The 248,275-nt window shown below is 37.7% G+C and overlaps 7 protein-coding genes and 1 long non-coding RNA gene across 13 annotated transcripts in view; 4 read left to right on the top strand and 4 right to left on the bottom strand.

Moving 5' to 3' along the window:
- Positions 1–8,135: 8,135 nt before the first annotated feature.
- On the bottom strand, positions 8,136–43,182 carry map3k15 (mitogen-activated protein kinase kinase kinase 15). Of its 4 annotated transcripts, none has more exons than XM_088001255.1 (29): positions 41,191–43,182; positions 36,072–36,211; positions 35,876–35,899; positions 33,246–33,439; positions 31,330–31,498; positions 31,120–31,226; positions 30,354–30,524; positions 30,163–30,275; positions 28,935–29,094; positions 27,907–28,057; positions 27,231–27,338; positions 27,015–27,064; positions 26,368–26,463; positions 25,240–25,327; positions 25,028–25,161; positions 23,888–24,015; positions 23,640–23,770; positions 22,749–22,854; positions 21,300–21,457; positions 21,035–21,218; positions 20,756–20,930; positions 19,964–20,138; positions 18,944–19,129; positions 18,592–18,697; positions 16,786–17,026; positions 13,778–13,956; positions 10,832–10,938; positions 10,679–10,755; positions 8,136–9,859 (listed from the first exon to the last, which is right to left on the bottom strand). In XM_088001255.1, the coding sequence occupies exons 1-29, from the start codon at positions 41,486–41,488 to the stop codon at positions 9,766–9,768; spliced, it is 4,050 nt and encodes a 1,349-aa protein (XP_087857381.1). In that variant the 5' UTR covers positions 41,489–43,182; the 3' UTR covers positions 8,136–9,765. The 4 variants fall into 4 exon arrangements, with proteins under 4 accessions (XP_087857381.1, XP_087857383.1, XP_014837665.2 ...); XM_088001257.1 differs by having other exon boundaries at positions 10,832–10,905; XM_014982179.2 differs by having other exon boundaries at positions 13,778–13,890.
- A 111-nt stretch (positions 43,183–43,293) lies between these two features.
- sh3kbp1 (SH3-domain kinase binding protein 1) lies at positions 43,294–112,435 on the bottom strand. 2 transcript variants are annotated; one of them, XM_014982184.2, is made up of 19 exons: positions 112,347–112,435; positions 79,814–79,971; positions 69,687–69,801; positions 68,633–68,739; positions 66,828–66,972; positions 66,654–66,730; positions 65,576–65,659; positions 56,753–56,822; positions 55,906–56,000; positions 55,017–55,112; positions 54,886–54,937; positions 54,741–54,812; positions 50,507–50,642; positions 50,349–50,419; positions 48,698–48,804; positions 47,852–47,962; positions 46,647–46,861; positions 46,498–46,561; positions 43,294–45,964 (listed from the first exon to the last, which is right to left on the bottom strand). In XM_014982184.2, exons 1-19 carry the CDS (start codon positions 112,417–112,419, stop codon positions 45,926–45,928), a joined length of 1,887 nt encoding a protein of 628 aa, XP_014837670.2. In that variant the 5' UTR covers positions 112,420–112,435; the 3' UTR covers positions 43,294–45,925. The 2 variants fall into 2 exon arrangements, with proteins under 2 accessions (XP_014837670.2, XP_014837672.2); XM_014982186.2 differs by lacking the exons at positions 50,349–50,419; positions 50,507–50,642.
- Positions 93,320–94,978, top strand: LOC148153441 (uncharacterized). Its single transcript, XR_015761583.1, has 2 exons — positions 93,320–93,698; positions 93,929–94,978. It is a non-coding gene; the product is annotated as an uncharacterized LOC148153441 (long non-coding RNA).
- On the top strand, positions 101,249–120,968 carry tfr1b (transferrin receptor 1b). Of its 2 annotated transcripts, none has more exons than XM_014982183.2 (19): positions 101,249–101,334; positions 103,627–103,669; positions 104,292–104,499; positions 105,253–105,433; positions 106,252–106,389; positions 107,004–107,088; positions 108,352–108,471; positions 110,299–110,394; positions 111,361–111,500; positions 113,085–113,254; positions 113,333–113,452; positions 114,876–114,961; positions 115,043–115,106; positions 115,175–115,242; positions 115,732–115,799; positions 116,390–116,480; positions 116,560–116,787; positions 117,585–117,734; positions 118,052–120,968. In XM_014982183.2, exons 2-19 carry the CDS (start codon positions 103,637–103,639, stop codon positions 118,262–118,264), a joined length of 2,259 nt encoding a protein of 752 aa, XP_014837669.2. In that variant the 5' UTR covers positions 101,249–101,334; positions 103,627–103,636; the 3' UTR covers positions 118,265–120,968. The 2 variants fall into 2 exon arrangements, with proteins under 2 accessions (XP_014837669.2, XP_087857398.1); XM_088001272.1 differs by having other exon boundaries at positions 101,270–101,334; positions 103,632–103,669.
- Positions 120,969–125,284: 4,316 nt separating this feature from the next.
- On the top strand, positions 125,285–143,118 carry tnk2a (tyrosine kinase, non-receptor, 2a). The gene is made up of 21 exons (XM_088001274.1): positions 125,285–125,409; positions 126,525–126,687; positions 126,820–126,890; positions 127,837–128,031; positions 128,105–128,254; positions 129,156–129,251; positions 129,328–129,509; positions 129,605–129,731; positions 130,423–130,569; positions 131,084–131,178; positions 131,794–131,988; positions 133,096–133,187; positions 133,269–133,313; positions 133,386–133,639; positions 135,362–135,375; positions 137,007–137,016; positions 137,217–137,420; positions 137,567–138,213; positions 140,120–140,291; positions 141,376–141,471; positions 142,987–143,118. Exons 1-21 carry the CDS (start codon positions 125,311–125,313, stop codon positions 143,116–143,118), a joined length of 3,186 nt encoding a protein of 1,061 aa, XP_087857400.1. The 5' UTR covers positions 125,285–125,310.
- A 28,630-nt stretch (positions 143,119–171,748) lies between these two features.
- On the top strand, positions 171,749–210,526 carry tmtopsb (teleost multiple tissue opsin b). The gene is made up of 4 exons (XM_014973242.2): positions 171,749–172,528; positions 184,220–184,548; positions 194,360–194,593; positions 209,457–210,526. The coding sequence occupies exons 1-4, from the start codon at positions 172,162–172,164 to the stop codon at positions 209,715–209,717; spliced, it is 1,191 nt and encodes a 396-aa protein (XP_014828728.1). The 5' UTR covers positions 171,749–172,161; the 3' UTR covers positions 209,718–210,526.
- Positions 210,527–230,312: 19,786 nt separating this feature from the next.
- and1 (actinodin1) lies at positions 230,313–239,748 on the bottom strand. Its single transcript, XM_088001455.1, has 6 exons — positions 239,617–239,748; positions 235,949–235,993; positions 234,759–234,904; positions 232,731–233,132; positions 231,812–232,066; positions 230,313–231,730 (listed from the first exon to the last, which is right to left on the bottom strand). The coding sequence occupies exons 1-6, from the start codon at positions 239,681–239,683 to the stop codon at positions 230,750–230,752; spliced, it is 1,896 nt and encodes a 631-aa protein (XP_087857581.1). The 5' UTR covers positions 239,684–239,748; the 3' UTR covers positions 230,313–230,749.
- A 3,111-nt stretch (positions 239,749–242,859) lies between these two features.
- The window catches only part of cops9 (COP9 signalosome subunit 9), a 6,334-nt gene continuing 918 nt past the window's right edge, over positions 242,860–248,275 (bottom strand). The window contains exons 2-3 of the mRNA XM_014991999.2: positions 248,168–248,240; positions 242,860–243,022 (exon numbers count right to left, since the gene is read on the bottom strand). Of these exons, the coding sequence (XP_014847485.1) occupies positions 242,985–243,022; positions 248,168–248,240 (111 nt within the window). The 3' untranslated portion in view covers positions 242,860–242,984. The remainder of the gene's footprint in view (positions 243,023–248,167; positions 248,241–248,275) is intronic.

The raw sequence follows: 248,275 nt of genomic DNA, 5'->3' as shown, positions 1-248,275 counted from the left end.
CTGATATTTATCTTAGTTTCACACAGAGGTGGGTCGAGAATTAAAAAACTGTAACTGAGTAATAGTTGTAATGTACTTATATAACAACTGTTGTAATTTATATGCATACACAATGCTGATGGTTTTCTTTTGAACCAACATGACAGTTGCAAAATAACCGATACAGAATTTACTAAAATACCAAGGATTTCCACAACCCAATAATATGCTTCCTCCATATGGAATTAATTCATTTCAGTACATATATTCAACATTTATAATCTCAAAGGCGTCTACAGCTGAAATACACAGCATAATGCTTCATTCACACTAGGGCTGTTGTAAACGAATATTTTAGTAATCGAGTAATCTATCGATTATTCTTACGATTAATCGAGTAATCGGATAAAAAAAATTATAAAATGAAATATTGGTAAATCTGGCATAATACCGGTGTTACTATCAGATATCAATATCAGTCCAATTTTTCATATTTGAGCTTCCCTAACAGTTGCTTTTTTGTAGTTTAGAAAACTAACCTGTAACAATAATAGCTCACTTTCTAAGTTAACCAGAAGAAAAGTTATAGAAAAATCTGAAATTATATTGAATGTAATAACAAAGAGGCAGGCTCACAAATATGCTTATAAAAAATGTCTACAATCCAGCTTTTAGTTTATGTATTCATCTTCAGTGAGTTTAATAGATTAATTAAACTCACCTTGCCACCTAACCTGTCACGCTTTGGGTTTGAAAATACGGGAAATGCCGCCTGGAGTGGGAGGAGAGGGCGAATGAACTAACATGGGGTGGAGGGGAGGAAATAGACCAGCGGACTGACGAACCGTTAGACCGGGGGACGAACACGGGGGGAAGCAATACGGGATATTTACACACCCTCACTGGTCACACTCAGAAACTCATCTACCAGCCATGTACGATGCGCTCCGCCACCCGTTTCTTCAGACCGGGATATGAAATTTATTGTGCGGTTCGTCGGTAAAGCTACATTTACACGGTAAGCATCAGCTACTCAGCCGCCCGCCCTGTTCAGGCTATCCGCTCACCTCAGCGCTCTTCCCGCCGTTCGCTTTCAACCAGCAGCCCCGGAGGAGAAATGCTGCCGTACTCCAGGCATTCCCCCAGTCATTTTAAGGATGCTTATTGGTTCCCCAAAAACGATAAAAAGTCGGGCATTATCATCAATCAATAAAATCCCCACGGACCAATCTTGAAGATTGGACTTTATGCCGCTGAGACTTAGCTTTTGTCAACAACTCAGAGGCGGAAGTGAGAGCTCCGCGCAACGCAAATGAAGTCCCGGCCGGAACACGGTGCGCTAACTAATAAAACATCAATTAACGAAGCTTCGAGGCAGGTACATTTTCCTCGAGGAATTTTAGTAATCGAGGTACTCGAATCATTCGAGGAATCGTTTCAGCCCTAATTCACACAGGGGTTAGCATCGTGTGCTATGAGCTACCGGCTAACTGTGGCGAAATCTCATCTACTAGCCACAAAATATGTGAATAGTCGGTAACAAAATATATTCAAGATATCTGTAGTAGTTAGTAGACCCACTTGTAACAATACATGTAAGTAAAAGTGTAAACTCAAACCTGAAAAGAGGAATATTTCAATAAAGAGCCACGGACACGTTCGGAACCAGAAAGAAGTTCCGTTCTCTCCCCCTGCTGGTCGCATTTGGTTACTACATCTACTAAATAAAATTAGACTAACTGGAACTGCTGGAAAACACATTGTAAATATAAACAGTAAAATTTAAGTCTTTAAGGCATACGTTATGCAGATAAGGTCAGAAAGAGTAGCTGCATTATTACCTTGTGAATTGTTCTTGTTATCTTTTGTTGTGATTCAAATATTTAATTCACAATGTTTTATGGTATTCTGGCAGTAACAATAAAGCTGGAGATAAAATACATTTTTTAAAAAGTGTTCCCATTTTGACTTAAACTTCTTCAGGAAACTGGATGAATAAAACATCCATATTTTTATTACAATCAAACGATAAATAATTCCAAAGTTTCTTCCTGTTTCATTGGCATTACCTGTGCCACAAATGTCAGCACACAGTGACCAATCTGTGTGCACAGTGAGATTGATCTGAGCGCACATTTGTACATGAACGAAGAATAATTTGAGGCATGTGCGGTGAAATTTCTTACACCCACGCATACTCTCATCTCTAACAACTCTTACTCTGCCAGACACGTGTCAAACTCTAGATGCACACTCAGCTCTTTTAAATGTTTTAAATATTGGACCAGCAAGCTCTTCAGTCAAACTATCTTTTCCTCCTTCTCACTTCAGTTGCTGCCAACATTTTCAGTGCCAGTTTGCACCTGCCAAATGTAGGTATAAAAAACAGCACCCTCAATCTGGCTCATGCTTAATAAATGTCATTTCAATTGGTAAGTCATTACATTTGTGTAGCCTTCTCTCAGTATTTTCAACTTTCTGATATCAGAATGTTTTTCACATTCATACAGGCAAACATGCTTAATGGATTCAGCTTGGCAGTTAGCACATGCTTTTAATTTTGAACCTGTTTTTGTACATGCAAACCTTTTACAGATCAGGTCCTTAATTTGGAGTCTGATCTGCTTCTAAATTAATAATTAGTTTGGAACTGTGACATTTTTAAATGTATGAGTGAAATGGTGAAAATACAAAGTTTTTTTTAAATTTTTGACAGTAACTTTGAAAATAGCACCAGATGCTCCTCACTGTTTACATAAGTTATGAAAAAAGCCACAGACTTTTAAATCCTTTCAGTCAACACCTGACCTGACATACTGAGTAACAAAAGGCCTTTGTAATGGAGATATTCACGAAGACACAAAGCAAATATCTCCAGGCTGTCCTTGTGAGTAGAGTTTCACCGGGCCACTGAAGGCACTCTATTTATCTGCCTCCGAGATAAAAATCTGTTATTCAAAGTCCTTGGAAAAGATATTATGTGGGGCAGTGAGCCAAACATGGATCCAATATGACAGAAATTTTTCCACCAACTGCACAAATGCCACTTTAATGCTGACATGCTGGAACAAAACAGCAACAGGTGAGAGTAAAACTGAACGGATCTGTTCGCAGCCGTATATGTGCATCTAAATGTCACACTTATACTAAACGTCGTTACTAATGCTCCTTCACGGCTGTGATACACAGATTCAACCCCCAAGATAAGAACCGGTTGGTATTTGGGTCGTTGACTCTGAGTGTTTTATCACACAGAATGACGACAAGAGATGATTGATACGTTTCTGGTTTGAGTTGTTTTCGCTGCACTTGGCTTTTTTACAAGATCTGTTCTGCTTCGCACATCCAATAAAAGCTTCTTCTTTATGCTTCTTTATGCTGTGCCATGTGAGAAACTACTCAGATAAAGATAGGCGCTCCACGCCAAAGCAATGCAGGAACGGCTGAAAAGAGAACACTCAGGCTGTAGAGGACATTAATAATGCATTTGTTATCACGGTTGGATGACAGAGCATTGCTGATTATCTGTTACCAGTCTGTACAGACAATCAGTTTCACGCCTTCAGGCCGTTCTGAACCCAGTAGCAAAACTGCCTACTAAATCGTCTACTCCTGGTACTAGTACTGGTTTATAGTTCATGTTCTCTGCTACAGGCCATGCTTCTCAATATTCCTCTAACCAAACACTCTACACCTCGGTGCCGTTTATCCCAATCCTAGAATCTTCTGGCTCTTTCTTGTATTTTGCTTCGACTCACAGGGGCAGGGCCTGTCAATCTGTGACCTCTAACCTGTGGAACAGTTTGCTCCTGCACACTAGCTTTGCTGACTCTCTGAGCATCTTTAAAGGGCATCAATTGTGCAAAATTCACTTTTTGAACGTTTTTATTCTTCCATTTGGGTTTTTACTGCCTCTAAAAACTTTTTAAAAACCCACTGAGTTGTTTTTTGGCAATATATTAATGTTTTTTGGTGTCAAAAACCCTCCGATTGTTGAGTCGCATTCAGTATTGCACCGTTACCTAGCAACGCAGCACATTTGGTCAGCCTTTTTATACCACTGTGTGACAAGTGCTTTGTCATGAACATATTATTTAGGAACCAATTGATGCTTTCCTGCTGGTTGTGAAGGAGGCTCCACTTATGCTTTTTAAATATGTACAGTTGTATAATTATGCATCTGTTTGCAGCCATTTTCACATGCAAACATAAAATTGGGGAGCTTCACTTCTGCTGCAACTATTGTTATTTTTCAACATTTCTAATGAACGTCTTGTTTTGTAGATTTTGTTTACCTTTGTACAATAAGGCTATTTTAGTATTTTGTAACTTCCTTGCATTCCTTGAATGATAAGCATAATCAATTCACAGACTTCTCACTTTATCGCTATTCAGTATGTTGAAGTAAGCTATTTATTTCCTTTGCAGAATATTTTCAACTGAGGAAAAATATTCCTCTTCACAGTAATAATAAAGAAGAAAATGAAACCCAATAGCAATGACAGACCAAAAACGTGCGTTTTCTCAAAGAAGCCAGAGTCATGATTCTCAGTAAATCAAGAGATAAAAACAAAACACTGTCAGCGGAAGCCTAAACTACTCAGTTTATTTCTCTGAAAAAAATCCCAGGAAGGTGTCAGGTTTAAACCGCTGAGCTGCTGATTTGGACGAAGAACTTGTCAGGTTGGTTGGTGTGAATGTGACAAGCACATACCGTGTTTGATCAAAGCAAACATCGGCTGTTATTTTTCCATTTAAAAACTTGCACGAATTTCCATGTTCAACTTTATGGCGGGATTAAAATGCCTGGAAGGCGTGTGAAATCTACTGATGGAAAAATACCTTAAGCGGTTAGTAAACATGGCGTTTGGTAAGACAAATGGGCCACGTTCACACCGCAGCCTGAAGTGACCCTAGTACGATTTATTTATTACTTTTTTTTTTTTTTTTTTGCCGTGGTCGTTCACATTTCCAAATATATACGACTTGTATGTGATCTCCAGTGTGAACTGCAAATGACCTAAAAGTTTCCCGCACGCGCAGTAGAGGGCGCACTTAGAGAGTGAGCTCAATTTTTTGCCAACCACCATAAAGAAGAAGAAGAAGAAGAAGAGGTAGAAGAAGATTTTTTTTTTTGATTTTTAACAAAACGTTTATTTACAATGATTTAACAATAAACTGTTGCATAATAATCAGATCAATGAAAACCAAATAAAAACAATAAATATTTACATTAGCAGCTTGTTAAAATTTAGTTCTCCCTGATTAGAAATGTTGCACAGTATATCATTAAAACCCCACAACTGTAAAAAACCATTTAAATCCCCGGTGGCTCTGTGGAAGCAAAACTCCAGCCTCAGCCTAGTTTTAACGTTGCACTTCCACAGAGCCACGGCATCCAGATGAGGACCAGCCTGGAGTCTGTCTCGTCGTGATAAATAAATCGCCATTTTGGCTTCAGCAATTAAAAAATTTAAAATCTGGCACTTTGGCTTGTTGGCCTTGTTAAAACGTAGTCCATAAATAAATAAAGAACTGGTAAAAAACAACGCCAAAACAGCTAAAAACACTCATCAATAAACTAAAAAATGTCATCAGTCTCTTACAATCAATAAAAAAGAAGAAGAAGAAGAAGAAGAAAATTCTTCTGCAGACACGGATGCTAATAGTGGACCATATCTTACGATTTTAAAATTGTTGTCCGACCGGAACCAGCACATTAACAGCTTAGTCCTCATTATCGTCCGCCATGATTGTTGTTTTCCTTCCCGCTTGCGCATACCAAGGCGCAGAATAGTGACGTTTGTCGAGTATCGATGACGTTCAGCACGGCACTGGGACGAATGCGGCCAGTGCCGGTCAGATTCAGGTCACATTTGAGAAGACGTGCACCGTTCACTCTTCCTGGATGTCGCGAAAGCAGACAATGTCTTGCATTGTTGACTTTGGAGTTATCCTTCATACTGAGCATGTATGTAGCGACAGTGGAGAGAAAAAACTCCCCAGTAACAGGAAGAAAATTCCCAACAGAACCAGAACTGGGCTCAATACCAAAAAATAATGACTTGTAATAAGAAATGTGAACAAAACAGGAAAGCACTGGCAGTATTTCAGATATTTAAAACAAAATCAATAATTATCGATATCGACTGGGAAGAAACCCTTTTATCCTGATAAATTTTTCAGCCATATCGTCCAGAATAATGAGAACGTTTCTTTTCTGTTGTTTGGATTACTGGAATGGTGTTCTATAGTTGTCTTTAAATCTCTGCTAGTTTTTGTTTAACCTGTAAAAGAAAACATGGTTTTAAACGACCTTGTATGAATGCTGCTATGTAAACTTGCACTGCTTTGGAACGTAACTGCAGTGACATTGTCTCCAGAGTAAATAACTTAAGACTTATGTGTAAACACCATAATACCAGTGCAACTGCTTTGTAAAAGTGCATGACGGTGCTAGTTTGGAGTTTTTCCAATGCAAAAAGGCTTCTTGTTGGAGGTAAGATAATGACTATGAACCCTACAAACCCCCATTTAAGAATGTGAAGCCTCTTAACTATCCCACGAAGAAAGTTTCCGTAAGCCCTGCCAGGTTTTAGCTATTTATAAATGACGCAGATCCATTTTTTCTAAACCTGGATGTGTTGTTTTCCAAAAGTAAAAAATAGAAGCAATAAATAATCCAGTCGAGCGTCTAACCAGAAGGGAGTTACTGCTGAGATCGCCTGCAGACAAGACATAAACTATTAGCATAATTACATCCAATAGTCCTCCAAGTTTCCTTCTGCTGTCAGAATATCAGACGGTCGTGTAAACAGGTTGGAGCGTTGAACCGACAAAGAAGCTGATGGAAGGAATGCAGGCTACGCTCAAACATGCAGGCGCTCATTTTTAACTGCAGAAGAAGAAAAACAGTTTGTTCCCATGACCTGCCAGCTATAGATGCCACCTGTCATCTCCGTTCTCAGAAAACAGTTTGTTAAAATGATTCAGCTTAAAGCAGAACCAGTTTATGTTCCATTCACTATAAAGTAAGGGTGTTCAAAGTGCGGCCTGTGGGCCATTTGTGGTCCCTGGGTTGATTTTTTTAAGGCCGTTGACCGCAATTCAAGAAGTTTGGCCCGGCGATGCTTTTCGTAATTTCCTTAGGATGAGATTATATTAAGTACAATGTCAATAATTTAATTTAATTTTATAACCATTTTACTTTTATCTCATAAGAAATCATGCCACCAATATCAAAAACAAAAACAAAATCAGACTTTGGCACACCGTCCATTAAATTTGACTAAAGACAGCAAAAGCTTGTAAAAGAAAACTGCAAAAAAAAAACAAGAAAAACTAAAAACATTTTAAAGACTCAGAAAAAAGAAAATAAGCCCAAAAAGCCACATGACTAAACCAGGGGTGTCATATGCATTTTTATTTGGGCCGAATCAAAAATCTGAATGTTCTTAAAGGGCCATTTGAGCCACAATGCAGTGATAAAACCCACTAAACTCCTAAAATATCATTAAATAGCTGTTTGTTTCTTAACATTAAAAAATTGGACATCTTTTCACACTGATCAGTCCATCCAGGATTTTGATTGTTTTTTTGTTTTTTTAATCAAAATCACAGATTTTGTGGTGCTAATTTAGAAAAATTTGTAAAATATAAGATGTTAAATGTGACTTTTTTATTAATCGCAGTATTGGTCACGAACTGTAGCTTCACATCAGGTGAGGCCAAGGCAGCAGTCACTTAGACCCAATGTTTTTGGCCAATTTGGAGAAAAAATTGCAGTAAGAATAAAAAAAATATGTTGATTTTGTGTGAATTTTGCAGATTAGTTGTAAAACTGGCTGGAGGGCCACATAAAAAGCTATGGCGGGCCAGATTTGGCCCTCAGGCCTTCAGTTTGACACGTGGACTAAACGGCAAAGCAAAGCAAACGTAAAATATTACATTTTATTTATTGTTGTCCAGGTAAAACTGAAATAATTCATCAAGATATTTAAGCATTTTCTAATTGGAGAAAAAATAAAATTTTGGCCCCTGAATCCTTGGAGGAAAATGTTCTAGACACCCCGTCTTTACAGCATCAAAACTTACAAATCAAATTATCTTTGCACCGGAAAGCGGCAAGAAATTTGATAAACAAACCAAGAAAGTCATTATTTTCACAACTTTCACAAGTTTATTGCAGTTGCAAAGCAGATAAATAACAATATACAACATCAAAAATAAAAAAAGAGAAAGGACAATTTTAGCTAATAAATTACAAGCATACAAACATAAAGGTGATAATAGGCAGTTAAAATCTATCAACATGTTTAATTAAATATGACTTCAAGGCTTCTGGTTGACTCACCGCATCCTGACGTGGGTAGTTGTTTAACTCTGTGGTTTTACCCAAAGATCAAGTCAAATTCGCCTCAGGATGTTTTTTTTACATGGCAGCAAATGGAAGGATAACAACCAATCAGCCAGACCACTGACTGAAAAATTATTTTTCTTTTTCATGATACATGAGCGGCTGAAACATGATCAAAGCAGTTAAAAGGTGTTTGAGACACGTCAGTATGCGCATTTCAGTTCTGTCATTTGACAGACATGTTGACAGTAAACGGCTTCTTCAAAGCAGAGAATCAGTCAATTTTAGGTTTTGGGTTTTTTTTAAGGAGAGGGTTCATTCTGTGTACAACAAAACATTTGATTGGATTTTTGACAAATTATTGGGCTTAAATTAAGAAAATCCAACTTTTGGCTGAGCTACAACTGCTGCAGGTAAACTGAGCCACTAATATGCGGCTGGATGTCAAATTACTCTCCTTAAAGCTGCAGTGCACAAATTTTATTTAAAAAAAGTTCTTAAAATATTTGTTAAAACTGTCAACTGGTATGAGACAGAATTTGTGAAAAGATCTGCTACTACTGTCGCCTGATGAAATTCATCGCTGACGACCAAAAACAACCAATCAGAGCTCAGAGGCGGGTCTTAGCGCTGTCAATCAACCTCATGTAGTCCTTGCTAAATGTAGCGGAGGAACAAGTTACAGTTCCAGAAAAACTGTTCATCCGCCATCATTGGTGCTCATGCTAACTAGCCTTAGCATTCACACAGGCTAAGCTATGCAGATATCAGGGGGAAGATGAGCAGCGCCACATGAAGGGTGATTGACAGCGCTAAGATCCTCCTCCTAGATCTGATTGTTTCTAGTTTGCACAGGGAAAAGCCAGAAGAGTTCAAATTTTTCACAAATTTTCAGTTTCATTGTCAAGATAGTGATAGTTTCAACAAATATGCAAAAGAAAATTTTTAAAGTAATAATCTTTACTTTTAAGAAAGTAAATTATTTTTTAAAATAATAGTATATATATATATATATATATATATATATATATATATATATATATATATATATTATTTTAGGAAACTTCCAGAGTACCAGAACTCTCTGAAGGGGCCAAACCACAGAGCTTTAGTACTCACCACTCCAGCCTTTCAGAGCTGATATAAACACTAAAAAACTGACTTCATCTCTCCATAAACGTAAAAATTCCTAACCTTTCAAAGCTCTGAAGCAAAACACAATGTGGCAGCACAGGAATACACTGGAAATACATACAGTAGTGCCCGCACTAAAGCGCTTTGGTCTGATCAGTTAGGACTCTGCTTGGACTTGGTCTGCCACAGACGACAGCGTGGAAAGGCACAGAGGAGACAGGCAAGAAAAGAGGCGGCCATGCGGGGCTGGTAATGTGTCGATGTGCGCATTACTTCCTCAGAAGTTAAAGTCGTAGTTAAACGTCCCCTTTGCAGTGTTTGTCAGCCGTCAGCCTCTCTCGCTCTCGGTGCCGCTGAATGGCTCGCCAGATCCGGCACAGCACTCCGCCGCTGGGCGGGAAGAAAGCAACAGTTCAAAGCAGAGATACAACCAAAACTGTTTCTACTGGGATTTAAAGTTCCTTAAGATACTATTCTCACATGTTGTCAAGCTTCAAACTCAAACTTCTGTGTTTTACGGGGGTTTTATGTGATAAACCATCATAAAGTTGGAAGTGGAGGGAAAAATGTAAAACTTTCCCTTTTTACCCACCTGTTTTAACCGTACGTGTGTTTCTGTTGAGAATCTGTTTTATTTAGATAAAACAAAGTATTTCTAAATTGAGAGAACTTATTTAAAAATCTTCACCTGACCCAATCTCTAAGGCGAATGTAAGGCTTTAAAGGTGAGCTGTTATACTTCCTTGAACAGATTAAGATAGGTGTATAAACAAAACATGTTCATTACAATTATTCTTACATAATGAGATTTTAAGAGTTGCCGTTGTTTAAATTTTGCTGTGCTTTCTTGCACAATGACACTAAAGGAATTCTGAATTCTGGAGCTCAGCTTGTGTTGCTAGGTAACGGAGCTGGGCTTCGCTGAGGTTGCTAGGCAACGGTGCAGTGCCTGAAGAATGTGACTTAACCATCAGGAGGTTGTTGAAACGGCTCTTCTTCTAGACACCTAATGCCAAAAACTGTTTGGGTGATTTTTTTTAAGCGGTTGTTTAAAAACCCAAATGAAAATATAAAAACGTTCTAAACGTGAATTTTGCATAATAGGTCCTCTTTAGCACTGAAAAAAAACACACAAGAAAACTAATTTTTTGTTTTTGCTAAACTGCTGAATGCTATTTAAGGTATTAAAAAAAGAAGATTTGTGAATACCGTAGACGAAGAGAGCGGAGGTCGTCTTTGTTGACCTCACTCAGAATGTCAGACAGTGTGTACTCCTCCATCACAAACTGCAACACAAATTTACCATCAGACTCTACAGTATCGGCGTAGGAGAAAACCCACACACTCCTGCTGGGCTCCTACCTTGTCGATGGTGTCTGGGTCCGCCCCCTGCTCTTTCAGCCAATCGGTGAGCTGCTTGTCCGGCTCGTAGTCCGCTGGGACATGAAGGATGGAGGGAGGCGAAACGTCTGAACCAGGAAGCACAAACTTCAACTTCAACAGAAACTTTACTCTCTTCTTAATTTATCTTTATGATTTTCTGTTTTTTTGCTTAAAGCAGAGGCGTCAAACTCATTTTCATTTTGGGCCATATCAGAAACCTGAATGCTCTTAAAGGGCCAGTTGTGCCAGAATATACTGATAAAACCAATTAAACAGTTAAAATATCAGTAGACCTTTCTGTTGTTTTCACTGCTGTTCCTTTTATTTCTGCAGGTTCTCAAGTTTATCTTCTTCTCTTCCTGGTTAACTTCCTTAACTATTATTTATTCATAAAACACCTCCCATCAATCACACACAGCTTTAGTTAATTGTCAGTTTGTTTTATCTAAACTCTGTTTAGACATTGTTCTCAATGGGAAACAGAAAAATCCCCATCGTTAACTCCCTAAGTTTCAGAGCTATTTACACCAAACTGTTTATGCATTTATTTTTCAGGAAATTGACAAAATGCACAAATTAAATCTGCAAATCGTGTACAGAAGGAAGAAATGAACTAGAGCAGAAGTCGACATATTTGATTATTTCTCAATAAAAGCCAGAATATTGAGAATTTTTAATCAAACTTGAAGTTTGATTTATAAAGCACATGTACAGCAGCTGACCAGTGAGCTTCACCACAAACACAACGCCACAGGCGGATAAATGGTAAATAGGAAATTTAGGTTTAATAACAATAATAACACAATTATACAAATGGCAAAGATACCAAAAGCTCTTAATATATATTCTCTTTGTACACTGCAAAAACACAAAATCCTACCAAGTTTGTTTGGTTTAGTTTTTATTACAGATATCTTAATATAATGAAAATAAGGCAAAATGAACTTACAAACAACATTTCAGTAAAAATGAGGAGCTTGTTTTAAGTGAATAAATCCTTAATATTGATGAAAAAGAGGCAAATTATTTCACTTATAACAGGGAAAAATGTGTTTTTAAAAGTGACAGCAGAACCAGAACATCCTTCCCAATATTTATTGACGTAAAATAAGCTCCTATTTCTTGCTGAAAAGTTAGTTGTAAGTTAGTTTTGTCTTATTTCAAATGTACTAAATATTTGCACTAGAAACTAGACCAAAATGACTTGGTAAGACTTTGTGTTTTTGCAGTGTATTTGTTTAAAATATATTTTAAACTGTGTGACTTGGATCAATTCCCTGCAGCGTGTCCTGACAGTCTGTTGGAGTTTTGCCCGTTTCCTCCTGACAGAACTGGTGGAACAGAAACGGGTTTACAAGCTCGACTTGTCAGAACCTTTCCAGCTCCGCCCAAGTTTCCTGCAGGACTGAGATCTTTGGCCTCTCTGACATAAACCATTTTGTTACTAATTTGTTGAAGCTTAGGGGCATCGTCCTTTTGAAAGATCAATTTGTTCCCAAACTTTAAGTCAATTGATGTCACTTAATTGTTTTCACATATTTCTGTTTCGTCCTCCTGCAGGGCCCACACAGCACAGTTTTAACATTTTGAATGTAACAAGTTCAAACATGAGATAGTCATGTTTTTTAAACAGGAAATGTTTAAGAAAAAAATAAGAAAGATAATTTAATCAAATCAGCAAAACTTCTTCTGATTGGTTTATTGGTCCCTCCTGACGGTTCTTCTCCAGGAAATGGATTCTGAACTGAATAGAGACTAACGGCGCTTTAGTTCGGTTCGTTTGTGGAGGTGTGAATGTGGACTCGAACTCTGATGCAGAGCAAAAAAGTGAACTCTGGTTCACCTCGGTCCCAGTTCGGTTGAAGTGAACTCTGGTGTGGTTTGAATGCATATGTGAACGCCAACTGGACCAGAAACCGCTCCAAAAGCAGGAAGTGCAGGATTTCCCAGTGTATTATAAGCCTGGTGGGCCACCAGGCTTTATTTGTGCCCCCACCAGACTTGGCCTTATTTATTTTAGTTTTTTTAATCATTGCCTTTTTTAAGACTTTATAGTTGGTGTTGATGTATTAATTTCCAGTCTTCCAATAATGCATAACTATCAATTTCCTGTCAACTTTAAACATTTTTAACTCAAAAACATGGCTGCCGGTTGGATGAATGACTGCCCTAGCGCCCCGAGCATCAGGCTTAGCAAGTTTTCAGGGGGAAACCCAGAAGTGGACTAAAGCGCAGGGCATTCTGGGTAATTACAATCAAAATAAATGTGAATGTATTCTTAGGGGGCGAAATTGCTCGTGTTCTTTTACCAAAAACAAAAGAGAAATCCTACAACCTCTAAAATCTACTCCATTTTTGTTTATATTTTGAATGAAGGAAGTTGTGCTCATTGTCGTCTTTGGAGGTTTTTGTGTTTTTTCCTTCAGTGGTTCTTTGTGCAGCGCCCCCACAGGCGAGAAGGGGAACAGCTTTTTCAAATGGTTTGGTTCTTTAGTGCAGTCTGAAAGCGAGCTGCAGCCGAAAATGTAACAAATGTTGCAATTTTGGTCCCAAATCAAACCCAGTCTACCGGAATATCAGGTGGGAAAACACTCTAAAACCCAAAAAACCCAACCATGTCAGAGTTCCTAATAAACCTTTAGATATTCGGTTATCTTAATATCCTTGTTTGCATCATATGCTATGATAAGTTAAGCTACGCTAAATGTGTCTATGTTTCTATAAAGCTGTGCAAGATTTGATTTCTGGCAGGTGCAAAGAGGATAATTTGGTTAGGAACTTATTGTACTTTTATATCATCACAACGACGTGTTCAGGCGAACGGAAAGCAGCCGTTGAATCGCCATGTGCAAACACAGGATGTAAAAACAATAAACATGAAGCAAATATCTGTCTGTGCCACTAGACGTGAGTCAGTGTTTTCACCTGGAGGTCTGTGCCTGACTCGGATCAGCTCCAAGTCATGAGTCCTCTGCTGGAGCGTGGCCTTCAGGACATGCTGGTACTCCTTCTCCTTCTGCAGCAGCTCCTCCAACAACCTGCAGCCACACCGAGCCCACGTGTCACCAGAACACCAGAGACGGGCAGAGGACCCAAACGTTTTACTCAAGTAAGAGAAGCAAGAGCAGAACCACTTCAATATATTTTTACTCAAGTAAAAGTGATCAAGTTATCATTTAATATTTAAAAACATCAAAATATAAAGTTAAGTGGAGATTTTGGTATTTTAACAACTAAAATGACAATAAACCACACAAGTAACAAAAAACAACAAAATCTGACAAAAGAAAAATTTTCAAAATAATTTTTTTCAATAAAAAAACTTATAAAACTTTAACTCAAAATGCAGGTGTGTGTCTGTGGCTGGTGAATTTCTGGTTAAAACATGTTTGTTTTTCTTTCAGTGGGAAGAAAATCCAGAAATTTTACTCAAGTAGGAGTAAAAATACTTCATAACAGAAACTACTCAGCTAAAAGTAAAAATACTCCTAAAAGTACTTTTTAAAAATAAGAAAACTTACTCAAGTAAATGTAATTGAGTAAATGTCAGTAGTTACTTCCCAATAGATGATACATTTGGTTAAAGTTTAGTGGAAATGAAGACTTCTGCATCTGGTGAAACCGGACTGGACTGGGCACAAACCCGCTGGGCCGATGGAGACTTTGGGTCATGATGATTGTTAAACATCAACTTTAAGCATTTTATAAACAGAACAAGAGACCAAACTGCTGAAAAGACGAATACAGGAAGACCCGTAAAGATGTTAAAAAGCAACTCAATCTATACATTTTTTTCTTCTTTATATTGTTTCTTTTAACCTCTTTATGGAGGAAGACAAAGTTGTGCCAAGAACTCCAACGGTAGTTTGCAGGAGACAACGATATAAATGCAAATTATTCCACATTGGCTCGCCTCCACTAGACCGAATAAAAGGTGAAAAATTAGAAGTTGTCGTCGTTTATTTACTTTCCACAAACTTTGTTCACATCATGACATGTCAGTGATTTTGTTTTATTTTCCGGGGATACGGGACGGAACGAACTCCTAAGTTTCCATTTACTGAAACAAAAGACGGCTTGTGTGAAACAACTTGTCAGTACAGGTTTGTAGCATCAGGAAACATTGTTACATTAAAAATATTGTTACATTTATCATCTTCCTTCACAAAATAATTCCTTCAGAACCAAAACAAGGGTCCTTCCTGAGAAAAAAACACCAGGTGCATTTTTATTTCATCCACGTCACAAAGTTGATCTTTTAACAACCTGAAACCAAACACTAACGTCTGACTGAAAAAAGCAGAAATACGTGTTTTACTTCAAATACATCAATATGTTTCTGCTTCAGGATGCAGATGTAATCCTCTGTATCCAAAAGAGACACAACGCATGAAGTGTTTTATTAAAACTGAATCACTTCTCTCAGGTTAGCCACAGTGTTTTACACATCAGCTCAGCTTTAATTTTCCTTTAAGTGTTCCCAATAACCAACATGAAAACATTGCTTTGAACTGTGTAAGTAATTATCCAGCAAATACAAACCATATAATTAACTCCTAATTGCTAAGATTTGGCTGTTTGGTGTTTCTGCAGCAGCAGAAGCACAACAAATATTACACAACCAAAAGAAAAGTGAGCCTTTAATTTCCTCTGAACATTCAGACATTTATTTAACATTCAGTTTGAATCTGAATGAAGGACAATCATTTTGAAACTGTTTGAGATGATTGTGATGGAAATTTAACATTACATGAATTACAACAAATGGCTAAACTGATAACTCACCTAATATTAAATATTAAATGACTTTAGACAACACAAAAGTATTTATTCTGCAGAACTGGAGGTCTGCAGAGAAGGAAAAGAATCCAACATATTGAACTTTTTTAGGCTTTAGTATCATGAATTTCAAACAAATACAATATAAAAAGTCTGCAGAAACAGCAGGTACAAATTTAAGGCATAACTAAAATTTGATACATTTAGAAAAAACATTTAAACTTTGGAAGACACGAACAAACGGTTGAGCGAATCTTTCAGCTTCGACTGTTTCTAAAAGTCCTGGGGTGAAAAGTTTCTGGTTCTCTCTGTCGGCGTCGCGTCAGTCAGAACAGGAGAAACATTTTTAGTTCTTCCTGCCACCTTATGGTGCTGACATGTTAATTACATCTTCTGCACATCCTGACGAAATCAAAACTGTCCTCTTTCATTACAAAGTTGTCATAGTGCTTAAAGGATACAATCGTTGTTGTTTTTGTCCTTATTCCAAATACCACGATGATGCTCGATGCACTCAATTTCAGGTTTTTAATGTACCAAGATGTAATTAAAAACATTCCTAGGAAATTTTTCCCGTTCTCCAACACAACTAAAAACTCATGAATCTCGTTTGAGAAACTGGAAAAGACAAATATTTGTGTCCTGGTGCATAAAATGATGCAGCTGAAGGAGGATGGGCTTTAACCAAAAATTTACCAGACACAGACACACATCTGCACGATAAATCATGCAAATGGATCAAGCGATTAATCGATGTATTGCTTATTGGGACAGTAAACAAGTTAGCAAGTTTAATAACTTGTTTGTAAAATTTGGTGATAAAAATGTGGAAAACATGCAGTTTATCACTACAAAGTAAAATGAAATGACGCTTTTGGGAGGCCCCCTCATTGTGTCGGGGCGTTAAACAGCTGCTTAGCTCACGTATGCCTTGGGCCGGCTCTGTGCGTCACACTGCATCTCATGACTGAGCTGCTTCTGGGCGTGTTTGCTGTCTACGCTTGACCTTCACTTTCTGCGTTAGATAAGCATTTTTCTCATAATACCGGCCTGAGATTATCTGGAAGTTTCCGTTAAAAGTTTCGACAGACGTTTTGTCATTTCCACCTCATTTGAAGCTCATTGCGAGACCTGAGGCGTCTTTCTGTGCGTACCTGTTGGTCTCCTGCTTGAGCCGCCCCAGCTGGGCGCCGAGCGGAGCGTGCGAGCGCTGATGCTCCTGGGTGTGGCTGGAGTTCAGCGTGTTGGTGCTGCTCAGGACGGGGTCCGGCGTGGTGCCCGGGTCGTCCGAGGCTGGAGCTAAAACGGGACCGAACACGGCCTCCTCTTCGTCCACCTCGTCGTCCTTCTCCGCCCCCTCACACTCCGAGGCTGGCCCAAAGTGGGTCTGCAGCTCTGCAGGTCAAAATCAGCCATCGAAGTCAAATGTTGCGCCATAAAACCAACAGATTTCATCTGCGGCATCAATCAATCACAGCTTGTTTGGCAGCTAAATGTTTCAGTGTTTTACATTTCCGTGACTCAGAAGGTTTGTTTATTTTAAAATGACTAAGTTCATCTGTGCTGCATGGTGAATTTGCCGTTTCCCCTCATTGCTCTATTAGTCTCCAAAGAACGACAGGAATGAAAATAAGGGCAAGGCGCTTTTATCTGCAAAGACAAAGGAAAGAATTGATCTTAACAGATAAGAGCTGCCCAGTTTCAGAGTTTAAATAAAAAAATACAACCCAACCCCGCAGAAGCCTCTTATTCGCTCCAATTACATCACTGAACCCAACGTAAACCTGATACACTATTCAAATATTGTCTTTGCACTGGCTTAGTGATGTAACCTCCCTTGTTTTTAAGCTTCTGTTTAACATTTTAGCTTCATGTTGTTGCTTTTTGTAACTGCAAAACATTGGGATGTTGATTGATAGGAGCGGAGAAAAGGATCCTTTTTCTTCCCTCCTTCCTTCCTTCCCTCCTTCTCTCTTTCCTTCCCTCTTTCCTTCCTTCTCTCTTTCCTTCCCTCTTTCCTTCCTTCCTCCCCTCTTTCCTTCCTTCCTTCCCTCTTTCCTTCCTTCCTCCCCTCTTTCCTTCCCTCCTTCCCTCTTTCCTTCCTTCCTTCTTTCCTTCCCTCCTTCCTTCTCTCTTTCCTTCCTTCCTTCCCTCTTTCCTTCCTTCCCTCCTTCTCTCTTTCCTTCCCTCTTTCCTTCCTTCCCTCCTTCCCTCTTTCCTTCCTTCCCTCCTTCCCTCTTTCCTTCCTTCCCTCCTTCCCTCTTTCCTTCCTTCCCTCCTTCCCTCTTTCCTTCCTTCCTCCCCTCTTTCCTTCCTTCCCTCTTTCCTTCCTTCCTTCCTATACAACCTCAGGTCAACATCAAGTTTTAATCTAAGAGATTTTAGATGGTAATTGTTTTAACAGACTCTGCTGCTATTGTTGGAAATTGTCAGGTTTGTCTATTAGCTCGAGTGTCTGTTAGCTTGCTATGCTGCTAAAGTTGTATATCATCCAGGTTAGCCATTAGCCTGATTAGCTGTCTGCTTAAGATCCTGTTAGCACTAAATAACATCTTTCAATGTTTAACAGGAAACAATTTTCTCTCTCATTGACTCTCATATTGGGGATGAAGCTTCCTTCTGGGAAATATGAATTGTTGCATAAATCTACACGGTGAATGTGCAAAACATTCAGTTCATGTAAAGTTCATGTGTGATGATGCACACCAATGAGCTTAATCAGCCAAATATGACATGCTAATAATAATTTCAGTTTCACTGCTAATGAAGCACTTAAAAAGTCAACTGTAAGTTGTAAAACTTTCCTTAAATGATAATTTTGGTCTTTTAAACCACTGATGATGGGTAAAATACTCACTCTTCACTTCTACAGACAAGAATATGACATGATTTAGTGCAATATCAGGGAGGAAATGTCTAGATTTCACCATTAGGAAGCTGCAGGAGTAAAATTTTCCCACCTGGAATGAGGATGGTGATGGCTGCCTGCACGGCTCTGCGGATGATGTTATCCATGGCAAACATCCAGTGAGGTTTGATGTGATGATTTCGCAGAACCTTGTTCACCTGGGAGCATCAGAGACTTTCAAAATAGTGCAAAATATAAACATGTCACATGCCTGCAATATTAAATAAACCAAGAAATTCCAGATTTAGCAAATCTTAGCAAATATTGCATCCAGCTGTCACACCCTTCTATCTAATTTTCTGTTTTTGTTGCCCCTCACGTGTTTTTAAAAATGCAATACTAAGCGTTTTTTTTTCTATAAGTTTATGTTTGATGTTAATCCCAGTGACTGTGCTGGTTCTGACCGAGTCCTGAAAGCCAAAAAGCACCAGCTGGATCTGGTTGATGGAGTTGGAGTCGAAGTCCAGATCCAGTTTGAGTTTGGAGATGGTGGCCGCCATGACGCGTCTTTCAGGGGAGTGGATAAAGTCCCGCAGGATGCAGATGATCTGCTTGATGTGCTCCATGGAGAGCAGCAGCTCCTCGCTGCCCTGGAATCACAAGTTCACATCAACAAACACAACGCAGTGAAACACATTCACTACCGACCAATAAACATCACAGAACAACCTGGATTTCATGAATTAAACGGGTTGGATGGCAGAACTCTTAAAAAGGACTGTGGCACCCCCTTGTGGCTATTTAAGAAAGTGCACTTTTTTATGTAAAATGTTTTTTATGTCATAAAATTATTTCTGTTGGAACAACACAGAGGTGGAATTTTTCTCAGAATTTTGAGAAAAAAAATCAGAATTTTGACTTTTTTTTTCTCAAATTTTGACTTTTTTTCCTCAGAATTATGATTTTTTTTCTTTGAATTTTGACTTTTTTAACCAGAATTTATTTTTTTACCCCAGAATTCAAATTATTGATTTTAGAAGTCAAAATAATTGTAGTAAATTCTAAGGAAAGAAGTAAAAATTTGGACAATTTTGAGAAAAAAAATCAGAATTTTGAACTTTTTTGTCTCAAATCTTGACATGTTTTCCTCAGAATTCTAAATTTTTTTTTTTTATTTTGACTTTTTTAACCAGAATTTATATTTTCCCCCAGAATTCAAATTATTGATCTTAGAAGTCAAAATAATTGTAGTAAATTCTAAGGAAAAAAGTCAAAATTTGGAGAAATTTGAGAAAAAAATCAGAACTTTTCTTTTTTGTGGCACTAATAGTCTTCCATTGAAAGCTGGTGTCATTTGATTGATAAAACATTATTTAAGCATTCAACAGTTATGTGTCCCTCTGGGCCCCGTAAAGCTCTGCGGTGGGCCATATTTGGCCCGCGGGCCTTGCGTTTCACACATGTGGCTTCATGTTTCACCGGACCTGGATGTGGTTCTCCTTCAAGTTGGAGATGACCTTCTCCTGGTCGTCATTCAGGACCTTGTAGAGAATAGCTCGCCTCTCGCTGTCCTTCTTCAGGAGGAAGAGGCCGCTGTCCCTGTCCTCCGGCGAGGGCGGGACGCTGCGGTCCTCTGAGACCGAACTCTCGTCTGGGACGCTGCAAGACAAGATGATTTACAACAGACCCGGTTTCAGTTTACTTGCAGATGCAATCCTCTCCTGGCTACAGTGTGTGCCCAGGGAAGTGCAGGGGAAGCATGAGTCAGCGGGACGCAACCCCGCGGCGCTGCGGACGACACACGATACCTGTGTACACAGCCGCCAGCTGAGCATCACAAAATAATCAAGCTTCGTTATATTGATGTTGTAAAAGGCAGCAGAGCACAAAGACGCCACCTGGCCTCCAAACATGAGCACAATTATTCACTGAATGGAGGAGCTGGTGAATTCCTGTGAGGATCAGGCTTTAATTCTTTATTTTTATACTTTTAAGAAAAGTCCAGACACTTTCTGCTGGAATATGAAATTGTCCGTTCACCACACCGTACCTTTCATTTCATAACCAAACTGTGCCAACAGGTTTATGCAGGTTAAAATCAATTTAAGACTTTTTAAGACCACCATAAATTAAATTTAAGACCTGGCAAAAAGTAGCCAAAGACTACAGGTAATAATAATAATAATAAAAAGTTTGAACAACTTTTAGAGTTTACAGGAAGGTGGACCTTCTGGTGTCTAATGCGTCTCTGTGATGTAACCTGAGTCTGTCCTCACCTCAGGTAGTTGGAGCTGGAGGTTTTGAGGTTTTCAGAGCCAGAGGTTCTCTTCCTCTGGAAGAAAACGTCATGTTTGGAGTCGCAGTCCGGACTCACAGAGCCGTGTTCGCTGCTGCTGCTGCCGGCAGCTTCGCCCTGCTGCTGCGCTGGAATGGAAACGCTGTGGATGTAGTCTGAAAACACAGGCATGCAGGAGAGCATCAAAAATGAAGGTATGGAAATGCAGCAGGTGTTTCTGGAAATGTTTTCTGGTTCAGGTTGTCTATCTCTCTCCCACCTGATGGTTTGAAGGCGATTTTGCTTTTCTTGCCCTTCGTGGTTTGCCTGAGGAAAATGTCCCTGAGCAGATCGGCAGCGATGGGTCTCTTGTTAGGATCGGGCTCAAAGCAGCGCAGGATGAAGGACTTTGCTTCCAGGGACAGAGATTCGGGAATCTCTGGGTGGATTTTAAACATTCCCACCTGCAGCAGAAAGCTAGTTTTTAAACATTTTCATTAACAGGAAGTGGAAACATCTCAAAGATGGTGACTGTACACAGCTACCTTAAACATGGCTGCCTGCGGCTCTCCGAGCTCGTGGAACGGAGGTTTCCCAGTGGCCATTTCTATGATGGTGCATCCCAGAGACCAGATGTCAGCGGGGGCGCCGTAGCCTCGAGGGCCCTTATCGATGATCTCTGGAGCCATGTACTGCAGAGTACCTACAGCAAACCGCACAAACATTTCTAAAAAACCGTCTATTTCTGGAGACTGATGCTCCCAGGACGGATTCGGTTTAATTCTGGTCTAAATCTGAACATCTTTGTTTGTGATTAATGCAGTTGGTGAACAAACAAACAAACACCTGATGAGTTAATTAGCACAGAAAGACGGCCATTTCTCCTGCTTGAATTTTCCCTGCATCCCAAAGTTCAGAGCAGGTTTGCAGGAGCCGCCATAAAGAAGCGCGTCAGACGAGCAGCAGAAACAGATAAGCAGGCCAACAGACCCGCTAATGAAAGGTAAACACCCTTCTGCCTCTGCTTGATTAGCTAATCTAATTACACACCTCTGTGGCTGCAGGAGGAGGCCAGATGGCCAATGAATGTGTATGTCCACACACGCCCGCATGCTTGAGTGTTTCCATAGAGGCTCTTGACATCTGGAGGGTCATTTGATGTTTGCTCTCAGAGCATGAGGCATTTCAATGACTCCATTTATTTATTGCAGACTGAATTGCTGTCTGTGTGGCCCAACGTGTAACTGCCTGCTTAGTTTCTGAGGCAATTTGTGGGTTTAAATTAAGAATGTGATACATTTCACAGATTCATTTCAACATTAAAGTAACGTTAGCTGCAGTTATCTTTTTATGCTTACTTTGTAAAAATAAAAAATACTTGTATCTAAATAATATTTTTCTAACACGGCAAAAACACAAAATTTTACCAGGTACTTTTTATCTAGTTTGTACCACAAATACCTTAGTAAACTTGAAATGAGACTAAACTAACTTACAAGCAACTTTTCAAGAGAGAATTTGAATCAATAATTCCTTATTATTGAATTAAAAAGTATTAGATAAAAATTTATTGTTATAAATTCAATGATCTGCCAGTGGAGCCAGTAATTTTTGAAACAATATCAAGGAATTACAAATCAAGCTCCTATATTCTAGTGTATTAAGATATTTGCACTAGAAACTTGACCAAAAATGAAGATTTTGTGTTTTTGCAGTGCAGCTTAAACAGGATCTTTCTACCAGCATTGACTCAATTTATTATGTTTCTAAAAAACAGGATTATATGTAAGATTTAGGTTTTATTATTTACATATGTTAGTTTTTATTAGAGACGCTACATTTCATGTTAAAGAGTGGTGTCAGTTGTGGTTTATTATCTTAAAAAGTTAGCAGATCAACAATGTTTCACCTCCAATAAATTCCTTTATAATTCAAACTATTCACTGTTTCTGGTTTTCTATCCTCTGTTATAACAGAATCACGCTGCAGGCTACCTGTAAACGTTTCTGTGCAGGGATTCACTCCAGCCAAGCGTTTCGAGGTTCCAAAGTCAGAGATCTTCAAGACGCCGCTGTAGGTGTTCACCAGCACATTGTCTCCCTGCAGAAGATAAAGTAAAGGTTATTTACCAGTTTTACTTACCTTAAAATAAATATTTTTTGCTTCCTGTTGGCTTTTAAGCACTAAAATAGGCGGTTTGATCAGTAACGGATTAAAGGGAACTGTTCTCGGTCTGTTAATTAACTGTTCTTCTCAAAACTTTCATATCAAATTTAAACCAGAATAACTTTAGTTATTAAACATGCAGGGTTTAATAACTAAAACCCTACTTTTATCTGTTCCTCAGACAGATAAACGTAGTTAACAAGAGAAACAGAAGCTGTGTTTCCATTCACCATATAATTCTGCAATTTGACTTTTTTTTTTTGATTAATGGAAATACGTCAATTTAAAAAACACTTTTGGTTTTTAATAAAAAGTTTTGCACTAGGATGAGGTAGTTTCTTTATTACCATTTTGAAAATAGTTTATTTCGCAAAACTGCAACGGAAACACATTTTTCCCAGGAGTCACATGACCAGCAATGGGATGTTACTACTGGCAGAAACCATGAAGAAGAAAACAGGAAGCAGTTGTTTTCTTCTTATTACACAAACAAACATATTCACGTGTGATTTCAATTGTGTTTCTTATTTAATGGAAACACTGCAATTATGAAATTGTGTTTTTTCGACATTAGTGGAATACAGAGAAGGTTTTGGTCAGATTTGTACTGGAAACATTAACCTGCCACTGTGTAAAATCAGCTTGTATTTCCCTTCCTCTCTGCTGATGAGCTGAAGCTGCCCCGTATTTATCACCGTTTTGTATTTGATTACTGGCACCTTTATATCTCTGTGGACAATCTGGTTCTCATGCAGGTATCGCAGCCCCTCCAGGATCTGTCTGGTGTAGAAAATGATCGTCGCTTCTTTCAAAGGTCCCCATTTCGACCTCAGCAGAGCAGACAAGCTTCCTGGAAAATAAAAACTAGTAACGTCCAACAACCTGGAAGCTTGAAGAGGTCGCCTTGCTTCCTAAGAATCGATCTGACAAGGCGATGCGACAGTTTCTCTGCGGTGCAGATGTGTACCTCCAGGCACCTGTTCCATGAAGATCTTGATGTATCCGTTCTCAGAAACCGAGCCCAGATACTGAACGATGTTCCTGTGCTTCAGGTACTTGTGAAGGGCGATTTCTTCGTGAAGTGGCTGCGAGTACCTGAATCACAGAACAGGAAGAACAGAAAAAGACAAAATGCATTTTGATTTTTAATTAAGAGCGCTGTTTATTTTATACAATGAGAAAATATAAATGTTACAGGTGCACCGATTGCAGTTTCCTGGCTGATCAGCAATCTTTAAAAAGCCTGACATGGCTCTAAGTGTAGCAGAACAGTCGCTGAGTTGGAAACTGTGGGGCGACTATTGTTGGCTGCAAACATTCAGATGAGGGCTGCGGTTGATTATTAGGCCTTTGCAGCGGCAGGTAAAATCGGGGACTACGATCGGCTTGGTGCATTCCTAATATTTTCCATTTATTATTACAAAAGAAGATTAGAGCCACTGCAAAAAAGGAAAAAAAATCTGGCTTTAATATTCTGAGATTAAAACAGAATATCGGTTATCAGCTTTTATAGCTGATAACCGATATTTACAAACATTATATGCAGCTCTGGAAAAAATTAAGAGACCAATTAAAATGATCAGTTTCTCTGATTTCATTCTGTATAGGTTCATGTTTGAGTAAAATGAACTTTGTTATTTTATTCTATGAACTACTGGCAACATGTCTCTGATATTCCAAGCAAATATTTTGTACTTATTAGCAGAAAATAAGAAATGGTCAAAATAAAAAGATGCAGCATTTTCAGACCTCAATAATGCAAAGAAAACAAGAAAATATTCATTTAGAAACAACAATACTAATGTTTTAACTCAGAAAGAGTTCAGAAATTAATATTTGGTGGAATAACCAGGAGCTTTTCAGTTTTTTCACTTTTACCAGAGCTGGATATATATTTCTCTACCTTTTAGACATCTTTGGAAATAAAACAACCAAAAACAAAAAAAACAATAACATGAAAACAAATATTGGTGGTTAATATCGGCCGATACCGATGTTAGTGCATCACTTCTGTTTAAGTCAGATTTATTTAGATTTACTGACAATAGTTACATTTCAAATATTCAGCTTTTTGAACATTTTTGAACAGCTACTGTTGGTGTCCGACCTGCTGTCTCTTTCAGGGATCTCTTTAATAGCGATCCGGACCTGGTTGCTCAGGTCTCTCCCAGCGTACACCACTCCATAGGTGCCCCGGCCCAGCACCACCCGGTCTCCGTTCTCGTCCGTGTCGTACTCGTACTGAAGCACAGACATGAACACAAGCCGCTTGCGCCAACAGAACATTGTTTTACAACCGTGATGAAGCCACAGACTGACCTCCAGCGTGTCTCCATCCCCCTCTCCTTCCAGCTCCACAGCGTTCCCTGTACCATCAGAGATCATCTCTTTCACCAGGGAGCAGAACCTGATCCACCCCCCACATGAACCCACATTAAAACTGTTATTTTAGATTCTAGTTTAAAACAAAAATACTGTGCAGAACACTGAAGTCATCTCTCATTCCCTTATTTTCATGATTTCAGGTTGCCAGGTTTTCATGTCAGTCTTCATATGGTTTCGACTGGAAGGGCTTCAGAAGTTCGTCACACTTTTATAACAATATTCACATTTATTTGCTGTATAAATAAGAAAAAGAGCTGAATAACTAACAAACTGATGCTTAAAGAGATATGGGGTAAAATATTGACATCCATCAGGTTTTCTTTAGTTTTTTCCTGGATTTTTCAAGTTTCTGTCGGATTTCTCCAGGCTTCACCGACTCAAATTTAAGACTTTTTAAGACTTTTAAGACCAGTATGAAAGGAATTTAAGACCTGCATCACAGAAAATCGCAAATAAATAAGTCAAAATGGCGAAGATGAGCATCATCTTGCCAACTGCTGATAAATTTGCACTTACTCATGATGGACATAAAAAGACTAGCTAGTTTTACCCTTTCTAGGTAGCTAGTTAGCTAGCAGCAAGCTAGCGCTAGTTACAACTTCATATAGTCACAGAAGACGGTACAAAAAAGCCTTGCAAAAAAAAAAAACTACATAAAATATGAGATTAAATTGTATTATCACAACAATATTTAAGACCTGGGATTAATGTATTTAAGGCCAACTTGTTGTTGTTGTTTTTTCCATTTAATTTAAGACATTTTAAGGCCTTAATTTTACATATATGAATTTAAGATTTTTTTTAAAGATTTGCATTTACACTGTTTTAAAGAAATTACTTTAAACACTCTGAAGTGTTTTTGGGGCCTCAAACCTGAATTGACAAAAGATCTGAGATAAAATTTGTGCAGTCCAAAATTTAAAAAAAAAATGTAACCATCATAAGAGATTACAAAAAGTCTGGCTAAGATTTTGGGTAGAGGTTTAAAAGTATTGCAAAGGTTGCACATGCTCTATAAACACAAACACCTACACAGACACATCTAGAGGTGTGTGTCCTCACCGACCGCACTGCTCCTCGGTGGAGAAATAGATCTGGAAGTCGTCAGAGTTGTCATGGACGTAAAGGAAGCAGCAGCGCTCGTCAAATTTGCTAATACTGCAAACGAAGCGAACAGAAAATGTAATTTAAGCATCAGTTCAAAAATACAAGAAAAACAAGGATAATGTGGGAGAAAAACACATGGGGGGGAGGGTATTAAACTCTTAATTTGTGTCAGATTTTTTTATTTTTTGCAGCAGCAAAGAGAAGAAATTCACCTGGTTAAGTTACCATTAACAATCATGAGTCATGTTTTCTCTGTTACTTCACTCTGAGTCCATCTATAGATGTTTTAGCAGCGTCTCAGGTTGCACTACTTATGTAGCTGCTGTTTTAAAAATGCAGGAGGGGATTGTAAGGCGGTTAGGTCACATGGCAGGATGACCAAACCTGAAATTAAACCTGCAGCTCCAGGTGGCAAAATCAGCATTCAGTTCACACAGGTTGGAAATTATTCACACATTTCCAGGATGCATGTGTTGAAACTAAGAGGCTGCTTTCTCTTGTAAAGGCAATCTATAATAATAAGTGTTATTTTTGGAGTTTCAGTGTAAAATTAAAACAACCACAGTCATCTTGCTCATGAATTAACTGTGTTTTTAACCTACCTAATGCCTTTAATGGACGTTGCAGTGAAGTTCCACTCATGGATTCCCTTCTGTGGAGTTTAAAACATTTAATTTATAATTCATGCTGAAATCAAAAATAACTGAAACTGAAGTAAACACATATTGAAACCAAAGTGTATGGTAATTCAGCAAAAAACAACAAATTTCACCAAGTGATGAACTTTTAAGTGATCGTTTAAAATATGCGATTCTTACGCTTTCAACAGGAGAGACGTGCCAGATGGAAACATGCTTCTCTTCAGCTTCGTTGTTTATGGACACATAGGAAGGCTGGTAAACTTTAGTTGGCTCCAAAATCAAAACCTGCAAAATAACAAAAGAAAACACACAAAAATATTAGGATTTATTATGTTATTTTAAATGACACACTAAGAAAATGTTTAAAATTAAATTACAAGAATAAAGTCAAAATGAGACTAAAGTCATATTTTTACAACTATTCTTGTAAAATTATGACTTTATTCTCAAAATAGAATGACTACATACAATATCAATGTATTGTAATATTGCAAGTATAAAGTGGAATGAGAATAAAGTTTAAAATATCAGACTAAAGTCAAAATAATCAGAGAATAAAGTCAATATTACAAAAGTAAACTTGTAAATTATGACTTTATTCTCTTATCATTTTGATTTATTCTAGCAATACTATGATTTTATTCTTCTAATGTTAAGACTTTATTATTGTAAATTTATTTTCACATTTTTTTCTCAGTCTTGCCCTAATACTTCATCGTAATTTTAAAAATCTACAGTTAGGCAGCGTAGGGATTACAACAACAATAACCAACTTTATTTATAATGACCTTAATATCTCAAACTTAAATATCAGAATGTGTGTATTTTAAGTTTATTTATCAGTTGTTTGTACAGGAAACCGCAGCCTCTTGGTGGTTCCCTGAGTCGCCTCCACGATGATGTCCATCCAGAAGTCGAGTCTTTCTCTTTGGGGGGAATGCTCCACCGCCTGCTTTTTAAACCTCTGGATCAGCTGCAGGTTCTGCACCACTGACCGCAAATACCTGAGAGGAAACAATTAAACAAATCAAAAATTAATGAGGCCAGTGAGCATCAGTAATCTCCTCTGAATGCATGCCATTATCCTCAAAATGTTGGTTATAGAATATCTAACGGCGAAACTAAGAGCTACAGTAGAAGCTAGAAGCTCTAAAGCCTATACAACACGTTTTGCAAAAAACAAACAAAAAAAGGAAAAATATCTGAGCATGAAAAGTCAAAAATGTGATTAAAAAAAAAAGCGCTGAAATTTTTAGATAAATCTCAGAAATTTTCTAGAAAAAAACTTGGAAATTTTCTGAGTTTCAAAAGTTTAACATTTTTGACTTTTCTAATTCAGAAATTTCCATGATTTTTCTTAAAGATTTCTGAGATTAATTTAAAGTTTCTGAGTTTTTTCTCTCAAATTTTCAACTTTTGGAGCTCAGAAATGTCTCTTTTTTTAAAAGAAAATTTCTGAGATTAATTTTAAAATTTCCACGTTTTTTGGCAGAAATATTTTCCTGCTGGTTTTTTTTTATCTACAATGGCCCTAAACACAGTCAACACTGTTTTATTTGCTACTTTCAGAATGTATTTACTACTTCATAACAAATATAGTAACTGCTATATAACTGTTACAGTGATTTAACTAAACCACTTCTGAGCTTGTAGTTTTTAAAAGGCATATTTTAAAAAGTTTGTTGAAGATCCACAAATTTTTTTTCTTTCAAAAAACTCCCTCCGTTGATGTTAGCTTAAAAAACTTTGACACCGTTAGCATTTTCCTGACTATTTTCCTCCTCACCAAACTTGCGACCAGAAATGTTTGTACATGAGGAAACTCTGAACATAGAAAATGGAAACCAGATTAAGTGTTTCTACTGTAATGTGAGGCTCTACCATAGCGGTGGCTTCAGTTTGAACAGCTTCTCAGCCGCTTGAGTCGCTTTGGGAATATCGCTAGCTAGCATGCTAACAGTGAAGAACTGGCCCACGTCCCAGTAGTTGTTCATTTTCTCCAGGGAACCTTTACGCCCCAGCAGGCTGTTTAATCTCACACCTAAAAACAAAAAATAAACAGTTAATAAAACCACTCATCTGCTGAGAAAAAGATGCTACAACACAGCTTTGATTTAGCCCAAATTAAATGTTTTTATGCTGATCACTTTCATCCTGACAGCTCTATTTATGAAACACAAGAAAATTAAAACAAATGACACTTTTGAAGAATTTTACATTAATAAATTAAGATTGAGTTGTACATGAATTTCTAAAGAGAAATTTGTGCTTCACCTAACTTTGGTAACCAGTTTGTTATATAATTAAAATGTATTAATTTGCCCTTAAGTGGAAATGGTGGAAGATAGATATTTTATAAATATTCCAATTATATAATTTTTTTTCTAAAACAAGTTTTTAAATACACAAATCTGACGCTAAACTTAAATTTGAGTAACCAGATTGTTAATTAATTTGCCCTTATGTAGAAATGCTATAAAAAGAATATTTTAATTACATCTTTTATTGCTTTAGAGAAAACGGTAAGTTCAAATAGACACATTTTAAAACTGTTAAAGCCAAACCAGTTGTAAAATATATTTATCGTTTCAAATGGTAAAATAACATATTTAAATAGAAAAAATATGAATAACTTTAAATTGTCCTTGTTCTTTATATTTATGACCAATTGTGGAGATAGTCTTAAAGTTATTTTTACTCTAATAATGTAATTTAATTGTAAAAATTGAAAGACAACTGTTCTACTTTTTTTTTTTTTATCTTGGTTCCCTATTTGGAGCGATTGACTATTTTAAAATACGACACATTATGACTAAAATAACTGTGACTTTCTGTTGGTAAATAACATTCATGACATTCACCACATTTATGTACAGCAAACCGAAATCAGATAATTGTAAAATGAGTGAAAATCATCTTATTGTCAAGTTAGTGACTGTCTTTTGCATCCAAAAACGTAAAGAGTCTAACAAACAATTTTAAACACAGCAGAACATCCACACAAATAAAAAGCTGCCATCAAAGACAAACAGCTTTTAAAAAAACTTGAACGCTTAAAATCAACAGATCCTGTGACTCTAGCAAAGAAGTGAAAGGGGTTTCATGTCACCTATTTTCCTCAGTTCAATGGAGCTCTCAAACTGCTGGCCAGCGACGATGAGGAGGACAGCCAGGTTAATGCCAGAGTAGAGAGTGGGCTGCAGTTCAAAGCCCTTCCTGTACCTGCAGGCGAAACAAAACAAAACGTATAAACTGACTAATAAAGAAAAAGAACCACTTTCAAAATGAGTCTCTTCTCACCACTGTATGGCATTATCTCTGTTTACTGTGTCTTTGCAGTCCGAGTCGAGGAAAATGTCCTTGTAGATCCGACCACAGAGGCAGAACATGTCCGGGGCGGGATGTTCGCTCGTCTGCAGCACCTGGAGCATCACTCTGAGAGCCTGCTCCCGGTCTCCAGGACTGTTCCTCCTGCAAACATTCACACTCTTAAATATAAAAGTCTGATCAGGCGAGATTCCTGAAAGTTACTGTTACTTTATAAAAATCTTAATGCAACATACTCCGAATTATAATTGTTATAGTAATCGGTTTGTAAGTAGATAATATTATGTAAGGTTAGTAGATGGATCACTTGTTGGAGTGATGTTTTAAATAATGGGATAAAAAACATTTAAAAAATCACTAGGTAACCAGTTTAAAAACAATTTACCCTTTACTGGAAATTTACCAGTGTCATCAGCAAAGTGGCAAATGGAAAAAAATAGGAAGACATGACAATAACCATTGATAATATAATAAAAATGAGTCCGAATTCTGAGATTAAAGTAAAAAATTCTGCTTTTTTCCGAGGCACTACTGTATTTTTAAGAACTTAAAAATAAATCAAAACTTCTCCAGATTGTATAGGAAGCTTGAATTTTCTGCATCTCAGTCTGGTCTTTAATGCTCCAACAAGTCACAATAAACCAAACTAAAACAGAAGTAATGCTTACAGAGAATACAAAAAATAGTTTTAGTAAAGTTTTTACGATTTCGTCACCAAAGAAAAGCAATAATTGTTTACCTATTGAGAGCAAAGGCGTAGTGGAACTGGATCATCGGTTGGGTTGCCAGATCACAAGTAGGCAGCGTCTCTAGAGTCTCCACAAGCTTAACCATAGCATCATAATCCTGTTTATCAGTTTAAGACAAACATAACCAGGTAAAAAAAAATTCCCTACACAACAATTTATTTTCAAAGAAGATTAAATTCCGCATGTTGTCATTTTAGTACCTGTATGTCTCTGTAGGAAAACAGCAGGTTCATGACGATGTCCTGCGTTAGGACCTCAGTGTTGTCCATCCTGAGTTTGATTCGGGCCAGCTCCTTGGCCAGCTCCTCTCCCTGGTACTTCTCCCTGGCTTTCCTGATGTCATTCAGCAAGGTGTCCTTAAAAGATGCGCTGAAAAGATGATGAATGGGTTGAAATTGGAGCGAGTGAAAATTCCAAGAAGTTAAAAATGGCGGATAAATTTCGCTTCAATTGAAATGGGAAGCGAAAACTTCAACTGTTATCACAGTGGACCGTCGCCTATTCCCGGTTCAGTATTTGTAGATTTTGCTTTAGAAGGTAACTCCAAATTATTTGTGGAAAATCCGCCTGTTTAATTTTGTTTACGTCGAGCATATCTAAATCATTCGAAAGAAAAACCAGATTGGAAAGCTGACGTACCTAGCTACAATGCTACTTGACACGCTACTGGCTGGCGTTTGCAAAGCAGCCAATCCAGAAGCGCCGTATCTTTTAGTTTGGTGCTGATTGGCTGAACTCAGAAGAGTGGCGGATAAGAAAGACGTTGATCTTAGCTTAGATTCTGCGGTAGTGCGAAGACACGTTACATATTGACGTATATTTGGCGTTTGAACTATTAAAATGGACAGTTTTTAGACCATGTCTAATGTATTAATAGAGTTTAGCTGCTCATGGGCATTTTTGGCTGTTAACTCCTGCGAATACAGGGGTTAACTGTCTTAACTGCTTTCTTTGAAATAAAAATGTCTGTTCAGACAAGAACGCAGACATTCCCTAAAGGTACCAGTAGGTGGCAGTAAAATCAAAGTTAAACATGTAAACAAAACACACCCATTATGACCATAGGGACTGATTCTCAACAATGATGGTTCATTTTGTTTACATTAACTTTTTCAGAACATTACCAAAGTTTAGCTGCAGAAAAACAGCCATTATAGTTGTGTTTATCACATAATCAATACACAAAGTGTAAAAATAAACAAAAATGTAAAGGCATATTTCAGATTTTTGGAAGTAGGATTTATTTGGGAACTTATAATTTGTTACTTTTACCTAATGTAGAAAACTGTCTTAGCACCTTTGAATAACAACAGACAGGTTGTTCCCACAGGCTAAAGTAAAGATGTCAAACTCCAGGCCTGTGGGCCAAATCTGGCACGCCATAACTATTTATGTGGCCCTTTACCATACACATTGAACTTTAAGGTAACAGTTTTGCACTTAAATATTATTTTACCAGTCAAATCAATTCAGTTTTCATTTCTGTAGGACCAAATTACACCAATGTGAAAATATGTTAAATGTTATTGCTACATTTTAAGAAGTACTCATTAAACGTAGAGAAAACGACAAAATTTTGACAGATTATTAACAGTTAATTTTATCGGTAGATTCTGCCACAACCGACCCTTTCAGGACATTCATGATCTTAATGGGGCACAAATTAAAAATGAATTTGGGCTAAAGCTAATGGCTAGTTAGCATCATTGTTTACCTTTATTGCAGCAGCAGACAATAGGAATTCATGCCGTTTAACTTTTCCTGATGCAATATCAATAAAAATGCGTAAGTTGGGCTTCTTGTGATGAAATATTGTTTTAAAATAAACTGTTACATGTTCTTTTAAAGTTAATTGCTTTTAGGAAAATATGTGTTCAGTTTTTGACTGAAATATTTGTTCTTCCTCAGCAAAAGAAATCAAGCTCAGTCCAACTGGTTTGAGGAGATTTGTAAACATCAATTTCAAATGCGCCACAGAGGTACTTTATAGCATGGACATTGTGAATTCTGGCCTCTGTTACCATTTTGTTTGTGCAAACTCACTATATAAAGATATCTTTTGAGTGCAGCTGTTTATTATAATTGTAGGAGAGAAGTGTTTTTGTTCCTGTCTCACCATGATGTCACATGGATGTCCTTCAGGAGGCTGGTGAAGCGGTCTGTCAAGGGGACGCACAGCGGCCCCAATAAGTTGTCCCAGCTGGGCTGCATGTACTCGCTAGCCCTGCGCTGTGCATCGCTCTCACAGCACATATACTCATGGTTAGGAGTCACAATGTACGGGATAAAGTAGTAATTACCGCTGGAAGCCTGGAGAAAGAGAGGGGGGATGTTTAAAAGATAACAAGGATATCACAGACTTTCAAAAACCTGCAAATGCAGATGTAATAGAGTTACAGTGCAGGTAAACACACAGAGGGCAGGTGTGAAGGGACTCCCAGGTGGAGGAACAATAGACGGAGGGGAGATTAGAGGGTAATTAATGACGGGGATCAGAGAAACATCATGACATCATCAGCAGGTTGGCTCTGAAAAACCCAAACAAACCCTCATTTTAACTAGCACCACGCTAAGCCAGCGGTATTCAAACTTTTGGACATCGAAGCCACAAAATTTTTTGTATTTTTCTTCTTAATTATAATTGCAAACACTATTTACATTTTTCATTTTTATCTGCCAAATAAACAACAAACTAAGCAGAGTATTCCTATATTCTGACGACGAGTAAATTAGTAAATTATTGTAGATTTAAAACACAAAAAGTTTCTTAAAACTGCAGGTTTGGGATATTAAAAAAAGGGATAAATCTTTCATCTTTTTATGATTTTTTGTCTTTTTTAACAACAAGAACAGGATGTAGCTTTGTCTTGCTTTATTTAAACAAATTTATATGAATTTATTAAATTAAACTAAAAGTAAAACCCTTGATGAATACTTTATGCTGCACCTCACCTGGCACCAGTGAAAATTTCACCCACACATTGTTTTTAAATGTGGATCTTCATCAGCTGCCTGAACTGGCAAACCAAATTTATCCTGGACATTTCTGAACGTATGTAACACGTCGCTGCATGTCTGGACATGGAGCCATAAATCAGCACATGTCGAACACTATTGGCTAAGAAAAGAAGGAGTTCCAACATGCTAACAATGTTCTACACAGAAATGGACAGTCGGGTGAAAAAGCCCCTTTCAGATCAGAGTTCCTCAATAAACATGCAAAAGCGTTATGGGGGTTAGAACCACAGAAACACAAAATATCAGAGGAAAATAAAACATAAAAGGAGAATAAAACTGATTAAAAGCCACTCTGAGCAAATTGGTCTTTAGATGCTTCTTAAAAGAATGAACAGAGTCACAACAGCGGCAAGATGGAGGTAATGTACCGCTCTAAAGGATTGGCAACAGGCTTTAAAAGAAAGGATTAAAAATTATTAAAATGGTAGCCAATGTAAAGAAATTAAAACTGGAATGATATGATGTTTCTTACTGTTAAGGTCTTCCTTTTACAAACACATAACATGCAGTTTTGAGAGAATCGCACCTAGAAATTGTTTGATTTGAGCTATTTGACAGCTCAAAAAAATGTCACCGTTCTTCATGGAGGACACGTTTAGATTTTCAGTTGGCTTAATAGAACAATAGATCTAAATATCATCAGCATAGAAATAAAAAGGCATGTCTTGGCACTGCCTGACTGTCTGGCATAGGGGGAACTTAAATAAAAGAAAAATAAGAGGTCCAAAAACGGAGCCCTGTGGTATCCCACATGGCAACCTCTTGGATTCTGACATTAAAGCTACAGAATGTAACTGAAAGTAAAATCATATGTGAATAAGTTTGTTCACGCAATAAATCTTTAAAAAAATCATGCTGTGCCATCATCCTCCAACCACTTCCTGTTGTCGTCTTCTTCATAGTTTCCACCAGTAGTAACATCCGGGTAGTTTTGTGAAATACACTCATCCACCTCAACCTAGCCCAGTGTTTCTGAACCCTGGTCCTCAGCGCCCCCCTGCTCTGCATGTTTTAGATGTGCCTCTACTCCAGAACAGCTGATTCAAATGGTTGCATGACCATCAGGTACTGCAGAAGCCTGTTAATCACCCAGAGATACAATTCAGGTGTGGCTGAAGGAAAATGCCTGAAACATGCAGGACAGGGAGGCGGTGAGGACCAGGGTTGAGAAACACTGTTCTAGCCCTAAAACGTTTAATCAAAAAAATTTAGTTTTTTTTTTGAAAATTGTCATGTTTCCATTAAATGAATTTATTTTTGTAATTCCAATTTGCGCAATCTGGTCAATGGAAATGCAGCTACTGACATTCCTCTCTGGATCGTCAAGGCCTTCATTTGTTAGTAGTTGCTGTTTTGAGGAACTCTCTCTGCATGCTTTGCTGCAGGCAGGTTACGTACTTTATTTCTCAGTCCAGAGCCTCGATATTCTGGAGGCAGCTGAATCCAAGGGAAGCCTAATGCTGGAGGACGACTGGCCTACTCCATACAGGCAAGAAGAAACACAGTACAATAAGCATCAACTTCTGGTAAAACCTGTTGCTAACAAGCTGTCAGGACTCTGTTCGGCTGTATGTAGTGAGAAAGAGAAGCGCAGTTCCACGAAGGAAAAGCTTGTGGACGTGCATTCCTGAATGCATTTCAGCACCAGAGGACTGACTGCACATGTCATGGATGCTTTTCCTGGAAACACCGTGTGCACATAAATCACACAAACATGCAGAAACTTACTGTGTTTTTCTGTGCAACCATGTCCTGCAAAGAAACACAACAAAGAGCGAGTGTATTTCAGAGCATGGAGGTAAGGAGAACTGGCTGTGCAGCACACACAGATCTGGAAATAACTTCCTGGATCACTTTGTTCTGAGGCGGTGTGACGGAATGGCATTCATGCACTCTGGTTACACTGAGTGGTGTGCACGCGTACCTTCAGCGACTGGGCCGTGTCCGGGTCGGTGTCGTGGTACAGGATGACGTTGTTGGCCATGTCGAAGCTTTCCCTCACGCCCAGGTGGTAAAACAGCGACGGCTGCCGAAACACGTCGCTCATATCAACGACCGCAATGTCTGGAACGAGCCAGCAGCAGGTGATTACAAGAACAAATTTAATTTCTTTTTAGCAACTCAACAACCTGCGACCAAAATAACTGAGCCAAAAAAAGGGTCTGAGTAAGATCCCAGATTAAATTCACAATTTGAGCGTTTTTATATTTCCATTTGGGCGCTTTAACCAACCATACAGCCGTTTTTTGGCAAAAAGTTCATGTTTTTTGGTGTCTGGAAAATGAGTCGTTTCAAAACCCAAAACCTGCCGCACTGTGCCGTTACCTAGCAACCCCAGCTGAGATTCCGGAACATTTCATTGGCTGGTTTTAACGCTGTATGCACTGTACACTGCAAAAACACAATATCCTACCAAGTAGTTTTGGTCTAGTTTCTTGTGCAAATATCTTTGTAAACTTGAAATAAGACAAAACTAACTTACAAGTAACTTTTCAGCAGGATTTAGGAGTTTGTTTAAGTCAATAATTCCTTGACATTGATGACAACATACTAGTTCCATTGGCAGATTATTTTACTTTTAACAAGACATTTTTCCCATGTTATAAGTGAAATAATCTGCCAATGAAACAAGAAGTTTTTCATTAATATTAAGTCTTTATTGACTTCAAATAAGCACCCAAATCCTGCTGAAAAGTTACTTATAATTCAGTTCTGTATAATTTCAAATGTACTGAGATATTTTCATTTAAATCTGTACCAAAAATACTTAGTAAAATTTTGTGTTTTTTGTAGTGTACAAAGGCTGCTGGAAAAGAAAAGTGTTTTGTTATTGACTTGCCATCCAGTGAGCATCCTTGATGGCTGTGCAGGAGGCTTGACTTCTGCCTTTCAAAGATATATGTAGAACTTTTTCTTGCTGAGCTAGCATGACATTCAACTGTTAGCATGCTAACATAGGTCAGTCTGAGTGTTTTTACATTCTCTGATTGTTACATGGTCTCAGCTGAACTTGTTTGCGCATCCTTAAAAAGTCTTAAATTAATACCTCTAAAATTAAGGCCATAACATTTCTTGAATTTGTTTAAAAAAAATCAAGTTGGACTTAAATACGTTATTTATAGGTCTTAAATTAGGAGCTATGAATAACGTATATTATTATGTTTTTCTCATGGAACTTTTCTGTCAGGCAAAAGTCTGAGTCACACTCAGACATCTACACTGAGAGTTGAGGCTACCGCTAACTCACTGCTAGCATATCCTTGCTGTCTGACTAGCTAACTAGCTAGCTTTTTTGCATCTGTCATGGGTAAATTTATTGCCAGTTGGCTGGTCAAAGTTTATATATTTTCTGTGGAGAGTCTTAAATTTCATTCATAATGGTCTTTAACAGGTCTTAAAAAGTCTTAAATTTCAATTGGCATAACCTGCAGAAACCCTGTTATAACTGGAATGATTTACAACTGTCTTAGATGTTTTTCTTGAATAATATTTCTTACTGTAGAATAATTAACTTTAATTAGTTTGGAAATTCTTCTCATGTTCTGTTCTGTAAGGTATTTCCTTGGCAGTGTGTTAACTCTGACTAGAAAAACTACTAAAACTCTTATTTTTTCCTATATAGAAGTAGTCATACAGGTGAAGAGCAAGTGCACCAGGTCGTTAATTTCCCACTTAAATCATATTAAAGCACCAATGGAAACTGCTTTTTCTGATTACTTAATCAACAACCATGGGAACTTTTGGTTTTCTGAAAAACCAAACAAGCAGCGTGTATTTTTTAGTGAAGATATGAGCAGATTCCTTCCTAGAGCAGGTGGCTGTTCCAGATTCCAGGAAATCATGTAAACCACAAGTCCTGGCAGTGATAAAATGAAAAGCTATAGCAGCATGAGTGAAGAGGACAAGAACAAACATGCAGACATGCTTTCATGTACAGGCAAAATTAATAAGAACAGTCTGCCAACGACTTCCACACTTAAAATCAAACGCAAAGCTTTCATTAAAAGCATGTATCATAAATTATTTGTGATTTTACTAATCAATAAAAACATATTTATTGGCATTGCAACAAACAAATCTTTGTTACAATAGCTGTCCAGTTTTTTCCATTGATTTTTATATTTGGAGATTATCTCTGAATTTTTAAGGTTGCCTTTATCTTTAGCTCTCTGCACAGATTCTCTGTCTGTAATATAAATGTGGCTCCTGGATTGGCTGATTTGAAAACACCACCCAATAGTATGTCAACTAGCATGTACTTTCCAATATTTTAGATATTTTCTATGATGAAAGCTGCAAATATTTGACAAATAATTCCAAGAAAATTCCACAGAAAAATCTGCGAATGAACTGTGAATATGCAATGGACAACCTGAAATATTTTTAATAAAAAAAAAGGGCCTTTTTAACGTCCTTCCTTGTTTTGCATCGCTCCCTTACAGTTTTCCTTCTCTTCATCAAAGAAGGGCTTACCCAAGATACTGTCTCTTTCGCTGAAGATTCATAATCAAACACTAAGTTCAGCCAAGGTCCACAGATTTAAAGCAGGATAAACGTTTCCTGGCTTTCTGTCGCTGCTTACTAAGAAATTCAACAGAAGCATTGTTCAGGCGGTTAATCATGTCTACGTTAACGTGCTCTGACAGGTCAGAATCTACCATGGGGGAAGACTCATCTTTTCCCATCCTTGGGGATCTGTTACGAAAAATTCACATTTTGCAATGTTTTTGTACTTCCATTTGCGACTCAGCTAAGTTAATGCTTTATGGTGTCTGGAAAATGTGCCGTTTCAAAAGAATCCCAATTGTGAAGTCACATTTGACAGGCACTGTCCAGTTATCTAGCAACCCCAGCAAAGCTCAGCCCGTTACCTAACAACTGAAGTTGAGCTCCAGAACATTTGGTCAGCTGGTTTTACTGCTGTTTTCCCTGTACAATGGCTGCTGGAAAAGACAAATGTTTGGTTGTTCACTTACTATTCAGAAACCACTTGCTGCATTCTTATTGGTTGTGCAGAAGGCTCTACTTCTGCTTATCGAAGAGGTACAGTTGTATAATTGCGCATCTGTTTGCAGCCATTTTCGTGTGCGGACGTAAACAAAAAATGCAGAACTGAGCAGACTAAAATCTCACTGTCTAAGGATGATTTTTGTGCAAAAATGTAATGAATATATTTTGTATAAATTATCGACCCATGCTAGCCTGTTCAAGGAAGCACAATAGGTCACCTTTGAATCGCCACATGATACTGATTTATTTTTTGAGCTTATCCCATGGAGATTTACCATCTTACTATCAGTTCTGGGAGCCTGTGTAACTAAACCTTGTATCTGTGGCCACACTGTCTGCAGCAGAGGTGTGGACAGTATCACAGGGTATAAATAGCTGTCAATTAGGAGCAGCTCTGATTTCACTGCGTAGATCTTTGAAGACAGAGTGGGGAATCACGTGAATGAAAGTGAGAATCTGGGTGAAGAGTTAATTCTGTTTACTTAAGGGTGGCTGGATTAGTAGCATCACTGGGAGATGAGAATATATTGGACAGGAAGCAAAGCATTGAGAGGACAGAGGTTATTTGGTTTGTAGAACCAAATAACACAAAATTGTACCAAGTATGTTTAATCTAGCTTCTAGTGCAAATGTCTTATTACACTTAAAATAAGACAAAAACTGACAAGTAACTTTTCAGCAAGATATAAGAGGTTGTTTAAGTCAATAATTCATTAATATTTATGAAGAACTACTAGTTCCATTGGCAGATTATTCACTTACAGAATGGGACAAATGTCTTGTTATATGTGAAATAATCTGCCAATGGAATAAGTATTTCATCAATATTGAGGAATTATTGACTTTACTTTGCATATTTTGCTACAAATGATCAAACGCTCACTATGCTTCTGTATTTTAGACAATAAAATGTTAATTTTCTTAATTTTTAAAAAGCAAAATGAATTATATGTTTATTTGCATTTTGTATGTATTTTTAGGATTGTAAAAAATATGTATAAGTGAAAATCTGCAGAATGCTGCAATTTTTTTTATCTAATTAATGGATTAATCATCAGAATGGTTAATAAAACAATTTATTACTAAGACAATGTTAGTTGCAGCCCTAGATTGATGAATAAATGAATGGATGGCTAAGTTAAGTCAATAACTGTCTATCCATCAGTTCCTGCATGGAGGAACTGATGGATAGACAGAAAGATAAGTGGGCAAATGAATGGATGGATGAATAAATCGATGAATAGGTGGGAGAAAACAGAGCACTTTTCTCCATTCTTCTTCTTCTTCTTCTTCTTCTTCTCATGAACATAAATAAATTTCCAGAACTCCAGGGTGTGTAGAACCCAGAGTTCTGCTCATTTCTGGGGTGGTTTTCATCAGAAAGATTAAATTCTCATGAAAAAAACTGAAATTTTAAGATCAATTGCAGAATTTTTTTAAGGAAAAACATGGAATTTTCTGAGCTTAAAAAGTCAAAAACGTGCTAGAAAAAGCTCAGAATTTTCTAGATTAATCTCAGAAAAGTTCTAAGGAAAAAGAAAATTATTTTAAAAAGTAAGAAATTAAGAAACTCTTAATTTCTGAGTTTCAAAAGTCGAACATGTGCTAAAGAAAACTAAGGAATTTTGATATTAATCTAAAGAAAAAAAATTATAATAAAAACAAGAAAATCTTTGAGTTCCAAAAGTCCAAAACTTACTACAAAAAAAATATATATATATTTTATTATTTTCAGAAATGTTCTAGAAAAATTAAGGGCATTTCTAAGCTTGGACGGTCGAAAATTTGCCAGAAAAATAAAAGTCATTTCCAGTTTTGAAACTCAGAAATCTCCAAGTTTTCCCTCCAAAATGTTTGATTTACTCTTCCTTTTTTTCTCTCTATCGGGCCAAACGCCATCACAGAAATCGTGAGTTTTTCCAAACCAAAAGAAAGTAAAACGTTGGTAACATCTTGAAAAACAGACGCACTGATTGATTATACTTTCGATTTGCAGCTGTGAACCCGTTTCGGTTCCGACCTGAGGAACTCACCTGCATCGTAGAAGCTGTCCAGCACCGCCGTCTCTCCAAAGTCCAGCCGTCCGAAGGTGACGGTGGTGAGCAGGGCGCTCTCCGCGTCGCAGGCTCTCTGCAGGCACTGCAGCGCCCCGGACTCCGGGCTGCTGGCCATAACCGCCTTCAGCCCGTCGTTCAGGACGTAAACAACCCGCAGGGAGCGCTGCTTGGCCGGCGGGCTGGGGCTGGACACCTCGCCGCGCTCGGACGCGCACACCGCGGCTGCGTGTTCCCCCGCCATATCGGCGACCTGCGCGCTCTGACCCTGATCCATGGCGAAGAGAGTCCGCTGTTTACCTCCTTCCCTGGCTGCCCGTCCCGTCCTCTGCCGGCTCACCAGTGGAGCACCTGTCCTGGCCTCAGAGGAGCGTGTCTGGGGTTGTCCTCCTGCATCTCCGCCTCATTAACTCACACCGATTATTTCGCACCAGGACGCCCGCTTTTCCACCCGACTGGATAAGACCAGATGAGGAAAAGCAGAAGGGGGGGAGTCTCATGAACTCATGAAGTTTAATTGTTACTCTGAGGCGTGCAGGTCTGTCTGGTTTAAAGTTTCCAGAGTGGGAGGCGGCTGACTGAGCCTGCAGGCCAACTCTGAAATGTTATCACTCCTCTGCTGTCTAAATATATAACTGCGTCCTGCTGGACCAAACACAGACAGGGGCGCTTCTGGCATGAACATGGCCCAGGGGCAAGCGCATCCTTCTGCCGACAACCACACATCAACTCCTTCCAACAAGACAACTACACAAAAATAGTAACTTATCAGAAAAAAATAGAACCAACCAAAGTAATACAATAAGCCTGATCCCACCTATACTGTATTTTGTGATTTTGTCTCAATTTCACCAAAGAAAAACAAGTGTAACCAACTTACAAGAAACTTTCCAGCAAGATAAAAGGGCTTGTTTTATGTAAAATTTTCTTAATATTGATGACAAAGTTCTAGTTCCACTGGCAGATTATTTCACTTATAACATGGGGAAATTGTTTTCTTATAAGTTAATTTATCTGTCACTGGAATCATGGCTTTTTCATCAATATTATGGAATTATTTACTTAATACAAGCTTCTATATCTTGCTGAAAAGTTACTTGTTACATCTTATTTCAAGTGCACTAATATTTTTGTAGTAGAAACCAGGCTAAAAATAGTAGGATTTGGTGTTTTTTGGGATTATGAAATAAGATTCTATAATAAGGTCTTTTCTTGTAATTACAAGATCCAGAACATATTATTCTGAGCTCTTTTCTCGAAATTATGAGAAAAGATCTCATAATTATGAGATAATATCTCATAATTATGAGATTTCTTCTTGTATTTAGTAGATCCGGATGTACAAACCATAACTCTGTGTCACAGGGTGTTTGGTAGCACTGACTGGTCAGCTGATTAACTTCCTCATTACTGTTTGACAAATTACTACAACTTGACCCAAGAAGGTTTGTAAGTTTTATAACTTTTTTGCCAAATATTATCACATAATGCACTGCATTTTAAATTTTTTCACATTAAAAGCACAATCAGCAATGTATTTTTATTTGGATTTTATGTGATATGCGCTAATTTGTGGTGCTGTATGTGAAGTGGATTATTGTTCAGATATGTAAATGTATCTGAATAAAGGGGATTTGCACTTTTAAGTTTTTTAAATGTAAAAAAGACTGGAAAACATATTGTTCTCAAATAAAAATGCAACATAAAGTACCACAGTTGTAAAGTAGGAACAAATGACAACATTTCAGCATTTTTTTCCTTTTTTTTTTTCGCTGCAACTGCAGTTGAAAATCTTTGTTTGGGATTAAATGTTCACATACGAATACAGTTTGAAGACTAGGAATACTTTTTCTAATATTTCAATCATTAAAAATATTTTCTGGTTTACTGATTACTTGACAAATGAACTTTTATCTGATTTTTTCACGTCAAGAAATGCTGCTGTTGCTAAAATCCAACTGTGAGTTTTAGCAACAGTTGTTACAGCAACTTCTTCTTTTGTTCACTGAAACATTTCATTACTTTTTAACTCTCTGTTTCTCTAAGTAAACCCACTCTAATTTATTACAGAAGACACACACATACAGTACATAATAGCCTCTTTATTACACTGAAATATAAAAGTAAATATATATATATTCATTTATCACCATCTTGGAGAGAAAGGACCAAGTCAAGAAAACAACTTGTTGCCTCAGTTGTAGCAGTTTTCTCTTTGTCATATGAAAAGACAGAAAAGAGAAGAAATAAAAAGACTTATAATCTGAAACAGGAAGGCCACAGTGACGGGTTGTCATAGATTTTGTGCACACGTAAGGAAGGGAGGCAAAAACAGCTGCACATGCTGTAATACAAAAACCACACATAAGCACACACTTTACCTTCATCTACCCATGAGGACCTGGAACCTTCTACATTCACTTAACCCTGTTAATATTCACTGAAAAGGAATGGTTTCTGTTTGTTCATGCACTTTCAGTTATATGTTTTCATGTTTACACAAATAAATTATTTATATCATCTTAAATGTGCTTCTTAAAGTTTTCATTAATATTTCTCATTTCTGTAAAGGAAAAATAAGATCTGTTTTTAATGCCAGCAAAATACCAAAATATCCCATATTCACATAATGTGATTATTGATAAACGACATGGTCTTTTATTGGTGATTTTTGTTTTGACCTGCTCCTGTTTGAACTGCAACTTACTAGTTGACCCCCTCTGAATGCTGGATAAATGAAAAAATATCCTTAGTTCAGTTTTAATGTTTGGCTTCCAGCATAGTACATATATTTTAACAAGATTAGGATTTCAAAAATTTAAAGTCAGCTTTATTTGACCATTTCTGAAATCAGTTTTAATGTGTATTTATAGCACCCAAAGCTGTCAAAGTTTCAGCTATCTGACCAACACTGCCAACCTCACATAAAAGTGGATGAAATCAGATGTGCAATTATATAACTGTACATCTTTGAAAAGCAGAAGTAGAGCCTTCTGCACAAACAGCAAGAATGTAGCAAGCCGTTGCTGCATTTCTAGATGGTAAGTGAACAAAACATTTGTCTTTTCCAGCAGCCATTGTACAGCGCATACAGCGGTAAAAGTAGCTGACCAAACAAGCTGGAGCTCCACTTAGGTTGCTTGGTGACAGGCTGAGTTCGGTTAGGGTTGCTAGGTAACGATGCATTGTGACTTATCAGGAGCTTTTCAAACAGCTTGTTTTCCAGACACCAAAACACATTAACCTGTTGCCAAAAAGTGTATAAGTACCATTCTTAAGAGGTTCTGCTGTTTTTAGAAACAATTGAAACCCAAATGGAAGAACAAAGATGCACAAAATGTTAATTTTGCATAAAAGGTCCCCTTTAAATTTCACCTAAAATCTACAGCTAGTTAGCTGAAGCCTGGATGCAGTGGGTTGGTCCAACTGGTCAAGAACCACCAACACACTGGAATGGATACACACCCTAACAAAATGTATTCAAAATATATGGACTATGCTGGTTCAACAACTTCAAATAACTACCAATTCTGCCAAAAAAGAATAAAAATGAAAAACAGGATTCTATGTATATATTTTGACCTATTTGAATACTTTTGACCCTGTGTGGATTAGAGGAAGAGACAACATATACCTGCTTTTATGTTTCAAGACATGGCTGCTTGGTCTGCTGTCTTTTCATAACCTCTAAATTTCAGGCAGTGTTGCATTCAGACCGCTAACCTGATGCAGAAGAAAAATGTCCTTTTAGCATATTGAATGTCCTGGATGAATATTTGTTCTAACAATCAACCAGAATGCTTAAAGGGTGGTTAAACATAAAGCAAAAATTGACAAAATATCACAGTAAGGCAAAAAGTAAACTAAAGTATTGTACGAACTGATGTCTTCTTTACTAAGTAACTTTTAGAGGAAATTGCTGTGCTTTTGTGTGAGTTTTTAATCATTATAAATCACAGCCTACTTTATAGGCTCATAAAAAATATCTAAAATATTAATGTTAATGTTAATAGATTATGAATGCTTAGAAAAGGACATTGTGCTATCATTGGTCCCTTGTTCATGTAGATTTAAACAATAAAAAAGTAAACAAACTTACTCATGGCACAAAAAATGAATCTTATGGTTTAAACTAGTTTAAGTGCTCAGAATTTTATTTTTGATTAACTGGAAATATAGCTTCTAAAAATGTCCCCATTTTGAACCTCAATACGTCAGGTCCTCACATTGCATGAAAACAAACATACAAACGCACACACACGCACACACACACACCCATACACACACAGACTGGAGGTGAAGGCCGCGAAGTGGACGCAGAACTGCACAGAGGTCTTTTGGTCAGACCAGGCTACAGAGGCTGAAGTTTCCTTCACTCTGGGAAACTTAAAACAGTACCAGGCAGCCGCGGCTCCAGGGGCGTCCTTGTACCGGTGGCACAGCGAAGATAGCAGTAAACCAAACAGAGAAGCCTCTTTAACAGAAGGTAAAAAAGAAAGAAGTAAACGCAGGATAAGGCGGCTTAGAGGGGAGGAAATGTGGCTGAATCCGTGGTGCTGAACCGTCGGTGATGGTGGCAATCGTTTGGCACAAACTTAGTTTTGGCAGAACTGTCAAAACCAACAGTGAGAAAGTTAATCTTTTTCCTTTTTTTTGTTTGTTTTTTGTTTTTTAATGTGGCCTCAGATGTGATGAGAAATCGATTCTTCAGTCCTCATTTGGACAGGCTCTTCTTTATGTGCTCTACTTCCACCTGTGAAATAAAGCCAAGATGCTAGTTAATACTGCACATTGTTTGCAAAATTTAAAGGTTTGACACTGATGCAGTTCTTGGAAAAAGTTTCACACCTTTAACTTATTCCCTCGGTAAAACTACAAGCGGTTCATAATTGTGAAGTAGAATGTAACCAAAAATTTCCTTCTATCCTGTCTGTGTGCACTTCATTGAAATGTTGGACAAAGCAAAATTTCCTCTCAATCCATGAGAAGAGAAATAAACATTAGTAAATTATTTTCTTTAATTTTAGAGATATAGGAAATATTAACACTTAAAGTAAGGAATGAACCGTTTCACATGTGTAAAGCAAAACCTAACGACAAAAATACAAAAAGTCTTTTATACACAGTCTCCACTTTTCAGACCTTTATTTCTAAAAAACATTAAAATCTGTGTTCAATTGTTTCTCTTTACAATTATGCTCAACCTTGTGTTGATACTTTGAAATGTGGAAAAGTTCAAGAGGTATGAACACTCTGAATACGTATAGGTCAAATTTACTGTCTGACCTGTAAACTAACACGTATCTTCTTCTCCTCGTCCAGCGCGTTGGCTAGCTGCTTCATCTCCTGCCTGAAACGCATCACAGTAACACTTTAACTTTCTTCATTTCCATGAAGGAAAAACAAACAAAGAGAGGCCCAGCAGGCAGCCTCACCTGTGCTGGTGCTTCAGCAGCTCTATGGAGGCTCTCAAGTCTCTCAGTTGGTTCCTGAGTTCCTCCAGCGTCGGCGGCGTCGGCGTGAGCGGCGACTGCCGGAGCTCCGGGGACGGGGTCAGACCCGAGGAGGAGGACGGGGAGATGGAGCGGTGGCAGGAGTTAGGCGGGGGTAGGATGGCAGGTTTGGATAGCGGGGCTTTAACGTCATGTACCTGTGGGAAAAAAAAGATGATTTAAATATTTTAGCATCACTTGATAGAAGAAAACTACGGTGGCCCTGAAGTAGAAACCACTTCCACAAATCATTAAACAGAAATTCAAAAACACAAAAACATGAACCAAGCACAACTATTAATTAAGAAAATAAATTAACAAAGCCAAGCTGGAAATTAGGAAAACATAATTCCATTAACTAACTAAAAAACACATCATTAGCATTAAATTAAGAAAACACAACATTAACTAAGCAAAACTGCAAATTTAGGAAATACCACAACATTAATAAAGCACTACTAAAAATAAAAAAATCACAACATTAACTAAGCACACTGCAAAAACAAAATCTTACTGAGTGATTGTAGTTTACTTTCTAGTGTAAATATCTTACTGTACTTGAAATTAGACAAAACTAACTTCCAAGTAAGTTTTCAGACAGATATAGGAGTTTATTTTAGGTCAATAATTTCTTAACATTGATGAAAAATAACTAGTTTTATTAGCAGATTATTTCACTTATAACAAGGGAAAAATGTCTTGTTACAAGTGAAATATTCTGCCAGTGGAACCAGTTATTTTTCATTAATATTATAAAGTTAATATTAATGAAAACAAGCTCCTATATCTTGCAAGTTAATTTTGTCTTATTTCAAGTACAGTAAGATATTTACACCACAAGCTAGACCAGAATCACTTGGTAAGATTTTGTTTTTACAGTGCACAACTACAAATTAAGAAAACACAACAACATTAGTTGTGTTATAATGTAGCACAACTACCCCCAAACAATTTTTTTTTCTTTTTAAATATTATTTTCAATTTGTAGTTGTGTTTAGTAATTTGTTGATATTTGCACTCCAGGGCCTCCGTAGGGAACAGAATTGGAGGAAAATATAAACTTTCGAAAGGAAAATTAATGGTTTGGCTCCATCTGCTGGCCAAGTGAAGAACAAAACAAAAACCAAGAGGAGGAGCAATGGTCTTACTGGGATGACTGGGACTGCTTTCTTGATGGGGACGGACTCCTGGTCGTCTTTCCTTCTGTCCTTCCTATCCTCCACCGTGGGAGACTCCAGCTCTGTGCTGGACAGAGACGACTGCCAAAGAAAATAATAGCAGCTGAAAATCTAGAAACAATCAATAATCCAACAAAAACGATAAATCTGATCAAGTATTTTAATCCAGTTTCTATTTAAAATATCATAACACCTGAAATACGACAAAACTAACTTACAGGTAACTTTTCAGCAGCTTAGAGGAGCTTGTATTAAATCAGTTATTCCTTAACAATCAGAGTCCTAGATTCACTGAGATTATTTCATTTATAACAAGACATTTTACCGTATTACAGGTATTATGACTTTATTCTTGTATTATTTTGACTTTATTGTCATAATACGACTATATTCTTTTATTTCGACTTGATTCTCATATTATTTCAACTTTATTCTAATAATACTTTGACTTTGTCATACCAGCTTATACTTGTAATATTTTGACTTTATTCTCTTATTATTTTGACTTTATTGTCAAACCAGTTTACTTTTGTAATACCATGACTTTATCCTTGAAATGTAATTTATTTATTCCTTTATTTATCTTTTTTAATCATAGTGCTACTCGTGAGTATAATTTTTTGTTACTCTACCACCACTGGTCTAAACTGAAGCTGAATTCTGATTTATTGCAAATAAATGTAGTGACAGAGGTAACTGGAAGTAGCTGGAGTGTGTTTTAGTTTCGGAGTCGCACTTCACGCCTGTGCAGGTTGTCTAATAGAAACCTCAGGCTGTGGTTTTGTGACTGGGGCAGGAGGTTTCCTGAACACTCACAGCTGCGATGATCTGGGAACGAGGCCGGCGGTCTGTGACTCTCGGCCGCGACGCCGTCGGATGGCTCAGCTTCTCTGTGGAGGAGACGACCGCATCCAGGTCGAGATCTGAACACAGAAACAGACATTCGGGGTTAAGGTTCAACTTAGTTCGTTAGCTAGTTAATTATCGATTTATTTCAAGTAATATAATGGAAGAAAATGATGCATACTGTAGCCGTAAGTAGGTAAAAAAGGAGTATATGTATATACAGCATATACATACAGTAAGAACAAGACATTGACTTAGTCATCAAATTCATGGTTTATATAATAACACTGTATTTAGACATAAACAAGAATTTACTTTATTTACTCCCACTCGCTTTTCGTATCTATAAATTGTGAACCACTGTAAGTTGAGATTTAGCTATTTGAGTTTTTCATGATGCTTTTTTTTCCTATTTTACATATTTGTTAAAACAGCCACTAAATTGTGACAGTTTGTTGTGAGAGATAATTTGTGAAAAGATGGATTTCCTCCATCGCCTCCCTGAACTGCTACTGACGTCTGAAGAAATTAACCAATCAGAGCCGGGAGGAGGGTCTTAACGCTGTCAATCAACCTCATGTACTTGATAATACCAGAGAAATAACTTAGGTAAAGGAAAACTGTTTATCCATCGTCATCAGTGGCCAAGCTAACTAGCATTAGCATTTGCGACAGGCTATGCTAGCTGCAGCGTAGCAGAGAATGAAGCATAGCAGAGAATGAGGAAGCTGATTGACTCTCCTGGCAGTGGAGCTAGTATTTTGACTCTGATTTGGTTGTTTCTGGTTTACACTGGGAGAAGGCGAAGGAGCTTAATTTTTTTTTACAGATTATCTGTCTCATAGTTTACTGTCACAACATGGTGACAGTTTTAACAAATATGTAAAAAAAAAAAAAAAAAAAAAAAAAAAAATATATATATATATATATATATATATATATATATATATATATATATATATATATATATATATATTTAACGTTACAAATTGCAGCTTTAATGCCACTTATGTCACTCATATCATCATCAAATTCATATATTAAATTATTATTTGATGTATAAATTACAGGGTTTCCCACAGTGCATCATAAGCCTGGCGGGCAACCAGGCTTTACTTGTGCCCTACCAGGCTCAGCATTGTTTGCTTATTTAAGTTTTTTTTTTTTGTTGTTAATGTCTTTTTTAAGAGTTTATAGTTATATTTGGTGTTTAGGTATTAATCTTCCAGTCTTCCAATAACGCATAACTATCAAGTGATATTTTCAAATTTACTGTCAAAAACATGGATGAATGACTGCCCAAGCACCAACCACGGGCTTAGCAAGTTTTCTGGGGGAAACCCCGAATTATTTCTAATTTATACATCATATGTGTTTGTATACTGTTCAATTATTAATAAAATTATATTTATAATAAAATTATATTTGGTAATTCTATTAAGATATTGTTGCAAAAGGTAATTATAATTAATTTGAGTTGAGTATATTTTGCAGTATTGTGAAACCCCTTGGTCAAATGTCCCGTTTTCTGCATTAAAAGACAAAGTTTTGGTAAAATTCAGTTCAGGCAGAGGTGAGAGAGACGGAGCGAGTCGTCCATGGTCTAGCCAGTCAGACTCACCGGTGGCCTGTGACCTATCAGGGGCAGAATCTGGTGTTGAAGCCCCACCCTCAGACTTGGGGCTTTCACACCTGAGCAGGTAAACCAAACGACAGTATTAGGCTCAAGAAGGTCAGGGGTAATTTCTGGTTCTGTTGGTCCTGTGTGTGTGTACTGACGCTAATGTAGGCGGCCTCTCTGGACGCCGTGGGGGATGGGAGCAAGAGGAGGAGCTTGACTTTGGGGGGAGGGGTTTCTTGGGAAGGTGAGCTGGGAGGGAGGGCTTAGCAATTTCTCCAATCTTCATCTCTTCACCTAAACACACGAGAAATTATAGAGGCTAAAGGTAAACAATCACCACCAAGTGAAGAGAACGTCAATACTGCAACTATGAGCTGAAGTTGACCTTTGAAGGTAAATTACAATAAAAGTGAAAAGGTAAAAAAGGTGCCAGAAGCTGCAGGAGTAAAAGGCAAAACAGCAACAGAAAACAGTACACTGCACAAACACAAAAAGTATTTCCAGTCAAATTTCTAATGCAAACATGTTAATACACTTCAAACAAGACAAACTAGCTTACAAGTAACTTTTCAGCAATATGTAGAAGCTTGTTTTAAGTAATTCCTCAATATTCATGGCAGATTATTTCACTTAGAACATGGGAAAAATGTCATGTTATAAGTGAAATAATCTGAGAACGGAACAAGAACTTTTTCACCAATTTTAAGTAATTACTGACTTAAAACAAGCTCTTACATCTTGCTGAAAAGTTATCTGTAGGTTAGTTTTGTCATATCAAGTGTAGAAAGATATTTGCAATATAAACGAAACCAAAAATACTTGCAGTTTTTGTTCTTGCAGTGAGAGGATTAAGAAAAGGGAAAAAGGTGGGAGCAGCAGATGTTCTGAGATGTTATCAGTCCAAACACAAACCAAGAGATCTGTTCTAATACAGCTTAGTAAGCCGATCCCAGACGTGGATCTTTCATCAGATTTCTCTTATAAGTTTTTGCAGATTGTGCCAACTCAAATTAAATACTTTTTAGGACATTATAACGACCATTTTGAATGAAATTTAATGTGTATCACAGCAGAAATGTACAAAATAAACAGCTAAAAGTCCTGTAGAGTCTCACTTTTTTGTACATAAAAAGTTAGCATCATTATAAACCAGGAAAGACACAAAAAAGCTACCTACCCAGCTAGCTAGCATGCTTTTGTTTTAGCTAGCTAGCTTTCTTTTTCTTTTTAGCCAACTTTTCTTAGCTAGCTGGATAGTTTTTCTTCCGTTTCTGCTGCAGCAACCAGATTCAATTGTTCCTGCTAACATAGCTGCTAATATACTTTTGGTAGCTAGCAAGAATATATTAGCAGCTAGCTAATTAGCGGTAGCCTTAACCACCTTGAGTCACAGGAAAAAAATGAAGAAACATTTGCCAGAAAGAAAAGTTCCACAAGAAAAACAGACTAGGTAGAATATATGAGATTAAATAGTCCTGCCACCACAAACTTTAAGACCTATTTAAGGCCATCTTACCATTTTTTAAATGAATTCAAGACATTTTAAGGTCTTAATTTTTTGATTCAAGAATTTAAGACTCATTAAGGATGTGCAGACATTTTTAATTCATGGTCACAGAAAAGAAGGACCCTCCAGAGTTTCAAATTTACAACAATATAGTAGATTAATTCAACAGGGTTTGAAGAAAGGGTCATAATCTCCAGAATACGTGAGATTATTTTAGGGACTAAATTCCACTAGGATTTCCAAAATGCTAATTTCTATCCTCTACCCTATTTAAATACAGACAGTATTATTATTAATCTGATTACCTTCTCATTGCTGTGCTCCATCACCGTCCAATCATCAAAAAGAAAAACGGACTTAATTTTTACACCTTATTTAAGTGAATGTAATAATAGTGCTTCAAATACATATTTTCCCCCGTTATGATTCTCTATTATAGTTATTCAACCACAGTAGTTCCCACTGGTGCTACATCAAACACAATATGAGAAATGTCTTATGCGTAATGTATCTGTGAGATGTTTCTGCATTAGTTTCAGCTGTGGAGGAGGAAATGCCGCAAGTTTCTGATGCATGAGGCGATGCATTTGGAAGGGATTTCTGTGCAGAACGAGTTGTGCTCGCCGCTAAGAGTGAACATCCTGTTCAATAATCTAGCCTGGCACATTACTTCATAAGGATGGTTCAGTAAGTGCTGTCAGAAGGAGTAGGAACAAATGAAATCCAATTACATCTGGATTCTTAGCCTGTTCTTTTTTATGTGTTAAAATTTGATTATATCCACCATAAACAGCTGCTTTATGTTACTTCCTTTCTTCCTTCCTGCCTGCTTACTAAAAACACTGGAGTTCTAACTTTGAAAACCTGAAAGCTTTATTTAGCACTGCACATGCAGCCTGAAAAAAAAGCCCAACAACACAACTTTCTCTAGTATCCTAGCAACCAGAGCTGCTGAACTTTGGCGCAATATGGAGATGTGTGTGCTTTTCCTCAGCTAGGAGCCCTAGTGATATACAATGATTACTATGTGAAAATTATGTCACAAATAACCAAGAGTTCACATCCATGATTGTGATTCTGCAAGATGTAACATTTTTAAAAACATTTTAATTCAGTTTTTGTCTTTATAAAGATATATTTTTATTATTTCTACCAGTGAGAAACTGACTCAGAGTTGACCTGCGAAGGAAAAGCTACTGTATTCTTGGCGTGCTTAACACCAGACTTTCTTGTTTCATTTTTAGAAGATTTATTAAAAGACAAAGTCAACAGTTCCCTGACAATCTTTTACAGTTTATCGTTGGACTTTGACTGCTTCCTCTTTCTGTTCAGTGCTCGTATTTGAGCACGACAGCAGAAGGTCAAGTGCGTTTTTTAAAAAAAAATAGCAACCATACAACTTTTTATAATCTATATTTCTATCTTTATTAATTTATGGTTTTCCTTTTTTATTTTTAAATTTGTCCTGATGATGAAAATCACATAAAAATAACTGCTTTGTTTTCTTTTCAAGGTTTTCTCCAAGTTTTCATTAAATTTAACAGTTTAAAGACCTTTTTACAGCAGCTGTAAGTTATTCATAAACATTACCTTTAATTGCTTTAATAACTTTACTTAAAAAATAGCTTATGTAAGTTATATATAAAATTGTCAGCTTAATCTGAGGTTATCCAGCTTCGAAGTGTGACACAATAACCTTTCTAACAGTCACTAACTGTTAATGTTGAAACCTCCGTTTTTAAGGAAGTGTTTATTAAATGAACACTTTGCTATGAAGAAGCAAGTAACAAACAATCTAGAATATTTGAATTTTAATTGTCTAAACATACAGTTAAAAAGCTTAAACCGTAGTTTTGTTTCGCAGTCTTGCAAGAAAAGCTGAAGTTAATGGTTACTTGATTTGTGGGATTTACAGTTTTGTCACAGGCAAAACTACATATCATAAAAACAAAAACCGCCAGATCAGTTGTGAAAAGAAAATCTAAAATAAAGCACAGACATTACTACACTGCAAAAACACAAATTCTTACCAAGTCCAGTTTCGAGTGCAAATGTCTTTCTACACTTGAAAGAAAACAAAAAGTACTTAAAATAAACTTTTTCAGGAAGAAATAGGAGCTTGTTTAAACTAAATAAATCCTTAATATTGATGGAAAAGCATGAGTTCCACTGAAAGACTACTTCACTTACAGCAACATAAACTCTTACCAAGTATTTTTATCGTTTCTAGAGCAAATATCTTAGTGAACTTGAAATAAGTCAAACATAACCCATAAGCAACTTTTCTGCAAGCTATTGGAACTTATTTTAAGTTATAATTATTTAATATTGAGTGAAAACGTACTATCTTCACTACTAGATTGTTTAATAAAATTTATGGAATTATAACTTAAAACAAGCTCTTATATGTTGCTGAAAAGTTACTTATGAATTATTTTTGTTTCATTTAAACTTTACTAAAGTTTTTGCACTAGAAACTGGATAAAAACTACTTGGTAAGATTTGTGTTTTTTGCAGTGTGAATGTAATTTAAGAAATTGTTGTTGCATTTGAGCGTTTTGCAGAATTTTTTTTTGTATGGCAGCAACATTGTGGTGAAAAGTGGAAGCATCTGTCTTGCACCAGCAGTACTGATGGTACCAGTTTGACTAGCATCAAACCACAGAGCCTGCAGCTTCCTGTTGAGCGCAGACAGATGCTGATTAGTTTTCTCAATCAGAGCTCTGTCACTCTGCACAAGGACGGAGGAAACAAGCTGGAAGGGAAATTTTAGCGGGAAAATTAGTCTCAGTTTGATTTGAAAGAGGTCAGTAGGAAGTTTGAAAGAGCAGGAGGAAGCTGAGGTGAAAGTGGGCCGGCGTGGGTCAAAGCAGACCAGGTTTTACCTCGATCCGGGTCTCTTTGAGGCAGATGCTCAGGCCGCTCAGGGGGAACCTTCTTCGCTTCTGATTTTTTCTCTACAGGTTTAAAGTTTACAGCTTTGACTTCAACCACACAATAAACAGATAAAAGCAAAACTGAGATATTAACCTGCGGCGTGTTTGGCTGATGGAGCGCTGGGCGGCGGCGGTTTCTTTGGTCTCTGGAGGACAGATTTAAGTGGGTAAGTTTAGAGATAAGCAGTTTTGCTGCTTTGTTTTTTAAATAAATGTCACAATCACCTCTTTCTCAACTTCAAGCAGTTTGACGAAGTTATCTGGGAAGACGCCTTGCCTTCCACCGATCTCCCCCATCCACCAACCTGCATCGGCACATTCCTGAAAACGAAAATATTATTATTATTATTGACAACCAGGAGCGGGCATGTATCGTATCGTTTACCGTGAAACTTCTTACCATGCTAAGAATTTAGATTTATCATTGTCATGATGAATTCCAATTAATGTCTGAAAAATCCCAAAACTATCCTTATCGTTTACTGATTTCTCCACCGTTTGTTCAATGAAAGCATCAATAAATACCAATACATTTGAAAATATGATTGAATACAGTTACAATGTGCAGTTTACTGATGCAAATCACACTTTTCAATGGCACTGCACTGAAAAAACACAAAATTTTACCAAGTATTTTTGATGTAATTTCTAGTGCAAATATCTTAGCACACTTGAAATAAGACAAAAGTAACTTTTCAGCAAGACATAGGAGCTTATTTTAAGTCAGTAATTTTTTTTATATTGATTAAAAAAAAGTACTTGTTCAACTGGCAAATTATTTCACTTTTAACATGGGAAAAATGTTTTGTTATATGTGAAATAATCTGCCAGTGGAAGCAGTATTTGCTCCTATATTGCTGAAAAGTTACATATAAGTTACTTTTTCTTATTTCAAGTCTATTAAGGTATTTGCAGCAGAAACTATACCAAATATACTTGGTAAGATTTTGTAATTTTGCAGTGTAGTGTCCTAAAGAAGCATATTACAATTGGGAACGTTTTTCAGGAGCAGTATTTGTGTTTGTGAAACAAAGTGGCAATAGATCTTATATCGTAATAAATGTCCATATCGCCCAAGCCTACCTCCAACTGTAAAAACAGAAGCTGCCCTCACCTTTGTGATAATGTTGATGATGTCCCCCTCTTTCAGCGTCAGCTCGTCTTCATTTTGTGCTTCGTACGGGAAAAGGACCTTACACTGCTCCCGCACTGGCAGCCAATGAAAACAAGCATAAATAAATCAACAGTTAGTAAATAATAAATCCTCTGGAATCGTGTTAGAAAGTTGCACATCCTCAAAGATTCACTCGTCTTTTCCAGCGCCCATTGTACTGCAGTAAAACCAGAAGAGCAAATGTGCTGGAACTCCACCTGGGTTGCTAGGCGATGGGCAGAGTTCCACTGGGGTTGCTAGGCAACGGTCAGTGCCTTCTCGTTTGCAACATTGCATTCCGGAGGTTTTCGGAGCGGCTTATTCCAGACACCAAAAACCATTAACTTACTGCCAAAAAGCAGTTTCTTGGTTTGGTGCTTGTGCTGTTTTTTAGAAGCAGTTGAGACTCAAATGGAAATACAAAATGTTCAAAATATGAATTTTGCGCATTATTTCCTCTTTAACAGTTCACTCAATTTCCATGAGACATTTCTATATCTAGATTTGAGGAGACTGTATTCAGCTCCCTGATTTTGGAAAATATTAATACTCTGTTCCTGTTTTTCTTTTCTTATACAATGCTTTGCTATCCACATTGAAAATCTAGAATGGCGGTCCTTTCCACAAGCAAAACACCAACAACGTTAGAGGTGATGACGATAAGAAACAATAGTCTATTAGAATGAAAGGAAACCTGCACTACAAATAAAGGAAGCGATAAGGAAATGTATTAAAAGTTAAAAGGATTTAATATGAGCCAAGTTTGAGAAATTTAGGAGAATAGTTTCTTGTAACAGGAAGTTCTCACCTTTAGCTTTGCCGTCAGGTTCGGTCTTCATGGTTTCAGCTGCTACGCTCACGCCTTTCCCTTCGTTGACCTGAGGAACAGAAAGATGACAGGAAACCTTTAGTTTCCAACAAACCCAGACATAACAGGCTGAAGTGGTTTGAGACTTCCTGTGCTTGTTGCGGTACCCAGTCTGCAGAATGTGTTGTTAGTGTTGTGGTGCGCAAACAAGGCACCAGTGATTCGGCAAGAATAGACCTACAGTCCATTTCTCCTCACCAGCAACAGCAAAAGTAATTATAAATCTGTGGCAGACCTACCTGAGTAAATAAATACATCATGAAATCATTAATTAAATGTACCAGTAGGACTGCATTCTAACAATTATTGTGGTTGTTGATTATTTCATCAATTATTCTGATAATTAATCGGAAAAAGAATTAGCACATTCTGCATATTTTTCATTTATACATTTATAAATACAATAAATAATTCAACTCCTTTGTTAAATACGATATTATTTAAAATGCAAGAACAAAGCATTCCTTTAGTGAACGCTTGATCATTTGTAATAAAGGATGCGTCTACAGCTAAAAAAATAATGCTAACATCAACATGTGAGAAGAATACAGTGTATGGCCGGTCTGTTGATTTGGACTACCTGATCAATAAATGGATAGAAAATTTTGTATAACTGAAGCATAACCCGATCAACAGAATATCAGTTAAATTAACATATATATGGTACTTTAGACTATGAGTAATATTAATGTTCATATTAGCATACAACATTTTGCAAAGCAGCACAAGTTTATTTGGCTAACAAAAAGACAGAATAGTACTACTCTTCTAAGTAGCTATTTAAAAATAAATCTATTTCGAGTGATTTGCATAAAATGTGACTTTTCAGATTCACTAAATATTCAATAATGCCAGCGCTAATGTTAGCATGCTAATTAATTAGCTCAAGTGTATGTACAAAATTATGGAATGTCAGATACAACAAATGTTTAACAAAATCAATTATTTTAATATAATTACTTTTTAAAATGACTTAATCTCTAAAATATTGATACTAGACTTCTAAGTTTCAATATTTTATCCTTATATAAAATATAAGGATAAAATATATTTATATTTTTTCGTTTTTTAATGAAAACGAAGGGTTTTGTCTTTTTATTTACGAAACCCTTAGCTTGAGAGTTGAGTTGATATAGAAGGGAATTTCAGATTTGGAAAGGGATTAAGAACAACAATGCTGTCGTTAGCCTGCTAAATTTAACATAATTTACCATTTCAGAGCTAGCAAACGGTTAACAGCAACAATGCTTATGCTAACATTAGCTATTTAACCTCAGTTAAGAGTGGAATTATTCGTCCAGGAAAAGACAGAAGTAGATGCTTAACAATCAAACATCAATGTATCAATGCAGTATATGTCAATGCAAAAACAAAATGCTATCTTTCCAAGACAACTAAAGCTAATCAATTAGCATGCTAATGACAGATTTATTTCTCTAGTATGTTTAAAAACAACAAAAGTTGACCAATGTGCTTCACAATTTACACAAATCTAACAACATGGCACACAGTAGCACATGTGTAGTGTAATTTTCACACTTAGCAAATTAAAAACAACAAAGTTTAAGTTCGCATTGACATGATGGCTAAGAAATGAATGGCCACAGTGAAAATAACGGGTATTTTTCTTCCCAGAGTTACAGAAAAACCCCATCAGATACCTTTTAGTTCTGTAGATCTCCCTTCTTCCATCAAATTCCTGGGATTTTTACACATCAACTAATTTATGAAACAACTCCTATAAAGTGCGTCAAACTAATATTTGATATTCCTGATAAAGCAGAAGTTTCCGGATATTCAATGTGTTTTTTTTCGCTCAATCTTCCAAGCAGATCCTCCACACTTCCTTAAAAGATATAAATACTAAAACGTACCTAAATATATTTAGTTTCTCCCATGAACACCCTTGCATCCTATGAATAGATTCAACGCAGAAACCAAGCAGCCGACTTGCTGACGAAGAGCGTTAAAGCCGCCGTTGTTCCCCAGCTGGAGTGGATCCCTCGGTGGTGTTTGTGGAACCAGGGTGGCTCTTCCCCAGGAAAACACACACATTCACAGCACGCAGTCTGTCTGAACACACATACGCCTCTGTTCTGGCCGACCTCTCCCTTCAACACTTCCTCCCTCCCTCCTCCTCTTCCTCATTCCCACCCTAATGAGACGCATGTGGAGGTGCGAGCTGTGAGGCATCACTGCAGCAGAGAGGAGTCAACATCCACCTAACGCATACTGATGGCAGCCGAAACGCCGGCGCAGGATCGATGGGGACTTTTCAAGGCCAGGCGGGATGAGTGGGACAGCCCAGTTAAACATTCACATTTCACCAGTAACATTTTTACACTTCTCACTGGTTCATAGGCTTTTAGTCTGAAAATGTTTCAAGTCTTGTTAGCAAACATCTATAGATGTTTTTAGTCAGTTATTTTCTCTAAACATAAGAAGGCAAATTGTAGTTAAAGTTAAGATCAAGAATAGAAGACAAAGTATATGGAAAAGATGTTTGTCATAAATGATGTAAATAAGCTTAAAAAATAGTTTAAAAAAAGATTTTTGGAAAGTGAAGTGTTTGAACAAAGTGATGGCAAAACTTAAAACAAAGGAGATAAACGGAGATCAGGCTGGATGGATGGATGGATGATGGATGGATGGATGGATGGATGGATGATGGATGTAGGAATGAACAGATGGATGGATGAAAACATGGATCAATGGATGAGCGAACGGATGTTGGTTGGATGGATAAAAAATGGATGGATGAACCAAAGAAAAGATGGATGAACACATGGCGGATGGATGGATGGATGGATGGATGGATGGATGGATGGATGGATGGATGGATGGATGGATGGATGGATGGATGGATGGATGGATGGATGGATGAACTTTCAGACAACTAGGAATAAAAAAGACGTGTGGAAATAAAATCCTTTCCTCTTCACTTCCTTCATTTTCTGTCGAGTTTCGTCAAGTGAAGCTCAAAGTGCTTTACACCATAAGAACAATTCAGTTACCAATTATGAAACTTTACATTTTGTCACAATACCATCAAAATCATCAATACCCATATTGATCAATGTTCCGGTTGTTAAGTTATATTTGGGTTTTTAGCCTTGATTTACAGGAACTCGGCGTTTCTTCTGTACATATTATTGTCCGCTGGTAAAAACGGGATTATTGTGTCAGATTCTGCACCTGACATCCAGCAGCTTCTAAAATCTGACAGTTTGATGTTTGGGTCACCTTGGCAGCGTGACGGCAGGTTGCAGCCAATCGCTTCCTCTGCAGCGTAAACGATCTTCTGCAGATTGTGTTTGTCCTTGGCAGTGGCAGCAGACAGAGGATCTGACAGCAGAGGAGTTAAAGTAGGACACGGCTCTCAGCAGGTGGACCGGCTTTTACTGCTGCAGCAGGAAGGACGTCCTGCATTTTGCTTTCTTGAAGCAAGAAGTTTAGAGTAAAGTGTTTGTAACTTAGTTCCCACAAAGCAGAAGTGGGTTGAGGTGTAGATCCTTGAAGGTGATGGTGCAATGAGGGGCTTATGTTAAGAAATGTTTAAACCTTTAAGCATCAGCAAACAGCAGTGCTGAAGCTTGTAAGTTTAAACCTTCAGTCATTTTTTAGCCATGACGTCTAAGACTCAAAGGTTCTAAGACTCAAAAAGACTCTTCAGAAATGCTTATTTAACGGAGTCAGAGAAAGAACTGATCAACCTTTCAGGTTTGGTTGCAGTAAAGGCGATCTATTATGATTAACAGGTTAGCATAATGGATCGTACATAGGCAATAAAAAACACGCTCATTACATTTTTTACACAAATTCAAGCTGAAGTCTGCCTAGTTTGAGCAGTTTTAGGGCCTCCTGTCACTTTAAATCCAAATAAGCTGCTGCTGGCCAAAGTCAAGCTAGCTAGCATAACTAAGCTACTTCCCTCCCCCTCACTATTTTATTTCTCAATTAAAACTTTTTCCTCACCTTGTTATTTAGGTGTCGTAGTGTTGTACATTAAGGATGTTGCACGTTGTATTTACAACTTGATAGCTAAAACCAATGTTATTCACCGTCAGCGAGCAGTTTTTTTGTGTGACGTCACGCTGTATGGGGTTCATACGACCGTACATCTAGGAAAAGCATTAGAAGAGCCTTCAGCACAGCCAACAAGAATGTAGCAACAAAACACTCCAGCAGTCATACAACAGTGCATACAGTGGATAAAACCAGCTAACCAAACCTGCTGGAACTCAGCTTGGGTTGCTAGGTAACAGGGCTAGCTGATGTTGCTAGGTAACGGGCTGGAGTTGCTAGCTGAGTTACAATACCTGTCGAATGTGACTCAAAAGTCAGGGAACATTAACAATGTTGCTACAATGCTGCTTTGTAGCAACTTTAACTAGTTGCTACAAAAAGTTTTATAAGCACTTAGGCTGTTTTTAGAACCAGTAGAAACCCAAATGGAAGTATAAAAACATAAAAAAATTTGAATTTTGCATAACACATTCTGATTAAATGTATTTTTTTTCTGCTTTTGTGTGAAATCGTGCAAGTTTGCAGTCTTCCTTCAAACACATTGAAAGTACTTTGTAACCTCTTAACCTTTCCTTTATGTCTGTAGCCCTCAATGTCGCCTAAGCTAAACGGCTGTAGGAAGGAAAGTAGGTCACATTCAGAAGAATTTCAATGAGAAAGACTCTTCTCTCTGAAAATAAGATGCTGGCATAAATTAAGCTGCATCTGAATGAACCACCAGACCTCTGGAAACAATATAGATGGAGGGATGAAAACAAAATGAAGATGTTTGGAGAAAACAAACACAAACACTTCATTCTATTTGTGGAGTATAATTGTGGAGGTTTTATGTTTTGAGTTTTGTTTTGTTGCCACAGCAGCTTTGCACCTTGCAGAGTTTGAGTCAACTTCCCCTTTGAGTCAGACGAGAGGGTCTCTGTGTCTATAAATGTACTTTTTCCCTTTAGCTGAGATAACATTTTATATTTTAGGACTTCTCGTAGTAATTCAATTATTTTCTCTCTGTTTCACTTAAAGACACAACAAGCGAATATCTAGTAAAATAAAGCACAATGATGAGAAAGTGCACAAATTAAATTGCATATGTCATAATTTCTATGCAGTTTTTCTATTTAAAAGTTTTGAGAAATATGAAAAAATACATGAAAGAAGAAGCGAGCACAAAGCAGGCCAGAATGCAGCTGAGTTGTTGAAATGAAGCATCAGTTCATAACATAATGTTCAACGAAAGACAAAATATCAAAGTCTCCAGCTGAAATCTGAGTTTATAAAGTGAAATTTAATCTGGTTGTCTGACAGTGGTAGACTGGAGACCTAACAAACCGGCTCCACGGAAACATGCCTGTCACGCAGAAGGTGTGATACGAAACACATTCAGAGCTTCTGCTCCAGTTCTGACCAGCATTGTTACTGGTGTGAACATCAACACTTTCCTCTGAGCAACAGCGTCACTATAGTAGCCTGCTTCATATGAATCATGCTGTGACTCTGCAAGTCTCCCTTTACTCCACATGACCAGGCTATGCTTCATTTATGACTTAGTTAAATGGCAGTAATGGAGCAATCAAACTGTTATTCTGACTCAATAAGTCCTTCTACACAACCGACGGTCCAGTAGACTTGGTTCGGTTTGGGACCAAAACTGAAACATTTGTTACATTTTCAGCTGCTGTGTTTCAAACCAAATTCTTAGGAAAACCTGTTCCCCTCCTCGCCTGTAGGGGCGCTGCACCAAAAGCCACTGAAGGAAATAACACTGAGTGCAACTTCCTTCTTTATAAAATGTTAGCCAAAACTGAGTAGCGTCAGATTTTAGTGGTCGTAGGATTTCACTTTTGTTTTTGGTAAAAGACCATTAGCCATTTCTCCCGCTAGCGCTAGGTACGCGTGTTTGCTTTGGTTGTTTCTACCCAGAATGCCCTGTGCTATGGTAAAAAAACAAACCTTGTGAAAGCGCTGTCAAGTGTGCTAATGGTGGAGAAACAACTCACCATAACAGGAAAACCATTTATCCACTATCATCTGTGGCTATGCTAACTAGCATTAGCTTTCACATCCGACCCTGTTGATGAAGAGAAGCTTCATAATAGCAGAGCGCAAAGAGGTTATGACGGTGGTCAAGTGGCACACACACGGGCATGATTGACAGCACTAAGACCCTCCTCCTGGCTCTGATTGGTTGTTTCTACTTGGCACTGGGAGAAGTCAGAGGAGCTCGATTTTTTCAGATTATCTGTTTCATGATAAATTGCCATGACACGGTGACAGTTTCAACATATACGTAAAAAATAAAAAAATAAACAATTAATTGCCTCAACAGTTATTGCGATAAACAATAATATTGTTTCATTGAGACAATTTTCAAGTAATAAAATAGTAATGCAAGAACACGTTCTCAAAGATCAATAAACTTTAAATTTCAAACAAAATTTAAAGCTGGAACTGGAAGATATTTTAAATATCCAAAAATAAATAAACAAAACAACCAAAACAACAAATAAAATTAATTATAAAATCTCTCTAAACAAATAAGCTAGTTGAGACCAAAACACCAAACTGAACTTCATCATCCAGTTTTTGGTAGAAACAGAGAAAAAGCTAAAAACAATAAATTATGCCAGTGGAAATTATTGAGCTCATTTTAATTTATCATTTTTATTGCTAATTGTAAAAGGCCTAACACTGCAGCTTTAGTAAATCACTTTTTAATCATGAAAACAGTCTGTGTCCTTCCTACAACCAAAGTCAACTGGATCCAGATGACAAATACTCACTTCCTGTTTTTTTTTTTTAAGTCTTGTTTCAAATTTGTCATCTGTTAAAAAAAAAAAAAGAAAAACGCTGATTATGATGCACCTATGAAGAGTCAGAGCACTTAATGGAGGTGATATTTGCCGTCTAAGGAGCCAGATCTCCAACATCAGGGTCAGCTGACCTTCCAGATCAGCTCCGCAGTGACTCAGCCGGATGGAGCCGCTCCCCCACCTCCCGTCGCCTCATTAGGGAGCAGAAAGACCCGACTCACCGTAAAATAACACCCTCAGCAGGAAAGGCGCGCAAACATCCTTCAGACACACACATCTGCTCCACAGGAGCCACAGGAAGCCCTGATGACCAGCAGCAGCTTTTAGGGATCACTCCTTTAAAATGGTTTAAAAGTTTCAGCTTCGCTTTGCGTTTTGTTCACTTAAATGTTTGAATTTCCCTGGTTTGGGTTTGTAATTAAAATAAAGAAGGTAAATTACAAAGAGTCACCTTCCTGAAATAATTATTTACAAAAACAGAAAATCCTACAAAAGTATTTTTGGTTTAGTTTCTAGTGCAAATATCTTAACGTGCTTTAAATGAGACAAACTGAGTTAAAAAACATTTTTCAGCAACAGATGGAGGCTTGTGTGAAGTGAATAATTCCTTAATATTGGTGAAAAAGCTATAGTTCTTGTGGCAGATAACTTAACTTAAAACATGGGAAAAATATCTTGCTAAATGTTAAATAATCTGCCAATTGAACTGGAGTTTTTTAATCAATATTAAGGAATAATAGTCCTTTAAAAAAGCGCTTATTTAAAGTGTAATTAGATATTTGCACTAGAAACTATACCAAAAATACTAGATTTTGTGTTTTTCGGTGCACTTTAAGCAAAAACCAGCTATTCTTTTAGGAAGATGATGCTCCTTTCACCAAACTGTGAATATATCAACTTTTTAATCTGATTTGTGAAGTTTGGATGAACAAACTGCTAAATAAGCATCAGATTTAATCTGGTTTGTTTTATTATTTGTGAAAAAATGAGGCCTTTATGTTAGTTTATGTGACCGAAAATGAGGTCAAGTGACACGTTTACAAGCAAAAGATTATTTTTTATTGCAATAAAATTGCAAACAACACTGAAAATCCTCAGTTTAGTCCTAAATATTTTAACTTAAGCCAATTATATTAACTCTACTTTTAGATTATCTTTGTTCTATCTTGTAATTTTTGCTTTCTGTACAGAATGGTTGCTTATTTAGTTTCCTCGTTTTCACCCTGAATCAAAAATATTTACACAACCTTCAGCGGATAAGGAATGCGATATCGCCATGTCAACTTCAAATCTCTTTGTTTTAAAACAAAGAAAGTCCAATAGAGGCACTGAGAAGTGGAGTAAATTTTAAAAAGAAAGGTGAGGAAAGAGCAGAAAGACGGAGGAGAAGAGGCAGAAAAAGCCGGAGCCTACCGTCGGTTCTGGTTCGGTTCAAGTCGGATCTTTGCTGCATCAGCGCAGAGGCAGCAGCAGAACATGTGAGCATGTAGAGCCGACTGAAAAGCCGTATTATTTCCCCTACGCCCTCTCTCTCCTTCGCTCTAAGTGAGCGCTGCAGACCTCTCACTTCTGCTTTGCTTGTCAAATCCCTGCAGGATGTCTGTGTGTGTGTGTGTGTGTGTGTGCGTGCGTGTGTGTGTGTGTGTGTGTGTGTGTGTGTGTGTTAACATAAAACCACTTCCTGTGCTGCGAAACTGAAACAGAGAATTGGGAGGAGCTAAATCTAAGACTTTCTTACAAAAAAAAATAAGAAAAGCAGATATATTTCTGTGTTTTAAAGAGCTTATGTTGTAAAAAATGCATTTTTAATGTGTGCTAAGTATATTTATTCAATTTAGATGTTCCCAGTTTTAGATGATGACGTTTCAGGAAGTGAAGGTGATTCAGTAGGATGTCCTCTGAGGGGAGGGAAACGGGTAATGATGCGGCTTACCTTTTCTGAATCCAGATCCACGGAGCGCGGCCGGAGCTTGATGGGCTGGTCTTTGAAGATGTTCCCGAAGCCAATTCCCTGAATCTGCAAAAATATGCAAGAAAAATGATCAATTCTGCTCCTAATTTTTAATGATAAATAGCTAAATTAGGCGACTTCTGGAGGACAGTGGTCTTTACTTGCACTGCAAAACCAGAAAGTAGTTTTGGTTTAGTTTCTACTCCAAATATTTAAGTACACTTGAAATAATACAAAACTAGCAGGATATATGAGCCTATTTTAAATAAATAAATAAAAATAATGAGTAAGATCAGTGTTTTTGCAAACAGAAAATATGAAATTGTAATTAAAAGTTGAACTAAAATAGGTCGTGTGGTGGAGAAACGGCTCCTTCTCACCTCCCACTGCTCATAAGATGAGAAAAATCTTCATATTGGTTAAAAATGCCAACATTATCTTCGTTTTTCACAGGTTTCAAAGACTGTTATTGTAAATATATTTACGGAAAGAGAATATTTATGTTTATATGTATATGTTATGTAGGTTCCTGTTTAATAATGTGAGAAAACCACAATTTTCTGTTTATTCAGTCAGTATTGATTCAGCTGACACAAAAAATTTAAATATAATGATGTGATTCTTGTTTTAAATTTGGCATATTATGAACATTTTTCTCCTTTATGTTATGGAAAGACAGTCGACCATCTTGGTACAAGAAAAAACAAAAGTAAAAAAAAAAAAAATGGAAACTGCCTTAGCGCTACAAACATCCACAGCCTCCCTTTAGCTTGATGCTAACGCCAGCTGGTGTCAAAGAAAACAAACGGTGCTTCTGGATTGGCTGCTGTGCGAATTCCAGCCAATAGCGCGTCAACTAGCATTGCGGCTAGGTAGCTTAGCTTCCCAAGCTGCGTCTTCTTTTGAATATTTTAAATACATGGTAAGAAATGATCCCAAATTAATATATTGGAGTTACATTCCACAGTAGTCTGTAATCCACTGTAATCCACTGTAGTCTGTTTGATGTTTTCTGGGCTTATTTGTGTTTTTGACTTTGAAAAAATAATTTACTTTTTACCTTCTTAGGTTGGATTTCTGACCCTGATTCTGACCGACTGTCTCCTCCGTCGCTTTCACTGCCGGGGCTGTCTTTACCTGAACACACAGAGACAAAATACAAAGTTATAAAACTGCTTCAAAGGCTGCTGCCTTAATGAAGGAGGCTTGGAAAATATGTTTTCTTAAGACTCACTGGTGCGGCTGTGGCGGATCTCCTCCTGCGAGTTGGGAGTTTCCAGGGAGGGAGCGTCCGGATCTGCCAGGATCTCTTTGGTGAAATTGGAAGGAAACATTCCAATCTTCCCATTAAGAACCCCTTCCCACCATCCCTCCTCCACCTAAACACCAGAGAAACCCAAAAACAAAACCCCATGTGAGGCGTTCAACTCTAAACAGAACCAGATTTTAGGTTTATCAATAATAGTTCATTATAGTTTAGTTTTATTTCATTGTGACCTTTTTGTTTGTCTAATTCTGTTTTTTCTTAGTTATGAGTTAAATATTTTTTAGTTTGAATTAGTTGTAATAGTTTTAGTTCTTTCATACTAATTCTTAGGTGCAGATTTTAAATAGTACTATATTGTGATTATATATACATACAATTGTGTAATAAATACTCGGCAGAAGATCGCAAAGAAAGAAAGAAAAATAAATAAATAAATGCATATAAAGTAATTATTGAAAAGGTGATTAAATAAAGAAGCCAATTAATCACATGTTTACTTATCAAATGATTAGTTTATTTAATTTTGACTGAAATGCCTCTACATAACAACACTGTCAACAGATCCGAACTAATCGAAAAACCTGTTCCCCTCCTCGCCTGTGGTGGCGCTGCAGCAAGAACCACTGAAAGAAACGACATGAAAACCTCTGAAGAAGACCAGCGCAACTTCCTTCTTCACAAAATGTAAACAAAAATGGAGTAGCGTCAGATTTAAGCGGTAGCTCAGTTGAATAGTAATGAGGGAAAGGAAAAATACTGGATTTGGAGAATTTGAGGAATGGAAATGATGAGTAGTAAAATGCAGGACACGAAAGAAGTGCCACAAAAACAAAAGAAGAAGAAGTGGCGACAGATTTTAGAGGATTTATGTTTTGTAAAAAAAAAAAACAAAAAAAAAACACACAAGCCTTTTCTCCCTGTAGCTAGACTGTGACGTTTATTTTAGTCATAATTACCCAGAATGCCCTGCGTTGTAGCCTGCTTTCTGAGCGCTCTCCAGTCCGCTTGGCATTTACATATGAACCTAGGAAGTTTTTAGGCGGACCAGAGTTCACTTTTAGGTCTGAATCAGAGTTCGATTACGCATTCACACACCCCAAACGAATCGGACTTTCCAGACAAACAAACTAGAGTTTGATTAAAGCGGCTGTTGTGAACGAACCCTTAAACTCACACATAATCCAGCAGAGGTCGCCATATCTCCATGAAACGATCATTACATCCAAGCTGATTTTTTCTATTAGTAGAATTTTACAGTTTCTTTGTACCACTAATTTCCAGCGGGAGACTTCTCATTAAACCAGTTCAAAAATGCACATCTATTGGCTATTTAGTGCAGTGGACCTTGTTTTATGCATCCCTAGTAGAAACTGATCTCTATCTGTACAATTTTATTATTGAGTTAACTTCCTTGTTTACAGAGTCAGAATATTGGGATTTTTCTATGATGACTTAAGCACCGTTTGCTGTTTTGATCAGAAAGAAAGGCGTTCCGAACTGCATTTTTACGTTTAGATTGAAGAGAAACTGAATTAGTTAACCGAATGCAATCCTTCTGACATTGCTCTTCTTCCATTTCCAAATAAATCGTGAAATGTTTTGAAGGTACAGAAGCAGCAACAGGATGAAGAAAATCCAGTAAGATGTTAATTTTGATTAAATTTACAAACTATGTCTTTGACATGGGTGCCAAAATGGTGCAGGATCCTTTTTATGTTTTTATATTTCTGAAATGTTTCATCTCTTGTTAAAATCTTTAAAAGAAAACTCACCTCTGCGATGATCTCGATGACATCTCCGACTTTCAGCTCCAGTTCGTCTTCATGCTGAGGTGCATAGCTGAAGGAAGCCTTACATCTTCGCTTTCGGATTTGCTCTCCTGCATCAAACACAGAAATAAACTAATAAGAAATGAAATAAAAACCTTAATTAGACGCCTGACTCTCTGTCTGACCTTATCTGACCCCATTACACTTCCTCATAGCCTCGTGGTTGTTTGCCTTTCATCCATTAGTCTCATTATTACTTTTGACTCATTTCACATCAGCGAGGGCAAGCAGACCTGACCCTGCAGTTCTTCTACTTCACCACATGGTGTCACTATTGTTTATCTTTCGCTCAGTGAAAAGCATCAGCAGTTATGCACAATATGAAGAAGTGTTTATCACCAAAGATTAAAACTATTCCTAGGGATTTGTTTTTGTTGCTTTTAATCAGCACATAGTTTGTTATTTCAACTATATAATGACAATGACTATTTAACGATAGAATAAACCAACCAGTGCAGTTAATTGTCCTTTATTTAAATTCATAATTGTGTTCTTTTACTTATTGTCACACAGTGAGACTTTGTTGCCATAATGCAGCATTTAGAAACTGTTTTTACACCTTTTTATAGTCGTTTTGTCTGTCGATGGATGGATGGATGAATAAACTGGTATATGGTCAGACGGTTGGAGGAAGGGTGGATGGACAGGTGAACACATGGATGGATGATGAAACAGGCTAAAAGACGAATGTATGGATGAATAAATGGGTAGACAGATAGATGGATGGATGGACGGATGAATGAATGTATGTATGGATGGATGAATGGATGGAAATAACTCCATATAATTTCATGTAATTTCAGTGTTTCGTTAAACCCAATCAGCCTGTATGTTGGGCTCATCAGCGTTGTGAAGTAACTTCATTGTATTTTCCAACCCCTCTGTGTTCCTGCCAGCAGCAGAGCGGTGAGCAATCCTTGACCCAAATCCTTCGTTACGCTAATAGGATCAAAGTGTGAGCCGGCAGACGTCAGGCTACCTAATGATGGCTGCGCACCTTTCTTTCCAGGTCGCACGCTGGTGTCCGACACCGGGCTGGCCCTGCCGTTGGAGAGCTCAGACTTAATCATCCCCGCCTGCCCTCCATCTCTCTTCCCTTCCTTCTTTAACTCCTGTGAAGGAAAACAGAGGAGGAAACTTAATGAGTGCACCAGGTCTTGATGCTCAATTCAGATTTTTTTTTGTTTAAATCAGTTTTTTTGGTCATTCATTCTACAAATTAAACCCGACGTAATGAGCCTTCTGTGTGAACGGTTTACAACCCTGCAGCGAAGGATAGAAGAAACATCACACAAAAGGCGAATGATTACAGAAGCAATAATGGATAGAGCCATTTAAAAATCGATTTTAAAGTTCATTCACAAATTGGAGCCGACAGTATCGTCACAAGATCATGAAATCATGAAGGAAGCTAAACTGTTCAGCCTGATTTACTGCAACGCACATCATAATTCTGAATAATTCAAAATTCTGAATGTACATGAAAGCAACGTCACAAATCACTGACATAAAAGCCGGATAAAATGCGACATCAGATTTCACTATAGCAAATTTTGCTGGACAATAAATTATCCCAATAATTAATAATGTTGTTTCGAGATAATAATTGTTTTTCGGCAATAAGATCAGAACTGGGCCGTTTAGACCGCGGTGAAAAATCCAGACAGAAGTCGCATTTGAGGAAAAAAGCGGATGTGTGTCGCACTCGCCTGCTGTGTGAACATAGCCCAAGAGTTGGAGCTTGAGAAACGAAGTGTTTATCTAAAAAGCGGCTTATTAATTCAGGGAAGCTATCATCAAAACTGCAGTCCTTTCCTCTCTGTGTTGCAAGGAATCACAAGACGGCATGAGAAACTGATTAAAGCCCAGAGAAAGGCAAGCGGGCTAAAACAGCGCGACGGAAGACGAGACATCAAACAGGGGAGACACAGAAACCTTCAAACATGGTTGAAGGAAAAACAGACATGATGGTTCACATCTTCCCACCACATTCATCATGACACTGTTTCGTAAGCTCTGGCCTGTGGCGAGCGCGGCTCAGTGAAGCAGACGGGAGCGGGTAGACTGACTCACCGAATGCACACATCGGGTTGTGAATCTCATGGTGTGGCATTAAAGCCCTAATGAGCTCCTCAGATCCAAAAATATTAACGTGACAACATGCTTCTTCAATAACAGACAGAGGAGTTGTCGAGGCTGACAGGCATTTGGAAAATGATGATGACGTTGGGGTTTGTTTTGTAGAAAATTCGTTCTTTTTGTTGAAACTACAAACAAAATAATTTGCAGTCTGTGGAGAAGAAACTCAAGCTTCCGACGGTGAAGACGCCAATTAAAATCTGACATATGGCTGATGCGCTCCTCTTCCAGCAGGAAGTGGAAAAAAGTAAGGAGAAGAAGAAAACACCATCTTGGACAAATCGATAGACTTTTTTCTAAATAAATCCACAACTACATACAATAATTTCTAAAGATCCCATTAGATATTTGTCAAAAATGAATAAGAAATAAGGCTGTTAGCTAGTGGTAAACATGCTAGCCAGCTTATAAACTTCTGATTTTGAAAAATGCTCTTGTTAGAACCAAAGGGTGACAGAGTTGTTTCAATTTGGGGCCCAGATTTCAGCATTTGTTACATTTTTAGCTGGTGCGGTTTGCTTTCACACTGCACTGTGCAAAGTCTATTCTCTTGTTTGTCTCAGATTTCTGTGCATCAGTGTGGTCAGAGGCCTCAGAACGAACAATAGGGAAACTACAAGTGGTTCAAAATAAAGCAGCTCGGTTTGCACTGTGCTTTCAGTAGTAATGCCAGCATATTAGATTACCCTGACTAACGGTTGAATTTATTTTTTAAATATTACTCATAAGGAACGTCACTTCAAAACAACCAAAGATTATACACTAAATTATTTTTTAGCACTAATAAATATGATTATCAAAACAGACATGCAGTCAAAGTTCGATGTACGAAAAGTTTACACAAATTCTTCGAAGATGCTGGCGTTATATGGAACAACATTCTGGAAGCTACTAACTCACTCACTTGCTCAATGGTTACCTAGCAACTCACTCACTCTTTGGTTGCCTAGCAACAACTTGAGTGGCTTGCGCAGCAGCAGTTTTAGGTTTCGCCACTGTACCTCATAACTGCTTAAAAATGAAAAACAACATTGTGGAGTAAAAACTGTCGATAAAACAGGACAGGTAATGCCACTAGTTTGGCAGTAATTTTGTTAGTTAAGTAAAATGTATCAATAGTTATCAACATTGACAATTATAGATATGAACTGACATGAAAAGCTTATGTAGTGATATGTTTTTCAGCTATATTGTCCACCCTTATTGGAGATACAAAACTTTAAGAAGTTATTTACAGCAAAAACAACTACACTGAATGACTTTTGTTTGTGTTATACTGATTGTAAATGTTTTCTGTAAGATATAATGAAATTAATGTCCTTTTTCATTATGATATAATTTATATTTGATCCATAGCTTCTATTTTGCACCCGTTTATTATGTAGTTACTTTAATTTTAAACTTGTTTGTTGTTTTTCTGTCAATGTTGAACCACAGGATGAGGGAAGGAACAAAAGCTAATGGGATCCAAATAAAAAGGAAGAAAGAAAGAAAGTAAATTAGACTGTATTTAGGATTTGCTTTCATCCATAGTGACCTCAAACTGAGGAACATGTGGTTCAGTAGTTGATGACTCAGTTCAGCGAACATCCAACAGAAGGAAGACCGCATTGCCTCAACATTTACCGTGACCGCATCCACTCTGGGAATATTAGTTTTTTTCTTCTTCTTCTTTCTAGTTGAGCAGTAAGAAAGATCTGACTGCAAAATGTCACAGAGGTCAAATTAAAATGGCAGCCTTGAATCTCATTACGGCTTGTTAAGAAGGCTAATGCAGCACAGAATCAATGTACGGTTCAGCCAGCAGCCATTGCAACAACAGGCTCAGATTAATTCAGAAACTTACACTCACAGACGGACAGCTGAAAATAACTCCCTCCTGAGATGGAGAAACACCGGGCAGCCCACGCAAACACACAGCAGCCATTTGTTAGTCTACAGCTTCCTCTGTTTTATGAGCGGATATGAGCGAGGCAGTGTTTACGTGGCGATTTCTTCTTAAGAAGAGATTAAATATGAATAAAGAATAAAATCAAAGAGCTCGTTCGTGTGTGAATAATTCATTTTTTTTAGCTGATTCCACCTCTGTTCGAAGCCTTTGTGGCAGATTCCTGCACAGCTGCCATTCCTGCTACAGGGATGTGGAGGTAGCCGTGAGTTAAAGGAAACCCAGCAGAAAAAAGGAGAGGAAGAGAATGTGATTCACCATATCTGAACAGGAAACACCTGCATTATGTACACTGTTGTGTTAGGGTCAGCGTGTGTGTGTGTGTGTGTGTGTGTGTGTGTTTGTTTGTATCTTTGAAAGCCTAATAGAAATCATGCCCTCTGAATGGTCAGCATTGCTTTGTGTTTCCCTTACATCCAGACCTTGTGTCTGTTCTGCAAAACAGGGCACTGAAACATTAAACTTTCCAGGTTTTAAATACTAGTCAACAACAACAACAAAAAGAAGATCCGGGAAACGTACAGTTAGAAAATACTTGCCCTGTTACGGATTTCCTTCAGGGCAACAAGATAATTTAACAACAGACAAAAAAGGAGCTTCTAAATTATTTTATTAAGGAAGTTTTAACACCCTTAATCTGGTAGACTCGGTTTGATTGGTGACCAAAATTGAAGCATTGTTACATTCTCAGCTTTCACACTGCGCTGTGTCAAACAAACCAAACAATTTGAAAAAGCTGTTCCCCTCCTCACCTGTGGTGGCGCTGCACCAAGAAGCACTGAACGCGAAAATCTCTGAAGAAGAATTGAGTGCAACTTTCTTCTTCATGAAATGTAAACAAAAATGGAGTGGTGCCAGATTGTAGCAGTTGTAGGATTTCTCCTTTTTCTCTGGTAAAAAAGACATTTCTCCAGCTAGCGCTAAAATCTTATGTTTATTTTGGTTGTATTTACCCAGAATGCCTTGCGCTGTTGTCCACTTCCTTAGGCAGATCAGAGTTAGCTTTTTTGGTCTGCATCTAAATTAAATTGCACATTCTCACCTCCCAAAATGAACCAGACTTTCTAGACACACAAACTAGAGTTTGATTAAAGCGGTCTGAATAGTGCTGGGGAAAAAAAAAGAACATCCAAATCAAACTGGTCCTGTGTGAACATATATTCCCCATGCTTTTCTGTTATAAGCTGATGCCCTTTCCTTTTTTGGTTCTCACTTAGTTCTGCATTTGAATTACTTTGGGTTGTTTATTGTTGTCACAGAGGGAGTTCCGTACCACTTCACTGCTGTGTGTTGAGATTCTCAGTTCCTTGTTCACTTCTGTCCTTTTTTTATTGGTTTAATTCATCTAAGTGCTTATGAATCATTTTCCCTCATTTTACCTCCCAACTCATCAATCCTCCCAGTTTTTTATTTTGGATTTTTGTTTTGTGTTGTCAATGTATGGTTTTATGATGTAAAATACGCATTTTGCACATTTATGTACTTCTATTTGAGTTTCTACTGCTTCTAAAAACACCTTGATGTTTCTTAGTGTCTGAAAAACGAGCCGTTTCAACAATCTCTCGATTGTTCAGTCACATTTTGCGGGTACTGCTCTGTTACCTAGCAACCCCAGCCCGTTACCAAGCAACCCCAGCCCGTTACCTAGCAACCCAAGCAAAGCTCCATAACTTTTGGTCAGCTGATTTTACCACTGTAACAATCTCTACTTAATCATCTGCCTGACAAGAAAAATACAAATATTTTTCATATTAATGTAAATAAACAATTAGTTCAAGTTACACTAACATTCTTGCCCATCAATGCAATTTCAGTAATCATCTATTTTTAAATACTTGTTGAACAATCAGGACTCTCACTCATATTTTTTCAATGCAACAGTTTATATATACATTTTAAAACATTCAACAATGTACATATGAGTGGAGCCATTTTGGCGCTACTTCTGTTTAACCTTTAGAGCTGATTGACATGCAAGTTTCAGAATGTTGTAATTTAGAGAAGTTCTGAGATGAAATATTAGACACTAACAGGTTTGCACACACTCACTCTTTTTTGTAGTTATTCAAAATTTGTTTGAGAAAACCCCCCCAAAAAGAACCAGATCGAGATAAAAATTCAATTGACAGGAAGATCTGTGATGATGTGAAAAAAATAAGATTTCTATTTCAGGCTGCAAATGGAAAGCAGATAAGGTTGCATGTTGTTTCTTTTTTTAGCTGAAACCACCAACAGCACATTCAGGTGGATTAGCTTAAAGTCGGAAGACATTATAAAACTGACAACACTCTCTGCAACCAGAAGCGCCTCTGGTGAAAATAATCTAACTGGATACTTGGTGGATTCACACCAGACGTCCAGCAACTTCAATCTGGAGACTCTTACCTTTAAGATCCTGCCTTAAATTTGAAGTCTCATTAATCATTTTTATAATGTTGCAAACATTAAAAATAATGTTCGCAAAAAGAAATATTTGACGGAAGTGCGCATACACTTCTTTGTGGTTTTATGATCAGGCTTATAGTTTCTAATAAAAAAAAAGAAAAGAAACATCAGTATTCGGCGTGTCAATGCAGCCTCAGAAGATTGTGGTCTCAGAAAATCTAAAACTATTTCTGTGCTAAATGAATTAGCTGAGAGTCCGCAGTCAGATGATCTCTGTCTCTTCCGTATTTAGAAGCAAACACCGCTATCTATCAGCGTTAACGCTGCTCAGTTTTATGCCTCTGCTGTTTGTGTGACAGTGGCGGATTTGCATGCTCCTACTTTGTGCCTCTTCTCTGACCTGTGTGTTCATGTGCAGATCCAGCAGAAACACACATTCATCAGCCGCACGGCGAAGCTTACTGCCGCTGATTGGCGCTAACTGGAGTCTCATGACAGTCCACTCTGGTGCTGCTGCATTACTCACTGCCTCGCTCTTCCTTTCTCTCACTCACACATACAAACACAAACTCAAATTCTTCATACAGGCTTCGTCAGCCATTGTCTGACAACGTACAGTCAGCACAAATGCAGCAAACACCCTGACCGAAGCGGGGAACTGTACAGAGGCGTCTGGTATGTTCGGCTTGTGGTATTTTTCAACTTCTTCTCTTGTTGGTTTGTATCACTACAAACCAACAAAATAAATCTAAATTTCTTTTAAGAAGGAGCCAACTCTCTCTAAGTGGTAAATTTTAAAGGTGACCTATTAAGCTTCCTTGAACCGGTTCAGATCGGTCTATGGGTTATTCAAAACATATTTATTACATTTTCTGCACATAATCATTCTGAGATGTTGAGAATTTAGTCGGATCAGTTCTGTTTATTCTGAGTTCCATTCAGAATGAGCTGCTTTAGGGCCTCTTGTCACTTTAAATCCAAATATGCCCCCAATTCAACGTGAAAATAGCTCCAAGCAGATACGCAATCATATATCCATATGTCTAAGAAAAGCAGAAGTGGAACCTCCTGTACAACCAACAAGAATGCAGTAAGTGGTTTCTGGATGGTAAGTCAACAACAAAAAAAACTGTCTTCTCCAGCAGCCATTGTACAGTGCAGACAGTAGTAAAACCAGCTGACCAAACATGCTGGAGTTTGGCTTGGGTTGCTAGGTAACAGGGCTAGGCTTGGCTGGGGTTGCTAGGTAACAGGGCTGGGCTTGGCTGGGGTTGCTAGGAGCTAGATCAGGGACTGCTGATTTGTGACGTTACATTCTGGAAGTTTTTGAAACAGCTAAAAAATATTAACTTTTTGCTCAGAAACGGCTGGGTGTTTATTTTTAAGCGTTTCGGCTGTTATGAGAAGCAGTTGAGACCAAAGTAAAAGCACCAAAAGGCGGAAAGTGTGAGCTGCAGTAAGCTATGAATCAAAATGTACAGTGCATACAGCGGTAAAACCAGTCAACGAAAAGAGCTGGAGCTCTGCTGGGGTTGCTAGGTAACCGGACTGGGCTTGGCTGGGGTTGCTAGGTAACGGCACAGAGCCTGCAGAATGTGACTTAAACTGGAGGTTTTTGAAATGGCTCCTTTTCCAGACACCTAAAATCATTAACTTATTGACAAAAAATGTCTCAGTTTTTGTTTTTAGCACTTGGGCTGTTCTTAGAAGCACTAAATGGAAGTACAGAAACAGAATTAAAATGTTAATTCTGCATAATAGGTTTCCCATAAAACACCTCTTTAGTGGAAAATTACAAATATCTGTGGGTGTAAACTAAACTGCCACATGTTGCTTTCTTTGGAAGCTGAAGAAACTGTGTACATTAACATATAAACTGTTTCTTCACTACCCATAGAGATTCTGCTTAAAGTCTCCAAACATGCTAGGAAGAAAAATCAGGAGGTAAAACCTCTGCAGCTCCTTTTTCTCTGCTTAAGCCTGACAGCTGAAAGCTGCAGTAATCTGAACTCACATGGATCTGCGACTGAAGTTTTGAGCGTCATGTGGGCGACATAAGAGTGGATTAAAGAGAAAATAATTCAGTTTCTGCTGCATCAAATTTACCTTTAAAATGTTCCCAATATGAGGACATAAAGGTTATATGAATGTTTAAATCTGCTTTTCTGTTTTTGGTTGAAGTGGTGAACCATTACAGCTACAACTACCTGTTTGGAAAATGTTCTTCTTTTAAGGAAAAGTTGTGAAAATAATGACATATAAACTTAAAGTAAGTAGTTTAGGTGCTTAAGCTACAACAGTGTCTGCAAAGTGAAAGTGGAAATCAACGTTTAAGGATCCCAGAGGAGGCCTGACATTAAAACAAATAACAATCATAATGGACGGACATTCCCTAAGTTCATGCTTTATCCTTCCTCCAGCACGGCAGCAGCTTGTATTTTAGACACCAACTTACGAACAAAGGAATCATCACCAAACTGCAGAGAGGGAAGTGAAAAGGTCACAGTGAAAGTTGGTAAAATAAATAGCTAAAAGTACTTCAATGCACTACACAAACACATTACAGTTAGTTTACTGGGTGAACCTAACACTGCAAAAAACACCAAATCTTATTTTGGCTCTACTTTCTAGTGCAAATAAATTATTACACACTGGAAAATGTCCTATTACAAGTTAAATAATCTGCCAATAGGACTAGTACTTTTTCATCAATATTGAGGAATTAATAACTCAAAACAAGCCTCTATAACTTGCTAAAACGTTACTTATAAGTTAGTTAGTCTCATTTCAAGCTTACTAAGATATTTGTACTAGAAACTAAACCAAAAATACTTGGTAAGATTTTGTGTTTTTGCAGTGCATTACTAGGAGCAGTCAGAGTGCTCTCTGTTAAGCTAAAAGTAATGTTATCTGATTAAAAATCAAGCTAAAAACTACTTGGTGACCAGAAATGTTACTAAAAAGTAACACTAGTTGCATCACATTTGGTCATTCTCACACCCTGTTCCTTTAGTATTTCACAAACCGCATTTCTAAATCTCATTTTGTTCGTAGTGACTTTACGTAAAAGCCTTTAACTGATGATTCTGACTCATTCTAATGCATCACATCTTGAAATATTTGTTTTCCTCTGAGATTTTTAGTCATTCACACGCTTGACATCCAGACTTGTTGGCTACCGGTGACCAGAAACAGGACGTTATGAAGCAATAAGGAGCCATAAAACAGACGACATTTAGGTTGAGAAAATGGTGACAAAGGCTATAACTGGTTCAAAAGTAAACTATGTGGAAAAAAACTCCAGAAGAACAAAGAACAGTTACGAAAAGCCAGGTATTCAGGGGAAGCAACGGCTTGGTTTGTGGCTTTTCAAACTTCCTAATTCTCCAAACTGAGAATTTGAAGACGTCAGAGAAATTTGGTAAGGCTAAAAATATCTGTTCGATTTTAACTAACTTTAGAGTGCATAATAAATGCAGCTGTTTCCATAATGAAATTCAAAGAATGAGTCCTGAAAATTATGTATTCTATGCCAGCAGGATATAAACCCGGTGGCTAACCAGTTTTACTGGGTTTTCCATTTATCACCACTCATTTGCATGAATAATTTAGCTAGAAAACTGTTTGTCACCCAAAGGAGAAGAGAGAAAACAAACAATGGGTTCCAAAAGCATTTGATTTATTATATGAACTTACACAAATTTAAATACGATTAAACCTGAATTGTATGGAAAATGAAGAATGAAAAATCTGAAATGTTTTACCAGATAATACACAGTAGAATATCAGGATTCACACATCGAATGTGTGATAAAACCATTCTTTTTCACAAAAGTCCTCAAGTTTGGTCATTTAAGACAAAGAGCATGTATGAATAAAGAAAATTAAAGTCTTGCCACAGGTTCTCATTTGGATTTGCTTCCTTCATTCTTAGTTAATGAGATTTTATTCTGGTCAGTTCTGAATATTTTAATGTCCTTTCAGAATGAGCTGTTTTAGGGCATCTTGTCACTTCTAATCCAGATTAAGCTGCTGCTGGCCATCAGCATGTTTAAATGGCTGCAATATATGCAATAATTCAACCGTACTTCTTTGAAAAGCATTAGCAAAGCCAACACTTGTTTTTCCAGCAGCCATTGTAACTTACCAAAAGTGCTGGAATTCTGCTTGGGTTACTAGGTAACAAGGCCGGGGTTGCTAGGTAACGCCGCAGAGCCTGTGGAATGTGACTTCACAATCCAGAGGTTTTTGAAATGGCTCATTTTCCAGACACCAAAAAACATTAACTTACTGGTAAAAAGCAGCTGGGTGGTTTTTGTAAGCGGTTGGACTGTTTTTAGAAACAGATGAGACCCAAATGGAAGTACAAAAACGTGCAAAATGAGAATTTTCTACAAGAGAATCCCTTTAATATTTTTCTATGCTAATCTTTCAATTGCATCTTAATTTATACATTAAGACCTAAGAGTTGTGAAAAGGGCATTCCACCACACTGAGATAGCAACAGACACACAAACAAATACCAAACTATATATTTAATCTGCAGCTGGTGGTGACGAGAGTTAGCATTAGCACACTGAAGAAGAAGGGTGAGAAAAGAAAAGAGACGCACTATAGTTGAGGAAGTGCGGGTTTCCTTTGTGATTACTCACCCTGACAAAGTTATCGGGGAAGAACCCCCTGCGTCCGGCCAGCTCGCCCTCCCACCAGCCGCCATCGTCCCGCCGTATGTTCTTGATGATGTCGCCCACCGTCAGGGTCAACTCATCGTCCTGCTGAGCCTCATAGTCGAACTCCACCACGGCCTCCACTGCGCACACAGAAAGTCGCAGGTGGAAAAAGGGTCAAACGGCACAGATAAAACCACCTCGTTCCACATTTTCACAGAACCACAGGAGTTTAGCATGTCATTACAGATGCTTTATTTATTATTTAAACTGGAAATGAAAGAGGAACACGCTCAAATCACGGTAATAAAATTATATTTACAGTTAGCTTTAGCAACCAAAAAAAGCAGAGATGATTAATGTAAATAAAGTTCTCCACATTTCAAAACCAGCATCATTTATCCATATATGGCATGTTTGATTTCTTCTTCTCTTCATCTCTCAACGCATCATTTCTCTCAACACAAACCACTCGCTGACTGCACCTGTGTTTGCCACAAATGCATAACAAAGTTCATTAAGTGGTGAACACTTTTGATATCATCTGTGTCACATTAGCAGTTGAAGACAGAGATACGAAGCTCGATCTTTTGATCTTCCCTTGGTAAATGTTAACTTTCAAGCTGCACATAAGAAGACGTGGCGATAAAGCTGTGAAGATAAGTAACTAATATGATACTAAAATGTTTAAAAAGGTTATTAGCTTAAATAAAAAGTTACAGATGCACTGAGCAGCTATTTTTTCACTTGTTACATCCAGATAACAACAGCAAGTTTGTTTGTGAACAGCAACTAAACCTTTGCTTAAAATATGAGTGAAATGAAATTGAGTTATACCATACAAATCTTAAGTTGAATTTACACTGCCTTGGAAAAGTATTAACATCCTTGAGCTTTTAAATATTTTGTCACATTTCATCTAAAAACTATTTTACTTCAACCACAAACTATTTTATTTGGATTTAAATAAGATTAAACCACCTTTAGCCAAGAGCTGCTAGCTGAAGCTTGTTGATGCTTATCTTAAAGCAAAAGAAAATATTTAAAATTGAAATTAATTTCTTCTTAAGTTTTGATGCATTAAGAAAATAAAAAAATTAAACATGTAAATTAGCCACAAGTAGCTGCAAATCAATGTTAGCTGCTGCTAGCATAGTTAAAACCCACCATTACTAAGCAACACGCAAAAAAAGTTTGATTCTTAATATTTGTGAGATAAGAAGTCATATATAGATTCTTTGTCGAGTTTTGCTTTAGTTTTATATTTAAAAAAAACATATAAATTAGCCATGTAGCCACAAACCAATGCTAGCTTCTTCTCTGTTATAATGGGTGCTAATGGCTACTAGCGTCTAGCTCAGGGTGAATCTCGTGTCTGCATTACCTCCTCAGTTTGCAGTCAAGTTCTCCAGAATCCTGTTGGTGAATATTTGACTCAGGTGTGTTGAAGCAGAGCCCTTCAGGTCTGGATTTTAGGATCCCTGATGTAGCTAAACGTAGCTAATTTCATTTTGAGAATGTTACAGACTTCTCCGCCAAGAAAAAAAACATACACCCAACTGCAGGATCATTTTATGAACCTTTATGTAAGATTTATTTGACAATTTCCCATTAGAAAGAGGCAAAAATAACATAAACCAAGAAAAAAGTTGAATAAAAAAAGAAAAAGGTATTAATCTAGATAGACACTGCAGCTCTAAAGGTTACTGGTGCTCCAACAATGAGATTCTTATGCAAAATGGGGGAAAATCTGCTGAGGAGTGGGAAAACTGTTATTTTCAGACAGAGAGATTAAACCCAGAGCAACAGATGAACAACTTTCATGTGAATAGACCTAGAAATGTTTTTTCAACTCTCCAAGTTCAACAGGAAGAGAAAACCAGAAGACCACCAAGCTTTTCATGTGCTAAACAGCTGTTGCTACAATCCTAAATCAGAAAAAAATAAAAACACAAATCGGCTGAATTTACCTAAATAAAACAAGGCCAAGAGAGAAATACACCATTTTTACAGCTATCCTACACAATTCTGAATAAAATCTTTGAAAATGATTGAATTTGATTGAGGTTTGAAAAGAGTTTTAAATTCAAACTGCAGTTTTGTAATAAAGTGCAAACTAATGTTTAATTAAAAGCTGCAATTGCAAAGTGTTATTTTCAGTTGAAACCAGAGATTTTTAAACACCTAACAAAAAGCCACGCACATTCTTTAGATTTAAATCAGAACAAACTCCAAAATGATTTTAATTTACCTCATCACTGCTTATTTATGCAAGTAATAAATATTGTCATATATTGTTTTTATCTCCAAAGTGGTGCTGGATATAAATGAAAACTTATCTTGAAAATGCTTGAAGTTCGCTGCATATAAACTCTATTAAACTTTATTTTATTTTTTGTTTTAGTTAGGATGTTAACGTCTATTTCAACATTAGTTTAATGACAAACAGATTATCTTTTCCTTTGTTTGAGTCTCTTGTGTCAAATATCTGCATGTTGGTTTCATTGTTTTTACTTCGTAATCTTAACATTTACAACAAAAACCAGTAATATATTAAACAAAATCTGATTTGATATGTTTGTGTTACCTTCACAACCTCAAGACTTTCTAAATATAAGTATTTAGTGGCTTTTTAAAATAAATATCCGCCTGTAAAGTCACGTATCTGCGCCTGACACCTCTAACCATAAAAACAGACGTACAAAAGTCACCTTTCATTTTCATGCAATAAGCGAAGTCGCTCTGTTCAATGCAGCTTTTGTTTTCAAGAACCAGAAATATATTAAACTCGACATGAACAGCATTCATCTAAGAATGTCCTGGGATTTAACACCTGATGTTTCGAATTATGCCGCTTCATGGAGCATTCTTTTCAATTTTGTGAGATTCACAAGCCAAGTTTCAAGTTCAAGCATTAGGAGGGTTAGATTATCGAATCGTTTATCATTTAGAGTGATACATTTCTTATCTTGATAAGAATTTGACACTATAATGATGTTTAAAACTGTCCTTATTGTCAGGACTGAGTTTTACTATTTTCTCCACTGTTTGTTCAATAAAAACATAAATAAATACCAATAAATGTGAAAATAAGGAATGTACAACTGTAAAATGTAAAATCCGATAACCGATACTGATATTTTTTTCCTATACCTACTTACTGAAACTACATGGCTTTCTCTACTGTGGAATTAAAATACTGCATTATCTTTGTCAATTTAGTCTGTTACCAAATGAAAATGCTAAAATTTAGGCTGAAAATGATGCAACTCTTTGTGTTTAATGTGAAATTTATTCATGACATCTGCTCTCTCTGAGACAACAACACGCAAATTTGTAAACATTCACCAAACTAAACTCAACTTTTTCACAATTAACAAATGAAAAGCACATCAGTGCATCAATACATCAGTTCACCACTTGTATCGGTGAGTTTTTTGACGGAATGGCCAACGTCCGATATTAAATTTTACAGATAATATCAGCAAATACCAATACCAAGCCGATAATATCGTTCATCCCCAGTGAAAATACAGTTACACGATTTAGCTGTGACAAAGACGTCTCTAGCTGCGCTTCATTACAAACGTGAGAAAAACTTTGTCTTTCACATTAAACTGCAATAAAATAAATTCATGTTTTCGGTTGTAATGTGATAAATCATGGAATCTTTTGCATAATAACCTCTTTCTGCAGTTGCGTTTACAATAAGAAACATGGAGGAAATGTTTCTTTATAACGAGGGTTGATTCTTGTTTCAACATCAGCCATGATGGGAGGGGCATTCTGGAGCTGGGTAACCATGGTAACGACAAAGGGGTAGCTAGCACAGTAGCTTCCTCCATCTAAATGTCTTCACACCGTGTCAAAGCCACAGAATGACGACAGAAAGCATAAGTAACCACACGTTGTGAAAGCAGCTTGGAGGTCAGGGCATTCCTGAGAGGGAACATCACAGGCAGGGGGAGGAAGACGAGGAGGAGGAGGAAGGCTTTCACTAGATACCAGTATCAGACACACAAAGGAGTCAGCCGTGCTGGTCAGATGGGAAGGATCTGATTCTGGCTGCAGATAACTACAGGGATTAGTCGCAGATGTGATAGTGGAGTGGCTCAGAAACCATTTTCTGTCGCTGCTGGTAGTTTGTGTGTGAGAAAGAGAGGAAGTGGCAACAAGCCTGTGAGTGGAAGTACAAGGAGAAGTGTGAATTTATAGCTTGTGACAGTTCTCTTGCAGACTGTATTACGGTACAGTTAAAGCAGCACAGCAGGAGAGACCTGAACCAACACGTCTGTTAGCATCAAATACACCAGAAAGGAGACGACGGCGTCTGAGGGGGTTCAGCTCGTCACCGAGGGCAAAAAGCGACAGAAACACAAAGTTAATGAAGCCATGCAGAGGTGGATGAGTTCAACAGAGAAACAACCAGGCAGAAGCTGCGTTTCCTTTACAAACGTCTGCAGAATGCTGGTGATATTACACTAATGTTGAAAAACAATAACATTTTGCAACTGTGGTGTTTCCACTTAGTAACAAATTTAATTAAGATCCAGAGATGGGCAAAGTACTCCAAATTTGTACTCAAGTAAGAGTACTTCAACATATTTTTATCCAAGTAAAAGTAAAAAGTATTTGGTAAAAAGTCTACTCAGGTACTCAGAAACTTATTTTTTAAGTTTTTTAATGTTTAATTTTATATTTTTTAACTTATTAAATAAATTATCATTCATTTAATTTAAAATCACCATCATCAGTTGGGCCATAATATAAAGTTAAATGGGAATGTCTGTATTTTAAGGATGAAAATGGCAATAATTTATATAATTAACAACAAAATAACAAAATAAGGCAAAAGAAAATGTTTCCAAATCAGTTTCTTTCAATTTAAAACTTATGAAACTTTAATAAAAACTGCAGGTGTGTGCCTGTGTCTGGTGAATTTTGGGTTAAAACATGTTTGTTTTTCATTCAGTGGGTTGAAATTTTACTCAAGAGTAGAAATACTTCATAAAAAATTACTCAAGTAAAACTAAAAAGTACAGCGTAGTAAAGTACATTTTTTCAAAAAAGTAAATCAAGTAATTGTGTAACTGTAACTAGTTGCAGCCCAACTCTGTTAAAATCACACATGAATAAAAGTGTTCACGCGATAACTAATTAAAAAAACCAACTACTTCCTGTTTTCTTCTTTGTGGTTTCCGCCAGTGGCAACTTCCTGTTGTTTATCACACGACTCGTGTGATGCGGAAAAAATGTTTCCATTTGAAATTTTGCGAATTAAACTAATTTCAGTGCGGCCCAAACAGTACTTCATCATAGCACCAAAAACTTTTTCTGAGTGTTTTCAAAATTGGTGTGTTTATATTAAGCAAATTTATCTTCGAAATGTCAGATTGCGTAATTATATGCTAATTGTAAACACTGCTAAAGTAGCATTTTTTTGGCACAAATTCACACCAGCATCACAAACTGCGTTTCCATTACAAATGTGCTCAAATCTTTGATGATATTCTTCTGGTGTAAAAAAAAGACACCATTTTGCAATTCCAGTGCAAATATGTGGGAAAAAGCTTGTTAAAAATAAAGGCAGTGACAGATGTAAACAGTTACATGACAAATATTCATATTATTCTTTGGAGCGGGTATTTATGTGGCATTTAGGGGAAATTGTAGTTGGCAATTTTAAAGAAGAGCGATGGATTGAACATGTTCAAATTACACAAAACATTTAATGAACTGCGTGATGCTGCACATTATCCAAAAAACACCCCATAACAAAGCATCATCCTCTTACTACTTTCTACTGTCTTCTTCTGCGTTTCTGGCAGTAGTATCATCTGGCTGGCTGATGAGACTCGTGTGATGTGAAAAACAACGGTTTCTGTTGCAGTTTTACAAAATAAATCTACTTCAATATGGCTGAAAAACCACCTCATCCCAGAGCAAAAACTTTTTATCGAAAAACGTGAGATTTCTTTCTAAATTGGCATGTTTCCATTAAGCAAATTTATTTTCATTATTTTGATTTGCCCAATTTTATGGCTAATGGAAACGAAACTAATGTATGCAAATCTAAGTATTTTGAGTTATTTGGCACCATTTTATGGAAGCCATGATGGGTGTACCTGTCAGTGAAATACTGGGAAGTCCAACCTTGATGGGATTTGAAAGGGAACCACTCAGGTCAAGTTAATCAAATATACCTCATTCTTTGATCATCTCAGACTCCACAGACTTTATAAAACACAACAAATATTGAAATCATGACTAAACAAGTGTAGCAAGTCTGGAAAGTTTGCCAGAAGAAAAACTCGTATCTCTACAAACGCTTAGCAAAGTTACATGCAAATGCACCACAAAAGCCTGAAAACATTGGTCAACCACATTTAGACATTTATAGACATCTATAAGCAAACACTTCTTTAACTTTCACATGGTTGGTACCAATCAGTGAAAACTTGATGTCATTTTTGGACAAACAAACGTTTAAGTTCTTGGGGTTGCAATTAGAAAGAAACTGACCAGAAGGACAAAACCTATTTCTAAAAAATGATATTCATAGATGTACATAATACGAATATCGTCACCTTGCTAAAATCAATGGTTTAAGTCATTTTTTGTCAAAAATAAATTTTTTTAATTGCTCTTTCGATGACTAGATGGCTGACTTTTCTTTTCTGCTGAAGTTAAAATCCCCCAGTCCATCACTGCATCACTATGAAATGATGAGGCCTGACACAATAACACAAGTTCTAGATGGTAAATAGTCCCAGTAATTATTGGGATAAACAATAATATTGTTGTTTGGAGACAATTTTCAAGTAATATATTGATAATGGTATAAAAATGCCCCCTCAAAGACCAAATCTTATGCTTACTGACTGTTTCTTGTCTTTATTTTGGCTTAAAAATGGAGTTTATCCTGTTCAAAGACATCAAAGTCAGGTTTGGTCTGACATGTAATGCACAGAGAAAGTAACAAGCATCTAATTGTGAGTACACTTACACCTGTTACGCTTCAACCATAATTTCATAGAGCTTGGACGGAAGGAAATGTCTTCATTACTATGAATAACCAACAACAAGTTGTTTAACAACAAGTTGAGACGTTTGGTTATAAAGCAGAGACATTATTAGAATAAAGTCTGTCAAGTTCCATCAAGCACGGAGGTGGAAGAGTGATGACTTGGGCTGGTGTTGCCACCACAGAATATGGATCTTCATCAGCAGGATAAAAATCACAAACCCAGCTGCAAATATGCAATGAAATGACAGAAAAACAAAAGAATAAAGATGTTACGATTCAACTCAAGTTCTCAAGAGACGGTTTCATGCAACTTTAGGTCTGAATCAAAGCTTTTCCAAACTCCAATGAACTGCAGCAACGTTTAAAGAAAAGTGGGTCAAAGCAAAAAATTTGGACTATTTCCCACGCCTCTATTGACAAGCATGAAAAACTTATTTGTTTTTTGTTACTTAGGTTGTTTTAGCACCTGATATTCCGGTAAACTCGGTTCAACATTTGTTACATTTTCAGCTGCTGCGGTTTATTTTCACAATGCGCTGTCTCAAACAAACCAAACTGTTTAAAAACCTGTTCCCCTCCTCACCTATGGAGGCGCTGCACCAAGAAAAATAGCAGAAAACAACACAAAGAAGACATCAGCACAACTTCCTTTTTCATGAAATGCAAACAAAAATGGAGTGACGTCAGAAAAGAAGTTTGTTTTGTTTGTATTTACCCAGAATGCCCTGTGTTGTAGTCCGCTTCCTGCATTTGGAACGGTTTCTGGTACGCTTAGCGTTCACATATGCATTCGAACTGCACCAGAGTTCCCTTCAACCGAACCAAAACTTTGTTTTTTAGGAGGAACGGAGTATGCCTTTTCACACCTCCCAGAACAAACTGGACTTTCCAGACAAACTGGAGTTCGGTTAAAGTAAAAGAGACTGATTGATTGATTTTTTGTTGCTTTCAGACTTATAAAGGAGGATAAGTTCTTTGTCAGGAAACTGAATCTAGATGTATTTAAGACACAAACACTGTCAGACCAAGATTGTTTCTTTGTTTCATTGTTAGACCAAAGCTAAATCTATCTCATTATCAAATCATGATGTAAATTAGATCTAGCTGATAAGACGTAAATCGTTCAAACTCATTTAGGTGGTAGCTTTACTTCTGCAGGAGTTAAAGAGACCCGAGGCCTTGAGAAGACTGGAGACTGAAAATCTGCGAGTCTGCAGACAAAACACAACTCCCACTCAAGTGGTCAAGAAAGAGATTTAGAGAGGAATCTGCAATGAAGCCTGCAGCGTCTTCTGAACAGCTGCAGCTAGTTTAGATAATGGGGAAACGACTCGCAGAGAGAGATCCATGCCGAGCCAGGATGACATTTCAGTGGTTTACAGTGAACCTGTGTTTAGTTCTTGGTGAGTTTCAGCGCCTCTGTCGTTGGTGATGTCAAGAGCAGCTGTATGTTTGTGTCTGTAAAACATTCACTCTGGACCGGAGCCCACTGGGAGCCAAAGCCACCCACTCCAGCTCCAACTGTGGACTGGATCACAATGCTTTGGCAAAAAGGGAGAATTCCAGCCATTCTCCGCTCACCATTCTGCTGTTCAGTGAATCCTGCGGCCGAGTCTGTTACAGCTCGCATTGTCTGTCTGTAATATCGTACCGCTATTAGTGGGAAGTCTTGGTGTCAGCCGCTCAAAGAAAGAATAACTTTGAAGAGTAGGCGGTGAGAGCAATGCTGACAGGGAGGGGTTTTCAGCTTCACATGAGGAAAGGAAAACATAATTCAACCAGATATAAGAGTAAAAACCAACAAAGAGACTCGAATCGGGGTATAAATGAGAAGAGTTCGCCAAAAAAAAACCATGAAGGTCAGACAAACCACAAACCAAACCGAGAGTATTTTGTCTTTTCTTGCACCTTGCTTGTGAAAGATGCTACAATAAACCTATAAACTCTCCAAATGCATCAATACAATCCAACTTACAGCCTCTTAAAATCTATTAAAAGCAAGAAAAATAAAGGTTTTCTTTCTGTATTTTACTCAATGACTGCCTAAAACACACCTTTGTCCTCCTTAACAAAAACAGAAGGCAAACAAGCGGTCACATTTTTGGTTTACCAGCGCTTCAATGCGTCATATTTTCCAAACCAGTGTTTGCCATCATGTTAAGTTAAAAAATAAATGGCACCATCAACACTTTTCTCAACAGCAAAACAGTTTTTAATGCATCTAGATGAGACATTATGAATGCATTTGTTTAGAAAACACACCCATATTTATGTATTTCTGCTTACATGCAGTCAGAACCAAACGCGTGAAATTCTCAGAGATTAACGTTTGTAACGTGGAGATTGCCAAAAATATACGCTGATTATTTTTTCAGAAAACAGCCGAAGGATGTCCCAGAAAATCATAATTCATCCTTTTTGCTCATGGAGAGAGAGCGCACACGCCATTTTAGTGTTTCATTTTCACATTCGTTGAAGCAACAAAGATAGCAAAACGAGATAAAAATGAGGTTGCGCCTTATTTAAGAGTTGATGCAAAGATAGATCATGCTTTTGCAGGACTTGACTTGGGTTTGCCTTTGCAACTAGAGCAATTTGAACGTGAATCCAGTCCGAAAACGGAGCAGATCCTCAAATAATGTGCAAAATGGAGCAACTTAATTACTTATTCCTTTAGTTCTTTTGTTCACTTTGCTGCTAAAAACAGATAATATAGATAAATGTGAAAACCTACGTTTGATGCAACAGGAAATTTCAAAATGTGACAACATGGAACCGACAAATTCGATTTTGAGTTTAATTCAAAAACTAACTATCAAGGGACACTTCTGGAGAACAACAAAAGACTTACTTTGTGAAATTAAGTGATTACAAACCCAAATGGATCTGAACCAGCTCTGCCACTCAAACTGGATCCAGTTTGCATAAACAGAATCAACATCATTGCTTCCCCAGAAAGTAGGAACTGTTTGATTCATTAGTTCTACATTTTAAAATCCATATCAAAGGTGTTTTATAAATGTTTCAAACTTCTGGGACTCAAACAAGTTCTTCATGATGCCTGGATCTACTTAGTTTTGATTTTAACCGTCAGTTTTGGAGGAGGATGTTTTATTTTAATATAGGTTAGAGATTTAAGGACTCTTTATGTAATTAAGCTGGATTTTTACTGGTTTTCGATGTGCAGCGACTGTTGGGTTGAGTCGTGTTTTCAGTGCGGCGTAAAGAGCGAAAGATCTGAACGGGGAAGTCCAAAAGGCAGCGGATGTGTCACAACAGAGTGAAGACATTTTACATTTATGACATCCAACAATAAAATTCAAAAACATCAATCCTACTGTACTGACTGTTATCACTTTCACACTTCGGATCTGTCCAAAAAAGACACAGCTGTACGTCTTTAGATTATTCAAGAAATCCCAGACAATCATGTCTTGGAATGGAAATAAACCCATTTTGTTCCTTAAGACAAAACCTCAAACACACCATATCTTTGTGGGACATCTTTGGAAAATCAGCCAAGATATCGGGAAAAGAGTTATGAACAGCTTTGGTTCATCTTTGGGTTCAATCTGAAATGCCTGAATTCGCCCCATTGATCAGTTAAATATCTGTTCGGTTCAGGAAGGAAATGGACCAGAACCAATGGAAAAGACCTTCTGAAGGCACTTTGGTAAAAGAGAATAATGACACAGTTTGGTCCGAATGTGGGCTGAAATGCCATTCGGTGAGGAAGAAGCCAACGCTCTCATACACAACCCAGAAGCCAGATTACACCATCTGTAATTCACTGAGGGATAAAAACGTTAGTTTGTTTGACCAATGTGACCATTGGTACATTAGGAAGAAAGAACGGGAAGCCAGAGAGCAACACCATGTTGTGGTGTACGGTGGTGGCAGCATTGTGCTTTGGGAAAGGGGTTATGTCATGAACACTATGAAGAAATACTGAAGTTTGGGTTTTCCCAATTAACAGCAACAAAGTCAATGTTCTGGAGCGGATATGAGAAAAGACGTGCCAAACTCCAACCTTAAAGAAACTTTATAATATAAAAATCTGACATTCAGTGAAGACAAACAAATTTGCTGCTCCTAACACAGGATTCGTTCAGTTTGATTTAAAGTCATGAAGAAAGAGAAATTGCTGAGTTTTTATATTGTATTTTATGTAAATATCTTGTTTCAGCTGTATGTATCAGACATTTATGTATCCGATTTAAGTCGTACCCAATCAGAGGAAGATTTTATCGTAAGAAAACAACATAATTAGTGAATAATGTCATCACATTAGGGTCGGTACAACTGCAAACTTTCATTTCAGATAATATTTTAGGTGTCATATAATCAAACTTTGCTTCCCAGTTATATATTTTGCTGCTTCAATGCACTTTCAATGTCTTTTATGCCCAAATCTGATGTAGATCTTTGTAACCAAGAAGCTAAACATCAAGGAGAGTAGTGGCTCATCAAAGTGACAGAAAATAAGAAGAAAATTTATTATTTTCATCACCATCACAATATTCAACAGTGTTATTACTCTCATCATTTCCATTTATTGAGTTTTCCTATTTCTCTGTTTAATTTCAGATTAAATATGCATAATATTATCTGAATTAAACTTCTGGTGGGAGAGATTGTTAAAATATGCAAGACGCAAGTACAAAGTGGAGTCCTTCATTATAGTAAAATAATTATTCACATTTTATGGAGCTGTACAGTGAATGACAGCAATTAACACAGTCTGCCTGAATATTAATAGGAATCTCAATCATTTTAAATCCTCAACGCCTTGGCAGAAAACCAGCAGTGACAGCATATCATCTACTGACAGAAACATTTACTATGATGCCATTAATCCTCAATAATGTGTAATATTCTTAATATAACCAATATAAAAGCTACTTAATCCACTGTCAAATTGATCCCCATTGATTAAAAAGAAACAATCAACAGGTCAGCTGCAGCATAGTGACTTCCCATGAGCTGCTACTCTCTTAACTTCTTGCATTAGCTAGCTGTACTACAGCATTTGGCTGTAACAAAAACAGGAAATGGACACTCAGTGTCAGATCTGTTTTTATTTGTAGCCTAAACTCCTCTAATCAATCCACAGATAAAAACATTTCACAAATCAAAGTATTACTGTTAAGGTAATGACTTGTGAAAGTTTTAAACTGCTAAAGATCCGTCTGCAGCTAACTGTGTGTCAATGCTAAAGTTAGTGTGTAAGTAAATGAGAACAGAAAGGGGAGATTCAGTTTCAGGTATGGCTTATTCCTAATCAATAAGAAGATCAGTGCGATAACTCAGTGTCTTTTTTTTAGATTAGATTAATCAGATTCTAGCTAATGGGGTGGGTGAGTAAACGGCCATGTTTCTAGCTTCCTCTAGTAGCTAGCTTTACAGCAGTGGTGTCCATAAAGAAGAACAACTGAAGGATTTTAGTTCCAGGTATGTTATTTACATTGTTATGCTCTTCTGATCAATAAATGGATAATAAACATCCATGTGGGTTAATGTCTTACGTTTGAGGTGATGAGACAGTATAGTGAAATAGGCACATAGCGGCTAACTGTGCAGCATTACTAACATTAGCTTGTGAACAAAAACAACATCAAATGTTGCATTTCAGCTAAGTCATCTATATTTTATATGCCTAATGAACAGAAAATAAGCATTTAAGCAATGTCTTACTTTTGAGGAAATTATCATTAGATCTTAAAACATATACCTCTCTTCATGTGTCAGTTAGCTCCACTATGCTAACCGTAGCTTGTATGTAAAATTTTATTTTTAGTGTTATTTATATTCCTGTAATTGCATCATCAGTTATAGAATGATAAACATTTCACAAGTCAGTGTTTTGCTTTTGAGGAGAAGCTTCTGATGTTTTTACTATGCTAACACTAGCTAGCATGTGAGGTCCAGTTATAGCCATGTGATTATTTTATGCTCTTCTAATCATTAATTTGATGATAAACATTCCCAGATTTCAAGTCTTATTTTCATGGGAGTGGCTCCGGGACTTACTAAACTATAAAACATATTTCTAACTTCTGGTAGCTTTTAGTAGTGCAGCTATGCTAACACCAGTATGTGACATTTGGTGCAGCCATGTTGTTATTTTTATACTCTTCTAATCAATAAATATAAAACAAACAATATATTTTCTTAAGGCAGTGATTCATGGATGTACTAGTTTTCTAACTTTTCTAACTTCTATTAGCTTTTAGCTTTGAAGCTCTGCTAACTCCAGCTTGTATTTGAGGTTTGGTTGCAGCCATATTTTTATTTTTTTTACTCTAATAATCAATAACTGATATTAAACATTCCGAGATGTCAGGTCTTACTTTCACTGAAGAGGTGCATAAATATACTAAACTACACAACACTTTTCTAGTTTCTGGTTGCTGCTAGCTGTGCTGCTATGCTGACCCTAGCGAGTATGTGAGGTTTGGTTATAGAGCTTTGGAGCGTGACGTCACTGCTCTAGTCGGAGGGGTATCAGCGCCATCTTAGGGGTCCATAGACAACAGTCTCGCAGTATAAAAAAAAACAGTCTCGCAGATTTTTTCAATCCAAGTTACTTAAAATAATTTAACTATGGTACGAACTTGCTACGTTATTGTCTGTAATGTCCGATCACACGACTGAAACGGTAAAAGGATATAAGACGGACTTTGGTTTCACTATTATCCTGCTTGGAAACAACGTGAGGAGGCTAAGCTATCGGTGCTAACGAAAAGAAGACGAATGTCCTGGTATCAGCGGTGACACGTCTTGATATCACGTTCTCCAAAATCCCCAGATACCTACAAGTTTCCTCCAGACATTTCCTTTCTGGTGAGTGTCTAAATTTGCTTTGTTGGTTTTGTGTCATAATGTTGTTCTATGATTTTGTCCGAGTCGTTCAGTTTCTGTTGTTTAGCTCGGGCTAATATTGTTTATGTAGCATAGTCCGAGTTTTGTCAGTGGACATCGAGGTTATTACATTATTGTGAAGTAAACTATTTTACTAGTGTTATCAAATTTACAGCTTTAATAGCGATGTGTTCTGATATGTCCTCTTAAAGGCAAACCGACGTATGAAATGGATGAGCTCAATCCTGACTGGGTTCCAGTGCTGAATGTGGGTCACTGCGAGGTAAACGCCACAACATCGGACCGACATGGGCGTCAATTAAAGAGGCGATACAGCAAAACCATCAACAGGTTACTGAGACTGATTTCATTATTTACCCCAGAAGAGGTAAATAATGAAAACACAGTAGCAGAGGCAACAGAAGAGGAGCAAGTTGGAGAGGCTGAGGAGGAAGGAACCCCAGCAGAGGAGCTCAGCAAGGCTGCAGACTCTGAAGAGGAACAGGAACCATTTGTGTTGAAATACAGTTGGAAGTGGCTGTTTTCTCTCATTTAATAATTTAATGTATTAAACATTCATGAATCGTTTGATTCAAGCACTTCAAGTTGCATGTAAACATGAAGAAAAGAATCACATTTTAAGTAACAATTTGATATTTAAATATTCAGGTAATAAACATACATGTAATGAGATTATATTTTTAAATAAATATTTTATGTGATTAAAGGAAACAATTATATAATCAGACATCTGTCAAGACACTGGGTTTTTGGGTTTGTTTTGCTTTTCATTTTATTAACTTTGTGTTTCAATTCACTTAAGTGGTTCATGGTATTTAGTGTAGTTAGAATAATATTATTGCTTTTCCTTGTTTGTCTGAGTCCATGTCAAGCCTTCTTTAATGACTATTCTATTTTATCCTTCTAGTTATTTCTTATTTCAGCCTCCCTGCAGGGTTTCTAGTAATGTTTATTTCTTAATTTGATCACCATAGGTTCAGTTATTGTTCCATGTCTGAGTCTTTATCTTTCTTTAGTAATTCTAGTTGGGTTATTTCTTTGTTTAGATCTTCTAGTTTCTCTTGCTCTGTGTTCCTTAGTTCTTATTGTTAGATCAGCCTTGTTTCTACATCCACATAAAGTAAGTCCACTGCCTGCTGCATTTGTGTCCACCGCCACATCATGACACAAACCAGATGAAAGAGCCCATCTTTAAACATTTAATGTGTAATTAAACAATAAAGGTGACAAATTTTATGAAATAGATCACACTTTAATAAATATTTGTTGTATTTAACATATTTCAGGTAAGTGAACATGTAATGACATAGATCCTGGCCTAGAATTTTATGCAATTGAACATTACGGGTAACAAGTGATGATCTTCTGAGGTAATACATTTTATGAATTTTCTTTTTTTTAAAATATAATTCTGGTTAAAAAATAAAAAAGGGGTCAAAATGGAATAAAAATATGCCTAATCTATATAGTTTAATAGAATAATTGTACACAGATTTTGAGTTAATAGGTTACATGACCTACAAGCTAAGAAAAATAAAAAATTTTGACTGCAGAAATAGCTAAAAAATATATAAAAGGTGTTCAAATGTAATAAAGGTGAGTGTGCCTCATCTATACAATCTAGTAGAACAATTTCAAGCAGATTGAGTTAATGGGACACAATTTGGAAGCTACTGAAGAAAACATTTAATATTAAAATTATTGAATATGACTTAAAATTTTAATAGAAGATAGTGTGCCTCGTGTAATAGCATGAATGTCCACTTTTTGGTATCAGTTGGTCACAAGACAAAGCATTTATGCACAGGAGTGTTCGGAAATTGACAGCAGCAATGTGAAACTCCGAGCGCTTGTGGAGAGACTTAAGAACAGCTGGCCGAAATTAGCGTTCATAAATCGGATCAACCTTGAGCTGAACGTCTCTTACTCCGTGGAGCTCGGTTTATCCAGTATCCAACTTGAAAACAACTTTACTGCGGTTGGTAACACAATGAAAACACCGGTGTTCTGAATAGTTTGTTTTGGTCTGTGGACCCCAGACATGGCGCCGAGCGACGAAAACGTCATATCCTGTGACGTCAACTCCAAAGCTCTATAGCCATGCTGTTTGTATACTCTTCTAATCAATAAATGTAAAACAAACATGCTAATATCTTTTTTAAGGCAGTGGTTCATGGATGCACTACTTTTCTAACTTCTAGTAGCTGCCAGCTATGCTACTATGCTAATGCTAACTGGCACATAAACAGCAACAATTTCAGGTCTGTTTGTAGCTACATAATTGCTGCTATACCAATATTTCTACTGAAAACATATTCGTAGCACATCTGCATATGAAAAAGGCATTACTCTACAACAGTGTTAGTTTTTACAGCGCCAAGATTGTGTTATGATTTACAGAGCTAATAAAAGTCTGTAATGGGAGTTTCAAGGATACTTTTAATCCACTAGCCAGTTTACTGTTCCTTATTAAGTAAATAAAGTCATGGTTTTTACAATTTCAGCAGCTTAGTACCTATTTAATCAATTCCTAATTAACCATGAAATGGGCACTTTGGGGTTTTAGGTTGATGGCTGGTTGGCAGCCATCACCGTTATACTTGGCACATAAGTAAAACTCAAAAACAAGTTTGAGCCTGAGGCGCATTGTTCAATGCATCAACAGGAACAATGCACTTAAAATGGTTTATTAGTGCTTCTTGGAGGTCATTTGGATTTTCAAAATATGCAAACAAAAGGAAGTCAGACCAGACAATGAGCCTATTTTGCAAAGCATCGAGACATTGATTTCTCGACCACCTTATCTGCAGCCAGTTACAGTCATGCTCCGTTAACATCAGCGCGCTGCCCGTGGGAAAAAACGCTGGCGTGGATGAAAACGGCAAAGGCCTTTTACGTGCACACAGGCATTGAGCTGGACCGTGAAACACTGTGACACACAATAGGCTCACGGACAGAGTGGATGTAAACGTGTCAACATCTGCAACTCATCAGAGGGCTTTCCTTTCCTCTAAAAAACAGACGCATACTCTCCCACGCGTGGCTTTCTAATCATGCATGAAAAAAAAGCATCAGTAGTGAATAAGAAATAATCAAATAAATAAATGTGCATGCATGGAAAAGACGGAACCCTGCGCGCATCTGGAGCGGGCGTTGAGTCCTGTCCCATCCAGATGCGCATTGGAGGCAGGAGGCTCGTAAAAGCAGAAGCAACTAAAATAATAATCATTATTATTATAAAATGTAAAAATGCGCCGCGGCTCACCCATTTATGTGTCCCGGTGTGCTGGCTGCTCTCCTGCAGGACTGTGGGCGATAGTCTCAGGTGTTGGAGGCGGCTTTTACCCGGACCGACAGCCTCCTGTCCGTGTTTGCAGAGATCCGCTACTAAACGGGAGGAGCGTCGCACCAAACCATATTCCTTCCTCTATTTTTTTAGTTCAGTGACACGGCAGAAGGAGGAGGAGGAACAACGAGCCGTCAGAAAACGGAAAAAGCGCTGATGAGCAAACCCCCTTTCTCTCCCTCGCTTGTTCTCATTTGTTGCCTTCAATGACGCCTCGTAAATTGCAGCTCCCGTGTGAGAACATTTCATTTTCATAAATGCGGTGTGAGACGGGGAGGGAGGCGTGACGCAGCGCTGTGCGTCATCCGCTCGGAACAGATGGCGGTGACACAAACCGTGTTGAGCAGCAGGAAATCCCTGAAGTGTTCACCGGACAGCAGAGTACCCACAAATTTACTCAAGAGTGAAAAAGTATTTAGTAAAAAAGCTGAGTAACTGTCATTTGATGTTTGAAAGTTACATCATCAAACGGAACAAAACCTAAAGTTATGTGGACATTGTTGGCATTTTAAAGCTCAAAATGAAAATAATTCATATAAACCTCACTATATAGTAGTAAAATCAGACAAAAACATTTTTCTAAATCAATTTATTCCAATATAAAACTTTAACAAAAAGTGGAGTTGTGTATCTGGTGAAGTTTTGTGTACTTCAAAATAAATAAAATAAAGTTACTCAAGTAAAAGTAAAAAATGGAGCGCAGGAAAATACTCAAACAAGTTACTCAAGTAATGTAACTGAGTAAATGTATTCATTTCCGCTGAACATTTAAGTCTATGTGATGTTAACATATTACTAACAAATCAAATTATAAAAATATAATAATTAGAGATCCACTTAACAATAAGCCTCTCCTTATAAATTACTAAAAAATAGTTCATAGATCCATTCAGCTATAAACACTTAATAAATGGTTAATAACTGTTTACTATGCATTATTTAAGGCCGAGAAGGAAATTATATTCTAAACAAAATATTTGCAAATGCTTATTATTTTTACAAGGTAGCCTGAAATGTTTAGCTTAACAAGATGATGTGAATTTCATGTAATGTACAAAAAATATAAATAAATAAATAAACCAAACAAAGCAGCACAAAGTTAAATATTATCATAATTAATATTATTATCATCACTGTTATAAATAACATCAATTATCAAATTTATAGTTATAATTATAAAAAGTATTATTATAATAGTAATTATTATTATTATCAATAATTATTAATAAAAATATTAGCAATTATTACTAATAAGCTTCAACATAGAGAAACAATACAATCTAATTTAATTCCACCTCTTTACATTACTACTCTGCTTACATTAAAACTCTTAATGTAATGCTTTTCTATTTCACTTTTCCTAATTAAACCCATTTTCATCATTTACTGAATTAAATTGAAATTACAAAAACAATGGATTCAGTTTTATAATTCATTCACTTTCAATACATAATGTAAATTAAGTATCATCTATAATTAGATAAATGGTGCATTATCAAATGATGTGAATAAAATAAATTAATTTTACTTTATGAGAAGGAGCTAGCTCTCCTTTAAAAATAAAAGCTTTCATTTAAAAGCTGAATTTTGTGTTTATTTGTGGTATTTTTGACTAAAATTTAAAGTGAAAACACCAAAGTGTGAAAAACATATGAAATCAGGAAAGTGTGAAAACATTTTTCACACCATCTTATTGTTTTGCAACACTGGAAACGTTTTGTCTGCTCATATAATTCAGTTTTCTGTAGATGGTGAGTTTTTCCAACCGCTCTGCTGTTCTGTTCGTCTTTCAAGATGGAGAATCTGCTGGCGGTGGCAAAAAGATCACGACTAAATGATGCAGGAAAGGACAAAGAGATGAAGATCTAAAGTTTTTGTATCAGCCGCTCCAAGATGGAAACAAGATCTGATAAGATAAACTGCTGACCAGTCAGAAAAGTCATTCATTTGTTCCTGATTAGACGGAACAATCAGGTGATCAACTTGACCTTGAAGTGAACAAAGAAACGATTTTTATGAAGAAAATGAGGCTTTAGTTGCATCACTTTTAAAGGGGGTTTGTAAAGTTTTTATAGTTTTCTTCCTGAATGAGTTTTCAATCATTATTTTTAATATTTTATTGCAATATGTTGTCAGAAAGCAGATGAATATACAGAGTTTTTCCTTTTTAAAAGCTTCTAAAGTCTGACCAATTAAAAGAGAACTGTAACAGTTACACTGTCAATTTATACTAAATATAATTATTTATTAAAGTTTTAATTAGGTCAAAATTCCTTAATGCAGGTAAATTTATTTCTCTCAGTAAAGTATTTTTTTTAATTCATTTAAAAAGGCAAGGGGATTTCAAATATTTCTTAGGTTAATATTTATTTATTATCAATCATATAGAAAAAGGGAGCTGTAACAGTTAAATTGTGTCGATGTTATTTATAGAAACATAATGCCATGATGATAGCATTGTACCACAGACACGCATTCCAAGACTTCTTTTAATATTTTATTTATGTAAATATTGTATATTATATATTTATATAAAAATGTGGAAGAGAGAAGAATGCTATAAATACAGCAAAAAAATGCAATAAAAATACAAAAATAGAAACATTTTTGTAGATTTCCTGTAGAAAATTAACACTATTAAATAAATTGCAACATTTGTCAAACATTTACGTAGTTATGTGCACAGTTCCATTTTGATCAATACACAAATTTCACTGCACAACTTTTTTCATCTTTTTTTGTAATTACACACTTAGAAAGTGTGTAATTAATTTCCATAACTTTTATCAAAAGTCCTACCCTTCATAAAATAATTACTTTGTTTAAACAGATATAATTAGAAAACTGCTCATGCTGCCCTAGAGAAGACGCCGCCCTGGGCATCTGCCCAATTCGCCCGTATCAGAAGCCGCTATTGCACTGCAGGAAATGTTTCTTTCAGCTTGTCTTCTCAGTTATCTGCCTTTTGTTCCCACTGGCACAAAAAGATGTCTTTACCGTTCAGTCATATTAACGGAAATTTAAAAAGCTGAAAACCAAAACAGCAAATAATAATAAAACAAAAGCTTGTAATGGGTGTTAACCCATTTCTTCCCATTCCTTCACACAGATGCTGTGTGTGCTGTTGCTTTATTTCTCCATCTGCAGGCGGTTCGCCTCTGGAGGGTTAAGTTTCACACAAAGCGCTGAGGTGACACCATCTGGGACTCTGCTGCTATTACAGTGTTACTCACTGAGCAACAGGACACTTAGAGAGAAGATCGCAATCAGAAAACAATCCTGCAGATACAGAACACTGAAAAGCCACAGCTTCATTATAAGTGGGACAGAAAACCTTGTGTGAAGCCAGATGAATGACATTTTACATAATTTACACCTAAATATTTTATTCTGTATCAAGAATAAAGACTGAAATGCAAATATAGTTTTTGCACCTAAACTTTTTCATGTTAAAAGCAAAAATGTCGACATATTTTACATATACAGGCAAAATTGTGTGGTATTATAAATTCTAAATGATTCTCAACACAAAAATTTACCAAGAATTTTTTTGTCTACTTTCTGAAGCAAATGTTTTAGTACAACTGAAATAAGACAAAACTAAATTACAAGTAACTTTTAGGAGCTTGTTGTAAGTAAATCATTTCTTAATATTGATGAAAAAGTTCTAGTTTTAGTGGCAAATTATTTCACTGATAATATGGGAAAAATGTCTTGTTATAAGTTAAATAATCTGCCAATGTAACTTGTTTTTGTCATTATTAAGTAATTATTTACTTAAAACAAGTTTCTATTTCTTGCTGAAATGTTACTTGTAAGTTAGTTTTCCTGATTTTAAATGTACATACTGTATACTCCTTAGTTTGAGCAACACCACTTGTAGTGGTATTTCTGCTATCAGCTGGTTTATTACAGTTAAATATAGGACTCTCATTGTTATAGCACTTTACAGTGAGTAAAAAAGTATAATTAGCTGTATTCATTTGTGCATAAAATAAAAAGTTGGTGTAATAAAACATATAAATGTTGAGAAAAAACTAAAAGCCTCGTTTTTAACTTCTGAATTTAGTTTTTTGTTTGTTTTGAGCTTAAACGTTCTGATTTATACTTCTCACCGGTTGGTGGCGGTATTGCACCAGTAAAAAAAGAACGAAGAAGAAGAAGACTTCCTGACTCTGCCACCCTTGTAAAGGACTGTCGTTTTGTGCGTTTAGATTTCCTTCATTCAGGCAGATCCAGAGCGACTTTAAGGTGAGCTACACTATATTACGCTTTTCATATATTAATTTTATTAATGTATTGCAGGCTCGGATATATTTTAGGCGCATTGCGCTTTACGTAATTCCTGTCAAAGTCACAACAATGTTTGATATTAATGACTTCTCCAATATGCACCAATATTCGGCCTAAAATTTGAATTAGCTTCCCACATCCGTCAGCTTTTTACGTTATTGCAAAAACACGGCCTGTTTTTCTTGTGGTATATAAATAATTATATTTTTCCTGCAAATGAAACAACCAGTCATGGTTTCTAGTAATTGAATCAGAAACCATTACTGGCTGCATCAGATGAAACGAGTCATCTGATGCAGCCAGAGAGTTTGTTCTCATTCAGGCTTTAGTTAAAGCTATTATGAGATAATAAATTAGCATATTTCCTTGCTTTGTAGAAATCTGCTATTTTTTTACTAAATATTTTCCGGAAACTACAACCGAATCCTTAATAATACTTATCTCTAGTTGTAAAATAATTGATAAAGACAAGATGCATTGCTGTACCTTCTTTTATTTAGATTCCCTCTATTTTGTTTTAACTCTATAAACACATTGGTGGTAAACCAGGTTTGTCACTGCAATGTTTTTTAGGTTATCAACGTCTATTTATTAAAAACAAAACAAAAAAAGAAGAAAGTTCTGTGTGATCATTAAAATAACTCTACCAAACTGGAAGTTGCAACAATTAAAGTCTCTTACTATTTCCTGCTTCTGTTCAGACAGGAAGGAGCTACTCATTGTGTAATCTTAGCTATGTCAGTTGTTCCACCCAACCATGTTTTAAAGGAAGCAGTTACTTTCTTAATAAAATGAGAGGAATTACTGGTTTTTCAGGTAGAACCAGAGGTGGGCAGAGTACCCAAAAATTTTACTCAAGTATTTTTGTTCAAGTAAAAGTAAAAACTAGCAATCCAAGAAATTACTCAAGAGTAAAAAAATATTTGGTAAAAAGGCGACTTAAGTAATGAGTGACTGATCAAAATATCACACATTTAATATTAAAAAAGTCAGCCGGACCAAAATTTAAAGTTATGTGGCTTTTGATAGTTTTACAAACGTTTTATGAATGAGTGTTTCTTTTAACTGACTTGTCATAGTTTATTTTTTGAGAAAAATAAATAAATAAAGCAATAGTTTTGTTTTATTCAGATCCACAAAGGTCTTTGTAAATTAAAAAAAAAAAACGAAAACAAATGCACAGTTTTGGTAAACCTTTATGTTAACATCCCCAAAGCTAACATTATATTTCTCAGTTAATGACAAAATAATTACACTTTGTCTATGTAGCTGAGGCTCACAGAAATACATATGTGATTTAAATTATTATTTAAACAAATTTGAGATTTTGTTGACTGTTGAAGCTAAAGTGTTTTTGTGTGCAGTTATCTGATATTATTCAGCTGAAATATTATTAGTTACAGAAAAGCAAGTAAAAAGCTAGACTTGACCATAATCCGTTACACAAGGAACACAGTGTTTCATTCACAAACAGAACTCTGTGTATTAAACAGTTTTTTAAACAGTGTATTCTGATCCACCCAGGAGGTTTACACGGAAAACTTTCCTCCCTCTCTGTGGAAAAAAAAAAAAAAAAAAAAAAAAGCATACGTGACTCTCCACACGTCCTCAACACTTCCTGGTGTTTCTTTCTGTCTTTTTCTCTCCTGCAATTGTTGAGTTCTTTCTTTTACTATAAAGTTACAGTCTGTAACAATGGCAACAAGGTAGGGCTGGACAACAAATCAATAACATATCATGATAGACACCTGATTAATATCAGTAGCATGATAGAATATTCAATTCAAGCAAGATTGGTGGAATCCATGTGACTCACTGCTCTTTGGTTACCTAGCAACTCGCGCGTTCTATGGTTACCTAGCAACAACCTGCTGAGTAACCAGCGCAGCAGCAGTTTGAAGTTCTACCTCATAACTTCTTTAAAATAAAAAACAACGTCATGAAATGAAAACTGGATCAAACAGGGAAGGTCACACCACCAAACTGCCAATATTTCAGATATTTAAAACAAGAAAACGAATTAATAATTATTGATATCGACTGATATCAAACGCTTACATCGTGATAAGTTTTTCAGCCATATTGTTCTTCAGCCCTGCTGTTTTTACAACCGGGAGCAGCCGATTAGCAATAGGACCTTCCTGCCCACAGTATCATCATTAAATTTAATTTTCCTTTTGAAAAAAGTGATAATTTAATTGAACTGAATGTGAGATTATAACTTTGTGACCTCTTTATATTTCTCTCCAGAACAGCATCAATGGACAAGATAAGGTCGCAGTTTCAGAGGATGGTGAGCGTTAAAGAACAAAACTCACACTGCAAAAAAAACATCTTACCAAGTATTTTGTCTAGTTTCTAGTGCAAATAAATAAATAAATAAGTAAATATATAAACTAACTTAAAAGTAAATTCTCAGTAAGATATATGAGCTTGCTTTAAGTCAATAATTCTTGAATGCAGATACAAACAGCAGTTCCACTGGCAGATTTTTCCTATTCAAACAGGAAACATTTCTTCTCAAAGAAGATAAAAATCTGCCTCCGAACTACTAAATTTTTTTAACCTGGAGTTCATTAATTATTGACATAAAAAAAGCTTATATATCTTGCTTTACTTTTAAGTTAGTTGCATCTTTTTTCAGGTATAATAGGATATTTGAATTACAAACTAGACAAAACCACTTGGTAAGATTTAGTATTTTGTATTTTCTGTCATTCTTAAATAATTTCTCTTTACCTTAAAGTGTAACTATAATGAAGGCATAAGTTCAGCCCAAACAAATTTTTAACAACTTCACCAAAGTGGGCGGAGTTAAGAGACAACTTCATCGCCATATTTAGCAACTTTTCACACCGCTCTAGCAACACTGTTTCAAAAACTCAAGGCTTTCTGCCCTGATTGTGCGTCTCCAGATGAACAGCGAGCGGTACAGCAGGTTCACGCTGCAGCCGTCGGAGAACGGCGAGAGGCACGCCGAGGTCAACCTGTCCGACTACGCCGCAGAAGGCGACACGGCGGCGGAGGCGCCCGGGTCGCCGAGCTTCAGGCCGGCGCCGCTGCATCACAGCAGGCGGACCGTGGCGTTCGTAATCCTGGGAACCCTGATGGTGTTTCTTGGCGGTTCGTTACGGTTTCTCATTTTTTAATGTGACGTTTAATGCTGTAAATGACAGTTTTCTACATTGAAATTCCTCATCTGTTGCAAAAGAGGTCAGATGGTATTTATATTTGAAGAACTTGAATTAATATGAGTTAAGACATTTAATTTCCCTTTGGAATCAATTAAATTGAACAGAAGTAGGGCTGAAACAATTCATCGTAATGAATTTATCATATCAGTAATCACCAGCTAATTTAGTAATCGATTAATCGTTAACTGTAGTTTTTTTTGTAAAAAACAAATAAAAAAACTTTAAGCACCTTTTTGCTGTCCAGTTAACAGGTAAATTGAAAAAAATAGTCAACATCCCAGCTATATGCTTTTTTGATAATTAAGTGAAGTAGAAAGATTATTTAAGTATCCAAGTATTTATTTAGTATTTATTTTTGCTACAAATGATAATTAATACTCTAAAAGTATACTATGTTGCATTTGGCAATAAAATGTTTATTTTTTTATTTAAGAAAAAAAGAATTATGTTAATTTGCATTTTTTCCTATTTTTAATATTGTGTAAAATAAGTGGTTAAATGAACGTGCCATTTTTTAATCCAATTACTTGATTAATCACCAACATAGAATAATCTTTTACTAAAATATCATTAGTTGCAGCCCTAATTTATATATTTTTTAATGCATACAATATGTTATGTAGGTCCATATTTGTTGGCATTTCACACTGTGAGGTGTAAGGATATCGTGTGTCTCTTTCAGGCTACCTGGTTGGTTTCATCAGCCATCATAAACCCAAGGTTGAGTCTGACTGTGAACCGAGTTCGACGGATAAAATCGGCGGGATGGATCCAGGGAAACCTTCGCCGACTCTGTCCTGGAAAGACGTCTCTCAACTCCTAACGAGCAAACTCAGCAGCGAAGCTTTCAAAAAGACTCTTAAGTAGGTCGTAGAAGCGCTCGGCGTCAGATTTAATTATTCTCACACTAACGCTGAGGACACAGCTCACCATGTAAACACTGGGAGTCAAACTAGTTGAATCATCAGGTAACCAGGTGTAGGTGGTTTGTTAAAGTCAAAGGGAGCAGATTTAATGTTGACTTTTTAAATCTGATTTTTTTTACAGTTCTAGGGCTGAAAAAATTGTCAACTAATGCAGTAATGGATTAATCGTTAATTGGTATATGGACTCAAAAAATTTGCTGCAATAACTTATTGAGGTCAGTAATTAAGCCCAAACTGTACAAAGTATATGCATATAAAATCATGTGTCTATCAATATGTTTTACCCAAAACTCCTCAAGTAGCATAGCTTTAGCTAATAGTCTACATTATTTAATGTTTATATTCTTATTTTAAAAAGGAATGTAATTAATTAAATATTTTAATGTGCTTCTGTTATATAAAAAAGATCTTAAGTGGTTAAATGAAAAACTGGTATAATTTCCGTGCCAATTTTTGACCCGATTAATCAATAATTAAAATAATCATTACCAGTTTATTTACATTGGCCTGCAGAAGTACAGTTTTAGTTTCCCCTAAAAGAAGAGTCATATTTACAGCTAAAATAAATTTTGAGATTTAAAAAAAAAAAAAAAAAGACAACAACAATAGAAGACTATGTCTAGATTTCAACTTTGTATTTGTGAAAGTTTTATGCGGCATGAAGTGCAAAAGGTTGGAGAATCTACAGAGCAGGGTAAATATTTTTTTCCAAACGGGAAAAACAAAAAATCAAACGCCTCCCTTTTGCTCTGCAGGGATTTTGATAAGCAGAACCGCTCGGCAGGAAGTGAGGAAGACATGAGTCTGGCGAACAAGATTTTCGATACATTCAAGACGTTGGGGATGACGCCGTGGACAGACATCCATTACGTTCAGCTGCAGACGCCCGACAGGTCGGTGACATTACGATTTCTCTGGTTTACAAAAAAACGTACCGATCCGACAGGATGTCTCTTCTATAGAGCGATTTATAGGAAATCAATAAACATAGAATATTCAATATATAGAATATTCACTGAACTCCGATCCAGAACCACTTTATCTGCTCAACCTCTCACAGCCAGCTAAGAAATGTTGGTGGAATCAACCAACTGGCTTAGTCTTTGGTTGCCTAGCAACAATCTGCTGGGTAAGAAGCAGTTTCAAGTTCCCCCCTAGCCCTCCCCAACTGTGGTTGCCTAGCAACGACATGCTGAGTAACTGACAGTTCAGCAGCAGTTTCAGGTTCCCCCTCTGTGCTTCATAACTGCTTAAAAATAAAAATCTACAGGATAGAGTGAAAACTGTTGATAAAACAGGTGGTCATGCCACCAGCTTGGTAGTATTTCAGACATTTAAAACAAAAACAAAAAACTAATGAATAATTATCGATATAGACTGATAGATAATTATTTAATATCAGTCGATATCGATAATTATTCATTAGTTTAAGACACTTGTATCGTGGTCTTAAATTTTATTTTATAAGTGAACAACCCACTGATAGCTTCGCCTTCTGCTTTTACAGCCAGAACCCCAACACCGTTTACTTTGGTTCAGACGTCATCAAGCCTGTGGGATATTTGGCCTACAGCAAACCGGGCAGAGTTGAGGTGAGTTATTAGGACGTGACCTTTAACCTCTCAACTTCTCAGGACCATTCTGAAGGATTCTCGGTCTTCTGACGCCTTAACCGTATTACAGGTTTAAACACCTTAAATCGGTTTAGACGTGGCATTAATCTCAACCAGACCATTAGCTTATTGACACTTAAACTGTTACAGAATGGCTCTGGGTATTATTAGACTGTTTAGGCTTCTTTTCCAGTAAACCTCACCTGCATTAAATCCTTACAATAAGTCTGTTTATTACAGTGATTCACTTCTGCATTGAATCACCAAAAAACTTCTCTTTTGCGTTAAATTATGGGTTTGTTTATATACTAAATTTGGGAAATATTTTTATTTCATCTTTTGTGAAACCCAATTATAATCTATTTTATCTTATAGTTAAATAGTAATAACATAGGATAAAATGTAATGCTTTGATATTTTTTCTGTCATACAATAGCTTTTTAAATTTTGATGCACAGATGCATATCAATAGTTTATAATATGATGAAAATGTAAATGAAAAAAATAAATACATTTAGAGATGTTCCAAACAAAGCCATTGTATTTAAGACATGCAAAACAATCCTAAAAAGATGAATATTACACAAATATAGAAAAAAATAATAATTATAATACTACATATAAATATCTGTTTTTGTCTTATTACAATATTGGCATCTTTATAAATAAAAAATTTGAAAAGTTATGATTTTTTCATTAGTCAAAACCTAATTAACCTTTTGTGGGTACAATGAAATTATAAAAAAAAATCCCTTTAGTTTGAATAACCAGAAATATGAAAATAAATACATTTTAATTAATTAAATAAATTGGTAAACAACAGTTTCAGTAAAGAAAAAGTCGCTGAAATTGTTTCCCCAATTTTAAACCTCTTTTACAAGCTTAAAAAATTCTGTAAATCATAAAAAAAACAAGCAATTAAATGCAAACTTTTTCTCATCACAAAGAATTTTTGGATTCAGCATTTACTTAAATAAAATTAATATTTTGTCTATTTCAGGTTACACCCAATGAAAACAAATAAATAAATGGCTTTGTTTCCATAAAATAAAAGTTATTGAATTACGTTATTGGAAAAAATTAAAGATAGGTTTGCTTGTTGACAAGTAACCACAACGTTCCGGTCTCCAATATTTAAATCTTTAACCTGCAGTTTCTGATTCTTAGCCAACTCAGAGTTGGAACCATAAGATGCAGCCGTTCTGCTGCAATTAAAGCTTCATTTTCTCCCGACGCCTGCAGGGCCGGCTGGTGTACGGGAACTACGGCCGTCAGAAGGATCTGGACTTTGTTCAGGGAAAAGTTGACCTGAAAGGCGCCGTCCTGCTGCTGCGAGCCGGAAAAATCAGTTTTGCACAACAGGTATGTGTAGATCAGTCTTTCTCAAACTGTGGTGGTCGTGGGTGCCCCCTAGTGGTCCACGAGGTACTGCACATAAACAACCATTTATTTGTTACGTTAGCTCAAAGTGCGACGCTACAGCTAGCTCACCAGAGGATTGTTTAAAAATAATAATGGATAATTGGCTTAAGTCAACTTATACCGCAGCAGATATGGAAAACCAAAAATGAAACAGTTCAATCATATAAAAATCTATTGTCAATCTCTGTATGTTCATCATCAGTCAGGATCCAAACTATTCTGTGAAACGCAGCTTCGTGTCGGACACGAAATGCCTTACCCCTTAATTTTTCCAGTCGATTTTGGACTTGGTTATCTGGTCACAACAGGAATGCAGAAACTGTTTGACTATTTCCTTCCTGGAAAGGACTTGGACCAGAGTGTCTCTCAGGAGGAGAGCACTTCCTTTGGGAATTAACCTTCATCTGTTCCCAAAGAACAAACTGACCTGGCTGGGGAAGTTTGCCTTGAACAGGAGCCGGTTGTCTTCAAAGACATGGATATTAATTTGATGGCGATTTCACAAGGCACTACCAAGGACAAGAGCACTTCCTTTGGGAACGAACTTTCGACTGTTCCCAAAGAACAAACTGATTAAATATGTAACCCTTCTATGTTTGTCTCAGCTCTGGTAGGTTTGTTTTCATGATAGACTCACTCAGGTTCACCGTATTTATTCTAACAAAAGAGGAAATCGAGTTGGTGGTTAACATGAGCTGAGTAGCTTCTGCTCCTACACATTAAATAAAATACAATAAGTAAGCAAGCTAAAAGCTGTAGCTTCCAATGAGCAGTTAGCAGTTGTAAAATTAAACACAGCTAAAATGCACAACATCAATAATGCTGCGTTAAAAACACACAAAACAGCAAAATTACTCATGAAACACTGGATAGGATTGAATTTGTCAAAAGCATATGTTAAAATATATTTGTGAAGAAAACACAGAGCTGACCCTAATACATACCACAGTTACCAACAGCAACAGAGAAACCGTGGCAGTGGAGCTGTCAGTTACTGGTTACTATGGTAACCACCATCTGCCAAGAGCGGAGTAAATACACCGATAAATGTCTGGAGAAACAGTTTATTGACTAAACAAAATAAATTAAAAGAATAAATAAACAAATTTTGACAAACTCCACATCTATAATATTATTTAAATAAAACCCTGTTACAGTTACACACAGATAGACGTGTGAAAGCCTTTATTTCTGTGTGGTTCACCTTCACACTGCACTGTGTCAAATAATAAAAGTGTAGACCAGTGGTCCCCAAACTTTTTCCTGTGAGGGCCACATAACTTTTCCCTTCTCTGGTGGGGGGCCGGAAATTGTTGACCCGGGGAGGGGTGGGGGGTGCGTTTCTCAATTGATTTTTTTACCCAGAAAAGCGTGGGGACGCTGCATTTGTGTGTGAATTTTGAGACTCCCCTGACATCTCAACATTCACAGTCTTTTTTTAACAAATGGTCTTATCTGATTGGGTGATCAGCAACCGATCAGATAGCTTCCTTGTTTCAGCCAATCATATGATTCTCATGCTGTGCATTTGTGAATCTTTTGCATTTGTGAATCTTAGTCTGTGCATCTGTGAGTTATGAGACAGTTTTAGCTCCAGTTTTGCTCTCTGCAGTTTTTGTCCAATTGGAAATAACTAGAACAGGTCCAATAAGCAACAATTTGAGGTTGATTATTACTTGCTTTAAACTCACTATTGTTGACTTTTTCTACAAGCAAGAGAAAATGTTGAAAAGAATGCTGTTTGACCATTCTGTTTTTGTGTTTCAGGTGGACAACGCCGCCAAGATGGGAGCCTCTGCTGTTCTGATCTACCTTGATACTGAAGATTACAAGCTGGTTACAGACACCGAACTCTACGGACACGTCAGTTCAAAACATAAACTCAAATATAGATTCCTTGCACATCATTGTTTTCATCCGGAAATTTCAGGCACAACGCTGGAGGGCAAAAAGACGATTCTTTTACATGTCATCCGTAGCCGTGCTGCTGCGGTAGAACAATCCTGTCAACAAAATGACACCTATAAATGTAGGAATTATTAATTTAGTGCAGTCCACAACAGCAAAGGGAAAAATAACGCAGAAAAACTGTTAAGAATAACTAAAAATCAATGGTTGTATTCTTTTTTTCCCTGTTCTCTGTGTCGGCCATGTTACATGCAGACTTGTTGCCATAGCAACTGACTGACAACAACGCCACGAATGAATCAAGATTCAGCACCAAAAAAAAGCACTCAAGCATTTCCTACACAAAGAACAGAACATTCAGTCTGTTACAGTATTATGTTTTTAGTAGAGGTGTGCCGATCAATCCCTAGTTTTTAGGCTTTATGTTTATTTGCGATTATTAATAAGTGATTACTGTAGTAGATTAGCTATTAGCTACAGCGCAGGTGTTTAAATTGTTTAGCTAACTGCTGATGCTCTGTCAGAGTTGGTCGCCTTTTTTTATATTGTAACTGAACCGAAACGCGCAGAATTCCACATCGCATCTACATGTTACAGTTATCAAAGTCAATCTAGCATAACTGATTACTTTCCTCTCCCTCGCTATTTTTTATTTTAGTTAAAAACTTTTTCTGACCTTATCTATTTCTTGTAGTGTTGACTATTAGTAGCAAAGCACTGTGTCCCTTTTTCTTTCATATATATATATCACACATACATTTAAGATAACGGATAAAACCAATGGTGGTCATCATAGGTGAGGAGCCTTTTGCCCTCCACCAAGTGCCTCTTGCGCGTGCGCTGTCACCCTGCAAGGGGACTTCACCCAGCAGGAAACAAAAAAAAAAAAAGGTTTCCTATTCATTCATCTTTTGTTTCCAGGTCCATCTTGGTTCTGGGGACCCCTACACTACTGGATTCCCGTCCTTCAACCACACTCTGTTTGCCCCTACGGAGTCAGCTGGCCTCCCAAAAATCCCGGCCCAGACCATCACTGCCAGCTCGGCTACAACTCTTCTAATGTTAGCAACTTACAATTAAAACAGAAGATACTGCATGACTGATGTAGCCAAACAGTTTTTGTTTCAGGGTGGAGGTTATACGGCACAACTTAAGTTATTCTTAAAAACAGTAATTGGTGCTCAAGTTTGAATTTCATTGTGGATTCAGAAAAGAGATGCAAGTTATCAATTAATGAGTGAATCTAAGCATAACTATGACAGTGTATTAGGCCCATTGTAGAGAGAGGAGGAAGAAAAGTACAATTTTGATTAATCTCAGAAATTTGATTTAAAAAAAACCTCAGACTTTAGTCTGAGTTTCAAAAGTAACAAACATTTCAACTTTTGAAAAATTTCTGAGCTTCAAATGTCAGAAATAGACTTTTCAAGCTCAGAAAATTTCCATGTTTTTTCTAGAAAATTTTCTAGATTAACCTCAAAATTTCTCATCTTTTAGCACATTTTCAACTTTTCAAACTCAAATTCTTGGGGGTTTTTTGTAATACATTTTTGAGGTTAATCTACAAATTTCTGAATTCTTTGACAGCAAAGAAAAACCTGGATTTTCTCCTTATAACACAAAGGCCTAAATTTTTCACAGTATTAAGAAAACTTTCAATTTTAACATAATTTTGTGTTTGTTGTATCAAATACTGACAGACTAAACATAAAATTGTGGTTTTTCACATAGTTAAACTCACCAATATTTACAAAATAAAACAAAACAGGAACGTTTTAGGTTGCTAAATAGAAAATTAAAAGAAGAATAAAACATGCAAAGTACTTGATACCCCTTGAAAAGAGATATTGTGTTGTCTGTGGTTGAAGGAATGTCAAAACTTTGCTCTATAAAGTGCTTTAACTCACCACAGTCTTGAAAATCAACCTTGCTTATTGGCGCCATGTCTTTTGTCATTAAATCCTCTCCTTCGTAGCACATCAGTCGTCTTTAAATGAGAGGTTGACGCTGCTTCGCCATGAAGCTCTTAAGGTGAAATTTAATGAGCTTGTTGATTGTTTATATTTTATAACAGAGCCGTATAAAGTGCTGTCCCACAAAGGACTCAGTTTGAATTGCTTCTCTTTCCCGTCCAGAGAGAGCTCCGCCATTTTGTTTCTGAGCGGTTCCGCTTAAAGATGACCAGCAGCGCCCTCTGCTGGATGGCGGCCAAACTACAGTATTAAAAGAAGGAGTGGTCGTTACTAATAGATCACAACCAATTTTAATCTAATAAACCATTGACAATAAAATTTAAGTTGATTAATTGTTTACATCCCTGATTTAGACATAATATATACATTCAGACTTTCTAAAACTGATTTAAATGTTGAAAGAATCACATTTGAACAGATAAAGGCTTTCAAGTACTTTTCCAGAAGTTTCACAAAGCAGATGGAGGAGTTGGAGGATGCCTTAATATATCTGAGTTTATTTGCATAATTATGAGTGTGCAAAATGGAAAATCCACAATAAATACAAAGTTATGCACCCAGTTTTGTCAGTTTTAGCATAATCATGCTACCGAAAAAAGAGCAATTCCAATAAATCATTAAAACCCCTTAATTTGAAAACATAAAATGACCTTTTCTGTCTGTCGTTCTCAGGAAAATTGGTGGCCCTGAAGTAGAAACAAACAGTGACTTCAAAGGTGAGCTAAAGTCTGTGGTTTACAAGCTGGGCGGCAGCCAGAACATCACTGTGGAGGTGAACAACGTGTTGGTCAACAAGGAGATCCACAATGTGTTCGGCGTGATCAAAGGGTTTACTGATCCTGGTAGGTTTTTTCTGTTGTTTTGTGATCTTAGTTATTAAATATAAGGGTGCTGAGCTGAGTTTTAATTTGAATATTCAGATCGTTATGTTGTGCTGGGAGCTCAGAGGGATGCCTGGGGGAGAGGTTACACCAAGGCCACTGTTGGCACCTCGGTGCTGATCGAACTGGCCAAGGCGTTCCAGGAGATGGTGAAAAAAGGTAAGAAGTTGTAAATATCATGTTTTTCTTACTCATTTTACATTTACTGTTATTTACTTCTATCTCTGAATGTAAGAAACAGGAAAAACAAACTTTAGGCAGCTGCTAGTCTGCAAAAACACAAAATCTTACCGAGTATTTTGGTCTAGTTCCTAGTGCCAATATATTAATACACTTGAAACAAGACAGAACTCTCTTAAAGATAACTTTTCAGTAACATGTAGGAACTTATTTTTAGTTGATAATTTATTCATATTGATGAGAAAGTACAAGTTCAATTGTAAGATTTTTTTACTTTTAACATGGGAAAAATAGTTTGTTGTAAGTGAATGTGTCTGCCAATGGAACCAGTACTTTTTCATCAATATTAGTGAATTACTGAGTTATTTCTTGCTTATTTCTTGTAATTTAGTTTTTGGACAACAAAGATTACAACAAAGATTGTACAACTGGGAGTCATTTGTATTAGTAAATTTACACTGGAAACTGGAACAAAAATACTTGGTAAGACGTTGTTTTTTTGCAGTGAAATTGGTGAAGCTGTCACCCCAAACTTAAACCATATTGGATACCTATCCAACTGGCACTCTGTGGAGAGATTTAAAAGTTCAGTCTGTTGTTTGCCATGGTGGTGAATGACCACTTGCTATTGTTTGCGCTGCTAGCTAAGAAGTTTGCTAACTCTAAAGGAATTAAATCCCCTTAGATATTGTATGTGTTTATGTCTTGTTCTTTACTATCCATGTTTTATTTTGCTCCTGTAAATTTGAAATAAAGTTACTGGGTGGAAAAGAAAGAGGAAACGGAAGCAAAAATAAGAGCATAAATATAAACTTCTAACTACTTAAAGGATTCTTAAGTCAGTAACCAAAACTTCAGCACAAATATTGTATTTTATTCAACTAAATGTTTACAAAAAAGCCAATTAAATTAGCGGTTTAGAATTTATCCAGAAAAAATAATTTAAGGGAAGCTAATGGATTTTAAAATTACCCAAAATGCTAAAGAGCTAAATAAAAAATTAGCTCTGTGTTAGCAGATTAGCTTGAGTGAGCCCATCATTTTCCACTTTGTACAAGAATCCTACATCAAATAATGTTTCTAGTATTTAAGAATTTTTTTGTCTCTTTGCACAAAAATTACTATTTTTATAAAAAGTATTTTATGCAAACCAAATAATGACTTGGTTTGGGAAACTCTAATCCTCAATCCACAATGTGAGGAGTTTTTGATTTTCAAACAGACCAAAAGATTCTGAGAAAAATCTGGAAAGTTATGACATTTTTATCTAAAAATATGTAGGAACCTTATTCTTCCTTCATCATTAAAGCTTTACATGCTTTTATATTAAAACTGAATGTTGATATTAAAAAGTTTAAGCTATTTTGCTGGTTTAAAACTTTAAAAATTTTCTCTGTTTTAGATAACTTCAGGCCGAGAAGAAGCATAATATTTGCAAGCTGGAGCGCGGGAGAGTTTGGAAATGTTGGTGCCACCGAGTGGCTGGAGGTAAGAACTACATGTTTAAACTGAACTTTCTGCTTAGGTAGAAAAATGCTTAAATAAGTCTTTTTGTTTTGTTGTTTTTAGGGTTACATGTCCTCTGTTGACCGAAGTGTCTTTACATACATCAACCTGGATGGAGCAGTCATGGGTACGCACTGTAAAAAACAAAACATGTTGGGAAAAGTGGCTAAAACTGATGAAGTTCATGTCTGACAGGTCAAGAAAGGTTCATCGCCTCTGCGAGTCCGCTGCTGTACAGCCTCATCGAGACCACGATGAAGGAGGTAAAACACAACTTTATGATGAACCGCAAACTAACTGAAGCTGCTGGGCGAAAAATTACTGAGATAAATCATAATGTTGTCATTTTAAGACCATTTTCAGCTAATAATAATAATAATAATAATAATAATAATAATAATGGTGTATTGGTATTCCCTCCCAAAGATAAATAAAAACACCTTCAGTTTCTAAAGAATAGCTTGCACTTGAACTGGTAAACATTTTAAATAGCCGAATAAATCAACAAACAACCAAATCAACAATTAAAATAGATTATAAAGTCTTTGTTATCAAAATTGAAAACACATAAAAGTGCCAGTTAGGATTTTTTTTACTCAAATGTTTGCAGTATTTTTCAAAATGGCGGGTTTTTAATGGTATTAAAGGGAAGTATCTTTTTAACCATTGTTGACCAAATGGAAATAGTCAAGCTCATTTTAATTAATCCTGTGATGATTTGATTTATTGTGACATTTGTCTGTTTCTTTCAGGTGAACATGCCTAGAAAATCTGTGTCAATTTACCAGGCGATGGGAGGAAGTAACTGGGAGTCCAGCGTGTAAGGAGGAGATTTTCTTATTTATTTTTAATTCACCATTTAGTGCACATAAAACAAACATTACAGACTAACAAACAGAGGTATTTAGCTATATAATAACAAATAACCAACTAGGTAATCCCCCAGAAATCTAACAAAAACTAAATACATGGAAGAACACCATGAATCAAAGTTAAATAACTTTTGGTTTTTCTTCTTTAAGTTAATAATTCCTTAACATTCATGAGAAAAGTACTAGCTCCATTGGCAGATTATTTAATTTATAATATGGGAAAAATGTTTTAGAAGTGAAATAATCTGCCAATGGGAGTAGAACTTTTTCCATTAATATTAAGCAATTATTTATTTTAAATAAGCTCCTATTTCTTGCTGAAAAGTTACTTGTAAGGTTGTTTTTTCTTATTTCATATATTTGTAAATGAATCTAGACAAAAATACTTACGACTTTGTGTTTTTGTAGTGTAATAATCCCACAGTTTATTACTGTGGGATTATTACACAGCGCTCAGCGTTAAATTGAGTATTTAAAGCCAAATCCATCGCTGCCGTAGAAAAAATGTATTTTTGAAAATCGTTTGTCCTGCTTGCAGACTGAGGACGATGTCGGTAGAAGATCCTGCTTATCCTTTCCTGGCTTTTGCTGGAATCCCCTCCATGTGTTTCCACTTCATCCAATCAAATGTAAGTTTTACTCTTAAACATAATTTTTTAAATGTTTTTTGTGGTCTTAAATATGACTTTGCTGTGGTTCTGTTTAAAGTCCGAGTCGTACCCTTACTACGGCACCGGCCTGGACAACATGGACCACCTGAACTACCGGACCAGCCAACGCACCAGCAACGTCACGGCCACGGCGGCGCGGTTCGCCGGCCTGATGGTGCTGCGTCTGGTCCATGACCACCTGCTGGGTCTGGATGTGAGCAGATACTACGGCTCCATCACCAAGGCTGTGGTCCAGGTCTACAAACGAGTCAACCAGCTCACTCAGGTTCGGACCTTTTCACCTTCAGGATTCATTTTTCATAGAATTAAATGGATTTGTCAAGATGAGGGCTGGGTGATACATTGATTTTATTGATTAATTTTTAATGACTTCAGTTTTGGAAAATCTGCATCCTGGGCGGCGGCCATCTTGTTTCACACGTGTTTGTTACAGCTTCTATTTCTTTGGTCTTTGACTTCAGGAAAACGTTACAACAGAATATTAAAGCCAGACTAAGACTTTAATTGTTTTTATTTATGAGAATAAAATATTACCAGAATATTATCATATTACACAGGTTTCAAACTCAAGTTCCACGGGCCAAATCTGGCCCACCAGATCTATTTATGTGGTCCACTAGTCTATAAATGGTCTCATAAATTGAACTTTAAGATTTGTTTGTAAGATGTGTTCAAATGTTATTTTATCAGTCAAATCAGATCAGTTTTCATATGTATGCAGCGTGATGTAAGATCCTCCATCTCTCTGCTGGAGGACAAAAAGCTGCTCGCTAACGATGACTAGCATTGGTTTTAGCTGTTAAGTTGTCAATTTAACTTGAAATTTCCAGATATAAACAATAACATGCAGGGGGTCCATAGGGACAAATTACATCAATGTGAAAAGATGTTAAAACTGTTATGTTTTAAGGAGTGCTAATAAAACGCAGATGAATTGTAACAGTTTGTTAACAAGTAGCTTTATAAGTAGATTGTGCCTCAACCAGGCCTTTTTGGACATTCATAGTCCGACACCTGTGATCTGTTCCCTAAAAGTGTCCATCTGTGTTTTCTTCCTTCCAGTCCGGTCAGCTGAAGGACGTCAGTCCCAACTGGCTGAATCGCGCCCGCGGCTCCTACAAGCGAGCGGCTGACGCCATCACCAGCGCCATCGCCAACACGGACTTGACGGATAACGAATCCTGTCGAATCCTGAACGACAGGATCATGAAGGTGAGATCGCTGCAGATCGTAACGGACGGTGATTACTCGCTGCGGTTTATTTAAGCAATGAGATCGTTTTGCAGAAGTAGAAACTCTTGTTCTGATTCTGTATTTTTTCTCACCTCTATATGCCTCTATATGCTGCTGTAAAGTTACTTTTAAGTCACTTTGTCTTATTTCAAGTGTAAAAAGACATGTGCACCAGAAACTAGACCAAAATTACTTGGTAAGATTTTGTTATGACATTTATTAGAATAAATAAGGTATTTCAGAATTGAATTGAATGTAATTGTTGATAAAACCAAACCTCTTTCTGTCTCTCTCAGGTTGAGCACTCCCTCCTTTCTCCGTACGTCTCCGTTGTCGAGGCCCCGTTCCGCCACCTGCTGCTGGGCCGCGGGCCCCACACCTTGGCGGCCATCGCTGAAACGCAGGACATGGAGAAGCTCCGCCTCCACCTGGCTCTGGCCACCTGGAACCTGCAGGGATGCGCCAACGCCATGGCCGCCAACGTCCGGGACATCGACGACGAAATCTGAAGCTGGAAACAGGAAATCTGAGCGTGTGTGTGAAGCTGCATGAAGGTTAATTATAGTGCTCCAACGTTTAAATACCTGAAGCACAAGCGAGTCAGAAAATCTAGAAAAAAACAACAACTGTGAACCTGAAACAAATCGCCTCCTCAAAGCACTGAAACCTTATTTATACTTTTAGTTCTTTGATATTTATCAGTGGCAGTGCCCACTATATTTATTGTTTGTCTTTTTATACAGCATTATCGGAAGCAGTGCCTTCCATAATTATGACGGTTATACTGTCGAAAGCCACAGCAGCATCTGCTACAACAACGACTCCCTAACGGAGCATCGGAGGAAACGGAGCATCGGATAACGTTAGGATTTCACCTTCCTGGCTCGCACGTCTCCCATTTGAACTCAAGACGTTCAAAACCTGCTGGGAGAAACAAAATATAGAAAATCAAACCAAATTTGCAAATTGTTTTTCTGGATCTGAGCAATTCAGGGGTGTCCAAAGTTTTTGTCTCGAGGGTCAAAATTGTCGACTCAAAAGTCCAAAAAATCCAAGTAAAGAAAGTAGCGCAATTTTTATTTTTTTAAATTATTTTATTGTATTGTTTCAAAACTTGTAAAGGATTTTTATGACAGTGTATTAAAGCTGTCGTAAATAATAAAAATAAATGAAAGGTGCAGTAAATCTTCACCAAAAACTTCATAAATGTATTGATTAAACTCAGAAATTTTCTCAGCAAAATTTAAAAAGAAATAACACAGAAATTTTCAAGGTTTTTGTAGAAAATTTTGCGAGAATCATCTCAAAATTTCTGAATTTTTTGGCAGAAATTTACTCTTTATTTTCTCTTCGATGACCTTGATACACTGCTGTAGATTTTGGACGTTTGCTGTTTTCAGTTTTGTCTAAACTTGATTGAATAATGTTATTTTCTATAATAATGACAGAATTTAGGTCACTTTCTTCTTAGCCAAATTTAATTAAAAAATAAAATTAATTTAGGTGAAGCAAATTTGGCTTTTCAGGAAAATCTCTGGATATAAAAAGATGAAAGTTTATAGGGAAATTATATTGGTAATAATTTAACCAATGTTACAAATTAAAACTCTCCATCTCTGGGCCAAATTTGTATCATTTTTTAATTGCAGTTGGGGGCCACACAAAATCACTCCATGTGCCCAAATGGCCCCCAGGCCACACTTTGGACACCCCTGCTCTAATTACTTAAAGTGAATATTTGGTAAAATGATTCTGTGCAACCTTAAGGCTCTAATTGGTCCCATAATTTCTAACAAGCCGTTTATCTTGCACGGTCTGCGTTGGAGCACGTATTAGGATCATGGCGTTATCGGGAGCAGTGCCTTCCATAATTAATATCCATTATCGGGAGCAGCGTCTTCCATAATGCCGACCAATGACGGTAGCTTTTGTCTACCATTTTCTGTGTATTTTTTGTGTTTGTGTGTATTTATCGGGAGCAGTGCCTCTCATATTTCACTTCCAGGGTGGAACAGCTTATCGGGAACAGTGTTTCCCAGAGTTTTATACTTGAAATATTCATTTCTTGGGTTTATTGGTTGGGTTTCTGTGTGTGTGTTAAAATCAGGCTTCTGGACCTATGTAGTTTCTGTGCAGCTATTTTTTTTTTCCTGTTTAGATTTCGAAAATGGTTTTACACTGGAGGAACTTTACTGGGAGAGGTGGGCAGTGGACCAATCCACAATTTATAACTTCTGGAAATTTATAGTTGTCACCATTTAGTACATTTAGACTTGAGCAGCACAATAAATTACAACAATATGAATGTTTTCAATATCAGATTGCAAAATTCGACAGAGTATTAGGTCCACGCTAAAATAAAATGTTAGAAAATAAATAAAACTGCAAGAATAAAATCGAAAAATCACTAGAAAAAACTCAACATTGCAAGATTAAAGTCGGAATAATGTGAGAAGAAATTTTGTAAAATTACTAGGAGAAAATTATAAAAGTTTTATTGTACAATTTTACAATAAAATTGTAAAAATTTGTCAGAAATTGTAACTTTAGGACTTTCACTCTTACTTTTACTAAAGTTGTAAAATTACCAGAATCAGAAAATTGAGAATAAAGCCGTAAACTTACGAGAATAAAATCATAAAATCACTTGAATAAAGTTGTAAAATTACGATAAAAAAGTCTTAAAATTACAGAATGAAATTGTGAAATTCTGAGATTAGGTTAGATGGTATATTTATCTACTCAACGATCCTCATCTTGGAAAGTTGTTTTTAAAACGATTGCCCACCTCTTTCTTCTACATCATCGAGTTCAGCAGTTCAACACCTGTTTTAGATTTACTGTATGTTATTATCATTAGTATCTGAATACTGTAAGCCTCACTAGCGCCAAATATATCACTGCTTAAAAACAATTCACAAGCTACATAAAAATTATTCAATGAATCAAACCTCTGCATGCATTTGCCTCTCAATATACTGTTACCTAAACTTGTTTCAAACCTTGCTATTATGAATTAATTTCCATAAATGTTCGATCTGGTTGTTAAATCTCTTTAAATAAACAAAGGAATGTCTCAAAAGTTAATTTTAATTCAGTATACTGTGTCTAAACCTCTTCAAATTGATGGCTTGTACAATATTGAATATGGAATCTGTAATGTGGTTTCTAAATTCAGCATACAAATTTAATAAACTCTTTGGCTAAGCATCACTTACCCCTGCTGTCTGCTTTTTTAATATAACCAAACCATAAACTGCCCCAGTAAGGCATATATGGGTTGTATTGCAAAACCCAGATACAAATTTTGGGTTTTATACATGAGCTAAGTCATTGATCAGATTATAAACTTAGATATTTGGAAAGAAAGTAGCAAAATCAATGTTAGTTTAATTAAATTAAGTTGCTCTTTACAATTTCAGAGGGAAATTAACATGTTTGTTTTACAAAATTATTTTTTTTATTAATTGATTTGGTTTGGAGAACCTTATTATTTCTGCATTTCTACTTTTGTTTTTGATTTTGTTAGATGTGAAGTTTGCCTTTTTAAAAAAATAAGTGATGCATTTTATGTGTGTTTATATTTCCGCTTTTATTTGTAATTATGCCAGTTTGGGTAATTCAGGTGATCTATCCAATTTTATTAAATGTAAGCTTATTATTGAACAAATACAGTTTCCAAGCATACTTTTCCCACTTCATGTAAACTCTTAAACACAAAGTTGCCACTCACAATATGGCGGTCTCATGACGCATCGCCTAAGTGGGGGGTCACGAGCTGTCCGAACCCTAAAAGCGCCGTAGCGTCTTGACGTTCCATTCTTACGCAACGTGACGCTCAAATCACGGCGGCGGACCGTTAAGGAATACCGGGAGGCAGAGAACAGACGGAGCTAAAGCCTGAATTTAACCGAATCAAAGTAAACCCGGTCCGGCTTCCCGCCGGGTTGCGGTGCGGCCGGAAGCGGAGGAGGAGGGAGGGGGACTGACCGGTGGAGAGACTCGGCTTCCTCCCACCAGACTCCATCCTCTCAGGTCTGTGCGCTGGGGTTTGTTTTTGCTACATGTTGCTGTGATATAATCTGGTAATTTATAAAGTGGATGATGCTAACAAAAGCTAATAACGGAAAATGTCGCCTTAACAAACTGAACTGAAGCTGAGGAGCTGGAGTCCACTGAATGTGACGGAGTGGTAATCAGCTTAAGACTAACCGAGGATCAGTTCTCTGTTTACAAGCAATATGACAGATACAAGTCATACTACTATAACTTCATCGCTTTAAAATTGTAAAACCAATCTGTCATTAAGCAGCACATCTTGTTATAAACCACAAACAACATATTAATTGATATTAATAAGTCTGAGGTCTGTTTTCTAATAAGACCAAACTGGTACAGATTTTACCAAACACCTGAACACATCATTCAGCTCACAGGAAGAATTAAGACACCTTACTGTGGACCGGATCATTCAGTCACCATCTGTCTGTCCATCCATCCTTCCATCCTTCATTCATTCATTCATTCATTCATTCATTCATTCATTCATTCATTCATCCATATCCATTCATTCATCCATCCATCCATCCATCCATGTAACACAACTGCCTGACAAAAAGTTGAGAAATTATTTGGTTGTAGAGACAATTATGATTTATCTCCTCATCATTTCAGTTTAATGATGAGGAGCTCTTGTGTATTTCTGAAGTTTTTATCTTCCACCATGGGAAGTAATTTACTCAATTAACATTAAACAAGAATTTATTAAATCTAATGAATTATAAGATGAGATAATATACTGTTGGGAGATTGTTGTGAAATGAAATAAGCAAAACAAAAAATGAAAATGACTTCCAGTGTCCAGGTAGTGAAGGAGTTGCTGCGTAATGAAACTATATTGAATAAAATAAGAATTTATTCTCGTCTTGACTCTGTAATGAAGCTCTTTTGGTGTTGTTACAGCTCAGAGTCATTGTACTGCTCCATATAAGCAAATTAAGCGTTGAGTTTTTGCTATATATCTGAAATTTGTTCTTTCTTGCAGATGTGGCGCCCCTCCACCAATGGCTTTCTTCAGGTGACGGCGGGTTAATTAAGTCACTCCTGACTGCAGCTAATCACCACAAAGACTCCTGCAGGGTAAGATCAGCGACCTAAAACCAAATAACATTTCTAATACACATATTTTTTTTATTTTAACAGAATTAAATCTACTGTGTTGAATCCTACCTGTTTTAGCCCCCTGGTGGAGAAACTGAACATTACAGGCGGCAGATTCACTGTGGTTTTCACGGAAAAAGCTTTATTTTGGATGGCTACATGAAAAAGAAGTTTAAAAAAAAATCTTTAATAGGGCTATTCAATGCATCACATATAATTTATTGATTTAAAGAAAACCTGGTAAAATATTGTACTTTTGACAGGCATTCAAGTATTTTAAGGGTTTCTTCATTTAATTAGTAAAATATAAGGCAAAACTAAATACATTTAAACCAGAATTGTACATTTATGCCTTTATGTATTTTACCAATAAAATATTCTAACAATGTTCTAATAAGAAATATATAGTAACCTGATAGACTTTACAGTCATATGGGGAATTTAAGAGGAGAAAAATGACAGCATGGCCACTGCGATGGGCTTTGTTTGGTGTTAAAATGATAAAACATGAAGTGTAAACAAGTACAACCCGTGAAAATGTGAATTATAGGTCCTAAATCCTGTTATTACTGACTCATACTGCAAATTTATGGGAGTATTTTACTTCCTTGTGAGAGCCCTGAAATGAGTGAAAAAAAAAAAAACATTTCTTATTTTTTGACCTGTACCTGCATCAGGTGTCGCCGTTAGAGCATCTTGGTGTTTTTACTTCCTCTCCTCATTTTTAAACCGCCCAGAATGAATCTGAAGCGTCTTCACGCTGATTCCAGGCCAGCTGAAGCTAAATTTAGCTCTGCCCTCCATAAAACACGACTCAGGTTTTGTGCTCATTCCTTACAGATGAACAAACATCGATATGGACTGATTTGATGCACCGTTTGGCCTTGTTGCTATTGGCAACAGCCCACTTTCACATCCACTCAACATCTTTTCGTTTTTTGTTTTGCTTTACTCTTCAGCAGAATCTTGCAGGATACAATAGCACATTCACTGTCCCACTGTTGACATTAGGGGTGTTCAAAGTGTGGCACGGGGGCCGTTCGGCGCCCTCAGAGTGATTCTTTTTGGGGCCCCTTGGATCAGAATTCATAAATTTGTTTCACCAACCCGGGTAGTTGATGCTAATTCACTTTTTAAACATTAGGCATTTAAGAAAAAGATGCAGACAAATGAAAAAGCACCAAATGTTCATTTTTTATTAACCAATTCTTTTATTTTTTTGTTTTCGGTTAAATTTGGTATTAAATTGTCAAATCCAAAAACGTAAATTCTATTCATCAATTTACAGGTATTTCAATGCAAATTAATGGAACATCGGCCAACATATCTGATGTGTTCTGATGTTTTTGATAATTTTTGTTCTCCAATCAGTGACTGTATTTTTGTGATGTAAAGCTCTTTGAACTGCCTTGTTGCTGAAATGGGCTACAAAAATAAACCCTATTGATTAACATTGATAAACATAGGTAAACAGTTTTACAATAAAAAAGTGTCAGAAACTGGTATTTTACTGGGAAGATATCAGTTGGTAGCACTGTTGAAGATCCTGATGAATTAAAAAGAGCTAAATAATTTCAGTTTGTTTGATTTATTGTTTTCCTCTCTACCAGAAACTGGATGGTAAAAGTCTTCAGTTTGGTGTTTTGGTCTCAACCAGCTGATTTTTGCAGGACATTTTTGTTTACAGAAACTTCATAGTTAATTTTATTTGTTGTTTTGTTTTATTTTGGATAATTAAAGTGTCATCCTTAAATGTTTTTTAGTTTATTCAGCTGTGAGAATGTGTTCTTGCATTGTTGTGCCATTATTACCATTATATATCACTTGAAAATGGTCTCAAAACAACAATATAATCGTTTATCACGACAACGTCTGGGACCATTTATCCAGTTCTGGGTTCAAATCTCAGCCAGGGGTTTTTCATAATGGAGTTCTCTCTGATTAAATCGGTGGAAATCCTCGATTCATCCATCAGAGCGGCCGCTCCTTTGTGCATCGTCTTTCTAATGCATGCTGGGAACCGACTCCACATCTCTCTCCATCCTGTCTCTGATGAGAGCAGCTGAATTATTTAGCACCATCAGACGGCGGAGATCGGCTGCTGAGCCAGGAGCAGATGGAGAGGAGGAAACGCCGGAGAGAGAGAGGAAGAGAGAGAGAGGGGAATCGTGGAGGTGTCCGACGCCGCAGGCAGCCGTGAGTCAGCAGGGAGCGAAAAGAGCAGCAGGAGGGAGGATCCAGAGATCGCTTTAGGTGATACGACCAGAGGAGTGTGTGTGTGTCGCATCGGTTGAACGCAAGGAGGTCACGGAGATGAGAGGAGATTAGCGCGTTGGACTAAAAGCAGAGCTTCCTTTGAATAGCACAAGACCAGGAGGAGAGGAGCGGCTCCAGCATGGGGGAGAGCTACATGTACCAGCGACTCCCCTACGCCCGAGCGGAGGGGGAGGGCGAGGACGAGGAGGAGAGGGGCAGCAGAATCGGGGGACAAATGGTAAAAAGAAAGTCCGACGCTGTGGGTGGATCTGCAGCATTTCTCTCATTACATCATTTATGCATTAATGTAGCCAGAATGTGGTCGTTTCTCCTGGTTACAGCTGAACCATGGGAGATAAATCTCTGCTTCGCAGTGCGAATCTGTTAATGTCTTTTAAACTTTCCAGACCTCAAGATTTCATTTTGATGTTTTGTCATAGAACAACATAACTGGAAAGAGAATTATTCGTACAGTTTGATCAATTTAAAAAACAAAGAATCCAAAGTGAGGTTTTCAATTGTTAAGGGGAAAAACGTTTACCAAAGCAGTTAAGAGTTTGTGGTAACTAGTAAACAATAAGCAATTAATCACATGATTAATTAAAACAAACTTCATCATTTCCATTTACATGTTTTATCATTTTTCTCTCTTTTTCTACCAAAAACTGGATGACAAAAGTTTCAGTTTGGTGTTTTGGTCTCAACAAGTCCTTTTTTTGAAGGACAATTTTGTTTACAGAGACTCCATAATTCATTTTATTTGTTGTTTCTGTTTTTAAAATGTCTTCCAATTAGTTTTAAATGTTCAGTAGTATTTAAAGTTTATTAATCTTTGAGAATGTGTTCTTTTAGTTTTATTATTATTATATTCCAACACCATTATATTACTTGATAATGGTCCCAAAACAACAATATTATCGTTTATCGCAATAACGTCTGGGACAAAATTTGTTATTGTGACAGCAGGTCTACTCATTTGATTTGGTAAAGAACTAAAACATTCAGGTTTTCTTCTCTTAACGACTGACTTGTTTTTCCTCACCATTGCTTTAAGGTCAAGTTTATTTGTAAAGCACATTTCAGCAACAAAGCAGTTCAAAGTGCTTTAAAAAGTAATTGTAAACTAAACTAAAACATTTCCCAAGCAAGTTATTATAAATACACAGAGTATATTTAATATTAAACCTGATAACAGGTCTGATCAGACATGTAGGTTACAGCTGAATGGCATCCAGTACAGCCAGTGTGTTAAACAGATAAAATGTGTGTGTGTGTGTGCGTGCATGCGTGTGTGTGTGTGTGTGTGTGTGTGTGTGTGTGTGCGTGCGTGCGTGCGTGCGTGTGTGTGTGCAGATGCAGAGTGAAGAGGGCACAGAGTGGCTGCTGGAGCTGCTGACTGACGTGCAGCTGCAGCAGTACTTCCTGCGGATCCGGGATGAACTCAACGTCACGCGACTTTCCCACTTTGACTACGTCAAGAATGAAGATCTGGAGAAGATCGGCATGGGGCGGCCCGGTGAGAGCCACTGATTGGATTGTTTTTATGCCTTTATGTGTGTGACGTCCTGAATGGTCATCAAATAATGCTCTGTTGTAAATACAATCGACAGTGTTTGTTATTATTATTTGCTTTGTTTTGTTGGATCAGGCCAGAGGCGGCTTTGGGAGGCGGTCAAGAGAAGAAGAGCCCTTTATAAACGCAAGTCCTGGATGAGCAAGGTACATTAAATGCAACACTATCTAATGAGAAGACCTAGTAATACACTGATGGTTGGGGGGAAAGCTTATATATCCTAATAAACATTTAAAGATAGCTATAATAAGTGCTGGTTAAAAATATTTGATGCATTGTGTATAATTTTGAGCAGTTTCTCCAGGTTTATGACAGTAAATTTATAAAACAAAAGGAATCTAAAACATGAATGTGACAATCAAGCAAAACGTCTCATCAGGTTAACTCAATGAGATGTGACATACCTTACAATATTAAGTGATAGTTATTAGTCCTTTACTATTATTAGTAATAGTTATTAGTCAGTTACTATTACTGCGTTAATCAGTTACCATTACTAAGTGATATTCAATAGTGAGTTACCATCACTTAATGATAATTAATAGTCAATTACTGTTTGTTAATAGGAGTTAATAGTAAGTTACCATTACTTAACAGTCAGTTACCATTACTATGTGATAGTCCATAGTTAGTTGGCATTACTTAATGATAGTTAATAGTCAGTTACCATCACTTAATGATAATAGTCAATTACCATTAGTTAATAACAGTTAATAATGAGTCGCCATCACTTATTAACAGTCAGTTACCATTACTAAGTGACAGAGGTAATAGCCATTTTAGTTACTACTTAGAGATAATTAGTTACTATTAGTTAATAACAGTTATTAGTCAGTTCCTATTACTGCATGATAGTTAGCATTGCTTAGTGATATTTATTAGTCAGTTAATATTAAGAGGTGATAGCTGTTTGTTAGTTATTACTAAGTGGTAGTTAAGTCTGTTTCTATTATATAATAACAGTTAATATTCAGTTGTCGTCACTTATTGAAGTTGTTGATTACCCAGATCTGGTAAGTGATTGATCAGTTTGCCTTTTGTTTGTCATAGTTAATAAGCCATAAATGGTTGTTGTTGATCGATTATCTGCAGGTATTTCCAGTGAAGCGGTCAGACACCGACCCCCAGCAGGGTGCATCGTCGGGCCCACCTGCAGCCAGCAGCGAGCCTGGAGATTCGCTCACCTGCCTCATCAAAGAGTCGGAGATGCAACTGTTTGAGCGACTCGGAGATGGCACATTTGGAGTCGTACGGCGAGGAGAGTGGACCGCACCAAACGGCAGAGTGGTGAGACAGGCGTTTCTCTGCAGGGCATTTACACAGAGTTTCAGGAAATGACTGCAGCCTTTGGTTTCCTCAGCTGTCCGTGGCAGTGAAGTGTCTGAAGGCCGGCGTGCTGGACTCAGACGGTTTGGATGACTTCATCAGAGAGGTGAACGCCATGCACTCTCTGAGCCACCCGAACCTCATCAGCCTCTATGGAGTCGTCCTGACGCAGCCCATGAAGATGGTAATTCCTGAGCGTTTTCTCTTTTCAGCTCACATTAGGAGTCTTATTCAAAAACTGTTTTACTTTGAAAAGATCCACTGTGTTTGGAATAGCTACAGTTATTCTCAGGATTACCTCAGGCTGTCCAACAGGAGCTCATGGGGTCGTTATCTAATTTCACTTTATTTTGTGTTCATAAATGTGGGGCCTTGAAAAAGTACCCATTACCTCATAGCCATTCCAGATTTAATTTAATGTATTTCATTGGTATTTCTGTAATAGACCAACACAAAGTATTACTGGAAAGAAAATGTTACTCTTTTTTTTCCTTTAACAAAAACTTGGGTAACTTATTTTTGTATTCTATTGTTGTCCACAACAGTCAACAAAATAACGAGACTCAAAACTCAACAACAAAAACCACAACACAACAAGAACCAAAGTTCAACAACACAAACTGCAACACGACGAATGTTACGACGCAACAAAAGCTACAAAGCAACTGCCAAAACCACGACATGATGAGACCCAAAGCTCAACGACAAAAATCACAACACACAAACAAAAGCTATTTTATGCCAAAACAGAAGTTGATCTAAGAAATGTTCCATAACTTTTGTTGTGGCTTTTGCATTTTGATGACCCCTCTGGGCCACTGTAGTTTTCAGCCCTTCTGAGTTGGTACCTTTTAGAACCACCATTCTCTGCTCTCACCAGTGCAGGTGTTCGATTTGTTGTACGTCTCTACCAGCTTTGCACCAGTCCAACCAGCTCCAGTTCAGTTGGACTGAATAGGGAGTTTCTGTGAACATCAATGTTCATTTGATTCTAAAACAGATTTAGGCGCTGACTTGCAGTGTGTTAAGGATGTATGAATACTCTGACTGCGTCCTGATCTTTGCTCACATTTCTTTGGCTCTAGGTGACTGAGTTGGCGCCTCTGGGATCCCTGCTGGATCGCCTCAGAAAGCGTCAGGGCCACATCCTCATTTCGATTCTGTGTAACTACGCCGTACAGGTCAGTTTTTGTTCTTTAAAGGTACAGACTTTTTATATAAGACCTTGAATGTCTGTCATTGTGTGTATTTGTACAGGTGGCGAGTGGAATGGCTTACCTGGAGCAGAGGCGATTCCTCCACAGAGACCTGGCCGCCCGCAACGTCCTGCTGTCCACCAATGAAACGGTGAAGATTGGAGACTTTGGCCTGATGAGAGCGCTGCCTACTCACACCGATCAATACATCATGGAGGAAGGCCACAAAATCCCTTTTCCTTGGTGAGGAAATCAGGCCGCTCCTCCTTTTCTGTATTGACATTCTTTTTTTGATTTTGATTTGCCAGCTCTACATCTCTGTTCCTGTTTCTGTCCAGGTGTGCTCCAGAGTCTCTGAAGTCTCGCACTTTCTCTCACGCTTCTGATACCTGGATGTTTGGAGTCACCCTGTGGGAGATGTTCAGCCACGGACAGGAGCCGTGGCTCGGGCTCAATGGGAGCCAGGTACGTCAATCACTCTACACATTAAACCTTAAAGGACACATTTGGTACTAATATTTGGGCCTCAACTGATGGATTAGGAAAACCTGCCAGCCGTTTTTTGGCTATAAGTTCATGTTTTTCGGTGTCTGGAAAATGAGCCATTTCAAAACCTTCTGGATTAAATTACATTCAATGGGAGCTGTGCTGCTACCTAGCCTAGCAACCACAGCAGAGCTCTGCCCGATACCAGCAACCCAAGCTGAACTCCAGCAAGTTTTGTCAGCTGGTTTTTCTGCTGTATATGCGGTACAATGGCTGCTGGAATAGACAAGGGTTTTGTTGTTGACTTACCACCCAGAAACCACTTGCTGCATTCTTGTTGGCTGTGCAGGAGGCTCTGCTAATGCTTTTTAAAGATGTACTGTACGGTTGTATAACTGTGCAATTGTTTGCAGCTATTTTCATGTGACTGTATAAACGTTGAGTTGGGGGTCATGGCCAGCAGCAGATTATTCGGATTTAAAGAGACTGAAAGGCTGAATTGGACAGACTGAAACCTCATTATCTAGGAAAGATTTTGTGCATAAAAAGTAATGAACATGTTTTGTTTAGGCCTACCATAACCTGTTCCACAAAACATAATAGGTCCCCTTTAAGAGAAAAATAAATAGATTTTTTTTTGTTTTTCTGAGAAATGAATTCCTATCTGCAGATCCTCCACAAGGTTGATGTTGAGGCTGAGAGGCTGTGTAAACCTGACGACTGTCCTCAAGACATCTACAACGTCATGCTGCAGTGCTGGAGCCCCAAACCTGACGACCGGCCCACCTTCATCGCTCTCAGAGACTTTCTGCTCGAGGTCACTCAGCTTCACCTCGTTATCTCATCAATACGCAGAATAATGGGTTTAAAAGCATAGGGGCACCAATCAGACATTTTTATGGATGATTTATTTTTATGGATGATTTTAGATCATCTGACTTGTTGATACCAATTTTAGCCTAGCCCATTCTGATCCAAAAATGACAAGAACATAGTTTTTTTTCCTTCTTTGTGAAGTGAGAAGGATTTTGTTTAAATAAAAATTAGATTTTTCAGTTAAAAAAAGATAATTTAAAATTAAGTAGCAGTTGTGTGAAACTTTCAAAATAATTGGAACGGAAAAATGTCTAAATTTCGATTCACTTTGATCACTTCAGTGATGATAAAAACAGCTAACATGCTTCTTCCTTCAGTAATAACTTCCATTCTGAAGAATGTTACACACTAACACAATGCATTTGATGTTGAAACACTACGTGTGATATTTTTCACAACAGAATCTTAAGGCTGCGTCTTAAAGTGCCTCTTCTCCTGTGTTTGTGTTTGATCAGATGTTGCCGACAGACATGAGGGCCCTGCAGGACTTCGAGGAAGAAGAGAAACTCCAAATTCAAATGAACGACGTCATTACGATCATTGAGGGAAGGTCAGTGTGACGAACCAGCAGAAGCAGTTTGAGAAAGCTGAAACTTTTGCATCCTTAAAAAGTCTTAAATTTGTGTATCTTGCTTCTTCATTGTGCTCTGTGGCTTGAGGCGGTTCAGGCTACCGCTAGCTAGCAGCTAATTTTCCCCTGCTAACTAACCAAATTATATTAACAGCTATAATAGCAGGAACGATTGGTTCTGGTTTCTGCAGTGGGGAATCAGTTATCAAGCTAAAAAAAGTGAGCTAGTTAGCTAGCAAGCTTGCTTTTTTGTGTTCATCATTGTTTAAATGCAAATTTATCACCAGTTGGCTGGATGATGTTAATCTTTGTTACAATGCTGCATTGATTCTGTGCAAAAAGATTGGCATTTTGGGGATTAACACTGTTTCTTTTGTACATTTCTGATGTAATGCAGGTCTCAAAAACTTTTAATGGTCTTAAAAAGTCTTAAATTTGAGGAAAACCCTGTTTTATGTACTGTTTTAATTACATTGATCTGAAAAGAAGAAACCAAACTCATACTGGCCTTCAATTCTTCTGATTGGTCAAATGTTTTCAAAGGAAATAAAAGCAGAAATGAGTTTTTCACCTTCCTTGTCGCCGTGTCTTCAGGGCGGAGCATTACTGGTGGCGCGGGCAGAACCGACGGACGCTGCGTGTCGGTCAGTTTCCTCGGCATGTTGTGACCTCCGTGGCCGGCTTGTCCGCCCAGGACATCAGCCGGCCGCTGAAACACTCCTTCATCCACACCGGACACGGCGACACAGACCCTCACAGGAGCTGGGGACACGCAGACCGCATTGACAGGTGAACACCAGCTAAACTGACTGTTTATTAACTGATTATTTTCAATGTAAGTGTAGCATTTAGGAGTTTAAATAAAACATTTCTCTCAAATCACAATGTTGCTTACAATTTAAAATCAAGTCTAACAATAAAGGTGGGTAAAAATGCAAGTAGAAGTCTTGAGGCTGGTGATAACAAGACATTGGGGGTTGGCGGGGGGTAGGGTTAACCGTAGCCTGTAGATATGGCAATTACAAGTCTTAATTTATGTTGTTGCGTAGACAATTTAATCTCAGATATTCTATGTGGTTTTTTTATTATGGAATCTTTCTATCAGACAAAAATTTTCATTGTGCGCAGACATCTCCTCTCATTGTATTCTGTGATTCAAGGTAGTAAAGGCTATTGGTAACAATCTGCTAATGCTTGTTTGCTAACTAGCTAGCTAGCTAATGAGCCATATGCCAAAGCTGCTGCCAAGAGCCACAAAAAGACCCCAGAAATTTCACAGTTTTGGTCCCTGCATGTTTTTTGTACATCTCTGTCGTGTTGCAGCTCTTAAATTTTATTCATACTGGTCTTAAAAAGTCTTAATTTGAGTTGGTGAAACCTGCATAAACCCTGTTCTTGAATATCTGACCAAACCAACTGGCTTTTTGAGGAGAGCTGAGATCCAGTAGATTAAGTAGCTCTACAGTAAAACATGGTTTGCAAATTTCAGCAGGTCCACTTCAAGAAGCTGGATGTTAACCTGCTTTATCAACTCCAAAACAAGTTTTGAAGTGTTTTTGGAATTGTTCTATGCTGAAAAACAACAGAAAAAGTGGAAAAGATGTAGCTGAATTAATGTATATAAAATTTTGACCCTGATTGGAGGAAATATACAATAAATTCAGACTTTTGGACTTCATTAAAGTATAGCTTATAGAAACTTCTGATCAGAGCCGTATTTACAGTGCAGTTCCCACAGCTCTCCACTGGAGGGCAGCAGAACCCACCACTGTTTCACGAGTTGTCTAGATTGGTTCTCACAACAGCAAATTGTGTGTCATATATACTTAGACATTTGATTTAATTTTGTCCTGCAGCTTTTATAACCTCGGAAGAACTAAATTTGTTCTTCCTCAGTTTGTATTTGGGGAACCCGATGGACCCGCCAGATATCTTGGGATTTGATTCTGGATCTGCAAGACCAACCAAACTACCCAACCGTGCAAAGAGTAACTTGTTTTTATTTAATTTGACTGTGATGATGTTAGATCTAAAGCTTCTGGTAAAGTCTAACAAACTGTTTTTAACAGAGAAGCCTCCTCCTCGTCCACCAAAGCCAGCTGTTCTGCTCAAAAGTAAGTTTTCCTCTTTGCAACCCAAGATCCCACATTTCCAAGCCTCACCACAGTGTTTCCATGCGCTCCCAGAGCCGCTGTACGACTCCGTGATGGATGACTACGATGACGAGGACGACTTCAGCACATCGTCTGGGCTGAAGAAGCTGGGCGCGTCTCTCGGTCTGAAGCTGCGGCCGTGGGAGGGCAGCGGCGTGCGATCGGCCAAAAGCGAGGTGTCGCTCATCGACTTCACAGACGACAGCTTCAGCTCGACCACGCCCTCGCCGCTCACAGAGACACACCAACCGGATGAAGACACTCTGAAGGTAGATTCTGACTCACCAGTCTCCTTGTGTGACTTTTTCACCACAGTCTGAACGTCTGAATTACGATATTTTCGCCCAAACAAAAATCCGATCCACTATTTCCAGATAACCGAGTGGAGTTTTCCGCCCTACCTTCTTCAAATCGAACAAAATTGGTGTCAAACATTTCTGCAACATTTGTGCAGCAAGATTTTTTGTTTGTGCCAATATCATTTTAAAGATATTAATAAAAGGTTTCCATAGGTCATCAGAGATGATGACCTTTTATGGGGCCAATTTCAAGGTGTTAAATTCCAAAATAAAATGAAGTCATGTTTGATATAGCATTTTTTTAACGGCTTAAGTTAACATAGTTACTTTATGGTGCTATGAAATGGCACTAAGTGTCTGGAAATACATAATACTCTCTTTAAAATAAATCCATAAACTGGTCCATGTATTATTATTTCCAGCAATCCACATGTGATTCGCTTTGGGGATGTAACCCATTCACACAGAAGTCTCATTGCTGTTTTATTAGTAGTATGAATGACGATTAGCATACATATTTGTTCTTTACTTGAACGAGCATCAAGTAAAGCCATGATGGCCTCCAAACCATGACAACACAAACCTGTAATTACAGCTACCGCTCTTAACTTTTCTATTTTCTGTGCTTTTGTTTTGCCAAATCTTCACGAAGCAAGTTCAGATGTTTTTATTTGTTTGCATTCTTGTTGCGCAGAAGGCTGTAAAACATCAATTCTCCAAGGAGCAGCATCCAGACTGTGCCAAGTCACGGAAAATCTGGTTTTGTTTGCTTGATCTTTCACAGTTACCATCCTTTCAGACAAAGTTTGTGTTTTCAGTTTGGATACATCTGTTTAGTTTCAGGGCTGAAGATGCTACTGCATCACAATAGATGATTAGGCATCCACAAAGAGGGATGCATTTTAGCTGAATGATTTGAAGAGGATGCACAGGTTTAGAAGATTTCTTTTTTCTTTATCAGTAATGATACCTTCTGTAAGATGATGTCAAAAACAGATACAGTGGATTGAATTTCTAAAATCCACAAATACTTGAGACAGCTTCTGAAGATATTATGATTTAATGTTTTAGATATAAATAAATAAAATCAACACATTGGCGAATCCGTGAATACCGAACGGTAGAGAAGAGTTCATTGTAGATCAGTTTAATCTGTTTTTGTTTGCTTTTGTCTTAAAGCCCAAAATGCAGATGGGAAAATAAAAAACTAATATAAGTCCGTCAAAGGTTTTACTGGAATTTAACAAGATTTTTTTCTGGAACTTTCCACCAGAACTCGACTTTTAGTTCCAGAACTGAGCTGACATGTGAGCTATAGACTGCAGCTACTGTATGTTTTACTGACATTTGGATTATGCTACTCATAGCAATCTCTTCCTGTTTACTGTAGATCTTTAATAATGTCCACATGAATATTTATTCTAATGAAAGCTGTAATAAATGACTTCTTATTTTAGAACAAAATACACATAACTTACCCCTGAAATTCTCTCTTTGCTAAGCTAGCTGCAACGTCACAGATTCTTCTAGTTAAACTTACCAAAATAAAAGCACTTCCTGTTCCATTGATTCATACATTTAACACGACTGAGTTGTAATTTAGACCTTAAATTTGAACATCTTTACCATTTAAAACGGACAACATAGCTTTGATATATGGATTTAAAAACGGTTTTCTAATATTATTAAAAAATATTCAGCTGAGACGAGAAGAACAATATTTAGTGTAATTTATAATGGAGTGGACAATTTAAAGTTTGTTTTTTTTACAGAAATTCAACAAGTTCTCATCTATTGTTATTTTTCTTAGAGCATAAGTTTCTAATGGGGTAAATATTACATGTGACTAGTTTTCTAAACAATATAAAGTAACTTTTTGTAGCTTTTTGAGGTGAATTAAATACTTTTAAATGAAATACTGCTGCTAGAAAATATTAAAAGGTTTGTAGATAATTATGTAACATTTATTTGCTAATTTAGACCCAAGAACAAACATAAGTGATACAGGGTTAGAGATAAATTAGAGGTCATGGATTTAATGGGAAAATGTTTATTGCTCTGTCCGCCATATCAGCTACGTTGCCTTTGCTCTGCAGCTTGCTGCGGTCAAATGTCAGGTTTTAATTAACCGCCAAAGCTCATTGACCGCACTGTGGTTCATGGAACTGAATTTATGGAAAGCAATGTTGTTCTACGCCTCATTGAGCTGAGGTTGGAAGTTAAGATGATTTGTTTTTCCATTAGCGGCAAACCCAAATCCCCCAGTGGAGCCAAGCTAGCAATTAGTGGAGAAGCTCCTATCTAATCTGAAGGTTTTAGCCTCTGACCTTTTAACTTAACCCATTCCCACTGTGAAAGCAAGGTAACGCCAGTACAGTGGGTCTAAAGACGCATTAGAGACCTTCCACGACCAAGAACACTAATAAAATCACAGCTGAAAGTTCAAACAAGCAGTGATCATCATCAGTTTTACTGTTCTCCAAACAGGTGGGATGACCTTTAGCCTGGAGAGGTGATTCATAACTTTTCCTCTTGGATGCATGATGATGCACTCAGGCAGGTGCAGCGTGATGATGATTGGAGCTCATCGATCGACTGCGTACCCCTCATGCTTCAGATATCGACAGAAATTCAAGCCTGCAGCTTCATTTCTGCTGTCAGAGATCTGGACTGAGGAACATGGTGAAAATGTGAAGCCAGCTTCCATGTTGGAGATCAGAGTCAGAATGGAAAAATCAAACCAAAAATGCATCTTTTTCTTAAATTAAAAAAATAAAATAAAATATTGGAACTGATATTTGATATCTCACCCTATTCTTGCTCAGTGACTGTTGCAGTAATAAAAGTCTGAACAAACAATCCACATCCATCACACATCAAGCAGACGAATACCTGACTATGGCCCGAGTAACTAAATATAAACAATGAAATTAAACAATTTACGGAAATAATGAATGATTCACCTGCAATAGCCTGAATGCTAACTCACTGCTAACACACCCTTGCCAGCTAGCTAGGTAGCTAACCAATGATAGACACAAAAAGCTGGCTACCTAGCTAACTGTTACTCTAGAGAAATGTACAATCTTCTTCCAGCCAACTGTCAAAAATGTTAGCTTCTCTGTTCAGTGATAAACACAAAACGTTAGCTAGCTAACTAGCTACCTAGTTAGCTAGCTAACTGGCTAGCTTTTTGTGTTTATCACCTAATTGTTCGCCAGTTGGCTGGACGAAATTTGTACATTCCTGTGGAGATATAGGTCTTAAATTCCTTTGACAATAGCCTTAAAAGGGTCTGAAGAGTCTTACATTTGAGTTGGTGAAACCTGCAGAAACCCTGTTTTAATCAATGCAGCCACAGGTTTGTTTGCCCAGCTTTGCTGTCTCTAGCGACCTTCCTGTTGCTGCCTTTGTGTTTTTACCAATGCCTTTTCTGTAAATATCAAAAGTTAGCATCTTATCGTAAACTGCGACTGTTTCAGATGAGGTCGTCACATGTTAATTTGTTTCATTTTCTCTTTCTCTGACTCCTGACTGTTTTATTATCCCCCGTTTCCCCCCTCAGGACACGCCGTCCATTCTGGACTGGCCTCTGCCCCAGCCAGCCTACGACGAGGTCACTGCAGACTTTGACGACCAATCAGAGGATCAGGAGGTGCGCTCCATCAATAAGGGCCCGCCTGAAGAAACACTGGGCCCCCCTCTGTCCAGCATGGCGGGAAGGAGCGAGTCGCAGTCTGCTGACCTCTTCCAGGAGCTGCAGAGAGAGGTAGGTCTGCAACCACTGGAAGCTCCTTGATCAACAGTAGATTATTAAACACAAGCTAAACCAGAAGATCAATTAATCGCATGATAAATTGAAATAAGCTTGATAATTTCCATCTGCCCCTTCTTCTTGCTTTTGTCTACTTACAGGTGATGGTCAAGCTCCAGGTTCCCATGGCAACCGGTCGTTCCCTCCCGTCCTCCCCCACCCCGATGCCTCTGGCTCCGTTTGGCGCCCACAGACAGATCTACCTTCCTCCGCCCTCCCCCTCCTCCTCTTCCACCTCCATCACTTCCTGCTTCGAGGACCGGCCTGTGCTGCCCCCCCGCAGCCCCGTGCCCCCCTTACGCCCCTCCAAGCAGAGCTACGCCACCCGCGGCACCCAGCAGGGGGCGCGCTCCAGCTCCATCTCCCTGGGAGACGAGGACAACGCTCCGCCTCAGATCCCACCCAGAGACCACGCTTTCTCCCAGCCCGGCTCCCGCTCCTCCTCCCCGCTCCCGCTGGCGCCGGCTCTGTCCTCCACGCTCGTGGTGCTGCCACCGCCGCCGCTCTTGGTGTCCCCGCGGCGGGCGGCGGGGCTCCTCGGCCCCCTGCTGTCCTCCAGCTCCTCCTCCGTCTCCAGGCCGGCGGCCTCGTCTTACTCCTCCACCGCGCTGCTGGAGCCGCTCGCCTTCAGAGAGGGGCGGGGCCTGTCCGCCATGATGGACAGCCCTCAGAGCTCCGCCCCCAACCCGCTGCCGGAGAGACCAGCCTTTCTGGAGCGGTTCGTTCAAACTCACCTGATCAGAGTTCAGTTCATTCATCCATCCATTCATTCATCCAACGAACCATCCATCCATCCATCTGTTCATTCATCCAACGAACCATCCATCCATCCATCCATCCATCCATCCATCCATCCATCTGTTCATTCATCCAACGAACCATCCATCCATCCATCCATCCATCCATCTGTTCATTCATCCAACGAACCATCCATCCATCCATCCATCCATCCGTTCATCCATTTATTCATCCAACGAACCATCCATCCATCCATCCATCCATCCATCCATCCATCCATCCATCCATCTGTTCATTCATCCAACGAACCATCCATCCATCCATCCATCCATCCATCCGTTCATCCGTTCATTCATCTAACGAACCATCCATCCATCTGTTCATTCATCCAACGAACCATCCATCCATCCATCCATCCATCCGTTCATCCGTTCATTCATCTAACGAACCATCCATCCATCTGTTCATTCATCCAACAAACCATCCATCCATCCATCCATCCGTTCATTAGGGGTTGCACCAATTAGTCGACTAGTCGACTAGTCGATTCTTTTCTCTGCACTGACTTTTTTCTGGGCCAGTCGACTAGTCGCAATTACATGACTAAACAGATTTTTCCCAGAAAATGAAAGAAGGTGGACTAGGTGAGTTCGTCAGAAAGCTCAAATTGTATAAAAATGTAAATAATTTAATAATTACAAACTGTAAATTACAGCATAGGCTACCGCAATAGGGGCGTTGCGCGGCGTGGTTGTTAGCGCGGCGCCCCGCATACAGAGACTTTAGCCCGCGGTAATCAGGAGTCCGACTCCCGTCCTCTATTCGCTGGGCCCAGGCCTCTCTCCGCTCTCTCTGCCCCCTTACAGTCAGGTTGTTGTCAAATAAACTAGTGCCGAAAAAAATCCTTAAAAAAATAAATAAATAAAAAAGACTACCGGAGTAATGTGTTACAACGCGTCATGATGTCAGGCTTTTTTATCCATCCAACTGATCACCGTCACCCTGCGTATTGAAGCTTTTAACCTGGCAGCTTTACGCTCTTATAAAGATACGGTTTGACTACATCTGGAAACTAAGTCCAAGCTCCCATAGAGGCGATCTCGGCCGCCGTCCGCATGTCGGTTCAGAGAGCCGCTGCTGAGTCAGCAGAGATCATGCTGCGCATCGGGCGGAGGAGCAGCAGGAGGTTTCGTTAAATTCAACTGTAACCAAACGGGATCCGTTCATAATAAGTTTGGTTTGTGATGTTCCAAAAGCACCATTGTGGTCAGTGTGATCATTTGACTCCTATACGAGTAACTATCCAGAGATCATCAGCATCAGCCGGTGTTTGGAAAAAAAAAAAAAAAAAAAGTCAGACCCGACTTTGTACAACGAACTTTTCTCCCTGCTCACGAAGAATGATCTGTTTATTGCTCTTTTAATTCTGCATAATAGACTTAGTAAAAGCAGAAGGGGAGTGTGTGTGTGTGTGTGGGGGGGGGGGGTCCATACTTGCCGTGAAAATAGCTGATAAAGCCTCCAAGTAGTTGTGAAGGGTTTTTGCGCTTACGTCACTATGACGTCACCGCGACTAGTCGACATCGACTCGACTATTATCATGATGTAGTCGACCTTAAAAAATATGTAGTCGTTCAACCCCTACCGTTCATCCGTTCATTCATCCAACAAACCATCCATCCATCCATCCATCCATCCATCCATCCATCCATCCATCCGTCCATCCGTTCATTCATCCAACCATCCATCCATCCATCCGTTCATCCGTTCATTCATCCAACAAACCATCCATCCATCCGTCCATCCGTTCATTCATCCAACCATCCATCCATCCATCCATCCATCCATCCAACCATTTGTCTGTTCATCCAACCGTCCCTCTGTCCAGTTATCGTCTCACTCATTATTATTCTGAGCTCCTGGTTTTTGTTTCTTCTGATAAGATACGGCGCAGCCAACATGGCGGCAGTCAAACCCATGATGCAGCAGCAGCAGCAAACGGGCGGAGCGAAACCAAACTCCTCCTACAACAACAACAACGGCGGGACTGCAGCTCCCAGCATGCAACAGGAGCAGAGCATCACACAGGTGAGCTCACATTCTCCTCTCTCTTGAAATGTGGCGATCCCACAAATGCCAACGTTTGCTGCAGGCGAGGAAAACTGAAATCAGTAATTTTACAGCATCCGACTGACCTCGTTTATTAAAGTAACAACCATTTGTCGACCGCGTTTTAATTAGCAGAACTCTGTTCACAAAGCAGCAGATGTGACCTGATTTCTGCAGAACATTTTAGCCTTAAAGCAGAAAATCATTAATCATCAGTTCCCGTGATTGGAGGGAAACCTCAAAGTGCTGTGGGCTCATTTAAAATAGGTTGCAGCTTAATTCATTGTACCAATTAATAATTATTAATAACACTGAAATGATTACCCTCATGTTTTTCCTTCTTTGTATTAACAATGTTTGTTAAATATTTGTATAGTAAATCTATTTATTCTAAATATTTTTGGCACCTGGCCTATAAGAGGGAAAAGTGTTCATGCTCACTGCAAAAACAAAACCTTACCAAGTAATTTTGGTTCAGTTTCTGGTACGAATATCTTGGAACATTTGAATTAAGACAAAACTGACTTACAAGAATCTTTTCAGGATGATATATGAGCTTATTTGAAGATAATAGATCCTTCGTATTGATGAAAATAATACCAGTTTCACTGACAGATTATTTCAGACATAACAAAACATTTTTTCTATAAGTAAATTATTTGCCAATGGAACCAGTACTTGAAGTATTTTTGGTTTAGTTTTTAGTACAAATATTTCAGGTCACTTGAAATAAGTCAAAACTAACTAAATATTAGCTTGTAAATAAGTAAGTAGATAATTCATGAAAAAGTAGATTATTTCACTTATAACAAGTGAAATAATCACTTGTTATAAGTGATTATAACAAGTGAAAAAGTGTAACTTTTTCATCAATATTAAGGAATAATTCACTCAAAACAAACTCTTTTATCTTGAAAAGTTATTTGTAAGTTAGTTTTATCTTATTTCAAGTATTCTAAAATATTTACACTAGAAATCAGAATAAAATACTTGGTAAGACTTTGAGTTTTTGCAGTGTTTCATTAACTTCTGTGTCATTTCCTGTCACTGGTGCTGTTTGCAGGTCCAAGGAGCCGTTCATGGCGTCACGACGGAGGAATGTAAAGCTGCTCTGCAGAGCCACAACTGGAGCGTTCCTCAGGCTGTTAATTTCTTAAAGGTACATTTATTCCTCCAGTTTTTCGCAGTTTGCTCGAATTAACGCAAAACCAATCAGTCCCTGCATTTTTCTCCACAGAATTGCATCATTTTGTGTTTTTTGCTTTTTTTTTGGTGAAAAACACTGGATTTATGCTAACTCCCACCTGCAGGTGGCAGTGTTTATTACTTCCTCTACACTACTGTCTCATCCTTACTTGATGCCAAGTTATCATTCGTGATCAATATGGTCAGAAACTAAAGCTGACATTTACAGTCACCTTTTTCCAATCAAAATTTGTGATTTTGATTGGAAAAATTACTAAAACTATTGTGAAATCCTGGAAAACTGAAATAATGAAAAATGAAAAAATGTCCTCAACTGGAGTGGCAAATATTGTCATGACAAGATGCGGCCTGTTGATAGGCTGCTATCAAAGAGTGATGAAATTAGATTAAAGCTCTTTCCTATTGTTTATATTTTTAACTCCCAAACATTTTTGTTTCTCAGCTGAAAGAAAGAGTTTTGATGTTATAAAACACAAACATCTGCACACTATAAATGTATAAATGTTAGCATTCTGCACTGATAAAGAAGATCAGCAGCGAAGTCTCGTTGTTATTATTGTGTTAAACCTCATTAATGTCACTGAGCGTCTGCCTGAATATTGAGGCTCGGTTACTGTTGACACCTCTCCGCTCCTCCTTCCTGCAGCTCCTTGGGGACTGTCTGCCACTTTAGGTGTCATCCCAAACTAGTTCCCTTTAAGTGGCTCATAAATCAGAAATGCTGCTGATGCTCCTCCAAACTGCTCCAGCAGCTCATTTTAAAACATGAATCCAAAACAAGTTGGAGGTCTTCCTCTCTCAATAATATGACTGAAAAACTCATCATAACATAAGCATTTCATGTCAGTCAATATTGATAATTACTGATTAGTGTTTTCCTTTAAATATCTTATACTACCAAACTGGTGGTCTGACCTTTCATGTTTTATCCAGTGTTCACTCAATCGTGTTTTTTATTTTAAATCAGATATGAAGAAGAACTGTAAACTGCTGCTGTCAGTTACTCAGCAGGTCGTTGCTAGGTAACCAAAGCTGGGAGGGAACTTGAAAAGGCTACTTACCCAGCAGTTTGTTGCTAGGTAACCACAGAGCGACTGAACTGTTCCTACTTGTTAAATTCAGAGGAACTGTTCCTTCTCGTGTTAAATTCAGATGAACTGTTCCTTCTCGTGTTGAATTCAGGTGAACTGTTCCTTCTTGTGTTGAATTCAGGTGAACTGTTCCTTCTCATGTTAAATTCAGAGGAACTGTTCCTACTTGTTAAATTCAGAGGAACTGTTCCTTCTCGTGTTAAATTCAGAGGAACTGCTCCTTCTCGTGTTAAATTCAGAGGAACTGCTCCTTCTCGTGTTAAATTCAGAGGAACTGTTCCTTCTCGTGTTAAATTCAGAGGAACTGTTCCTTCTCGTGTTAAATTCAGAGGAACTGTTCCTTCTCGTGTTAAATTCCTACACCCTCTGCGCTGCAGGTGGAGCAGCTGTTTCGTTTGGGTTTGAGGTCGAGAGCCGAGTGTGAGGAGCTGCTGCAGCGCCACCGGTGGGACCTGGAGCAGGCCAGCACCGTCATGCTGGATGCATACGGACCGCATTGCAACAGGTGATTCAAGAAAATTCGAGGAGAGAACCAATAAATACATTTCCTTCCATCATCGTCATTTGGTTCTGTCATTTTGTCATTGAAGAGGAGGGCAGAGTTCCCAAAACTTGTACTCAAGTTAGAATAGCACAAATTCAACATATTTTTACTCAAGTGAAAATAAAAAGTCTAAGAAATTACTTGAGTACGAGTAAAAAAGTATTTGTTAAAAAGTCTACTTTGGTGTTTAAAATACCAAAATTTCCACTTAACGTTATATTTTGGTCCATCTGATTGTGTAAATTTTAAACATTAAATGACTGATCATTTGTTCAGTTACTCAGTACTTGAGTTTACTTTTACTAAATATTTTTCTTTCTCTTACTTGAGTAATTTCTCAGTAGCTACTTTGTACTTTTATTTGAGTAAAAATATGCTGTAGTAATGCTGCTCTTACTTCATTATAATTTTGTGTACTCTACCCATCTCTGTCTAATACGACTGAAATCAGCATATTGATAACCTGAGTTCAGAAGCGATCAGGACTAAGCGAAGCGCTTTGTGTGTGAACAGGAAGTTGACCTGAGGGCCAATCAGACGCTGACGGCTCCTGACCCGGTGACACCGAGGCGCCCGGACGACTCACCGCTCCAGAAGATTACGGCCTTTAGACGTTCCCACATTTTATCACGTTACAACCACAGAGTCCATCCAGGTGGACTGCTGGCTAACTTCTGAAGGCTAATGGTTTCACTGGATCTTATTGATTAGGTGTACAGCACCAGCAGAAAGTATTCACACCCCTTTGTCAGGCTGCATTTTGGGGGTTTTTTTTCTACCATTTGCTATAGATAGTAATATTTTGTTCATTTTTCCAGCTGGAAACAAATAGGAACAGGTTTAATCACAGAAGCCTCTTCTTGTTGTTCATTGTTTTGCCTTTAGTCTCAGGTGCAGAACTGTCCTCTGTCTCTTTCCTTAAAGTTGTACTTTGACACAATCCAGGATACGTTATTTAGAGAAGTCCTAAATCCAGTTCAGTCTGCAGATGGACTCCAATCAAGTGGCAGAAACATCTGAAGGAGGATCAGTGGAAATCAGATTCACTACAGTTCAGTGTCACAGCAACCAGTTTGGATGCTTTAGTCGCTATTATGTTTAAATTGCTGATTGGACAAAGTAACAGGATGGCGATAATATTGGTAAAACCTGAAATTATGACGATCATTTTTAACAAATCCTTATTCTCTGCGCTCTCTTGGACACTGCGTCAGGAAACAATATGTGAACTCATGATGTAGTATATTTACCCAGAAAATATCACATTTTAAGCAAATCCTTTACAGCAATGGTGATATTTTTGTAACTTAAATGTGTTTCTTTTGCACAAATGTAACAATGTCTTTATTTTGTCTTAAAAGCTGCAGTACGTAAATTTAATAAAATATGTCTTTTACATATTTGTTAAAACTGTCAACATAACAACCTGTCAGAGCCGGGAGGAGGGGTTTACTGCTGTCAATCAACTACTAAATGTGCTAATGGCAAAGAAACAACTTACAGTTACAGAAAAACTGTTTACCTGCTATCAGTGGCTATGCTAACTAGCCTGAGTGTGATTGGCAGCAGTAAGACCCACCTCCTTTCTCTGATTGGTTGTTTCTAGTTAGCACTGCCTTTCTAAGGAGAAGGCAGAGTAGTTCAATTTTTCATAAATTATTTGTCATGCCAAACTATCACAGCACACTGACAGTTTTAACAAATATATAAAGTATTTTTTTAATAATAGTAACATATTACAGCTTTAATGGCTTTTTATAATAGATCTGCAACTAAAACAGCAGAAAATACAAAGGGGTGTGAATACTTTCCACCTTTAAACAAGGTAATAAGTGAGAAGCTCTGTCCAGACTTGAAGGCTGATGCTCACCGATGCTTTGCGATGCACTGTAAGGCTCTACATGCATGCTGATTCTCAGCTGACCGAGCAGCTTGCTGGGTGCTAGATTTAGTTTGCAGAGTTTGTCGGTGGCTGCAGCAGAATGCCCCCTCCTCTTTAGTGATGCCATGTAAATCCTGAGGCGATGTATTTATGCTTAGATGTACAGATAATGTTGTAAATAACCTGGTATCATGTGAGCTGCTGGTCAGGCTGATGTAACTTATGGTATTCTACATTCAGCGTTTGTTTCCTGTGGAGGTTCTGTTTAACTTTTATTCTCTATGTCAGATTTTTTTTACGGGACTGCTTTTGTGCTCTGATGACACATAACAGCCACCTATTGATTAGTGGCTCTTAAAGAAGGTCCTCCTTAGGCACATTAGTGGCAGAAAGGTGACTGATTGTTACCATCTTGTTTTGCTTTTCTTCTTCTCAGACAGATGCATACAGGGTATTACTTATTGTTATGAAGCTACTGTAATGAAGACATAAGCTGAAGAGCTTTCTATGTAATTAATACATAGTTCCCGTGTGATTTTGTAACAGCCATTTTGGCAGGCAGTTGCTATGGAGTTGCCATGACAACAACAAACAAACCACAAGTTTAAAACTAGCTCTGGTTTTGTTCCTGTCTAACTTATTAACAACGTAAGTACATTACATCTTACAGTACTCTACTCACCTCTGTGTGTGATTCTAATATAAATATCAGATATTTACTGTAGTTCTTACTGCCGAACTAGTAAAATTAACTTAGCTAATGTAGCTTTTACCTGCTAGCTAAGACGGACATGTAGACTGCGTGTTTGTTACTTTATGTACTTACTCTGCCGGTCACCAGAACCTTGTTATTCACCTGAAGAGTTCGTACATCCTTTACAAATCCGGTCAAACACTGATTGTATGCGTCCATGGACAAAATCCTCCATTTTCTATGCACTCTTCACGTTCACAAAGTAGCAAGTCGTAATATGAGATCTGCTTGTCCGCATCCTCGAGCTTATTTTCCTTCTCCGTTTTATACCCGTCGATCCCGACAGCTGCGATTTGTTTACATTTATTTCACATTGGTTAAGAGTGTCCACATATTTTATCTTTGTTGATCTCGACACCATTGATCCTTTACGCATTGCGCATGCGCCTGCCTTCTAATACATGGGAGCTATGTATTAAACTGCTGCTGCCGATGTCTGTGTGTGAGCAGAGGTGGATATTTAATGTAAAGCTAACCGGAGCTGTACAGCAAATCATATCAATGCCAAACTGTTTGTTGCAGAAACACTGGATCTTATGAAACCTTATTTAATTTGTTTTATATTAACGTCTCAGAAGCAGCTTCGGAGAAAGATCTTGTGCTAAATGATTTGTAAAAGGCAAATTGAAAGAATTGGAAGTGGCAAATGAAAACAAAGCTTGTAATGTTTGTTTTCTTTTTATTATTATTATTATTATTAAATTAAACATCTCATTAAAAACTCAAGGTTTTTGTGTTTTACATGCAGATTGAATAAAAATAAGTGAAATATTTGGAATGGATTCCTGATTTACATGATGTAGAAAATCAGGGTGTTTGCGCATATTAAAAGGTCTTAAATTCTTTATTTTTAAAAAAGTCAAGTTGACCTTAAATTGTTTAATCATAGGTCTTATCTTTTGTGATGGTAGGATTATTTAATCCCATATATTTTATGTGGTCTTTATTTTTGCGATATCAATATCGCTAATTAGCTAATATACCTTTGCTAGTTGGCATAGCAAAGGTATGCTAGGTATATGCTAGCTAATGTACTTGCTAGCTAGCAAAGGTACATTAGCAGCTGTATTAGCAGAAATGATTGATTCTGGTTCTTGCAGTGGAAACGGAGGTAGGAACAAAACTAACTAGCTAGCTTAAAATAAGCTAGCTAGCATCAAACAGCCCCATGTCATAACACTACCACTGCCGTGTTTGACTATAGGTGTGATGTTCTTTTTGTAAAAAGAGGATTAGAACAGACCTGACACAAACGTCCCCCATGTATTATCAGGACCATCAAAACATTTTTGGTCATCAATATTTTTGCTGAGTCTCTTCTTTTTACTGTTGAGTTATTTAATCAAAACAATCAGATTTAATTGCGTTTAACTACTTTTTCATCATAGCTTCTTTGCTGTTTTTTTTTCAAACATTTTCTGGACTTTAGACCTCAGGTCAGCTGCTAAACGGGACTCTGGTTTCTAATGGAAGTCCTGTCTCTGCTCCGGTGGGATTCAGCCTCTTTTTTGCCTCATACACACACACACACACACACACACACACACACACACACACACACACACGGTGTCCCACTCAGTCAGTCACACCTGCTGCTCAGATTGGTTGCAGCTGCAGAACTCCGAGGCCTGGAGGCTCGCTGTGATCCCTGGATGCTGTCCAGATTTCTCGGCTACATCGGTAAGCACTTTGTCACCCTCCATGCCTCTCACACACACAAACTTTTTCCTTCAGTCAAAAACACACAAAAAGTGACTTTTAGAGTCCATCCACTTCCCTTTATACTAGTGTTGTATTAAAACTGTATGAAGCTTTGTTATATTTTTATTTAGCGCTGTGAGTTCCGCGCTAAACTCACGGCGCTAAAAGTGCTAAGAGCACTTCTGCTAACTGCTATTAGCACGACATAGAGTTTGACAGGTTTTCATTGTCTTTCAGGGAACCAATATGCATCCTTAAACTGACAACAAATTTTGCTGACACTGCCATGATTGACAGCACTAAGACCCGCCTCCTTGCTCTGATTGGTTGTTTCTATTTAGCACAAGAAGGCAGAGGAACTTTAATTTTTCACAGATTTGTCTTACTGTCAAAACAAATTGACAGTTTCAACAAATATGTAAAAACAAAGTTACATACAGCAGCTTTAATGTCAGCATTTACCTGCGTTTTATTTTACTTTACAACAACCCTGTAAAGAACAAATTTGTCTTTAAAATGTTTTAGCATCTACAAGAACAGTTAAGTGTGAGAAGGAGATTCAGACTGTTTTCTGTGAAAGCTTCACAAAGACAAAGACAGGTTGATAACAAATCAGTAAACGGCTCAATGGCTCTCAGGAGCTGCAATGATAAATAAACTGCACTAGTTAATTGGAGCTGCTGAGGTGTTTTGGGCAGTAAAAATAAAGATTTTATTCCTTTTTTCCAATCCAAATGAGTTTAAACTGTTGTAATTCCTGCAAATTCAAGTCAATGTTTAGACTTAAATTTGCTTGAGATACTGTCACATCTCCTTAATCAGGTCGTTCGTCCTTAGAAAATCTTTAATATGGCAGAATTAAAACAATTCTGCAAAGTAGAGTTGGTCAAAATTCCTCCATGTTGATGTAAAAGAAATATTGCCAAATTGAATAAACGGCAAACATTTTCATGTAAGGCCAGGTTGGATAAAGCTGACGGAGAAAACTGTTGATTAAAACATGTATTTTATGTGGGCTATGTTACATTTACACATTTAACAAGCAAATACATAGCAATAAAATACTTTTTACAGCACTGAACGCAAATTGATGAGGATATAATTAGACCCAATGCATAAAAGTCACCACTTGGTTTTCTTTTTTTTTGTTTTTTTTTTCAGAACAAGCTTTATTGCTGAGATCCATTTCCAGTCGTATCTCTGAGTTGTTTTTTAGTTGAGTTCAATGTGATGCTAACTTTCACCTCAATTTACGCTTTGTCAGATTGCTTTGTTTGTTCTCCTACCTCAGGACACAGCAGGTTAATCAAATGAATCCTTCCCAAAGCCGGGTTTGTTTCGGATAAATTAACATTTTATCCTGCAGACTCCCACCACGGACATCAGAAGTTGCTTTCATTAAAAGACAAGAAACTAATTAATAAATGCTACCTTGGACGGAGTTTCTGTTACTTTTATTTTCTTTCAAGAGTTTTAAAAGCATCATTTGAAAGCCGGAGCGAACCTCCTCGCTCCGTCTCCCATCTGTTTTCTGCCTTTGGGTCCGATCCAGTTGGAGCTGGAGCGCGAATGTACCCAAAGGCTTCACTGACGCAGATCTGAACCTAAAGCCGTGTCATCCCCTTCATTGTTTGTAAGGGTAATTTGCTGCTGGCTTTTGAACGTAGAGCCAGAAAAATCTGAGGGCGAACATTTCCACCATTTTGTTTGTGGCCCTGCCAGCGCTGACCAAACACAATCTGGCAGCCATGCCTGACCGAGGCCACTAATGAGCGAGAGGCTCCGCATCTTGGCGCAGATGAGTGAGAGGCACAAAGCGCACACGCTCTCATAAGTTCAGTTAGAAACATGAATAATTGCACTGTTTAGCAGCAGACCGCACCACAGCTAGCAAGCTGAAGGAAAGCCAGAGCGTTGGTCAATGTGACTTTGAATAAAGTGGGAATTTCTTTGCTTTCACAACAATGTAAAAAATAAATAAAAAAAATAAAACGTTGATCACAGGCATTTTTTAGGCTCCAGAAAAGGTTGCTGAATTATTTAACACAAATCGTCTATCATGTCCTGCTTAGCGGTGGTCTGCAAACACAAAATTATGTTTATTTAGTAACGTGTCAAATCAGTAAAGTCAGATTTGTGGGTGACATGGCAAATACTCTGTGAGGAAAACACACATTTTATTTATGAAACATTTCGTTACATAGTCCGGATTCTGCTAAAGTCATGGTACTGCAGCACAACCCTTTGTGGACCATGGGCCAGAGAAAGAAAACTGTCTGGATGTCCAGCTGTGGGACAAAATCCTCCCTGGGGTTGAACGAAGGGTGAATATTGAAATAGTACATATTGAAATTTCCACTGCATTTGGCAGTGGCAATTCCTTAATTAGTATTGGTTTCCTCTTCATGATTAAAAAACAGACAACAAAAGCAGAGCCGGCCCACGGTATATGCGAGTTAACTGACTGCTTAGGGCCTCCACACCACTAGGGGTCCCCAAGAGCACAAAGCTGGCATGATAAATATATTGTACATTTAATATAACGTTTAATAATTCAAACTAAATGGAAAAACAATTCCTATTTTTACAGTAGTTCTACAAATAATGGTTAATGGGTTCTGTGACTGTTGAGGAAATATAAGATGTCAATCCTGTAAATGTAAACAAGTGTCACTTTTTGTCTTCACAGATGCAATATGTTTTATTTTCATTAATCTTAATTAATCCAGAGGACACACTTCTGGTTGGAGTCTGGCTTTGACTGGTTTATTTTAGCTGCTGTTTTTCTTTCATTCAGAGTCCCTGTACCAGCCTCTCTGTCCTGCTGTCCTTTCACTTCTCTGCAGGGAAACACACATTTTCCTCACGATCGATTTTTACCCCACTTCAAGGATGAGTCATTTTCACTCTTTATTTTTCGCCCCTTCTGCTTCCTCACTCTGTCTCTCTGTCTTTCTTTTTTTCTTTTTTGTGTACTTGTGTAATTATCTAATTGCTTCTTCGTGTCAGTCACTCTAATCAGATCAGATTAAGTGAGATTTCAGAGCGCCGTGTCACTACACGGTACACAGAAAAATATGTTTGGTACAAGAAAGTAGCAGACATTCATGAGACAAATTTAAAAGACAGAGCTGAAACATTCAACACTGTGTTACTAATGGGATTGACCGAAGTGGGCCAAGAGCTGGAAACAAGGAGAAAGTCCACAAAGATGACTCGTTCATTCACAACACTGTTCACTACAGCTGCTGAAATGATCCAACCTGCACAGCAAATGGCAAGTCCCACCAATTGTCCTGTTTTTATTTTTAAAAATACACAAAATATAGTTTTAAATAGTTAAATACATTAAATTTTAAATTATTTTTACGATTAAAGATGACCTCTGATGTTTCCTTAAGCAGGTTAGGATATATCAATGGCCTATACAAAACATGTTCATTTAATTTTTTGCACAAAATTATTCCTAAAGAGATTTTAATTTGGTTCTTTCAGAATGAGCTGTTCAAGGGCGTCCTGTCACTTTAAGTCTAAATAAACTGCTGATGGCCACCCCCCCCCCCCAATTGTTTACACTTGCATGTGAAAATCGCTGCAAACAGATACGCAACTATGCAATCTTACATTTTTGAAAAGCATAAGTAGAGCCTCCTGCACAACCAACAAGAATGCAGCAAGTGGTTTCTGGATGGCGAGTCAACAACAAAACACTTGTCTTTAACAGCAGCCATTGTACAGAGATAAAATCAGCTGACCAAACTGCTGGAGTTCAGCTTGGGTTGCTAGGTGACGGGAGGCTCTCTGGTGGGGTTGCTAGTTGACGGCACAGAGTCTGTTGAACAATCTGACGGTTCTTGAACAGAAAACCTGAAAAACCTTAACTTATTTCCAAAAAATAGGTAGGTGTTTTTTATTAGTTTTATCTATTTTATTTTTCTTAAGAAATTGGGCTGTTTTTAAAAAGAGTTGAAACCCAAATGGAAGTACAAAACCATGCAAAATGTAAATTTTGAATAATACGTCCCCTTGAAAACTGATTAAATGAGAGGTGAAATCCTCTTTGTTCCTGGTGTCGGTCAAAAAGAACAAAGTATGTGAGCAATTCTTTTACACAGTCTGGGTCTGGAGGTCTAATACAACACATACATCATGACATGACACCATGAAATGGAGCCCAGGAATCTGCCACGTCAGAATTTCCAGCTATGAAACCAGGATTTGTCATTCTTATTCTTTTTAAAACTCCACCTCTTCTCGTTATTGTGGAGCCTCATACCAGGTCTTAAATTAATTATTATTCTTTGTTATGGATCTGAGATTGATTACTTGTCTTTGAGGTCAATCTTGCGACCTTACACTTATGAAAGTTTGTCTGTTGACGTCCTCCGTGCTTCAATAACCTCAGATTCCAGAGACATGTGGAGGAATGGCTCGGGGCGCCTGCTGTTATTGATTGGCATTGCGTTAATGTTCCTCTCCAGGTTGTGTTCCTTCCTACAGGTGGAGGAGAGCGAGATTTTCTGAGAGCTTTCTGGCTTTATTCATCTGCTGTAAGGAGCTTATCAGATTCTCCCTGTTGTGGAGTGTCAATAATAAACACAAACAACCCAGGCAACATGGAAAAATGTAAAAAATGTTCAGACACAGGGGCAGATCAAGAAAAATATTTATAGGGTGGCAAGAGGGGGCAGGGATTTTTTCAGGGGTGGCAGTATATATATAAATATATACGAAATATTGTTTTTAACTTGCATTGTTTCAAAATGAACTTCAAGTAGGACCGAGGCTTAAATACAATTTCTTAAAGTAGTATAATGAATTATTTTTACGTCTTTCATAGTCCTGCTAATTGTTACTGGACAGCACCTATTAGTCGCTGTATGTATGATTCATTGTGTCCAGAAAACCATCCATCCATTTTCTTTCACCCTTGTCCCTTAGTGGGGTCGGGAGGTGCTGCTGCCTCTCCAGCTAACGTTCTGGGCGAGAGGCAGGGTCACCCTGGACAGGTCCAGTCTGTCGCAGGGCAACACAGAGACACACAACCATGCACACACACCTAGGGGCAATTTGGAGAGGCTAATTAACCTGACTCATGTTTTTGGACTGTGGGAGGAAACCGGAGTACCCGGAGAAAACCCACGCAGAACCTTCCTGCTGCAAGGCAACAGCTCTACCAACTGCGCCACTGTGCAGCCCGACCAGAAAACCATTTTATACAAGACAAGGAGAAATCTGTCACGAAAATATTAGTAGCGCCATCATTTGTTATTGGATATATCTATTAAATACAACTTAAAATAAAGATTAGAAAACTGATGTTTGATAAATTCTTCATGATACAAATCTATAAACAGTTTAGTTTCTGTTAGTTTTGTCAAGATGCAAGAAGGAGCGAATTTCTATTTACATTGGTCAATCGTTTTATTTTAAATATGCTGTAGGAGCCGTAGTTTGACGACTGTTATAAATATCACCACATTTTGCGAACACAGGGGATTAGCTCAGTTTTTGTTGCTTGTTTTTAGGAACTGCAGCGGCTGCAGTGTGCCACAATAAAGGTACAATAAGCTGATAAACAGGTGAAGAACCAAACTAGACAGAACCACTTCTGACTGTTTGCCAAGCCAAACATCCAATAAAAGTTCCACCAAGCCTCTACTAAGGCACTGGGGTCATGTTTCTAGACACGGGCAAAAGAAGGTTCAATTTCCAAACTTATTGATTGTTCTTGGTGATTTATTTTCCATCAATCACCAAACAATTACAGATATCAAACTTTCCCCTGTTCTCATGCTACCACTCTTGTTCTGGTAAAAACCATTGTAACCGACAAACAGCTCAACGAGCAGATAGAGCAGAGATGACCGATCAGGGGAATCAACACCAAAAAGCAAACATTTCCCACACAAAAAAGTAGCAAAAACACTAAAACAGAACATCCAGTCTGTTACTTTATGTTGTCAGGCTTAATGTGTATATTGTGATTATTAACAAGTTTTCGCCTGAACACCGCGGTGGTTGATTAGCTGATTTAAACAGCTGCTCTACTGATGACTTGGTGGGCGGGTTGTTTAGTGCTAACGGAACCAAAACACACCGAACTGCGCAGCACATGCTAATGTTATCAAAGTCAATACCAGGCCAGCAACAGTTAGGCTAGTATAACTGACCCACTGCTCACTTGTTCAATGTTTTCTTTAAATTAAAACTTTTTCCTCACCTGTGAAATCTGAAGCCCTTATCTATGGTTGAACTAACTGCTAAACATTGCGTCCGTTGTTCTGATTCTTTGCGTGATTGTAGTATTTTCCTGACCACCGATATTCCTGACTCAGTGGACAGCAATGGCGCATGTGTGACTTACGATAAATCACGTAATGTCCAGTCCAGTAATATATACAGTGGTGGGTTACTGTACTTAAGTACAATTTTCGTGTATCTGTACTTTACTTAAGTAGATTTAATAATGGATACTTTCTACTTTTACTCCACTACATTTTACAGTAAGTATCTGTACTTTCTACTTCACTACATTTCTACAAAACCGTCACGTTACTCGTTACATCCAAGTCGCGTTGCGCTTTTTTTCCATTAAAATGTGAAGTTCAGGGTCTTAAGGTGGCGCCGTAAAATCCGAGCAATAACGTGACTTAGTGTCTGTTGTCACCCATGGCCTCCCCCTTAACTCGCACACGGAGCTTCAGACATGCGCAGTGGTTTCCTCTGAGCGGGAGAAGATGTCTGTCTAATCGTCAGTAATATAATAGCGCTGCATAAATCATAAGATATGGCGACATGTAAAATAAGCAGCGTTTCGCTTTCACAGACGGTGGGGACTTAGTCCAACTTTTAGCGTCACTTGGAAGGAAAGCTTAAAGAAAGGTAAGATCCGTGGATGTGATGCTAGCAAAGCTAGCTGTACAGAGACACATGCAGCATCTGCGATGAAAAAAAGTTGTCACTCATGCGCTGAATTATTGTGTGGAGGTGTTGACTGAGGTGTCCTTTATATGGGACAACGCTGTGACCAAAGTCTGCATTGATATGACATTCAGGAACGATCCGATTCTTCTGGACGGATCTTTACTGATTAAATTGATTTCAGCTCTAAGTATTTAATATCTAGGTGTTTTATGGGAATGTGGATCTTTCAGATCAATCTGAGAAGCAATTTTGAAGGTAAAACTTTATTTTGTGTCACGTAGCGCGGGGTGCTGGTCTTGACTTGGTCTTGGGTAGGTGGTCTTGACTACAACTCTGCTACTCTTCGGTTGCATGTCCTCCCCCACCCACCTTCTTTCCATCCCCTTTCTGTTGGATTTCTTTAAAAATAAAAGCCACTAGTGGCAAAAAAAAGTGAAGTTCATGCTGTGTTAGGACAGGAGACAAGATGTTTCCATACCTGAAATTATGATGCTTTATCTGTGGAATTGTTCATTAAAATGACGCATTTCTAATGCATTAAAATTAAATATGATCGGTTCACTTAATGATATTAGCGATTAGGTAATGCATTCAGCAAGTACTTTTACTTTTAATAGTATTTTTAAAAGCCAGTACTTTTTTACTTTTATTTAAGTACAAATGTTAATGTGGTAGTTTTACTTTTACTGAAGTACATTTTTTGAGTACTTTCTCCACCACTATATATATATATATATATATATATATATATATATATATATATATATATGTATATATATATATATATATATCTATATCAATGCTGCCTCTTGCTCTGTCCTTCTCTCATACTTCCCAAGCAGTTGGTGTAAGGTTACATTGTGTTGCATTCAATGTTGTCGGAAAAAACAGTTGTATATTTGCCATAATTATTTATTTAATTGTCGCTAGCTGGGGTGGCAACAGGGGTGGCAAGGCCTCGCCTGTCCTGAACGCAGCGTCCCTAGCTTTCAGCAGCGCTCTCACCTCAGCATTCAGCCAGGGTTTCTGGTTCGGGTAGCAGGTTTCTGTCTTGGTGGTGGTGACATTATCAGCACAATTGGAGATGAAGCCAAGAACAGAGGAGGTGTATTCCTCCAGGTCCACCTCTCCCTCATAAGTAGCTGCCTCTGAGAAGATCTGCCAATCTGTAGGCTGAAAACAGTCCTGGAGTACAAAGGCTCTGGGCCACACAGTGACTGTCTTATTCGTTGGTCTAATCCGTCTCATCAGCGGACTATATGCTGGCACCAGAGATGTGGTCGGAGAGGCCTAGATGAAGTAGAGGAGGAGCTCTGTACGCACCGTGAATGTTGGTGTGTACACACAGTCCAGAGTGTAAGATGGATGACATGCCGGTAAAAACTGGGCAGAGTGTCCATCAGTTTCACGTGGTTAAAGTCCCCCAGCCCATGCAAAACGCCTCTGGGTACTTCACCTGTATTGAGCTAACGGTGTCATACAGCTCCTTCAAAGCTTCGTTGCCTTTAGCACCCAGCGGAATGTAAACAATGGTGACGAACACCGTAGTAAATTCCTGAGGCAGATAGGATGGCTGATAGCTGTTAACCAGTCCACAGTTCGTACACCAATCTGCATTCACTTACATACATTGTCCTGCTCCTTCTGACATACATTGTTTTTTCTGAGTGTTGGTCGCAGTCCGCTTGGAATAACTGAATACTGTTGATCTGGAAGGCTCAACGGCATGATGCTGTTAAGCCAGGTTTACGTTAGGCAAAGAATGGCACAGTCCATCTCTGCAGTAAACTCTCAGGCTCAGATGTAACAAATCCACTATCTTATCCAGTGAGCGGACATTAGCCAGATAGAGAGTCAGAATTGGTGGCTTCCTAGGCACCAGTTGGGTAACATGCTCGCTCGCCTGTTTCCCCTTTTTCTGTTTTTGGGCACAAACTTTTCTTTTAACCGTTTGGTCCTGGCATCCTGCTGTGCCAGTACATTGTCCTCAAGAGCCACTGTCTCCCAAGTGTGGATTTCAGCTTTGGTGATATTTTACCAGCTGAACTGTCTCCAATGGCCATCAGCTTAACCAACCTGCATTCAGCCGTAAAGTTTGTTTTTATTCAAACTTCAACAGTTTTCTAGTTGTTCTGCTGAGGTAGTGACATCAGTTTGTGACATCACGCAATTTGATGTCACAAAGAGTGATGCACAAAAAGCTGCACTCTTGAATTCTACGGTCATAACCATTGCAGAAGCTAGAGAGCAAGAAGAAGGATTGCATCCCAACAAGAGTTTAAAAACGATTTTTCGAGACATAAAGTATCAACAATGAGTCAGAGTAGCAAGACTTCGACTTCTGATTCCGAGGAAGAAAGAGTACAACAGATGTTAGCGAGAGAGAGACGGAAGCTCCACGAGATCATGGAAGAAGTCGGCAGGATGTCCTTTGAGAATCATGCACTCTTCAAAGCAAATGAGGAGCTAAAAATTCAAGTCATGACACTAGAACAAGCAGCGTTTGAAAAAGACAAGCTTGTTCGAGAGAAGGATGAAGAATTTAAAACGCTGGTGGACATGAACATAACTTTGAAAGAGGATTACGCCAGACTGGAGATGATAAACAGGGCCATGGAAAAGAAAAACAGGGACTATGACAAGGAAATCGCTGTCCTGAAGCAGAAATTCAGGGCTTTGGAGCAGGAGAACATCAACCTGACGGCGAAAATCAACACTCTGGAGGAGAAAAACACCGGCCTGGAGGAGGAAAACTCTGTGTTGGAACAGGTAAACTGCCTTTTGGAGACTGAAAACAGAGTTAATGTGAAGGACGTCTCTGACCTGAGGGAGGAAAAGAAGGTTCTCTATGAGAAAACCACTGTCTTGGAGAAAGAAAATGCTGCGCTGAAGGAGGAAAACGCCGCACTGGAGGAGAAAAACACTGCTCTGGAGGAGAAAAATACCAACTTGGAGCAGAAGAACACCATCCTGGAGGAGAAAAACACCAACTTGGAGCAGAAAAACACCGCCCTGAAGAAGGAAAAGTCTGTCTACGAGCAGGTGAACTTCATCTTGGAGGGGGAAAACAAAGCTTATGCAGAGGAAGTCTCCGACCTGAGGCATAACAGGAGGATTCGTCTGGATAAGAGAACCACGGTCTTGGAGAAAGAAAACGCCGCGCTGAAGGAGGAAAACACCGCCCTGAAGAAGGAAAACTCTGTTTACGAGCAGGTGAACTTCATCTTGGAGGGGGGAAAAAAAGTTTATGCTGAGGAAGTCTACGACCTGAGGAAGGAAAGGAGGGTTCTTCTCGATAAGACAGACACTAACTTGGAGAAAGAAAACGCCGCGTTGAAGGAGGAAAACACTGCCCTGAAGGAGGAAAACACCGCCCTGGAGGAGAAAAACACCGCCCTGGAGGAGAAAAACAACGCCCTGGAGGAGAAAAACACCGCCCTGCAGCGGGAAAACTTGATCTTGGAGGGGGAAAAAAAGGTTTATGCCCAGAAAGACTCCAACCTGAGGCAGGAAAGGAAGGCTCTGTATAAGAAAACTATTGTCCTGGAGAGAGAAAACACCACGTTGAAGGAGGAAAACGCCGCCCTGGAGGAGAAAAACAACGCCTTGGAGGAGAAAAACACAACCTTAGAGTTTGACGTGGAAGAGTTGAACAAAAGGTTCAGAGAATTAGTGGAACAGAAAAACCAGGAGCCATCTGATGAGGAAACCCACAAAGACAGCCAGTCGGTTTCAAACCAGCCACAGAAGAACCCACATCCAGTCAGACGTATGATCAGAGGCATCTGCAATACACTACTGAAAATGTATCAAACAGGCACACTAAGGTATTGGGTTGAAAGATGGTACTTCTAAATGAAAAAGTGAACCTACAGGGGTTCATAGAGAGTCCTCTTGGTCTCCGGGCTGACCTCTAGGGTTCATAACAAATCCTGTTGGTCTTCGGGCTGACTTCTAGGGTTCTTAGCGAATCCTGTTGGTCTCCGGGCTGACCTCTAGGGTTCTTAGCGAATCCTGTTGGTCTCCCGGCTGACCTCTAGGGTTCAAAACGAATCCTGTTGGTCTCCTGGCTGACCTCTAGGATTCAAAACGAATCCTGTTGGTCTCCCGGCTGACCTCTAGGGTTCAAAACGAATCCTGTTGGTCTCCCAGCCTGCTTCTGCTGCTTTTGAGCGATTCCTCTTGTCTCCAGGCTGACCTCTAGGGTTCATAACGAGTCCTGTTGGTCTCCCGGCCTGCTTCTGCTGCTTTGTAGAGAGTCCACTTGGTCTCCGGGCTGACCTCTAGGGTTCATAACGAATCCTGTTGGTCTCCCAGCCTGCTTCTGCTGCTTTATAACGAGTCCTCTTGGTGTCCGGGCTGACCTCTAGGGTTCATAACGAGTCCTGTTGGTCTCCCGGCCTGCTTCTGCTGCTTTTGAGCGATTCCTCTTGTCTCCGGGCTGACCTCTAGGGTTCATAACAAGTCCTGTTGGTCTCCCGGCCTGCTTCTGCTGCTTTGTAGCGAGTCCACTTGGTCTCCGGGCTGACCTCTAGGGTTCACAACGAATCCTGTTGGTCTCTGGGCTGACCTCTAGGATTCAAAACGAATCCTGTTGGTCTCCCGGCTGACCTCTGGGGTTCAAAACGAATCCTGTTGGTCTCCCAGCCTGCTTCTGCTGCTTTGTAACGAGTCCTCTTGGTCTCCGGGCTGACCTCTAGGGTTCATAACGAATCCTGTTGGTCTTTGGGCTGACCTCTAGGGTTCATAGCAAATCCTGTTGGTCTCCCGGCCTGCTTCTGCTGCTTTTGAGCGATTCCTCTTGTCTCCGGGCTGACCTCTAGGGTTCATAACGAGTCCTGTTGGTCTCCCGGCCTGCTTCTGCTGCTTTGTAGCGAGTCCACTTGGTCTCCGGGCTGACCTCTAGGGTTCATAACGAATCCTGTTGGTCTTTGGGCTGACCTCTAGGGTTCATAGCGAATCCTGTTGGTCTCCTGGCTGACCTCTAGGGTTCATAACGAATCCTGTTGGCCTTTGGGCTGACCTCTAGGGTTCATAGCGAATCCTTTTGGTCTCCCAGCCTGCTTCTGCTGCTTTGTAGCGAGTCCTCTTGGTCTCCGGGCTGACCTCTAGGGTTCATAACGAATCCTGTTGGTCTTCTGGCTGACCTCTAGGGTTCATAACGAATCCTGTTGGTCTCCCAGCCTGCTTCTGCTGCGTTGTAACGAGTCCTCTTGGTGTCCGGGCTGACCTCTAGGGTTCATAACAAGTCCTGTTGGTCTCCCGGCCTGCTTCTGCTGCTTTTGAGCGATTCCTCTTGTCTCCGGGCTGACCTCTAGGGTTCATAACGAGTCCTGTTGGTCTCCCGGCCTGCTTCTGCTGCTTTTGAGCGATTCCTCTTGTCTCCAGGCTGACCTCTAGGGTTCATAACGAGTCCTGTTGGTCTCCCGGCCTGCTTCTGCTGCTTTGTAGAGAGTCCACTTGGTCTCCGGGCTGACCTCTAGGGTTCATAACGAATCCTGTTGGTCTTCGGGCTGACCTCTTGGGTTCATAGCGAATCCTGTTGGTCTCCCGGCTGACCTCTAGGGTTCAAAACGAATCCTGTTGGTCTCCCGGCTGACCTCTAGGGTTCAAAACCAATCCTGTTGGTCTCCCGGCTGACCTTTAGGGTTCAAAACGAATCCTGTTGGTCTCCCGGCTGACCTCTAGGATTCAAAACCAATCCTGTTGGTCTCCCGGCTGACCTCAAGGGTTCAAATCAAATCCTGTTGGTCTCCCTGCCTGCTTCTGCTGCTTTTGAGCGAGTCCTCTTGGTGTCCGTGCTGACCTCTAGGGTTCATAACGAGTCCTGTTGGTCTCCCGGCCTGCTTCTGCTGCTTTTGAGCGATTCCTCTTGTCTCCGGGCTGACCTATAAGGTTCATAACGAGTCCTCTTGGTCTCCAGGCTGAACTCTCGGGTTCATAACGAATCCTGTTGGTCTCCTTGCCTGTTTCCGCTTCTTTGTAATGATTCCTCTTGGTCTCCGGGCTGACCTCTAAGGTTCATAACGAATCCTGTTGGTCTCCTGGCTTTCTTCTGCTGCTTTGTAGCGAGTCCTCTTGGTCTCCAGGCTGACCTCTAGGGTTCAAAACGAATCCTGTTGGTCTCCCGGCTGACCTCTAGGGTTCAAAACGAATCCTGTTGGTCTCCCGGCTGACCTCTAGGGTTCAAAACGAATCCTGTTGGTCTCCCGGCTGACGTCTGGGGTTCAAAGCGAATCCTTTTGGTCTCCCAGCCTGCTTCTGCTGCTTTGTAACGATTCCTCTTGGTCTCTGGGCTGACCTCTAGGGTTCATAACGAATCCTGTTGGTCTTCGGGCTGACCTCTAGGGTTCATAGCGAATCCTGTTGGTCTCCCGGCTGACCTCTAGGGTTCAAAACGAATCCTGTTGGTCTCCCGGCTGACCTCTGGGGTTCAAAACGAATCCTGTTGGTCTCCCGTCTTGCTTCTGCTGCTTTGTAGCGAGTCCTCTTGGTGTCCGGGCTGACCTCTAGGGTTCATAACGAATCCTGTTGGTCTTTGGGCTGACCTCTAGGGTTCATAGCGAATCCTGTTGGTCTCCCGGCTGACCTCTAGGGTTCATAACGAGTCCTGTTGGTCTCCCGTGTTGCTTCTGCTGCTTTGTAGCGAGTCCTCTTGGTCTCCAGGCTGACCTCTAGGGTTCAAAACGAATCCTGTTGGTCTCCCGGCTGACCTCTAGGGTTCAAAACGAATCCTGTTGGTCTCCCGGCTGACCTCTAGGGTTCAAAACGAATCCTGTTGGTCTCCCGGCTGACGTCTGGGGTTCAAAGCGAATCCTTTTGGTCTCCCAGCCTGCTTCTGCTGCTTTGTAACGATTCCTCTTGGTCTCTGGGCTGACCTCTAGGGTTCATAACGAATCCTGTTGGTCTTCGGGCTGACCTCTAGGGTTCATAGCGAATCCTGTTGGTCTCCCGGCTGACCTCTAGGGTTCAAAACGAATCCTGTTGGTCTCCCGGCTGACCTCTGGGGTTCAAAACGAATCCTGTTGGTCTCCCGTCTTGCTTCTGCTGCTTTGTAGCGAGTCCTCTTGGTCTCCGGGCTGACCTCTACGTCCATAGCAAATACTGTTGGTCTCCCGGCTGACCTCTAGGGTTCAAAACGAATCTTGTTGGTCTCCCGGCTGAACTCTAGGGTTCAAAACGAATCCTGTTGGTCTCCCAGACTGCTTCTGCTGCTTTGTAGCGAGTCCTCTTGGTGTCCGGGCTGACCTCTAGGGTTCATAACGAATCCTGTTGGTCTTTGGGCTGACCTCTAGGGTTCATAGCGAATCCTGTTGGTCTCCCGGCTGACCTCTAGGGTTCATAACGAATCCTGTTGGTCTTTGGGCTGACCTCTAGGGTTCATAGCGAATCCTGTTGGTCTCCCGGCTGACCTCTAGGGTTCAAAACGAATCCTGTTGGTCTCCCGGCTGACCTCAAGGGTTCAAATCAAATCCTGTTGGTCTCTCAGCCTGCTTCTGCTGCTTTGTAGCGAGTCCTCTTGGTGTCCGGGCTGACCTCTAGGGTTCATAACGAGTCCTGTTGGTCTCCCGTGTTGCTTCTGCTGCTTTGTAGCGAGTCCTCTTGGTCTCCGGGCTGACCTCTAGGGTTCATAACGAGTCCTGTTGGTCTCCCGTGTTGCTTCTGCTGCTTTGTAGCGAGTCCTCTTGGTCTCCGGGCTGACCTCTAGGGTTCATAACGAGTCCTGTTGGTCTCCCGTGTTGCTTCTGCTGCTTTGTAGCGAGTCCTCTTGGTCTCCAGGCTGACCTCTAGGGTTCAAAACGAATCCTGTTGGTCTCCCGGCTGACCTCTAGGGTTCAAAACGAATCCTGTTGGTCTCCCGGCTGACCTCTAGGGTTCAAAACGAATCCTGTTGGTCTCCCGGCTGACCTCTAGGGTTCAAAACGAATCCTGTTGGTCTCCCGGCTGACGTCTGGGGTTCAAAGCGAATCCTTTTGGTCTCCCAGCCTGCTTCTGCTGCTTTGTAACGATTCCTCTTGGTCTCTGGGCTGACCTCTAGGGTTCATAACGAATCCTGTTGGTCTTCGGGCTGACCTCTAGGGTTCATAGCGAATCCTGTTGGTCTCCCGGCTGACCTCTAGGGTTCAAAACGAATCCTGTTGGTCTCCCGGCTGACCTCTGGGGTTCAAAACGAATCCTGTTGGTCTCCCGTCTTGCTTCTGCTGCTTTGTAGCGAGTCCTCTTGGTCTCCGGGCTGACCTCTACGTCCATAGCAAATCCTGTTGGTCTCCCGGCTGACCTCTAGGGTTCAAAACGAATCTTGTTGGTCTCCCGGCTGAACTCTAGGGTTCAAAACGAATCCTGTTGGTCTCCCAGACTGCTTCTGCTGCTTTGTAGCGAGTCCTCTTGGTGTCCGGGCTGACCTCTAGGGTTCATAACGAATCCTGTTGGTCTTTGGGCTGACCTCTAGGGTTCATAGCGAATCCTGTTGGTCTCCCGGCTGACCTCTAGGGTTCATAACGAATCCTGTTGGTCTTTGGGCTGACCTCTAGGGTTCATAGCGAATCCTGTTGGTCTCCCGGCTGACCTCTAGGGTTCAAAACGAATCCTGTTGGTCTCCCGGCTGACCTCAAGGGTTCAAATCAAATCCTGTTGGTCTCTCAGCCTGCTTCTGCTGCTTTGTAGCGAGTCCTCTTGGTGTCCGGGCTGACCTCTAGGGTTCATAACGAGTCCTGTTGGTCTCCCGTGTTGCTTCTGCTGCTTTGTAGCAAGTCCTCTTGGTCTCCGGGCTGACCTCTAGGGTTCATAACGAGTCCTGTTGGTCTGCCGTGTTGCTTCTGCTGCTTTGTAGCGAGTCCTCTTGGTCTCCTGGCTGACCTCTAGGGTTCATAACGAGTCCTGTTGGTCTCCCGGCCTGCTTCTGCTGCTTTGTAGAGAGTCCACTTGGTCTCCGGGCTGACCTCTAGGGTTCATAACGAATCCTGTTGGTCTTCGGGCTGACCTCTTGGGTTCATAGCGAATCCTGTTGGTCTCCCGGCTGACCTCTAGGGTTCAAAACGAATCCTGTTGGTCTCCCGGCTGACCTCTAGGGTTCAAAACCAATCCTGTTGGTCTCCCGGCTGACCTTTAGGGTTCAAAACGAATCCTGTTGGTCTCCCGGCTGACCTCTAGGATTCAAAACCAATCCTGTTGGTCTCCCGGCTGACCTCAAGGGTTCAAATCAAATCCTGTTGGTCTCCCTGCCTGCTTCTGCTGCTTTTGAGCGAGTCCTCTTGGTGTCCGGGCTGACCTCTAGGGTTCATAACGAATCCTGTTGGTCTTTGGGCTGACCTCTAGGGTTCATAGCGAATCCTGTTGGTCTCCCGGCTGACCTCTAGGGTTCATAACGAATCCTGTTGGTCTTTGGGCTGACCTCTAGGGTTCATAGCGAATCCTGTTGGTCTCCCGGCTGACCTCTAGGGTTCAAAACGAATCCTGTTGGTCTCCCGGCTGACCTCAAGGGTTCAAATCAAATCCTGTTGGTCTCCCAGCCTGCTTCTGCTGCTTTGTAGCGAGTCCTCTTGGTGTCCGGGCTGACCTCTAGGGTTCATAACGAGTCCTGTTGGTCTCCCGTGTTGCTTCTGCTGCTTTGTAGCAAGTCCTCTTGGTCTCCGGGCTGACCTCTAGGGTTCATAACGAGTCCTGTTGGTCTCCCGTGTTGCTTCTGCTGCTTTGTAGCGAGTCCTCTTGTCTCCGGGCTGACCTCTAGGGTTCATAACGAGTCCTGTTGGTCTCCCGTGTTGCTTCTGCTGCTTTGTAGCGAGTCCTCTTGGTGTCCGGGCTGACCTATAAGGTTCATAACGAGTCCTGTTGGTCTCCCGGCCTGCTTCTGCTGCTTTTGAGCGATTCCTCTTGTCTCCTGGCTGACCTCTAGGGTTCATAACGAGTCCTGTTGGTCTCCCGGCCTGCTTCTGCTGCTTTGTAGCGAGTCCTCTTGGTCTCCTGGCTGACCTCTAGGGTTCATAACGAATCCTGTTGGTCTCCTGGCTGACCTCTAGGGTTCATAACGAATCCTGTTGGTCTTCGGGCTGACCTCTAGGGTTCAAAACGAATCCTGTTTTATTTATTACTCGTTATTTATTAAAATTATGAACGGCTGTGTGCTTTGTAATATGTTCACCATACATCAATATCAGAATATTCCATTCCTATTCTATTGTTATAACCACTAAGCATATCTAAATATGATGAACTATGTATTAAAAACATACTTAAAAAATACAATTGTTTATAAATGTTGCTTTGATAGATGTTTGAATATGGTTTCCAGTAACAAAAAAGTGTGTTATGATCGATTAAATGCGCTGATACGTCATTGAGCTGCTAAACACATAACGCTGAGTGGAGTGGAGTGGAGTACCGCTCCAAGATGGCCGCCCTAAATCTCGTCAGCGACAATAGGCTAGAGCAGTCCATGAGGCGTCTATCCTTATTATGTCTATGTTAGCAACTGTCTCGTATTTTAAGCCATATGGGACTGTTTCCCTTATTTGACTGCAGCCTGCAATTTGTATTGTATTGCAAACACTAGATGGCACTCATTTCCTTTCTTACCTAAACCTAGATAAAAGTGACGCGTCGAAGTAGAAAGCGAAGAGCAGCTGCAAACTGCTCTTCCGGTCATAATTTTATAGACTTAAATGGAGTCAGTGATAAAAAGTTTTTGCGGTTTATGGCGTCAGGAGTTTTCAGTTGGACATGGAAGTGAGGATGATTTAAATAAAGCTTAATAAAAAATAAGTAATATGCTTCTATGTAAATAACTTTTACACAGAATTTTTTTTAATCATATTTGTTAAAACTGTCACCATGTCATGACAGATGATCTTTGAAGAGATCGACCTTCTCCCTGAGCTGCTATTGCTGCATAGAAGAAATGCACCAAAAACAACCAATCAGAGCCAGGAGGAGGGTCTTAGTGTTGTCAGTCACCTCATGTACTTGCTCCTAAATGTGCTAATGGTGGAGGAACAAGTTGTTCCAGAATTTTTTTTTATTTGCAGTCATTGGAGGCTATGCTAACTAGACTGAGTATTCAAGCAGGCTCTGCTAGCTACGTTATGGATCTAAACTGTGAACTATTTGTGTTGTTAAATCCTTTCAAGGATACATTTTCAGTCCAGGAAACTCTCCTGATAATTTCCCCTGCCAAGCTGCACTCCGTCTCTGTCTGACTCGGTAATCACATGGCTGCTCTTCCCAGGAGCCAAAGTGTCTTCTTCTAAACTGGAGATTGGAGACCAAACTGTTGGAGTCAGCTGCCCTGTTGGTTCATGTGTGTAATGACATGGATAAATGGATACTGATGCTTATCCATCCCAGCCGTTCGCAGCCAAACGGGCCTCCCGGTGGAGGACAGAAGAGACACAGAGAGAGCGTGAAAATCCACAGCGTCTGTCCAACTCTTTTGTTTGTTCTGAATAATTCTGAAAACCTGTGATTGAAGGTTATGTTCTCGTACTCCGGTGTCGGTCTGGTGGCCTGAGAGACGGGAAAATGGAAGACTAAAAGCAATTCCTTCTGATCGGAGAGAAAAATGTCTCCTGTTGTTTGAAGTGAGTCGGGCTTAATAAAAGGGCTTTTGAGGCAAAAGCATCCGAGCTTTGAGGGAAGTGTTTACGACCGTTTACTGGAAGATTTCAACAAACATGACATGTTTTAAAACTCCCTGCAGGCATCAGTCAGTTGTTTCTTTTCTTGCCATGAGGAATAAAAGAAGGGGATTTATTTTAAATTAAAGGTTTAGTTGCTGTATAAATCTTTTCTGCCCAGGTTACTAACCGGCTGTCCATGTTTCTGTCCTTTTTATTGAAGGATAATTAAACTAGATTATAAAGCAAAAATTTGAGTCAATCAATGACAAATCAATACAAAAAAGAGTTTAATCAGAAATGGGTCATAGATGATAATAACTGTGGCTATAATTGAGGTGAAATTGGATTTCTTTACCTATATGTCAATTTTAAAAGTTTTAATTCCTCTTGCAACAGCTGAGTGAATGGAGTTAGCTGTAGCATGTTTACCAGTAGTTAGTCTTCTGCAGTATAAAAATTGGCACCTAAAAATCCAAAACTATGGTGCTGAATCAGAAAAAGATAGAGTTTTACTCTGCCAGAGCTAATTGGTGCACTAATTTCCTTAATTTTTTGGGAGATCGGTGACTGGTCGGTGCTTACCTGTGAAGCCGAACTCAGCCGCTGTCCTCTTCTGCATGTTTTCTATAAACAATCGTCACCCCACTGTTACCAACTCAGCGACTTTATTGCTATATTTAGTGACATTTCAAACAAAAAAATAATTGGTGTCAACCAAAATCAGAATTGGTATAGATGGTAATCGCCAATCTGCCAAAAAACTGCAATCGGTTTGTCTCTAGTCCTGCCCCAAATGGAGGATTTTATGTATCACTGGATCTTGTTCACAATCGATGGAAAATGGAGCAAGAGATCAACAGGAGGATTGGTTGCTTTGCTAACGTGCTGCTAGTGAGGTAAAAACCAGTTCCTTGTTCTACTCTTCCCTTCATAAAGACGTTCTGGACTTTCAGCTGTTGTGAAGCGATTGCTTCCTGGAGGCGTGGTGTTCATTTTTAAATTTTAACCAATCCCTAACGTATTGTAATGTGCTATGAAGCTTACCGGAAGTTGACTGTGTCTTAAACAACCATCATCCAATGGGACGAGAGAAGTGTCGAGCCAAACAAGGCACTTGTTCTTTTTAAATTTTTAATGTTTTGTCTGCAGTTTGACACTCAGTTTGACTTCAACGTGGCGACATATGGCAGTGGATCAACTGTTTTCCTGTAATGCTGGGTTGTTTCGCTGGGTTTATCACATTTAGCAGCAAGTACATGAAGCTGATGGACAGCGCTAAGAGTCGCCTCCTGGCTCTGATTGGTTATTTTTGATTGGAAATAATAACTGAGAGAAGAGGTGGAGGCAATCAATCTTTTCACAGATTATCTGTCACAACATGGTTGCAGTTTTAGCAAATATGTAAAAAACGGTTAAAAATATATATTTGGTAGCATTTGGAGTCAGTAGCAGTGCAGAAAAGTTGAATTTAGTTGTTATAGATAAGTTTATATTTTTTGGGTTATGTTTTCCAATCTGTTCACTTTTCTCTATTTCTCATAATAGTTCTTTTAAACTATTATGTCTCTGTGTTTGCCGACATCCAGCTAACCAGTTTCACAAATCCGCCATTTTATTTCTCGCAGCAGGTCAAAATGTTCGATTGTTGCGTGTATTAATTCATGACACTGTTCCCCAGCATCAAAACCTCTTTGAAATGCCTGGTTAAACTTTAATTTTATTAGAAATGTTTCCACTTCAGTGGGGAAAGTCATCTTTGTTCGGACAAAACACTTCAAGGACAAATCCTTCAGCAACCTCCGTCAGGATTTGCTGAAGATTTCGTCTGACTGAAGGTCAGTTCCTTCTGTCGATGGAAATGACAGAGGAATAAAGAGGTATGCTGCAACTAACACTAACATTTACAAACTTTATATTAGACACAGACTTTACTTCTTCCACAAAGTTAAAGAAACTTCACATTTTTCCTAAAGAAAGGTTTATTTATTTCCCTCTTGGCATGTGGAGGATGGGAATTTTTGCTGTTGGGATTTTTCCACCAAAGTTTTTTAAAACAAGATTTATCAGTTGAAAACTGATCCAAATGAAATCATCTTTACCTTTTACTGGTGCAGCACTTTGCTTAACTCAGAACAATAAAAATGCTAAATCTTAATATTTGTAAGAAGTAGGGATGCACTGATATGAAAACTTGTTTATGTTTAAGTTTTTCCAAAAACTCCCTGAAGGAAAGTGAGGAGGAGCCTTGTGAGATGCACTTAAAGCTGCTTCCCAGTGATCATATTTCCAAAATAAATCCATAATAATCCCATCCGTGAGCAGATAATATCAGTATATCAGTCACATATCAAATGTTTTAAACCAGATTTTCATTATTTATTCATATGTTTATTGCTTATTTATGAAATTAATTCCCTTGACTGAAGTTTTATTAGCATCTCAGCAACGACTTGACATTTCTGTTTATGTTTCTGTCCTGCCTTTGCAAACCGGTTTACAGAAACAGGTTGAGGACAGCGTCCAACTAACGAGCAGCATTTTAGGGGGATTTTTGTTCAGACTGTCATAAGGTGTGGGTGTTGGTGGTGAGGAGAGACCGCTGAGACCCAGGTTATGGTGAAGATGATGTTTAATGATGAAAATAAAGCTCAGTCCAAAACAGGCAGCACGGCAGAGAGACAGGCACACAGCCAAATACCGGTAGCAACTGAATGACAGGACTTCGTGCGAGCGAACACAAACCAGGACTTAGCAGTACAACTGGCGCGAGTAGGCAAACGACAATAGACAAGGACCCAACAGGAACACAGACAACAGGTGGGTAAAAATACACACGGGGTAATTAAGGGAATGAGACACACCTGGGGAGCAATCAACGGGGAGGACAGGACAGAGACTCACAGGGAAACGGGACTGAACACAGAAAACTCAAATATAAACACACAAAAACACGGATCTTGACACAGACATTATTTATTAATCTAAACTGTTCTCATTTCTAATCCCTGTTGAATATCCGCTGCTTTTTTCAAACACTGAACTGGTCAACAAATCCACTTACATCTTCATCAGGTCTTAAAGGGGAACTATTAATCAAAATTCATATTTTGCACATTTGTATACTCCCATTTGGGTTTCTGCTGGTTTTTCTCGTTTCTGTACTTTACTCCGTCTTTGCCTTTTAATCTTCCCTCACCTTTCTCCCTTTTTCCCATCTCAGTGTCCATTACATTTGAAATAAACTGATGAAATCTCTAATAAAGTTTTAAATCTATGTATACATATACAGCTCTAGAAAAAGTTAAGAGGCCACTGCAATGAACCGCATTGAAAACCTCCTGGTTATTCCACCAAATACTGATTTCTGAACTCGTCCTGAGTTAAAACATTAGTATTGTTGTTTCTAAATGAACATAAACTTGTTTTCTTTGCATTATTTGACCATTTCTCATTTTCTGCAAATAAATACTAAAGTTTTGCTTCAAATTTCAGAGACATGTTGTCAGTAGATCATAGAATAAAATAAAAATGTTAATTTTAATCAAACATATACTTATAAAAAGGTAATCGGAGGAACTGATCAGAGCTGTATATACATATAAAGTGTTAAATAAAAAAGCAACAAAAAGCAAGTCTATGTAAATGACAAAAGCCCCAAAACACAGCCACTTTATGCTTCTAATTTTACCACCAGATTTTAGTATATTTTACATTTAAAACTCCACTTTCTTTCCCACTTTGCTGGTTATTGTTTCAAGAGTAAAAAGCTCCCATTTGGCCAAAGTGAATCTTGGGATACTTTATTTGCAGGAGCCGTCAAATTCAGAAACCTTTTGTTGCTTCTCTCTGACGAAATCGTCCTTCAAAGGAGCCACAATCTATGTTTACTGCTGGGCAGAAAATATTATTTCACTTAATATTCTCCTGAACCACATGTGGATCTTTAAGTGAGTGTGGAAAAAAGGAAATAACGTTATCTTTGAGTCACCCTGGCTTATTTTTGCCCGTTGTTATGCGTTGGGAATGAAGCCATTTCGTTTGACACTCTGTGATATCTTTGATTCTGCCGGGAAAGTTGGAGCTTTGATGTTTTTCTCTGAATCTCAATAAACCTCATGCTGACAAATTTTCTCATCACTCGAACACACGCGCACAATCCGGTTGCACATATTTGCAACACTTTGAAAAATGTTTCAACTTCAAGGAATTCCTGAAAGTCCCAAATTCCCAGAATGTGGAGATTCTTTGAAGGTTTCTTTCTGCTACTGGAACATAAACATTTTTATTCGTTTTGGACACTGACAGTTATTGAATAACAACTCTGCCCTACAGGTTTGTGTCTAAATATCCAGAATAACAAATTTAATATTCATTTATTCGTTTCTTATCATAATAAATGCTCTCTGTGAGAAGAGAAGGAGTTTTTGATGTGCTAACAATCCTATTTTCATTCATTCACACCTGGAAAGAAATCTCTGATTGCACAGTTGAATGTGAATAAAAATAAGAAAATTACCATAGTCCCAACAGCAAATGTCTTTTCTAGGTAGATTTAGGAATGTGACATATTTTGAATACGATTTTGCTCTTAGATCAACACATTTCATTTCATTTATGATTCCCTCTGGGTTTTCAAGGTTAAAATGAGCTGTTTCTGTAAAAAATACATTTTATTTTTTGTTCATGTCTACAAAAATCGTGCTTTTAGTTATACAGTCTGTAACTCAGTTTGACAGAAGTTGAACTTAAGCTGGTGATAAAGACGCCAGTGTAGTAAAAACAGAAGTGTTTTACTTTAACCATTCACAAAGTTACTGCATAGAATATTGATCCAAAGTATGGATAGTGTTGAGACCAAGTAGGCCTGAAACAATCAGATTAATCGTGATTAATCTGAGTCGGAAGTTTCAAGAAAAAAAGGTGGAAATTTCTGAATTTCAAAACTTGATTTGTTTTTTGTTTTTTTTTTTGCTGTTCTACTACTGAGTTATTTCTGAAGAAGTTTTTTTTTTTACACAAATTTACGACCTTCGGAGCTCAGAAATGTTTTACTTTTTAATTTTTGAGATTAATCTCAAAATTAAAAAAATAAATTTCTTGTAAATTTTCAAATTTTGGAGGTCAGACATGTCATTGTTTTTGTTTTGTTCTTTTTAGAAAATTTCTAAAATTAATGTCAAATTTTCTGTCTTTTCTCGCAAATTTTTGACTTTTCAAGCTCAGAAATTTTCTTGTTCTAGAAAATTTTGAGATAGATCTCAAAACAAAAATCTTAGATAAATCTCCACATTTCTTTTTTTTTTTTTTTTTTGCAATCTTTTGAAGCTCAGAAATGGCCTCGTTTTTTTTTTTTTTTTCTAGAATTCTCTCAAAATGTCTGCCTTTTTTTCTCACACATTTTCAACTTTTGGAGCTCAGACATTTTTTTCTAGAAACTTTTTGAGATCAATTTCAAAATTTCAGATGTTTTTCTCACATATTTTTGATTCTTATCCCAAAAAGAATGTTATGTTTTTGTAGAACATTTCTTAGATAAATCTCCAAATTTCTTAATTTTCTTGCAATTTTTTGACTTTTCAAGCTCAGAAATGTTTTTTTTCTAGATATCAAAGTGTCTGTAATTCTTCTCTCACAAATTTTGAACTTTTGGAGCTCAGAATTGTTTTTCTAGATAATTTTTGACTACTACTATCTACTGTTTTTTTATGATAATCGCAGGAATGTACTGTAATGAAACCCATCAGAGCCCCTTGTCTTTCTGCTCTTCATCCTCTCTCATTGTCTCCTGACTCGTCAGGCTCCCACAGCCGCTGAATCTGCCTCCAAACACTGTGGCGCAGACTGCGCTCCGGCGCCGCCTCCTGTTGAGTTTCGTCCCCCGGCGCGTTAAAAGGCGCAGTTGGCGATAAAAGCAGAAGCGCACAGCTGAATGTGAAGCGGGTTGGGGGGCGGCTCTCCGGATCACCTCCATGTCCTCTCTGAGTCCTCCCTCATTGGACACTTTGCTCCGCTGAGCAGGAACACCTGTGTGCACGATGCGCGCAAACTACCGCGGTGCGCCATCTCCTCTCCGGATGCGCTGACCGAGACCCGGATGGGTGCAAACTTCCCCTCTGGTCCAAACTTCCCGGTATGATCGCTTCCAACGCGAGCCTGAGCTGTGCGCGGTGTCCCGGAGAAGCGACGACGGAGGTGAGCGGAGCGGTTCCGGGCTCAGTGCCGGCGCCCTCCCTGAGTCCGACGGGGCACCTGGTGGTAGCGGTGTGCCTAGGCTGCATCGGCACGCTGGGCTTCCTCAGTAACTTCCTGGTGCTGGCGCTGTTCTGCCGGTACCGGGCTTTGCGCACGCCCATGAACCTGCTGCTGGTGAGCATCTCGGTGAGCGACCTGCTGGTCAGCGTGCTGGGGACCCCGTTCAGCTTCGCGGCCAGCACCCAGGGGCGGTGGCTGATCGGACGCGCTGGATGCGTTTGGTACGGCTTCATCAACGCGTGTCTGGGTAAGAATACTTCTTTATTAGGATTTCTGTGTGAATAAATGTTCCAGATTATTGTAGCTGCTTATTGAGAACCAGGTCTTCCGAAAGGAGCGTCTTAAATATTCACCTGTTTTTTCTAATTCAAAAATATTTTATTGAAGGAAATTAACGCATTTAGTTAAAGCTGCAATATGTAACTTTTACTTTATTTATTTTTTTAAATTGTTTTTTTCATATTTGTAAAAACTTTCACCATGTCATGACAGTATAATCTGTTTTTATTAACCATAGAATTGTTCAGATTGAAATTACAAAAACAAATTTAATGGAAATATGTCAATTTAAAAGAAAACTCATGTTTTCTTGGGGAAATAAAGTTTTTTCGCGAGGATGAGGTGATTTTTCAGCCATTTCGGAAAACATGTTTTTTTTTTCACACGAGTCACGTGATCAACAGTTGGATGCTAATACTGGCGAAAACGCAGCATATTTTTTAGAGAGCAAATTTAGTCATTTGTAATTTTAATTAGATTTTCTCAACATTAGAAGAATATTGACAATCGTAATCTGTTTTTTTCCGCATCACACAAGTCACGTGACCAACAGCTGGATGTTACTACTGGAGAAAACGATGAAGAAGACAACAGGAAGTAGGAGGAGGATGATGGTTTGTTTTTGTTTTGTTTATGTTTCTCTGACAATCTGGCTCTGCAGACCTCTCACAGTCTCACACAGTTCATAAAACTTGTGTGCCATTCCATCGTGTTGAATCCCTAGCTCTGATGTAAAATGGCCGACTACAATTTCAGCAAACGTAGCTGCTCTCAATATAAAGGGTTTGTCGCTCCAAAGCCTGGATGGCATCATGACTGAAATATGAATATCTCATGTAACTGTTTTTTTAAACGGCTTATCACATGAACAAGTTTATAGATGTGGGATTTTAATAAAAAATTTTATTTAATGGACACACTGGAATTGTGAAATTGAAATTTTACATTAGAATATTGACAAAGTTTTGAGCACATTTGTAACAGAAACAGAGCTTGAGACAGATAATCAGTGAAAAGTTCAATCTCCTCCATCTCCTTCCTGAGCTACTATTGAGGAAAAGCACTGCTTCAACCAAAAACAACCAGTCAGAGTCAGGAGGAGGGTCTAAGTGCTGTCAATCAACTTGTGTACCCCCTGCTCACTATTCTAATGGCAGAGAAACAACTTACCGTTAAAAGAAAACTGTTTATCTGCCATCATTGGTAGCCATGCTAACTAGTCTTAGCATGGCTAGACATTGCATCATAGGGGAAATCAGGATTGAAAGAGCTAAGACCCGCCTCCTAGCTCTGATTGGTTGTTTCTAGTTAGCACTGGGAAAAGGCAGAGGAGCTCAATTTTTGTCACAGATTATCTGCCTCATTCTGTCACAAGAGTCATAGTTTCAACAAATATGTAGAAAAACATGTTTTTACAGAAGTTACATACTGAGTTAAAGAGTTATTATAAATGGTAATGGCTGTGGGTAGGAAAGATCTCCTGTAGCAGTCTGTGCTGCAACGAATTTGAAGAAGCCTCTGACTGAATAGCTGCATTTACATTAAAATGTGCACAAAACTTTGTTGATATTTTGCTAATGTCTAATAAACATAATTTCACAATTGTGGTGTCTCCATTAAACAAGAAACACCTAAAATCAAACATGAATAAGTTTGTTCCTGTGATAAATTATTAAGAGATGTGCTACGCGGTCATCATTCTCCTACCATTTCCTGTCGTCTTCTTCGTCATTTATGCCAGTAATAACATCCGGTTGTTGATCACATGACTGGTGTGATGTGAAAAAATGTTTCCATTGCAGTTTTGCGAAATAAATCAATTTTGATATAGTCGGGGGGAAAAAAACCCCTCTTCTTTTTATCAAAAAACAAGTTTTTTTTTAAATTGCCATGTTTTCATTAAGCAAACTTAATTTCGAAATGTCAAATTGTGCAATTACATGGTCAGTAGCTTTTTAATGGAAAGCTACTGACACCTCTTTACTATTCTACATTATCAAGGCAGAACGTGTCCAACATAATCCAATAAATAATAAATAAAAGTAAACAAAGGCTTAAGGTGCAGTTCAGTGAACCAAACTTGAAAACTGAACTTCATTCAACAGAAAGCAAATTTAATCGTTAAGTTTTAATCCCAGAGGTACATGAAGGCACGTAATGTCATTCATAGAGGAGATGCATGCTAAAATAAAACACAGAAAAAGCATTTCTGAACCTCATCTTTAATAGATTAGCTCTGACTGGATCCTCTGAGGATGTGTTGAAATTTGTCAACCCAACCCAATAAAAATCAAGACTTGTAAGCCTGTAGATTTGAGGACAGTCAGTGTAATTACTGCGCGGGATTTATTGACGTAGCTTCTGGATTTTCCAGCCACTGGAGCGATGTAAGCTGAAGGCGAGCGATGACGTGACGGAGGCCTGACCCTGCCAACCTGATCGGGTTCTCACTTCTGATCTGCTCTGCTTGTCCTTAAAGAGGCTTTAACAATCAATCCTCCTTTGAATAGAGACTGCTCTTTATTTATATAATTGCTCTGGCATTAATTACCACTTCACCTTCTGGAATGTGAAAATAAGTTTGTGAGTTTAACCTGTTATTGGTCTTAAATTAGAGGAAATTATCAAAAATAATAATTTTACAGATAATAATTATTTACAGATAATAATCAATAATCATTTTAATAATCTGAGAGGCCTGGAAGGTTGATACACCAACAGCAGATCTTTAATTTGTTGTGGTGCATAGCCGTTTCAATGATTTATAAACTAACAACAGTATTTTAAAGTCTATTCTCTGAACTACGGGGAGCCAGTGTAGGGACGTTAAAACTGGTGTTATGTGCTCTAACTTCCTGGTTTTAGTCAGAACGCCAGCAGCAGCGTTCTGGATCAGCTGCAGCTGGAGGATAGATTTTTTTAGACAGATCTGGTGCAGTAATAAATGAAACTAAAAATAAACGCATGGATGAGTTTCTATAGATTTTGTTGGCTCATTTGACCTTTAATCCTTGAAATAAGTGATAGAAGGCCAACTTTGTAACTGTCTTTATGTGTCTCTGAAGGTTCAGGCCAGATTTCAGGCCGGATCTGTTGTTTCCAGCTATAGATCTCAGCTGAAGCTGACTCTAGATCTTTTTAGGTCCAAAGATAATAATTTCAGTTTTGTTTCTGTTCAGCTGGAGAATGTTATGGCACATGCACACATTTATCTGTTCAGTGATTGGATGGGTTCAGAGTCACATGGTGGCATCGTAATGTAGAGCTGTGCATCATCCGCATAGTTTTGGTACCTAATCTGATTACTTGTTGTTACCTTGAGATTAAGTAGATATTAATTAGAGAGGGGGCCATGATTGAACCTTGGGGTACCCAACACATGTGACTTCTGTCTGACTTGATGAGAAGTTACCAACTGAAATAAAGAAATCTCTGTACTTCTGGTCAACAGTGTCATTGAACACTGAACAGTGACACTTTGACTCGGGCAGTCTCAGTCCTGTGGCTGAAAGATTTCCAAACGGTCGGTCATCATTTGGAAGCTATTTAACTGTTGAAACAGCTTTTTCAATAATTGTGTTGGTGAAAGGAAGGCTGGGAATTGTAATTTTACTATTGCAGCTTGTCCAGATTGTTTTCTTTCCCGGCAGTGATTTGATATTTGCTGTTTTTATAGCCAAAGGGGGAAACACCTGATGAGTTATCCACATAATGACAGGCAAAACCGTTATTTTTAAACTATCAATACAACAGAAGAACATACTCTGGCTTGTTCTCACAGAGAATAAACATGACTGTTTGGTCAGTTTGTCTCTTTAAGTTGCTCTTAGGTATGTGGGTTTATAGTTGTTTATCTTGTGTCACTTCACATCCAGGCAGCAGGTAAATAGACAGGCTTTTAATTAAACAATATTATAGACGTGAAGTTTGTCTAAATTAATTTATTTTACCCTTTGAATGCATTTTGTTTAATCAAAAAGTAATTTTCTCCTGGCGTTTGTCCGTCTAGAAGTTACATCGTGTCTGCTTTTGGCAGTTGGTGGTTACCGTAGCAACCAGTAACTGACAGAGGAGGGTTACAGATGAATACAGATGCCAGTAAACTCCAACTTTTTAACTAATTTTTAAAGCAAGAATCTTACTTTTTTTGTTTTTATTAAACCTTTGGATTTGAGCCTCACTGTATGTAACAATAACCTTATGGAAAAAATGTGATAAACTCAGAACCTGATGTGGTACAAGAAAATACATTAAAATTATGATAAACTATGTTCATCTTTTACATCTTAATCAGTAAAAGAAAATTTTATGTTAATAATATAGACTTATAGGTAATAAAATCTGGAAATATAAATTAAAACATCTACTTTGTTTTCTTTTTCCATTCCTATTCAAATTTGGAAAATACTTCAAACTATTTTCATGTTTTTCTTTAATTCTCCAGCTGTTGAAGGAATCCTGTGATACAGAAATGTAAGCATGTGTCTGTGTGTGTTTAGGGTGTGTGTTTGAGATTTTTCAGATGAAAGTACATTAAGATATCCAAATATATCCCATCAAGCACTTTACATTTGTAGGTCAGTTTCATCTTCTTCGCATTGAACTAGAGATCAATGGTTTTTCTGTTCAGCATTTAACATTGACTTCACTTATATATGTTTAAATTATATTTAACAACAGTCATTCTACCTAAAATAATTAGGTGAAAACTGCTGGCAAAGCTTTGGAAACATCATTTATCTGTTCGGTGGTAGGATGTAGAAATGGCCTCGTTTCCACTGAATTGATCTGCTAAAGTACGTTATTTTATCTGTTTCCATTCTAAAATAAAAGCCATAATATTGCAGGAATAAAGTTGTACAAGAATAAAATATTACAAGAGTAAAGTCAAAAATAATACGTAAATAAAGTTGCATAGTCATAATATTGTGAGAATAAAGCCATAATATTAAAAAGAATAAAGTGGTGATAATACAAGAAAAGTCATAATGCTACGAGGACAAAGTTGTAGTAATACGAAAATAGTCGTATGAGAATTAAGTCATAATATTAGGAGAATAGAGTCGAAATAATTCTAGAATAAAGTCGTAATATTATGACTTTTATTTACTTACCATAGCCCTAACACTCTGTGGTAAGAAATATATGTTTTGATTTTACTTCTGGTTTTTTTTGCAAATAAAATCAGAAAGGGGGAACATTTTTTTATATATTTCTTCCTTTAATCCTCAAAAGTCACTTAATTAGTAAATATATTAATTTAATCTCAGGATAAATCCAGTTATTTAGACTGCTCAGAGATGAAGCTGTGAAAAAGTTTAAACAACAACTCAAAATTTGAACATCTCACAAATCTCTGTTCAAAATCTAAAAAGTTTTTTGTTTGGTTTTGTTGGATTTTAACTCCTGAAATTCACTAAATAATTCTAACTTTCTACCTGTTTTGTTTCCAGAATAAGCAGAAAAATAAGGCATAAGTTAATTTTAACAGTAGATGAATTAGCAACAAGCATTAGAACTGAGAGTGGATCAAAGACTATTAGAGATGTTAAAGATGAGCTTCTTCAGAGATTTCTGGGACCTTTGGGAACGGCTTTTCCAAAACTCTGGAAAAAGATGGCTGAACATCAAAGATTCATTAAGTAATTGGGGGTGATTGATGGCTGTAATTGGCCACCAAGTGGAGAAAAAGTCCTGCAGGGTCGAAAGGCTTTGTGTGATATTGATAGAAGTCAAGATGGTGTTGATTTAAGCATTAAATCTGAATGTGGTCTTAACATCTTTTGGAGGAGTGAGATCAAACTTGACTGTGTTTTAATTGCTACCCACAGAGGAGCTTCAGTTTGAAAAGCCTCGTTTGGATTCATACTGAGCTGCAGCGTGTTCATTAGGTGCAGTCAACTCCTACTTATTAACACTGATATTTCGCTCGCCTGCAGATGCGTTCCCAGTTTCAGCCTTGATAACAGAAGAACGCTCAAAGAAACATTTAATTTCTGCTCATAGATCTTAAATTCAGAGCCAAATCTTAAAAGCAAAGCAATTACAGTTAAAGTTTATTTCACCATAAATGCACAAAAATGGATATTGAATCACTTTCAGGCCCACTAAACATGCAATTTTCTGCTTCGGATTAAACTGGGACGTTGTTTGACCCTCCGCCTACGCAAGTGGAGATGAACAACGCTCTGTTTGGGAATTCACAAATAAAACTATGTTCGCTCCAGAGCAATTACCTCGGACAACATGGGAGTTATTGTAGCGTGCAGCGCCGGACGTCTGGCAGGCTTGTACTACAGCCTGGTTAGGTCACTCTCATTATGATAAAATAACTTCAATGAAGTCACCGAGAACATTTGACCTGCTTCTTCCTGCAACTTTGAGATGGATCTCTTCTCCAACACACCTAAATCAAATTAATGACACTAATGAAATGGTGATGAGGGAATTTAGGTGTGTTTTTGCAACGTTGCACATAGAATGATTAATCGTATTAATCGATTATAGAGTAATCATCAACTTATTTAGTAACCGATCAATCGTTAACTTGAATATAGAGTCAAAAAAGACCAGTTGCTGAAAGAACAATATATTCAGAGCAGTAATTAAGCCAAAATTGTACAAAAATGTGAACATTTTGCATTTAAGAAGAAAAAAAACACTTTGTAAATATATTCTACCACATACTCCTCAAGTGGCATAATTAAGCTTCTCCTGGTTAAAAAAAGGTTTAAATGACAATTCAGCAAAATGTGCCATTTTTCTTTATCCTATGTAGTAATTGTTAAAATGTATATAATTGCTAACTAAAATAATTGTTAGCTATGTCCAAAAGTTGCAGGAAGTCTTTGGTTTCAAGAGCATTTGCTAAAAATGTTTAAAAAGCCTTGAAATTGATGATTGTCTCATTCCTGTAGCACAATCAAAAGTTGACAATATAAGAAAAATCCCGGCTTTAGCTTCAGTTCAATTATTTAGTGAAGAAAAATCCTTTGTTAAGAAATAATTGTTTTTTACTGTTGGTGTTGTTCTGAAGTGGGCTGTATAAAAAACCTTTAATTGGCAATTGTCTGCCTCAGTTAGGCACAAGGACAACGGTATGTAAACAAAACCCTCTGTTTAACCAAAAAATACTTGACAAAATTAACAGAAATGCAAACATTTAAAAAAATTTCAGGATAAACAAAAAAATGATCTCTAACAATATATATATAAAGTACACACCTGGGGCATTATTACACACAAATGCTATTGTACAAGAAACAACAAAACCATTGAAATGTCAAGCCAACAAATTAAAACTATGACAAGAATTAAAACAACAATAAGAAAGTTTCTAGTTATTGGAGTTTGCAGATCGTTAGTATCTTCTCCAGCATCAGCTGCCTGATAGATTCCTTCACTTCCTGGTGTTGCATCATAAAAAGCCCCCCTCTCCCTGCCAAACTCTCATTTTACCAAATGTGTGGACCCATATTAGCAAACAACGGTTTTATTACAGAAAGTGAAATTATTATAAATAGACTAACTGTGAGATATGGCTCCATTATTTGCGCGTGCGTTTTTACAAGGTAAGAAGACTAACGTTCATTTACTTTATAAGCAAACATGATTAGAAAGATGTTAAATATCGCGTCTAACCTTAGTAACCATGGAGACAGTGCCGTACCATCATGTAGCCTAGCATATATGGAAAAAACTGGTTAGCATTTCGCCTTCTGTATGTTTTTAGGGATTCGTTCGGTTTAAGGGGAAACGTTGTTTATCACAGTGATATAAATCATGTGTTGTGAATTCAGGGAAAGTCAATAATTTAATCAACACGTCATGAGGGAGGAGGTACGGTGCGGTTTCTAAGCTAGCTGTTTCCAACTTTTGTAAATACCGCCGCCTATGAGCCCCAACCAGGTGTGTTACGTCACAGACAAATTATCTTGACTCTTAACAAGTAGAAGCCATGAATAAACTGGGAAAAAAAACAACTTTGGAAAACAATTTTAGTCGCTCTGTTCAATATTCCCCTCCCTCACTTCCTACGTCCATCATGGCGCCTCGAATGATTAAGTGACTTAGTTGCAAAGGGTCAATACCGGAAGTCCACTGTATTCACACTTTTTATTCTTTCCGCTCACAGATAGCGTGTGAGGTTAGGACTCATATTTGTTATTTCTCATAGTTTTTAAGACAATCTAACAGAAATGAATAAGAATACACTGTTATGTAAAAATTAGTTGAGGATTATTCAGCAGCTAAATTTATTTATAATTCACTTCCTCGCTCAGTTGTTTCTTTGTATAAAGACAAATACTACATCTAGCAGTTAAAATCGTAGTTGCTTAATCTTTTAACTTTATTTTGCAAGCAAAATCAGTCTTTTATGACAGTGAATCAATCACTAAACCTATTATTTACAGGAGATGGTTGTAAGATTGTGCTGAGGAAGCAGCAGCAGGGAAACACTGACAAATGACCTGATTTGTCAGAAATACAATCAGGATCTGGAAAAGAAATAAAATGAAGACGTAACAATGGAAGAAAACTCCAGAAAGGAGGTGAAGATAAAAGAAGAAGCAGCCAAAATGAAAAATGCTTAGTTAGTTTGCTGACTCAGTCCAGGGACATTAGGTCATTCATTCCCCCCATAAATCTATTCTACACCTTTCCTGAGTTGGAGGATGAAGAATCAGGCCTTGGGTAAAAAACCTATTAAAATGCATGCTGGAGAATCAAAGTGGGCCGTGTTTGAATGAGAGCCAGCATTAGGGACCCGTATTCCCACCAGGCTCTGGGTACAAACTGTGCAATCGTCACAAAAATTAATAGAAAACCGGCGGCTGCTGAGATAAACCTTCAGAACACAGAGCACCCTCTTCAGCACCGCAGGGAAGTTTCACAGAAATATTTCTCTGATCTGTTTACCCATTAATGGCAAGATGAATTCCTGTCATTATGTTTTGTTTATTTGTCTTTTTAATGCCATTATTGCATTCTTCCTTCCATTTTGTGTAATCTTCAAATCCAGAGATCCAGCTAGACTTCCCTACATGAAACAAGTGATTTCCTTAGCATGTCAGCAAGTTTTACAAAGGTTACCTTAGATTCAGGTGTGTTTGAGCAGCAACGCTTCCAAAACATGCAGGACAGCAAAGGGAAACACAAAACAATATTTATCTTCACATTTCTGCTACAAAAGATGTTTCCATTTATCATACAATTGTGGAATTATACGAAACACACCAATTTCGAAAGAAACTCTTTTTTTGTTTTTGATTTCATATCACACGAATCACATGATCAACAAACGGATGTTACTACTGGCAAAAACCGCGAAGAAGACGACGACAGGAAATAGTTGGAGGATCATGGTATGGCATGTATTATTATGTGAACAAATTTATCCACATGGGATTTTTATTTTGTTTCTTAATTACTGAAAACACTGCAATTGGGATTGTGTTTTTCTTAAATTAGTGGAATATTTACAAACTTTTGCGGCACTTTGTAATGGAAACACAGCTACTGACACCGTACTTACCAGTACCACATTTATTTATGTTAGACCATCTGAAACTTGTTTGGTTTTAGAATAAAATGTATCATTTAAAGGTGCAAAAGCATTTGTTGTTGCAGTAACTAAAGTAGCAGTGTATGAGTGAAAAATATTACATCATAAACAGAAAGCAGCTGCAATTCAAATACTTTTCTTAACAGTTTTATAAAAATTGAAGTCAAATTCTATAAAACAAAAATGGTAAATATAAAAATAAAAATTGCTGTACCTAATGATTCAAAATAAAATCATGTGTAAAGATTTAGACAAAACAATAGTGGATGGAAGCAGTTAAAAATCCTGATGTATAACCGGATAGGGAGCAAAAAACAAAAAAAAGAACAATAATTAGAGCAGTTTTCATTTTGAAAAGATTAAAAACTTTTATTTTTCTTCTTTAGATTTTGTACTTTACTAACAGCATGCTCTAGCCTTGCCAAATTTTTAGCCAATCATCAGCCTTCGTTTGGCAGGAAGGTGAAGTGAATATCTGTGATTAAAATCCTGCAGAGTCGAGGTAAAGTGCCTCTGAATCAGCACTTCAGTCTGATTAACTTTTATTAAGACTTATTCTATTCAGCAACAATTAACTCCACCATTGTTTTGAATACATTGAGTAATTTACAATTGATAAAGGTGACTTTATAAACTTTAAGACAAGTAATCAATCGTGTCTCAGTGGGTTATTGTAGTTTATGTGCTGCAACATATAAAAGTTTGATTAAAACAAAACTAAGAGGGGATAAATAATATTTTCTAGGGTTGTAAACGAATATTTTAGTAATTGAGCAATCTATCGATTATTCTTATGATTAATCGACTAATCACGGAAATTTTCCTTGAGGAACTTTGAATTTTATTGATCAAGGTACTTGAACCATTTGAGGAATCGTGTCAGCCCTAATATTTTCTTCAGCCAACTAAGTCCTTTTTTTTTAAAGATAAGCCTTAATTGAACTCTTACTGCTATGTACAATACATTAAATTACATTTAAAAATCTTTATAATGAAACAAAACACACAGGTATTATGACCTTTGTGAAACAATTATTTTATTTTTCATGGAGCTCAGTGGGTGCTGATTGTTACAGCAGGATTGGAGGAGTCATAATATTTATAATTTAATATTTTATATATTTCCTTTCTTCTGTTGGTTTCCTTTTGTTCATCTAAGTAAAGGCATTGAATAAACCCTGTAGCTTGTTAATTTTTGAGACAATTAGTAAATGTTTAACAAGAGCTGAAACCTCTCAGGGTTTCCTAAACATTTATGTTGTTGTGTAACCATGTAAAATGAAAATTGCCTGAGGAAAACCCAATCCACTGAAGGCTTTAGAAACTGCAGAATTATTTGAGAAATAATTTTTTTTCTTTAACAGCTCAGAAACATTAATTTGTAGTTGAACACTACGTGATACACAACATTAAGGCTTAATTTATTGAACATTGTTGCATGAATTAAAATTTTTCTACCTTGTATGCACCACGTGCACAAAGAAAAGGCAATTTATTCCAGCAGAGATGAAGGATAAAGATAAAAAAGTGGTGAATATGTTGGGGAAAAATGACCATAAACCTGCTACTGGAAATGATTCAGGTTATTATTAGTTGTCATTTTGTTAAGGGAACAAAACGTAGAAGAAAGTAAAAAATAAAAGGTGATCAAGATGAGATGAAAACAGCTCTGGTTTTGGTTTTGATCATTCTCAGTCATTCTTTTGGAAACTGTTGCTTCAGTTGGCAGAAAACCCACCTCATGTTGGGTCCTGGACGTCGTCATAGCAACGCATTTTCATTGGTTAGGGATTCCCAGGCAGCCTGGAAAAGAATAAAGGATATGGAAAATATTTCCATCCATCCATCCATCCATCCATCCATCCATCCATCCATCCATCCATCCATCCATCCATCCATCCATCCATCCATCCATCCATCCATCCATCCATCCATCCATCCATCCATCCATCCATCCATCCATCCATCCATCCATCCATCCATCCATCCATCCCCTATTCAAACGTTGTACCACTACAGAAGCATAAATCATGGTAAATTCTGGAAAGCTTGTAGGAACCGGGTCAACATGCTTTTCTGTCCTGCCTCCCTCAGGCATCGTCTCCCTGATCTCCCTGGCCGTTCTGTCCTACGAGCGTTACTGCACCATGATGACGCCCACCATGGCGGACGGCAGGGACTTCCGGCCGGCGCTGGCAGGGATCTGCTTCTCCTGGCTGTACTCCGTGGCCTGGACGGTGCCTCCGCTGCTGGGCTGGAGCCGCTACGGCCCCGAGGGGCCCGGCACCACCTGCTCGGTTGACTGGAAGACCCAAACTCCAAACAACGTCTCCTACATCGTCAGCCTTTTCACCTTCTGCCTTGCCTTGCCGTTCGCCGTCATCGTCTACTCCTACGGGAAGCTGCTGTTCGCAATCAGACAGGTGAGATCCTGCAAGCTGACTGCGCTGCAGCTGCATTTCCATTACAAATGTGTGCAAGTCTTTGTCTACATTCTGCAAACGTTAAAAAAACAATTTTACAATTGTGGTCTTTCCCTAGAATAAGAAAGGCAACTAAAATCATACATGAATAAGAAACCAGCTGTGGCTGAGATAAGACATTTTTAATTCAGATCTTAGTGAAAGGCTCACCAGCAGTGCACTACCTTATCTGTGACCTTAACTAAATCATCAAAAGCATGTTCAAATGCAGACCTGATAAGAGAGTCAGGAATATTCAAACATTTCAAAGAGACAAACTTGTAATCTAAGAAATGCCATGACTGGAGAATCAGATGTGACATCTTCACATCGTAGCCATTAAAGCTGCCAACATTCATGTTTGTCTGGTCCTGAACTCTACAGCGTCTGACACTGCCGCCCGTTGAGCCGCTTGGAGATTAATACGCGTCTGAAGCTGCGTCTTTATGGCATTTAGCACGAGTGGAAAGAGGACATAATGAACTTTAACAGTCACGCTGTATGCGGTTCGGTCGTAACTGCCTTGACTCTGTGTTGCATCGACTCAACAAGTTGTAAGAAACTTTCTTCAAAGATTTTGGGTCATATCAACATTAATTAACTTGATTTTTTTTAAATTTATTCAGTAATAATTTGTTATCAAGTCTTTAAACCACTGCAACAATTAAAATAATTTGACTGAAAAGATACAAAGCTAATATTTATCCTTCAAATGAAACTAAACTACCAATCTGTAAATCATTAAAATATATATAAAAACCCAAATATGTCACTTCTTTTACTTAAATCTCCAAAAAGAAATGTAAACCAAAACAGATACAACACAATTTGAAGTTATTTGCTGTTGTAGCGTCAAATATTGTTCTACAAACTCATCTTTTGTGGCCCAGAAATAATTTGGTACGCGTCGGCTATATTTTTGTCTGTTTCTTTTACAACAAAAACAGACGAAATTATAAAAAAATTAAACATCAGCAATTTATTTTGGTTTGGTTTTAGTTTATATTGAGACTTTTCATATTTCCCTCTTTGTACTGAGATGGTTTATGCAGATATTAGTTGTTTGAGAAACGTTTCTGTTCAGCTAGCTGTGCTCGTTACTGTTGATTGCCATAAATATTATTCAGCCATAATAATTCATCATTATGGCTGATGATGAATCCGTTCTGTTTGAAGTTTTCCACTGGTAAGACCCGTAACATGCTCTAAGGTCTATAAATATGTTCCTTCTGGCCTGGGGATTTCTCAGGATTTCTGGTAGAAAGATCCAGATTATTGCTTAAGTCTCGGTTCTGGCGGACGATGGATGAATCACTGTGTAAAGTTTGAGTAACTCTTTGTTCCTAACCTTGAATCCATTCTTCCATTATCAAAATCTGTGCAGGGGAGACCGGTGTCTACACCCTGGACAGGTCACCAGTCCATCGCGGATCAATCCTTTAATATAATGATGTAGAACTGGTCACTAGCTTGTGTCTGCTCCTGTCTTGTCACTTTACAAAAGTTTTGGCTTCCTTTTTTCAAGAGCTTTGGCTGCGTTGTCTAACAAAAACAAACACAAAGGAAGATGGTTGGAATACTGGAAATAATTCTATATTTTATGTTCCTGACTTTAGTGGTTCTGATAAAAAAAAAAAAACGCAGATTAAGGGAAAGTTGAATTTTAACGGGGACCTATTTTGCAAAATTCACATGTTTCACATTTTTATGATTCCATTTGGGTCTCTACTGCTTCTAATAATCCACCCAGCTGTTTTTTTTGGTGTCTGGAAAACAAGCTGTTTCTAAAACTTCCAGAATGTAACGTTTCAAATCAGCAGGCACATCGCCGTTACCTAGCAACCCCAGCTGAACTCTGCCCGTTACCTAGCAACCCCAGCTGAACTCTGCCCGTTACCTAGCAACCCCAGCTGAACTCTGCCCGTTACCTAGCAACCCCAGCGGAACTCCACCCGTTACCTAGCAACCTAAGCTGAGCTCCAGAATGTTTGGTCAGCTGGTTTTACTGCTGTATGTGCTGTACAATGGCTGCTGGACATCGCACAGTCAGACATTGGAGTAAATTTGTGGGATGTTTCCTCTGGGGAACATTGTCTTAAGCATTATTTCTCTCGGTTAATCTTTACACTTCTAGAATGATGGGCTTTAAAAGGAATCTATTGTGGAAAATGCACATTCTGTACATTTTTGTACTTCCTTCTGGGTCCCTACTGCTTCTAAAAACAGCCTAAGCACTTAAAAGAAAACACTCTGTTGGTTGTTGGCAATAAGTTAATATTTTTTTATGTCTGTAAAATTTGCCATTTCAAAAACCTGTAGAAAGTAACATCACAAATATGCAGTCACTGTGCTGTTACCTAGCAACCAAGTTGAGCTACAACACATTTGGTCAGCTGGTTTTACTGCTGTTTGTGCTGCTGGAAAAGACAAGTATTTTGTTGTTATCTTACCATCCAGAAACCACTTGCCTCATTCTTGTTGGTTGTGCAGGAGGCTCCATTTCTGCTTTTCAGAGCTATGTTAGAACCCAGGAGGCCCTAAACCAGCTCATTCTGAAAGGAGCTCAAAATAGGCAGAACCGACCAGGCTAAAATCTCATTATCTGAGAAGAATTTTGTGCAGAAAATGTTTTGTATAGCCAATAAACCTGCCCTAACCTGTTCAAGGAACCATCACAGGTCACCTTTAAAACGGTCAATGTGACGATTGGGAGGGCGTAGTTGGGAGCAGGACTGTATTGTTGTTGACTGGGTTATAGACGGCTTTGGTCATTACACCCTGCCGAGGATCCTCATTAAACCTCAAGGCCACAGATCTGGTCACCCATCATCATCATCGCTTCACGAGAAACAGAGACTCCACATGTAGCTGTGTAGTAATCCATCTCACGCTACCAGTGGTGACCCAGTGCCAGTTGTCTCTACAATTGAGGCAATTTCCATCAACCCGAGGAGGAGAGAAAATTACGCAGCAAAGCTACTGAAATGTCGGTTTTAAGATCACTGTGTAGGCCGAGTACAACAGCTACTGTTGTACACCTCAGATTGGATGTTCTGCTAACATCTAATCTGAGGTGTTTAATTAACTTACACATAAAGGTTGTTATCAGAATCCCTAATATATCAATGCTGCTGCACAAACCTTTAGTTTAATCTAAAAAAGATATTGGGTCCAACTTCGCTCAGATCATCTTGCCCAGATTAGCAGTCTTTAACAATTAAGCGTATCACATTGGGATTCTATGTTATAGACACAAACAAAGTGTTTGTGTCTATAACATAGAATCCCAATGTGATACGCTTTTAAAAGATTATATACCATTGTTTTTTTGAGAATGTTCATTTTTTGGCTGATAGACAAACTACAAACAATCTTTTGCCTCAGGCTGAGTAGGTGTTTCTCTTTCTTTACAGCATTTCTTCTTTATGCTGATCAGTCTACATGTTGACAACTTAATGAGGCATATTTCAACACATCCATCTCCTGCATCTGTTTACCTTCTTTATTTGCATGATGTATTACATCTTTTAGACACTTTTTGTGCATCATTCAACTTCAAGTTGTTTTTTTCTCTTTTTTTTGCAGGCCCTCTATTCCCAGTGGATGAGAAACTAATTTGGCCAGTCCATTTCCCAGTTTATGTGCTGTGTTTCATTTGATCTCGCACAAAGTTCTCCTTTAAAAGAATTTGCAAGGTTGCAGTTTTAAAGAATGAGTGATTCTCAAAACTGGATGTAATATAAAGCGAAACTCCAGTTATAATTGAGAAATTCCTTTTTCTTTAAAGCAGAAATAACCGAGGATGCATGAAGGGTTGTTACAGTCACATTAGAAACTCGAAACAACATGGCAGACCTACAGTCATGCAGGCCTGTTTTATTTTATTTTATTTGTTTATCATATTGGTTATTTTGTTGATTAATACCTCTGTTTGTAAGTTTGTAATGTTTGTCTTGTATGCTCTAATTGATGAATTAAAAAAGACAAACCCTAAACGACAAGGAGCTGCAACTGCAGTGAAAACTGGCGCATGCCACACTTTTCAGATTTTCATTTGTAAGAAAAAAAAATATATACACATTTTTCTTTGAGTTTAAAATCAGTTTTAAATAAAAAAGATGAGTAAACACCCAAACGCTGCAAAAGCCCAAATCCTAGCAAGTATTTTTGGTCTAGTTTAGAGTGAAAATATCTTTAAATAAGACAAAGCTGACTTACAACCAACTTTTAAAGAAGATACAGAAGCTTGTTTTAAGTGAATAATTCATTAATATTGGTTAAAAAATATTGGTTATAAATTAAATAATCTACCAGTGGAACAAGACATTTTCTCCATATTATAAATTAAATAAATAACAATAAAATTACTATTTTAAGTCAATAATTCCCCAATATTGATGAAAAATTACTAGTTCCACTAGCAAATTATTCCCTAAATATATGACATTTGTCCCAAATAATCTTGACAGTAAAACCAATAATTATTTATCAGGATTCAGGAATTATGTACTTAAAACAAGCTCCTGTATCTTGCAGAAAAGTTACTTATACGTTAGTTTTGTTTTATTTAAGTGTATTACAATATTTGCACTAGAAACTAGACCAAATTACTCAGTTGGATTTTGTGCTTTTGCAGTGAATTCCAGCGTTTTATGGAGCGATAAAGACAGGACTTTATTAGATTTGTTATCCAGACGAATCTCTCATTAAAGAGCTTTAATTTATACTCCAGTTTCTATCAGCAGAGGTAAAATCATCGTCATTTCCAGTTCGCTGATGTAAGTTAGACACAATTGTGCATCCACCGTCTGCTGTAAGCTGTCATGGATGAGGAGCAGGAGCAGAGGAGACGGGACAGAAAGAAATCGATGCTGCGCTCATGTTGTCGGTCGCGCCATCTGAATTAATTACGGGAGGAGAACAGAGCCAGGTGCCGCGAGGAGTCGCTCAGTGAGCCTCTTGTTAGTGGTGGCAGGTATGCTGACGGATCCACGCAGGTGTGAAGACGAGCAAAAACCTGACAGGAAAAACAGCTATGATAAACTGACAAACAGGGTTTTTCTTAAGTTACTCTATTTGGGTCTCTGCTGATCTGGTTTTAGGATAGGAGGCAAACCGAGACCAAATTAAACTTTTTCTTGGAGCAACACAGATTATGGAGACTGAGAAACTCATAGTGTTAGTAATTAAGCAAGTTGATTGCTGAGTTTACTTAAAGAAAGTTTGTAGAGATTTGTTTCTTCACGGATCTCTGAAGGTCTTGGCAGCATTTAAATCAGATTTTAACCTCTTGGTTCTTTTCTTTGTTGGTCATTCTGCTGTAGTTTTGCACATTCTTATAATGTTGATTAATTTTGTATTTTCATTTGACCCACATTGCAAAAACACTTGAACACTTATATCTGGTGCCAATAGTGTCAAAAGGTTTAAATTCACTGCAAAAACATAAAATCTGAGTCACTCAGGCTGCAGTGTGAACGCACCCTTAATAGTTGGAAGGTTTTTGAAACAACTCATTTTCCAGACACTAAAAAACATGAACTTAATGCCAAAAAATAGCTGGGTGGACTTCTATTTAAACTTTTTACTTTTATTTAGATTTTTTAAAAGTTTTTTCCTAAAATCTACATACAAATAAAGGTGACAATTCTTCCCAACTTAGCTTACCTATTTGTGACTTTCTATAAGAATCATACCATTCACTTTATATTACCTACTGACTACTAGATTGGTTAAAATAATCTGAGATACTGTACCTTTAAAAAAGATGGTAAACGATCGGGATTAAAATCTGAAAATCCATGCATTTTAAATGTGCTTTGCCATCGTAAATGGTGCGTATTTGTGTGAAATGTCACAGTTCTGCTGTCATCCTGCAGCAGTCGAGGTGCTCAGTTACTTCCAGAGAAGATAATCCCTTGCTTACACAGCACACTCTTTTTTTCCTCCCGAACAGGTCAAATACTCTCATATTGTCAGGGTTTTTCAGACTCTGATATAATCTGTTGAGTTTGTTAAAACCAGAGGCTTCACACAAGAGGAGCGAAGTCTGAAGCCTCTGGTTCACACTTCGCTCCTCTGGAACTTGCAAACATGCAAACTCTTCTGGAGTTAGCATGTTCCAGAAGAACATGCTAACTCCGAGCGTTTTGTTTTGTTGGAAAAGGTTCGGCTATAATTTCAACTGTCATGAAGCTGTTCATGTGTAACTTTTCTGTGTTTGTCTCAGGAACAGGACGTTGACAAACTCACTCGGGTTCACTGTATTTATTCTAACAAAAGAGAAAATCAAGATGGTGGTTAACATACGATAAATAACCTTTAACAAACTACAAAGCAGTATCTGCCAACAAGCAGTAAGCAGCAGTTAAAATTAAAGGTAGCTAAAATGAACAACATTAATAATAACAGTTAAAAATATTTTCAAAACATAAATTTACTCATGATACACCAAATTTGTCTAAAATATACACTTGTAGAGAAAGCACAGAGCTGATCCACAGTTACCGACAGCAACAGAAAAAAAAGGGGGCGGAGCTGTCTGTTACTGGTTACTATGGCAACCACCAACTGCCAAGAGCAGCCTAACATAACTTAACACACCAATAAATGTCTGGAGAAACTGGAGAAACAACTTCTAAAGAATAAATAAACAAGTTTTGACAAAGTTCACATTTAACCCGGTTACTCACAAACAAAGTTTGATTCCAGAAAGACTCTTCTGTTGAAAAAAAACACTGATCTAAAGCATTCAGTGCTGACTAATAATTGAGTTATGCTTGTCTTTTGTCTTTTGCAACATTCTTTTAAAGTCATTTCATCATGAAAATGTATGTTTGTTTAATAAAAACACACAAAAATAAAGCTTTTCTGTTGTAGACTTTATGCTTTTACATCCTTTTAAGTTTGACACTTGGTCACCAGACACTTATAACAAAAATTATATTGTTGCTTTTAGGGTTTTCACCCCATTATTGTCTGATGTTGACTTCGCCCAGTAGCCTTATTGTTACTGACCTCACTTTCTCCCTCATCTTGATGTGATACGGTTGTTTTTCCTGGTTATGCATCTATTGAAAACTAACTCTGTGTCCTGCAGGAAGTGGGAATATTCTTTGAACTTGCTCAGCATTAAGCTGACGCAGCAGCTGTCACCTTGACTGAAAGGCTGCATGCTGCTCAGGGTAACACTGACGGTGTTACTTCGTTCAGAAAATAATCGGTGAAAGGGTGACCTGTCAAAGACGGACATGATGGAAAAACTTCTGCTCTTATAGGAAGACATGCTGGACGGAGCTGATTGGATGAGAGAGAAAGAGTTTCTAAAGAAAACCTGGATGAGTTGGACTAAAACCCGATTTTATTTTACAATTTCTCTCAAATGAGACCAAAGGAAATTGGAAATTGGATGCCTTTCTCATAATAAAGCAAAAATTATAATTTTTTTTTTATCTTCAGTGATTTACAGTCAGACATTTGACTACTTTGATTAAAATATTTTATGCTTAGTTTATTTAGTTTGTAACCCTTTTTTTTGGTAAAAAGTTTTAACGCCACCAAATCAATTAGTCGCATGTTAAATTAAAATGAGCTCAATAATTTCTATTTTTGTGATTTATTGTTTTCCTTTTCTCTCTTTCTACCAAAAATTTGATTACATTTTGAGTCCAGAACCTGTCCAAATCCAGTCTGTTTGTTGTAGGTTTATTGTGAATGGCTAATGGCTAATATATACATTGTATACATAAAAAGCTATCTCTTTTTTTGATGGACAATTTTGTTTACAGAGACTTCATAATTAATTTCATTTTTTGTTTCTGTTTTGTTTATTTTAAGTTTTTGCACTATCATGCTGTCACCATTATATTGCTTGAAAATTGTCTCAAAACAATATTACAGTTTATAGTAATAATTTCAGTGATAAAGTTCCAGTAAAATTTATTAAGTTCGTGGCTGAAACCTAACAATCTGTGAAAGAGTTAAATTGGGATGAATACTTTGAAAAGACTAAATCTAACTATTTTCAACAAAAAAAAAAAAAAAATAGAATAAAATAAAAGGGAAAAACATGATTCTGAATATGTCAACTCATTCTTTGAGAAAACTTTAAGGAACCAAAAGTTTTGGGTCATTTTCCTCTCGAATAAAAAAAAAGTAATGCAGAAGCAAACACAAAAAGCTTCATGTTGATGCAAAACTATGTACACTCATATAAAACTCCATTTAACTTAGAAATTAAGCATCCATGCATAGAAAGATGGTTGTAGACTGAGAAGTCAGCAGATAGTTCTCAGAGGAAAACTGGCAGCGTTATTGCTCAGTAATCCAAACTGCATCGGGTCAGCCTGACCCTTTCTCACTCTTTCTGCCTGTCTTGCTGTTTATTTTCATATTAAAGCGATAGTGCCGTATTTATGAACAATAGGTCGTTCCTGAAAGCAATGTTTATGCCGGCAGAAGAGAGTCTGATCTTGCAGAGTTAAATGTCAGCCTCTGAAACTCCCTGGTGGAGCAAAAAAATGTCCTGATAGATCCAGTTTGGTTCTTATCTCAGAGGATCAATACAATCATTGATCCATAGGTTTCTGTCAGGCTGTTTGGTCCTGGTTGCTTTCTGCAGTTAAACAGAGAACTGAGTGACAGTCTTTGTCTCAGAGAGAGAAGCAGATTACACCCTATTGTCCTACTCACAATAAGTATTGTGAAAAGCCTTAAAGTTGGAAAAATATTTTTGTTTTTTTATTTGGATCTCAACTTCTTAAACAAAACTATTCAGCTGTTTGTCAATAAGTTCATGTCTGGAAAATGAGCCGTTTCAAAAACCTCACAGTTGCTAAGTCACATTTGACAGGCACTCCGCCGTTACCTAGCAACCCCAGCCAGTCACCTAGCAACCCCAGCCCGTGACCTAGCAACCCCAGGAATTCATCCATACTGCAAAAACTCTTACCAAGTATTTTTTATCCAGTTTCTAGTGCAAATATCTTGGTTTTGTTTTATTTCAAGTGTACTAACTTAAAAGTAATTTTTCAGCAATAAATAAGAGCTTGTTTTAAGTAAATAGTGCCTTAAAAATATTAGTTTAACTGGCAGATTATTTCACTTATAATGTGGGAAAAATGTCTTGTTATAATGACATGATCTGCAAGTGGAACAAAAATATTATATATATATATATATATATATATATATATATATATATATATATATATATATATATATATATATATAAATAAGGAAATATTTACTTAAAACAAACTCCTATATCTTGCTGAAAAGTTACTTGTAGGTTAGTTTTGTCTCATTTCAAGTGTAATGAGATATTTGTGCTAGAAACTATATTTTTGTTTTTGCAGTTTTGACACTATTAGCACCAGATATATGAAGAAAAACAAATCAGCTCCTATTTTTTTAATGTAAAAAGTCATTGAAAGATCATATTTCTTGTTTTTGCGTTATCTCAACATTTTTAGACTTTTTGAACTTCCTCTTTTTGATTAAAGATTAAAGTGAAACATTCTGAATTATTTAAAATATCTTGTCAGTTAAAATCTCCTCAGTGACGGCAGATTGGTTCATATTTTTCGAGTTTTAATCAACTTTAAATTTGACAGGCTGATATTAGAGGTAGTCTTTGTTCACTCAGCAGCTTTAACTGACAGGCAGAATGGTAAACAAAATGAAAGATTTGACAAAACTGATGTGTTTTGACAGTTCAAGTAGCTTTATTTAATCAAAGTGCATTTTAAGGGTTGAGTCTTGTGTCCTGCAGGTGCGCAGAGTGAGCTCAGTGGTGACGCGGCGCAGAGAGCAGCGCGTTCTGGTGATGGTCGTCATCATGGTGGTCTGCTACCTGGTCTGCTGGCTGCCGTACGGCGTGGCCGCTCTGCTCGCCACCTTCGGCCCCACAGACCTCCTGACCCCGGCGGCCAGCATCACGCCGTCACTGCTGGCCAAGTTCTCCACTGTGGTCAACCCTTTTATTTACATATTCATGAACAAACAGGTGAGACGCTCACTTTATCTGCAATGTGGAGTCCAAACTATGGAGTCCATCAGGACCAAAACTTTTAAATTCAGAGAAATCAGGGGATACACTTCTTAATGTTTTAAAATTAAAACTGAAAAGATTTATTTCTTAAGACGTTTGTTGTCTTTATCGCTTCAATAATATATAAAATAAGACAATATTTTAATAAAACAAAGTAGCATAATTTTTTGTAGAAAATGAATATGTAAATCATTGTGATAAAATATAAACAGGGTTTCACACAGTTGCTGTATTAATTTTAAACTTTATTGAAGTTTATTATCCTTTTTTTATGTTTGGCAACAAAGTTTGAGCAACATAAAGTTTAATCAATGAAAGCAGAAAAAAACTTTACCTTTTAGCTAAATAAATAAAAAAGTGAGCAGATTTTATTTGTAAAAATATCAGATTTCACTCCATTCTTGAACTGTGGACCAAACAAAGGGCCAAATAAAATTACCTAAAGGGCTGTAAACGGCCCTCACGCCACACTTTGGACATCCCTAATTTAGAATTTTATTGTGCTATTTTATTATGTATTTCTTGGTGTATCTGTATGTCTGCGCTACAAACTCTAATGTTGTCTTTGAAAAACATTCCCATTTGAAATACTTCAGTACGCGACTTACTTAAAAAAGTATTATTAATTCCACTACACGGTGCATAGTAACTACATTTAATTATATAGTTTATACTCATATGTATTGATGAGTAATTAAACATTGATCTTTGCAGGTGAATCCCAGTTTAGATTAGATTATATTAGATTAGATTAGATTAGATTAGATTAGATTAGATTAGATTAGATTCTTCATATATTGTCTAGGCTCTTTAGCAAACGTTTTTCCTAACTGGGTTCTAGCAAACCCGACTTTTACATTTCAACATGTCTGCTTTAGAAACCAGAACACAAAACTGCACAAATAGCTTTAAGGTTTATCCTAATTTTATTGCACTTGATAAACTGATGTTTATCTCAGTAGATAAACACGTTAAAGAAGTGCATCTTCAAATATCTATTGCAAATATAAAATACATTTCAACAATTAGATTTTAGAAAAAGACAAAAATAAGCGTCTGAGGCATCTGTTCTCCATCAAGGCCTGGATGGGTCTAATTATGTGACACCCAGTCCAGTAATTAAGTTTTTGTGTGATTTACACCCGCAGGAGGAGCGAGCAGAAGGCACACTTCCTATCTGCCGGGTTTTTGTTTACACTTTAAGGCAGGACGCACATGAAGCGACACCCCGCCGCTGCACGGCTGCTCCGCGTTTCAAGGACAGAGAGCAGGGAGACGAGATAAAGAAAGGAGAATTAATCTGCTTTCATTTCTAATTGAAAGCAGCACAAACATCAAGGTGTTTACTGCATGCAGGATTTCACAATCAATAGATCTTCAAGGCAGTCATTAGTTGATTAATACAAACAGGAATAGCGCTGATAGGACAACCTTTACCTGTTATGACTTTTTTCTTCACTATCACAATCAAAGCAAAAACATTTTGCCTTTAAACTTCTCAGTTTGGTTAATATAATTTAAAAATTTAGCAGTGAAATATTTTAGAAGCAGCACATTTTCATATGTTTTAATTTGTTTAAGACAGAAATGGCCTTTGGTTTAAAAATTATGTTTGTTTTTCTGGAGATTTTATGTGTTTTTAAACCATAAACCTTCAGGACAGATTATCAGTTCCTTTATTTAAGATCCTTCTCTACTTCATTTCAGCAAATCAATTAGGTTTATTGGTATAGCACATTTCAGCAACACGAAATGTGCTTCAAATCATGAAAACGTAAAAATGATCACATTTTGTTAAGTGGCATTGTTAAGATCATCAATAATCATCAAATATGTTTGTCAATGTTCGATTTATTTTGGTTCAAAAGAAACTCTACTTGAGTTTTATTCGAGCTTTGTAGAAGTTTCAGACTTCCTGTTGGATCAGGACCAACATTTAACTGGTTTTCTGTTAAATTACTTTTATTACGGTTTCCTGTGGTTGAACAAACTTTATGCTGGATTAAGAGCTAATCAGATTTTTAGTGGTGACCTTGTTGTAGATTTGCAGTGGCTTTACATTTTTGAATTCTGGATTCGTTCTGCATGTATTTTGTTTGAGTGATTTTTAGAGAACTGTTAACTTTGAATGGGTTTTGCTGTGGTTTTGTCCAATCTTTGGATTGGGTATCTGTGCTTATTGGAAGGGGATTAGATTACCAATCTGAATAGTTTCAGATTATTTTTATGTTGGTTTCTGATGACATTGGAGCTTGTTGTTGGGTTGATTAAAGACCAGGACTTTTTGTCTTTTAATTTGAAGTTTTTGACTGATTTTAAGTCAAATAATTGATTCTGGACCACTTTTAAATGGATATTTGGTTTTGATATATTTAAAACATGTTACTTTGGTTTTTATTCTCCAGAAGATTTAGATTGCATTTTGGTGAAAGGGTAACAACATTATTGTAGTTAAGATTTGTTTTACATTAATGTCTGGAATAAAACCAACAAATCAAGATAAATTACTAAAATCTGGAATATTTTAAGACTGGATTTGTATGATTTCAGGCTTTGATACTGCACATAATGTCTTTACTGTAGATTTTATTACTGCTATTGAAGTTTTTGTAAAAAAAAAAAAATGTGACTAGATAAACAAAATTAACCCATGACATTAGGAGATGTCGTCTTTTTTGATGATGAAAAGTTTAAATGAGTACATTTTATGGAAATAAGTAAAACATGCTGTTTTATTTTAGAGCTGAATTGCCATCCTCCACTTTAACGTCGCACAATTTTAAAGATACGCTGTTTAAAGTTTTAAAAATACAGCAGTATTTTCACTGACTAGATTTCTTGTAAAATATATCAAATCCAACCTTTATTATTACTCAATAAAAGTTTATATATCTTTATTCAAAAATGTAATTCAGTAATGCAGTTTTATGTTTTGCTCTGCTCCTCTCTCAGCAGTTACTGCAGGCCTGGAAATATTTTATTAATCTAATATTTTAATCTGTGAATTAAAGAAAGGCGACAAGTTAAATAATTTATTAGAAACTTTTTCTTCAACATTTTTGTTCCCATTAAAGGTGTAAACTTTTATTGATTCTGCAAAAACACACAAAAAAGGAAAATAAAGCTGAATTTTCTGTATTTTGAAGCTGTATTTATATTTAAACTGATTCCCAAAGCAATCTACTATAAGTGTTTGTTTAGGTTGTGCTGTTCAGAAATGCCTGGGGATGAAAACTGTGTGTCCAGGTGCTGATGCAGCACAAGTGCTTCCCAAAGGGACATTGGTGAAAAGACCATTATGCTGGGTGGCATGTGTCCTTCTTAATGCATGCTGCTGCAGAGAGAGGTACTGGTGTCCTGCAGCTCCGGACATTTTTAGACGAGGTTTGCACATTTCTTTTTAGGATTTTCTTGTCCTTTGCTGTGATGTTACCAAACCAATTAGTGTGTTTTCTCCTCTGGAGTCACTGAAGTTGTTTTTTTTTCTTCTTCATTAATCATGGTATGCAAGGACACAGATTTAGAGGAATGGATGCAGGAATTACTCAAAGTACATGAGCTGGATCAGTTGTAATTACGCTCAAGTCAGCTATTAGATGTTTTTCACTATATTAAGTGACAAATTAGTGTTACAGGAGACCTGATTTGAAAAATTCACATTTTGCACATTTTTGTATTTCCATTTGAGTTCCAGCTCATTTGCTCAGCTGGTTTTACCTGGTTTTACAATGGCTCCTGGAAAAGAGAAGTGTTTTGTTGTTGACTTACCATCGGTAGTTTATTTTTATTCTCTTAAATCCAGTTATGCAGATTTTGTATCATCTGCATGTCTAAGAAAATACTTTCTAGAAACATAGAGATCATGGATTTTGTCAGTTTCCAACCTGGGGTTTTTGGGAAGCTCTGACTTGCCCATAGTGGTTTTACTTCTTTCTGATTTCTCCTTGAGACTTGAGGTGTTTTCACACCTGATAGTTTGTTACGCTGAGTTCTTTTGGGAGCCAAAGTTGCAATATTTGTTACATTTTCAGCTGCTCCAGTTCTCTTTCACACTGTCTCAAATGATCCAAACCCTTTGAAAAACTTGCACCAAGTTCAACTTGCAAGTTCAAACTTGCATTTCAGGGGTTTTCATGGAAACGCCATGAAAAGCCCTGAAGAAGACACTGAACATAACTTCATTCTTCACAAAATGTAAACAAAAATTCAAATTTTAGCAGTTGTAGGATTTCTGTTTTTGTCTTTGGTAAAAGATCACAAGCCATTGCTACCTGTAGCGCTGGACTCTCGTGTTTGTTTTGGCTCTATTTACCCAGAATGCCCTGCACTGTAGTTCACTTCATGCTTTTGGAGCCGATCGTGTCTGCTCGACGTTCACAAATGCATTCAAACCATTTAAGTTTGTAGACAGAGCAGAGTTCACCTTTTTGGTCTCAATTGCGCATTCACTCTTCCCCAAATAAACTGGACTTTCCAGGCAAATGCACTAGAGTTTGATTAAAGTGTTTCAATTTAGCAATTAGCATGATTGGCATGGTTAGCATCCTTACTGTTAAGCAGCCTTAACTAATAGCTGATGTGCCTCCATAGGAAATCCATCTGCTTTTTTTACTTTTAAAATGTAAGTAGAGTAGCAGCATATTAAAGAAGATGTTCCAGTTTAAAACTAATATCTAATGCAGGTTGACCACATCTGTGCTTCATATCTTAAAAAAAGAGACGGGTTAGAAACGACATAACGCAGTGGAGATGCATCATCCTTCATCTGATCATCGACTGTTGACAAGTTTCCAGTTAAAAGCTCTTTGGGAATCACTTTGATGCTAAAATCAGACTTTACGTCTTTGGTAATTTACTAAACTCAAATGAAGTAATAGGAACAAATAATGGCCTTGTGAGGAAATCATGTTCAGAAATTAATTTCAGGAGCCTTTTTATGCATCAGGGACTCATAAGTCAGAATTAAGTAGCTTAATAAATTGAAAAAAGTCCCTATAAAAATAATCCATAAATGGAGGGAAAAACTGTAAAAAAGCATCTTAAATCCAAAGACAAAAAAGAAAGACCTTCAGAAATCCGGAAGAACTCGATCAATACGGATCAATATGAGGAAAGGCTGAAGATTTCTGCACTAACGGTAGTTTTAATACTTTTATTTTTGTGTAAATACATAACGTTTTTGGCAGAATGTATGTGAAGCGCCATAAGATTAAAACTCCTCCTTTCTTTTCCATACCAAAAATATTATTTTAAGACAAATAAAACCAGAGTTAAATGTAGTTTTAAAACATTGATTTAATTAATTAAAAAAAACAGAAACCTGCCATCAAGCATTTGTGATCATTGGAAATTAGTTTTTCACATCAGTGTGAATTAAATCTGGCTCAGTCTTGTTTGCTGAATAATTTTATTTGACACACTGGAGGGTTTTAAATTATGAACAGATTACAGGAAGTCATCCACACTGTAAAAACACAAAACATTAGAAAATATCTTTGGTCTCGTTTCTGGTGAAAATATCTTAGTGCATTTACTGGTTCAATTGGCAAATAAATTAACCTATAACATGGGAAAATGTCTTGTTATAAGTGAAATAATCTGTCAATTGAACCAGTACATTTAATAAATATTAAGGAATTATTTACTTAAAACAAGCCCCTACCTCTTACTGAAAGTTGCTTTTAAATTGGTTTTGTCTTATTTTAAGTATAATAAGATATTTTCACTAGAAACTAGAACTAAATACTGGGTAAGATTTTGTGTTTTTGCAATGCGATGGTTGATTAGCTAATTTAAAGACCTGTCAGAGGTGGTATGAGAGTTGCCGTTTTAAAAAAAAACTAAACCAAAACACATTGAATTCCACAGCACATCTACATGTAAGATTTTCAAAGTCAAGCTAGAATAAATTACCCACTTTCCTTGCTCTCACTATATTCTGTTTATTAAAACTTCTTCTTGACCTTGTTGTCTAGTTGTTGTAAGGCTGACAGTAGCAAAGCACTGCGTCTCGTTTTATGTCTATATAATTTAAGATTTAGTGATTTATGTTGACAAACTGACATCTAAAACCAATGATAGTCACTGTCGGCAAGCTGCAGGACGTCATACTCCAACGAGTCTAAATTAGTAGTTCTTTGCAAATATGAGATGTCTCTGCATTTGTCGCGTTTTTTACAAGTTGAACCAACTTTACCTGGTATATAAAACAACTTAGAAGTCAGAAAAGTGATTTTTTTTTCATAAAACAAAAAAACAACTGAGTGAGTATCTTTCGGGACATTTTTTTCTACAGCAGTAGCAGGGTGAAGAAATGTGAGGTGCAGGGAAAAGTGCCAGAAGTGAAAGTGCCTGAAGGCAAAGTAAAGTCATGATGGAGTGATTAATGATGGGATGGACCTGGGAATTTGGGACTGATGACGAAATGAGAGCGCAGCAAAAACTGCACGATGAATGGAGAGCATTAAGATAAAGAACAAGCAGGCGATGCAAAGGTGACCGTGGAGATGTAGTTATATTTAACCTTCTAAAGGTAACGCAGCTTTGATTTTGATTAGCGTGTGATGTGGCGCACTTTGGCGATGACCTTTTCGCTCCCCAGCCTTCGTCGCTCCCTCCTTTTATCTGCACCTTCCTCAGGCTGTCGCTCAGACATTCAGCTTGTCACTTTCCAGCCTGAGACATTTCGTGTTGTTTGATGGCTGACTTGTTGTGACGGCGGGGGAAATTCTCACTGCTACCCGGAACCTGTGGAGCTGCAGATGAGGCTTTGCTGTGTGGCGCTTTCAGTCTTCAGTTCCTCCCAGCCCATGACGATAAACGCAAACGAGTTGAGGCGAGTTGAAGACTTTAAGCGCTGTGCAGATTCACGACCCGGACCAGCGACGCCTTTACACCTCTGAAGTGCAACTTTTTCTCTGAATATTTCTATAGAAATTATGAAAAAAACACCTTAAGAAGTCATTATTTCTATAAAACGTGCTCACTTTTGGGAAAGTTACAAAAAAGGAGCTAAATATTCAGTTTTGAGGAGAAAAACACAAAATCTTATCAAGTAATTCTGGTTTAGTTTCTATTTCAAATATCTTAGTAGACTTAATTTAGGACAAAACTAACTTACAAGTAACTTTTGTTCAAGATATGAGCGTGTTTTAAGAAAATAATTCCTTAATATTGATGAAAAAGCACTGTAATGTGGGAAAAATGTTTGTAGTGAAACAGTTCTTTTTCATCAAAGTTAAAGAGTTATTGACTTAAACCAGCTCTTATATTTTGCTGAAAAGCTACTAGTAAGTTAGTTTCGTCTTATTTGAAGTGTACTAAGATATTTGCACGAGAAACCAGAACTTAAAAACAAAATAAAAATAAATACTTTCGACAACAAGTTTATGTTTTTTAGTGTCTGGAAAATGACCCGTTTCAAAAACCTCCCTATTGTCAAGTCAGAATTCATGGGCACAATGCCGTTACCTAGCAACCTCAGTGTGGGTCGTTACCTAGCAACCCAGTCTGGGTTCCACCATAGACATAAATACGTAGACCCCTCATGGAGCGGGTCGGCCCGTTGCTGAGATACGTCACAGCGTCCGCCATATTGAATGTGGCCTATGTGCCAGTAAGCTAATACAAGTGAATGGACCGAAGTTTATAAAGTGCCGTTCTACAAAGTATTTTAAGTTAATACCTGTCGGTGACACATTTTCTCACACACACTAATATATTTGGTAATCTAAGAAATGACTAAAGACAAGAGTTTCTAACTTTTGATGTGATTAGTTAATTGTTTTGGGGCATTTCTGAATAAAGAGCACAATGTTTTTATCTGATAGAAATTATTCTGATCATTTTTATATTAATGAACAGACACACTTTTGCAGTGTTTAATTAAAGTATATGTTTACGTGATTCCATAATTTAATGTACATTTAACGTTTCAAGACAAGAAACAATTTTCTTGTGTTTATTTTTTATACATTGAGAAATGACTGATTTATAAATCAGTCATTGTCAAACATTAAACTACATATTTTTCTTACTTTTTTCCAGAGAATTTACAGAATGTCAACTCTGCTATTGACAGCAAAGAGTGGAAATAATTCAAACAGAGTGAATTATTTTTATTTCATTACATAAGCTGCATTAATACACTAATACTTCAGATTGAGATATAAAAAAAATGTGAAAGAATAAAACATTTATTTATTATACTGGGAACACTGGCCACAGGCAGGGCTTCAGTCTGCTGGTCACACTGGGAGAACTCAGTGACTTCTGAGACGTCCTGGTTCACAGGCTAAAGCCAAGGATAAAAGAGAAATTATACAAAAGTGTAATAGAAAATACATACATGTTTCCTTCACATTCAGAAAAATACATTTTCAGCATGTTGGGCTCTGACTCGTAGCATCTTTATAGCTAAATACCGACATGGAGAAGCTAAGCTGGGAACAGACTGAAGAACAGCAGCTCCAGCTCTGATCCTGACTGATCTTTCCTCACTAAATCCCCTGGTTTTTAATGAACATCTCCTCTAACAGCAGTTTCTCATCACCTCTCTCTCATTAGAAACAGTATGAAAACGTTAGCTGCTACGCTAACAATCAGCGCTTACTTCGGGCCAATTAAGCTACATAGGAAATATTTTTCGGTTGTTTAGAAGCGAATTTCTGGCTGCAAACTCAAGTAATTCTGATCTTTCATCCTTACCTGTGAAAGGTAATGTCAATGAATCCAGTTTGTTTCGTAAAACGGTTGAAACACAGCACAGGACTTAAGGAGCTCCAATCGCTCTGCTGCCACATACAAGATGGCGGACGCTGTTACGTACGACTCAGCGCTCCATGAGGGTCTACATATTGATGTCTTTGGGTTCCACTGTGGCCAGCAGAAGTTTATTTGGATTTAAAGTGACAAGACGCCCAAAAACAGCTCAAACTGAGCAGACTAAAATCTCGTAATCTAAGAATTATTTTGTGTAAGAAAAGTAATGAACATGTTTTGACCTTTTTTACTTGTTTAAGGAATAGGTCACCTTTAGCTCACAACTTACAGGTTCTGAGAAATGTACGCTGTAATATTTGACTATAATGAATTTATTAAAAGTTCCCCTTTCAAACCTCCTGACCAATCAGAAAGTAGAACCTCTAAATTTAGGCTATAGTTTCATCTTTTTTAATAATCCCGCTGTGTGGGATGCGGTATAGAGCGGCCGTTATCTCTGTGACCTCAGATAAACCGCAGCGTTTCACTGCTTCCTTTCTGCGCTGTATTATTAAAGCTATTTGTGGTTCCCTATGAATAAATTTGTCTCCTGTAAGTCTTCCAAACCGTTTCTTTTTCTTCGGCACATTATGCTCACTTCTGTCTGGGATCGCTTTGCAACTTCTCCATGTTTTTGTTAGTGTAGAAACGGAAAAATAGATACAGAAAGACTTTTTATATTTTCAAAGTGGTGTTTTTTTGCTTTCTCATGCTTTAAATCATGTTTATATGTTGCTATCTAACAGCTGTTTGACATAAAGCCAATTTTTTGCAGAACTTGGACACATCCTGATGTACAGTACAGAAAATATATTTACTTTAATTACAGTTTTTCTGAAATTGTATGTAATAAATACCTATTAATAGCTTATTAATGGCTTATAACTGTTTCTATTTTTATTAAATGAGATTAAGTCACTGCTTTGGTTTTGCAGAAATGCACTGCAAAACCACAAAATCTTACCAAGTAATTTTGCTCGTTTGAAGTGCAAATCTTAGCATAGTTTAAATAAGACAAAACTAATTTAAAGTACATTTTCAGCTAAATAGTTTTAAGTAAATAATTCCTTAATATTGATGGAAAATCCTTGTTCCATTGGCAGATAAATTAACTTATAACATGGGAATAAGATCTTGTTTTAAGTGAAATAATCTGCCATTGCAAATATAAGGAATTATTACTATTATTATTATTATTATTATTATTATTATTATTATTATTATTATTATTATTATATTATAAGCCTGTATGTCTTGCTAAAAGTTACTTTTAGGTTAGTTTTGTCTTATTTTAAGTGTACTGGGCCAAACATCCTTGGTAAGACTTTGTGTTTTTGCAGTGTATGGAGTCTGTTTATGTTTTGCTGTTGAAATAGACGAGGTTAGCTGGTCACTCTGAGTGTTAAATAGATTTTTTATTTTTACTCCGCCTCCTGCCGCGCCACCGGCCCCTTAACACCCGATCGCAGCTGCCGCTCACCGCCTCATGGTGGGAACCACACAGGCAGAGGCCATCTGTTCGTCCTCTGGTGTCCTCGCAGTTTAGTCTTTCTCAGCCTCCCTCCATAATCGTCTGGTCATCACAGTCTCCTCTGAGCAGACGGTGCTGAGTCGGGTCTGCTGCTGGATGGAATCGGGGAAGCACTGATGGCGGCTCCCAATCTGCTGTTTTTAATTAGCTGCTTGGCAACAGCTGGAAACGTTGAAGCTTTGAGTTTTTTTTATTCTCTCTTCGTCAGTTTGAGTCAGGAATGATGAAGGATGTCACAAGTCCCAGTCTGTCAAAGAGAAGAGGCTTTTTGGGTGATCTTTACAGCATCCATGTTGTACACTGTAAAATGACAAAATCTTACCAAGTAATTTGGTTTACGCTCCAGAGAAAATGTCATCGTACACTTGAAATGAGACAAACTTATAAGTAACTTTTTAGCAAAATATAGAGGCTTGTTTTAAGTAAATAATTATAAGTTAATTTTTCTACCAATGGAACAAGAACATTTACATCAATATTAAGGACTTATTTACTTAAAACAAGCCTCTATATCTTGCTAAAAATATGCTTTTAAGTTAGTCTTATTTCAAGTGTACTAAGATATTTGCACCAAAATTACTTGGTAAGATTTTGTGTTTTTGAAGTGTATCCAAAGGATTTCGATCAAATAAAAGCCATAACAGAGACTGAATGTTTAAATATAGTGCAGTTGAAGTAAATTTAACAGAAAATGTTGGCTGGAAGGGCTGCATTTAATTCACAATACTTTAATAAATCAGTCAGGTTTATTTGTACAGCACAACAAGCCCTTTATTACATCATAACAACAACCAAACGTTACATTTTGTTGATTGTCATCATTAGAATCATCATTGTTGGTCAATGTTCCATTTATTATGGTTTTCAGCTTTGGTTTCGACAGTTTGTTCCAGATTTGTGGTGCATAGAAGCTGAATGCTGCTTCCCCTTGTTTGGTTCTGGTTCTAACAGAAGACCCGAGAGGTCTGGAAGGTTGCTATGACAACAGCAGATCTTTTAATGTGTTGTGGTGCTAAGCCATTCAGTGATTTATAACCTAACAACAGTATTTTAAAGTATATTCTCTGAGCTGCAGGGAGCCAGCGGAAGGACTTTAGAACTGAGTGATGTGCTCACTCAGTTCTGGTTTTAGTCAGAACGCCAGCAGCAGCGTTCTGGATCAGCTGCAGCTGGAGGATTGACTTTTTTAGGCAGACCTGGTGCAGTAATAAATGTGACTAAAGATAAATGCATGGATGAGTTTCTATAGATCTTGTTGGGTCATTTGACCTTTAATCCTGGAAATGTTCTTCAGGTGATAGAATGCCAACTTTATAACCGTCTTTATGTGTCTCTGAAGGTTCAGGTCAGATTCTGGGCCTTATCTCTGGTTTCCAGCTGTAATAACTGAAGCTGTCGTTATCTCTGTATCGTCCCTCTTTAGATCCAAAGATAATAAAGACGACAGCATCAGATCATGATTGTGTTGTGATGCTGAGTGGTTTAAAAACTAAAGCGTTTTGAAGCAGCTACAGCTACAGACCTGTAAAGACACAGTTTCAGTAATCAATGAATCTAAAGATGAACAGATTCGTTTTTCTAGATCTTGCAGGTAAATTAGTCCTATAGGAATAATTGAAGTGTTAAAAGCCTGACTTTGTAACCGTCTTTATGTGTCTCTGAAAGTTCAGGTCCAGATATTTTGCTGTTTTTTCCCTCACAGATTTCACTGAGCCTATAATTTTGTCTCCCGTTGCTTCTGTCTTATTTTCTGTTCCTCATTTCAGCGTAAGAGTCTTTTTATGTCCTGTGGGGCGTTTTTTCATCCCACCTCCTCCCTTCATTCTGCAGCAGATTAATACTTTGGGGCTCTAATAGACTTAATACTGAACGCTAACTGTGAAAGCGGTATAATTTCACGATGTCCTCGGGGAAACAGAAATTAATTGGCTCATTTCTGACGCTCTGTCTGTCTTAAGTATTTTGGTTAAGAACCTCGGCAAACTGCTCCCATAAATAAGTGGATTTTATTTTTTAATTTCTTACAGCTGAAGGATGCTGGGTGAATCTGGGTTTTGTTTAAGCTGCAGGTCCGTGGGGAAATGTAGTAGACTTTCAGTATACGTGTGGAACTGAAGAGTATACTAAGTACACTACGTTTATCCAGGGGACGCCTGCTGGACTTCAAATACAATGAAAAACAGAAAAATTATTCAATTTGACTCAAATACTCTGTATAAATTTAACATCCTGGCTGGTAGATTTTAAAGTGTATGAAATAGTTGGTTACTTTATTTAGACTGTATCGATTTAGAAACATTTTTGTTATCATGAATCTTTAACACAATCACATCTGGGGTTCCTCAGGGCTCCGTTATTGGGACACTTTTTATTCAACACCAATAAAATTTTAAATATCCACGATTGGAACAATTACTTCTATCTTAACACAACAAATACAGAAAGTGATATTAATAAACCTAAGATTATAGTGTGTTCTATAAAATTATGTTTTATTTTGGTTACATTGTGTTTTTGCTCCTGATGTTTTATTATTTTTGGCATTTGTGTTTAGATTTTTTTAGTTGGATTTTTTGTGTCTCAGTATTTTTCTGGGGGAAAATTATAATTTTCTCCAGAATAAGTTTATATATTGCAAGATTAAACTTTTAAAATTGTTTTTGGACATTATTTTATATAGTCTGAGTTCCAGTGTCCTGAAATATTTCTCATGTTTTTCTTTCTACATATTTACTTTCCTCTTCTATCCACCTTTTTTTCTTTTCTTTCTTGTCTTTCCTTTTATTTACCTTCTTTCTTGAATTTCTTTCCCTCTTTTCGTTGTTTTTCTTCCTCCTGGCTTTCCATCCATTTTCCTTCTACCTTTTCCTTCATAATTGAATTTATTTGTTTCCTTTGCTCCTGATTTATTTTTATTTTCTTAATTGTTCCCTTCTTTTTCTCTCTTTTCCTCCTTTAGGCATCATCAACTTTTCTTCACTTCTGTTTTTCTTATTCCTCCCGTTTATTTATTCTCTTTGAATTCTTCCTCTTTCTAATCTATTGTTCTTCTTCACTGACTTTTCTTCTTAACTTTTTTTTTCATGTTTTATTTTCACCTCCAGAGGATTTAAAAGTCTATAGGCCATTTGAAAAGAGTTTCTTTTGTGATTTACAGAATAATTAATAACTGAATCTCCTTTGGTCTGACAGTTGTCCTGTAAACTATAAAAACAAATCTGTTAGAGAGAAACATGAAAAAGCTGCAGTAACTTCAGATAAGTTTGTACTTTTGGGTTTTATTTCAGCTCTTCGTCTTTCTTGGTCCATCTCAACGGTTAGCCGCTCCAGTTTAGTGGTGGGATTACTGGTCGCATTTCCAGTCTGTCTGAAAATTTACTGTTTTTTTTTGTTTTTGAGTGAGAAAAGCTTTTCAGTCTCGTTATTGTCTTTTTGCCCACACAGCTGTCTCTCTACTTCTTTAAACCTACAGAATCCAATGTAAAATTTTAATTTTTGACCTTCTGATCTTATGAAACCTGAATACTAAAGCCTGTTTGCATCTGGAGTTTTGTTTCCACCGAACTGTCCCAGTTTAGATACTAAGATCCTCTTCAGTGTCAGAATTTAGACTTTTTTAAATTAAGAAGTCTGACTTTTTTGACAGAATTTAGATTTTTATTTCTAAAAATTTTGACCTTTTAATTTTGGAATTCTAACTTTTTTTCTCTTAATATTGTTTTTTTTTTCTTTCTCCGAGTTTTTCCTGTTTTAATTTCAGACTTTTTTTCTCAGAATTTTGATTTTTATAATATCAGAGTTCTGAGATTAGATTTTTGAGAATTTGGTAGAATGTCAATTGTTTTCTCATAATTTTGACTTTTATTTCGGAATTCTTAATTTTTTTTTTTAATTGACTCTTAAGTTCAGAATTCTAACTTTTTTCTCTGAATATTTTTTTTGACTGAATTCCTTTCAGAATTATTTTTTCTCAGAATTTTTACTTTTCTAATCTCAGATTTATTTATTATTTCTTAAAATTTTAATTTTTTCTCAAAATTTTGACATTTTTTCATTTTTTATTTTTTATTTTTTCAAAATTTTGGCATTTTTAATTTAAGAATTCTGACTTTTTTCTCAATTCATTTTTCTCAGAATGTTGACTTTTTTTCAGAATTATTTTTTCTCAGAATTTTTACTTTTCTAATCTCAGATTTCTGTTTTTTTTTTCTTAAAATTTTCATTTTTTCTCAAAATTTTGACTTTTATTTCAGTTTTTTAATTTTGACATTTTGAATGATGACAATCGCCAAGAATCGTCAAGAACTTTTTTCTCAATTCTTTTTTCCTCAAAATTTCACTTTTCTAATCTCTGAATTCAGATTTTTAGTCTCATATTTTTGTAGAGAAAAACACCGGCCACCTAACCATCTCCTTTTTATATTTTGACTGAAATACTGGGACAAGATTTGTTTAAGTTAAATTAGTATAATAATCCTCCTCTGTTATTATCCGTTTGTTACAGCTGCTGCCTCTGTTTGTGTGCAGTTTCACAGATGTTTCCGGGCCTTCTTCTCCTGCTCCGCTCCAGTACCAGGCTCCACCTTAAAGACATTTTCTCGACCGACCAAGACGTTCCGCTCCGCGCGGCCGCAGAGGGACCACCAGGTGACGGCGCCCACCCCGTCCACGGCGCCGCCAACCCGCGGACGGGCTTCGGCGGCGAACAGCGGCTGCTCTGCTGCAGAACCTCCGTCTGCGGCCGGACCCAAACCCAAAGTGATTCTGGTGGCTCACTACAGGGAATAAAGAGACGCAGAATAAAGTGAGCAGGTCTCCGAAAAAGACAAAACATCTTTATTAGCAGAGAACCGAACATGCAGAACATGAAACCGGGCCGTTTAATCCCGGTCTGATCCGAGAACAAACGCTCTGTGAAGCTCTGTGTACAAAGCAGACTGAAGATGTGAGATTAGGGCTACACGCAGTGCTTTGTGTTGACATTACACACCTTTCCCTTCTGGATTTACAAACCGAATCCCATTCAGAGGAGCCGTAACGCAAACAGCTAATGCTTAACACCGAGGAGAGCGGAGGGATTCATCCTGCATTCACAGCTAAATGTCTCTGTGTTGGTTTGTTTAGGCAGCTGTTGTTTTAGTTCACTCTGTAGAAATGTTGCAGTTAAGTTAAGTGAGGATAACTTGCTTTTTACTGTCCTCAGATATTTGGGCTTTGAAATGTTTTTCCCTAGATTTACAGAAGCTGGGTGGCTGCTTGTGAAATCATTCAGTAACCCAATAATTAGCCTTCAGAAGGACTTTATTTAGTTTTCACATTTTGTCATGTGGAACCACAAACTTCAGATATTTTATACAGATTTCATGTTTCTGAGCAACACAAAATTATGCACAAAGAGGGTGAAGGAAACAGGTTCATAGTTTAAAGTTTTAAAGAAATAATTTACATTTTTCTCCAGTCACCTCTACTCTGACACCTACGGAAGGCAATTAGGGCCACTTGACAAAGGTAAAAAAAAATATATAAACATTTTTCTTAGAATTTTTACTTGTTCAAACTTGACATTTTAGACTTTTTTCAAAAATGTTTGACTTTCTTTCGTCTCAGAAATCTTTTTTCCCCTCAGAATTACTTCTTATTTAGTTTTGAGTTCTCAAAATGTTTTGTTTTCCTTAGATTTTGGGAGGGGGGGGAGTTTCCAACAGAATTTTGACATTTTTTCCCTCACAACACTGTTTACTATAAATATAATGTAATGTTTTTTCATAATTCTAAAAATTTTCTCTATTGTTTTTCATTAGAAGTTTGACTTTTTTCTCATAATTTTGATATTTGCTCAGAATTTCGAATTTTAATTTCAGAATCAAAAGAATTGAGTTCTCAAACTTTTGATATTTTTTTCAGAAATTCTTTTTTTTTCTGAATTTTAACTATTTTCTCAGTATTGTTTTCTGAACTTTAAATTTTTTCTTAGAATTCTAATATTTCTTTTCCTCAGAATTTATTTTTTCTCAGAATGTGACTTTTTTAATTTAAAATTTTTGACTTTTTAATCTCAGGTCTCAAATTCCGACTTTCATAAAAGTCAGATTTTTTTCACTGGCCCTAATCCTTTCGGTAGATGATGTTATCTAATGATATTTAATCTGAGAATAAATGATCAATAAATAACTTGAAGAGTTTAAAGCAGAGGTTGGTAAATGGAAATGAAAGCAATATGGAACAATGGCAAAATTATCAACATTCCAGCATTTTGAAACGTGTTGGAGGCATATGAGATCCAAATAAGTCAAACTTGAAAAAGAAATTAAAGTTAATTCGTTTTAACATTAAATATTATGTATTTGTATTGTGTTCAGTTGAATATGGGTTGGAAAGGATATGCAAATTATCATATTTTGTTTTTATTTTTGTTTTTATTTATGTTTTACACAATGTCCCAACTCCATACTGGGGAGTAGAGCGGTGTAGATATCTCAAATTTCTGAGTTAATTTTATTCAGTGTATCACCAAGTGGCTGTTTCAAGAAGCAAATTTCTTAAAGGAGGAATTTTTTTCTTTCTACTAATTGACCTGGTATTTTTATTGTTTAACCTAAAATGAACTTGATATTAAATTGCACAGGGTGTCGTTCTGTCGTGTAATAACACAAAAAAATAAACAGCCGCTACACTGAGAGTATTTTTTATAATTTATAGTATCATAAACATGATGCAGCATTAGTCTCTTTCACAGTTTCAGTCTTTTTCAGCCTCATTTTTTGTTTTTAACACCATTGTGTCTCCAGAGAAGGTTATTCCCGACCGGTTTCATAAAAACAGAACCTTTTCTCTTATTCTGAATAAAGCAAACAGGCAGATTTTGAATCACTAATATCAATAGAATGCTTCAAGTCATTAAAAAATGAATTTTTCTTTCTTGTCTGTTCATTTATTTGTGTCGTTCACCCTTATTGTCCCCACATACTGTAATATTCTTTTAACCAGTTGTAGATGCACTTTGACTTAGCTAGCTAGCTAACAACTAGCATTGTCTCACATTTCCCAAATGATCTATTTATGATCCCAAAGACTTCTAGGAAAATATTATGGGAACTAATGAGTGATAAATATCCAAAGCCCACTCACATTTGAACTGGCCTAGTCAAAGTCTGGACATAAATCTAATTGAGATGCTGTGGTAGGACCTTAATTAGGCTTTTGATGGTTGAAAACTCAACAATGTGGTTAAATAAAAGCCAAGTCATTACATTCTAGAGAAATAACTTTTTTGCAGACACTTTGGTTTTCATAGCTGTTTTCCAACATTGTGTTGTTTTTATTTACTCAGATTATCTTCAGCTGATATCTGCTTAATGATCTGAAACACAAAATAAAATATAAAGCATTAAATGGACTTTGAAAGTGCTGTAGTTGTTTATTTTTAATGAGTCAAACTATAGTAAGAAATAAAACAACTTGCAATAAATGAAAATTCTTCTAAGCACTAATCTAAAAGTTTTTATCACCCTCAAAACATTTGGTCATAACTTTCTAAATGTTAATTTTTCAGCTAGTCTTTCTGATAATGGATTTTTGTTTAAATAAAGTTGTTTCCAATTTGAATTCAGGGATTTTCAGTGACTTTAAAGTAGGTAGCGACAGAAATGGAAATGTGTTTGCTTGAAGCCAATAATCAGTATGTTTATGAATCTGATTAATTTACAGTGTTTGCTACAAACAGAAATAAGGAAGACTGCATTTTATTCTGAAAAGCTAAATGGAAAGATGCTAAACTTCTTCTTCCCCTCATTTAGTTATTTTCATATCAAAGTCATTGTGAACTGCTCTCATTTTGTTTTGATATAATTTATGTTATTAAATGGTTTTCTGCAAAGTGTGGTAGTAAATTTCTAATTCTTTTTGTTTTGTTATGGTGTTGATTTTAATTTATTTGGAAGATGTATTCCTGGGTTAGGGAAACATTTTCTTCTTGTTTCCCATTGCCATGCCAGAAATTTGGGGAATTAATTAAAAATATTAACTAATTTAATCAGCAATTTCATGCCTATGAAATCTAAGAAGGCTTTGCCAGTATTTACAACCCCAAATCCAACCCTACTCCTCCTAAATATCCGTTCAACCCTAAACCCTGAAGGTAAGAAATTAACTATCAAACTGAATTGAGGGGAACTTCCTATAAATCTTTCCAACTTTGAAAATGAGAAATTTCATTAAATCTGAATCTTTCATCCAAACATGTGCCAATGGAACAAGAGGTCTTCTTTCTTGCTTTTCAGGCAAAACAAACTGACAGTCAACATTTCATTGCAGTGATATTTTAAAGTCTTTATCATCCTTAAGAAAAGGTTTAAGAAACACTGCAGTTGTACATCTGTGTTTGTGTCGTCCCTTCATGCATTATGTGAAACATAAACAAGTTCATGTCCCAAACAGATCCCTCCGTCTTTTCTTTTTCTTAGTTCAAAGCCGAGCAAGAGTAAATTTGTCTTTCTTCAGAAAGTGGGGCACGAGGATTACTTTCTCCTCTCTACATATTAACGCATGCTGATTAATCCAGGAATTATAATAGGGAGAAAAGCAGATTAAGGATTCTGTATTAGTCTTCATCTCTGCGAGAGCCAAACACAATTCGCAGTGTTGTAACGCAATGCTATGAATTATGTTTATGAATGAACAGGGAAGTAAGGCCAAAAGTGCATAATAGGTGGCTTACAAATTTATATATTTTTTTTATTTTTCCCACAGTTTCCACAATGTTTAGGACAACTCAATCAAGCTGTTTTGGTAGTATAAAAAACACAAATTGCATATTCCTGAGAGGAAATAATGATTTAACTTTACAGGAAATGTTTGTGTAATAATATACATATTTAATGTTTTAATTCCAAACTTTTATAAACTCACATTTCTAATATCCCACAGTTGACGCACTGCTGTCTCAAAGCTAACGGTTCGAGGCTAACGGTTCAAGGCTAACCGCTAAGTTAGTTAGCTTTAATGCTAAATCACGATCACACTGACAGTAAAATCGGACATTTTAGACTCTACAGATATAAACCAGCAGCAGAAATGATAATTAACATCCACGCATTCATATTACACGACTAATATCACTAGTTATATTGTCAATTACTTTAAACAGGTCGGGTGAAAAACGTTAAGAATGAACGGAAAAGGAAGCGGCAGAAATCGCTTTCAAAATAAAAGCATGAATATGAAAACATAAACCTTTTGAAAAAATGTCTTAAAATGGCTTCAGATTATCAATACATTTTCAAAAATACGTCATAGTACATGATGGTGGGTGTTTATAAATATAAACTAAGACATATTTTGGGATATACATTATTCGTGTTTAATTTAAATGAAAAGTGCAATCATTTGTACATTTTGCAATATATTTCAATATATCACATGAATATATAATAGATTGTATACTTGTATCATCAATATAATGACCTAAATTATACATATTTTTTTTATGTTTGCTCCCATTTATTAATAGTAAGTTTCCTTCTCAAAACAATCTGTCATCTTCCTCGTCTCTCCTTTCATCCATCGATCAGCTGCTTTGAGAGTAAATTTATCTCGCATTAACATTAATTGAATTTTAACCGGGAAATTATGCTGCCATACTGTTAGCTCTGTGACAGATTGCCCAAAGGCAACTTTGCTATTTAGGGAGCTTTTTAAAAAACACTGAACCATCCACTTCAGCATTAAACAGCTGAATTACAACCTGGTTCATCCTCTGTATCAGACATTGTTGGAGTTTGTTTTCAGCCACAGTGACTGAAACATGTCAGTGTAATAATTCACAATTAATGTCAAGAACTCAATTCAAATCATACTGAGAAATTAGATTAGAAACATTTTAAACTGATTCTTACCAAACAATGCAGTCAAGTTCAGTTTATGAGTCAAATTGGTTAAAACATTTTCTACTGAATCACTGACATTCAATCCTCCAAGTAGCAACAGCAGAATGGAAGAAAAATAAAATAATTACAAACAGACTTTTTTAGACATTGAATTTATAATGCTACATTTTTATGCTATATAATTATGCATATAATTTTGGCAAGGCTCTTAGCATGAAGTTCCTAGTTTGAGCAGCCACATTTTCATTTCATGGAAGACTGAAGTGAGTTGTTTCCTGTTGCTGCAACACTCAACACACCAAAGAACCTCTTATGACGAACAAACACAACTAAATGCAAGTTTAGTTTCCGTACTCTGGGTTGTGCTGGCAGCAGGTGACCAACATGTATCTGGAGCCACACATTTCTCCCAAGAGGAACAAGTAAACATGGATAAAAAAAGTACAATATAAATATTTAATTCAGGATTAATGATGTGGAGAAAGAGAGTAAGCAAAGCTGGCAAAGAAATGCCAACAAAGTAATTAAAGTCTGCAGAAAAAACTGTCGATCAAGACCTCTTTAAAGGTTTATGAGAATCCAGGCTCATCAATTCAAGACCCTTGAACAGTCCTGTTGTCATCTTCTTAAAAATAATGATCAAACTTTAAACCTAATTACATTGAAGCTTAGCTCATAATACCATTCAACAAACACTGATTCAATGGGATAATAGAAAAGCAGAACTGGGATGTTTATCGCAGGTAATTTTACATGCTCTGTCGAGGCATCAGCTGTAATAATTCGACCTCACACAGCAACATGAGAATGAAGATAAACATCAGTCCTTTCAAACAAACGCAAGGACAAAGAGAATAAAAAGGATTAATAATCTCAATTTCAGGGTCCAGGTGTTGCCAGAGCAAAAAAAAAAAAGAAAAAAAGAAAGAAACAGAAGAAACGGTATCAAGAGATAAATTTAATGAACTGATTATTTGGCAGATCCTCTGCCAGAAGAATTCCCAACTCGCCGTCTGTAACCGGAAAAGTCAAAAACCACTGGGAGTAATTTAGGAAAAATGAGTAAGTATCTGTGCAAAAATCACCACATGAATCCTCATTAGTGCTTCAATTAAGAGAAAAGAGAAGTTCAGAATGTTGAGAGTGTGTGAAAGTGACCGCTGAAATTTTACAGCGTTTACAGCAACTCTCTCTGCTTTCTCCATTTTTACTTTCATTAATCGCTTTGTGTCAGAACTTCCCCAACAAATTTACAATTATTTGTTTTAAGCCTTGAATTTGACCTATAATGCTTCCCTAAACATGTTAGCATTGGTCTATGGGCTACACAAAACATGTTTATCACATTTTTTGCACAAAATCATTCTTAGATAATGAGATTTTAGGCCGTTGTTCTATCAGATAGCCATCCGCTGTCAGGATAGCATACATGCAGTGAATAGCATGCCCGCGCATGCGCATTAAGAAGTCCGACCGTCAGTGGAGTTGTCAGTTCAGCATACGCAATAAGTTATGACGAAAATAAGTCATTAAATTGTTTATAATATGAAATAATATGATAACTAGATAAATATACATGCGTTGTCGTGGTTTCAAAGTGTATTTAAAGCAGGTCTGACTGCAGCTGCAGTCAACTACAACATACGCCCGTGTAAAACTCATTAACCTACTTAACCGCTAAGTCAGGATGCCATACAGCTGTTAATAACCAAGTGTATGATGATCTACATCATGATTCAATGTTGCTGATTAAATAAAATCATATGGTAATGACAGCGTATGCATGTCTGAGCTAAGCGTATGACTATCTGACAACGTATGCTGATCTGACAGAACACCGGCCAGTTGAGCTCTTTTCAGAAGGAGTTCCCCTGGGGTTGCTAGGTAACGGCCTTGAGTTCCCGTGGGGTTGCTAGGTAACGGTGCAGTTGCCATTGAATGTGCCTAAACAACCTGGAGTTTTTTGAAACATATTGTTTTCCAGGCACCAAGAAACATTAACTCCTTCCCAAAAAACGTCTGGATAATTTTTTTAAGTTTTCAGTTGAGACCCAAACAGAAGCATTAAAATGTAAAAAATGTGACTTTTGCATAATTAGTAAATTATGCAAAAGTCACATAATTACAGAGAATACAGAGAATATCTATGCTCAGATGTGGAATAGTGTAAGTCTCCTTCATTTATTGTGAGGAAGAGATCAAGGTTACAAAACTACATCTCTTTACTGTTGGTTAATCAGATTTCTTTTGCTTACACAAGGACCAGAGAGGCGATGAACATCCACCGAAAACATCCTTTATTCAATATAATGACGTGTAAACTAAATTACAACGACAAGTTGGAACATATGGTGAGGTAACCTCTCTTTATGTTATCTATTAGGATTGTTTTTGACACGAGGCGGCCACTTTTCTGAGAAATGCACCGAGAACAGGAAGTGTGTGTGTTTGACCAATACTGTGTCTGAGAGTGATAAAGCCAGATCTTGTGGTTCTGCAACATAAAACAATCCTGTCTCATTGGCTCCCACATTTGTCATAGACTCTTAAAACTGTACATCACCTTACAACTGCAGTTGTAAGTTTTCAACTTAGTGTTACAGAAAAATCGTTTATCCGCCGTCATCGATGGTCATGCTAACTAGCGTTAGCCTTAGCTAGATAGTTTTTTGGCTGAATTAAAATTGGTTTAAGTTGCAAAACTGCAACAGAAACATTTTTTTTCACATCACACAAGTTGCATGATCAACAGCCAGATGTTACAGCTGGTGGAGAGATGAAGAAGACAGGAAGTGGTAGGAGGATGATGGCGCCACCTTATTCACATGTGATTTTATTTCCATTTCTTATTTAATGTAAACACAAAAAATGCTAAATTGGTTTTTCAACATTACATGTTTCTGCTAACCTGCTTCTAGCAAAACAAATTGGTTTACCAACCAATCACAATTTGTACCACTGCTTCCAAATAAGTTTTTAAAATCATTTTAGTGACTGAAAGTGCATTAAAAAAAAAGTTTTTTTTAAATAACTTCCATTGGATAGTTTAGCTTCAACCATCAGCTGCGACTTTGACAAAGATTTTCAGCTTGCAGAGCCATTAAACTGTTAGACCTTCAGCTGAACAAAGGACTCTCATACAATAACAGCAATCTTATCGATCCCTGATCAATATTTAAACTCCACCGAAGGCAAAGCTAGCTTCAGAGGAGAACTGATCGCAGCTTCTTTTTTTTACCCAGGGATGGAAACAAATCCAAACTCAAGAGAGAAACACTGTTCAGATTTATGGTTGTTATTGTCAAAGCAGAAAATCAATTTCCCTTCCAAGAGCTTATTAGTGTTTGGTGCTGAAAATCTGCCAAATCTGTTTAAGTTAATTACAAAAATATATAAAAAATAATAATGAAATTAGCACATATGAAGGGAAAACGAGGGGTTAGATTCAGCAAATGGGAAGCAGATAAAAGAATGTAACAGTTTTGCTTTTACTAATCATGCAAAATGCATTATAGACATTTAATTTAATCTTGTATCACACAGCACCGTGACTGGACTTTCATCTTCTTTCATTTATTTCAGATGTGTGGCGTCCCAGAAAACAAGCATAGATCTTTTATTAATAGAGTTTCACATATCAGGACTTAATGAAGGTAAGATTAATGGATGGACTGGTTGTACTTTTCCTCGTTTCCAGTGACACCAGGAAGCTTTTAGTGCTCAGGAATCTTTACTCAGACCTGAAACTTTCCTGAAAGTGTCCAAACATTCACTCAGTCTTAAAGGGTTTCCAGCAGGTGAGAAAATAAACGACAGGCCACAAGTTAGATGTGGAATAAAAAATGAGGGGGACAGATGAGCGCTATTACAGGAAGCAGCTGAGGACTGTGTGATAATGATGACAGAGGGAGGTGAGGAAACCACCGTCACTAAGACGCTTTAAGCCAGTCCTCATTTTTCTCCAGCCAAACCTTTAAAAAGTGGTCTGATCAACAATCGTTCAACCTGCAGGAAGGTTTGTAAAAGAAAAGGGAAAAACAAATCAAGGGGGAAAGATTAACACTAAACAAAGACCACAAAATTCAAAAGTACAAAGAAAATAACAAAAAATAAACAAATGAATAACCATAAAGGAATAAACATATATGGAAAGACTACTGACAAACTGGCAACACTGAAAATAATATAAATATAAATAAAACATAAAGAAATGATCAGAATACAAACACACAAAATACAGGAACTACAAATTCGACTCTTTTCAATACTTTCATATGAACTTGAATCTGGGAAACACTCTGATTCAAGATGATGCTAAAATCAAAATATCTATCATTCATTTGGCACAGACACTGAGGAAAAACAACAATCTGCAACAAATGACCATTCATTTATGTATTGTCTTAAAAACACAAAAATATCATAAACTACAGTAAAATACAATTTATTAACTGAAAAACTTAAAACACATTAATTTCAATTAATTCATTACAAATATTTTAATGCTTAAATTAAGTATTGACTCATATTTCTTGCTGAAAATTTACTTATAAGTTAGTTTTGTCTTCTTTTGAGTGTACTAATCTATTTGGAGAAGCTATTAGCATTTGGTAAAACTTTATGCTTTTACAGTGAGTGTTATCAGAGATAAAATGTCTTCATCCAAATATGGCTTACATTTCAAAATGACCGACTTCCAGAGCCTTTCCTGATGTCAGAAGAGTCAATTAGAAAAATCGATGGTAAATTATGTCTGTAAAGATCTGCATGTTTTGTGGCACTTAAATATTCTGTGTAAACCAAACATTTCCTTCCTCCTTTGATTGGACCAGAACTCCCAGTAATCCTCCATAAACAAACACAGCAAACATGTAGCCTCTGATTTCTGTAAAGAAACATCGAAAGGGCAAAGTTGAGCAATGAGAATATTCATCACGATAAATCAAATGCAAACAAACACACCTGAAGTGAATTCACACCTGGGCAGCTGCAGCAGCACAGCTCTGTGCTGCTTGTTTTTTACTATTATTCATCTATCATCTGTCACCTTTGACCCCTCTGTGCCGTGGCTGATCGGAGAGATGAAGACAAATGCGGCGGCTCGTCCCTCTCCGGTCTCCGACACTCGTCCTCCCCGGATGTGACTGTTCTCACTTTGTGGTTTTCTGTTTTGTTCTCCATGAAAGTCAAAATGCAAAGTCAAGAAACTGAAGCACAAACCTGGAACCAAAAACAAGATTAGAAATTTAATTAAAAACTGCAGAAACACTTTTATGGCACTTATTATGACCAGGAACTGAGCTTTTAATCATTATTTTCAGCTTGTTTATTGCTGTGGTGGACGTCACAGGTGTCCAAAATGTGGCCTGGGGGCCGTTTGTGGTCCTTGAAATGATTTTGTTCGGCCTCCAACTACAAGTTAGGGTAGAAAATTGACGGCCCAAAGGAAGTTTTTCTTTTCCCTATTTATGTTTTGGATCTTCAATTATATAATTAAAAATATATATTTATTTCTGAATAGGCAAAACTAGAAAGAAGAAGAAGAAGAAGAAGAAGAAGAAGAAGAAGAAGAAGAAGAAGAAGAAGAAGAAGAAGAAGAAGAAGAAGAGAAGAAGAAGAAGAAGAAGAAGAAGAAGAAGGAAAAAATCAAAATAAACTACTTTTGCATTTTTCATTTAATCAAGTTTGTAGTCCAACAATAGTTTGAATTTGCTAGTTTTGGCCCCCATGGTAAAAAGTTTGGACACCACTTTGTATACAAACTTAATCAATTTTCCATGTTCTCTTTGCAGCGGATCTTCACCTATTGATGGTTCAGATTTCGCCGATTCCTTGAGTATATTTAAAATAAGAAAAATAAGAAAATGCAGCCTGTGGAGTCTCATCCCCAAACGGACCAGAGATGTTTGGGATGCACAGAAAGACGTCCAGGAACTGGACGTTCAGCTGATCACAGACTCCTGCTGGACTCTGACGCTCAGAGCCGGAGGCCGGTCCACTTCCACCGACACTTCAGTCTTAATTTCCAGAACATTTCATCACTTTCCCCTAATTAGATGCTGAAAGTCTGGCACTCCGATGGAAGCAAATTAACCGCTGAATGGCGGCGAGTTTTGGAAAACAAACCTGAACATGGCTGCCTGACGGGGCTTTAAATGTTTTGTGATTCACATTTAATCAGATTCAGCGCTGGTGAGGGCCGTGGCTCATATTTCAGCAGTAGAATGATGAACGAGAGCTCAGGCCGAAGGACGCGTGATGAGCATGGAGGCGATGCCAGGACAGCAGCAGAAGGTCTGGAGATCCATCAAACCAAAGTTAGAAACTTCTCCAGACTCTCCTCAAGCCTATAAATATTCACTTTTGGTTCATTTTTACTGCCCCAATAACCAGGAAGAACCCAAAACTGAGACTCCTCTCACAGAGTTATAAACTCACAAACAATTATTTCCAGTGTTCGTTACGTATCGGAGTGATTAATAGTAATCTTCATGCAAATTTGGTGTAATATTTTAGTCTTTGAGCAACTCTGCAACATGAGGATAAGATGCATCTTTGTTGCCTTTCTCTTTCCTTGGGGAAGGAACAGCTTAATGCCAAAAAGGCAACGGAAACCAGCAACAGCGCAGAGCAACCAGCAAAACAACTGAAGTAGAGCCCATAAGCCTTATAAATAACGAGTAAAATATCTGGAAGGTGCGACAGACTGGCGACCTGTCCAGGGTGACCCCGCCTCTCGCCCGGAACGATAGCTGGAGAGGCACCAGCACCTCCCGACCCCACTGAGGGACAAGGGTGTAAAGAAAATGGATGGATGGATGGATGGATGGATGGATGGATGGATGGATGGATGGATGGATGGATGGATGGATGGATGGATGGATGGATGGAAGAATTGCAAAAAGACGAGATAAAGCTTTGAATAGGCCTGGGCGATAAATTAATTTTAACAGTTAATCAAATTTTTTTTTTTTTTAAGATTAAATTTGTGAAAAATCTGGATTATTTTTCACCAATGGACTCATTGAGTCGCATAGTTTAGAGGGCGGCCATCTTGTTTGACAAGCGTGTTTTACAGTTTCTATATATTTGAACTTTGAATTCAGGTCAACGAAGCATCAGGGCAGCATAACAACTTTCTTAATTTATGCAGATAAAGTCATAATATTACCGGACTACAGTCATGACATTAGGAGAATAACAGCAAGAATAATTTTACAGGAACTTCAACACAAAAAGCAAAAAATTAAAATGAAGAATGTTGTGAAGTTATACTTTGGTACAAGTTTCACAAATGATACTTTCAGTAATCTTTTAACACATCAGTATCAAATATTTACCAAAAGCAGGACTTTGAAATTATTGTGCAAACAGATATTTTCTTGTAATTAAACGAAATACTTTGTTATCCAGGTCACAAAAGGGAGGATTGAATAAGACACTTTTTGGAAACATTTTCTGTCTTTTTTTTTTTTTTTGAGAAAAGAAATAAAGAAAAAAAATCAATTAAAATTTGAAATCAAATCTGGTATGAAAAAAATCTTAGATTTTATTTTTAAGCCATTTCGCCCTAGTCGTAAAACGTTTTGCAATAAAAACACTCCAGTCCTCAGAATGAAAGGTGACAGAGCAGAAATTACACTTTAACATCCAAACATGTACTAAATGAAAGTACGATGAACCGTGACGCCACTCAAGTTGGAGACGAGCCTCTAAGTTTAAATCCAAAAACATTATTATCCAACTGTCTCCTGACTGTGCCGACTAAAAACAAACAGAGTGACTCACAGTTTTAAATGCCGAGGCAAATTGAAGCTGAAGTTGTGTTTATTGTGGGTGTAAGTTAAAAATAACTCATACAACTTCACTCCATGTGCCTTATTTATGTAAAAATAAGAGAAACAAACAAGGAGCAGAAGAATAACAGCACTTCCAATAAAACTTTAAACAAACCAAAGGGAAATAAAACCAAAAGGAACATTTATTTTGGCTTCAGCTAAACAGATTTAGCAGTTCTGAAATTTAATAAAAATAATTTTTCATCACTTCTATTTATTTCCCATAACAACAACAGTTGAAATAATGAAAAAATAAGTCAGATATTAAGCAAGCAGGAATGAGTGAATCTTCATCGGAGGAGTAAAAACATCTGCATAAAGTAACATGTTAATTATGTTTAATGCTGTGATGTTAAAGCAGAATAAAACATTTTCAGCAGTAGCATAAAGTGGAGGCGGAGACTGTGTCTCACAAGACAAGACTCATTAATTATGGAGTTAAAGTAGAGAAACTTTTACCCCTTATTACCAAAATGTAGCAACATTTTATTTGCATTTTTGTTGCCATGTAGTGACCAGGTAACATAACAAACAACACATATATTTCGGAATTTAGTGTCCAAATTAGGCAAAATTAGGCAAAGTTTTGACCACTAGATGGTGGCAAAGTGCCTTCAACGCGATCTATGTTATGTGTAAAATATGCATCAACAGGGTTTAGTGGTACATCATCTTGGTTATCTACTTTGATGCAAATTGGGAAATAACTACAAGAGCAGTATGAGAAGGTTTTTGTTGTAACAGGCTTAAAAAACATAAAAGTGCAAAAAATGACACGAAAACATCTCCCACTATTTCACTGTTATGACCTTTGTGGTTTAAGCCAGAACACATTTTGGATATAAAGCTTGTTGTAACATTTTTTTTAGTTAGGCATCAAACAGAAAGCAAATCAAAAATAATGGGAAACATATGATTTCTTTATTAAAAACAAGAACACATTAAAACTAGTCTATATCTGTAGATGTCCATTTAAAGGTTCATTTTCCACATAAATGTTTTTATACTTTGTCAAACTATGTTGTAGGTGACCATGTACCGGCTTAAAACTTAAGTTACTGCATCCCTGAGCAACACTCAGTAATGAGACTAATGAGGGACCTTTAGTTTATCCCAGATTTAAAGGGCATTAAGTCATATGTGACCTTTATCTCACCACACAACTCAGCATGAACACACACAAATCATACACTGCACTGTTCTTGTGTTCTCCTTTCTGACTTGGAAAAGAAACGAGTCCTGACAGGTCAGTAGCGTGTCTCATAATCAGTGACCAGCACTGAGATATTCCTGCACATTGAAGGCCACGAGGTCATCCTTTTTTAGCCAAAAACCTGCTGTGTTCCTTCACTTCTCAACCTTTTCCTGTTGTTATAATTTTCACATTTCTTCTCACGTCTTCTTCGCCATCCCTCCATCAGGTTGTCTCGTTTGAGGTGGACCCCCTCAGAGCGGTTTTATCACCAGATCCTGATTCTCAACCCAAAGTGATAGAAGAAACACCTTCTTATGCTTGGTGGGGAATCGTGCCCCAAAATGTCAAGTCCTGCTGTTAGTTTCTTTTCACTGATCTTACTTTATGATGATCTATGTGGACCAAAACAATAGAAGTGCTTTACAGGGCTTTAGTTTGGACACCCTATTAAATATCTATTTCATTTTCAGAAATGTTTTGTGTCTCTACAAAGAAAGTGATACATTTTAGAGGAGCAAAATTAAAAAATTTTTCTCACATTTTTATACTTCCTTTTGTGTCTCAACTGCTTCTAAAACAGTCCAAGCACTTAAAAAACGCACCGAGCCATTCTTTTGGCAATGAGGTAATGTTTTTAGTGTTGATTCAAAAACATTCCAAATATTAAGTCACATTCAACTGGCACTGCACCGTTACCTAGCAACCCCAGCGAAGCCCAGACCCGTTACCTAGCAACCCAAGAAGAACTCCAGCATGATTAGTCAGCAAAACATGTCAGTATTTTCTTGTTTTATCGCCTGAAATATCATTAGCTTTAAGGAGATTTCATTCTAATTTTGAATCATGAACATAAATACACGTAAATGGTGCGTGAAATTTTGCTGAATTGCTTCAAAACAGGAGAAATTTGTGTGGCTGTGTAGTTTGAGGGTCAAATTTTTTTTTTTTTCTTTTTCTTGGTGTCTGAAAAATGAGCCGTTTGAAAAATCACCTGATTGTAAAGTCATGGAGGACATGGAGGGCAAGCATGTCATCTGTTCTAGAGTGCAAATAGTTTAGTTTTAGACTCATCCATTCAAAGAACATTATTGATTTTACATTGTTTTGTTTGTTTTCAATCGGACAGAAACTTCTTAGTTGAATGCAAAGAATTATACACTCACACATGTTACATTTTGTAGTAAATATACAAAGGCTATATTACGTGGCAGGCAGATTTGTGACCTTCCAAAATTCCCATCAATAACAGCAGTACAACTTTAAACTAAATAAACCTTAGGAGTTAGCCTTATTTAAGTAGTTAGATCAGATTAGCTGTTAGCTTTATTGTTTTAAGTGGAGTTCACTAACTGAGTCTGCTGCAGTGCAGGTAAGTTACTGACTGCTCATCACCTCACAACAGAACCCCAAAACAATTCAGGTCAGTGTGTTCAGTTCGATTTATTTCTCAAGCAAAAAGTTTTCTCAGTCAAATTTGTATTCAAATACATTAAATGTCTAAATTAAATTACTACAGCTATCATTTCTAGTTTTTCCTTTACTGCTGTTTTTTCATGCACAAACACTGTATATTTTTTAATTTATCTTGCTCAGTTGCATATTTCTTAGAATCTGAGAATTTCAGTCTCTCATTACTTTTTAAAATATATTTAAATATGTGACAGTTGGGTTAATCTTTCATTTTGCCTGTCACTTTAATGCTGGTTCACCACAATTTCCCCACTGAGGAACATTAAAGTCTATTTATATTCTAAATCATGTTCTCGCCTAAAACTACGAGTTTGTTAAGAAAAGATGAAGCTTGGCCTTTTGGAGCGCTCTCTGTAAGATGATATATTTAAAACATGATCTTTGTTCAATAACCCTGTGACATGAAGGACTTTTTCTGAATTTTTGGGAAATTTTGATTTAAAAAATGACAACAGTTCAGCCTAAAAGTGACAGATGTATAAATGTATTTATTTCTCTTCCTTTACTGTAATTGTTAGTTGAGCTTTTTATTGTGTTTTAACTCCTTACTGCACAAAACATTAAGAGAAGATAATGTTTTTTAGAAAAAAGAAGACAATCATCTGAAATTAAACTTTAAAAACTGGTATTACAAACTCAATTTTTTACTGAGAAAAGATTAGAAGGGTGAAAAAAAAACACAATAAAGTGTTATCTTATATTAAACGTTGACTTTGTCTTCAGTCTTCTGTATTATTACTTCAACCTGTTTTATATTCACTCGACTCTAGTCAACGTCTGATCTTTGTGTGGAAATTTGATTTGCTTTGTTGCCACATTCTGGTGACTGAACGGTGAAAAACAACACACGGGGAGCGCCAGCTGAGTGAAAGTACAGCCTGAAAACGTTGAGTTAATGACTCATATGCCAGAGAGTGAACACCGAGCAGACAAAAGCCTTCAGGACTGTTCTGTGTTACTCTGATATGCATAATTTATTTGCTCATAATTCAGAGGGAAATATCCACTAAGGCTGATCCCTGTTCTCCATGTTGTAAGTTTGCTCTGAAGGAATTCACTATCTGTAATTCTTAGTACTTTAAACACGATTAAGACAAATATGTGAAATTTGGGATGGATTAATTGGAGCTGAAATAAATTAACACACGTAAGGTTGAACCCTGGGCAAAAAATGTGTAATCTCTTCTCCTGTAAATCCATTTGGTTTACTTTTGTAGCAAAAATCCTCAAAATATTTTACCTAACATCTGAATATTCTGTAAATATAAAACATACTAAATATTACTGTATGTGCTGGTGCTGTTGTAACCACTAAAATATGATTTTCTTATCAAGCAGAGGAACTAAACTCTACTTTGATAACACAAGACAAGCTGAGCTAATTAGGCTAAGAAAAAACTAAACCAGGATAACTATGATTATGCCACCATAGACAAGCTAAAATAAAGTATGCTGAGCTAAGCTACGCTAGCCTAAAACTAAAGTGACAAAAACTACAATAAGCTATGCTAAGCTAAACCATACTAAACTAAGTATAATAAAAAGTTGATAAAATCCAAGACAAACTAGAATAACTTAAAGAAAGATAAACTATGCTAAGATAATCTAAAATAAGATGAGACAAGCTAAGCTAACCTAAGCTAAGCTACAACTCAAGCTAAATGGACAATTAGAAAGTATTCACAGCAAATCGCTGTTATGCTACGGTTTTATTCCAAATTTCATAAAATGTATCTCTTTTCTCCACATTCTAAAATGTGGAAAAAGTGAAGTGCTGTGAATATTTTCCACATGTAACTAAAGTAAATGAAATGAAGCCAAAGTAAAGCCACCCTAAGCTAAGCAACTAACCTGATTAAACAAAGCTAATCACAACTAACATGAGTCAAGCAAGCTACATTACAACAACTCAAACTAAACTAACAACAAACTAAACTAAGATCATATAAAATAAAATGGATCAAACCAAGACACAAAAAGCTGAAGTAAAAATGAATTTATACTAGATTAAACCATTACAAACTTAACTAACCTAATCAAAAATAAAATGAGTCAAGCCAGTTAAGCAAAGCTACATTCATTTTAAATAAATTAAACTTAACTATACTAAACATTTAAATAATCCAAACAGCCTAAAAAAGCATTAAACTACCTAAGAAATGAATCCAACACAAGCTATTTTATTCTTCTTTAAATCAGACTCTTAATGTCTATCATCAAATTACTTAGTTATTAATTTCCCAGTGTGATCTATTGTTATTTTGCAGTATAATTATCTTTGATTTGGTGCTGGCTTTCTCAGTAACCTACATATTTGTGTGTGTGTTCTCTTTTTGAAGTTAAATAGAGCTGGTTTGACTACAAACATGGACTGTATGGGGGCAAAACGTTCACACGGAAAGTTGCTGCTTATAATGGCACTAACTGTTCTGGTTTTATTTCCCCGCACAGCAAAGTCTTCCTGGCCTAAATGCACAGCCATTAATCAGTTTTTTATAAAACGAATCGTTACTTCAAACTGGCAGGCCTTAAAGGCAAGCTCTCTCAAAATAAATGTAGTCTGTGTAGAATTTGCACCGTCTGTTTTAGGTCCTGAAATATCTTTACCAGACCAGCCACTCGTTTCTTAATATGTTTTTTCAAGCACACTGATTTCTTGTAGCATACATACAATACTTTTTCTTAAATTTAATAGTACTGTTGAATTGAGTTCCTGTTTTAATGAGCTAGCAGTCTTTGCTACGTTCACACTGCAGGTCTTAACGCTCAATTCCGATTCTTTTTTGTGAAATCTGATTCACAATTCCAAATATTTGAGACTTGTATGTGAACTGCAAGCGACCTGGTAGTGTCCCACATGCGCAGTAGAGGGCGCAGTAACGTTTTGCCAACCACCATAAAGAAGAAGAAGCGCTCAGTGTTTGCGGAAGTGAACATGGATGCTAACGGTGGAGCATATCTTACACATTAGAAGTTGTTGTCCGACCGAAACCAGCACATTAACACCTTAATCGTTCGCCATGTTTGTTGTTTTTCTTCCTGCTTGTTCGTATCAGAGCGCAGAATAGTGACGTTTGTCGAGTATCAATGACCAATGCCGTACAGACTCGGATAACGTTTGAAAATATACAGGAATTGGATTTCTGACCACATTTCGTAGTGGCCTGGATCACATTTCTAAAAATCTGATCTGTGTTGTTCAGAAGATACCAGATTCAGGTCGCATTAAGGGGAAAAAAGAATTTGGGTCACTTCGGGCTGCACTGTGAACGCAGCCATTTGTCAACTGCAGTTTTCTGAAAACACCTGATTATTTAAAATATAACAAAGGCAATACAAATAACTTTGGAAGCATTTAAGAATCAGTAAAACCCATGAACAGCAGACTTTAAAGGTTAGCCGTTATGTTTAACATGTCCAAGATGTAATGGAGAATTTTCACACCATTTTAGCTTTATTCCTCAGTATTCTGACCATTTTTAAGAAACGTTTCCTTCATGTTTGAAACACCTCTATTCTTAGTTTTATAACCGTTTCTAGTAGCTGTTTGACTGAAAAATCTTACAGTACATGTTAAATATTCCCAGCTATATTATGTTTGATGCTACTTGTCAGATTTGCTTTTATCTCAACTTGGCATTTCCCCCTCAGTGCCACCAAGAATGATGTAAAGCAGCTCCTCCTGTTCTTGCTGCTTTTAATGCTTCCTAAGACCAAATGTAATTTGCCCTGAATTCACTGGCTGCTTCCCAATTTAGTTAATGTATCCTTCTGAATGGATTTGGATTGAATTAGCACCGTAATAAACAAGAAACCAACTCTGATCCTGCTTTAAGAGCAAATGAAAGAAATGAGGATGTTTATCACAGTAAGCATTAATCGGTTTAACTGTCAAATCCATTGATTATTTAGGACTTTCTATTAGTCCTCCACCCAATTAATATTGATTTAAGCACCTTCAATTATGTCAGATGAATTTTAAAGGTTTAATTACATGTTTTAAAATGCCAAGTGAGAAAATCATGATCAGACTAAATCAGGTGGTGCCAGGATTTACTGCCTTCATTCATCCATCTTTCTCAGTTTAAACTTGGTGATAAAAAGCTGGGGATCCAGCAATTTAACAGAAACCTTATGTAAGAAATTGCCTTTTTCTCTCTTTTTTGCAAAGTCTATCAATTTTGTTTGTTTTAAATGAGAAGTTTTAAAGGGGACCTTTCATGTAAAATTCACATTTTGCACATTTGTGTGCTTTCTTTTGGGTCTCAACTGCTTCTAATGACAGCACAAACACTTAAAAGGGTCAGAATTATGCATTTCTAGGCACATAGTTCTATTTTATAACATAATCAGATAACTATGTTAACTTTAGTTGTTATTAAAAAGCTATATATATATAACATGAGTTAAAAGAAATTTGTCTTAATGTAAGACCTTGAAATTGGGGCTATGTCTCTTTAAGAAGCTTCTGCTGTTTCTGGCACTCCACCTTCAGGAAGTCATCACAACATGGCTCCTCTATTTACCCTTTTGCAACATTTTTACCAGCGATTCACTGAAAAGTAGTTCCTATAACAAGTTCAGCAGATGCACAGTTCTATCAGGTCGTTGCTAATTGCAGCTGGCTAGTCTGAAGGAGCTGAGTGGGGGTGTAACCATTAAGGGTCCATGATTATTTTTATGTTTTTGCCAATTAATATTTTTGATCTACACTTTGTTTTTTCCCTAAATGTGTAAATCTGTCTGTTAATGTTGTATTTCTTGTTTTAAATGTTTGGTTTTTTTTACCTCTGCTCCTTCATTTTCCAGTGAAGAAATTTGAATTATGTGAGCAACTGGACAAGGTCTGTAAAATGAACGTATCCAATAAAAAGACAATATTATCAATAAGTGATAATTAAATTAAAGGACCTAATGAAAATATGTTGCTTAATTGGTATCTATGCAGTTGCTGCAAAAAGTTGCTGATTTCCTCTAAATAAAATGCACCAAATGATTCTAGAGTGTTTTTCTTTTATTGGAACATTCAAAATGAAGAAAAATTTTTTACAAAATTAATTACTGATAGCAACAGATACGACTTTAAAAGGTTTGAAGTACAGATTGAGCAGTAAAATTTAAGATAAGGAAATAATAGTGCGAGAATGAGGTTAAATGTAGAAGGTCGAAAGCGAAGATACTGGATAGGCCTGAAGCATCTAAAGTCATACAAAGCCACTGATTTTCAGCATCGTTACTGAGCGTGCTCCTGCAGCCGGAGGTTATATCTGGACGTCATGTGCATTTTCTTGCTCATTTGCTCTACAGACTTGACCCAAGTCCCATTTCCTGACCAGTCAGAGCTGGTTGCTTGCTGAATAAGGCGTTCGAGGTCTGATCACCATGAACGCTTGGGACCGTGTGTTTAATGTCCTTCTGTTTTCACCTGCACCTTTACTTCTTGCGGTAGTCGTCTGCGTAGGCTCTGTGGTCGTCCTGCTCGGGGAAACGGTCTCCATAGCTCCGGAGGATGTCCTGCAGGCTGGGCGTACCCTGCGACTGAGGCGGGTAGGCCATATAAGGCTCTTCCTGGCCGCTCTGGTAGGGCTCGGCCTCGTACTGGTCTTGTCCGTGTTGCTCAGACTCTTCTGTTCTCTGACTGCGGTCCTCCTGAATGTGAAGTTCAGGTTGGGGTTGAGCTGGTTCGTAGCGACGCAGGCGGCAGTCACGGTCGTACTCAGGGTCGCAGTGAGGGTTGTCTGGCTCCAGGACGCCTCTGCGGTCGCTGTCTGTGTTCTTATGGGGTTGGTAGGGATCAACGGGGTAGGGAGTACGGCGAGGAGCTCCGGAGTGAGTTTGGCTAGGTCTCACTGGGAAGCATTCGCGGTCGTAACCAATGTAGCAGTCGTAGCCCTCTTTGGTTTTACCTGGAGGTCCCAGAGAGTGACGCTCCTCCTGGGGCGGCTCCTCGTAACTCGGGTTAGAAAACGGGTACTGCTGCCTGGGTGAGGGAGGATTGTGACGATTCATGGCTTCCCGGACAGCAGAGAAAGGGTCGTTAGGGTTAGACTCAGGGGCAGACATGCGTGGAGCGTATGGGTCGTTATCCTGAGCTTGAGACATGAACTGACGAAGAATGTTGTACGGATCAGTAGACTGAGGAGCGGCTGGGGTCGGATACTGTCGGTACATTGCGTAAGGATCTGTAACTCTGTTAGCATTAGCATAAGCGTCCCTAAACATGGCATAAGGGTCATTCTGCTCAGCTGGAGGAGGAGCTGCGCGAATAGACGCTGCTTCGTCTCGTTCATCGCCTCTGTACTTTTGTGGGGGGGAAGAGAATCTGGTAGCAGTCAGAGGATTGCAGTTGTCTTCATAAAGAGGGTTGCAAGATCCAGGACCAGTGTGGGCTGAAGGGTTGGGAGCACGAGGAGCCTGTAGGAACAGATAAGAAAAAAGTTAAAGTGACAGCAGATAACATGTCATGAATTGGCAATATATTGACAAAAAACATACAACAAGAGAGGCAGCATGGGAACAGTGAGGGTCCCGGAGAGGATCACAGTTGGAGTACTGATGGTGGAGACCAGAAGGTGCCTTTTGAGCTAGTTTAGCTTTGCAGGCTGGGTCTTTCTTGGGGTCACAGCCCAGGTGGCTGTATGATGGGAGGGGTCCGGGAGAGGCACGATACCCGTAGGCAGCTCTGAGGTGGTACTGCAGACACTCAACGTCATCTGAAGAGCAGATACGCAGCAGCTCCGCCTTCTGCTCCTGAAAAAACGAGAAACAGAGACTGACACGTCGTCTCAACGCAAGAAAAACTATCCTTATGCCTTTACTTAAGGATACAAGACTACACTGGTTTGTTTTCTTAGAGCCAATCAAGCTAAAACTCAGCCAATTTCAGTTACCAAACAACTTCTACTTTAAAGTGTATCTAACACCCCGAGAAAGTATAACCCCGCCCCTGACAAATTTTGTACAATTCCACCTAAGTGGGTGGAGCTAAGAGACACTGAGGGGCGTGGCCAAATGTGGGGACAGGTGGAGGGGTAAGCAGGGCTATGGTCAGGAGGAAAAAAAGCACTGTTACTAACTTATAAACTTTGTCATCATGTTTAGTATCTTTCCAGACCCCTCTAGTGACTTTTTATCAAAAAATTAAAAAAAAAACTGACAAATCTAACGACTTTAATCTGAGTTGTTAGAGTTTTTTATTGAGTCAAAGCTCTGCAGCTCAGCTCAGTCCTGAGCAAGAAGCAAGTGTTACTGTGAGCCCCTCCCACTTCCTGTCCTGCAGTCAACCTGATTGTCGTCCATCCTGCAGTACATCAGAGCAGAGGAGACCCTTTCCACTCCCTGTTCACATTGCAAATAAAAAAAGTTGATTTGGTGGGTTAGTTACTCTGTCCACATGATGGAAGACACATCTTACCTTGGTAAGGAAGGACACTGCAGATGGAGCGAAGTAATAATGGGCCGGCTCCTTCGACTGAGCAGCAGTACGGACATACAAAGAAGAGGGGGCCTTGACTGGTGCTGTGGGGGCAACAGGGACCACCAGGGGCAGATAGGGGCTCTTACCCTGGACTAGAGCCATATACAAGCAGTGAGTATCCTTGGTTGGGTCACATGTTTTTATGGGGGCTGGTTTAGGGGGCTCTGGTTTGGATTTGGGCCGGCCTGTGTAAGACGCCACACAGTTGGGATCGTCAGAGTCGGCGCAGGACTTGTATATCTCCCCCAAGTGGTGCAGGTAGGCCTTGTAGGAGCGGCGCGCCTCAGCACGGTTCTTGTTCTGGAGATAGGCCAGATAGATCTTGTCCATTTCCTGAACCTGGAGGTGAAGGGGGTTATTAGTGGTTCGCTCCCTCTACTAGCTTAAAGTACAGAAAAACAGGTACATAGATGGTGTTTTAAATCCATTACAGCATGAAAAGATAGCCCTGGTTTTGTTACAGGAGAATTATTTTGGTGTGATTGGTAGCGCTATTGCCTTGAGGCAAATAGGTCCTGGGTTCAAATCCTGGCTTGATGTCCCACAGTCCAAAAACCTGATTCTTAGGTTAATTAGTGTCTCTAAGTTGCCCTTTGATATGAGTGTTAGCATTATTGTTTGGCCACTGCGTAGCATGTCTCTTGGCCAATGACCACCTGTTTAAACTCTGAATTGAGTTTCTTCTGTAAAAATATGGCTGAACTATGAAGCTTGAAACAGTCTGGGGTTTTCTGAGTGATTTGCCAATACTCCATTATTGTTCATCAGATGTTCTGCCTTACTCTTTGCTCAATTCTCCAAACGGCAAGTCGAATCTAGTCTCTTCCGGTGGTGGGTAGATGTCTTTATACTCTATTTGAGTCATATTTCTTTTAGTTTTCTCTATTCGCTCTGATGTTTTCTAAACTATTACATCACAGTATTTGCTGTGGAACTGTCAGTGTCATGGACTTCAGATTAGCCAATTTTGCAAATTCACAATTTTAATTTCTCGCAGCACTTTTGTAGTACAAGCTCAAGGATACCAAAGCTACAGTTGGGTAACTCAAAACATTTGGTTTTTGTGTGTATTAACCCAAACAATTCATTACACCGTCCATCAGAACTTCTTCACTGTGCCTCAATAAATGTTACTTTTCTTGTAAATGTTCCCACATCTTTGGTGAAAGTCCTTTTTATTTGCGTGATACAATTCAACCTTCGGCAATGTCAGGAAGGATTTACCAAGAGATTTTGTGTGACTGAAGGTCAATACGGAAATGACAGTAAGCTGCAAATAACACTAAAAATAACTTTATTCTAGATATGAATTTATTGTCTGTTGTTTTTGCTGGCAGTAGCATTGTGCCACCTTGTTAGCGCTGTGAGCTACCTGTTAGCTCCTTAATGACAATAGTGTACTGTTTCGAATGGTATTGTTACATAAATAATTTGGCTTTTTTTAACATTAATGTCATCAGGAACACATGATCCAAATATATTCAGTGACGTTCACGGCGCTAGCATTAGCTAACTCGCTAACCATGCTAAGGCCTTATTTGCAAGGCGCGTTCATTAATATTGGTTAACATTTTCTGGCTCAAACATGTCAGTCTTCCGTTGATGACATTGCTAGATAATGGCATCTCTGCTATCTCCAAAAATGGCTTCCACTCTATAGAGCTTTGGAACGTTCTTGAAGGGGGGCGGGGCCTGAAGTGCCTCATTTGCATTTAAAGAGACAGTACCAAAACGAGTTGCTCTCAGCCTGTGGAGCCACAATAACGAGAAATTCACACCAAAGTATCGCAGTTCCACTTTATTTAGACAACTTAAAATGAAAAAAAGGATTTAAAAGATACGTCCACTAGGAAATTTTAGGTGTTTTGCAACTGTAGTCTTTTAAAACCTTTGTAAACCTGGTGCCAGTAGCCAGCAGGTGTGTAATGCAGACAGCTTCATTTGTGTGTGTTAGAGCTGACTCACTGCCTCCTGGTTGCCGTTGTCTGTGAAGTACTTGTACCAGGCCCAGAAGTCGGAGTGCTGTTTGTACCAGCTGATGTTCCTGCGGTTACGGATCAGTCTCCTGTGGGAAGCTGCAGCTTCTGCCTTTTCCTGGATGCTTTCCCCCACTGAGGCCAAGACACAGACAAGAATTAGATTCACTCGATTTTATTTAGGTGTATCAGAGTAAGTTTGCTCCTTTTATTTATCTTGCTCTACTTCACAACATGCATACAATCCCAACAATAACTGTAAGATTTATGGCTGTAATATGAGGAAAAGATAAAAAAGCTTCAGAGAAATTGATAACTTGTATATAAAAACAGCTTTAGGTCATTAAGTGTATTGTAAGGTAGGGATCCTAAGCCCTGACTTCCCTTTAGGAGCCACCTAATGAGTCCAGCTGTGTGTAATTATATCGCAGTATAAATCATGCTGAGACGAAGAATGTCTTCTGAACAAAGGAGTCTAAAAGCCTTCAACCAGATTCTGGTTTTTATAAAAACCTAAATCTTTACCACATTGTTTAAAGAAGTATCGCACACACAGGACTGTTTTCAGAAAAGTTTTCTTCCACATGAACACACAAAAAAACTCCCCTGATTGTTGTCTTAAACATGTCAAACCCATAGGGAGCAGTGCAAACCTGTCAGCCAATCAGATTGCTTCAAAACAACCACAACTTCATGCTGGGAAATAAACATGGCCGCCATGTTTATGTTACTCTCCACATTAATCACAGACAATAACCTGACATCCAGTATGGCTGAGGTAGCAGTGTTGTAGAAGTAAGAAATACTGCCACCTGCAGGTGGGAGTTAGCATCACTTAAACCCAAAGTTTTTGACTATATTTGCAGAAAATTTATCACAAAAAATTTGTGGTGATCTGTTGATTTTGCATGAATTTGCAAATTTTCAAAAAACAGTATGGATGTATTGATGTAACTTAGAATACAGATAAAAATTACTTTGATTTGATTGATAAAATAACCTAGCAGGTTTCCTTTCGGAGTCCCTCTGGAATATACTAGTACTTTTTCATCAATAAGGAATTTTTGCCTAAAAACGAGCTCTTATATCTTGCTGAAAAGTTACTTGTAAGTTAATTTTGTCTTATTTCAAGTGTTTGCACTAAGAAGTAACAATGGAAGATAAAACTGACATATTTACCATCTCCTTTGGACTTTTGCAGAATCGGCCCTGCAGACAAGAATGCTGCAAACAGAAAAGCAAAAGTAGATGTCATGTCACATCCAGAAGTTAGTTTGGGAAACTTTCCAGGATTTTTAATTTGCCTGTAATGCATCGATAATATGACATTAAACCTCAAACACTTAGAGGCTGGTATCATTGATGAAGTAGGCCAGAGGTAATTGGCTCAGCCCGGAGCGCTGCATCGGCAGCTCTTTGTAGATTTTATGGGGACGCCTGTAGCATCAAGCCTCCCGCTGCGCGTCCAAAACGCTGCGTGTGCACCAACCCATATTTGTTTGTGCGCACATGTGCATCGCACAGTTTGACCCCCAAACAGCGAAGGGGAACAGCAGAATCAGCTCCTGGTTCCTTTCATCTCTCCGGGGGAAAGGTGTTAATCCCTTACAGAGGGGAGGAGGAAGAGGAAGGGAAAAGAGCTTAAAAAGGTCTGCAGATTCAGGATGACATGGCAGAGGTCCAAAGGAAACATCTATATGTGTTTGGAGAAGGTTTGATGGAGGAGGCCAGAAGGTGCAGATGAAAGCTACACTGCTAACAAACTGTTACAAAACTGATGAGTTTTCCTGTGAAGATGACAGATTTTAAGTAACTAACTCTACCAAAAAGAAATCTGAAATTTAACTTGCAGCTGAATTACACTAATAATCTGTTAAGTGGAGGTGCAGTGGTTTATCAGCGCTGATTTCCTTAATTCTGGGAGATCGGTGATTGATTGATTTTTACATGTGAAGCCGATCTTATCTACTTCAGTAAAAGATCGACCTCTGAACCACCAGGTCACGTCTGGATCTTTACTGCAAACAAATGTCTGAACTCAGCAACTTTCTCTAGCAACATTTCAGCCAAAAAAGATTTAAATCGGCTTCTGAAGGATCGGTAATAACTGCAACCGGTGCAGCACTGCTGTTAGATCCATAAAAATTAAGTATCAATTTTGCATAACAATGTTTTATATAATAATATAATGAGCACCATAACATCTGTGATTTGACATACAGGAGCATCTATTTTTTACAGTGTAAATGAAAGGGAAGGAGAAGTGAAGGAGGCCGGTGGTGATGAAGAGGAAGAGGAAGGGGGTGGGAGCGCCAACACGCCTCTGTGTATCCGCTGGATTGTTCTTTACAAGCTCGTAAAAAGAAAGAAAAAAGCGAGTCGCACATCTGGAAGCAGCCGGGCTTTAATGCTGACAGGTCCTGATTTTTTAACAGGAACGATGAAAAGAACCGGTTAAACCGTCTGAAAGTATTTCAAAAAGAAAAGAGGGAGAAAAGGCCGTCAGGTCGGGAGCAAACTGGAAACAGGTGGCGGAGGAGATGAGATGTTTATTTATGGGCGTCAGAGGAGATGAACGAGCCGCGGCAACGACGTGGAGGTCAAAGGTCTCCACCAACAGAACCTTCAGATGAGCAGCTACAACTTATCATAAGTGTCATTTATGCAGAAGAAGCAGATTTATTTAAACTAACACAAAAAAACAAGGCCACAGGCAAAATTATTTACTTTTTTTGTTTTAAAACTGCTTAGCAGCTTTCAGTTAGTTATCCATGACACTTTCCAAAATGGGAAAGATAAGAAAACATTCCATTTAGGTTCATGTTCATAAACAGGGAATATCTACATTCAAAGCAGTAAATATGAACGTTAAACCCACCGGAGCCGTGAGAACGAAACCAGCCCAGTTCATCTTAGACGATAAAATCTCCAGAGCTCATTACTGCTGCAATAATCTGCATTTATTTGAAGGTTTTGTTCTCATGTTGCCATGTCATGTGGAGAGTCCCGTACATGAGCGCACATCGTCATTAAACATCAGCATTTAGCTACAAAAAGCTTTGCTGCTTTGATGTAAAACCTCTAAATTATAACAAATTAAAGACAGAAGAGGCTAAAATGAACCAATAAACTTTCTGCTCCACTAAAATGCTTCATTTACCCCGAGGGGTTTTAACCTGCTGACGTGGCGATTCATCACCAAGTCAAAACCAAAAGACGCTTTTTGTCCCTGATCCATAATTAATACAGACCTGATCATTCACCTGTTCCATCACTCCGACAGGTGTGATCTAATTTACACACAACGCTCCTTCTCAATCTTCTGATGTTGGAATTTACAGGCATTTTCTCTTAAATACTCTGATGGAAACTGATGAATAAAGCACATTTTTACTCTCCTGCGATGCAGAAACACCCTGAACTATTCAGCAGTTTGTTTTAATGAGAAATGCTCCAACTTTTTAAAACAAATGATTCACAAACTCTCTGCTTTTGTATATTAAAGTGAAACTTTCAGATATGATCAGATTGTCTGACAAAATAAACAACTTAAAACAAACGTTTGTTGTCTTTTGAGGCTTTCTGCGCTGCTAGCTGACATTGTACGAACCCAGTGATTAATTTATAATAATAACAGATTTGATTTATAATCATTAATTTAAAGCTGACATTTAGATGGTGAAATACAACTTCCCTAAACTTTTAATACCAGAAATCGTTGGAGATATTTGCTTCAGAGACGGGTAGAAACTAATTACATTAACTTTAAACATATTTACTTTTAGGATTATCTTTACTCTTACTTGAGTAAAATTTCTGGATACTCTACCCACTGTGAGTAACTTTTCTATCAACCACATAATTGTTCAATTTGACATTTAAAAATAAGTTAGATTATTGGAAATGAAGCAATTTAAAAATTGTGCTAAGCTCTTTGGCTGCAAAACTGCAATGGAAATGAGTCACATGACCAACAACAGGATGTTACTACTGGCGGAAACAACGAACAAGAAGACAACAGGAAGTGTTAGGAGGAGGATGACGAAGCAGGTTTCTAATGACTTATTGAGTTTGTTTGGGTTTTTTTTTTTACATTTTTTGCGCTCATTCGTAATAGAAATGCAGCTACAGACACAAACCAAAAGTTTCGTTAAAGTTTTATCAGTTCTATAGTGAAAGAAATTGAATTGGAAAAAATATTTCGCCTGGTTTTGTTACTTGTATGAATTAATTTCAGTTTGGTTTTTAAACTTTCCACGTAACTTTCTACTTTTGTCCGTCTGATGATGTAAATATTAATTGATGTTTTCATCAGTTATTCACTACTAGAGGAGACTTTTTACCAAACGCTTTTTTACTCGTACTTTTCTTGGACGGATACTTTTTAATTTTACTTGAGTAATTTTATTACAAAGTATTTCTACTCTTACTTTAGAAAAAATTCTGGATTTTCTACCGACCTAGTGAAAAACAAACATGTTTTCACCAAACAGACCTGCAGTTTGTGTTAAAGTTTCATAAGTTTTTATTATTATTATTGAAAGAAACTGATCTGGGAACAAATAAAATTTGCCTGATTTTGTTATTTTCATTTTTGACTTTAAAATAGAAACATTTCCACATACCTTTCTACTCTTGTCCACCCGATGATGTAATATTTAAATATTAATTAATATTTTGGTCATTTACTCAGTTCTTTTGAAGACTTTTTACCAAATACTTTTTTACTTCTACTTTTTACTTTTACCATAGTAAAAGTATGTTAAAGTAGTGCTGCTCTGAGATGCTTCTGCAGCTGCAGTTACTCATTAAAGCTGAATATTGCAGCACACTGATGCTGTACTCACCAGGCAGCAGCATCACAACAAGAAGGGAAGTGATCCAAACAGCGAAGCAGCTCCTCCGTTCAGCCATGACTGGACTTCTTCCACTTCTACAAGAACCACAAAACTGAAGGCTTACTTTTAAAGAAAAAATCACTTTGATTTTTTAAGCAAATTCAAACCTAATTGCAATAATTAGGTTGTTAGATGAAACATTTCTCGTGTCTCACTGCTTCTTGCCTGGACTTGTCTGGACTTTCGGCCTTTAATACCAAGCCTTTGTCATCGTAACATCAACACCAGGTGTTTTTCCACATAAACAAACTTTCATCTGCGTTTGAAACCTTGGAAATTACCCAAAACTCCTGAGGTAAACACAGGCTTGGCCTCTTACCTGGTGGTTATTCTGACTCTGCTGCGTCCGTCTGGAGTGGGAAGAAGCCGAAGAGACTCCGGATCTCTGAGTGGTTTGTTTCCAACTGGGAGTCCTGGTGCGCTCCTTACAGACTGCCCAGAATGAACGAACTGGGAAGGTTTTTAACTGGGAACGTCATCTCAGGCACACATGGACCACCTGAGGGGATCGAGGGGAGCCGCAGCAAGATTGGCTCGAGGTTTGGGGCCAATGAGGCGTCTAGCTGGAGCTCTAATTAAAGGCAGGATAGAAGAGAGCAGGAGCAAAATACATGGAGACGTGGAATAATAGACTGAAAAAAGAGGTTACTTTTGTTTAATTTAGGGCTGCAACTAATGATTAATTTAGCAATCGATTATTCTGACAATCGATTGTCAGGATAATCGATTATTCTTACGATTAATCGTCACATTGTGCAAAGTTTCCATTTAACTACAGAAGCCTTTTTTTATTTGGAAAACTTCTGCAACTAAATGAAGTTGTAAAGTGCTGATACCAGACTGAATGAATCTTGGTCAATATTCTGAAAAATCAGTTAAAGTTAAACTGCAACAGGTTAGTCAAAAATGACAAAATACTAAAAATGTTTCTGCCTGTGAACTAGAATGACATTATAGATAGAAAAATATCAGCACATTTCTGCCAAAAAAACTCATTTGGAAGAAAAAAAATGTCAAATTTTAAGATTAATCTCAGAAACTTTTGAGGAAAAAAAATCTGAAATTTCTGAGTTTCAAAAGTCCAATATTTACAAGAAAAAAAACTTTGAAATTTTGAGTTTGATCTTCAAAATTCTCTAGAAAAAGCGAGTTCATTTCTGAGCTTCAAACGTCAAACATTTTTGAGAATAAAAACTTTGAAACTTTTGGGTTCGAAATTTGAAAATTTTCAACTTTTCGAAATATTGAGTCAAAGATTTCTGCCTTTTGAAACTCAGAAATTTCCAGATATTTTCTAGAAAATTTTCGAGTTACTTCTTGGAAATGTGCAACTTTTCAAACTCAGAAATGCCCAAAGTTTCTCATGAAAATTTCTGAGTTTTTGCTGGCAAAGTTTAGATTTTTCAAAGTCAGAAATGTTCTATATTCTCAGAAGTCACTTAAACTGCAACTGTTGCAGCTTAGTGGAAAATCATAGATGACAAAATATTACGAAAATCCCAAGGCCTTTTTAAAAAACACAAGTGGCTTTGTGACGACCAACGATCCAAAACAAGGAAAGCAGAGATTAACGGGAGGGCAGTGGAACGGAAAAACAAAAAGAAAGTAATGAAGGCAGTTAGGAGCCACATAAGCAGTTTTTAGGGACCTCACGGCGCCGAACCACAGAGGACGTGCAGAAACAGGCACAGCTGGTCCACATATGAGGACTCTGATAATATACAGTTTCCTCCACGGTTAGTCTGTTCAGACTAGCAGCCTCGTAAGAAACACAGGTACACACACACACACACAGCAACCCGAACAGACGCATGACGCAACATCACCATATCTGATAGACGGGAGGCGATAATCCAGTTTTGATGAGTTTTAAAGCAGCTACAGATATTACTTTGTGATCTTTTTGAGAGAATTTTAACGTAGAGATGAATATTACTTCCATGCAGAATTTGATTTTATCCCAAATAAATCATGTTTTAAACATTATGTTATAGTAGTTTGGAGAATGATGCATTTTTCTCACCATTTCTTTGGATGTTTTCAGGGTTTTCATGCAAATATCCATAAAAGACCACACTTTCTAAAAAACAACTTTTTCTGTGTAACTGTCTAATGAATGAGTTAAAAAGCTACAAAAATCAGTATTAATTCAAAGACAACTCAGTTTATTATTTGGCTTCATGTTTGCTAAAAAAAAAAGTTTTACTTAATACAAAAACAAACATTAAATGGAAAATATCACACAAAATTCACATTTTGCCTGTTTTTGTATTTCCATTTGGGTTTCTACTGCTTCTGAAAACAGCCTAAGTGTTTAAAAAACACAAACAACCAGAAATTTTGGTAAATTAAAATGTTTTGGTTTCAAAAGCTTCCGGAAAGTCACAGATCAGCAGGCACTGTCCCTCACCTAGTAACCCCAGCCCGTTACCTAGCAACCCCAGCCTGTTACCTAGTAACCCCAGCCCGTTACCTAGCAACCCCAGCCCGTTACCTAGTAAACCCCCGTCACCTAGTAACACCAGCCCGTCACCTAGTAACACCAGCCCGTTACCTAGCAACCCAAGTAGAGCCTCCAGCACATTTGTTCAGCTATTTTTACTGCTGTATGCTATTAGTTACCCAATTAGAACTAATTTCAATCTAATAAATCATTAATCTACCACTCTACAATTAATTTACTACTTTCGGAGTATATTAATTGCTAGCTTTTTAAATGTAGCTAAACTTTTGTTTTTCTCTCTAAAGCAGTTTACCTCGTGTATAAATGATCCTGTAGTAATAACTGCCTGTTTTGACTTTTTTGGGGGGAATTAAACGAACAAAAACCAGCTTTATTTCTCTGTTTCACAGCAGCTTATCTTTTTGTCTACATCAGCTTATAGAAAAGAAAGTCCCTGAAATTTGATTCGTTCAGACAGAAAACTTCCAATTACATCTGAAAGAAAGCAGAAATCTATACGTTTCAGGAATTCCTCATCTTTTCCCTTCTCATTACGCCTTCAGTGTTTACAGCCCATGTTAACACGGATCCTTGTGTGTAATTATGTTTGGTAACAGATGGTCCTCATAGCCCACAAACCTGCAATTGGAGCAGATTGAAACACGACAAAATGAAAACCATACTCATGATTTCCTCCAAAGCCGGAATGTAAGAGGCTGTGAGTATTCACAAACACCTGGTTCACTCAGTTTTCAGTGGAAACACAAAGACTTTATTTATTTTAATAGCATACTTAATCACCAATATGAGAGTCTGTACAAATAAAAAGAGAAATTAAAGGCAGTTTTCTTCATCTGTGTTGTGTACGCTGTGATCACTGCAGGTCATCGTCGTCGAACAGATCCTCAAAGTCTGAAAACAGGAAGAAGGAAAAGAGGAAGAGGAGAGAACCGCCAGGTTAGGATGAGTCCAGCTGTTTTCCACCAGACTCCTTCCTCTCAGCTAATTATTCTGAAAATAATAAATGTTTTTTATTCTTCTCCCACTCAAGCTGAGACGCTCACTTTAAATGAGCTAAAACTTCCCCCTCAATAAGTGAATACAGGCTGGCATGGATCCAAAAGGTTTTTGTCTTACTTTGCACTTAAAAAAAGACATAATCAAAACAGCTTCTGTATCCACCCACACATTTCATATGGTTATATAACCTCAAACAGAAACGGAGATGTTTTCCTTTGCAAGAAAAAGATAAGTAACCCTTATTATTGAGACGAAGCATCCTAAAATGATTTTCTTTTGTAAAACTCCTATTGGCTGTTTTTATTAATTTTTTTTACAGGATTGAATTATAAATTAGTCAAGTGTTTAAATTCAATCCTCTGTTGGTGATGTTGTCCAGTTTATTTAGAAAAATCTGTCAGGTCTGAGCCAGTGTCAGGTTGATTCAGTAACAAAGTTAATATCATTTATATTTTTGATATTAGAGCCAAACCAACAACCAATAAATGAGGTGGATTTGCAGATTCACCTGTTTTTCTGTGGAACGTAGCTCCAAATTATTTGTGAAAATTCATTTTTTTTGTTTGTACAGAAATTTTTTGGATAATGTGTAGTTTGACAGGAAGGAGGGTTATGAGAGAAGTCATGCGGCAAATGTCACCAAGTAATATATTTTTGACATATTTTAAACAAATGTAATCATATACAATGTTTCATGAGTAATTTTTTCATATTTTATTTGTAGAGGTGTGCCGATCGATCGGTCACCGATCATAATCGGGCCGATTTTCGTGAAAAAGTGCATGATCGGTGATCGGCGATCATTGTCTCTTTTACCGATACCGATCACCTACTTCTCATTTCGCAGCCTGCCTGTGCAGCTGGTCTCCTCTTTCCTTCACTCTGTGCAAACGCGCAACAACAAATCCTAAGCGATGTGGAACTATAACGCACTGAATGAATGGGGAAGTTTGCTGCGTGTTGCGGCGGAAAATTGAAGCAGGTCAAAATGCATCAACACAACGAAGCTAATACGACATAAAAACAATGAGATACTTGACGGAGTTTGGCTACATCGAGGCTCACTGCAGTAAAAAAGACATACGGAGGATCAGATAGCAGGTAAAGCAGCGCACAGCTACAAACACTCACCCGGATTAGCATGACGGTCAGAAAACTAAACAAATAACCCGCAAAATTATTTGTCTTCGTGCTGCGATGTAAGACGCTGGTTCTGCTCTCCTGTTGAACCGCTGCTACGCTACAGGTAGCAATATTTCACAGACGGAGCTTCGCTTCTGCTCCACCTGGTGGTGACTCTCACACCGAACCTGCTTAAAGCTGCAGCATCTAACTTAAAAAAATACATTTTACATACGTATTAAAACTTTCGCTGTCCTAACACGAGACAAATAATCTCTGAAAAAATAATCGATCTCCTCCCTGTCCTGCATAATTACTCAGCTCAGTCAGAAACAGCCAATCAGAACTAGCAGTAATCAGCTAGCCGCCATGCTATCAGGAAGTTTTCATTCAGTAACTCTGGATTGTTTATTGTAATGGAACCTGTTTTTGCCTTTGAATGTTAAGTTTTATACTTGAACTTTTTGGCAATGTTGAGAGGTTTTATGCCTTCATATGTTTTCAGTCTGTTAAAGATAGTATTACCAATAGCAGTACAATTTGCACAATGCCTGTTTTGTTTAGTTTTCTTCTTGGAAAAAGTTATTAAAAACAAGTTTTTGTCTAAATTAAGGTGAATTCATGGTTCCTTTTTCCACATAATGTAACCGGTAGGGTTTATGATAAAAAAAATATATATATATATTTATGTGATCGGTATCGGTGATCGGTATCGGTGTATCGGCCATCATGGGTGATCGGTATCGGTATCGGCAGGAAAAAACCTGATCGGCACATCTCTATTTGTTTGTTTTAACCTGTTATTATTATTAATGTGAATTTTAGCTACGTTTAATTTTACAAATGCTATCTGCTCTGTAGTTTGTTTAGGATTATTTATTGTATTTTATTTAATGCATAGGGCTTAAGTGAACCACCAACTTGACTTTCTCTTTTGTTAGAATAAATACAATGAACTAGAGTGAGTCTGTTGAGAAGTCGGCCATATTGGACCTGAGGCAAACATAGAAGAGTTACACATTGTGATTTTCTGATATAACAAACTAATCAGTAAAATGAAAATGACTTAAAATCTAAACCTTCCAGGGGTATGAATAATTTTGAGCTTAGTTTTTGGAGGTTTAAAACTGAGTTAGAACCCATAATTTGTCTTTTCTACATGCACTGACTGTTTTACGGCGCTCAGCTGACCTTCTACAGAGACCTGGTGGTAAATGTCAAATCATCTCCCAACCAGACAACGGTTTGAAGTATCACCACTGCGCTGCACATGGCAGGCGGCCCAGACGCTACAACCAAATGTTGTTAAGTCACTCTGCTGCGGCCTGATCAGCAATCTGTGCAACAATGAACCACTGTGCCTTCAGCTCATCAGAGGGAGAGAAACGCACTCTGCAGCTCCACTTATTCTGTATATTAATGTCACATTCAGCAGATCCAACCAGCAGGATGGAAAGCAGGAGTGTCCAAAATACCAAGAGCCAAAATCACCAAGTTGAAATTTCCTCAATTAGGAAACACAAAAATATCAATGTGAATTATTTCTCTATTGCCTGGACAATAATAAAGAAAACATAATATTTTATGTTTACAGTCATTTGACTTCTTGGGATTGTTATTTTCCATTTTTTAAATCTATAAATTGTTTTTAGTTTATTCCCAGCAACGAAAATAAGAATTTTCTTCTACAAACTTTGATGCATTTAGCCAAATATAATGAAGTCTGTTTTTGAGCAAAACCTCGCTAAATGTTTTTGGCATGACTTATGAAATAAAAATAAAAGGATAATAAAAACTGATTAAATAAATAAAAAAATATTTGTGTTGTACTTCATGTTTTCCATATATGAAGATAAAAACTTGCCACAGAAAATCTCATCCTAGAGAAATTATAAAAAGTGTCACAGGGTCAATCTTCTTGAATGCGGTCAAAGGGCTGCACAAAATCAATCCAAGAGCCACAAATGGCCCCCGCCCCACACTTTGGACACCTTTGACTTAATTAATGCCTTTTCTGAAATAAATTTGCACCTCAGTGCTGCTTTTAATGAATCCGATCACAGGACGCAGATGTTCAAAGGTGTCAGAGAGTTCATTAGAGACATTTATAAAATGATTTTCATTTACAACTCCAAGCTTTTTGAAGTTTTCTAGACTTTTTCAAGGAGTTTTGATTACCCAGTGGACAGTTAAGTGCAAAACATTGATCTTGTCTGGTTTTAGTGATCTAAATTTTGTTTGATCCGATATCTCTAAATAAAAAGTAGAGCAACTGTGTGTAATTTCGATGTACTGAGAGGTTTGGAAGACAAAATTAGAGAACAAACAGCATCATGAAGTCCAAGGATGAGTCCGGGAAGTGGTTCTGGAGGGGTTTAAGGATTAAACATAAATCTGTTTAGTCCACTTTAATTGTCTAGAAAGTCAGCTTAATTTGTGGACTTTCTAGAAAAGTCCTTCATTTGTGGACTTTTAGAGTTCGATTAGGTGTGAACACCTAATCGAACTCTGATGGGGACCAAAGAAGTGAATCTGGTCCATCTAAAAACCTCTGTCTTGGTTCGATTAAAACGAACTCTGGTGCTTTTTGCATGTGAACGCCAAGTTGACCGGAGACTGCTCCCGACTACAGCACAAGGCATTCTGGGTAAATACAACCAAAACAAACATGCTAGTTTAGCATTAGCGGGAGAAATGACTACAAGACAAAAGAGAAATACTACAATCGCTAAAATCTAAAGTTGCACTCAGTGTCATCTTCTGAGATTTTTGTGTTGTTTCCTTTGTTTGTTCATATTGCAGTGCCCCCACAGGTGTGGAGGGGAACACATTTTCCAAAGAGTTTGGTAAAAGTGAACCTCTCCAGCTGAAATGTAACAAATGTTGCAATTTTGGTTCCCAATGAAATCAGAACCACTGGACTATCAGATGAGAAAACATCCAGGAAAAGGTCATAAAACAAACTTTGAACATCTCACAGCTCTGTGAGATGTTTTAAGTCGAGATGTCACGTTAAAAGTTTGAGGTTGTAACGTGACAAATGTGGGAGTGTTCAAAGGCTGCAGATTTGGAATAAGCAAACTAATACCCGCTAAATCTACTTTTTCAGACTTGCTAGGAAACCCAGCTATAAGCTGAATGGTTTTGCTCATTGATGAAGCAGGTGAGGCTTTTATTGAAACACCCTCTATGGAGAGAGTTTCTAAGAGTGCAGGCATTTAAAGCGGCTGACTGACTGAGGCGAGGCGTCCCACTGAGTTTCAGTCTGAAAGCACCTATAAACTCACTTTACCATGCAACAGCATCGTCTTTTTAACAATCAGCTCTTTTTCTTTCTAGGTCATGTGCTGCTGAGCCAGAATTGTTCATCTGGGAGCCAGCGCTGCGAGACAGAAAACAGATTAGCTGGGTATTTTTCTGTGCTCCACCCGCACGTTAGCTGCTGTTCAGAGCGAGAAGCAACAGGACTTTTTCTAAGGTTAATGTGAAACAACAATGTGGTTCAGGGAACAAACTAGATTACAAGTTTCACATTTCCCTGGAGCTTAGCATGCTGGTTTCTACCTTGGAGGGGGAAATGTTCTTAAAATACCATGGGAAAGTTTTAGTTAACCTCGTTTTCAGTCAAATGAAGCTGCTAATTTAATTTCAAATTGCCTAAGAATCACATGTGTAACATTTCTATTCATTATTGTTAAAATTGTACTAATAAGGCACATCAAAAGAGGCAAATCAAATTATTTGCTTGATAAAATTGAGCAAACATTACCTACACATCTCTACAGAACAAAAAAAAAATAGTCTCAGGTTTTCTTTAAACCATCTCTGATGTTTGGAAACATTTTAAGAAGAAGAACTGAAGTTCAGGTCTGAACAAACTCAGTGGATAGTGAATAATCCAGCTCGGTGTCTTACCATTAAAGAAATCTGAATGAACGGCTTTCTCGTTGGCTGCTAGGTCCATCAGCAGGCCGCTGCTGCCCCCTGCCTGTTGACACACAGCATTGCATTACTGTACATGAG

This window comes from Poecilia mexicana, unplaced genomic scaffold (assembly GCF_051168715.1).
Source record: "Poecilia mexicana isolate PSO_F unplaced genomic scaffold, ASM5116871v1 scaffold_20, whole genome shotgun sequence".
NCBI classification, from domain to species: domain Eukaryota; kingdom Metazoa; phylum Chordata; class Actinopteri; order Cyprinodontiformes; family Poeciliidae; genus Poecilia; species Poecilia mexicana.
The sequence above is the reverse complement of the archived record's forward strand: the minus strand, read 5'-3'. Positions and strand labels throughout refer to the sequence as shown.

Excerpts from the sequence above, each read along its gene's own strand:
- map3k15 (XM_088001255.1), bottom strand. The coding sequence starts at position 41,488 with ATGGATCAGGGTCAGAGCGCGCAGGTCGCCGATATGGCGGGGGAACAC. Across the intron at positions 25,162-25,239 it reads GGGATGGAGACACGCTGGAG|TACGAGTACGACACGGACGA; the intron begins GTCAGTCTGTGG and ends TCTGTGCTTCAG. Across the intron at positions 17,027-18,591 it reads CATCACCATCCTCATTCCAG|AGCTGCAGACCCACTTTGGG; the intron begins GTGGGAAAATTT and ends TTTGACCTGCAG.
- tmtopsb (XM_014973242.2), top strand. The coding sequence starts at position 172,162 with ATGATCGCTTCCAACGCGAGCCTGAGCTGTGCGCGGTGTCCCGGAGAA. Across the intron at positions 184,549-194,359 it reads TGCTGTTCGCAATCAGACAG|GTGCGCAGAGTGAGCTCAGT; the intron begins GTGAGATCCTGC and ends TGTGTCCTGCAG. Across the intron at positions 194,594-209,456 it reads ACATATTCATGAACAAACAG|TTTCACAGATGTTTCCGGGC; the intron begins GTGAGACGCTCA and ends GTTTGTGTGCAG.
- tnk2a (XM_088001274.1), top strand. The coding sequence starts at position 125,311 with ATGGGGGAGAGCTACATGTACCAGCGACTCCCCTACGCCCGAGCGGAG. Across the intron at positions 125,410-126,524 it reads GCAGAATCGGGGGACAAATG|ATGCAGAGTGAAGAGGGCAC; the intron begins GTAAAAAGAAAG and ends GTGTGTGTGCAG. Across the intron at positions 138,214-140,119 it reads ACTCACCTGATCAGAGTTCA|CTCCTGGTTTTTGTTTCTTC; the intron begins GTTCATTCATCC and ends TATTATTCTGAG.
- tfr1b (XM_014982183.2), top strand. The coding sequence starts at position 103,637 with ATGGACAAGATAAGGTCGCAGTTTCAGAGGATG. Across the intron at positions 108,472-110,298 it reads AAATCAGTTTTGCACAACAG|GTGGACAACGCCGCCAAGAT; the intron begins GTATGTGTAGAT and ends TTTGTGTTTCAG. Across the intron at positions 113,255-113,332 it reads CAAAGGGTTTACTGATCCTG|ATCGTTATGTTGTGCTGGGA; the intron begins GTAGGTTTTTTC and ends TTGAATATTCAG.
- sh3kbp1 (XM_014982184.2), bottom strand. The coding sequence starts at position 112,419 with ATGTGCTACGAAGGAGAGGATTTAATGACAAAAGACATGGCGCCAATA. Across the intron at positions 56,001-56,752 it reads ACCTGACGGCAAAGCTAAAG|TGCGGGAGCAGTGTAAGGTC; the intron begins GTGAGAACTTCC and ends ATTGGCTGCCAG. Across the intron at positions 46,562-46,646 it reads CTGCTGAAGCACCAGCACAG|GCAGGAGATGAAGCAGCTAG; the intron begins GTGAGGCTGCCT and ends GATGCGTTTCAG.
- and1 (XM_088001455.1), bottom strand. The coding sequence starts at position 239,683 with ATGGCTGAACGGAGGAGCTGCTTCGCTGTTTGGATCACTTCCCTTCTT. Across the intron at positions 235,994-239,616 it reads TGTTGTGATGCTGCTGCCTG|CATTCTTGTCTGCAGGGCCG; the intron begins GTGAGTACAGCA and ends TTCTGTTTGCAG. Across the intron at positions 234,905-235,948 it reads GCAAAAGTCCAAAGGAGATG|TGGGGGAAAGCATCCAGGAA; the intron begins GTAAATATGTCA and ends TCTTGGCCTCAG.